The sequence below is a fragment of the Phoenix dactylifera genome, chromosome 17 (genome assembly GCF_009389715.1).
Source record: "Phoenix dactylifera cultivar Barhee BC4 chromosome 17, palm_55x_up_171113_PBpolish2nd_filt_p, whole genome shotgun sequence".
NCBI lineage: Eukaryota > Viridiplantae > Streptophyta > Magnoliopsida > Arecales > Arecaceae > Phoenix > Phoenix dactylifera.
The window spans coordinates 12,693,733-12,924,442 of NC_052408.1; the positions used below are offsets into that span (position 1 = coordinate 12,693,733).

The 230,710-nt window shown below is 38.5% G+C and overlaps 18 protein-coding genes, 1 non-coding gene and 1 pseudogene across 25 annotated transcripts; 7 read left to right on the top strand and 13 right to left on the bottom strand.

The window, feature by feature from the left end:
- Positions 1 to 3,974: 3,974 nt before the first annotated feature.
- Positions 3,975 to 8,847, bottom strand: LOC103717632 (protein indeterminate-domain 5, chloroplastic-like). 3 transcript variants are annotated; one of them, XM_008806136.4, is made up of 5 exons: positions 8,537 to 8,847; positions 8,324 to 8,424; positions 7,864 to 8,135; positions 6,923 to 7,319; positions 3,975 to 5,496 (listed from the first exon to the last, which is right to left on the bottom strand). In XM_008806136.4, exons 3-5 carry the CDS (start codon positions 8,033 to 8,035, stop codon positions 4,311 to 4,313), a joined length of 1,755 nt encoding a protein of 584 aa, XP_008804358.2. In that variant the 5' UTR covers positions 8,036 to 8,135; positions 8,324 to 8,424; positions 8,537 to 8,847; the 3' UTR covers positions 3,975 to 4,310. The 3 variants fall into 3 exon arrangements, with proteins under 3 accessions (XP_008804358.2, XP_008804351.2, XP_026664720.2); XM_008806129.4 differs by having other exon boundaries at positions 7,864 to 8,148; XM_026808919.2 differs by having other exon boundaries at positions 7,864 to 8,152.
- An 18,929-nt stretch (positions 8,848 to 27,776) lies between these two features.
- LOC103717618 (plant UBX domain-containing protein 7) lies at positions 27,777 to 40,752 on the bottom strand. Its single transcript, XM_008806078.4, has 10 exons — positions 40,445 to 40,752; positions 39,979 to 40,085; positions 39,752 to 39,868; positions 33,638 to 33,809; positions 31,811 to 31,888; positions 31,654 to 31,722; positions 31,303 to 31,446; positions 31,078 to 31,189; positions 28,311 to 28,576; positions 27,777 to 28,225 (listed from the first exon to the last, which is right to left on the bottom strand). The coding sequence occupies exons 1-10, from the start codon at positions 40,544 to 40,546 to the stop codon at positions 28,061 to 28,063; spliced, it is 1,332 nt and encodes a 443-aa protein (XP_008804300.1). The 5' UTR covers positions 40,547 to 40,752; the 3' UTR covers positions 27,777 to 28,060.
- Positions 40,753 to 49,699: 8,947 nt separating this feature from the next.
- On the top strand, positions 49,700 to 51,983 carry LOC103717609 (trans-cinnamate:CoA ligase, peroxisomal-like). The gene is made up of 2 exons (XM_008806069.4): positions 49,700 to 50,125; positions 50,213 to 51,983. The coding sequence occupies exons 1-2, from the start codon at positions 49,736 to 49,738 to the stop codon at positions 51,785 to 51,787; spliced, it is 1,965 nt and encodes a 654-aa protein (XP_008804291.3). The 5' UTR covers positions 49,700 to 49,735; the 3' UTR covers positions 51,788 to 51,983.
- An 18,302-nt stretch (positions 51,984 to 70,285) lies between these two features.
- Positions 70,286 to 72,279, bottom strand: LOC103718752 (trihelix transcription factor ASR3-like). The gene is made up of 2 exons (XM_039115244.1): positions 71,519 to 72,279; positions 70,286 to 70,827 (listed from the first exon to the last, which is right to left on the bottom strand). Exons 1-2 carry the CDS (start codon positions 72,207 to 72,209, stop codon positions 70,505 to 70,507), a joined length of 1,014 nt encoding a protein of 337 aa, XP_038971172.1. The 5' UTR covers positions 72,210 to 72,279; the 3' UTR covers positions 70,286 to 70,504.
- A 621-nt stretch (positions 72,280 to 72,900) lies between these two features.
- TRNAA-CGC lies at positions 72,901 to 72,973 on the bottom strand. The gene has a single exon. It is a non-coding gene; the product is annotated as a tRNA-Ala (tRNA).
- A 2,554-nt stretch (positions 72,974 to 75,527) lies between these two features.
- LOC103717597 (ras-related protein RHN1) lies at positions 75,528 to 81,297 on the top strand. The gene is given in 9 exon segments (XM_008806049.4): positions 75,528 to 75,747; positions 75,847 to 75,924; positions 76,013 to 76,180; positions 76,301 to 76,349; positions 76,551 to 76,624; positions 79,067 to 79,160; positions 80,247 to 80,323; positions 80,325 to 80,347; positions 81,009 to 81,297. Coding segments are annotated over 9 exon segments (660 nt in total). The 5' UTR covers positions 75,528 to 75,708; the 3' UTR covers positions 81,067 to 81,297.
- Positions 81,298 to 81,861: 564 nt separating this feature from the next.
- Positions 81,862 to 87,460, top strand: LOC103717588 (kinesin-like protein KIF21A). The gene is made up of 5 exons (XM_008806037.4): positions 81,862 to 83,184; positions 83,263 to 83,475; positions 86,518 to 86,601; positions 86,695 to 86,820; positions 87,066 to 87,460. Exons 1-5 carry the CDS (start codon positions 82,999 to 83,001, stop codon positions 87,198 to 87,200), a joined length of 744 nt encoding a protein of 247 aa, XP_008804259.2. The 5' UTR covers positions 81,862 to 82,998; the 3' UTR covers positions 87,201 to 87,460.
- A 1,351-nt stretch (positions 87,461 to 88,811) lies between these two features.
- On the bottom strand, positions 88,812 to 98,522 carry LOC103717581 (probable adenylate kinase 6, chloroplastic). The gene is made up of 4 exons (XM_008806028.4): positions 98,017 to 98,522; positions 95,618 to 95,758; positions 91,826 to 92,098; positions 88,812 to 89,224 (listed from the first exon to the last, which is right to left on the bottom strand). The coding sequence occupies exons 1-4, from the start codon at positions 98,326 to 98,328 to the stop codon at positions 89,081 to 89,083; spliced, it is 870 nt and encodes a 289-aa protein (XP_008804250.3). The 5' UTR covers positions 98,329 to 98,522; the 3' UTR covers positions 88,812 to 89,080.
- A 3,687-nt stretch (positions 98,523 to 102,209) lies between these two features.
- Positions 102,210 to 109,956, bottom strand: LOC103717571 (polyamine oxidase 5-like). Its single transcript, XM_008806015.4, has 10 exons — positions 109,615 to 109,956; positions 108,158 to 108,273; positions 107,876 to 107,964; positions 107,667 to 107,780; positions 107,148 to 107,235; positions 106,968 to 107,053; positions 106,791 to 106,893; positions 104,317 to 104,414; positions 102,787 to 103,216; positions 102,210 to 102,691 (listed from the first exon to the last, which is right to left on the bottom strand). The coding sequence occupies exons 1-10, from the start codon at positions 109,658 to 109,660 to the stop codon at positions 102,380 to 102,382; spliced, it is 1,482 nt and encodes a 493-aa protein (XP_008804237.1). The 5' UTR covers positions 109,661 to 109,956; the 3' UTR covers positions 102,210 to 102,379.
- A 6,921-nt stretch (positions 109,957 to 116,877) lies between these two features.
- LOC103717561 lies at positions 116,878 to 118,329 on the top strand. The gene is made up of 2 exons (XM_008806006.4): positions 116,878 to 117,426; positions 117,857 to 118,329. The coding sequence occupies exons 1-2, from the start codon at positions 117,200 to 117,202 to the stop codon at positions 118,131 to 118,133; spliced, it is 504 nt and encodes a 167-aa protein (XP_008804228.2). The 5' UTR covers positions 116,878 to 117,199; the 3' UTR covers positions 118,134 to 118,329.
- A 1,578-nt stretch (positions 118,330 to 119,907) lies between these two features.
- LOC103717548 (protein DJ-1 homolog D) lies at positions 119,908 to 124,929 on the bottom strand. The gene is made up of 5 exons (XM_008805985.4): positions 124,772 to 124,929; positions 124,498 to 124,614; positions 123,901 to 124,341; positions 122,156 to 122,518; positions 119,908 to 120,397 (listed from the first exon to the last, which is right to left on the bottom strand). Exons 1-5 carry the CDS (start codon positions 124,826 to 124,828, stop codon positions 120,209 to 120,211), a joined length of 1,167 nt encoding a protein of 388 aa, XP_008804207.2. The 5' UTR covers positions 124,829 to 124,929; the 3' UTR covers positions 119,908 to 120,208.
- Positions 124,930 to 124,956: 27 nt separating this feature from the next.
- On the top strand, positions 124,957 to 133,277 carry LOC120104302 (annotated as a pseudogene).
- A 4,966-nt stretch (positions 133,278 to 138,243) lies between these two features.
- Positions 138,244 to 141,938, bottom strand: LOC103718742 (disease resistance protein RGA2-like). The gene is made up of 2 exons (XM_008807694.4): positions 138,646 to 141,938; positions 138,244 to 138,526 (listed from the first exon to the last, which is right to left on the bottom strand). The coding sequence occupies exon 1, from the start codon at positions 141,867 to 141,869 to the stop codon at positions 138,681 to 138,683; it is 3,189 nt and encodes a 1,062-aa protein (XP_008805916.3). The 5' UTR covers positions 141,870 to 141,938; the 3' UTR covers positions 138,244 to 138,526; positions 138,646 to 138,680.
- Positions 141,939 to 146,204: 4,266 nt separating this feature from the next.
- On the top strand, positions 146,205 to 148,314 carry LOC103717532 (large ribosomal RNA subunit accumulation protein YCED homolog 1, chloroplastic-like). The gene is made up of 2 exons (XM_008805971.4): positions 146,205 to 146,883; positions 147,715 to 148,314. Exons 1-2 carry the CDS (start codon positions 146,324 to 146,326, stop codon positions 148,130 to 148,132), a joined length of 978 nt encoding a protein of 325 aa, XP_008804193.1. The 5' UTR covers positions 146,205 to 146,323; the 3' UTR covers positions 148,133 to 148,314.
- A 3,152-nt stretch (positions 148,315 to 151,466) lies between these two features.
- LOC103717522 (zinc finger CCCH domain-containing protein 32-like) lies at positions 151,467 to 160,754 on the bottom strand. Its single transcript, XM_008805952.4, has 3 exons — positions 160,301 to 160,754; positions 154,110 to 154,220; positions 151,467 to 153,894 (listed from the first exon to the last, which is right to left on the bottom strand). Exons 1-3 carry the CDS (start codon positions 160,412 to 160,414, stop codon positions 151,837 to 151,839), a joined length of 2,283 nt encoding a protein of 760 aa, XP_008804174.2. The 5' UTR covers positions 160,415 to 160,754; the 3' UTR covers positions 151,467 to 151,836.
- Positions 160,755 to 162,427: 1,673 nt separating this feature from the next.
- On the bottom strand, positions 162,428 to 176,975 carry LOC103717500 (auxin response factor 12-like). Of its 4 annotated transcripts, none has more exons than XM_008805942.4 (15): positions 176,460 to 176,975; positions 176,273 to 176,388; positions 176,075 to 176,173; positions 175,943 to 175,999; positions 175,713 to 175,868; positions 175,530 to 175,614; positions 172,909 to 172,999; positions 172,663 to 172,827; positions 172,461 to 172,583; positions 172,147 to 172,222; positions 170,956 to 171,103; positions 169,129 to 170,105; positions 168,859 to 169,049; positions 166,379 to 166,518; positions 162,428 to 162,947 (listed from the first exon to the last, which is right to left on the bottom strand). In XM_008805942.4, the coding sequence occupies exons 1-14, from the start codon at positions 176,500 to 176,502 to the stop codon at positions 166,431 to 166,433; spliced, it is 2,415 nt and encodes an 804-aa protein (XP_008804164.2). In that variant the 5' UTR covers positions 176,503 to 176,975; the 3' UTR covers positions 162,428 to 162,947; positions 166,379 to 166,430. The 4 variants fall into 4 exon arrangements, with proteins under 4 accessions (XP_008804164.2, XP_008804149.2, XP_008804156.2 ...); XM_008805927.4 differs by having other exon boundaries at positions 162,428 to 162,952; XM_008805934.4 differs by lacking the exon at positions 162,428 to 162,947 and adding an exon at positions 163,686 to 164,075.
- An 8,671-nt stretch (positions 176,976 to 185,646) lies between these two features.
- On the bottom strand, positions 185,647 to 190,730 carry LOC103718725 (remorin 4.1-like). Its single transcript, XM_039115080.1, has 6 exons — positions 190,406 to 190,730; positions 189,973 to 190,102; positions 189,332 to 189,874; positions 188,117 to 188,615; positions 187,875 to 187,956; positions 185,647 to 186,164 (listed from the first exon to the last, which is right to left on the bottom strand). Exons 1-6 carry the CDS (start codon positions 190,439 to 190,441, stop codon positions 185,961 to 185,963), a joined length of 1,494 nt encoding a protein of 497 aa, XP_038971008.1. The 5' UTR covers positions 190,442 to 190,730; the 3' UTR covers positions 185,647 to 185,960.
- A 3,984-nt stretch (positions 190,731 to 194,714) lies between these two features.
- On the bottom strand, positions 194,715 to 205,227 carry LOC103717491 (tobamovirus multiplication protein 3-like). Its single transcript, XM_008805917.4, has 11 exons — positions 204,800 to 205,227; positions 204,294 to 204,384; positions 204,158 to 204,210; positions 203,992 to 204,084; positions 203,826 to 203,897; positions 198,475 to 198,547; positions 198,315 to 198,360; positions 197,151 to 197,214; positions 196,993 to 197,046; positions 196,822 to 196,899; positions 194,715 to 195,254 (listed from the first exon to the last, which is right to left on the bottom strand). The coding sequence occupies exons 1-11, from the start codon at positions 204,947 to 204,949 to the stop codon at positions 195,162 to 195,164; spliced, it is 867 nt and encodes a 288-aa protein (XP_008804139.2). The 5' UTR covers positions 204,950 to 205,227; the 3' UTR covers positions 194,715 to 195,161.
- A 4,468-nt stretch (positions 205,228 to 209,695) lies between these two features.
- LOC103717485 (flotillin-like protein 3) lies at positions 209,696 to 212,856 on the top strand. Its single transcript, XM_008805904.4, has 2 exons — positions 209,696 to 210,726; positions 211,291 to 212,856. The coding sequence occupies exons 1-2, from the start codon at positions 209,791 to 209,793 to the stop codon at positions 211,789 to 211,791; spliced, it is 1,437 nt and encodes a 478-aa protein (XP_008804126.1). The 5' UTR covers positions 209,696 to 209,790; the 3' UTR covers positions 211,792 to 212,856.
- A 149-nt stretch (positions 212,857 to 213,005) lies between these two features.
- Positions 213,006 to 219,691, bottom strand: LOC103717473 (phytosulfokine receptor 1-like). 2 transcript variants are annotated; one of them, XR_003387701.2, is made up of 3 exons: positions 216,257 to 219,691; positions 216,021 to 216,086; positions 213,006 to 213,132 (listed from the first exon to the last, which is right to left on the bottom strand). XR_003387701.2 is itself a non-coding variant. In XM_026808859.2 (2 exons), exon 1 carries the CDS (start codon positions 219,396 to 219,398, stop codon positions 216,258 to 216,260), a length of 3,141 nt encoding a protein of 1,046 aa, XP_026664660.1. In that variant the 5' UTR covers positions 219,399 to 219,691; the 3' UTR covers positions 215,913 to 216,086; position 216,257. The 2 variants fall into 2 exon arrangements, 1 of the variants encoding a protein (XP_026664660.1); XM_026808859.2 differs by lacking the exon at positions 213,006 to 213,132 and having other exon boundaries at positions 215,913 to 216,086.
- Positions 219,692 to 230,710: the final 11,019 nt, after the last annotated feature.

Genomic DNA, 230,710 nt, shown 5'->3' on the forward strand with positions numbered 1-230,710 from the left:
CAAGATGATGCCGTAAATTTTGGAATATATCACTTTCTTGCTAAAAAGTAGATCAAACGTGCGAAAAATAAATTGAAAGAGAAGTCAAACCCGCATTTTATAGTCCTTAACTTACATTTCAAGCTATCTCCCATCGTGAATTCCACTATTCCTCTTCTTCCATGTTAGGTCATTTTTCTTCCGTTTACTGCCCAATGGAATCAACGGAGCTTAGCCTAGTATTTTATCAAAAAAATAATAAAGGGCAAAAAGATACCAAGTCTAACAATGATGTCCTTGTATTTCTATTGTTTTCTTAATAAAATGATATTTTCAAAATTTAAATTCCCCAAAATCTTTGCCCCAAAAGAAGTAACCTAAAATAAATATTTTATTAAATAAATAGTGGCTCAGAAAATAACGCTATTATTTTTCTATTTGTATTATTATAACAATAATTTTAATAACTATTAATATTAAATAATTCTGAATGTTCAAGGTGGGGGTTTCTTAGAGGCTTCATCACAAGGTAACGTCATTGGAAAGCGACGAGCCAAGACATGACATCGTTTAGTTATCTTGTACGTGGAACGTGAGGTATGCGCTGCGCCTGAATGGCTCACTGAGATCATCATGTTATCATCATTTGTCACAAACAAATAAGTTTTTTTTTTTGATGAAATTTTTGCGTCAAATATGTAAGACTCTTAGTATTGTGACTATACAATCCAAAAGCCTTCAAAATTCTCTGATTGCTAAAACAATTCTTATGGATATTTTAGTAATCAAAGTTGCAGAATTTAAGTGCTGCCAAATTTCACAGCAACATCTGTTTGATGGGCCAAGCCCAAGCTCTAATGTTGCCACCCTCTGATACCCTGAAGCTACCAAGCATATCAAAAAGGGCACAAGGATTTAATTTCCCCTTTATAACGTTCTAAAATGTTAGTCCCAGGCATTTGGTTTCACTGCCACTTTCACAATTGCACTGTAACCATTATTTTGTTAATGATTAGTCTATCACTCCTTCTAATTCTCTCTCTCTCTCTGTCTGTCTCTCTCTTCAGCATCCAAAGTGCCCTTCTTCCTTCATGTCATGCCTAAGGGCTCGTTTGGTTCGCGGAAAAAGGAGGGGAAAAGTATGGTCAATGAAAAAGTAATGAAATGCCACTTGTTTGCTTTGAGTTTTCAAAGAAGAGAGATGAGAAAGTTGTATTCTCATAGAAATATAATTCAATATGGAAAAGTTATATTCCCATATAAATATGATTCCACATTTCATGGAAAAGTTTTTTCCATGAGAAATATGGAAAAATTACTTTCCCATGAGCCAGAAATACTCCATTTTTATTTTTTCCAAAAAGGCTCTTCAACATTAAAGATGTATTAAAGACCTAATTTTTTTTATTAAGAGTATATTCAGGAAAGTGGATGGTCAACCAAATATAAACACTCTAAAAATCTGTGACTTTTTTATGGTCAACCAAGCATGCCAACAATACTTTTTCAGACATGGGATTTGGGAATGGGTACTCCAAAGTTGTGAAGTTTTCAATAAAGACGGTCCAAACGCCCGGCAGAAGCACCATGGAAATTTGGTTGCAGGCTGGGCCATTTGCATCGCCATCGGAGTGCCCTACCAAGAGAGCCGAAAGTACCAGGCTTTAGGAATGTTCCTTAATAACCTGATAGCCACTCTTCCTACCGTGGAACAAATTAACCTTTACATCATAGTACTCAAGGGGTCATGATGGTGTTCTCTTTGCATGTGATGTTGTGGCCCTGCTGATGTTACGAGTCAGAAGGATCCATGTGCCGCATTTGGAATGCCCTCCTAAACATAGGATTCGCCTTTTTAATAGAATCATTTTCCTTGAAAGCGTGTCAAAATGTCGTACTGCATGGCAAGACTCAAAACCATATAGGCCAACAGCATCGAGACAACGCTAGAAACGAAGCCCGTGTGCTTAAAATAGTTATAAACAAGCTCAACAAATGCATTCTTGGGTTTGAGATCTGTCATCTTTGTAAAATGCTGTTATTTTTTGTTCTTATTTTTCGGTTTTATGATGCGATGGTTCCAAACATCACCAGCAATATTTATCCAAAAATGATGGGAGTTTGGATAGGACTCGTGAGCGTTATTGGATATGGAATTTTATGGGAACATGGTCATAGTCTCTTTTATCAATACATGCAAGCTTAGATATATTCCCTGCTTGTCCTCTCATTTTCTCAAATAATTAATGGATATCTAGTGGCACCGCGCGCCTGGCTTCTTGAACGAATAAAAAACGATTAGATCTTCGTAGAGTTTCGCCATACTAAAAGAAATCCACATATTTATGGAATCTCTATATCTCTCTCTCTCTCTAACAAGTTACTCAACAAAATGATTGTATTCTATCAAAAATAACAATGTGTGATCATCTCTTCAAATGAAAATTTCACCATAACCACTCCCTTACTCGCTGAATTCAAGATTTTCGTGTGTGAAACTATGATGTGCTGCCCACAATAGCATCAAGTACCTATAGGCATCCATTGGATACTATGGATATGTTAACTGTTGGTATGATAAGGTGGGGCTCATGAAAAGAATGGAGTGTCCCCACCAATCCATCCATCCAAAGATAAGCATGACAGAGAGATGTGCTACACCACCTACTAAAACCCTTCAAAATAATACATGCAATCCTAGATCTTCATGCATGCAAACTCATGCAAGTACATATAGCTATTATACCTTTACAATGTCGCTGTTTTCACGTGAACTAACAGCTCACATGTCTTCCTCTTTTCTGAAACATTTTCCAAGGATAATGAATTAAGATACCTCACTATATATCCATGGTCCCTGCATGATTGTGATTTGAGACAGAGATGGATGAACTAAAGAACAACACTTCTAGATTTAACATTGATCATTCAAACTCTTATTTAATATCGATTAATTCGTTGATGATTTGAGTTATTAGACTCTTTTCGGTCCAAACTTAATTATCACGTAAAAGAAAAAGAATACCGTCTTAATTTTTGAATATTTTGTTTTGTGCTTTCGGTTGATACATTTATATTAGAATGGTGTAATTTTTTTTTTTATCTGAAGAAAAAAGCATATATGGGACCATATATATATATATATATATATATATATATATATATATATATATATGGTGTTAAAATTGGAAGACTTATCCATTCATCTAGTGGTCCTCTTGGCTACATCCTGTTCAGAAGCTGTGGAGAGTGCAGTATATTCGTGATAGCCCCGAGACAAAAAAAAATGCCACGCAAGTTGGCAACAATTACGACAGCCCAGGTCTCACCTCCTGCCCAGATTCGGAGAACAAAAAAGGAGAGGGAGAAACAAACAAGAAGAAACGTTAAAAGCACGCTAACCTGCGCCGCCTCCTGGAGCTCGCGCAGGTTAGTCGTGTGGGACCCGGGTGGCGTGCGGCCGCCGTGGTCAATGTCGTCAAACTGCAAGTGGGGAATGTCAGCTTGGAATTATTTATTCATTATACATGGTTGTGGAATTTCCACGCAGTAGAAATAGAATGTTTAGAAATATAAACTATAGAGTTGAAACTTTAAAAACATTCCCCACGTTGGAAGGAGAATAGATTTATGGTTATTGAGAGTCTCTCTTTATTCTCTCTCTCTCTCTCTCTCTCTCTCCTCTTCATTCCATCCCAAGCATATACACGTGCATGCACCATTTAACCTAATAGCCACCGTTCTCGTCGTCTCGATCCCTTGGCCTCGTCTCTCCTTAACCTCACATACAAGGACACTAACTTGTGTGTCTATGTGTCTGAGAGAGAGAGAGAGAGAGAGAGAGAGAGAGAGAGAGAGAGAAGGGACCGAGCGAAGGAACACAAGAGGACAATGGCAGTGTATGATTGTAGGGATCCAAAGGTGTAAGTTGGTATGTTCACGTTAGGCAGTGAGACAGGTGTACCAGCGTTGTCTCATGCACAACAGCTTTTAGTTTGAAGGAGAAACGTACTTTTTATTAAGCAGTGACAACACCTCAAGGAAGGAGAAAGGAAGGGAAAAAAGATCAAAGAGAAAGAAAGAAACAAAAGCCTATTTCCAGTTTAAGGACTATATATAACAGAGAACTTTTATCTAAAGGAAGCAGGAGAAATGATGGATAAGACCTGCGAGATAGGAAACATACAGTTACTGGGACCCTACTACAGTAATTAAACAACAACGCTACAGTAACAGAAGCAGCTTTCCTCTAACGGTTGACCAAGTTGAGTCACATTACCTACCGAGTTCTCTTCTTTTTACTTCTTCCCTCTTGGATCTCTTCATTCCTGTCACAGATTCCCTCCACCAAAGGATCGACTCGAGGAACCGGACTTCATTTCTGAATCCAAGGAGCCTATGTCAATACCAAGATGCTGTTCCCTTGGAGAAATCGCTCCACCCATGCTTCTCACCATACTGTTCACCCCAAGAAAGTCTCTGGTTAATCCGTCAGACCCCCCGATGCCTCCAGTTGATGGGTTACGGTGCAACTTGCCATCATCCATGTTACACAAGCCTGGGTTGAAGCCACCAAACCCAGTCTGTTGTTCATGTCCACCACTAAATATTCCAGTGCTCCCATTGGCAAGGGAGTTCATAAGGTCCTGAAAATGGTTCTCATGCTCTACCTGAGACCTTGAGCTCTCTCCATCACCACCACCACTAAATGTAGCCTGGAAACCAGTGGGTTTTGATCCACTAGAAAAAGAGCAGCCGAATCCTCTGAGCAAGAAGTTACCGCTGCCACCACTGGAGGTTGCACCCATTTGGGCAGCCTTCTGAAGTAGTGCAGTTGCTGACATCTGAGGCACTGAAGATTCATTGTAGATAGAGCTGTTATACAGAGAAGAGATGCTCGGGCCCATGTGATCATTCATGAGATTTCCCGAGAAGAGGGCCGTCGGTTCAGTACTTGCATTCCCGTTGTTGAAGTGATCCGGGATCAGCAGATTGGTGCTCTGATTGCCAGTGTTGTTGCTATTGTTCATGTTGCTTGTGCTGCCGCCATTAGAGAAGAAACTAAGATTGAAAATATTGGCAGCGGTGGCTGCTGCCGTGGAGGAAGATGAGGCATTATTGGTGTTGGCTTGGAGATCAGGGAGTTGCATCAAGCCGTGGAAGGGTTTGCCTTGGAGCAAGGGATGATTGCTTTGAGGGTCATCATTGAAGCCTTGGCTTGAGCCACCACCGAGGAAGAAGGGGGAGGAGTGCGGGGGCTGGGGCTGACGGAAGGAGGGATGATTGAGGTGATCAAATTGTGTCCCACCACCACTTCCTCCGAGGCGGAGGAGGTCGGCAGATGGGTGGGTTTGATTCTGCAAGGAAGACAGCTGAGGATTTACTTGGGAGAGGCCCAAACCCATGCTGCTATGCCCATACAAGTGGCTGCCAATGGTGCTAAGGCCGGTTGGAATCCTCGCACTCTCCTGTGCTAATGCATCACAGAAGGCTCTGTGAGTGATGAAACTGTCACGCCTGCATTAGTTAAAATCAGAAGTGAGATTCTAGTCAATCAATTAGAGGATCACACTAGTAGAAGTAAGATTACTTCAAAATCTAGCAAGTGTTGATAAATAAATTTTCAGGCCAAGGCCATGTTAACACTCGTTAAAAGAAAAAGAACGGAAGAAAAAGAGATTTTCTTGGCAAGAAACAATGCAAAACAGTACCTATTTCCATACCCAATCTTTATTTTTTAGTTAAAATCTGGCTAACTATTAGAAAACAACATCAATGAATGCATAAATCCAAAGAAGACCAGTTAGAAAACATGCAGAAGCAAAATTTATGAAAGGCACCAACCAGATCTCCAAGTTCCCGATGATAGGAACTTCAATGGATGGGGAAAGCTGTCACAATTCGCCAAGAAAATTAATATATATAGAAACAAGAGGGTTCAAGTTAGTCCACTTCCATCAAGAGGCATTCGTCGAAAGAAGAACAGAGAGGAAATTCTCCTTGAAGTTGAAAAGAGTCAGTCTCTCTCAAGAGAAACCCAAATGTGGCACTGTTCCTTCAATTAATGCAAAGAGAAACTTTGCAAGAAACATGAAAACTATCCACCATCTACCAGCCCTCATTCCATCATTAAATTCCAAACCCCATGAAATCTTTCATCCATCCCAATGCAAGATTTTAACCAAAACCATGAAAGCCACCAATCAGTAGCCCCAATTTTCAGGACCTCCATCAATGCCCAACGCCCATCAACATCCATGTATGCCAACGCGAGAAGCAAAACTGCAGGCCCTCCGTTTTGACGACTCCTTACATTAATGACATCCCATGAATGTCACACCTTGAGAAAATAATGTGAGTGAGAGAGAGGAACCATCCTTCAGAAACGAAAGTTTTGTTGAAATGGGGGACCTCCAAGGCCCAAGGCCATGCCCGCAAGTAGCCAACCCACAAGAGAACAAGACTGCTAAACCTTTGCCTAGATGTCACCACGTGAATAGGAGAGAGAAAGATAGACACACACACAGAGAGAGAGAGAGAGAGAGAGAGAGAGAGAGAGAGAGAGAGGAAGAGGAGTGCAAAAGGAGGCGTTGGTTTCAAGGGAGAAAGATGAGTGCCTTTTTTTGAAATCTCAATGACCATGGCAGTTCAGTTCCATAGACAACTCACGTGGGAGCAGTGTCTCACTGCACCCAGATCTTTTCTCGCTCCTGTCAATCCAGCCATAACTACCCTAACCCTAACACAAACACAAGAAACCCTAATCACCAAGCCCAAGAGCAAGCGTATCTGTCTGTGTGTGCTTGTGTGTGAGTGAGTGCAGCTCAGTGTGCACCACATCACCATGATGGCATGAATGATGATGATGGTCCAATCATGGATGGATTCGATATATGGTTGTGATGGATGGATGGATGGATGGATGGATGGAATGGTGTTGTACCTGGAGAAGAGGGTGCCGCAATCACAGCGGTACTCTCGGGTGCCGCAGGTCTTGGAGTGGGCCTTCCAGTCCGACTGCACGGCGTAGCGCTTGGAGCACTTGTCACACTTCCACTTCTTCTCACCATGCTTGCGGCAGAAGTGCTTCTTGATGCCGGTGAGGTCGCCGAGGGCGCGCGACGGGTCATGGTGGACGCAGGTTGGCTCCGGGCAGAGGTAGACCCGGCGTCGCTGCTCCTTGGGGTTCTTCTGCCGTAGCTTCCACGGCAGGTTGTGGCCGCGCCGGTGCAGCTGCAGGTTCTGCTCCCTTTGGAACCCTTTGTTGCAAACCTCGCAGATGAACCGATTTGTTGCAAGAAGCGTCTTCGGCGACAGTGCTATCACCTCCGCATCCGGATCTGCAGTCATGATTGAATGGATGGTTTATCTCGTGGATGTACAAAAACTCGATAAAGATGATGAGATGATTGAAGAAAAAAGTTGGCATATCATGCACAAAAAGATATGAATTATTTCATGCCAATTGAGAAGACTGAAGGACTAATAGATTGAAATCTGATGATCCAATCGAGTTTGAAGCTTTTCATGGATCTTTTGATAGAAAGAGGAAAAAGAAAAAATAAGGAAGAAAGGCAATGGAAAATAAACCATTTCATCCATACACTCCCATAGATATCCAGAAAGGCAAGGGAAAAGAAACCATTTCATCTACTCTCACAGATATCCAATCCATTAAACTAATGAATTGGTTCAAGAATCATACAATTAACCAACATAACAGAGAAAAAAAATATGTATCGATTCCCATAATCATGTGTATTATTGAGGTTTTTTAAAGTTCAAATTAAAAAAAAAAGAAAATCAGAGTTAGGGTTTGAGGGACAAAGGAGGAATTAAAAGGGAGGTGGAAGTATGCAAAAGAGCGAGGGTGTGGATACTTGCTTGGATTTCCAGGGAGATTCCGCTTCTTCTTTTGAGGAGCTGGAGGCTGAGAAGCAGCAGGCGCTGAGGAGCCCGGAGTGGAGGAAGATTGCTGCTGCTGAAGATGCTGCTGGTTGTGGTGCTCTTCCTCTCGGATTCCAAAGAAGGGAGCCGACGATGAGGCTGCTGCCATCTCTTAGACCAAAGCAGGAAAACAACACGGCCCTTTTCAAACCTTGATGGTGTTCTTGCTCTTGGTCTCTTCCTCCCTACTTACTGTTGTTTTTTGGTTTCTGGTAAGGATCACTGACTAGTCCAAATCAGAGCCACAAAAAAAAAATCCTCGCTACCCAACATAGAACCATGAGCACCCTTTTGTTCCATCTATTTCTATGTATCTATCTGCCCTCCCTTCTCCCCTCCCTCCTCTAAATCTAGAAGCCAGGAAAAAAACCAAAGAAAGGGCGGAAGAGAGAAATACCCCAAATCTTAGTACATAAGAGTGTGGTCTGTGGATCTGTATACTTAGCAGACAGCCCTAAACAAAAGCCTCCAAACTCTACCTCCTGACTCTTCCTACCTCTACAAAAGAACAAAGAGAGAGTTGCACTCAAAACAAGTAAAGTGTGAGCGAGATAGAACAAAACAAAGTAAGGGAGAGGAAAAAAAATAAATAAAGAAAGAGAATACAAACCAATCCAAAAGACCTCTTGCTTTCTCCTCCTTCTCCTCCTCCTCTTTCCCCTTCCACTCGTCCCTTCTATATGCGTTGTAGAGAGAAAACTAAGACTTTGGTATCTTGATTTCTTTCAGTTGCTTGTCGTACTTTTCCTCCTGCAATTCTTCCCTATGGCTATTCTCTTTTTTCTGTTCCCCTTTTCTCCCCTTTCTTCTTCTCCCTATTCTTCTTCCCTTTGCACCACAAATAAGAATTCCAATAAAACTCTTTATAAATTGAGAGAGAGAGAGAGAGAGAGAGAGAGAGAAGGGGTGGGGTGTTGTGGAGTAAGGGAGGTGCTCTTGATGGAGGTTCACGCAGGCAAGGGTGTCGTTATGTGTTGAGGGAGGGGGGCCCACGGCGCTGTAGCCCTTACCCTCTCCCCACCTCCTTCTCTTGTTCCGTGTCTCCTCTCAGGAAGGTGAGGACAAAAGCCAGCAACCCATCCTCACCCTCTTTTCTCCAGCTGGTAAAAGAGCCACACTCTCCCTGTGCTACTACAAGTGTAATAAGTAACAAAAAGAGATTACCTGAAAATAAAAGGTAACAAAAACGTGTTGTGAATGGGATGGAGATGGGTAGATGGAAGGGGCTTTCTTACCCCTTTCGATGTTTGTGTACTTTTCTCCTTAATTGTTCCTCTTCCCCTCCTGGATATAATGCTCAAAGTCATTAACGTAGATCCTTTTTAGCTCGTTTCAATTTGGAAATAGAATTTAGTTCCTCTGAACCATGTGCTAGTCTAGTTCTATCAAGTTCAATCATCCCTCATCCATGTATAATATCCGATTTACCAAAAAAAAAAAAATCATCCATCATCCATTTAGATGGGTTTACTTATTAATGGTATGTGGTTAGAGATGAAGTGGAGTCCTATTTTATCTATCTATCGATCCATCCATCCATCCATCTATTTATTTATAATAAATAGGAATGGTGCCATCAAAGTTTGAATGCTAGCCAGCTCAGCTAGTCTATTTGATAAACGCTTATTTATTCTTATTTTGCCTGATTTAATTAGTGAGTGTTTATGGGTGGGACCCACTTGAATGCATTTGATGGTTGGTAATGAGTCTAAATGGAACTAGGCACAAACTTGAACCAAAGAGGATCCCAACTCAACATACAAGCTAAGAAGTCCCATGGCATTTATGTCTTACCAATTACAAGATTTCGAAGCCTTTTAGCTTGATGGTATGGATTATGTAGATGCATGAGATCAAAGAATGTGATAAAATCTTAAACATTTTTTTTCTAGAAGAAAATTCTCAGTGTTGTAAAAAATTTATAGAATAACATGTCCAATGGAACTAATACTTGATGAATAACCTATATTATAACTCTTAGTAATGTTGACGGTGCCAACTAATTGGGTCAACAAAGTCATGGACCGTTGAATAGTGATGACCTTAATTGAATCCTACCCTAACCCTAGCTTTCGATCGAGCTTCCTCCCATCTTATTTTTTTCTTGAAAAAAACTCCACTTCTATTAAATCATCAGAAATAAAAAACATTATTATAGTCCACATCTCAAATCACCTAGCTACAAAATTCGATTTGCTAAAAGAAATTACATGCTCTAAAATAGTTTAATTTAGTAAATCAAAATTGGGCATATATCTTACAAAGATATAGCGTTTAAGAAGTTGCAAAACTATGAGCTTCCCCTCTAGTAAATTAGAAAAACCGATTGACAGAATTCATCTTGTCATATTTATGACCAAAATAATCCATGCTTGTTCACTTAATCAAGGAAATTAGCATTCCACTCTCAATAAATGACACAGTTAACAGCAAATTCCAGGAAAAGGAAAGGTTTTTTTTTATATTTTTTCATAAAGTTACTTACAAATGCTATAAAATTTCATATTTTATGAGAAACCTTTACGTTAGAAAAGAGAAGAAACTTGAAATCATGAATCATGACTACTTCTTAGCAGTACAAAGAGTGTCAAACTTCCTTATCTTCCATGCCAATAGTGATCTGGTAATGTCTTCCTATGAGTGCAAGTCCAATTGCCCATGGCTATGCAAAAGGTATTGTTGGCAATGCACACCAGTTAGTGACTGCCAGAAACTTAATCTCAGTATTTAGGACTCAAGAAAGAGCACATGTAGCTAAACATACGAAAACCTTCAGTGTACAACTGAAAGAACCCTCTTAGCGCTTAGAGGCTTGGAATTAATATACCTTAACAGCCAGAGTCTGAATGGTTTTAGCATTATCCATCATGATATTTCTTAATCCAAAGGATTGTTCAAGTGAAAAGGCTTGGAGCTGCTATTTCATATCCATCGTGATGTTGCACTTGCATCAAATTCTTAAACTTATAACTCTCTCTGTCTCTTGATAAACCATAAAAAAACATCATCCTCATACAAGTAATCAGGATCACCAACATGCGGTGATGGTAAAGTTTTCAGAATTGTTTTCGCAATTTTCATCATCATGCATGAAACGAATTAATAAGGGTGCATTTCTATGAGTTTACTTCAAATATTGGTTAGATTACGAACATGATATCCCCTTTTTTTTTAATGAAAGGACAGTGATATTTTTAATTGTATAAGCGAGCATTTCAAAGATGGGAGAAGATGTGATGCACTTGTCTCTAGCCCCAATGTCTAAACTTTGTGTCTGGTCTCAGTGTCTAAACATTCCCTGATAGGAAAAATACCAACCCACATAAAAATATAATGGCAAAGTCGACATTCTCGTAAGCCTCTTCTTCATTGGAACTGGAAACATATAAGATTTCATAAAGGGACCCTCACTGGAAAGAATAATAGTTTTTATTACCGACTTTTGTCCTAATATTCCCAGTTTGGTGGATTTTTATCGTAATGGGTCTTATGCCATGCATGACGTGGCCTGGAGTTCTAAGCTTGGACAACATATACAGCTTAGGTATGAACAGGTCCGTGATCTAACATTTGGACAAGGGTATAATAAAAGTCATGTCAAGAACTTTCTTCCTTACCCATATCTATAGCTACCAAAGTAGAGATGTCAATCAGCTTACACGTACATATCCAGGCTAAGCATAAAGAAAAATGTCAATAGATTTAGATCGGGGACCTAGCTCAGAAATAATTGCACTTAGGCCTTTTTTTAAGCCATTAATATCCCTATTAGCTTAAACCTTGTCACGTCTGCCCTAGTTTAACTGGCAAGGATGTGTAGGTTAATTGGGTTTCCCAAACTAAACTAATTTTCTGATTTTATCATCAGAAATTTGACCTACAGGTTCATATTTTAGACTTAGTTAAGTCCAAGTCAGAGATATATATATATATGCTGTTCCAAATCCACTTTCGAGCACAAAATATTCATTTAAGCTTAACTAAAACTCTCTCGTCTCCCTTAAACTGGTTGTAATTATTGGGTCCTGAGGTCAAGTTCCAAATTTCGGTCCAATAAGCTTCTTTCCATGCATTTCTACTACTACTTGCACCAATGCAACTAAAACTTTGACTCGGTCAACTATGAATGTGACCTTGCTGTAGGTTTCTTAGCCAACTTGTCTGGGTCCTTCATTTTCGAAAATGTCAAGCTCATAGTTTCTATTCATTAGTCATTCTTGGCTAATTGTGGACGGAAGGAACCAAACATCTTAATAAAATACGATAAAATGAGGACTTTCCGGCTCATCCCTTTCAAGCCTCACCATAAATCAGGTGGACATGGACGTCAGGGCATAATCAAAGGAAATCTTTGTGCTCTAAGCATTGAATTCTGATGATCTAACCTGTTTTCTGCCAAGTACCTTGTCAAGGTACTATATAAATTGACCCATGTAAGGTCTACTTTGGCCAAACATCAAGAGCCACCATTTGATTCAATAAGACCTGGATCAAAGCCTAGACCTGTTACTATATCCAAGTATCCTGCATGAAAGGTTTATTAATTTGTAGCGGAAAACCCCCCTATTGCATTTATAATGAAGAACATATGCAAGCATCTCAAGCCATCTCACATTTTAAACCTTTTTTCAAGTTTTACAACATAGTGTTTGCACTTTTTGTTGTTGTTGTTGCTGCTGCTGCTGCTGTTTCATTTGACAATGCCAAAATATCTAATAAGAGGGTTATGTGGGGCACCATACAAATTAAATTCTTGCCTAGTTTCATCCATATAATTATCTAAATAATTAGACTTTGACAATATCATTATTTTCAACAAAAAATAAGCAAACCCCTCAAATGTTAGGCACATTTAACTTCGAAAGGAACCGGAAACACTGCAGAAATCGATAAGCTCTCAAGCACAACATCCTACATCATTTTCACTCCCAAAAAACCGTCAGATCTCCTTCTTGCAGCGAAGAAAAACCGAAAGAAAATGAAAAGAAAACATTTTATCCAGTATTTCTCAACATGTTTGATGCATCAATATTGCTTTAGAGAAAAGAAAGGAGACTTATCCCCACTCTTGTTGCTAATAAGCAAGAGTGGTGGTAACCACTAGGATCAATAGCTAAGCTGAATAACTACATCAGTATCAAAGCCTACAGGAACAAAGTTCTTTTTCTTGTACCTCTCTCTTCATAATAATTAAAATCTCTAAAAAAATAATAAAAAATTCTTACTTCATTAGATTCAAATGTTAAAAGAAAATTAAAAGAATTAATAGAATGAGCAGCAAGGATTTTTAACCCTGTGATAGCCCTTAGATATCCAAGGGACAATGACAGAAGACCTTTCCATGGCTTGCAGGCTCATCTCAAGTATCCGATAAAGTTGCCAGAGGACGGCGATCCAACAACTTTCCCAGTCTTGTATCCTCATCTCAACCAGCGACCTGTACGGTGAAATGATGCCATACACCCAGCTCCCATGTACTCTCAACAGCCGTACATCGAGACTGTCGTAAGTCAATGATAATTATTTGCTTCTCCTACAATGATTCTCCTTTTATTGCTCTCATGTCATTTTCTGTTATGCACGCAGAAAATGCCATTCCGAAGGTAGATGCCTGAGATATTACGTAACGGCCGGGGTAGCGGCTCTAGAGGCCTCTGTTATGTCATAAATATGCATAACGGATAATAGCCGTTATCCAACCATTAATTATTTCATTGTAACACCTAATAAAATCAACAATTTATTATTATTATTATTATTATTTTCATTTCCACTGTTTATCTTGATAAATTGATATATTTTATTGTTAATTTTTCATAAGAAGTTATTCACGATTTGATTTCATTCAACTATCAAAATTATCTATATTCCTCAGCTCAAAATTTTATCCCTAGATAACCCAATCCAACCAAATTGACAATTATTATCAATTATTATGAAAATATTAATGTTATTGACATCTTATCGGAAACTTCGTTTCTAGCTTCTTGCTAGATGCCATGGTTACAATAATAGCATTATAACGACTATCAATCATAGTGGTTTCAAGCATCGTTATTGAGATAAATAATATATGGAGAAATATAATGATAGTTATTTTTTACTTGTACTTTCTTTTCAATAAAATAATATTTATTTTGAATCTTAAATTAGTTCAATTTTTTTTTAAAAAATACCTATTTAGATAAACTATGGTCGTTATACGTTTATAAAAATCATTAAGAGCTTCAGTGGGGGGTTGCTATAACATGATAAGGTGCTATTTCCTTTTTTTTGATGGAAATGATAGAGTGATATTTCCAACTATGTTAAACTAATTCGTGTATTTCAAATATAGATGCATTTCTATAGATAATAGAAACTCACCTGCATATATTGAACATATCAAGGCAAATAGTTTCTCATATGTACGATTCATCGAGTGTTAGGTAGGACTGCAAGACGATAGTACTTGTGTTTTCACACAAGACATTTCAAAAAGACAATAACAATTTGTACATGCATCATCTTTACCAACAGTTTTTTCTATAGGGAAGGACCATTGCACAACCAAATTGTATGCTAATTAAAAGCTACACTGCTTCAACTACTATTGCACTTTTTTGTTAGCACGCTTCGTCACCGGAGATGAAGAGGACATTGTTGTTGTTGAGGTAATTTTCAGGGCATCAAGAGAGAATGTACCCAACAAAAAGTGCACAAATAATTTAGGTGGTACAAAGTGTAATAAGATTTCTTTTTTCCTTTAAAAATAACTTAGTGCTGCAATTTAGAAGTGCTGTAAAAAGAATCAAGTGGTCGTATTTTACCAACAAAACTAAATTATATATAAGGAAAGAGCTTGAATGGTAGGTATATTTTATTTCTTATATAGTAACTTGTTCCATTAGTTATATATGTTCCTTTCTTTTCTTCTATTTTACTGCCTATTTCTATTAGGCTCCAGGAGTATTTGCTCAATTTTGTTGTTCGACCTCATCAGGTAGCATTTAGAATTCTTGACACCAGCTTAGGGATTTAAACCCACAGCCTTCTCTAAAGAGAACTTAATTAGCTTCCCAAATACGTATATACTAGTATGTAACCCATGCAATAATATGTAGGGCTTGGTTTTTTTTCTCCTTTTACAACTGCTCTTGAAATACAATATAACAATATGATAGATTATAATAAAAAAGCTCCAATAACTAAATTTTTGTTACATATTAAGCAATAAATTTTAATAATTAACGAGCATAAAACTCGAGTTATTAATACCGACGTCATGAACATTGATCCGCGATACTTTTTTTATTTTTATAATTATTTTTTAAATGCAATATGACAATGTGATAGGTTATAATAAATAGAAGATTTTAATAGCCATAATTTTGTTATCATTAATATATGTTACATATTAAGCAATGAACTTTCAAAATGGATGTGTATATTAATACTAGCGTTATCAATACCAGTATCCACATGATAAGTGGAGAGCTCTGTACAAGTTGAATTTCCATTTTAGATATATACACGGATATATAATAGATATCAATTTTATTTTAACTTTTTTAAGAGAAGAATTGCAAATACAAATCATGCAATAGTAACTATTTGTTTATCTACATTTTTCTAAAAGTAAACTACATAAATAACTGTGGGCTATGAGCAAATACACACAAAAATTCGAACAGAAAAAACAAGAAGTGCTCACACTCCAAGCTAAATGGAATATTACCATATTATTTATCCTTTATCCCCTTCATAAATTTTTGCATATATACTCTTCATAAGGTACTTAATTTCTTACTATTCATCAAGGAAAAAAAGCAGAATTACATATATAACGTTAGCACAGAAATTCAAGTGTATCCTTCAATATTCTTAAAAATTATGTAGAATAAAAGGCAAATTAGGAAAAGTTGCATTACATTTAACCTAACCTAATTAATATCAAATGGCCAAAGTTATTAACGCAAAAAAAATAGAAGGGTTAAATGTAAATTTTGGACATCTAAAAGAACATATATGTACTTTTAAAGGGTAAATATGTAAAAATATGTTTTAAAGGTATATGCACAAAAACTAAAGTTATTGATTTTTGGATGAATGGGCATACATACGCCATACCTTGGAAATTCAGTCTCCCGTCCAAATAGGGACCGGCCAGGGAGTACACCGATAATCAAACTAATTCGTGAGCTTGAGCTGTAATTTGTTCCAGTGACATATCACCGAAATTAAACTTTACGTGCAAGTTACACAATACCTTTGATGACCTAAATTAATAATATAGTGCAAGTGTATGGTTTCAGATTTTTAGTTTCTCTAATTAGTCCAGTCAAGCAAAAAATTATACAGGGGTCCCAATGAGAAAAGTGCTTCGGTTCGCATAACACCTAAACTACTAGATCACAGGAAGAAAAGGCATCTGAATGCACATATAGCTGAAATGACATGGATAAAGACAGAATTTTGGCAAATAATGGATGGAATTATCTCGTTGGCTGTTGCTACCTAGTAAATCGAGCTGTATGGGTGCTAAGATAAACTGCAATTAGTATAGTATGTCGGATCACTGAGTACATCATAAAAAGTCATGAAACCACAAGGCTTAGGAGGAGCTGATAATAGATTGGATGAGAAATGAGGAGGGAGGGTTAAAACTCAAGAAACAAGCTACTCCCATGCGAGGTTAAGACTTAGTTTTAAGGGAACCATGAGTTTTTTGTTTTTATTTTTGGAGAAGCATGAGTAAAATATTGAGGATTGCTTAACATTAAGAAATAAAGTTCACAAGTAAAGGTGGAAATGGATCAGATTGAGCTAAGTTTAGGCTAGGCCATGATAAAAGTAATACTTATCGAGCACATCATGCGTAATAAACTTGAACATTACTTTTTAGAAAAGTAGTAAAATATCTAGAAATTAAATTAATTCGAACCTCCTCTAGAAGACGAGCTTTTAGAGGAGAGGTGCCAAATTAAGCTAATAGCCGTTGGCTAACGACTCGAAGATCAAAAAGACGTTTGCAGTTCTCATTTCAAGATCAAGGAGCGGTGCTATGTCAGACCATCAAAATTTCGTAGAGGGTCAAACCCGACCTCTTCTTCTTGTTTCTTTCAGGTCGGGTATCGAAAAAAGAAAAAAAAAACTAGCAATAATTTGTGACACCAAAGGCACACAAATTTGCACAACAATGGGCGGACAATCTCAAAAGGAAAAAAGAGAGGCATCCCATCATTTCAAATTCGAGCTAAGAACAATGCGGGAAAGCGAATGTGTTAGATTATCTTTCTGATCTGTCACACTGATCATTAGACCCTGGTGATGGAGGGACCTGATCAGTTGCTAGGGCCCACTCTTAAACTGCTTGTCCAACTAGAAGACGTGGACAGCGTTCAGAAAACTACACAACTTTTCACCTAAAGGTAGAGAATGGCCAAAAGGGTAGATGTTCTTATTGTCCTCTTCATAGCTTGGCCCCTCTCGGCCTTGTTCATTCTCTGTTTAGTTTTAACACCAGTTGGTACGTAGGTCCATCCTTGTCCGCAGCTTCTGTCTCCACACCTGAAACAGATTCTCTCCTAATAAACAACTCCTAAATGCTCTCTCTCTCTCTCTCATACATATATATATTTTGCATGCTCATTTCCCACCACAAATATTAAATTAACTATATCATATTATAAATCGAGTCGTGCATAATATTTTGGATTGCTCAAGAGGTTGTTAGGGAGAAACACTTTTATGACATGATTTATAGTACAATCAGCATGATTCTGGAGCGCAATTAGGTAGCTAGAGATATATATATGTATATATAATGTGATCAAGCATAGATTAAATAACATAGCTGGGAATGATTTACGCAATCGAGGCATGATTTAGAACTTGTTAATGTTCAAGGCAGCACTGGCTTGTGCTGTCATTTATAAAATCTCAGGTATAAAATTCGCTTGCATGTGCATAGGCATTGGTTGATTAATTATTATATTGTTGTTTGATTGCTCGCTCTTTTATATTTAATTTTCATACATTTAATATTAATTTTATGTTTACTCGTGCTAAAAATTAGACTAGTATTTTACTCACAATTCTGTATATTCTCACAAACATGTTTATTTTTATACATGGTTGTAGTTGTTTTAAGCATGTATAAGATCAATTATGTGCACAGAAGAAGATAAACATAAAATGGTCATAACATATAGCGGAGGTCAATCCGAGTGTTGACCACAATTTCCCACGTATGGATAGTCATTGGTGTGGAGTGATGAATATTTTGACCGAGGATAAAGATTTGAAATACAGAAATAATATGAACATTTTGGGAGAAAAAAAAGTTTGGAAAGAACTTTAACAATTACTATAGATTCACTTTTTCTCAAAAATTACTAAAACATTTATGTTGATGCATATCATCTATACATATATTTGTGTTTTAATTTACTTGTACAGGAAACAAGTGTGGGAAAGACCAATACCATTAACAATAAACAATTTGCATCATTGACATACCTTTTGGAGAATATTATTTTAATAATACACAAAAGACTTGAGCAAAATATAGAACTTGTGAGTTATTGAATAATTCTTTACGGATTAAAATGCTTAAATAAAACTTGTGATCCAAGCCCAGACTTCAGACTCATAGTAACCAGCCGTAATCCGATCTTCGACACCTCAATTTTAGGAGCAGGACTGAGGGTTGACATCATGTTTGTTGAAAGCAAATTTGCCACGATGATTGATTAGATTCACGGGTGAGCTAGAAAGATGGATACCCACCCTCTGCTTTAGAATACTTGGAGCCAAACAAGAGGGAGCAGTTTTTTTACAGTGAGGCATATTTACGAAGAAGATGCCTTGATTACTTAGGTGGGACGCTCTAAACTAACGTATCAATTGCTTCGAGAGTGCTTGAAAATTTGTTGCTTTTATTTTTATTTTTTGATATATCGACGTTGCAATAGTGTGAAGAGCTCACCTTAATAAAAAAAAAAAAAATATCTGAAAGAATAAATAGATTAATAAACGAAATCAAAGATAATTAGATGGTATTGACATGATGACTCTTGTTGACATTGATTAGATCTTATCCTTGGTGATTGGATGCGGGCACGGACGGTCTTGGTCCCGCCCACTTGACGTACCTCTCGTGTTCCGGTACCTTGCACTGGATTCGAGGATGCAAACTCGTGTGGTCCAAATTTTGCACTGAACTTGAGGGTGAGGAGGAATTGTGTGACCTTTCAAAAGTCATAGCGCCCGCATACTTTTTGATGCAACCGTATATGGAACACGTGATGTAGGCCATACGCCATGATAGAGGGAGAGGGATTCGTCACCATCATAATTTATCGGGTCCACTGTACAAGAATCACATCCAAAATCTTTAATTACCAAACAGTAATATTACCACAGTTTACATTCAAGGGTAATCATTTATTTTTTTACATTAAATTATTTTTTTGATTTTTCGTTTTTTTAAGCATATCCATCTAAAAATTCAAATTTATATATGTACCCTCTTAAAATTTATATTTATTTCTGTATCTTCATAAAATACTGTTTTTGCATAAATATCCTTAATATAATGGTTCTTCTAACATCGCTAATAAAAAAATATATTTGTTTTAATTAAAAATAAAATTTTAAAATTATTTTTTTGTCCTCCATCGCGAATTCGCGATTGCCTTATAAATGTTTCTTTTTGCACATATAGCCATTAAAGATATTTTGGTTATTTTAATTTGAAACCGTCAACTTTTTAACGGTGTTAGATGGCGTGGATACATGTGCAAAAATAAGAATAAAAAAGCGTAGAACAGTAAAACAAATGTTTTACGAAGGCATACATGCAAATATCAATTTTGGAAGGGTATTCATGCAAAATTCGATATTTAGAAGGATATTTATGCAAAAAACATTTTTTTTAAACCCATCTAATATAAATACATTCGTAAAAATCAGATCGGGAGCACGTCACCATCAAAATAAGTAGGGATGAATTTGTAGAACTAGTAAATCAATTTTTTTTCTCGGACTCAAGGGATCCCAGATGTCGGAAAGATCTTGCAGATTTATGAAGGATTTGATCTGTTTTCTAGCTCAAGGAAACTATATACACAGGGGCGGCTCAATGCATTTGGAGGCCTAAGGCGAACTTGCTAAAAAAGGCCTTTTTTTTATTTTTATTTTAAATAATAATAAAAAATTAATAAGTGCAATATATAACCGTCTATTTACCAACCATTTGAAGTTACTAAGAAGGGTAGAAACTTATTTTTCTAATAAAAGCTTATGCTGTCACTAGTGTTGGTGCCATCCTCACTTCACACCTCAACTCCCACATACAAGCACAGAACAAAAAAATAACAGCAGCAGCAAGGACAATAATCTTCAATTAATAAGCTATCAGAGAAAATACATACCTTATCCTGTGCAAGCAGAGGAAGATGTAGAAGAATTTCAAGTGGCTCTGAATGCAATAAGCCAATAACAACAATATGGCATATGAAAGAAACCTTATTTATATATAATTGTTCGGTAATCACGGATTCACAGAACTATTAGAAAATAAAAACAACAATCAACAAATACTTTCATGAAATAATTAGTGAATAGTGAATAGTGAATAGTGATTAGTCAATATAAAATATTAAAACTTATCCTTAGCCTAAGCCTGGGATTTGATTTTGGCTGCCTTTGCCCTTTGGGATTTGGGATTTGGGAATAGCCGAGCTGCCGAATGATGCTCCACTCCGAGTGGAGGACGGGAGTCGGGAGGAGCCGACGAGGCGACGAGGCCGGAGCCGCGGAGCGGCGGAGCCCGGAGGGCCGGAGGTCGGAGGAGCCGGAGGCCGAAGCCGGAGGCCCGGAGCCGAGGACGGAGCCGAGGAGCCGGAGCCCGGAGCCCGGAGGAGCCGAGGACGGCAAGCAGAGCTGGAGAGGAGATCCGGACTCCGGAGTCCGAAGCAGGGGCGGTCGAGGCGTCGAGCCTCAAGCCGTCGACGGTCGAGCCTCCCGGCTGCCGGTAGAGAAGGAAACTAGGGATTAGGGAAGGGCCGAACTGCCGAAGAACTGAAGTGAAGAAGCACTGAGGCCTGAGGGGAGATCGGGAGAGCCGGAGAGGAGAACGGAAGTCGGAAGGTACGCTCTGTTTTTTTTTTTTGGTGCTTTGAAGGGTTCTGCGGCTTCTGGCTTCTGCCGACTGCTTTGAGAGGAGAACGGAAGGTACGCCGTATGCCCCGGCGCCCCGCCCCGCTCTGCCTGTCTCAGGCCCCTAACGGATCATAGGCTCGTAGCCTGTCTCAGGCTCTCAGGAGGCAGCAGCATAGGCATAGCCGTCGGCCCGCGCCCGTCGCCTCGTCGGGAAGATGGGGACTGTAGCAGGCCGCCGTCGCCTGTCAACCCTGCAGCCAGCTTTCGGATGTGACTCAAAAAAAAAAAAAAAAGACTCTTCACGAGTCGGGCGGGGGGCCTTCCATGAGCCGGGGGCCTTAGGCGACCGCCTCAGTCGCCTAAGGCTCGAGCCGGCACTGTATATACATAGCCAATACGGCAATGTGGATATCCTTTTGCTACATTTGGTGATCCCAGATTCCTAGCCGGCTTGATACGATGCCTCTTTCCTCGAGGAAGCATGCCATGTGAGTCCCCCGCAGTTCGTATTCAGTTGCATGAAAACCATCGTACAATTAGGATCCCATCCCCTCAAATTAAGGCTATCCGACAATTATACCATCTTTTACTGAACTGGTTGACCATGGCAATCTCTCTGTAGTATAAAACTCCCTCCTCTGCAAATTATTATTTTCCTTCTTCTTCGAGTATGCACCATTTTGGTCCAAAACATGCTCTCTGGTAACAAATACTATTCAATTTAGCAGAAGTTCTGAACTTAAGTACTTGACTCTATGCAACACAAATCTCCATGCATTCATACACAACTATTTGTTTTTAATGGCATTATAAAGCTGCCGCAGCAGCTGTCTCATGGTAATCCACCAACCGGCTTATTGGCATGGCTAGACCTCTCCGGCGTGAAGGGCAGGGTCTCGGGCCACCGGTTGCAGTATCGATCAGACTTCTCCGACCCCCTCATTGGCTGTCCTCCTCACCGGCCTTCCACAAAATCAAGAACTCTGATATCATGCTGCAACAAAGGAAGACTTTAATACAACTTTATATGTGGGGTGCATATATAGGTCTGATAATAATAGATTTTGAATATGATAATAACTCCATTAGTATTATATATTCGGTACATTAAGCGATCCTCTCTACTTTCGAATTGAGCCATTGAGGTTCAATCTATAAACAATAGTTATCCATGTACCGTATTCCTAGAATTATTGGTGATTGGATGGGTTGTAGGACATTGCTTCGCGTGTTAGATGAGATTTAACGAAACACACATAATTACATAATTGACATATAATGGTGATCGCCGACTTAATCATTCTAGTTCAACCATAAATTAAGAAGGATCCCAACTCAAAGACAAATGCCTTAGTTTAATTTTTAGTCTAAATCTAAGAACATAATCAAAAGAAGAATCACAATTGTTTGATCCTGATACGAAGCATCACAACAATCCAGGAATTCTATACATGCATTCATACGTCTGAGTACCTAAGAGTAGTTATTATTAGTTTTTTATATCCCCTTATTCAAGAATTTATAAGTAAGTATGTGCCATCAATTTTTTTAAGACAAAAATTACTTGTGGTAAGCTTCTCAAAAAAAAAAAAACTGTGGTAGAATTTAAGGAAAAGAAAAAATAAAATAAAAGTAAAAAAAAGGGGCAAAAAACTGATGGGCTGAACAAGGGGAATCCCTTGTCGTTTAGAGGGCTGGACCAAAGCGGTCTGCCCCGATTCCATTGCTCCCACAGAGCTGACATGGCGTGGGCCCGGCCCTTTACGACCCATGGAGTGTGGATCCCACAGGCCCGGAAGGCCGGTGGGGTCCAGCTTTCTTGTTGCCGGCCCATAACAAGAAGAGGACGCCCGAAAGAGAACAAAAGATTTCGAAAGAATAATGTCCATACACCTACATAAATGATTTCTAGGAGAAATATTCGCTGCTTGTCAAGTAGCCGTTCCTCCTTCCAACACTCTCAACTCCATTAGCTTTTATTTTATTTATCTCGTCACGATAAAAACGATAAGTTAAAGGCTGTTCCTAGCCCAACATTTTGCATCTCCTTTTGCATGCATCACGTATATATTGTACAAAGTCAGGTGTGCTTTTATTTTTAGACGTGTTTGAACTAGATTTGATTCAATCAAAGGGAGTCTTTCACGGATGACTGTGACCACATTGTCGCTTATTAAGCGTGGGATAAAATTGGAGCTTTCGGAGATTTAATTCATGTGAGTCTAATGGTCCCAAGGTGGGCCTATTTTCTGCACATCATAATTATACGAGATAGCAAAGAAAGAAGTTTTTTACTTACAAAAAAAAAAAACTTATAATACTATATACAACTATTAAAAACTTGAGATTTATATCTGCACTAATCTTGCATATTATCCATTAGTTAATTAGCACAAAATGTTAAGGAACCAGACTTTATGAAATTTTGCTCGTGTTTCATCTCCTGGCTACTTTTCTCTTGCATGTTGCTATCATCTTTACATTGTCGAGGGCATGAATAAAGCCTCACCTTCCTGGGGCTGGAAGACAACACATTGACAAGAAGAATGCCGTGGTCATAAAGTTGGCTATTTTTCAAGGAGAGAGGCACATTGTCATAAAGTTGGTTGTGAAATTTTGATAATCTTCGCCATATTTCTTGGATTAGAGAAAGAAACCGGTGACGTAACGAGTGATGGATGTGGAATTTGCACGAAGGTTAATCAAAAAAATAGATCAAAATTTGTCGGTGATGGTAGACTAGCAACAAGAAAGAGTCTTTACTTATGAAGCCCTTGGCAGCTTCACCAGAATTAGGATTTAGGGTTTAGGAAAAATCCATTAAAAAGTGCATTCGGAAAAAATAACTCGAGATTGAATCCCACTTTCATCAGAATTTAGGATTTAAGAGTATTTTGTAGATGGCTACATCTCCTTCGGTAGCTCAATTGTTTGCAAGCTTGTCTATCAGAAAACAACGTAAGATTCATAAAAAGATAACAAAAAGACAAAATAACTAGTGATCTGATCCGAAGTTCTTGGTTTACGTTATTCTTGTATTTTAAAGCTATCTAATTGATTAGTCTTCTGGTTTACTCTGTATGGTATTTTTGTTGCTTTTGTACTTTTATTCCTATACAAACTAGTAAATTACAACATAGAGATTGATGGTGAAGGTAACATTTTTATGAAATTGCTGTTATTTCTTGGTTCTGTTTTCACTTCTTTTAAAAGAAATAAATAAATCTTTGTTACTAAAAGATCTAAAGATTCTATAACTAAATGAGAAAAATATAAAAAGATTTTACCATACATGTCTTCAGTTTTGGAAAACAATTCCAAAGAGGCCCCATGGCCATGGTGGTTGTTGCATATGAGTGCGCCGTGGTGTCACGGACGCGGCTGGTCCAACTTTCGGCGTTAAGTTTTTGGGATTAATTTTGGAGTTTGGATCCCTCCAATCATTTAGTTGTTTAGGTGGTTGTGGGCTGTGTATTGCACCAGCTTGCATATAAGTATAGCCCACCTTTTTTGAGAAGAGAAGGGTGTTGAAAAGAGGATGACTTTTTTTTTTCTCCCTGACGAGAGTCGTAATGGTTGGTGAAACCAACGGGTGGTGATGCCCTACTTTTATCTAGGTCATAGCAATCAAAATGTTGGCCGACAATATCTAGTTCATTATACCTATTTGACCAACTATGCTCCTAAGATGTCTCCAAAGTTCTGCTCTCAAAAGTGAGGCTTCTAAGGTGAAATCAAAAGGGAAGATGAAAAAATCTTAAAAAGAGATGATTTAGTTAGGGCTTCTCTTTGTGGTTTCGAAGCTTGAGCTAGGGATAACAGTTGCAGATTGGGCTGTGGGGCTTGGCTGTCAAGTCCAACGAGTCCTCTCTCCCCCCCATGGGATGGCCCATCAAATTCAGTACGCAAGGTTGTGAATAAGAGCAAATACAGCTTGGATGATTAATTGGATTCAAGATATTTTTGATTCCTGATGTCTTCCCATCATTTACCTTTTTTTGAAGAAAAGAAAAGAAAAAAAAATGGCCGAGGGTGAGGGATGCGGAAGGTGGGGCATCCTCTTCTTCTTATTCTTGTTTTGCTCGATAAAAAGCAGTCATCGGCAAAAGGTAGATGAGATATAGACCGAGCATCTGTCTTTGGTTTATAGCTTTGCAAACCACTAGTTTGTAATTCTAGATTAAGCCATTGGGACATCATGTCAGCAGCTGGGAAGAATAAGCATAGGGATAAGGGTGCGATGGGGGTTGTAGAAGGTGGGGCATCCTCTTTTTCTTTTTCTTGTTTTGCTTAACACAAGACAAGCAGTCATCAGCAAAAAAAGTAGATGATATATAGACTGGGCATCTGTCTTTGGTCTATAACTTTGCAAACTACTAGTTTATAATTCTAGATTAAGCTATTGGGACATCATGTCAACAACGAGGATGAACAAGCATGGGGTAAGGGGCACCCCCATTCTAAACCAACCCAAGAGGTAAACCAAGAATAGAGATTGTATGTTTCACATGAAAGTAGGATTCACCTTCTTTTACGTGAATCCACCATTGGATCACTCATTGGTTGCTTACCGACTTAGAGATCTATGCATGCGGATGAATAATAAAGTTCGAGGTGCTTTGAGATTTGTGCGGTAGCTGATCTAATGGTGGATTTGTACGAAAGAAGGTGATTGCTCCTTTCGAGCTAGAGATATAGCTCCTATACATAAACCAGTGCAAAGGACTGCCATTGGTAGGTACTCAAACATGGGCTCCCCTGCGCATCCTGCCATCCAAGAAATCCATTATTCTGGAAATCGGACTTGTCTAAGAACAACTTTCATATAAGTTCCAATGTAACCGGTCATAAGCTTTTTCCGTATCCAACGAAGGTTTTAAATATTTGTGTAGGAAATGCGTGAAGTGTTTCTCCCAAGGACGAACGCGGCCTGTTCTCCTTATACCTTTCAATCTTGTCCACTATTAGCTTTGTGAATATATGTAGATAGAGACTGATAGGTCTGAGGTGAGCTGGCTCTGGGGATCTCCCTATCTCAAAAAACTGAGTTACAAATTTTACCACATCATTCTTCACAATATTCCAATAAGATCCACAGAAAGGTGGAGGGAAACCATCAGTGGCAAGAGCTTTATTGAGTGACAGGGATTTGACGATACATCCAACTTCCAGTGGTGAAACACGTTGCACTAATTTCTGTCTTCATCAGAAATAGAGACTTGGATAGCTTCATCTTGCCATCTAGTCCTGAAATTATTGTAGAAGACTTATTTGATTTCACTGTTCTAACTCTGTTATTTTTTAATCAAATCATGGTGGAACTATGGAAATAGGCTGTATTCCGATCTCCACTCTCAAGCTAATGAACCCTCTGACTTCCGTTGTTGCCATCTCTATTGTTGCACTAATAAGTGCGTTATGGACCCTGGTAACCCACGTCAATGAGAATTTCTGTGGAGAAAAGTTTCCCCTCACATTTGCACTCCTGGCTTGGGATCACGTTAAAATCACCAATATAACCGTAGAGCTTTTGTTGCCTCGTCCTAAAGTTGACGCCTGGCTACACCAATTGTGCTTGCATACACAGTCATTAGCCCAAAAAATATTTGAGGGAAATTAAAGAAGAAATCAAATAATGCTCCGATGCCATGGGGATAACTTCCACCTCTCCTTCATGGCTGGTGCCAATGCTTGATGGTGGATCCTCCTTCCTTTCGGATGCACAAAGAGAGAAGAGACCAAGGCCTAGAATCCTTCCTCCTCTGGAGGCTGCCCATAGCCCACATCTGGAACCTAATGATAAGGGGGTAACCTAGGCTGAATGGATCACAGTTGCGAGCTCTGTGAGTCCTAGAAGCTAATAGTGTCCTATGGTGACCAGGAAAATATGAAGACTGGTGCTAGGCATAGATAAGAGTGAACTTGGCTTTGGAGTGGTTTCTCCATGAACGATGCCACCTTAATAGTTTTTTTTAGACTTCATCATTTACTCACCCTTATTTTAGTAGGCGCCAGTCTTCTTCATCTAGCTCCATTGCATCAATATGCATAGATAATTATAATCATGTAACATGGCACATACTTTTAGTAGATAAATCATTCTTATTAAACATACACTAAAATAATAAAAACTCTTCTTATTAAATAAGAGTGAAACCTGTCCTGAAATTATTAATTAATTTATCCTCGGATTTGTTCTGCATTCAAGCTTGCACATCTACGAAGCATTCCCAACAGTAGATTCCCAAAATAAATTTATTATGACGGTTCGACCTTTGGTGTTTCTTTTCTTGTTATTTTGCAAGCGTATGACTTTTGATAGTATCACCTTTATCATAAGCTGGGGCATATCTAATTTCATCAACAGGGGCATTTTGCTGATTGGTCAACCACGCCAGTGAAATATGGTCTTCTGGATCTCACCCTCATCCCAAAAAACACTGCAAAAACAGCTTGCTGCAATGTTAATAGAGTGAAAATTAAATGGTATTTATGGCCCCCAAAAAAATCACATACTGCTTCCCTTACATCCACGTTAAAGATACTATCCCGAAAACTCTTTGGGAAGACAATCCCGAACAGCTTCATCTGTTGAGTTGCGTGCTAAAGATAGGCCCCGGCTTGCACTCTCGAAAAGAGCACAGCAGTGGCGTTTCAGAAAGCACAGTAAAATTGCAGACCAGCAAGAGCTTGAAACCTTCAAGGATCATGTAAGGATGGGTTTAGTAAATTCTCTTCGAAGCAAACTGTCTGTCTATAAATAACATAAAACTACAATCTACAAATTGAGTTTAGTACCTAAACCCAAAAAAAACTCAAAATATTCGTAATAAACTAGTTACTAGTGATAAGCTAGAAATTTAAAGTTTGCCTATACACCAACCATCCCTGAACTTCAAAGGGAAAGAGCAGCAAAAGGATATTTTTCACACATACAAATTCAGGTCTTTAACCTTCTGGTATTTATCTGCACGACATCTTAAAACTTTCAGTCCCAAGCCAGAGAAATCATCGAATTTGATAAACCTGCTTCTTCAAAAGTTAGGTTGCTCTCATAGTTCAACACCTTCGATGCGCCAGGAATTGCTTGTGTGAAACGGAAAGGTCTTGTTCCTCCATCCTCCAATTTAGAGCAGCAGAAAGACCACAAAAACTGCACAAATGTAATGAAGAATCATGGAGAGCCTGTTGCAAGGACATAAGGGAAGGACTTCATGAGCTCTTGGTGATTCTTTTACCTTTACTGGATCTTTACGAAGAAAGTTCCTCTGAAGTCTCCGTCCATCAGGGAGACGAATTCCAACTCTACAAAGAAGTTCCCTGCTTCCTTTTGGCTCTTCAGGCAGCGGAGGGTAGATGGGCTTTCCACTTGAGCTAGTTTCAGCAACTTTCTCGTGTTTAGGCTCGTCATTGGTGGCAAGTGACCTGATAGGGCCTTCTGTGTCCTCCAAGGAAGCTGATGTTTTCTGCAGAGTCTCTGGATACTTTGGTACAAGGGTTTTATCTAAAAACAAATAACAGTGACATGAGCAATTACAATTGCCAAAAGAGTAACCAAGCAAAGAACATCTTAACATTACAAAAATGTCTAAATACAGATTTCTTTAAAATAATTATAAAAGGGCAGGTATTTAGCAAGTGGAAAGTGCAAAAGATTGTAGCTAACATCCATGAGCAATAGCTCGTTGAACAGGACCATCAAACCATGACCGATGTGTTGGGCCAATAATAATGTCTGTAATCAGATAGATTTTGTCCATGCAATGACTATTGTAAGAAAGTTGGTAAAGACTGTAATTTAAGAAATTAACTAAATTAGGTTTTTGTGCAATTTCTAATTTGTGGTCAATCCAAGCTGAAGAGCAAATACTACAAATAGATATCAGATAATTTCTTAACACACGAATCACACAAATCTTTCCTCTTAGAAGATAGAAGACCCCCCATCTGTAAGGTGCTGGAAATGAAGCTACTCCCTTTTGGATAACTGTCATCAAAATGAGCTACAAGATAAAATGCATAGCAGGGAAAGCATTGCATTATTATATTTTTATGATCAACATGGAGTGGAACTAGACATGCTGATAAAGCATATACTCAACAACAAAATCTGCCTCTTTTTCTAAGGACCATTCAGCCTGTTAAAAGGATCCAGGAAGCCGAAAATCAATTCCAATACTCAATTTAGACATTTACTAGTAAGCAAGGTTAGGATTCAAATGGAGCCTAGAAGCTTTAACAAAAATGAAGCCTTTTCAGAAAACAGATGGCATATCATCCCACTCATAAAACCAGAGATTTGAGCTGTTAGAGAAAGATTACTTAACCCTGCCTCCAACATAGACAATCTCACATAGCTGAGGAAACACGAATAGGAAAAAGAGAAATCAGCCAGATAATTTAGTAATACACAGAAAAACATCCAAAATAAAATTACGAGTTTTCTCATGGGATTTGTGTAAGTGCAAGTAAAGCAAGATAACTTATAGATGTAGAGTAGGAACTTATGATAACTTATGGCCATGAACAAGTCTACAATATGTTATTTATGGATTGTGAGATCTAGAGGCAGAAAGCAGAAGACAGTCCATGATAGTTTCACCCAGGCTTACCTAAATCACTCCATCTCTCTCTGTACCATGAATCTGTATGTTTCGAATTCGCACTACTGTTCGTCCTAATTCGTGAACTACTAAGATTTATGCAGTAAATGTGAAGATGGTGGCATATCGAACCAGAGATGGCACTTCTCAACAACCAAATTCCACTCTAAATCCAATGATAACCACTAAACCTTTTAAACAGTTGAAACGCATGACTATTCTATTGATCTGAAAATATCATAACACAGTTAAATGATATACCAACTTAAAATCATATTACCCATATCTACCATCAGTACACGATACTATGGTTTCAGTGTGAGACGCAAAAGGATTGTGTAGAATAACATTTTTGCTGCTTGATTAGTTAATATGATAATAAATATATTAAGACTACATTTTCTAATCTTACTGTAGACAAATTAAATATGCTGATGCAGTGAATTTCAAATTATAGATTCAAATTCGAACCAAACGAACCAACAAATTTGGTTTCACCATTTTCCCATATCACATGTGGAATGTGGAATGAAAAAAGAGGTAAAAGTTTTTCTTTAAAAAAGGGTAGTACATAAAAATTTTAGAATTGTCTCACACAAATATCGGAAGGAAAAATGAAACAAATACAAGGAAACCATTGCTTTCTGGAGAGAAATTATCCTTTATTAGTGAAAGATGCTGGTAATATATCGAGAAGGGGAATGAGATCCATAGACAAGTGAGAGGAAACCCTAGCATCATAAATCAGGAAGAAGGGCAAAGAAGAGGATAAAAACCGAAAGGAATGGTGGGGAACTCATGAGGAGATTGGGGCAGATATAAAAAGGGGGGGGGGGGGGGGGGTGGGAGAATTTGGACAGTTGAACACCACTCAGGTCAGTGTCACCAGTGGCAAGATTTCTTAGGACCTAGCTAAATATAAGTTATATCCTGCTTTCTATCAAAATCAAGGTTAAATCTTCCAGTTCTCCCCTTTATTTGCCTGCTTATTTACAGTTTTACAGGTTTGATGAAGTGGTTTTCAAAGCAGGACAGCCAACAGTTGTTTGCACACCCTGTCGACCCATTAGGCCTTCCTGACATGGAATCAAAGTAAATCATTATTTTCTGAATTAAGTAGATATATCTTCATAGAAGTCGCAGGCATTATTTTCTGATCTCTGGAAAACATGTTGGAGAAAAAAAAAGATATCTGACTGTCCCAGGTTCAATTTGGGGATCCGATAAGAGATCTTCCTGAATAAAAAATAGTAGTTGAGATCTTCCTGAATCAAAAATGGTAGTTGATTGAATGTGCAATTACAAAAGCAGTTATCAAGAAACTTCAGTTAAAAATGATCTGCTATGTGGCAAAATTTAATTGCACATCAAACTGCAGTTTGCTACTCAGACTGTAGCGTACCTGGCATGCCTGATGTATGAGCTTTAGAATCCTTGGCCATTTCTCTTGGACGTTTCTGAGGAAGAATAGCATGATGTTCCTTTGGACCTTTATCCAGATATGGAAGCAAATCCTAGACAAAAGTTGTTAAAACAATTTTAAAAAGTGGGGAAAATAAAGGGTCCTGCCTCCATAATATAAAAAACATGGCTTCCAAAAAAAATATTTTTAACTATTCCTTAGTACCTCCAACAAACGCTCAGGTTGTACCATGCCACTCCAGGCACGCATTTTTTGTCCAGTGATGGGATCAATGACAAGAATCGCAGGAATAGTAGCCAAGTTGTAGTAGGTGCAAACCTTCTTCCCCTCGCTCGCATCATGATACATCTAAAATAATCATATGGTAGTACAGCATAAACACGATTTGAAACAGGCAAATTGTTGATACTAGCATATGTTTTGATACTAACACAATATAGCCATTTGAAAAAGAAAAGAAAAACACAGAAGTGTCAAAACAGAAATATTAGGGGAAAAATGAATAATTAAAGTCCAATAATATTCATATACAAATAATGGTAATGAAACACCAACCTGCCAGAAAATGAAATTAGTACGAATCGTTTGTGCGACAGCTTCATTTGCCCATGTATCCCGGTTAAGCTTTGGAAGGTGATGAGGCAATGTTTTTGTCACTATTTGTCAGCAAATTAAATTGAATGTAACAATGAAAGTTTGCAGAAAAATTTACCATGTGTGAGCTGAATTCCTCCGTGGACTGCAAGTTGATTAGTAACCACTTACCCTGCACAGCAGCCTCTACCTTCGCCTATTTACATACGATGCAGTAGCAACATTAGTAGCCTCATTTAAAAGGAGAAACATCAACAACTTAATATACTTTTTCATATTGAGATGATTGATTTGAGCCACTCAGTTATTTTAAACAATTTAAATTGCTTACATACTGCAGCTGCCAGCAAATATAATGCAAAATTCAAGAAATGAGTATAAAGAATATAAGACATTCTGTTTTTGCTGGGACCAATTTGTTGTATCTTATAAGTGTTGATACCAGCTGTAAGAATCTTGTATGTTTTGATATCTGTTGTAAGATTGCTGTAATCCCAACACTACATTAGACACTGCTGCTTCTTGAATCTTGTCCCTAAGATCTTCTTTAGATGTCCTCCAATCACTTTACCACCATTCAATGATGGAGGCCAACAAACAACTTCCTATAGACTCGTAACACTGCATACTAAGAAACCCAAGCTACATCAGATGCCATTTGCTTCTCAGACCTCTGATCACATGACCGCCATTTGATTTTCAACATTCAAAGGTGAAGACCAGGAAAAAAATCCTCAGACAATCGGATGATGGTTTGGGTGAACCTCAATCCATAACAAGATCACCTTTGATCATTCACTAAGTGTTAAAAGTCAGTGGTTACAAAAAAAACACCAATAAAATATATCATCATAGCACCAAGACTTAATCAAGATAAACAATTTCATATGAATGAGTAGATGCTGTGGCCATCGTTCTTTTTAAAGATTTCTAGTGGTTGGATCTTCCACAATCGGGACACTAGTTGGACTTTATTGCATGGATTTTTTACTACAGCAAAGTCAGTTAATAGATTATTAATCATGTGTCTGTCAGATGGTTGGTCTTCAACAACACCAAATCTTTGACAAGTCCATTTTTCCTGCCGGTTGCTGCACTCTTGAGATTACAAGGATATCTTGACATATAGCATCCAAAATTTTAAATTTGCGATCCATTTGTCATTTATACTCTTCTTGCTGCTCATGCCACATTCCATTTTGTCTTTGCCATGTCATGTTTATCAATGTTGCCACATGGTTGGTCTTCCTTGCCCCCTGATACCACTTTGGCACAGATGGGATTGCAAGGATCATCTACAATGATGGAAGATCTAAACAGATCTAAATATTTTATTTAAATATAAGAATTCAAATGCTTCAACAAAAATCTGATGAAGTATCAAATTCACTATCTAGAGCCAAATTGGAAAAAAGAAAATCATCCTGGAGGTGATTTCTCAAGCCCCCAAGAAAATGATTGAAAAAATGAATAGTGCAACTGAAGAAGATAGAAACTAGAATGCTCACTAACTCATAATTGATTACATGATTCCCACCCATTTTTTATGAGGAAATTGACTCAAACTAAATCTGAATAATTAATTTAACCAAATTAATTTTGAACCCTAAGTCAAACTGAAGCTAAGAATTCAGAAAAAGACAATCATGACCTCAAACTCGTTTTAGCTCATTCAAGCTTTGAGCCATGATGACCTTTAGTTGAGATGAGCCAATTCGGTATACATAACATATTGAAAAGATAAGTCTCACAGAGGTATCAAAACATTTACATATCTACCCCACAATAAATCAGTATGTAGATAGGTGAATAGATAAATGTCAGTCATTAAGGACATTCATATTTGTCTTCATTTTACCTTAGAGATATGAAATGAATCAACCAAAAGGAATCACTAAATTTGAATCATAAAATAAAAAGGGAACAGTGAAATTATTTCATCTACCTTGTCAAAGGCCCCTTGGTACATTAATGCAAAAGGCGGGCGATATAAGGAAGCAAGATTATCACGGGAGCCATTTGATGTTGACGCAGCCTTTTGATCTGATTCCCAAACAGCAGGACGTTTTGACTCCTCCTCAAAATTACGAAATGCAACCACTGAACTAGGATGTAGCCTGAAAACAAAAGGGTAAGAAAGAGTTTGAAATTTACAGATCCATCATATAAACAAGAGTTCATACTATTTTAGAAAAGTCATGCATTAAAAGAATGAAAAATTTAAATTAGGAAAAAATCACTTATCAAATAAATGATCAAACTAAATGGCTGCAAAATGCTATGGAAGTTACAAGTTCCACGTACACAAGGCTTTTTGTTATGGATCTAACAGCCAAATGAATAGAATAAAAAATGCAGAATAGGGGTTTGGGAAACCTAAACAAAAGTATATCTAGATTAATCATAACAAAAAATGTGAGCACAGTGTTTTCTATCATAATAAAAAATCTTCTTGAAGAGTTTGCTCCAATATATAAAGGAAAGCATCCACATTAACATGTGATATCAATTATCGGAATATATCTCACCATTAAGTTATAATGTAATACGTCAAGATAAACCCCTTATCTCTCTATCAATCACATAGAATAACCAATAATACTAGAAATGATGATAAATGCTGACAACTGAGGAAGAGGGAGAAAACAGATAAACTAGGATGATAAGGCGATAGAGGTCATTTGAGCTGAACATCATTGAACTTCTTAAGGTTTTCCTGAATTTCAAAGCTTACATTTCCCTAGGTATTTGAATGGACAATGGAAGATTTGATTCATTCTCCCACTCATTTGGGGAAAGCATTATCTCCAACTTGACCAGACCCACTTGGGCGGTCCAAAAGTCCATGTCTAATATGCAACTCTCAAATTGACCTAGATTAGACTATGTTTGATTTAACCCAACTCGCAAAGGAACATTACTTGCATTGCCGCTGTAGCTGTCACTCAGACCTCAAGACTTGCATAGAATCTAAGACTTTTGGATTGGGTCTGGGTCCAAATATAGAGCCAAAAGGAAATACATATCACCAGAACCAAATATCTGCCAATATATAAATCTGAATACACAGCTTGTATGCCTCAAATTGTACCTTATTTTTTTTCTTATAAACTATATATTAATAAAACTTTACTTTTACCTCCCACCACCAACCATTGCCCCTCGTGTAACTTCACACCTAAAGGTTCCATCACCATCTTCCCTACTCCAGCCATGTCATTATCAATATCTTTTTGTCACAACCAGTCTACTTCTCACATGTGGACACATTCAGTACCTAGATCTCTACACTTAGACTTGATTCATAGCCGACCAGCATCGGACTTCTTACAGTTTTATGCTTACCAGACCCAAACCCAACCCAATTGATGGACGATTAGACTTTCAGTCAAAATTGAGACCCAAACACCCTGATAGGTCCAAGTCTCAATAGGGTGGTACCTAGACCCTCCCTGACCCAATCCAACATCATCCCTCATCCTCAACTTAAAGGTTAAGCATATTTCATATAAATTCTAAAGAATTATTAGTTTTGATTTTCAAAAGTATCATCATTCATAAAGGATATTACTGTTTGACTATATATCACAACCATTTAGTATAAGGAATAGCTTAACTTCATTTTGAACATTTAATTCTCACATTAGCAATAAAGAAATAAGCCATCTAGGTAACTATTCCCATATGATAGACTAGTTCATAAACTGGATTTCTAATTGTTAATATGAAGTTAAATCGTTGTAGCTAGATTTTAACAATTAGCAAAGCATCTAAAATCCACCTTTTTAGTCATCCACGTGACCAAGTGATACCTAAATCAGCTTGACCCTCTACCATATTGAAGTGGGCAATTAAACACATACATATAGGCCTATCGAAGGATTGGATTATGAGATAGATCCAATTATCCAAAACTAGCAGGGATTTCCAAAATGGTAACATGATAAAGATCCAGATCCATTACCAGTGTAATGAATGGAACAAATTTGCATGAGATTCGACATGATAACAATTTAATTCAGTTATAAAAAAAAGCATTAAATACATATAAATATGTATATACATTACACATGTGTGCTAGATATCAAGGTTCACATTACCCATTTCGATACCTGTACCGCTACTTGGTACAAAATCAGTACAAATCTGTTTAACGTATTGGAACTTGGTACACTTGTACTGAATATTGGTTTAGTACCGGTGTAGTATAGTACGCACCGGTACAGCGAAATCTTGCTATATATGTCATTTATCATCACTACTCAATCTTGCTATATATGTCATCCTAGTACTTCTTGTTCCCCTCTATCTTCCTTGGTCCCCCACTCCTACCCCTCTCTTCATCATCATTCCTCTCTGTCCCTGGTTTTTCAATGTGGATTCCAATAACAAATATGTCAATTACCAAATCTACAAATGATAACTACCAGTCCCCAACTTCTAAATTGCCACCAAGGTCTCTCCCCCATCCACCCAATTTCCGCCCAAAACCATCACATCCACCCTTCTTCCCTCCTTCGCCTGCCACCCTTCTCCCTAACTTCCTTTGCCCTCCACACTTCACCTTCCTCCCCCAACTATTCCACCCTCCAACATTTCTCTCTTCCCTATTCGAAAATTGATCTTAGTTGATAAGAAAAAACTACTTTCGCATTATTGTCCTAGAGTCATATATTTGGTTTTTCAAGATTGAAAATCTAGGTATTATCTTTCACCGAATAAGGATTGTCCATGTCAAAGGTCAAGAGCAAATCCAACCAACATGAGGTGTTGCCATGGAGACAATCTAACACCAAACTCACAATAAGGATCACCCTTTCCACTCTGATTTTAGCAAATCTTTTGCTTGATTTGCACCATTTGACATGGACAACTTGAACAATTTTTTTCCATTATCACTATCATCAACTTGATTCAAGCAATAAAAAAGTTAAAATTTTGAGAATCTTGATGATCCACTGGTAGGGATTGACCAAATAGAAGGTTTCTATCTATTCCAGGTTATAACATCATCTCCAACACCTTCAGATAGGATTCACTACATGCATGCAGCACCTTTTGGTAGGTGCAAAATACAACTTCCAGCCCTCTGGCATATGCTTCTAGGAAAAGGATTCATCTCAACTATAAATCCACCTAAGACAGATGGTTCCAATTGTTTCTAAAGAAACTTGTGGATTAATGTGAAATATATAGAATCACATGCTTATGCAGAACAAGTGGTCCAAGAACTAATGGCATTCCAAGAATGGATTCACATTTTTTATCAATTCTTGGGAACATGTTATTAGGGTCACAAGTCAGGTCAGGTCAGGTCAAGTAAGGACAATAACATACGTACCTTGACCCATACTCGACCTAACCCGACATTTGGGTCAAGACTTCTCGACCCATACCCCCATGGGTCATTTCGGGTCACCCATATGATCCTAACCTAATCTATTTTGCAAGACTCAATCCCTAATAAAACTAAGCTAGCCTATCAAATCCACTATTTACAGTTCTTACTGGCTAATTTCTGAAAATTATTTAAAAAACTAGTATCAAGAAAAGACCAATCACCTAAAAATTCTTATCCAAGATAATGACCCAATCCAACCTAAATTATTTCAACCTAAATAGAACTCTACCATCATGACTCGAGTCAAGTCAAAGCCTTAACCCATAACCAACATATTTAAAATTTTGGGTCAGAAGATCTAACCCATACCCGAGGTTAACTAAAAACCCTTGATCCAAACCTGACCCAAGTAGGGGAGAGTTGGGTCAGATTTTTTGGATCGGGTCAATTTTCGTAACCCCTATATGTTATTGCAGTTAGCTACCTTCATAGCCTATATTTATTGTGCAATAGCTTCAAAACCATCATACAGTTGTCCACAAGATTCATAGCCATATAAACTATGATTAATAGATTTAACTACTTGTTGCCCATGGTTAAAAGAAACTCAGCTATTCTAATTTCTTGCATAGGCCATCCAAAAATTTGGAATTTGCACGGTGCCAACCCAGGGCCAAAACTCATTTAACTAGCCAACATGTGGAATTGTTTTGATACTTCGTTGCTAGAATCAGCAGCAGGTACGAACGCAGGTGCGAGGAAGCAGATATTTTAGAAACAAATTTAGTAAGGAAGCACTTAAAGAGCAGTTATGGTTCGAGATTTTGGAACGGGTGCATTACCCTAGGTAGAAGATTTATGGCACTAAATTTGACCATTTCTGCTCTTTTTTTAATGAAAAGCCCATGTATCTGTCTTTATGGTATTTGTTAAGTGCCCATAATTCATCTTTTTCAAAGCCAAGTTTTTAATGAACAACAAAAACTAATTTGGTAACTGCACCATTGGATGCTGGATGGCAACATCCGCAAAACCAAACAGTACATGTTGATACAAGGCAGCACAGGATAGCTCAGTTCAAAATGGTACAGACTCGGTCGGCTCACATACGAAACCAAACCTCAGTACCATACTAGCCTTACCAATATGATGTGGTACGATTAGTAAGAGGCGGTACAGTAGACCTTGCTCGATGGTTTTCAGTCCATCATCATGTCTTTGAAGCCTCTCATCACTTTTCCTTTTTTTTCAGTAATAGCCATAATGAAGACAACAAAATCAATGCTCATAGCTAGCTTAATGGTGTTTACTCAGAAACTCAATGTAGATTGATCTTACATTCAATTATATTCTAGAGCCATATATAATTTTCTGTTCGCATTGGGAAAAGAAAGGTCTTAAAAAAGTAAAGAGAATTGAGAGGAAGGTTTGCATCTTTAGCTATTCAAAGATGAATAACTACAACAATAAATACATCTTCTTTTTCTCTACCACCCTTCATTCTGTTGGGGGTAGCAATCTTCCTTCAATATCTCCTAACAATAAGGAAATGTTTTTCCTACCAAAAAGAAAAAACTTTAAATATGGTTTTCATCAAGGTATCTGGGGAAAAAAACATATAGGCTACAGTTTGAAAGAGAGAAGAGAGGAAAGCCATTATGAGGTAATACTTCCTCTCTCCCTTCCCTTCTTTTCATTTTATTTCATTCCCTTTCCTTTTATACATCTTAGAATCTTTGTTCCTATTCTATGTTTTTGGGAATAAATAAAAGAATGCATTAAAAGATTTAGCAATTTCATTCTAATATTTAACTCTGCTGGGTTCTTTTGAGAACGAAATTAAGCTTATATTAACTTTTTGTAAGCATCTTTGACTAAGGAATAAAATCAAATTTTAGAATAATAACTGTTGTATTTTTTTGGGGGACTTCCCACTCTCTTATGTTATGTTATGTTAACTGGCCTTTAAATAACAAACACTATAATGTTATGACAGACATTATGTTCCATATCCACTGTTCATCTTAATAGATAACAATTTTTTGAATTCAAACATTAGTCAAAAATATTTATTCTTATTTTATAGTATAAAACCCTGCTAATTGGTTTGCACCAAATTTATCATCTATACCCATTTTACACCATTAAATGCTATTAATTAGATTATACAAAAATGATACTCATTCTCATTGCCATGGAAATGATCATTCCTCCCATCTAAGAGTGGAATCTCAATTACTCTAAGGGAATGGTGATTCCAAAGGAATCATGATTCCATTAGTTGTTCTGCAAACCAAACACGGAGTTATAACTTGTAGATTATTTTTGACTCTTTTTCCAGAATGATGACCCATTATTGCAAAAAGAAATTAAACAAGAGGAGCATTATTTGCTGCATAGCAGTTAATGCCATGTAGGCAAGCAGTATCTCTTGTATCATGTTTTCTATAGTACATATCTCAAATATTTTCTTTATCTTGGTTATCACCATGTCAATAGTAAGAAAACTTTTTGTGTTTAACTATCTGTCTAGGAACCTGACTATTTGGAGAGGAAAAAAAGGATCCAGTAAACAGTGAAAAACATAAGCTATTCACATAACAATGATCTAGCAATAAGATGGTAACTTATCCATTAAAAACTAAACAAAACCATCAAAAATAACAGATCATCTATATCTCTTCGAGTATAGAAATGGCAAGATAGCCAGAAGCCTACCTGATAAAGGAGGGATCACCATACAAAGTATCCCTCTTAACCGGTAATGGCGCACGCACTTCATCGTCTCCAGCACCTTGCCCTACGTTCTCATTGACCTCAACATTCTCCCTTTCACTGCAAAGTGCAAACAGGAAGCGAAACTCACTACAACGATCAAATTCACGAAACACCATGACTTCCATACTCCAAACCCTAAAACTCTAATTGGCCCCTTCCAAACTCACCTAGGGATTTCATTCACTGGTGGAGGCAAGGACGACGATGGCACCGCACCAAACTCGTTCCCGGCATAGAACAGCTGGATAGCTTCCTCAAGCTTCCAACTCGTGGCCTGTACATCCACACATCGCATTCAAATCCATAATAAACCACCCACTATCTTCACTGAACTACGCAATGCCTGCCATCAAAAACCCTAAATCCCCACCCCAGCCCTCAAAACCCAGATCAAAGGGCAGAAAAAGAACCCTTAAAATCAATCATCGGTTATCCAATCAAAACAGTAGCAGCAGCCCAACAATTACAGGTTCAAGAATGTAAAAGACACCAATTTTTTCATTCACCGTTCGATAAATCGAGAACAATTGAGTTCTTAGTGCAAATAGAATGATGAAAGGACGAAAAAGACATCAAAGACGCGATCTTGAACAGATTCCTGCAAAGAATACAATTTTCGGCAGAAAATCAGACCTCGAGGAACTGCGCAGCGATATCGGCGGTCTGGCCGGCGGCGATCTCGAGGAAGGAGGAGATGAGGCGCTGCTTCTCCTCCGGCAGTAGGACGCTCTCCATCGGTACTTCCACCGAGAAATCGGATGGGTTTTGGGGATTAAATTAAATGATAACCCTAGGGTTCAGAGGAGGGATAGACAGTCCTAGGAACGGTGGAAACCGAGGAGAAGTCGATGAAGAGCGGGAGACGGAATTGAGAAAAGAGAGACCGCCAGGGAAAACCACCGCCAGCGGGGGGCCGGCTCTCTCAGCGCACAAGGCGTCCTCATACCAGGCTTTTATATGTACTTAAATATAATTTTAAATGGTTTTATAGAAGAAAAAATAATTTTATAACAAAAAAAAAAATACTAACTTTAAACATTTTGCAATGTGTCAAACATAAAGAACTATAATTTAAAACTAAATAAATAGTTATACTGAAGGATATTTAATTTTACTTGAAATTCTAACTAATATTTAAGATCTCGAATTATATTTAATAAGAGATCTAGCAAAATTTCCGCATTACATTGTATATCGAGTTATCTTAATCTATTATTGACCCAAGACCTAGTCTAGTCCAAAATGGTTAACAAAAAAAAAAAATAAAGATTTGGTTAATTTGTCTGCTAAAATCATTGTGGATGCAAATAAAATACCAATATCCTTACAGTAAACTATGGGCATTCATACCATAAAATGAATGTCCAAAGTAAAAAGCTAACCTATTTGTCGAGATCTAAGAATTTGAAACTAAAGTTCGATGAGCCTATAAATTCAAAGCCTTTTTATACTTCTTTTTAACAAGAGACTTCAACCTCATCTTGTTGTCAATTAAGAGTTCAACTAATCATGATACTAATCACTGGGAATCATAAAAGCATTAGGATATATTTAATTTTGAATATAAAGGCATTCCCTGTGGAGAGATATATTTAATTATTATAAGAATATTTAGAAGAGGAAATATTCTGAGATCTATATTGGCACACTTATACGGACTTAGGATAGGGGGCATTTTGAGATTAAAAAAAGTTATTTGGTAGGGGTATTATAAGAATAATTGATCCAAAAAAAATAATGAAAAAAGACAACAACGAACACTACAACACCAACCAGAAATTTGAGAATAATGGTAAATCCAAAATCTCCAAGAATAAGAACAATGAATAGATAAAAATTCACCGCCCAAAGAAATTTATCCAAGGAATACAGAGTTTGATGGAAAAAGAAAACTCACCACTTAAAGGAATCTACCCTAGGGATACAAAGTTTTAGTGATCACCACTCACAGATAATCTCTTTGAGATACATAGCAAGAACACGTTTACCACCCAAAGAAAAGTTTAGAGATACAGAACACCCAAAAAAAGAAAATAAGCTAAAGATTTAATTCCTTAATTCACTCAAACTTGAATTAGTTTCTCGCTGAAAACAAAACAGACATGCCTTTATATAGGCACATTTGGAATGCTTTTTAAGCAATTTTTTAATCTTAAACTTAGGGAGAAAGACAAAATAGACGTTCTCTAATTAGGTGTCCCATAAGAAAGAAAAACGCCATATACAGCATCCCATAAAAGTCCTAAACGCAAGAAAAAAAAAACCATATTTAGACGTTCCAAAATTTATCTTTGCTCAGGCATAACCTAAAAATAAATTGACATAGAAAAAAAATTTCTTTTTAGCTCCTTAAGCACCAGTGTCTTCCTTTTTGGCTCCTTAGGCACCCGTATCACTAATTTTATCTTGGGTAGCGGTATTTTGTGATCTGTATTGGCACACTAATATAGTTTTTAGGATAAGAGCATTTTATGAAGAAAGAAGGTTGTTTGATAAGGATATTACAAGAACAATTAAAATTATATATATATATATATATATATGTTAATTAAGTATATGGTATTGTATTTGCGTAGATGAATGGAGAGTAACCAGAAAATCCACTAGGGTATCCCCCTATGAACAAGGCGGTGCTCTTGGTTGCATGTGATACCAAGCGGTTTCAATGCATGTATTTTTTTCATGAAACAATCTTGATTTCACACCTAATTAGAAAACAAAGAAAAGTTAATAAAACATCTTATGCATGTATGCACATAACATGATGTTTGCGTCGAGATGCTACTTAAACAGGAGCCAATAATCCCATCGGGGCATTCCCTGATAGATGAGAGCAGGAGGCTTTGCTCACAATTGCGTGTGGTAAGAAATTAAAAAAAAGTCACAGTTCACATCATATAATTCTGGTCAAGGATATAGATCCACATTGAATCAATTCCTGGTCTCATGCACTCAAGTTGGAGAGGCAACCATTCTTGAAGATTATTGGATCATAATTAGAATGTCCTATATGTTCTAGTTGGAAGCTTGCAATTCATAGATGCATGCTATGTAACATGTTCATAGATATATGGGTACTGCTTGAACTAGAAACTTGTTGTGAAGAGGCATGCTATTTACAAATTCTTTTGTGGTCACGAAGTGTTTCAATCTGAATTGCTTGTGCCCTTTTACCGTAGTATAGATCTGCCGGCATTTGAACTTCAGACGTGTAAATTAATGTTTTATGGTTTAGATAGAATTTGAGATGGCACTAATGATGGTTTAATTGTTTTAATTATTTTTATATGGAAATTGTTTTTGGGCTCCTATTAGCTCGCGTGAAAAATTCTCTAGGCTCATGTCATGTTAATGGAAAACTTCAATTCTTGCAAACTATACCAATCTTCTCAGGCTATGCCGCAGAAAGAACTTTCATGTGCACAATTGGGCACCCCTAATTTTTTTTTTTGGCTTGCTAGGACAGGTAATTCATACTTGACGAGTACACAATTGGGCACCCTCTGACATTACACTATACATGGTCATCTCCATCATGCACCACCGATAAAGTGAAGCCAGCAAAACCCAAGACTTTGCCGACCGACATGGTTTACGTTGCATGCATCAGGTGGCCATGTATGCAGCCGATCACAATTGTCGGTTCCTGTGCCTAATTCATTAAGGATGTATTTTGGTGCATCATTATAAAAATTAGCAGTTGTGATTGGCTGCATGTATGGTCACGTAATGCATACAGTGTAGGCAATAATTTCTCCTTCGTCCGACTCACAATTTTATTCAAGTTTTGCTGTCTCTAAATGGGCCTCAAAGCAAATCCAGTTGCAGGTGACCTTGACGTGTCCTGATGCGCCGTAGGAGCCTACGGGTTCCAGGTGTAAACAGGCTTCATTGGGGTCATAAAGCTGTTCATGTAGCGGGAAAGTCTAGAGGGCCTTACGGCCCCGAAACTGTTCCATTGGGCCCATTAAAACACTGAATAAAAGCCTAAGTGGGCTTGATTAAGGTCTGGATAAAACTGTTGATAAATAGTGGATCAACACAAGCAATGGTTAAACATTTTCTCTAAGATATAATTTTCGTGGATTTCATGACTATCCAGGCCTTGGCTAGTGTTTGTATACTTAAACATGAAGAATAAAGCAATACTACTTATAATTCTTAGGCACTTATGGACAACTGAACCGGGTGAAAAAAAAACAAGCTTCATCGTTCAACACACCATAATGATGTCTAGATCTTGATTACTCTATTCTTTTGTTTAGAATTTTTCTCACATTGGTCTAACATATTCATCTACATTATATTTACAGAATAGGCTATTAGGAATTTTATAAGTGGAGCCGCATGGGGCTTAAGTTATAGGTGCAGGCCCAGCCCGCTTGTTTGGATGCCTGCAACTCAAATTGCACAATAAGTTGAGTTGCTTGTTGGGCTGCAACTCTATGCTATTTTGTGGTAGGTCAGCTTGTTGTCGAAAGAGCAACATGATGAATTGCAGATAGTTGAGTAGGTATCTTAATTAAAAAAGTTCTCTTCTCCTTCTCCTTCTCCTTTCCTCCATGTCTCTCCTCCCTCATTTTGCTCAAGTCTCTCCTCGCTACTGCCCTCGATGTCGCCTCTAGCCTTTGGCGCCTCCTCGATCTCGGACTTCATGGTGCCACCCTCCTTCTCCAATTCATGTCCTTCTTCTCCTTGATCGCCGCCGCCTAGACCTCTTCCATCCCTCTCATTTTCCTTCTCTTACTTGCTCAAGATCGAGTTGTATTGCCGTTGACACCCTCCATGTGGATGCCCAAGTCCATACTGGCCTCCTCATTCAGAATGTTCTCATCTCCATGTATGTCAGATACTCTGACATGGCATCCACTTGCAAAGTATTCGATGAAACATCTGTCAAAAACGTTCATCTTTTTCCAAACGCTGTTCCAAATACAAAAATGAGCCTTTTTGTAAGCCGGCTACAGCAATCTAAATTACAATGTAACTTGAGTTACAATAGAACTTCACCACATAACTCCAAACAGCCCCCACATATAAGCAAGAGAAGCTAAGATAGCTAAGAAGGTGTGGCAGTGTGTCATGGTGTGACAGGTATCGAAGTATTTAAAAGGTAGAACTAGAATCAAAGAGTTTCTGCTGGTGGAACTCCTATTAACCTATCAACTTCTCATTTGATGCCTACTAGTCTCTTTTTGCTTATACTACCATGCAAAAATTTAAGCTCTAAAATAAATTAGGTCCTGCATTCTAGTCATCAAAATATAATGGTCAATCCAGTGGCAATTGTCAGCTCAAAGGCTTCTCCAGAAGGGGTGTTTAACCTTAGATATGACTGGTCAAAATCCTCTGCCACTCCCGTCTTGTATAAAACTATAAAATTGATGTTTACTGAATACAATTCGGAGTTCAAACTTTAGAAAGACTGGAATGCGTGACAGGTTAAGGAAGCAAATGGCCTGGGTCCAGTCCACGGATTAAGACCCAGGGGTTGGCCCATTTTTGTTGACCCTCAATCGATGTGCATGGGCTTTTGCCACGCTTAACTCTATGAGACGACCAAGCTAAATTGGGGAGGGACAATTGATCCACAATTGACTAAGTTCATGGAGTCAAAGCACAGCCTCAGAATATAACTTGCATCATTAATCCGCCATGGAGCTGATCACCGGCCAGACCTCAGACCTAAACTATATTCAACTTTTATCAGCTTCAGACTGGGTTTATTTAAAATTTCATATTTGTGTGCTCAAGCCCGGCCTATGATCAGCTCTAATCTACAATTATCAATGAAAGCTATTCCTTACATAAACAATTTAAAAAAGGTTTAGTGGAAAACTAAAAGCTATTAGCAGATCAATTAACAACTTCACGAGAAACAACATTTGGATTGAGTGATTGCAGCTTAAATGCAGATCCAGAACAGTGTCCACTCTAGTTACTCCTCTAGACGGAGTCATGGTCATCGTCTGCTCACTCTAGGGATGTTAGTTGATAAAAAAACCTTGCTTTAGCTCTATCATCCTGTTTTTAATACATACATTGTGCATTCTGGTTTCATCCCTCTGCTCTTGTAAATAACATATCCTCAATAATATTGGGTGGCTAGGCCTCCCCTTTTTCTTAAAAAAAAGAAGAAGAAGAAAGGATTGGGTGGTCAAACCATCCACAATATATCCCTTAATTAGTCTTAGGAGTATCATTATTGATAACGTGCATCATCCTCTGCCCAGATTTGATCTCCAAGTCTTCCACAAAGCAAAATTAAAAGTTATCTCTTCCACCTTTAACCCCTTAGTGGAGAGCTCTTTTCTCTTTTCGGAGACTGGAGGCAGATTCCTACCAATCCCAAGATTGAGTTCACAGGCTTGACCCACTGATTGCTAGAACAATGGCAATTTTTTAGCAAGCACCCAAAAACTTCAGGAATTGTTTTTTTTTTCTCTCTTTTTTCGAAAAAAAATGCTAACATTGCAACTCCAACGGTGAACTTTGTTATATCCAATTTGGACCCTGACACCTCCCAGCTTTTGAAACGTGAGGTCCATATATGCCCTCCTATCTAATTAGAGGCAGGGACAGGGGCCTGTTTGCATTCAATGCAAGCATATGTATGCCATGTTTCACAGCTCAAAAGTGCCGTTAAATTTGAGTTGTGGGTGGCCCCTCGTGTTCGGGCATGTTCTGACCTCAGTTTTTTGCCAGGTTAGACGCATGAAACGCATGCAACTTGGACCGACCCACAACCTAAGTGACTAATTTTCTGAATATAAATCCAATCAACTGTATGAACAAAAGAAAATGTGCAAAAGCTGAAAGTTTGGATTATGTTCTAATATATTGAATACTTTAGCTCAATATCAGAACTTTTGATTCTTCAGGGATCAGTCGTCACATTTTGGTACAACGAATGATTTTGAGTACGTGTTCTCCACAACCTTGACAGGGGGATGGAGCTTGGTTGGTCTTTGTGAATCACATGCGACACCTCCCCTTTAGCATCTTATGCTAGGAAAAGAACTTTTATTTGTGAATTAGGGGTAGTTATATAATTTTATTTGTTTTTTTAAAATTATTCTATGACATTTATATTTCATTCATTGTTGATGAAGTTAGGATTCTACATATAGATCATTTAAAAAATAATATATAATCCATAAGGCAAAGCGAAAAAGAATGCATTCCTCTTCCTCTAGTAGCCAATATCTTTCTTTGTTTATGTTCTCTGTTTCAAAAGAGAGACATGAAAGGTACACCAATCCAGAGAGAGAGAAAGAAGGAGATCAGACATGGGGCCACAGTCATCTATCATAGGGTTGTTTAACAAGATTCCCCTAAAAAATGAAAAAGGTAACAAATACTCTGTGCTCTCTCTCTTTCTCTCTCTCTCTCTAAGTTGGGGAGGAGGTTGGTTCTCTTCTTCTTCTTCTTCTTTTTAAAAAAAGAAAACCTCAAAATTGTTGGTTTAATTAGCCTCAAAAAAGAAATGTGGAAAAGAAAAGCAGAGCCTCGACAATAATAGCGTATGAAATGAGGGATTTGGTATCCATTCATCCATGAAAGGACTTCCACCCTCTAGCCATGTGCAGTCAGCATCAAATTTGCTGCAAACGAACTTTAAATCAGGGATTTCATAGCAAGGAAGCCTTCAAGATATGCTCATCATGTTGCTAGTAAAATTCTTCCAGCAGAAGTATAGAGATTTCTTAACTTGCATCCTAGTTCTTCTAGAGCATAAAGTTCCAAACATGATGCATAGAATATTGCTTTCAAAGTTTTGGCAACTTATTTAGTTGCCTCAATCGTAACTAAGGTTCTTAAATAATTTCTCTTATATATTGCATAATCAAGTCTCGCACTTTTGCTCTAGTAGCAAAGAATGATATCATTCAAGCAAGCACTCAGCAATCTATGTCATCGTTCAAGTATCTAAATCTTTGCGAAGATCGAATAGTAATTTACACCTAAATGGTACTAACAATCAATGTTGCTATCATAGCATAGTTAGCCGCATTTCATATCCTCTTCCATACATAATTTACTCTAGTATCATACGGAAACACTAGATGTTCTTCAACAAGATTTTGAAAGGAAAAAAAATCAAGGTTGTTCAAGTCATCATTTTTAAATATCAAACTGACTAACAAATTTGAATATCTGAAATAGAAATTAGTTCATCCCTTGACACATAATTTGCCTAAGCCTAAGAATGACAATCCTATCTTTTGAGATGTACTCAACATGTCAAATAAAATTATTTGTGATTTGTATTTATCAGCGAATATTGGTTTGTGTTCTATTTAGCAATTATTGACTAACATTTACATTGCTAGGATCAATTAATTGGATCCATATAATCTTATATTTTGATGATAAGGTCATATATTTTTACTAAATGACTTGAAATTTTTATTATTTCTCTTCTTTTTTTCCCCCTCTCCTTGGAGAAAGCTACTTGGTGCAAAATAAAGGCCTACTAGATCTCTATCTATTCATCAATGGAAAGTTGCTCAAGACATACCTAATTCAAAGATGGAAAAAAGTGGAAAAAGATAGAGCAACACAACCAATTGAATGAGATTAAAATGTTTGATGGCCTACTCAAACAAACAATTGCTACAGACAAGAAAGAACCGAATGTAAGTGTTGGATGCCAAAGTGATGACTTGGACAACCATGTTATTAATCAAGTAAAATTATGAATAAATTAATACTTAACAACCAAAAAATCAATTCAATGAAAACCACTACCATATATCTGATTGATGGTTCAAATTAATATGTTTTCTTTCCCCTTCCTCCCACAAGATAAAAGAAATGTCCTTTTGTACTCTTCCTCTTAGTACACATTTCTACCTATCTCATTCTCAATTTAATTAATTTGTTAAACAAAAAACATGTGGATCAACCTCGATCCAGCTTTAAGATGTGGGTGATCTGATAAAACAATTGAAGTCAAGGAAATTACAAAGAAGGTGCAAAATCAATAGGTGCCGGAGCTGCTACAATTGCTTCAGCCGGAGCGAATAATTAATAGAATTCTTATACTAGAACAATTGGAATAATGGTATCTTCTAAGCATGCGGATGCGAATATTTGCGGAATGAAGGCTAGGTCCGGTCGCAACTAGCTACTAGCCAGGTATGTTTGATCCTATTGTGTTTTAATTTTCAAGGAATTTAGTAGAAATGCCACCTTCCAGGTTTGAATTTGAAAAGTGAATGTGCTGAGAAATTATGGATCTATGACCATAATCATAACATTTATCTACATCCAACTACTAGGTACTTTGACAAAATTAAGAAATTTACAATCCAAGTCCTGGAAGGTTCTATGAATACCCAAATACCCGCAAAGTGTTGTTGATGGCATGTGGAATTAATCTACTTTCTATTCAAGTTGGCGTGTCTCAATTGGCAAGAGCCTCTAGGCTCGTTTATTTTCTTGTTATGGGTTTTCTTTGAACCTTCTATATATTTCTCTCTCACACTTGCTAAATAAAAACAACTAGGTTTTGCATAAGCTTCCCTTTGTTTTGTTTTCTATCACCAAAGAAGAAAAAAAAGAAGAAAAAGAAAGAAAGAAAGAAAGAAAAGTCTCCAACCACTTCTATGTGTCTGTCCGAGCTCTTCTTTTAACCCCATTATGGTTCCAAGTCTTTACAGTAGAAGACCGTGATTAAGAAAACTGTAATATGGTAAGGAAAATAAGAGGAGCATTCCTTTCAAAGGAATAGAAGTTTGATGGAATACCCACTAATTTCTTCCACAGGAAGACATAGGACCCACCAATTCATGTGAAACGCTGAAACCATTCAGACTGTCAAGGGTCAACAGTCCATGTTCAAACGCTCTCGTGTAGTATCCATGCACCTTCCCTCCTAGCTTCCACACAAATCCCTCCGCCCCTTCTCCCCAACCATGCATGGGCCCACCAAGCTTCCATCATCAGCCAGTAGATCTCCCAACACCATATAAACTCCTCATCCCCTCGCTTCCAGCTTCACATCTTCTTCGTTTCTTCTTCTCCAGTTTGCTGCTTCTATATATCCCCCCCAACATCCTCGCCCCCTCTTCCAAAACTTCCTCAACCGCAGAAAACACTCGGCAGATACCAATGGATCAACTCCTCAAATGCCAAGCTAACTATGTCCCTCTCAGCCCCATCACCTTTCTGCAGAGGGCTGCTGCTGTTTACTCCGATCGCACTTCCGTCGTGTACGAACGAATCCGATTCACCTGGAAACAGACGTACGATCGCTGCCTGCGCATGGCCTCATCCCTCCGATCTCTAAATGTTTCCAAGAATGATGTGGTCAGAATCAGCAACATAAATTGTCTTACAGTGCTTCGTCGTACGTGTATTTATCTGATCTGATGACAAACTGATGTTCCATTACAGGTATCTGTGCTCGCCCCCAATGTTCCAGCTATGTACGAGATGCACTTCGCCGTGCCCATGGCCGGTGCAGTGCTGAACACCATAAACACCCGGCTCGACGCGGCCAACATCGCCACCATTCTAAAGCACTCGGAGGCGAAGGTGTTCTTCGTGGACTACCAATACGTCCGGCTCGCCCGCGACTCCCTCAAGCACTTAATCGACGACGGCGCACCCTTGCCTTTAGTTGTCGTCATCGATGACGTCGATGCCCCGACTGGCATCCGGCTCGGCGAGCTAGAGTACGAGAAGCTCATCGCAAGAGGCGATCCCAAGTGCCCTCCAACCCCTCTCTACGATGAGTGGGATCCCATAGCTCTCAATTACACCTCCGGCACGACCTCGGCGCCGAAAGGCGTGGTCTACAGCCACCGGGGAGCTTTCCTGAGTACTTTGAGCCTCCTCCTCCAGTGGGAGGTGGGGAGCGAGCCGGTGTACATGTGGTCGCTCCCCATGTTCCACTGCAACGGGTGGACCTTCACTTGGGGCATGGCGGCGCGCGGCGGCGCCAACGTGTGCATCCGGGCGACCACCGCCCGCGACATGTACCGCGCCATCGGCGACCACCGCGTCACGCACATGTGCTGCGCCCCCATCGTCTTCAATATCCTCCTGGAGGCCAGCCCCGCCGAGCGCCGCCCGCTCATCGCCCCGGTCCACGTGCTCACTGGCGGCGCCCCGCCACCGGCGCCGCTCCTTGAGAAGATCGAACGACTTGGCTTCCGCGTCACCCACGCGTACGGCCTCACGGAGGCGACCGGGCCGGCGCTGGTCTGCGAGTGGCGCGAAGAATGGAACCGCCGCCCGGTCGACGAGCAAGCCCGGCTCAAAGCGCGGCAGGGCATCAGCGTGCTGACGCTCGCCGACGTCGACGTGAAAGACCCCGAAACCATGCAAAGCATCCCCCGGGACGGGAAGTCGCTCGGAGAGATAGTTCTCCGAGGGAGCAGCATCATGAAAGGTTACTACAAGAATCGCGACGCCACCGAGGCCGCATTTAGAGATGGTTGGTTCCTCACCGGCGACGTGGGGGTTATCCACCCCGACGGCTATGTCGAGATAAAGGACCGATCGAAGGACGTCATCATATCCGGCGGCGAGAACATCAGTAGCGTCGAGGTAGAGACGATCCTCTACCAGCATCCCATGGTGCTCGAGGCGGCGGTGGTGGCCATGCCACACCCGCACTGGGGGGAAACACCTTGTGCGTTCCTAAAACTAAAGAAAGAGTACTGCGAACAAGGGAGTATCCAAGAAGAGGATATCATATCCTATTGCAGGAATAGCATGTCCAGGTTTATGGTGCCGAAGAAGGTGGTGTTCATGGAGGAGTTGCCGAAGACTTCCACGGGGAAGATCCAAAAGTTTCAGCTAAGGGAGATGGCTCGTGGCCTCAAGGTGACGGGGAGAAACGGCCGGACGCCGCAAGGAGGGGCGGCGCCGCAGGGGAAGGCCCAGGTGGCTTACGTTAACGGTAATAACGGTCACGGCCAGCCCGAGGCACAAGAGCAAGTCTTAGCCATGTCTCGCCTTTGAGTCTGCTGATCGGGTTCGAAGGGGACACACGTGTAGATGCTGGTAAAGTTTTGTAATAAATAAAAAGAAAGAAAGAAAGAAAGAAAACGTTATAATAACATAAGAGTCAGTGTCCACTGTGATTCATGTCATGTAATATATTGTTCCCATGGATTATATTATTATAGATGGTGAATGAAGCTTGCTTTTGAGTCAATTTATCTTTGTTTAGATGAGCCACTTTTTTTGAGCCATCACCACCCCAATGGTGTTCTAACAGCTGGGGCGAAACGAACATGGTAGAGCCGAAGGTAAGCTATTTTCTTGGATTAATAGCAATGTCCCCATGGAGCCGAGGGGGGGCACATTGGTTGCATTATTCAGGAGCTAGATTAATGATACATAAATTAAGGACCACAAGATAAATAAGTTGGATCTACGGCCATAAATGATACATGAAAACTCAATAACCTGAGTTGTTTATTTTACAATAAGTGGATATTGATCCAAATCAAGTTTCAGATAATTTTTGTCCAATCAAATTCAGATTCTATATAGAATCTGATTTTTTATTGGATTAAACTCGGATTTAGCCATGTTCAAATCTGAAAGCTTGATAATTCAAATATCTTCTTTTTTGTGAAGGAAATAGAGACTAAGGAGGTCATGGCCTCCATTAGTACTTCAAAACAAACTATATGTAAATACAAGAATATAAAGAAAAATGATTACATGCTTTGTTTTTTTTCTTTCATATTTTGATTTATATATTTTTTTCACTCATGCTCTCCTTAACTCTCATCTATTCCTATTTTAGTTCTAAAACTCGACCAACATTTAAATTTTAATTTTATTTCAATCAAACTAAACATAATCAGAAATTTAAACCTGTTTCAAAAGTAATTATATTTTTCTCAAAATCAATCATTCACTTTCTATATTGTGTTTCTTTCGTGTTGCACTGTGTCACATATTATTGCGATAAGAGTTCTTTTAGTTTTGGAATTATTAATTTGACTAGTTGGACAACTAAAATCATATGATAAATTGAACTTCCAGATCGAAAACCCAAATCTGAACTCGAATTCGATTATCAATAAAGTTTGAAGATTACTCATTTTGATGGATACAAGCCTGGATCTTTTACCGGATTAATTTGGATGCTGATAAAAAATGAATCTGATCCAAATCTAACCCGTTTGTATGCTTAGTTGAATGATGATGTTTCCTTGGTAAAGATTGTGATCTGTAGGATGAGTGGAAACTTCACATAATCTTCTTTAAGATATGCCATTATTCTGTTTACCAACAACCAAATTATTTTGGTCGCAGTTGAACAGATGTATTAGATTATGAATAGAAAAGTTCTATGTAGTTTCTCTGAGGTGGAATGGATCGGTAACTTCCTTGTGAACTTTAGTTAATATACCCACTAGAAACACGGAAAGGATAAAGAGGATAAAAAAGGGAACTTAACGGGCGGTCTATAAAATTTTTCTAGCAGTTATATATATTCTTCCTCGCCATGCTATTGGGCAGTCCACCCTACGCATTATAAAACGAGGTTGGTGCATGTTGCCTCTCTACAACCAGTACATGTTGTCCATGATCGATCTAATGGATCCAAAGCATCAAATCAAGTGCTCCTCCGTTAAATAGCTCTTGTATTTGCCTTTGCGTGCCTTGATGGCGTTGATCTAATCTCTAGGATTTATTATGCTCTCTCTCTCTCTCCCATGCACTACTGGAGGATCGTATACGTTTAGAAATTTCAACTAAGTGGCTAATCAGGATCCTTTTTTAAGGCAACACTCCAATGCGATGGTACAAGCCAAAGTCCATTTGACCCGTCAAAAATCTAAGAGAAAAAGAAACCAAGGTAGGTGGGGCAAGTTCCATGGTGACGAGTCCCATGCCCTTCATTAATCTCCGATTGATTCCAAGGCAAGGAACGAAACATGAGAGACTGCTATCTCGGTCTTAGCAGTAAGTTTCACTGATGGTTCCCCATGTCTTCTTTAGGTGTATTGGGAATGCTTGCTATAAACTTGTGTTGATGTTGAACGAGTGCACTATAGAAGAAAGTACGAGTCAATTGTCAACCGTCAAAAGGGAAGTATCCCCAAAAGTGTTCTTTTTTAGATTAAATTAACTATTTCCGTTTTATGTTTCCAGTTTCGCGTGTCTTGCATGGTGTCAAAAAGCAAGCACGCTTTTGGGGATGAATCTTGGGTCGCACAAAAGGAAGGATGATTTACTTGGATATAACTCGGTAATCTATGTGGGTCAATTGCACGATGGTTGTTTCCTCTTAGCAAAAATTTTTAAGAATTAAAACTTGATGCTTTGTTTGGTTCCCAGGTACTGAAAGCGTACGTAGGTAAACAAATGGAATTAGTTAGAGCTTTTGTGGGAAGGAATTGAAGAGTGAATTGATGTAGAAGCTATTTCAATTTTTCAATGAAATAGTTTTAACTGGGTTAGCCATGAATTGGGACTTGCCTTAATGGTTATTTCTCCTCTACATAGCAATGAAAGGTTTCAGGTTTAAATCTTGGATGGCGCATAGGACCTACATAATCATAATGTCGGTGGGTTTTCCTCACTCTGTGTCAAAAATTTTAAGGGTTCTTTTCTTAAATGTTGGTTCTTTAAATAGATCAAACATGACTCTATATAAAATAGGTTTTATGAAAAATAATAAAAAATATATTGTTAAAACTCACTTTTAAAGTTTTGTGACTCGTTAATCTGACAAAGGGATTTTTTGTTTTTTTTGTTTTTGGCTACAACGGATGACTCATACAAGTCTAATGTGAACACAGAGGGATTTTAAAGAAAACTACTAAACAGCCAATTTTGTAGAACTTGTCCATTCCATTTAACTATGTTGGCTGCGATTAATTAGATAGGAAAAGCAAAACGGGGATCACAGCTGGGTTTCTCTTGAAACATAGCTGCTGATACGCCTCTGTTACAGCTGCTGAACTCAACCTGGGCTCCACCAAAGCTTCACTGATATGCTGCCTGATACGCCACCGATACGCTGACTCACATGCTGATGAGGATTGGTGTGACGAGATGGAGCTGAGCTGGAGCTGAGGAGGAAGCTTAACCACTAACCAAATTCAGTTGATCAGTTCAACTGATAACTGAATTCAGTTGATTCCAGTTGTACTAGTTAAGTTAGTTTCAGACTTACTTATAAATAGATGTGTTCATGATGTAATCAATGAACTTCGGTGAAGAAATAAAGTGAGTCTTCCTCCATCTGTTCTTCTTCCCTCACTGTTCAAAGTTTCAGCCTTTTGTCATGACAATAAAGCAGCCTTATCCTTAGCCACTAATCCAGTTTATCATGGAAGAACTAAGCATATTGAATTGGATTGTCATTTGTTTCGAGAGAAAGTTCAGTTGGGGATCATTCACATATTGCATGTCCGCTCTCAATATCAATTAGCAGACATTCTCACTAAAGCACAACTCTTCTCAGTTTATTCTCCTTTTGTCCAAGATGAGTATTCACAATATTTATTGCTCATCTTGAGGGAGAGTCTTGAAACATAGCTGCTGATACGCCTCTGTTACAGCTGCTGAACTCAACCTGGGCTCCACCAAAGCTTCACTGATATGCTGCCTGATACGCCACCGATACGCTGACTCACATGCTGATGAGGATTGGTGTGACGAGATGGAGCTGAGCTGGAGCTGAGGAGGAAGCTTAACCACTAACCAAATTCAGTTGATCAGTTCAACTGATAACTGAATTCAGTTGATTTCAGTTGTACTAGTTAAGTTAGTTTCAGACTTACTTATAAATAGATGTGTTCATGATGTAATCAATGAACTTCGGTGAAGAAATAAAGTGAGTCTTCCTCCATCTATTCTTCTTCCCTCACTGTTCAAAGTTTCAGCCTTTTGTCAGTTTCCAATATTTTGCCCCAGCTTTATAGTTGTGCTCTAATCTGGGAGCTAAAGCAATCTTTAACCCAAAAACAAGAGATGGAATATAAAAGAAAAAACAATAATTTGCAGCAACCGTGAACCTCGTTGGGCCTAAAGTTTCAAAACTCGTGAAGTTCAAAACTTCATTTCAACAACTAAGATGCCTTACTAAGGTGCCTTTTTTTTTTTTTTTCTTTTTGACACTTTGGCTAAGTCTAAAACATAGTTTCTCAGAAATAGCAAGAGTATCCGGCCAATCAATTACCAATAGTAGTTGATCGGACTAGACATGGTCTACTCAAAGCTGCAGCATGAACCACGAGTTTAAAACTTCACCCACCACCCAAATATAACACAAAGCCAGCCAAAGTGGCAACCTAGGGTTAAAAGAATCAAGGCAAAACTTTTATCTTAGCAAGAATACAAGTTTGTTATATTGGATATTGATGCAGGCAATCATGATATATGGTTGATACTCGGAATTTTTTTTATAGCGACAACATGTGATGCATGTCGTAGTCTATGAAGTATTTTGTGAAGACAATGAGCAATATTTCCGATAGATACTGCTTACCAACTATGTTCTTCACCAGAAAAAAAAAAGATAAATGAATTTAAATAAACATCAAGATCAATGTGAAATAGTAGACCCCAGATATATAATAAAATAAAAGAACTCATACTTTATGATGTTATCGTTATTGGTCTTCACAGCTTTGGACATGTTACATCTTCCATGAACAGTAGCTCTGAAGTCGAATAAAAATGCGATGCTGCCTGCCGAGGTTAATTTGCGTGGTCTCAACGTAACGGGACAGAAAGTGATAGGCTTGTGGCTCTTTACCTCTCATGGTTGTGGTTGCCGTATGAACGCGGGAGACATCGGCGCCCATCTTCCCATTTCAAAGAAAACTCCTTTCCAACAGCCAGCAAAAGGCACGAGTGCATGCTTGGAGTTTGCGTGCGTGCGTGCGTGCGTGCGTGTGTGTGTGTGTGTGTGTGTGTGTGAGAGAGAGAGAGAGAGAGAGAGAGAGAGTGGGAGTCACACGCACACACAACACACGTTGAGTTCCGTGGCTGCTTCCATTGGGAAGTCTGGTTTGCATGAGGTCGAACGCACACGTCGCCGGGCTGTCCGTCATTGATAGCGATTCGAGTTAAAGGGACCTGTCACATTTATGCTTGCTGTCTGGCCACCTAGAGATCCAAGACCTTTTTTCATGGTCCAAAAAGAGAGAAAATAATTAAATGGAAATCTTTTTGAACGAAAGGTGGCACCTTGTCCTATATGTAGTCCTCTCTCTCTCTTGGTCATCTCACCAATAGTAGAATGAGAGCAAAAGTTTAAAGGAGCCGAAAGATATCCCTTTATTGATGCGAAGAATATTGGTCATCCAACACCATCTTAACCTTGATTTTAGCTAAGATAAATGCGTTTCGTATGGACTAAAATGCCACTCTGGCCTGTTCGATACGAGAATAATGCCGAAGATCATTGCAAAAATAGCAATAAAGGCAATTAATATATAATTCGTATGGTTATCATCAAATAATAATAATAACAGAGAGTTGTTACTATATGGTTGAATGCACAATTATTTATTACCATGCAGTCATGACACTTTATGATAAATCAGATAACAAACAACACTCTCATCTTATATATAGAGGTAACAGGGGATCCTCATGTAAACAATCTATTACTTCTCTCTACTCATTCTTGCTTTTTTACTGTTGCTTTAGATATTTGACTTAAGCATCAGAGAGTCCTCCATTAGAAACCTTCCGGTAAAGAGACTTTCTCGCAGATTGATCCTGCCTTCCACTTCAGCTTCGACCGACCTTGGAGACTTTGGTTCCGACAGACCTCGATACATTGCGAGCGCAGTCCTACCTCAATCTAGAGTCTAACAACAACATTTATAAATGCTAGTAGTGTATTTATAAATGTTGCTTTTATAGCTATCAAGTCATTTAATAGCAATTTTTATGCAGTTTATGACTGTATATAATAGAAAAGGCCCGCCTAAAACCTGAAAATGGTTGTAGGCTTTAGTCTTTACAAAAATTGATGGTAAAATAAGAACTTGGCTTTTGGCAAGCATCCTTAGTCCCCTGAAAATTGTTTTGATCCACCTGTATAATATGTTTGGACGCATTGTTGCATTACGAGGGTGAGGTCTTTATGCAATGCATGTAGTAATATTATAATATTGCCTCTTATGTATTACGTTCTGTTAAGTATATCTTGAGCGTTCAAGCATTCGAGAGCCAAAAAGGACCCTTTTCGTTCTTTTTTTTTTTTTTCTAGAAAGGAGCTCATGAAGCAAAGAAAAAAGATTTCATAGGTTGCCATCCATTTTTCAGTTAGGCTGTAGGAATCGTTAGCCGAGGGTGCAAGGACAAAGCTGATGTAGATCGGATTAATTTGATTATCGTAGTACATTAATTCGAGTTCAAATCGACTTTTTCTATTATATATATCTTTTGGAACCCTAAAAGAAAATAATAGTTGAGAGTTTGTGGGGAAATCTTGTACTGTAATTTTCAACTTTTTGTAATAAAACTTTTGCATCGTCTCTGCCCATAAATATTGGTCAATAGACCAAACTACATACATATTGTGTGTTGTTTTTTTTTTACTTCTTGTTTTCTTATTCTCCTTGCCTGCTGCGACACATTCATCTGGGGTGAAATGGTTTCAAAGATTTATAGGAGCCCCCTAAATACTAATAGGTTGTCAAAACTTCTATAAATTTTAGGAAATAGATGTTGGCAATTGATGCCTAAACATACTTGTCTTGAAAGCGTTTATCAAAGACCACCTATTCCAAGGTTAGTTTATCCTATGATGAACTATGTATAATAAAATTTGAATAGAAGACCGAGCTGGCATTTCTCAATTATTAATAGTCTCTTTCTGATGCAGGAACAATCGAACAACCATGTTGGACAACGCATGGACACAGAGCACAAAGGATGTGGAAGCAAATGGCCAGGTAGCCCATTAGACTGGCTCAAATGGCCCAAATGGCCCTGTCAGGTCCTTTGTAATTAAAATGAGAAGTGTGTACATTTGTCACCCATTTTTTAGAAAATATTATGTTGACAACACAACCAATTACGTACAGAAATTATGCAGAAATTACCAGTGGAAGATCCAATGCATATGTTTAGGTAACATATTTTATAGATTTTTTTTTTAGGAGAAATCCATCGGCACATTATGTACACTTCTAAGTAAATTATAAGATATCTTTCTTGTGGAAGAAAGGGTTGATGAAGATTCATCCGAATAAAAATTCATCCACCTACTCAAAAAAAAAAATCCTACTTTTCTTGTGCCACGAGCTTTGTTGTTACCCTAAAAAAATGGTGGTTTCTTGTTTGAAGTGGTCTGAGACAATGTAATTAAATATGTCATGAAGAAATGACAAAATTGTCTTGCTAATCTAGGGTGCAATTTGTCGAAAACTACCTTCGCCAAACCTCTTGACTCCTTGGAAATTCTAAGGCAATCTTCACATGTGAATCGAGTCCACACATACAAGACCACCAACTCAGAATTTGTATTGACTCATCAATTACCCTAAAAAAATGGTGGTTTCTTGTTTGAAGTGGTCCGAGACAATGTAAGTAAATATGTCATGAAGAAATGACATACTTGTCTTGCTAACCTAGGGTGCAATTTGTTGAAAACTACCTTCGCCAAACCTCTTGACTCCTTGGAAATTCTTAGGCAATCTTCACATGTGAATCGAGTCCACACATACAAGACCACCAACTCTGAATTTGTATTGACTCATTAAATTTCGTTTCTTTATTTTATAATGATCTGGTTTGAGTATATTGACTCACCAATTAATGTCACTATCAGTTTAAGCTACGATGCTTTGGTACCAAGACAAAGTAGCGACATATATATAGAAACCATTGAGTTATAATCAAGTAACCATTGCCGGTATTATAATCGTGGTCTTAGCATAAAATATATCGTTATGTCAATCATTATGCATGTGAACACAGTTTACCAGGAAGCATTGTAGTTTTCTAATATAATATTCTGAACAATTTTTCTATTATAATGTAAAATGTAAATTTTGAACGGTCGTCGGAGTATTAATTTCTCTCTCAGATCAAACAAAATTTTCTTTTAAGGTGATCTTTGAGTGGAACCATCTTTGTTCAAGTTAAAAGCTTCTCATTCTTGTAAGTTCCAAATTCACTGCAGTGAAACCACTGGACTTCCACCTATAAAACGCCATGAAGAATATTACACATTTAGATTTTGAGTTCATGTGAAGAATAAGATGAAGAGATATTAAGACTGCAGAAAGGTCTCCTCATGGGCAAAATAATCTCATGAATTTTTTTTTTGCTAAGAGACATTTTACAACTTCATTTGACTCGTATATATGCTGCGGTCAACGAAAAGAAAAGCTTGGTGTGAGTACCACTTGCCAAGCACTTGCCTTCCAAGGTTGTTTAGTCTCCTATAAGATGGAAATGACTCCAAGCAAAGTCAATCGGAACATGCTTAACATTCAACTTTACTACAAGTCCAGAGGACATCATACCGGCATCATTAATGTAACTTGCGGGAGGACAACTTTTACGAAATGCTATTTGATTAAAGAGCAACTAGTTCCGAGATATTATTGATTGCTTTCACTCCCTGGAGTTGTTTGTGGTTGGCTGGTTGCTATCCATCATCTTATTATAAGGCTCGTGTCCCTTGAAGGTTTGGAATTCTTCAGCGCAGCGAAAATATTAGCTTATAACGTTAGAAATATAATAAAGAAAGGAGATATCACATTCAGTGCAGCAGGTAAGCATGCATGCATAGAAACTGTTTTGCTGTCTAATCTAATAGCTAATAGTCAAAGCACAACATGCAAGCTTTTCATTCACTGATTAGCTGAAAGTCTGGAGTCTTTGTACCACGAGTCACACCCAAAATAATTAAATTGGAGAACTGTTAATGTTTATTTGATGACAAAAGCATAGTATTTTGACTCGGTAGAAGGATTTGAAATGAAAAAACAAAAGCGAGAATGAGAAAAGAAGAGCCATGCTAGTGCCACGAGATTGGAGATCATTCTAGTACGCGTAGGGGTCCAACGTTCAGATTCGGTAATCAAGAAGTTGCAATAACTCCATTCCATCCTTTTCTCTTCAACGGATAAATCTGTTTCTAAGCTGCATGTGTTTCTCAATGGAGTACCGGGATACTCCATCTAATTGGGTTTCACGGTCAATAGGATTCAAGGTGGACTAATTTGCAAGTAAGAGATTCCTCGGTCTTATTAATGCGAGGACCAAGGCAAACTTCACGTCAGGTCCTGAGTCAACGGTTACATATATACCTACTGAGATGTTGTTTTAAGTGCAGTATTGACCTGCAAATCAAGGTCATAATCAACTATATTGCAAGGCTATAAATTATAATTCTGCCATGGTTGATGTCGAGTATGTCGGCCAGAACTGTTCAAACTTATAACATGTGCTCTTAAACACCAAAATGTTTTATTAGGTCATCTTTTCAATTATTGATATCATAATATGATTTTGACATCAAGTATGTCAATCAGAATTGTTTGAACGTCTAAATTGCCCTTATAAACATTAAAACATTTTAGTAGCTTATGGAGTGATTCGATACCAGTGAGAAACAGAGAGTTTGAATCGAGTTATGAGAAGATCTTGATATAGAAAAGCAGAAGCTATTTAGTTTCGAGCCTAATCATCTGTATCCATTCCATCTACCTCTAAAGTGCGTGATGCATGGTCACATGTTACTCATCTAGGAACAAGGAATAATTTGGCTGGGGGCAAAGATGCAAAACATTTTAGTAGCTTATGGGGTGATTCGATTTTGGTGAGAAATGGAGAGTTCGAATCGGGTTATAAGAAGATCTTGATATAGAAAAGTATAAGCTATTTAGCTTTGAGCCTAATCATCTGTATCCGTTCCCTCTACCTCTAAAGTGCGTGGATGCATGGTCACATGTTACTCATCTGGGAACAAGGAACAATTTGGCTGGGGCAAAGATGCAGAATCTTAAAAGAAAAAAAAGAGAGAGAATTTAGAAAATAATTCATATTATAAAGAAAATAATGCAATTAAAGGCTGTAAAAAGAAAAATTGTGCATCGAATTGAGATGTGCCGAGCAATGAGAAGAGGATTTTTTTCCCCTGAGGGAAGATGAGAGGATTTTTTTTTGTGTGCGTGCGTGTTTGAGCAAATCCGAATCCCATAACATTTTTCTCGAATCTAATATGATGTTATATTTTTATACTTGTTGGTTCAAGCCCAACAGAGAGATTGTACAACCAGCCTGTTGCCAACCCAGCCTTTGATGGGCCCGAGACGGTGGTTCTAAATGGGCCAAGAACAGCCTTTCAAAAGGCCAAGCCCTGTAAAAGCCCAATGTAGCCTCGTGAAACTAAATGGGGGCCAAAACCAGTGCAGGATATCCGGTTCTCGTTGAACATAAATGGATATCAGCTTGATGTCTACATTGTTATGGTTTTTTATTGCATTATATTGTTATGATTTTTTTATGATGCAAAATACTTGAGCCTTTTTGTTATACCCCAAATTCGGGACATAACACAGCGATGCTATCGAAGGGTATACAGCTGACATGAAGCCAACAATTATATTTAGCTTCCAAATCTATCTCAAACAAAATATAATAAATAAAAATTCAATTCCATCATCCATTAAATAAAACTAATACCAGTTCAAAGCATCTAAATCCAAGTATAAATATGAAACCAATAATTTTCAAAATCCAGAAAATCATTAACTACAAATTCATAGTCAATTAAAATACTAAAATTCTTCTACCCATTTGTCATGTTTGCTAGCACGAACTCCAAGCCTGGACCATTCTTTGTTCCTACTGACTCTATTCCTTTGGAAAGTAAAAAGAAAAATTAAATTATATGAGCGACACAGCTCAATATGTAAAACTTACACTACTGTACACGATCAAGCATAAAAAGTTATTTATATATATATTATAATAAAGCAAGTCATAAAATGAATCATGCATGAATAAATCATCCATTTTTTATAAACACAGTTCCAAGTTTATATTGCAAATAAATTCGAAAATCACGCTTCATGTTATTTAACTCTATCATAGTTCAAGCATGTGTCATAGATATTCATGCTACAATCATTTTATATTTGTAGTAGGGCCATGTTTCGTAATCGACAGCGATTGAATTTTTGTACATCAACTTTATACCCGTTAGCAAGGTTGTGTTTTGTATGGGTGCAAACTCTGGGTATCGATCTTCTCCAATTCTAAATGATCATACATAGCTATTTGAGAGTTTTTAGAATATTTATATCTTTTTCTTAAAACTCACACATGAATAGATAAAAAATACTAAATGGCTTGATAAGATTCGTGCTGCATAAACATGTTATTTTCATTAAAAACACTCACGGAAATACTTTTCATAATAAAGTATAATTTTCATAATACATAAGCTAATTCATAATTTTAAGAAAAATATGATATCTCCACAAGCACACCTTATGCACGAAAAATCTGATAATTTGAAAAATAATGAGTGTAAGATTTACTTATCTCTTCCGCCTTAGACTGTCAAACTTCACTAGGCAAGCCTGCTAAACCTATTTAAAACATTAAAGACAAAATTAACACCTATTCAATAACTTTAATAATATTAAAAATAATAAGAAAAGGGGACGTTTGACTGGATGTGTGGTGGTTCTAAATGGGTCAACTCTAGGTAGGTCGATCAATAAATTATGAAGCACGGACTCGATCAAGGCCAAGATCGTTCCACAGGATCATCAATGGTAGGTTTCAGGGACACTCAATAGGGCCGAGATGATCAGTCCGACAGGTTACTTGGACACCTGATGATTTAGGGCCTCTTTGCAGGGGTCAACCCAACTCCATAAGGTAGGGAGATAGGATTGGATACTTAGGCCCTGTTTGGAGGAGCTGTTGGCAGTAGAGCTGTTGGAAGTAGAGCTGTTGGAAGTAGAGCTGTCTGAAGTAGAGCTGTTATAAAAAGCTGTTTGCTGTTTGGTAACTACATTCGTAAAGTGCTGTGGTACTTTGTTTTGTGTTTGGTAAACAAACTGAGAAAGTACTTTTGTATGACAAAATTACCATAAAGGACATTGCATAGTATTATACAACAGAACATAATAAAACATAACATAAATTAATACATAAATATACGATATAGTATAATATTATTGTAATATAAAATAATATTATGTTAATATAGCATAATAGTAATATAATTATTAGAGTAAATTAATATTTGGTAATATAACATAATATTAAATTATTTAACATAACATATTAATATATTATGATATAATATAATATATATTATATTTATAGTATAATACAATAATAAAAGTATAAAATATTATAATTATTAGTATAAATTAATTTCTCATAATATAACATAATATTAAATTATTTAAAATAACATATTAATGTATTATAATGTAATGTAATATAATATAATATTTATAGTATAATACAATAATAAATGTATAAAATATTATAATTACTAGTATAAATTAATTTTTCATAATATAACATAATATTAAATTATTTAAAATAACATATTAATGTATCATAATGTAATGTAATATAATATAATATTTATAGTATAATACAATAATAAAGGTATAAAATATTATAATTATTAGTATAAATTAATTTTTCATAATATAACATAATATTAAATTATTTAACATAACATATTATTGTATTATGATATAATATAATATGATATTATATTTATAGTATAATACAAAAATAAAGGTATAAAATATTAATGTAAATTAATTTTTCATCCTTCGAATGATCATTTATCTCTCTAACAATTTTTCTAGCTAGGTGATAAAATGTGGTTCAAGATATGCATACAAAAATTGAAAAGAAAAATACATTTTCTTACGGAAAGGAGTCTGACGGCTAGGGTTCGTGGCTCAAGCACATTTTTAGGTTTATAAAGGGAAGCTATGTAATTATTATATTTTAATATGGGCATTTTTGTCAAAAATACAGCTTTCCGAAAAAGCTAAAACAGCTTCCTCCCAAAAGCTTCAAATTGGAGCTTCCTCCCAAAAGCTGTTTTCAGCTTCCCGCAAAAGCTGAAACAGCTTTTTGAAAAATTTACCAAACACAGTTTTTCATCTAAAAGTATTTTTGGAAGGCCAGAAAGTGCTTTCTGGCCCTCCAAAAGCTCCCCCAAACAGGGCCTTAGAGTCTTCTTAGAGAGAAAAAGAGGGAAAAGAGAGAGAAAGAAAGGCAGTGGAGAGCAGCCACTGAAAGTAGCCAGCTAGCTAAATTCAGTCCAAAAATAGGGCTAAGGAGGGAGGATTTTTTAGCTCAGTCGTCCTCGGATCCTAGTCGACTCGCCGTTGGCTAGGGTTTGGCTCCAGCTAGGGGCCGATGTAGGGAAGGGGCTGAGGCACTCAGCGACAAATGCCAGCTGAAAAAAAAAAGAAAACAATGAAAATAAGAGACATGAATAAGGGATGCAAATAGAGAGTCTCTTGGTCGATTTCTGGTCAATTTTTTGGATGGCAGGGCTCATATTTTTATTTTATTTTATTTTATTTTGCTTTAACAGGTTCTTCAGACAACGCGTGTCCGAATATACCCAAAAAAATCAAAATACACAATCTCACATAGTGCCAATGGCAGCTCCCTCTCTCCTGCCCACAGGGCGTATCCTGAGTGGTGGGCCGCGTATGCAGCTACCCAGTCAGCCGCCCCGTTGGCCTCTCTGAATACATGCTTGGCCTCAAAGGCCACGCCATCCCTCACTATCATCCCAATGTCTCGGATCAGAGGGTGGTATGTGCTATCATCACTCGGTCCCCGCCGAATCCACCTAATAACCATAGTCGAATCGCCCTCCAAGATGATCAAGCTGGCCCGCAGCACCTGCCGCGCATTGCGAAGACCTGCCCAGGCAGCTCACAACTCCGCCCCTGGAACTGATATGTCGAACAACCGGCAACCGCCCGCTGCCACTACCCTGGAATGATGGTCCCGTATAACGAAGCCTTCCCCGCCTCGCGTACCTCCATCCAATACGACCCATCAAAGTTGACCTTGAGAAAATTCGGGGGTGGGGGCTCCTAGGTGAAAAACACCGTCCGAGGAGTTGCCTGAGCAGAGAAGGAACCCCAGGTGTCCCGAGCTATCAAGGGTGTATCTGAAGGGATGGTGAGTCTGGACACCATCGCCAGTGCACGAGCAAACTCCGTAACAAACCTCGGCGACATCCTGCGCTCGCCAAAGGTGCGAGCGTTCCTTGCTAGCCAGATCTGATGGGCTGTGCAAGTCGCTCGGATAGCAGGGCTCATATCGCCGGGGAAAATAAAGAGAAAGGGGGTATCAAGGCTCTTACCTACTTCAGCAAGCACCATAGCCCAAATTTTTGATGGGCACAGTAACGGGATGCTATGATCCCCAAAGGAGAAAAGAGAGAAAGAGATGTGATCATCGTCGATAGAGGGCCATAGAGGGGAGGGGATACCTTTTATAGAGGAACCCTAGGCAGGCCATAGAGGGGAGGGGGTACCGGCGACCTTAGGACTCTGACTTTATCCCGAGTCGTCGGAGGAGAAGAAGAAGAATCCCAACACTGCTGGTCGCGCAAAACACGCACTGCCAGCTTGTTGGGCCAAGCATGGGCCGGTCAAGTAGACAGGCCCAGGCCTTCACACTTCATCCATTGTCTTTGAGTTTTTGCCCACGTTGAAATGCTGCTACCTGTTTGTCCATGAACAGTTACATACCTTTTCTTTTTATTAAAAACACTATAAATTGACTCTGGGCAACATTGCAGACTGGATCATAGAGTTGGCTGTTAATGATGGTACGAAGCTTCTTAGGCTGAATGAAGAAGGGGTGCAAATGAATGAAGCTGTTGATGAGCAGCATGGTCTTCGCGTAAATCACAGGCTCAAGCCAGCTCTGACTCAGCAACTTGTAAGGCTAGAGACCCAGGTTGCAAAAATAAGTAGAAGCTTGAGCTTGGCTCAATGCCAAACTTGCAATTATGATAGCCGTGCAACGTGCAGGCGACTTTCACTTAGACATCCACATAAATTGTGCAATTTGTATGTATTCAACGGCATTGGCTAAACTTGATCATCCATCAGAAGTCATGAACCCAAAGAGTCAGGAATATCTAATTGGGACCAAGATTTTGTTGGGATGCCTCAAGGCCAAGGTGTTCTTGCATCAGAATTCTTCATTTCCTTGTTTAGTTTTTGATGATTAGACTTCAAAGCATCCTACTTGGACATTAAGCCTGTCAAAAGCCAACTTGAGCTTCCATGTCTTGCATGTTTGGTCTTGAATGCTTCAAGTAATGCCTACTCGCAAATTTTCAACTTCTTAGAGAATCTTTTTTGCATGGGTTGCCTAACTTTTTGCGTCTTTCCGTAGTCTTGACTTCTGTCGTTTGATTCATAAATTAATCATACCTTCGGCTACATAAAGCGAAGGGAATCAACACAGTCAAATCAACTGTAGCTATGGTTAGGACTGGAAATTCCTTGCGGCTTTCCTTTGTCTTTGAGATTATTCTCTTTAAATCTTTCTTTTCTTGTTCCTCCTTCTCAGGAGTTTCTCTTGGTGCAAGAAATCATATCACAGGCAAAACGAAAGCAATATGACATGACAGGGAAAAGGTTCCATCGCTGTAATTATGTTTCAACTTTTCTTTTCTTTTCAATTCTCTAAGAATCCTATGAGGTTTGGATGCTCGAATCATTGGATAAGGGCGAGTGTTCGGCTTTTGCATAAAGAGCTTTCTGAAGACCGCCTGCAAGGGCCCTTTAATGAAGCAAGCATGACCATGGAGCCTGGACGACATGAGCGACTGTTTAAAAGGTGCTCAAGGAGCATCTTGTATACGTACTCAGGATGTGCAATGCAAAAGACCGAAACATATGATGGATGGCCGTGATCCTATGATTCCAATGACACATTTTTTGGATGGAAGGTGACCCATTCAAGATAAGTTTGTGATCTCTAGGAGTTTTCCTTATAATAGCAAACTAGCATCAAGCATAAATATTCAAGTGATATTTACAATCTACATAGGCGAATATCATGAAAATTCCATCATACATGAAACTAATTCTCTCTCTCTCTAATCTTTCCAGGGTCAATGAACCTTACCATGCATCGAACTAATGAATGCAACAAAAGGTAAGGCATGGATCTCTTACAAGTCTCTTGCACTCGTTTCTAGTGACACCACAAATCCATTGCCATCAAATTAATAACGAATGCATCTATATAATAGATCATAGCCAGAAGTTCTCCGATCACGGGAATATGAATCAGCCGGCACTACAACAAATATAGATTTTAGTGACTATTTTTACTGTCAGTCATAAAAAATTTAGCCACTACATAATATTTGTAAAAAATTGCCCGCTATATGTTTTAATTTAGTAATGACCATAAATGACTGCCACATGAAATTTTATATTTGATGCAGGCTAATTCCAAGTAGCCAAATTAACATCAAGATAAGTGACATTGCGATAGGAAAAAAGCCCCCACTCCTGACAGTTCCCATGTTGCCAACAGGATCCCAATAACGCCAACAGCCAAATTATACATTGATTTCTTTTTGAAGCTTGGTGTTTTTTTTTTTTTGCTGTGGAAGCTTGGTGTTTGGACGTACCAAGTTATACAAAACAATAGGGGGTTGTTGTGGGAAACTTTGTACATGCCTCGTGGGAAAGGTCAGTGTCCATATGAAAAAGAACAGAACGGTAGCCATATCTGTCTCTCCAGGGTAGCGTGTGGTTTCGTGGCATTATTACAAATCTCTCTCTCTCTCTCTCTCTCTCTCTCTCTCTATATATATATATATATATATATGTGTGTGTGTGTATGTATGTATGTATGTATGTATGTATGTATGTGAATAGGGTTTTGACTGCCAGCTTTGACTGGGGGGACACCCATCATTAGTTGTTGCTGCATTCTGCGTCAGGGGGGTTTCTGACTACTGAGAAAAAAAGCAGCAGCCAGCGAAGCTCTCTGCTCAGCTGTTCCCAAGGATACAATCTCAATCAGTCTCCCACGTACCCGCGTCCAAACCCAATTATTTCACCCTGCCGGCTGCCGATAAAAAGGACTCCTCTGTTTCCATGAATGCACTACGCTACTTCAGTAATCAATCCGATTGAATCCCCGATACCAACAACAAACATATAGCACTATTATTTTTACATAATTCATGAATCCTTTGGAAAATCAATAATCGAATGAATCTTTTTATTTTAATTCTATATTATAAAAATAATTTAGAGAGTCATTAGAGCAATTAAAAATAAAATAAGTTAATACTTTTCAGTAATATGTACATATCGTTGCTACTCTCCCCACGAATCCGTTCGCATTACTAGTTGCGCTCCTCCTGCTCCTGGCTCAAAAGTCGGAGCACTTTTACAAGTTCACAACCATGAATTAATACTTTTACTACTATTATAGATCCCAATCATTTACACTAATATGTAAACTTAAATATATTTCAGATCACAATCATGGCACAACTAATATTTTTCTTTTAAAGATGAATTTTTAAGGACCCCCGTCACCCCTCTTAAGTACTCACCGTCAGTAGCACTAAACAGTAACCTCTCCGCCGTGACCGTTACTCCATCACAACGTTAGAGATCCGTTACGGTAAGCACCGATCCCGCCGTCAATGAAGCCGTTACGGGCGCGACCGGGGCCGCGGGGGTCGGTGTCGGGACTCGGGAACGGGATATAAAAAGAAAGGGTATTTCCGGGAAATGAGATCTCGTCCGGAGGGGATCTCGGAGGCGCTGGTCAAACCGATTTGACCACGGCTCTGATCAGCCAGCCAAGCCTAGCATTCCCTGTCAGCCCCATTGAACCCAAATCCCCGTTAAAGGCTTAAACCCACCGAAAACCACCGCCACCCATATCCCCACCCTCCATCACCTCCTGGGCTCCACCTGAAAGTGGGGGCCTGGGTGCCTTCGTCGAGTCTCGGATGTTTGAGAATCACCGTCAGATGACAAACAGGACCAGCACCAGCCAATCAATGCTCTCGTCTCGGAAATGTTTTCCATTTGTGACGAAAATACCCCTGCGTCCGAGAAGAGGACAAAGCGCAGGGGGACCGGGAGGGGGGGAGCCGACAAAAGACATCAGGTGTTTCTGTAGTTCACCGTGTCGAGCAGGCCCACTTTTGTCATTTAGAAAAGCTGATTCTTGGGCCCCACACAGTTTGACCGATGGGGTGATCACAGGAGGACTACGATCAAAAGAGGGAACAAAAAAATAACTCAAAAGGCGTAAAATAAGTGCAAGATAGAGCGGCATAGGACCAGTGGTCCGGGCCGTACGATAGGTGGGGCACAAAGTTGAAGAGTTGAACTGTATGGTCGAAAGAAGCACAACCGTCCATTCCATGGTCCCACATATCTCAACCGTCCCGCCATATATGCTAGAAGTGGAACGGAGCATCCAGTTGCTAATTTTTTCAAGAAAGATGGCATTTTAGTCATTAAAATTTACCACATGCATAAATGTGACTAGGGCCCACCACAGGATTTTAGACTGAAATACAAGGAAAAATATAAAAAATAATCGATAATTGCACCCTAAAAAAATAAGTTAAATAACAATACCATCATTTTCGGCCCTTATTTACATCCGAAACCAGGAAGCAAATTGGATGCTCGGGTCCGATCCGGTTCGTTTCAGTTAGGTTGACCGGGCGTCGCCGTTGCGGTGGTCGGAGACGAGCGCGTGGATGGCACCGGAGAGGTTGTTGACGGCGGAGATGAGGCCAGCGAAGCCCTGGCGGCGCATCTCCGTGCGCTCCTCCTCCATCCGGAGGCGGCGCTCCTCGAGATCCACCATCTCGCGGTGGCGCTGCTCCCGCTTCTCCTCGCAGGCCAGCAGCGTCCTCGCCAGCACCGTCGCACTCCGCACCATGCTCGAACCCAGCTGCCGGAGCCTCCGCCGCTTCGCCTCCGGCTCCACCCCTTCGTTCTCCGATGACTCCGACGTCTCCGTCATCTCCGCTGTAAACATCAAAACTGACTTATAATAAAATAAAAAAACCTCAAATATTCTAACACGTAGCCTAAAAAAAAGTTGCCAGCTTTGTTTTTATGACACTAAACAAAGTGAATTCTATGTTAACAATGGTATTTAAGTTTGGGAGCTAAAAAGGAAGCCTTTTTATATACTTTTTTTTCTGAACTTTATATATTGAAAAGTGGCTACATTTATTTGAAGAAGTGATAGCTTTTTATTGTAAAAAAATTAGATGAAGGCAAAGTAGAAACTTTGTGTGGTATAACTGGCATGTTTGGTATATATTAAAATCAAATCCGTTTTATTCTTTTATAACACCATTGAAAGCGAATGCATGCAATATGCCAGCTTTAATAGGTCATATATTATAATATGTTCTAGCTGTTAAATATAAAAGAGATATTATATTATAATCTTTCCATATTTATGTAATACAGTAATGATAAAGGAGGGGTGGAATATGGATACGCGTATCACAGACAGATTGCGATTGGAGTCTTATGCTACCCTTTTAATCTTGGGAACCTCCGAACCAATTCATTAACCCCACGCAAGAGATCCTTTCTAGCTAATTTTTTGGTAATAAAATGTCCAAACAATGGGGGTTTTGTTTTTTATTAAAAGGAATATACGTATGGATAAAACAATGACGTGCATTAATTCTTCCCACCATACCGGAAACGGAGGGTTGTGCCGGCAGAGGAGGCCGGGGCGGCGGAGGAGGGGTGGCCGCCAACGTCTGGGGCTGGGGTGGCGGGGTGAGCGCGTGGGGAGGAGGCGGCGGCGGAGGGAGAGCACGGGAAACGGGGGTGGCGGCGGCGGCGGCGCCGGCACCGCCTCGGCGGGCAGCGCGGCGGCTGAGGACGTCGGTGAGGGCCTCGAAGACCTCGGCAGCTAGGTTGGTGGGGAGGTTGCGCTCCTTCCGCTCGTGCCGCTCCATGGCCCAATAGGAGGGGCCGCCTCCGGCGGCGGCTGCGGTGGAGGCGGTGGCGCGGGCCTCGTAGTCGCGGACCTTCTTGTAGTCGCGGAGGAGGTTGTCCCACTTGTCGTTGCACTGGTTCTGGCTCCTGAGGCAGCCGTTCTTCCAGCAGTAGTTCTCGACCCACTTCCACCGCTGCTCGGCAGAGCGGGGGGCGGCGGCGCCAGAGGAGGAGCTACCACCGCCGGCGCGGCGCTCATCGTCGAGGCGCTTGGCGGTGATCAGGATGAGGGTCTCGTGGAGGGTCCAGTTGCCCTTGCGGTAGTCGCGGGCGAGGGCGGGGGAGGAGGACGACGGGGAGGACGGCGGCGGAGGCGGGTGGTGGTGGGGATGGTGGTGGTGGTGGTCGAGGAGGCCTAGTGGGGCGGAGTTCGAGGGCTCGGACATGGCTTTTTGGGCATCGGTTTGGAGTTTTTGGAATAGAATAGACCATACGAGTTGGAACGGGGAGAGAGCCGAGGAGGGGACGGGGTTATGGGGGAGAGGGTGGTGAACTGGTGCTCTTTTTATTAGTGCTTCCTTTTACATGTTAACCCCAGAAGAATTTTAGATTAGTGGATACCCCCTTGACCCTTGTCCTTTGACACCAGGTTCCATTGCGTTTACGTAACGTAATGGCTCTGCTGTTAACGCCCGTCAACGTTGACGCCTACCAGGCTCCCACGTTTTCATGCTCTCTGGAAGAGTAAAGTGGGTAGGTGTTGTAACACCGACGTAATTCATGCATGCTAACTGATAGTGTATCAAGGAGTTTATGAGTAAGTATACTAGATAATACGGACATATTTGCAAAGAGTGAGAGGGGAGAGTTAAACGGGTGTAGGACGGCCGTTACGGAAGCAAGGGCCAGTAATGGCAGACGTTTTCTCGCTACCATTGAAGGTGATGGATTAATACTTCACGCGTTTTTTATTGTGCGTTGCAGCATTTGGGGAGGCAGAATTTTGCGACCAAAGATTCAATTGACCGTCCCGGCTATTTAACCGGACCTGACACGTTAATAAAAAAAATTATATTTGAGTGCAAGTTCAGGTAAGTCATAAGTGAGTATTTTTCACCAGAAAATAGAAACGGAAATTGGAGGTGCGGGAAATCGAACCCCGTGCCTCTCGCATGCGAAGCGAGCGCTCTACCATATGAGCTACACCCCCGACGACCGTTGGAGCTTCTTGAACTTTAATTATTCTTTATTTCACGCCTCGAGACAAGCTTCAACCCGGAAGCTATAATTTAAGCTCACGGCCGTTTAATTGGATCGTGTGAGATAGTCAAAACTTACATTTCAAAAAAAAAGAGAGAGAGAGAATAAAAGAAATATGACCTAAAATTTTTAAGCTTGTATGAATTAAACTAATTTTCGCTAAATTCTCTTAGACAAAGGACCAAAAGGATATATCCTGTACAAAGCCAAAGATATTGAGTTATATAGAATAAAGGCTTAGTAGGAAAAGATATAAATATTTATGATTTCTAGCCAGAACTTGACTGGGCTTGGAATGTTATGATTGGCTAGTTGTGTGAGAAAAATGGCGATTATACATCTCGTTTAATGCATCATTTGTAATTTTCTTTTCATGTTTGGAATACCATTCATGCTTCCTGAGGGGATATTATTTTTGCAACCTTTAGAACTGAAATTAAATATGAAATGACAAGTAGCTTGTCTAAATATTGTATAGTTTCTAGCATCACGATCTAGTTGTTTTTCCAACTCTATATTAAGCACTCAAGCACTCCTACAACGCTTCATGCCTAGTAACTTTTCTATGATGATCTATATTATTCCGATTAAATGCATAGTACGATGAGGGTAGTTAAAAGACATGTACATTATGCAAATACATCCCTTTGCCTAACATCTTGCTTACCAAGTTTTGGGATTATCTTGAAACTATGAGAGTACTTGTGTAGACTCATTATAACTAGATCAAGGCATAGAAGCATGAGCATAAGATATTCATTCAGCATAATCATAAACGAGCATGTGTGCTATAAGCTACTGCATCGCTGGCTGCATATCTATCCAAAGGCTAGGAGTTAGAAGGCTCAAACTAATGCTTCTTGAACTTTATACTTAAAAGTAGTGTAGGAAGTTAATAGACAAGTTGATATTCCTAAAGAAAACATAGTTATTAATTTCTGATAATTGGATTGGTCAAGACAAATTTTTATAGACCCACTTCATGATGTAAGTCATGTTGCTAAGAAGCATGCATTTTTGCTCCTCTACTAGAAAGTCAAATGACATGAAAGTTTGACTTTATAAAAGTGCAGACGTGAAAACAACCTTGCAAAAAAAAGAACAAAGACTTTGTTTTCATGTTTTTTGGTCGCACATGAAGCTTTTTCATTTTGTAGTACACCATCTTTGCATGTAATAAAAAAGTAGTGACAACAAGAAGTTAATACGGCATTGTATGAAATGGTATCGCTATTTTTTATATGAAGGAACGTTCCAATGTCGACTTGCAAAAAATTAGTGCAACTCGCATGTAAATATTTAGTCTATTATACAGGTTTTTAAATGAATTAAATAATTTAAATTTTTCAAAAAATGGTGTCATATATCTGCAATCGCTTTTATCATTTACAATTCATGTAACTATACAGCTTGATGTTAACAACTCTTTTTTTATTTGCAGTGATAAGTGATTGATGTCTATATGTTAATTTGTTATAACTAATGTGACCCAGTTAATGCTTTACTGGAATGTTAACATTATAAACAACTATATTATCTTCCTAGATTTGATACTTATGTATTTTAAAAAGTAACTAGATTCTAGCATGTAGTATGCATAGAAAGTAGGGATGCACCATTTAGAGCTCCATGGGTGTACTATGATCGGAAGTTTCTAATGGTAAAAAATAGATGCTCATGAGTAAATATAGCATTGCTATATTGCATCATCTCTTGCATAATTTCATACTACCACAAATGATAGCTTATCGGTAAATACGTCATTACAAAATGCACAATATCCTAATATATTCTTAGTCATTATTAATCATTATAGATTTAATAGTAGCATCCTTTTGCTTAGCAATCAGAGATCAATCTAATAGAATTTATATCAACAGTATATCTTAATCTTAGTTTCAAGTCCTAAAATCATTTATTTACTCTTCATTCTATAATCTATCAATCTTATAGAACTTTCAGCCAAGTAGATCATAAGGCCTCCGTAATCAAACAATTCTTTTTCCATAATATTAGTGCACCTTCATTGTTATTTCTCAAAAAAATTGGCTCCTAGCTCCTCTCCAAATTTTTCAGAAAGCTGCATCTAGTTTAAAAAAAAAAAGGATTTTTTTGATGGCAGGGCAATTGTAATACCTGGAACATATACTGGGTTATGCCATGATTGCTCATGCATTGCTCCGATTCATCACAACTGGACTCTCTTTTCTCAAAAAAAATCATTTCTATTTATTCCACGTGTCCCTCCTGCACCCGTCACGTGTTTCTCACGTCCCGTGGACGGGCAAGTAAAGCAACCATCCTACCTACCACCCAGAGTTCATACAAACTACCGACCAATATCAACTGACCTCCTTCTTGAACCACAAAACGAAACTCACACTCACTAGCCTGTGAGAGTGGGGGCCATAGTATGGTTCACGAAAGGGTGTAGTTTCGACTACGTTTGACGGTAGTGTATATATAAGATAATTTCTCTAAACTATAAAAGACGTTTTACGGCAAAAAAATATCGTCGTCTTTCGTTGGAGGACTTCGATTGATACGGAAAGAAAAAACACGAGACCTCTTTCCTTTGCCTCTCCTTCTGTTCCTTCGATCCCCAATACCTCGTCCTCGTCTGCTCCCTTTCTCTCTCTCGAATTCGAAGTCAAAGCCCAAACCCTTCTCTCGATCGCTTTTCTCATGGCCACCATCGGCAACAACAACATCAATGCCAAACTCGTGAGTCAACTCCCGCTTCTCCCCCTCTCCCCTCTCAATCCTTGTTCTTTCTTTTGTGCTAAATTTCTCATCTTGGGTCTTTGATCCGTTTGATTTCAGGTACTGCTCGGAGATATGGGCGCAGGCAAGTCGAGTCTCGTTCTTCGATTCGTCAAGGGTCAATTCTTCGAATTCCAGGTGTTTTCTCGTTCTATTGCTGCTAGGGTTTCTGTTTCGATCGATAACGGAAGGGGTTTGGGGGTAAATTGATTTGGGTTGAGTGCAGGAGTCGACTATTGGGGCCGCGTTCTTCTCCCAGACGCTGGCGTTGAATGATGCCACGGTGAAGTTCGAGATTTGGGACACGGCGGGGCAGGAGAGGTACCATAGCTTGGCTCCCATGTACTACAGGGGTGCTGCTGCGGCCATCATCGTGTATGACATAACCACCACGGTGAGATCATGGCCGTCCTATCCTAGTTTTGCTCTACCTTTCTTTTCAAGATTTTTTAAAGTTCTTTCATTGGTCTTGAATAAATCCTTGTTCCTCCCTGAGTTACTATTTATGAATCAGGAGTCTTTTGAGCGAGCTAAGAAGTGGGTTCAGGAGCTACAGAAACAAGGTTAATATTGTGCGAAGAAACTCTTTTCATGCTTTCTCCTACCTTTTTTTTAATAGAAATTTTTAAATGGTATGTAAATTGGGTAAAGACGAACCTTTTAAATGGTAGAGTTAAGATTGAATGAAGTTTGTATTATATATATATGTTTGTGTGTGTGTATTTGTTGCTAGACGTGTATGCTAAGGTGGATACTGGATGCAGGTAATCCAAACATGGTGACAGCTTTAGCAGGCAATAAAGCCGATTTGGAAGATAAGAGGAAGGTGACAGCTGAGGCAAGTCTACTGATTCCATTGCCTCGATTCATATCGTATTGTTGATGACATAATTTAAATGGATGAAAAGAAACGTTAATACCATCTCCTATGGAAGTTGTGGTTCATAACATGTTTTCATTGTCTCAGGTATGGGGTTCATTGGTTTGATTTTCTTGGTAGCAAAAAGATTATGTGATGCATTCCATTTATAACTTTCAATGTGGATTAGATTATCTTATCTGCAACTGCATTATTTATTTGTTTGGAGCAACACTGGAAGATCCAGATAAGAAATTATTTTAGTGATACCTGACATTCTTGAAGGACATTTAATACAATGATCATAGGGCCATATTAATTATTGAATTCATTTCATATACACATATCAATACCTTCAGTGCACAGTAAATTAGGATCCAATTGCTCTATGTTTTATATCTTCTGTTTTTGTCTGACTTTTTTGAGTTTCTGCACTTATTTAGATTCGTAGACCCCATAAATGTAGTCATTGATCCTTGCAAATCTATGATTTTAGAAAAATGCAATTGAAGCATCATGTAGCATGACTTAGCTGAAAGGACTTTCATTAAATCCATTGATAGCTTACATGTAGTTAGGCTGCGGACTTGAGTTAGTTTCTTTATTAAGCTGGACCCTTTGTTTATTTTCTCCAATTGTCTTTTTACCTTTCATTTAATAGTCTCACTGTCCTTATTACAGAGTCTGAAAAAGAATATATAACATTCACTAATAATTTATTTATTCATTTTTGCTTGCATAGAGGTGTATAGTATGACCTAGCAACTTAAGCAATGTTATATCATCTATGGTGCGGTTATCTGGAACATTTATTTAAGGCGCCTAAGCATGTTGTTATTGTAAGAGCATCAAACATGGTTGGCTGACCAAAACCTGAACCACTGTTTCCTTGTGGAATTCACCTCAGCCTTCTCCTATATGTCTTTGGCATTAGAAGTCCTGTTTTAGTACATGTTGGATGTCGACATACAATACGTAATTTTTAAGTAGGTGATGTCAAGGGCACCTTGTTAAGCTGTTGCATGCTTGCCCATGCACTCACATGGCTGGGTGGATGAGTCTAGGCTAGTGTTTCATGTTTGTGCATCGGGTGCTTAGGGGGGTTGTCTACAAGTTAAGTTAAATTCATAATTCATCAAATGTCCGGGAGAAAGTTAGAATGCAGATTGCTATTAAAAATTAGAGATAGAAATATAAATGACAACGAGGGAAACAGTTAAATAAATGGGACAAATCAATAATATAAAAGGACAGTCAATGAATTATAGTGGATGCCTGGTTTTCAGGTTTTACTAAAACAGTACTATACAAAAAACTGGAAATAAGTGAGTTGTATGAAACACTCATTTTGTTGCTTCTGATAGCATTTTGGAAAAGTTGATGGGTCATAAATCCTGAAATTTGAGTTTTATGAATAACAGATTCCTCCTGTCTTTCTAGGAAACCAGTCTTACATAAAATCCCATCCAATGATCATTTGATTTTTATATGACCTATAGACAAGGAAGCAACACAATAGGATATCTTGTTATTCTATATGATCAATTTTTGCTAAATTTTGAGTTGGTTGAAATGCTCTCAGTTAAATACCTAAATATTTTTACAAGTTGGATTAATGGGGATATCAAACTTACATGAAAGTTATCTCCAATTTAAGAATCTAATAATGATAAAGAGAAATTTGTGATTTTAAGTGAAAATGGCATTTCATAGAGTATAAAAGATTTAAAATTACAAATTCTTCAATCATATATTTTCAGTAATTTTCATAACTCTGATTTCTCTATTTATTCTCTGGGATACTGGTTGCTCATTAAGCCTCAAAGAATACCCAGGAGAACAAAATATGAAGCACTTGTACTTGTTGGAATGCCATATGGTTTGACTTTTGCTGCAGGAATCTGTGCCCATACAATTAGTTATAGGTGGTCTCTTTGGTCTTTTAGCAGCTAACAACTGGATAGGTGGTTGTTTCCACAGTTATGAATATGTATCGAGTACATCATTTTCTATTCATTCATTTGTGTTCATTTTCAGCCTTTTTTTGACATAACCGTTAGGCTTATGCTTGGACATGACTCTAAGATATTGTCTAGAGCCTGTGCTTTGTCCTTACTGATGGATTACTATGTTGGAATTTGCTTCCTTTTGTACTGCATAAATGAGATATACTGAAATTTTGGTCTTCAGAATCTGTTTCTTATTATGTTTTGTTCATGTATCGGGTTTCAATAACTACGAGTTTCAATAACTACGGTCTGTGCAGCAATACTTCTTTTTGATTCCTTACCATTTGCAGACAGCGAATTATGTCTGCACCTTGTAGAGATGATTTATTAATACGCCATTGGTTCTCTTATACGTTGACATTGGATTTTGTGGGGATTCATTCGTCATTACTGATGATGTCTGATGTTACAGGAAGCACGGACATATGCTGAGGAGAATGGCCTCTTCTTTATGGAAACCTCTGCTAAAACTGCAATAAATGTGAATGACATATTCTATGAAATTGGTGAGTGTTAATTCTCAATTTGCCATATTAGAGGATAAGGATTTTCTCATTTGTAAATTTTACAAATACTTGTAAAATTAATGGAGATCCCTTTTCCTTAGGTAATAACTGATTCTGGTAATGATTTTGTCGTGCCATATGTTACTTGCTCTCACCTATTTAGGTGATAGATTACCATTCTGTTGCTTTCTTTTGGATGATGTAGTAACTTGCAGGTTGCTCCCATGGTTAGGCTTAATATATGTCATTCTTTCCCAAAAGGATATTGACCATCACCACCACCTGGTGAGAGATAATGGTGGTGATGGCCAATGAATGGCTGAGGTTTGACATTGTATGCATTAGTTTCCAGTTAGGGAGCATGCATATACGCAATCATACCTTGCAAGGACTTTTACAAGGTGGCTTTCATGTGTGCTATGTTTGATATTGTTGGCATTCACATTAACTCTCACCATGATCATGTTATAGGTTTTAGTTAATGAGTCTGTTAACAAGAGTGCAATAATTTTGATGAATTGAGTGGTTTCATTATGAGTTGAAGGAAAGTTTAACAGTGGCACCCATCAATGTTGCCTTTGTCACCTTTTCATTATACAACTTATGCTATTCTAGCTTGTTTGTCTTTGTTTCTTATTTGTCTTTCTATAAGCACAAAGCGATAAAATATTTTGTGTTCATAATTCTGAACATCATAAAATTCTCGTCTGAGGTTTGAAGGCTTTTTATAGATCTGCATTGGTTACAATCTGGGAAGGAAACAGAACACTGTTTTTTTCTAAATAATTCGACAGGATTATTAGGGTTTAGCTGTCTTGCAACAGCCCTTCCTATCTGATATAAAAGGATCCCATGATCCTGAACCGATCTTACCTGGGATCGCAAATCCCAAGTTTATCTATGAAGAGCTGATCTAATTGTAGGGTGTTGCTTTAACAACCAATCAATATGAGTTGAATCTACTCTAGCTTATTGCTATTGTTTAATATATCATGGACCTATTGTTTGGTCAGATTCTGCACCTGCAACTTTGTTCATTTTCTTACAGATTGCTAATTCTTTGTTACTTATTTTGGTTGCACACAGCAAGACGCCTACCCCGTGCTCAGCCAGCTCAGAATCCAACAGGAATGGTTCTTGCAGACAGACCTACTGAGCGATTGCAGACTTCATCATGCTGTTCTTAGGTATTGTCTTGCAAAATTAACAGATTTCAGATAATTTCACAAGCAAAATTAGAGAAGATAAGATAGATGTGTGAGCATCTCTTTATCATGTGTAGGAACTAAAAGATTTAATCATCGTTCGAGTGCCCAACTAACTAACCTGAACCTCCCTGCAAACTGAGAATCTTGAAGCAGAAAGGCAAAATGAGAGGACTGAGTGGAGGCACAATCACAACCTTCCCCAATTTTCTTGAGATGGTGGAAAGCAACCTGGAATCTTGGGATGTTGGTTCTTATCCTGTCTGATTCCTACAATTTCTACTCATCTATCCTCCCTTTCGTTTCCCCTTCCTGCCTGTATTATGCTTGAATTTTTTGGAAATTGCAAGCAAGAAAGATTTCAAAGTTAATCGACATCGGTATGTCTTGACCACAGTTTTCAACATAATTAGGATATCCTGGTTGAAATGAGTGCGACTTAACTAGCACTGCATGATTCAGTTATCTTAAACATATTCAGCTGTCCCTTATCTGAATACCGTAAGCTATAGTTACTCTTGAGTTTTTGTTCTCTTTTTTTTTTCTTTTTTTTTTTTTGCGAGAAATCTAGTTATTCTTGAGTTGATATGAAGTTTTTCATCTTTATGTTATTTCAACTTTGATGTAATCTGTAATCGTGCAGGGTGTTAAAGTTGAACCACTTGGGGGCTACTGGAAGTGCAAGACAGCAAATGAGTTGAAGATATAGAACCGTTCAGATTGTCCTGCCCCCTGCATTTGGGGAGGCTGTCGTTGCTGTTTCATATTTCTTCTGTTTGAAAATCTCGTAAACGAAAAATATCATGTGAGCTTCACCCAAGTTTCTGGGCAAGATGCAGCAGCTTGTTTGAACAAGTGTTCTTTAACCTATATTAGCTCTCTGTGATGCTTGTTTGATGAAATAAATGAATTACTGAACCAATTTCATTTCAGTTTGCCGTATAGGAGCAGGATGCCTTGGTGCCTGAAAACTAACATTTCTCAACCATGTAATTTTGCGATACATGGAAGAGGCGGTGTGACATCTCTTATTTCTTTTATACCCCTCTGGCTGGTTACTGTCTCCTGATTTGATCGACATGATTTAAAACATATGGTTTGAAAACCACTACCACGGAAAAGTTTCATTTAGCCGATCCCTTTACTCATCACTTCCAGAATCAGAATCCCTTTTTTTGGGGGGTAACATAGAGTGAAAGATCAGCCACTACAAATGAATAAAAGTTGTACCCTTGGCATCCGTCTAACAAGATTAACAATATTAAGAGGGAGATTTTTAGTCCGAAGTCCGAACTGAACTCCGCAAAAGACCTGCCACTAGTTGGCTTCACACGGAGTGTGGAGATAAGAGAAGATGTAGAACGTAGAGATTTATGACATGTTTGGTTAGAAAAGTCAGACTTTGAAATGGAAATGAGTGGCTTTCACTACAATTGTTTAGTGGGGAAAAGGTTTTATTCCCATTCGGATTCTTAAAAAAAAAATAGAATGCTTCAATTTTTCCAAACTCAATTCTGAATTTTTTTAAGTATTTAAACTTTATTTTGATTTCAATTTTAATTAGCAGTCAAATATGTCAGAACATACAGTCATTCGGATTGCGATCATTAATCAAATGCACTCTTTTAACACTTCTAAGAGATGAGTGTTGGGATATATCAAGGCCATTGATCCATGTTGCTACTGCCATTGAATCTTCCTCCGTCACATTGGAAGGATGTGTTTGCTGCTTTTAACCCATTCCTAGCTGCCGTAAGTTCAGCCACCAGAACCAAAGTAGCGAAAACAGGAAGTGCTGCAGAACGAAGAACTTGACCATCTCCATTTCTGATTACAAAGCCAGCGCTAGCTCCATTGAGGCGAAACGAACCATGGCGTCCAAGAGACAATGGTTTTACGTGAATGATCCGCAAATTCATGCGGTATGTAGGAGCTCCAAATAGCAGATTTTTTCAGCTTTGAACCCTTCAAGGACCTCTGAGATGCAGCCATTAGACTATAAGCCTTGTTCGAAATTTCTTCAGCATCCATCATCCGGTCCTGGAAGATTTCTTCACTTCTAGCTTTCCACATTAACCACAATGTATAGGCCAAAGTAGTTTGAGCTACCACTGTCAGTTTAGAATCCTTCGTTTGCAGCAGAAATTCGACAGCTTGATGGTAGGAATGAATTTGGGATAAAACGGGGTGTTGAATCACCTTCCATCCTGCTGCAGCTCTGTTGCGTTGGAAAAACAAGTGATCCATGTCTTCCGGGTGGTTTCCGCAACAGGGACAAACTGGTGACACGGATGGAATTCTTTTTGGAATAAGATCCACTGTAGGTAGTTTTCCAATGACCACTCCGTTTCAAGTTCTAGTAGACGATCCCTTCCTAACGGCTAATACCGCTTCAACCCATTTAAACCCAACTCCTCCCCCTTTCCTCCCTCGTTTCTCTCGTATCCCTTCTCTCGATCCTTCCTAGGGTTAGGGTTCTTGTAGTTCCGAGGGCTCCGGATCGATTCTCGGCCCTTCCTCCGCCTCCCCACCTTCCAATTTCCAGGGTTTCCAAGGTCCCGACTCCCAACCTCTTGACCGCAGCCAAATCTTGAGGGTTTCTAGGGTTTATCTATTTGCTCTGCCAAGTGACCATGGATGCAGAGACCGACGAATACATCCGGGAATCCATCGAGAACTCGCTCGGCCTCGCGATCTCCGCCAAGAACCTGCGTCTCAAGCTCCTCGCTTCCGAAGACGCCCGCCACCGCCTCCAAGATCGGATCTTCGTCCTCGAAGAGCGCCTTAAGGACACCGAGAAGCGTGTGGAGCAGCACAAGGTTCGGGTTCTTTCTTCTTGTTCTTGGGTTTCTAGGTGTTGGTTGTTTATGTGGAAGTTTTGATTTTGATGTGGGTAGGCGGAGGCGACTATGAACGCCCACGGGTTGAGGAGGTGCATCGAGGAGAAGGAGATGGCGGCGTCCGGGTACGATGATTTGGTGAAGCAATACGCCAAGTTGGAGAAGGAGTGCTCGCTGTATGAACGGGATCTTGAGAGGGTCATGGAGTCCTGCGATGAGTTGGCCAAGGAGAATGACGAACTTCGAGTACGGTTGCAGGACAACTCGTCTGTGAGTACCAAATTCTGATCGATTTCTATTGTGCATATATTTCTTATCTTTGTGGATCAAACTACAGGGATGTATTCTGAATCTCGATCTTTTGATGCTTCTTTTGAGCAAGAATGCTGAGAATTGTAAATTGAGAAATATAATAAACAGAATTGTGGGAACAGGTATGCAGTAACCTTTGTTTCTTTGAAATATAATAAACAGAATTGTGGGAGAGACATTTTAGGATTTTGCTGTCTTGTTCATTACCCTAATATCCTTAGAGGCGGTTCCTTATGGAAAAAAAATTTCATTCTTTGGAGTGAACATGCATCAACACCGAGTTGAATGTTATGATGCCACCGCAAAATTTTAGACATTACCCGTTTTATTTAATCAGCCAATAAGTGTTGTGCAGATTTTTTGGATAACCTACCCATTTTAGTACTTTTGTGACAATTCTACGTCAGAATGCAAGAAAATAGAGCCTGAAACTGTATTGTGAAAGTTATACATCTTCCCACATTGTAATACTGTATGAATAACAATGCATCTTTGCTTTATCTGTGACGTTGTTTGAGAAATTTGGATAACTTTAGTGTAAAGTGAAGCATAGAAAAGAAAGAGGACTTGGTTAGGTAAGCCATGTTATCTGAAAGGCTCTCCTTATTGTACTAATATGTTCCTAGAAGTCTTAGGGTCAAACTAACAAAGGAGCATCAAAAAGTTATCAAAAAGGTAAATAAAAAATAACAGAATTTTTTTTGAGAGCGAAGGCTGGCTTTTGTATTCCTTGTTAGTTATGGTTCATCTAACTCATTATAAGAGTTAGGGGAGTGAGGGCTGTAAAGGCATCCCGATCATGAAAGAGAAGTATTTCCTCGTCTTTTGATTTCAGTTCTTATTTAGTTCTTGAAATAGCCCTAGGTGATTATATGTTTTTGTCCATATAGGCCTCAAGGAGCTATTATTGTTTTAGGAAAAACCATCACATCCTCTTGTTCGCTCCAGAAAAGTTTTATTTGAATTAGAGAGAACCTTTATATAATCACCGGTATATTCTCTTATTCCTCTTTCTATTTTCTTTTGTAAAAGAAAGAACCTGTGAATAATATAAAATATGTGTTACATTGCATCTTATTAGTTTTCAGCCAAAGATTATTATTGGAAGCCTAGTCATATTTATGAATTCTGTAAGCCTATAGATGAAACAAACAAACCATAGGAGATGAGGTGTATAATACTGATTTGGAATATTTTTTTTGTAATGGTTTTGAAGAGAGAAGAAGCATGTTTCAATGTACCAACATTTTAATTTGATTGAAGAGGATTATATCGTTGTTGATCAATACATGCTGTGTATGAATTGGGAACTTCATCTGGTTGTATATGATCAAGCTAGTTAATTTAAACCATAATTTGCATGAATCAAGTTGGAAATATCAGGGTTATGAGACACATGTTTCCTTAGCTTGTGAATATTGGGTGGTCATCAGGATAGAAGCTTGGTGATGGTTTTGATTTTGGAAATCATTAAGTGTAAGAATATGCAATTCAAGGTCAACCCAGATTTATTCTCAATAATATCTAGAAGTTCTTTTGAGGTGATAATTATAAATCTTTGTGAGGCACTTGTATATAAGATTAATAGGCTAATATCAATTTTTTTGATGAAGGTCATTAGAAGGATGGATTTTTCTGCCAAAGCAGACCCTTAACAACCTTGATATGCTTTTGATATTATGGCTCCATTTTTATTGCTGAAAGGAGCTAGTGTCTTCTGGAGCATCTATCTAGGATTCCCACAAGATGCCTAGGAATATAGCTGAACAGGCAGGCTTAGCCAGTGGACTCTTTCTAATTTGCCTGTGGGCTAGCTAGATGCCTATATGGCAAGCTGTGGTAATAATTATTTCAACAACTATCAGGTTTGAACAGCTGTGGTGTAATGAGGTGAGGGCCTTTTACATGTGGAAACTATCTGATATTTTCCTTGGTTTGTATACATTAAATAAGTTTTCTACATGTATATAAAATTGTTAAAAATAATGAATCTAGAAACTTTTCTTTGTCATTAGCCACCCTATAAGAAATTCATGTCCAAGTTTTTTTTCATCTATTATAAAACCATCTTAGTATTCTTGTGCCCAACCTCATAGCTGACTTTTTGGCATGGAGCTACATTGATTTTCCTGTGTATTTATGCTTATGACAGTTATATTTTAAGACAAATTTGTCAGTATGCTTAGTTTGAGGTGCTGCATGTTGTCATCGATTGGTAAATTAATTATCTTGGTGATTTTCATCAGCTTTTTAAAATTAGAAAACCATGTCTGGTTTCTCAAATTGCCATTTAGAAATCATTTTGATACTCTTGCTATACACCCTTGGGTATATAGGCAAACTGGTTTTCTTGAATTCACACTTATGAGTTATTTTTTTCTAGACCACATCTCCCATATTTCCAATTAGCTCGAGCTATTTGTATTTCACATTTTGTGTCAAGCTATCAGGCTATTAGATGGCCAATCTATTAGACAACCAAACATCTTTTCTTCTTAGTATTTCATTATTTTCAGAGATTTCCTAAGAAATAATGATTAGTTGCTTCTTTTTATTTCTAGTAATTTTAAGCAATATAGTTTTACTGAAATAAGATGGATCGTGATGATCTGGTACCATGATCTAGCCTGAAATTGGCTAATTGCAACCTGGTGAACTAAGTTTTGCTGGTTTTTGTTGCCTCTGTTGCTTGTAGGTTCAATGCAACTTCTGTGACTTCTCTAAGATGTTATATAGCTATGCTGAGTTTGTATGGAAAATGGCAAGTTTATCAATCCTTAACTCTAGAACTGGGGTTCCATTTGACCTTCACTTGTATTATGTTTGCAGATGAATGTACTGTTGAGTAAAACAAAACATGATCTTGCATACTGTCTAATGCTCGTGAAGTTTGTTTTAGATTCTGTTCCTCAATTCCTTTTTCTTTCTCCCGCTTCCATTTTGTCTGTATGTTGATCCTTGTATGCTGATTATATTTTTGGAAAATGCTGCATGCTTTAGCTGGCAGCATTAGCTGCTGAAGTTGAGTCCTTGAAAAAGGACAAGGAAAACATGAGGATTAATCTCCACAGAGCTGAAGAAGAGGTATGTATATTGGAACTCATCTCTATTTCACCTCATGATATTTCACCTCATTTCTGTTTCTATTAAATCTTACCCTATTACATTTTATACAAGGTCAAGGTACTGTTTGAAGAAAATAAACTTTTGGATGAAGAGAACAAGAGGTTGCTTAGGCTGCTAAAGAGAGAACGAAATCACCATGGATCTGACAGCAAAAGCTCTGCTGGTACTTCTGCTAAAGTGAGATGAAAACTCAACCCCATTTTCTTTCAAGCTTTGACTAACTATCTGAATTATGAATTTTGTTTTTAATGATTCATGCCAAACTACTACTAGTTCACATGTGAAATTAAGGATAAGAGAAATAAAAGAGAAGCACTTGTGATGTTGTCATAGGTCATAGCAATGATAGATTGGTGTTTCTTATATTTTAATTCAATTCGTTCTCTTGTATCATGTCTTTATCAAATCCTTTTGTTGTTCAGGGAAAGCCTAAATCAGGCCAAAGTGACAGCAGCCCTATGGGGCGGGTGATTGATTTCAATGTTGCAGATTCATCGAGACAGCCATTATCACCTCTGCGTCAGAACTCTTCTGACTCTAGAATGCATAAGAAGTAAAAGGGTGTTTGTCCTCATTCTACTGATCTTGAACGGTTGCTACTAGCAACCAGCCTGCTAATTTTTTCTTAGCTATCAATCCGAACTTACTAGTTCTTGATGTACACAGCGTTGAGTTAAACGCTGAAATTCATTTCAGCTGATAGTTGTTACTTTTTTCACCGCGTTCTTGACACTAAATTGCTGATACCAATGCTTTGTGGTCTGTATTCAACGAATCAAAATGAATGTAAAGTTTCTTGAGAACACTGTTTTGGTTACTCTAGTAGGGTGAGCTCTCCTGATACTTCTACTCTGGTTGTAAGAATTGTAGAAGGTGTTCTTTAATTGCTCGTACCATGTTGGTACTAGATTAGGTGGAGCAAGATGGTTGAAGGAATTGAGGAACAAAAATCAGTAGGCTGCAATATGCTTTAAGAAAATGATTAAGAAAATGAAACATAATTGTGATTATGCTATGACTAGAGGACGAAGAACTTGAAGCAGGATGCCGTTTACCCTAACGTGTGCATTAGTACAAAGGATTTTTTGCAGTTTAGTCCATGACATCTTTTGTATTCAATCAAAATTTTCTTTTCATATTTATATAATTTTTTTTGTAAAGTTGTCCATTTGTACAAATCTATCTTTCTGCTAGTTTTCGTTGGTTGAACTCTGGTTAATGTTAAGTAGGATTGTAGAAGAATAAAAATGTCCTTTACGTGGCCTTGGGTTCTGCCTCTTCTGGCTTACTTCGTCCTTTTCCTGGTCAGGGCTTGGTGAGTCCGTTAAATATGAGAGCTAGGGGTAAAAATGTTCAGAAAATATGAATTTTCATATCCAGTTCGGATTGGATTCTGATAGAAATTATGATACCTCATTTGGATACCTACTAAATAATTGTACTGAACTAGACACGAAATTCAACTTTTAAGAATTTTTCAAAACCGCATTTGAATAGAAGGTAAAAAATGTACATATAAATAGCCTTTTCGAACCACGGATCTTCCACTGGTGCGAAGCAATACTTGACACTAGGATAGCAGCCACCTCTGCTATTGCGTTGTGGTTTATTAATCTTATTCAAATCTTATTCACATCATTAAGTATTTTTATTTGATATATATTATGTTTCATAGTCTAATAATTAATTATTTTTATAAAAATTAATCTTTTTCTTTGATTAAAAAATGAATGCCATATTCTTATTTGTTTTACTCATCATGATATTTTTAAAATTTTATTGATAAAATATTTAAAAATATCCATAATTTATACATTCATATCAATACATAGTTTTCTTACACACTCTTAAAAAATAGAAAATTCATTATTATTTTTATTTTATGCTACAATTAAAGAGTCATATGGTATTTAATGTAGAAATTGTCAGTATTTTTGTATTTATGTTTTATTTTTAAATACTTGTAATTTTAATATTTAATACAAACTTGATCAGATCTGTGATTTAGATCGTTAGCCATGTTATTTTCATGCAATTTTAATAACTATGCTTTAAAACCTTACCTAGTTATCAAGGTCTCACTACAATCTAGATGGTGGATTTCATTCCTATTCTTTATGCCAGAGGCTGCTATGCCTCCTTTGCAAAACTACATAAGAGCAGAAGAATTAGGAACTTGCTCAGCATAAATTCAATTCCTGTAAGATCAAAATTACTACATACATCAAATTAGTTCTATCAGGAAAAAAAAATAAAATAATTCAGCACTCATAATCTCAAACCATCCTATTACTTCCATATTACACCTTTCCCTCAATAAATAAAGCACAAGCCAATTGATGCCTTCATAAATGGGGGGCTGAGTTTAAAATTTTGTTCAAAAAAATTACTGAAAAATACCAAGCACGTACAAGACACCTGGACCTTTGACTTATGATCATGCTGCTGCAGATTGCTTGTCATCATGGTCTTCAAGATTCAAAACTTGCAACAGCTTTGGCCAAGACTCCGGGATTCCTCCTGGCAAATCAAACTCTAAGAGCTTCCCTCGGCTGCGGTAGAACTCCTCCACTGGTTGGCTCTGCAGAAGCAAATCATATATTTTCTAAAACACAAGCATACAGGCAAAAGCATTATAATGCTAATATATTTATATGGCAAAAGCTACGGTGCATGGCAGCATATGTTACATATTGCAAAAGTAACAATAGATACCGTTCTCTTTTATGACTCGGATCATTGAATTTTAAAAGGAAGGGAATCCAGGTCTGTAAGAAATACAAGGCTTTGGTAATTAACGACAATATAAATGGTAAAACTGTAAAAGAAAGAAATATCCTTTCTCTCCATGTCCTCCTCCCATCACATCTCCTTCTCCTTCACCTCCCATCACCATTTGATTTCTCTGTTGAGCCCCTACTCTTCCACTGTCCTCATTGACACCATGAACCCCTTATAAACCTCAATGCCCACCTCCACACCATAAACACCCCACCCAACCACCGATTACCAACTCATCACCACCATGCTCCCAACTCCACTTCCCACTACCACTGCCAGCCTCCTGCAATGTCTCCACATTCACAACCTATCACCGTGCCACCTCCCATTTGCTGCCTGGTCCACCTCTATTACCTCACATAGAAATGGCCGCATCTCATCCCACCATGCCCCCTCCTTGTTCTTTCATCATAGTGTGCCTCCCGTCTCAATGGTCACTCCAGCTACTGTGACCTCCTCAGTCCATCTACTCTGCCTCCAGTTGCACTATGCCCACCTAATATAACCTTGCACTGCCATTGTTCCTTGCACTACTTCCAGACCCCATTCTTCATCAGTATCCTTCTGCTGCACAAGCCCCAATTAGCAGTGACCCACCATGGTGCCCATGTCATGGTCCAATCAGTTGAAATTGGAAAACTAATTATAACCTTTTACTTTTTCTTGACTGTGCGCAGCACTGTTAATTTACCAGCACAGAGACAAACCTAAGAAGCAGGGATTAGTAACTTTTCACACCTAACTTGCTTATACCTTACAACGATGATATCACTCTGCTCCTGCTCCCTCACTATTCTTAGTCTAAGCTATACAAAGTCACTCATTCCAACTCTCCTTTCTTGCTCCCAATCTGACTGTTGCTCTCGTCCCTACCTTCCTGAAACAGAAGAACCCTCTTATTTTTCTTTTGTTTTTTCGGTGTGTGCATGCGCGCGCGTGTGTGTGGGGGGGTCTCAAATAACTACTGTGTATGCACAAGATATTGGGTAGCATTATTTTGCATCTTGTGTATACATATGGCGCTAAATATTGTAGGGTTAGGGGAACAAATTATCAGTGTTAAATTTCAGCAATGGAAGTTTGTGTTATCGTAATCAGCATTCCACCAGATCTATAGGTCCATATCATCTTTAAGTTTATATAATAATTTATTAGTTTTCCAACCAAAATATTTTTAAAAAGGATAATAGGATTCTTCTTATTGTCTTATATACGTGGGTGTGATTTGCTCTCCTTACTCTTACCTGGATAGCACATTGACCTTAAACAAAGGTGTAGATTAGAAAGAATGTACCAACTTATAGTTTGCTTAAAATTATAATGAGAATTTCAATACAGTAAAAAAATATTTTCCATGACAGCATGGGCACATAAAATATTTTGACAAGAATTAAAAGCTTCCTCATCCTCATTGAAACACCAAAGAAAGCCATCAGCATGGTGAAGTATATTTTTTAATTGCTGTTACAAGCAATAACATGAATTCAAATTTTGTATAGGTATAATTAACTCCAAATGATGTTTCAATAATTAAAACAGACAATTTTCAATTTAGAACTAAACAAACAAGTAGAAAAAAAGGTTAAATTATTAAATTTAATGAACCTTAGTTATGCTTGGTATTCATCCACATCGTTTAGTTTCCTTAAGTTAGAGCTTGACTGTACAGTTCTGTACGACACATTCATCACCAATATGACCGGTATGGTCATGACAAGCGAACTTAGGAGTTTACTAGAGAGGTCATCTAAAATTAAAGGCGAGATACAAGCTTTCGTGGTTCAATCTCTCTAGCCACCAGTCAATATATGTGTCAATTGATCAAGCTAATCCACTCAAATTAACCATAGTTTTGATGAACTAAGCCTAAATAATGACAAAGCTTGGAATTTTCAAAGTCAAATCAAACCTATTTTGGATATTTAGTGCAAGCCTCCACCCCCACCCACCAACCCAACCGAAAAAAGGAAAAGGAAAAAGGAAAATCACCGGCACCAGCATCACAAAGAAAATGGTGCCCCTTGCTTGCTCCGGTAAATGCTTGCTGACTGGGCATATAAGACATCTGTCATGTATAATAACTGTGGTCTTATAATAATCAGTTCAACTATCATTTTTTGGCAGCTGAAAGTCTGAAAGTGCCTACCAATAATGATTTTTCATGCATGCAAGCAATTTGAGGACTTTGAAGATATAGCAACATTTACAGCTATTTCTGAAAGGGTTGGTTATGTGCTTGGAAGCAGGCAATAAATATTAACTATAGAAACATTAGGAAAATGAGCAATTCCTATGAAACACTTATGGAGTCATCTAATGTAAATTGACATCAATGCAACTAAATTATCTTTGGAATTAAATTTATAATCCTTAAAAAAAATCAGAGAAAGGGGTGCATTACCATTTCATAGTATATACGTAATCGTTCTTTTACCACCTCTTCAGTATCATCAGATCGAGTAACTAGCTTTGTCATGCACTGTGCAGGAGGTAGAAGTGGGGCCATGAATATACCAGGTCTCCCATTCTCACCCTTGATGTCGATGGAGGCAACATTGAAGTTCCCACCACACTGGCTGCAGATCCTTCTACCAAGGCATTTTGCAAGCAGTACATCTTCTCTAAGCTTAAGGTTCACAACCAGGTCAATATCTGTCACTCCCTCCAGTATTTCCTGAAAAATCAGAAAAAGATGTGCTTACAAGGTTTTTAATTTGTGTGGAAGCATCAATAAGAGGAGATATGCAAACCAAAATTCGTTTGGATTACCAATATGACATCGATATTTTATCTGTGGAGTTCCATATAACTGTTAAAGTGAAGGAGATAGAGATGGTACAGACCTCTAATTCTGATAGCATTCCTGCAAATTACCTTAATCCAATTCATTAGGAAGTTTCAAGTGGAATATATTCGATTACTTAGTGTCCAAAGGATTTCCCAATTGCAGTAAGTTTGACCTCACCTTACCTGTCCAAATTTATAAAGAAAACTCCCCAGTTGAGCACTAAGTCAATATTCGATGAAGGATTTATAATACTATCTTGGGCCATCGAAAACTTGGCATAACAATGGAGAATTGTCTAAACCAGGAATGCTTCTTAAGGGGCATTTTATCTTCTACCAGTGTTTCAGATATTTCAAAGTTGAGGAATGGATTACGGTTTAATAGTTTGCTGTCATATCCTTTCTTCATCACTTGAAAAGAAAAGGGGCAGAAACTGGTCCTCATGCTAGTGTTTCTTCGTTGCTTTTCTAAATTGTAACATAACTTAATTTCTGAAATTGCTAAGTTTGATGTTGATGTTTGTAATGCCTTGATATACCTATCGTTAAATTAGGAAAGAAAAGATTTTGCTTGTCTGATTGTTTACACCAGACATCAGGTCTCCTGAACTGTGTGAAAGTGACCATAACTAGGGGTTCAGTTTTTGCAACTTTCTACTGATCTGGTTAGTGGACAGATTTTGAGCTACATTAAGATGCATAAGCGACATCAAGGTGCAGGTAGATAGCATTGCTAGTAGCTTTACATGCCTAGAATTGTTAGGCATTGCTGGAAAGAGCTGAAATCAGAACTTCTGTAGCAACATAACTAGGACACAGATCATCTAACTCATTAGATTGTAGATACACATCATATTTATCTTTCTTAAACCATTCAAAATTTTGTATTGCCCTGCCTTCCCCCTCCCCCCACCCCCCCAAAAAAAAACAGTTTTCTTTTCTAGATTTCCTTACTATTGCCTGGTTTCTCATCTTTATCTTTGTACAGAGTCACACCATCATAATGTTTTGACCAGAGCATCAAACCTTGTGCTCTTAAACATTATTATTGATGACTATTGGCATCCTAAGTTTCAAAGTGGGTCTCTTGTCCAAACATGGATGGGAGGGGGAAGGGAGGAGGCAGAAGGCACATGCTCCTCCTGCCTCCAAGAAACATAGCAAGCCCCTCTATAGAATCAGCTTTGTCACCTCCCACCACAACAGTCATGAGATCCATCTCTATTGACTCGTTTGTGTGGCTCTCTATTTCCTACATTAGTGAGTGAGTTAATGGGGTTCGCTCAGTTGTGTCCCACTGAGCCCATCACCAATATGTTGAAAATTCACTCAGCTGTCAGTGCACGTTAGTTTTTGGATGAAAACAAAAACTTCAGATGAGGTTGGCTGAAACCCGCCACTTCCCAACATGTAAGTCCACTCCTGCCCACTTCTAAACCATCCCTTTCTCTCTTGTGAACGGGTAGGTCAAGATTAACTCTCTCTCTCTCTCTCTCTCTCTCTCTCTGTGTGTGTGTGGGTTGGGGGGGGTAACTCCACTGTTCCAATTTGGCTCTCCTGTCTCCCAGTCTTGTTTTTGGAAGACAGGATTCATGTATAATGGAATCATGGATCATAAAAATCAAACCAGAAATGAAACCAGAATTCCAATTTCCTTTTTTAATTTCTACTACATAGAACCAAGTCCCATCTTTTAGTTTATGGATATTGATTATGCCATTGAATGGCCTCTTCAGATATCAGTGATTGATAATCAAGGTACAGATTTTTATTCTTCTTCTCTTTATTTCAAAATTGTAGTGTTAATTTCTCTCTCAAAAAATAGTCCTTTAAATATATTTTTGTTATTATGTATTTGCTATTTATGTTTATGCAAAACTCTATGCTTTTATTTTTTAAAGTAGTTTCACATGTCACATGTAGTGGTATGGATTTTGAAATATGAATTAAAAAGCCTACTTTTTCTTTGCAATCATTTGTTATTCAGAATTTTAAGTCTGAAAATTTTTATAAAAATGAGCACACTTATACAAATTGAGGTAAACTAATATGTTTTAACCAAGGTTTCTAAATCCTGTGGGACGGGGTGTCCCAGTTTCTCCATGGAACGGGATGCCCCATTATCCCGCCCTATCCTTGCGGAAGTCCTGGTAGAGTGTCCCATTAGGTACCCTTCATCTCTCTCCCCTTCTTTCCTTTATTTCTTTTTTTTTTTTTTCTTTTTCTTCTTTCTTTCCTTTCTTTCTTTCTTTTTTCTACCTTCTTTTTTCATTTTTCTTCTTACTTCTTTTTCTTATCCCTTCCTTTCTTTCTTTCATTTTTCTTCTTCTTTCTCTTTCCTCTCTCCCTTCTTTCCGTCCTTTCTTTTTTTTTTCCTCTCCCTTCCCTTCTCTCTTTTCTTTATCTTCTTCTTTCCTTTCACTTTTTCCTTTTCTTCATCTTTCCTTCCTTCCTTTCTTCCCTCTTTCTTCTTCTTTCCCCACATGGTTTCGGAGTCCCAACCCATTCTAGTCCCATTTTCTAACAGAAATAGGATGGGATGGCTGGGATGTCCTCATCCTACCAGAACTTAAAACCTTGATTTTAACAATATCATATCAGTTATGGATAATTTTAAATTATTTATTAAAAATTATATAAATATTTATAAAAAAGTATGTATTAAATAGATTATCCTTGGACATTTTGAATTCATAAAGAAAAAATTAGGAAAAATGACATTAATATTGTTTTCTCTTATAAAGAAACATAGCTAGTGCCCTGCATCAATAAAATTTCTGGCTCAGCCCCTACATCCCAAGATGCCCTGGCTACAAATGCACCTTCAATTGTGAGGGTTGACATTGTGTTGAGAGATAGTTGAGGACAATCTCAGAGCTTCATGGACCACATCTTTGGTCATTGTAGTCATCTCCACATGGATGAGACAAGATTGCAGATTCATTTTCAAGGAATCAGTCAGCTAAGTGGGATTGTTAATATCTATCTAATTTCAAGAAAACATCTCCAAGAAAAGCTAGATCTCCTTCTTCATTACTTTCCAGCTTGAGGTATACTACTTGACTGGATTCACTTCCAGTTCCCAACATGAATGTCATACTAAAACATTACTAGCTGCAACAGTTGTAGCAGCATTGATGTATGATGTTTCATGTTTATAACGTTCAATGAGGGGCAACAAAACAGACAGTAAACATTTTGATGCGACTTTATAAGATAACTAGATAGCAGCAACATGCTAGACCAGACTTGATTGTGGATGACTATTAAAGGTAAAGTAATATTAACTAAAAAGTAAACCAGGTGCTTTGATGTCATCTTACTTCAGAATCAAATACGCATAAATAGAAATAAAATATAAAGTTAATATGGTTTCTTATGTTTCCTTTGCATATCAATTGCTCACCGCTTGTCTTATTGTTCGTGGAAAACCATCAAGAATGAATCCTGATTCACCCTTAGCTGCTCCACTTTCAAGACGTTTGGACAACAAATTTATGATGATCTCATCTGACACCAATTTGCCTTGATTCACAATATCAGCAAGCTACAAAATGAACACTAAAATCAATGGAATCAATTTAAAGCAATGAGATTTTGAAATACAAAAAACATCTTCACACTTAAGGTAATGTAGAACAAATGAAGAGATCCTCCCCCCCCCTCCAAAAAAAAAAAGAGAAAGAAAAAGACAATGGTCTAGTCTGGAAAACAATCTCAAGCACCTCAAGATCCCCTGAATACTAACATATATAACTCCTTACTAGAAAGGATGCAACAAGATGAGAAGACTTAACAACTTGAATTATAGAATTTGATTAACATTTATCAACTCGCAAAAATGAAACTATTTCATGTTTGCAAGGTACTTTTTTGGATACTAGATCTTAAATCTACCTAAAAATATTAAGAATGCAATTCAAAGAGAAGAATTATAAAGTTTTAATAATTTTACAAATTCTTGAAACTAACAAGACATCTTTATACTTTTCATTATACCATTGTCGTACTGCCCCAAACTGCCCGATTTGGAATGTACCATACAATAATGTATCAGAATCGATACGAAAACATCAATCGGATCAGGATAGACCCATATCGCCCAGTACCATCCCAAAATGGGTATGTATCGTACCGTATCAACCCATACTACCCAGTTTTTGGCAACACCGTGATAAAAAGTGAGAAAAAAATCTTGATATGGGATGCATATCGTACCACATTGATTGTATCATAGCGAATCAGTAACGTATTTACATGGTACCCCATACCGAGATTGTGGATCTTGTTCCCTTGCATGACCAATCATGGCTTCAATATTTTGTGAAAGAGAACTTGCATATACCAAGATACTTTTCTGGCGTTTAGTCTTGGCTTGCCATTTGGGAGCATGATCCTTCATCATAGAGTCCTTCACTTTTAGAAGCAATTCTCTAGAAGTTATCATTTCACTAAAAGCAACATTGTCCGGTGTCACTTGATAAATCTTAGGCATCAACCAATGATCTTAACAAGTCCTAATTTTTGAGGGTCTATTGTCACCTAAATTTTATCAATTCTCATAAAAAAAAACTTTGAGGATATAAGCATCAGCTAAGTCTAGATATTTCTTTATTCAGTTATGACACAAATCATTGGTTTTCCCCATCAGTCATGGCATGAACTTCATGTCCTGGTGCCACCTCAACTTGTAATTTTATCTCAAAGTTCTATATATGAATCACATATATTAAAATTTCATGGTAAATGAGATGTTATTATACCTAAGGAAGTGTAAGACTCTAAACATCTATGAAACATGCCGGTTACATTAATGATGAGTCACATAAAGTGACTCTTTGAATTCAAGGGTAACCACTTTCCAGTTAAATGTTCCATCTTTTAGGTGAACCACTAATTTCTCCTACTTGATCATATGTTTAATAGAGTATGTTTTCATATTTGGCAAATAAAAAAGGAAGTCTTCTTAGCTTTCTATTGTTCTTCTTTCCGTAAACAAGTTCATCTTATGGGGTGATGAGGTTTTTTCATTATCCTATATCCTCTGGTAGTTCTGTGTATAAATGAGATCGTGGCTGTTTGAGCAATGTATCTGATGATTTTCTGAAGATCTCAACTAAGATACATAGGTACTGAAGAGAATTAAATGACAAGGAAGACAAACAAAAGGCAGCATCATATACATGTCATTCACATAATAATTCTGCCTTTCCTAGTTTTGAGCAAGGTCGAGCAAAGATTTACAACAAATTAACAGTCCCTCTGAAGCAATCACCATACTGGAAGGGAATTTGATGGTCTAGGGTTTAGTAAACAATACAATAATCCACTCAGGAAAAGGGAAAGCATAATATTTTTCCACTATGTTTATAAATACAGTTTTCTCGGTTGATGATTTAACATTCAATTAATAACTTCTCTAATGCATAATTTCTTTACTCTTCTGCCCAATTAGAACGACCCTAACACTGAAATTATGCATATCAGACTGTCCTTTCATATAATCTAGTAAATCATTCCAATATAATAGAATCCAAACAACCCTCTCCAATCCATCATAAACTTATTCAGAAACTAATCCACCCCCCCCCCCCCCCCCCCCCCCCCCCCCCCCCCCACCCACCCAAGCGCAATCAAATCGAAGGCGTAACAACAGAAACAAAAGCTTCCTATAAGCACCTTTGAAATCTCCTTACACAAAAAACAAGAACAACACAAAAACAACATAAAGAAGCAATCTTTAGCAAAGATTACAATCTGCCAGCGAGTCCCCATCATTAGATCAGCAAAAAGAAAGGAAACTACCTGTTGGGCGAGGGGGCTGGAGGAGGCGAGCTCCTCGCGGACGAGATCGCCGGTGGCGATGTGGGGGACGCCGACGAGCTGGGAGAGGCGGCTGGCATAGGTGCCCTTCCCGACGCCGGGGCAGCCGAGAAACACCCACTGCACGCTCCGGCTCCCGGGATCCCTCCTTGCCGGCAGCCCCTGGCGGGCAAGGCTCGCCGGGACGCGGGCGTCCGCTTCCGAGGAGACCAGGGACGAGAGCCACCCCCTCGCCGCCGCGGCCAGCGGACGGGCGGCAGCGCCGGCTCTCAGGAGGCGGTTCAGGGCCGGCATCGCGGAGGAGGAGGGACGTAAAGCTCGGATTTTTAATTGGTTTTGGGTGGAAGGCTTTGGAGGGCGGGGGATGGGAATTGGGAAGTGGTTTTGGTTAAGAAGAACGTTGGGAAGCAGCGGTGATCCCGGGGAGAGGGCGGTGGCGAAAGAACAAGTGGCGAGGGAGAGAGAAGGGAAGAAAGAATATGGTAGGTCACGTGTGGGTAATTGCGTAACGGAATAAAAGTAATGTCAATGGCTTTTTGCTAATTAATAAAAAGTGAAGCCCTCTGGACAAAAAGGTACATTAATTACTTTCTTTTTAAATAAATAAAAAACTATATGCTGATGAGAATGCTCATCTGCATCTGAGCAGCTAAGTTTTCAGCTAGTTTGAGTGCATAACTAAAATTGGATGATCAAATGATTTGATGATGGTACATGTCGAAGTGACTGTTGAAACATTATTCTAGTCTATGTTTTTCTAGCTGCTTTCCAATATTTAGAACAAGTGAATCAATGTAATCATGAAATTTGATGCATCTTCTTTCTCCTTTCTTTGGGAAAAAAAATGAAGTTCAGTTTTATTGCTGCTTTAGTCCTATTGGCAGACAGCTAGTGTTTACGCATCTTATTCTTTCTTCTTCTTCTTCTTCTTCTTCTTCTTCTAAAAGAATTTTCTTGCCTTTGGTCCTTTGGATAGACAGCTAGCTTGTGTAAGAACTGGGTCTGTGACCATGCTTTTAAACTCCGCGTTTATTATATAACAAGTCTCACTAATCATACTTGATAAACAAACTCGCAAAGGTAGATTTTAAAATAATGTTCGGTTTCCACCATTGCAAGCAGAGTGGTTGATTTGCAACCGAAAGAATTGCTTGGTTCATGAACCTACATGTCCATGAAAGGAGAAGTCGCAATCACAACGTGACGCGCATGGAGTTAGATCTAGCTTTGACGCATTGGGAGATGTTACTTGCTTTTGGTTATGGTTAGTGCTAGTCAGCAGACTCGAGAAAATGACATGCACCAAATTACATGCATGTCGAGATCGGCCTAGCTACGTGGACATCTTGAGATCATTTAAAGTATTTTTGATGTTTGCAGTTTGCAGATAGATAGATAGATAGATAGATAGATATCCTTCTAAAGTATTAAGGAGTATTAATAAATTATTCAAAAAAAAGAAATAAAAATTGGAGGAGCATATTATGGTCCTTCTAAAGTATTGTTTGGTTGCAAAAGATCTATTTGCAAATCAAAATGCTTCAGTACTCATGCACAAAGCTAACAAAATCAGCTGTCATAGGCCATGTAATATCCATTACATGATTGGAGCAGTTGATGCAATAAATATTTTTTTCTTATTAATATTTATTTAGGACAGAAAATTATTGATTTATACTTGAAGCCAGTGAAAATATCCACCAAATAGTCTGATAAACTATAATTAATTAAGTTAGCAATCTGAACCTGGACTGTTTTAGAACCTTTCCATTGGCAAGATTAAAAACAGAGGTTGAATAATTTGATTCAAGTTGGATCTCTAGATATATTGGATCGCTTGCTTTAGCTGCCATATGTGACATCTAGCTACTTCTCTTTCTTTGTGATATAACTAAGTTTTGAAGTTACTTACATGCATACTTCTAAAAAGAAGAAGAAGTTACATATATGCGTCTTATAGAAATTAAAAATTATTGAAGAGACCCAGGTGAGTGAGTCACTTTCAACAATATTCCGTTGAACATTAATTTACAAGGGCCTTCAATCACCTACTAGTCATCTAAGGAGTGCAAGAAAAGTTCATCCTTTTTCATTTGAATTGAAGGGGCTCTATTCAGGAGATTTTGGATAAAAGGCTTCGTTAATTTCCCATTAATGATAGACGTTATAGCAAAATTATGTAACATAGTGCTTCCAGTAATCTTTGGCACTATAATCTCATCTCGTAGGCATGCAAAAAATTCTTCATAGATTCTGTTGACAAGTGAAACCGCGCCCTATTTTTCCCCTTCTTTTTCTTTTTGTCAAGTCATATTGCAACTTACAAGAAAGTGGACCAAAAGATACGGCACTTGGAAAACCCAACTGTGAGCACAACTCTTGGTAAACTCAACTCGATCTCGCACCAAAAAAAAGAAATGGAAAGGAAAAACTTAACTGGATTTCACGTAGCTCCACCCAAGATAAATTCACATATCACAGCCGCAAACCTTGAACAATCCGGTTTTCATCAACTCATACCGCTCTGGTTCAGAGCACCTTCTCAGCCATTTATTCTACTGTCGTATCTCTTTGGACTTCCAGAAAACTCTCTAAGCAACTATTAGAACTTAGGACTCGTTTGGTTTACAGAAAATTCTTTTCCTCATTGAAATATTTTTTCTCCTTAGAATATGATGTCTGAAAAAATAATTTTGGCACGTTTGGTTGACTATGAATGAGTGCTATATTTCAGAATGGCTTATATTTAGTTGAGCATCTATTTTTTGAAAAAGATGCATAAAATATTTATTATATCCTTAATAAAAGAAAAGACCTTAAGGGTATTGTTGAAAAAAAAGAGATTCCAATTTCTAACTAGTAGAAAAGTAGCTTTTTCATGTCTCTTATGTGTTTTTTTTCCCATGGAAATTTTATTTCAATGAAAATGCTATTTTCACATTTCTCTCCTTTGAAAACTCCAGCCAAACAAGAGATCTTTCTTCATTTTCCTATTAACCACACTTTCCTTCTTTTCTCGTGAACCAAATGAGTCCTTAGAAAGTTAACTACAACTTTGCCCAAACCTCTAGTCACAGACCTACTTGCTAATCCTAGCTAAAATAGTTAAGAACCTGATGGTGAAGAGTCCCACCATGTGAGATGTTTGAAGTCCTCAATTTGAAGCTAAAAAGCAGCAGGTAATTGTTTTTAGGAGGATAAAATCATCCCAATCTTGGTTGCATGGTTGGCTTGCTTAAGCTCAAGTTATGAAAACATTGTCATATGAACATGTTAGACTAGATCAGAATCAATTTCAGCATTTGCCATAATCAATGGCTGCCCTCTACAATGGACCATCAAGCGATATTCCAACTTCTGGTCCTGATCCACAGACATTAGCCAGTACGCACGAGGGACAACTAACCTAATCATCAGTACATAGGTGTCGAACTCAAAGCAGAGAAACCTGTTATAAAAAGAACTAATAATCAAACAAAGGGCCATGTCCCTCCCAGATGTTCATATAGCGGAGTACTCATAAAGATCAGTCAGCTGAGGAAGGATTTCAGCAAAAAAATCGGTTGGAAAATGAGGAAAACAAATTAGCAAAAGTGCTCAGGAAAGTCATGACAAGCAGGAGGCGGCAAGGAATATCCAAGTCTTGCCTGCTTGAGAGAAACCATCCCTCCTTAATTTCCAAAGAACGAGACAATGAGAAGCCAACTGCGAGATTTCCACCAATCACCGTATGCATATAAGCCAAGAAGAAATTTAAAAGTCGTCATGTGGAACAGCTCTTGAAATTGTTTTGTTATGTTATTTCACAGGCGGACATCCTTTCTGAAATTGAAGAAACAGGGAAGAATTTATGAAAATTCTCCCACAACACAAATTAAAAAAGAACCTTAAAAGGAATATAAGTCACAGATTAAATCAGACACAAAAAAAATCAGTAAAATTCAGAATTCTCTGATCCTGAAATTTGCACATGACCCGCAAAGTATTTGTGACGTTTTTGAAATGGCACTTCATAAAACATTGGCAAAATTATGTTAGAACGCACCAAAAAACAGCAAAGATACAAAAAGAATTGCAGGAAAAAGAGGCTACAGAATTTTTCTTTTCTTTTTTTTAATGTGAGGAAGGAGGTGGGGATGGGGGGAAGATGCAGGGTAAGAAAGGCAAGGTCCAGGTAGCATTAAGAAGTCCCAAAAATAGTATAAGACTATTATCAACAGGAACCAGATCTAACAAGCTTACTGATAATGAATCCACTATTAGCAAGACGTCCAAAAAAAACTATACTTCCATTGGTTTCCAGATAGTCTACTGTTCTTTGTTATTGATCCAGCAAAATAAGCAACTATATCCTAGATATTTGGAGGGGGAACATGGCTTCAGTCATTTCCTCCCTTAATACAACCTGGAAGAGATCTGAGATACCATGCAGCAGTAATAGATGCCTTCGGCAGTCCTCTGCAGCTATGATACCTGATGTGTAAGCTCCATGGACGGACCCAGAATGATCAGCACTTGCTGCTTCTCCAGCAAAATATAAATTATCCACAGGAGCACGAAATCTCTCATATAAGTCGGCTGGCTTCTCAACCAAGTCGCAAGAATAGGACCCAAGGGAATCTGGGTCGGTGCCCCACCGAGAAACTAAATATTGAACCTGTAAAAGATTATAATTAGAAAGATTATTCTGAAGCTCAAATCACCACTGGAGTTGACAACAAATACAAGTAGATACAGGTGATAGAATCTTACCGGCTCTGTGGCATCTGGTAGCATTTTCTGAAGTTGTAGCATCACAAATTTAACAGCTTCTTCGTCAGATAGTTTCTCAATATCATAAGCCCCCCTTCCAGCAGCCATGTACACAAGAATAGGATGTCCTGTTGCCTTGTGGAGATTGAGAAAGTAGCCACAGGCATAAGATGTTTGAGCGACCATTCCTAGAACTTCTACATTAGGCCAAAAAACAGTACTAAACCGAAGAGCTATCTTGTTCTCATTGCCAACACCAAGATCAGAGATAGCCGAGACTTTCCACTCTGGGAGCTTAGGCTCAAATTTGATCATATTTGCTTTAAGAACCCCGAGAGGAACAGTGATAATAGCCGCATCAGCTACAAAATTTGTGCCATCCTCAATGGTGACCATTACTTTATTACAGCGCTGGACAATTTTTTTCACCCTGATTACCATCATTAGAGAAGAGTAAGTAAACAGGATATAGATTCTGGAAAACCAAGTTTCAGTAATTCGTGCCAGACTAGTTCTTATGGTTGCCAAGATACATAACTGTAAACATGGATCTTTCCAGACCTCTCTCCTAACCGTCGTTGAGTATTATGAGGCAAGAAAGAACCTTCTAATGATGGTGCTATCATGTTTCAATATTCAATTAGCCTTTGAAACAATTGTCTCAGCCAGCACACAAGTATTTTCTTTTAATAAGCATGAGTTTTACACATCCACATCATAACAGCAGATTTCAAAAAGTAAAGTCACACAGCAGCAATTGCAAAATGAACAAAAATAAAATGAATATCATGTGCAAGCATGACAACATCTATGAATGTTAGTTATTGCATTCTTCCGGATGGTGACACAGGTATCAATATAGAATGGGATGAAAAAGCATGCAAGACCATAAAACAGGAATCAACGACAAAATGAGGGTTCACGAGGCCAACCTCCAATAGCTCCGGCAAAGGCTTGATGATTAGGTGGTGGTATCAAAAAGAAAAAAAAATCATAGAATGCAATCAGGCAGAAACGGTCGTAATTGGAAAAAAAGGCAATTTAATAAGCATTGCACAGCACATATACAGGCCAGCGTGGGTCATAAACATAACAACTAAAAATGTAACATAGCCATGAGAAAAAGGATAAAAAGGATCTTAAGAAATCTAAAGCATATGCTGACCTGCTTAAAAATCTGAAAATTTGAACTTCACAAAAATGTTCGTACGAGTTCTTAGCTAAAAGTGGCAGTAATGCAACAGACTTCAACTAATTTTTTCTGCAATATAGGTCCTGAACTACTGCAGGACATATACAGTTCAAATATTTTGGCAATAACTTTTGTTATAAGACTAGAGATAACAAACATGGTTCATGCACAAGACTATCGGAAATAGCAACTAAGAAGACTAGCATACATGCTGCCGGCAAAAAGCAACAGGCTTCATAACATACTAGAAAGGTCATACTAAATTTGATATGCTAGTGATTAGAATTTCTGCTCACTGCTTGGTTAATAGCATTCCTATTAATAAGATGAAAACACACCTGTGGTTCAGTTTGATATCCAGATCTTTTGCAAGAGCCTTGATAACAGGATAGTATCCTTGCACCATAAGTCCATGGCCACCAGAAAGAACATGCTCCTGTATATAAAAGAAAGCAGCAACTTACGACATACTGTAAATAATTTTTTGCATCCTACTAAACTTTCTTGACACAACAATGATAAAATAATGTATAGAGGACATCAGCATTATGATCTTCACATGATAATACAAAATTGTTTCTTTGTTATACTAAATGGAAAAGACAACCAAAAACAGACAAAGAACTTTTGCTTTTGTGTGAAGCTGATAGCCTCAAAAAAGGGATGGAAAACTATAAAAGAAACACATTTTTGTAAGGCAAGCAAGAGCTTATCATCTGCCATGAACCTTTTTTGCCCCAAAAAAGGCAAGTAAACTAAAGTTTGTAGCGACCTTTTGACAGCATCCAACATTCAATCTAAAAATAACAGTTTCAGAACCCATCTTGCTTTTACGGTTTACTTGATATATTAGTTAGTACATATCTTTTGAAACCTAAGAAATTGCTAATTTTTTTTGTTACAAACTGCCTGGTCTTCACTCAAAAAGGAAACAGCATGCATAAAGCCTTCGTACCTATTCTAAGCAATCCATCCTGCTTGCTTTTCAAAATTTCCGATTATTGTTATATGATATTCTCAAATTCCATATGTTCAGTGAAGTAGCTATATTGATCAGTATTTAAAGGCAGGGCCAAAACATGGGATGTATACATGAAACAAAAGGCCTATAAGGCTTAAGGTTTTAGTATTAACAAGAGAAGCCAATAGGGCCTATCAGCAAGTACAGAAGCCCTGCTGGTTACAATTAAGCTCACTGGGCAACACTCTGAAATCACCTAGACTTCGAAAAGTCACTATTACAAAGACAGAAGTTCACAATGTTCAATAGAAACTAATTCCACCTTTAAGATACTATAAGCCAGAGACAAAATGAAACATAATCCCATGCATCAATGTTCGCCATATATTGTATACCAGATCTTTTACTATGTCATCAATAAAGTTCACATCCATAATAAGAATATGATTTCCTAGTTATATTTAAGTGAAGAGAATAATTATGGATTTTTAATTTTGCTTTGTGAAAGTAGATTATTTTTAAAGACATTCCTGTATGCTTAAAAACTTTGTTATTCACTTGAAATTGTTATTCAAAATTGACAATGCTGTGGTCAAAACCAATAACAAACATCATTGCACAGGCTTCTCAAGGCCGTAGAACTCTCAACTTTGTTTTCAATAAAGAAACTTAAAATTTCCTTAACAGGAAAATTATAATTAACTAGGCAAGGTTTCCACTAGAAATATCATCAATAGCTTTACTGAGGAGATCAGACAAACTTGAATTTTATATATCAAACTATCCTTCATCATTGGCCTAAGAAGCCAAGACAAACAAGATTAGCCTTAAGCAGAAAGTTAAGATAGACCAAAACAAACTTGGTCCACGCCCACTATTGACCAGCAAAAACCTCAAAGCCCCTGTACGGTGCATATCTAATATGCCCTAATACCCATCCTTACTAGTGAATAGACAAGATTTGCCCGTCCACGACCATGGTGGCAGATCTTCCCTACCACCAACCACCATGGTGTAACCTACTCACACCTGCCTTGTTAGTACAAACATAAAATTAGGATCAAGGAACGGAGTACTAGTATGGGGAACAATACCTTACCGGTACAGTACAATACCATACAGACACATGGTAGACCTAATAATGCTGCCACAGCAATAGTGAGCCGTGTACTGTACCACACCAGAGGGATACCTTACTGTCACAGTACAGTATATCCAACATGCACCAGGAAATAAATCTTACAGTTAGTATTTTTCATCTCAGACCTACCTATAGTTATACCAAAAGATCCTCCAAGGCTTACCAGTCCCCTCTTAAAAAGAGAACAGAAATGTGCTTTATCAGGTAAACACCCACATTTTGTTTAATCACATGTTTAACTGGGTGATAATTCTATTTTGACTCAATTGGGAGATGAAAAGGTACCCTCCTCAAAAACCTAGCTTCTCTTTCAAAGACACCCAATCCAGAAGCATCAAATTCCCCATCTAGGGCCCATTCCATGAATCAGCACAAAATTTCAAATAGAAGGTAATAACAAGCATAAAATGTGTCCATTATTGTATATGGCATTCATATGAAAAAAGACTAAGGATTCAACATGTGAGCTATCCATGTTTGAACCCGAGAGGTTCAGGATCTTATTTCCTGGATCCAATTAAGATAACAAATTGGATTAACAAGTCATCTGGAATAAAATCCATCTTTTTAGATACTTGTGTATATATATGTAGACGTATCTTTTCAAGGGACACGCCGTGATGTGGAAAGAAAGCTTCCAAAATCTTTTTAATCATGTTACAGAGAGAGGAACCAATATTGTAGCAATAATAACTTAGGCATGGATTTACCTGATCCCAGCTTTTCAAAGATATAGCATCCACATCTGCAGCAAACCATGCCTCCATTCTGCATATATACCATTGCAACACTTCATGTGCTAGCCCCTCTTGCCTACAAAACAAAGAAAATACAGTTCATGGCAAATCAAAAACACATTACAATTATATGTATATGTTTATCCATACCTAAGATCTGGATTTCTGTCCAAAACAATAGAAATAGCTTGGAGCAAGGACATGTCCTCAGCATGTTCGTCCCTTATCTTCGCTGTCTGAGATACTCAAAAAGGTAAACCTTCAATTTTTTGCTACAGCAAAACCAATTAATAAATGAGAGGCAAAAAAAAAGTAAGTGAAGAATCAAACCTCTTTGAGAATTCTCTCAAACTTTTCTCCAACTGTAATTACCAGCTGTTGAGGGACTTGGTGACCATTCATATCAAAGAGTGCGTAGCTTACATGAACCATGAACATGTATCAGTATTTCACAGGTAAAGAACAATTTTAGTAACTAGTTGTGCAGAAACATAACCAAATAAAATCAAATTACAGTGAAAAACACCAACACCCATTTTTGATAAAGAAATCAAGTTACAGTGAAAATCCACTTTGTAACACACAAAGCTAGCTTAACTTGTCATATGCTAAACAAAATTCAGTTTTTGGTGCTTATAAGCCACATGCAGTCTTGAAACTAGATTAGTTAGCAACATGAGCCTGAATCAAGCTTGGAGGGCTCAAATTTGTTCAGGCTCATCTCAGATTTCAACACAAGTTTAGTACATATTACAACCCCTAGTATAGCCATGAGTGTGAATGGTTACAATAGAACCTCACAATCATTTATAAGAAAATTTTGAACTGCTTCAAAGCAAGAAATAATACCTCTCCAAATCATGGTCATACAACACTGAGTTGTCACCACTAGTGCGGTATAATCTTAGGCCTAGACCACGAATAAATGGTGCCAGAGAATTTTCATTGCAAACACCATGCAGCCTGAATGAGAGAGAAGTCCATAAGACAAAGCTACGTTGCATTTGGTTCAAGAAAGAAAATAGAAATAATACATGAACTGCAATATGAGGACTCACCATGATGCCCCCATGTCAACAGGACAGCCAAAAGAATAGTCAGTATGCACTCGGCCACCAAGCCGATTACGCGACTCTAACAAAATAACCTGAAGGGAACAAAAAAATAGTTACACGACAAGTATATCATACATCAATTCTTATCTGTTTGTAAGTCAAATGTGAAACATTGAAAATTAACTTTCTAATTCTCATTAAATAGCACTGAAAAAAATAACATAAGAAACAAGTACAAATGAAAAAAGAATCCCTAATATATAAGTATATAAGAAAATGTACTACCTTAAATGAAGCATTAGTCAATGCACGTGCAGCTGCGATCCCTGAAATGCCTCCACCAATCACAATGACTGAAGGTGGGGAAGATTGTTGCCTCTCAATGTGTGAGAGAAAAATACCTGAATCAGGTATGAAAAAATAGCAATATAGTTAAACAGAGGGAGTCTGCATGTGCAAATCTGTTTGTGCGATCTAATATCACTGGTTTGGGATTGATGTTACTGAGTTAGAAAGTCAGAAAAGACGCATTGGGCAAATATACATGTATTACTTCAATTAAATTACCTGTCTGGAAACAGAAGAAAGTGAATTTTTAAGAGAAAACATGCTTGGTGTAAGGGGGCTTAGGAGTTATTGTATTTCTTTTAATTTCTTGGTAATGTGAATTCTACAAGGATGAAACGCGATATAGTGACAAGAAACATTCCGTACAAAGTCTAGCAACATTGGGAAAGCATATGAATCCATCCAACCCAGAGGAAATTAAGATTGTTCCTTTAGGATGGAGGTAGGATAAAGACAAAACTATACACAAATGATTATGACAATGTGCAACCATCTTAAAAAGTTTTCCCCGTTAGACAAGGCAAACATAAATAGAGATTCATTGCCAACAAAAGCAAATTCCCTATGTTTAATTTTTATATCATTCTCTCTTTTGAATCGAGCAAATAAAAGAGTGGGATAATGTGGTTCCATACAAAATAAAATCTTAAACAATTGCCTTGGTTCAATATATTGTATTTCAAATAGTGCATTTGCTTTTTGATTACTTGAATTGAAAAATATTTGCCAAGTACCAATTTACTCCAACAAAAACATCTATTCCCCCTTACTTCTATTGCCAATTTGCCTTCTTTGACTCTGTTCTTCCTCATTATAGAATCCCCTTACTAGGGGCTTGGAAAAACAAACCAAAATAAACATGCATTGGTCAATTCTTGACATGAAATCTTACTGCATTTTTCAGAGAACCATTTCATATTTACAAAAGAAACAACCTACTCTAAAACTGTTCGAGAATAGAATCAGCGTCACGTACAACAATGCATAAATTTTAAACCCAATGGAGCACTATTGGCCACAGAAAGAATCGTAAGATATCAGCAAAACACCCAAAACCATAAAAAAAAAGCACATTATAAAAAACAAAAGAAAATAAAAAAAACTAAAACTTTGCTTCTTATATTAATTTTTTTTTAAAAAAAAATCCAATATTGCCTTATAACGATCTAAAAATCAAATCCAAAAAACCATGTCAATCATATACCCAACAAAAACCTAATCTCCAAATCGCTTATTATATTTATGAGAATAATGACAGAGAGCATCAAACAAAATAACGCTACCAACAAACGAGAAAAAAACCAATCAAATTCCATCACCCAACCAACCAAATAACCATCAAATTCCGCATCCATTGCGTTAACAAAGATTTCTTCGGAAAGGTGGATGATTACCGCTGATGGCGAAATTGTCGCGGCCTGAGAGGGTCTTGGGCTCCATCCTGGAAATCAAAGAAGGCGATACGAATCTCCCGAACGCCGATTAAGATTGTATGGGATTTAAGGAAAGATTCGAACGTATAGGAATCGAGAGATGGAGGACAAAGATCATGAGGCCGTCCATAAATCGGCTCGCATCCGACAAGCGACGGAGCTTATCGAACCAGCTCATACCCTCGAGGGATCGGCAAACCGGCAACGATAGAAAGAAAGAACGATAGATCGATCCAGAGATCTATCGAGCAGGGGTTCCCTCTCTTTTTTTGCCTCCGTTCTCGCCGTGCAGTGGAAGAAGGGAAGGGAGGCCGGGGGATTTATATAGAGGAGAGGTTGGAAGGAGCGAGACGGGTGTTTCCTTCGTGGTGGACGAATATGCCCCTCCCTTTCGTCCCCTGGATCGGCTTCTCACGAATATTTCTGAATTATTTAAAAATTTATGGTTCCGATTCTACCATTGGACGAATCATTCGCCGAAACTTCCGTTCCTGCCACTTTTGAGGCAAGGGGAAACGGAAAATGTCCCTAAAAAAACGAGAAAAAAAAAAAATCAGTCATGAAGCTAGTTGTAGCATCTTTCAAACAGATAAGATTCGGAATAGAAAAGAAAGCATCTAATATATATATATATATATATATATATATATATATAGAGGGGATTGATAGTCTTCTCTATATGATGGTAGGTTATCAATCTATTCATTTTCCGTCGACAAAAAATACTCTTATTTTTTCCAACTCTTAAGAATATTTTATGTCTTTTTACAATCACACATTAACTCATCCTATCAACTCCTAATTAATACTCTCTCTCTAGTGTGTGTATATATATATATATATATATAGGAGATTGATAATCTACTCTCTGTTATGGAAGGTTATCAACCTACCCATTTTTTCTAAGGCAAAAAATATCTTTACTTTTTATAACTCTTAAGGGTTGAAAAATAGTACAATAGTGTAGGAATAATTAATTTTTTAATATTTGAGAGTTGGTAGAGTAGAGAGTTTTGCTTTATAAAAAAAATAATATATAAAATAAAAAAATTAATGGTTGAAAAATTTTTATGAGAATACTTTTTTATTTCTTGGCTTTCATATTCAGATTGTTAGCCATGTCTTAATTACCACCCGACCATATATTCTTGAACTATATTTTTATAGCCTTATCCACATTGGATGAATCATTTGATTGTAACAAAACAAATGCAAAAGCTATTCGATCACTTATATTCTATTTATGAGTTTGTTTCTTTGATAATTGTTTCCTTGTTTGAGAAAATCTTTCATACTCATTTTCACATCCATATATATATTAATAAAAAATATATTATTTTTTTCTATTTTATTATATTTTGTGCCATATTACTTTATATTATTTTTATTTTTGAACTAGAGCTGATCAAACCTCGGGTCGGGCCAAGCTCGGTCGGATTCTATTGCAGAAGTTAGGCACAATGGCTATGCCCAGGCCCGATCCGGTCAAATCGTCAGGCTTAATTTTTTGTTCAGACTCGATCCAATTTTGTAGAGCTAATTCCAGAACCATCCACCATGTTCGATTTTTTCTTTGCTTGGGAGTGGAACAAGCAGTAGCTGGAGCTATTTTAAGCTTAAAATTCAAATGGAGATCAAGGCATTGTCCGGTGTCGAATTAAGATGCACTTTTTTTGCTTTTATTTTGTTGCCCCAATAATTTACCGAGCTTAACACACGGCTTATGGTGCCATATTTTTTGACTTGTTTTTGAATAGATATACAAATTAGAATTTGATATTTGCTTTTATTTATATTTTATAATCGGCGCCGTTGATGATCGTATTTTTACCGAATTCCGCATTTTCTTCTCCTAGACGGACGGCTGGAATTCTGGCCTTGACCACGCTAAGGGTAATTTGGGAATTTGGAAATTCTGGTCATGCCCTTTGCCCCTTTCCTGGTGGGTTTCTTCACCGTAGCTTACGTGGGAGTCGGCGTACTTAAACTTATCGTCGAAGGATATTCTTGTCTTTTTACGCTCGAATCAGGGCATCCGTATTAAGAATAGGATTATAGGGCAGGAGAGAAGACAGTGGAGATTGATTGCGAGATTTTGACTCATTTCTGACACCAAAGCAATTGTGAGAGCTAATGGGGATAAATTTAATCACAAAAATATATGAGGGGTCTTCTTTTCATAATGCTACGAGGTTGGTCATGGCCTAATTGATGGTTTAGTGCTGGCTAGCTTTTCGATTTAGGTTAGATTGGATTTAGTTTCAAGTTATAATTAACATTTGACACTTGTTGTGCCAATGGACCTTTCCACTAGGAATACTTAATGTTGCAGAAAGATATTGTGACTCTATTAGTAAATAAAATATCATCATTTGGAAATATATTATGCAATGATTTCAGTAGGTGACAAGGCTTTTGCATTATATGTATTGGATTTGCTAACTCTCTGCATGTGGATGGCTATGATTTAAATAAACAACATCAATGACATTACATCCTCCTCAAGATATAATAACCTGGATTTGTTTGGGGTATTCAACACTGGCGGGCAAGCAGCTCGATCTATATATGTATGTCTTGAGCTCAATCTATGAAGAAGAATAAACATGGCATGACATCCAAATGGATTAATGTATATTCTAATGAGCAAGGGCAAAAGGGTAGGTCTTCATGAGCATCTAAGTAGCTCAAGCATCTCTCACACTAGTAATTTCTTTTCAGAGTTTAAGATGGATGTGGAAGAAAGGTCTCCAGAGCTCTCTAATTACCCAGATTCAAGTGTCTTAAGAATCGCAACGGCCCTACTGTTATTTATTGCAGATTTTGATCGAGATAAAACTACCAGACTATGGTTTTACAATGTTTAACAAGAGCGAGTTTCAATAATTTCTCAAGTTGTGAATTCATCATTGAGAAGCTATTTGCTAGTATGGTAGCAGGTGGTGATGATGGGTTTCCACTCAGGCATCTAATTAATTCTCAAAATTTCAAGTTTCAAAGTGATATTGTCTCAAAAAGGCCAGTAATTAGTAATAATCCTGATAATTATATATATATATATATATGATGAAACAGGCCAATGCTTGCACACCCAAAATCATACTTTTCCTGTATCCACTATTGAAAACTCCTGTCTTCTTACAGACTCCTTTTCCACTGGTAGAAAGAGAGTGAAAAATAAGTGTACATTAACTCAATACATAGCAAAAGATTTCCTTGGTGAAAAATATGAATAGAAACAAAACTAATCATCACTTGCCCAGCAGTAGGTGGCTTTAATGGGTTTCTAGTCAAGTAAGTAATTAATTCTTAAAATTTTAAGTTTGAAATATGTTATGGACCATCTATATATCTAACTTAAAAAGTGAAGTGTGGGAGGATGCTTGCACATGAAACTATCAAATCATGCCTTCTGGATACCCATTTTGAAAGATGACTACATTCTTGAGACTCCTTTTCAACTAGTAGAGATAGCGAACAGTAAGTATATACTACATTCTTAAATTTATCACCTGTGTACCAAGTTGTTTACATGGAGGCATTTATATAATGATGGACCAATTTTTCATATAAAAAAAATTTGGACATCTTCTAAGGATAAACATTTGGAGAAAAAAATAAGTGCGAACCAACTGAGTTAACAATTATTAATAAATAAAGTTACAAAAATATGCTGTAAATTGATTTGAGCGAATTAAAAAATATACAAGATGGCAACACCAAGCAATCGGCATTTATGCAAGGTTCCATCAACTTTTATCTTTTTTTAAAACTTTTCCCTTCAATTTAAGGCAATTTGGTGGTGTGGGAGGCTGCCAAAGGGCTTATGGGCAAGTTGACAGGTTGTTGGTTCGTCCGGCCTTCACACCTTGCGCCCGGCGACACTGACGTGCGGAGCACCATCTTCACATGAGTTATGCTACGGTTGTTGAGATGCTGATGCCTTTTATGCACTGATGGCTCTCGACGAGGAGCCTTTCCATTTATCCAACCTTCTTTCATCAATGAGGTGTAATGAGCTTCATATGGTCCGGATTCGATGCCTGCTATGATCACGAATGTCGGTCGACTAATGATCGAGCAGCATATCGCACACGCAATTAACATCGGAGCACACCTTTAGGAAGGTAGCATGGAAGGTTATAGCTCGGCGCGAAAATGGTAGATAAGGAAAGACGTAAGGCCCAGGATAGCCAATAAGGAACGATGTAATAGCTCGCCTGAAGATCATGTAGTTGAATCGTAGCGGACTCTTGCCCACCTCTCTACATAAACCAGACCAGAGAGCCTCAAGTACGAAAACTTTCACCTCGCTCTTAGATCATAATTCATACTCTCAGATTGATCTTCTTTGTTTCACCAAAAACTCTACCTGACTTAGGTATCGAAGAATCCTTCTTCGTCGGATATGTTCCAACAATTTTTGATTGTTTTTTTTATTTGCAGGTCGAATTCCACACCATGTGGACCAACTCCACCCGAGCCGACCAATCTTGACACCTTCGTCGGATCGGATTTTAGACGGCAACAGAACCTTTATATGATAAATATGTGGCCCACTTATAGGTTAAAAGATAAACAAAATGGTGGTATAGGCATGGCACGCACAAGCAACAACATGTGGGCCAGGGGTTGGTGTAAGTTGTAACCATGTACGCAAATATCACTCAGGATTGCCTGCTTGACTTGAACGAAAACGTTGCCTTGCAAAACGTGCTTGGATTTGGCTGAGCTGCAGTTGGCCAGAGTCCTTTAAGGACAACAAGTAAATTCAATTTGATTCTACCTCTATGTATGTTTGCTATGATTTTACTGAGACTCCTGCGTGTCCCATAAATATTTGCAAGAATTGCTATTGAGGTGCTTCATGATTGTCAATTTCATTGCAACCCCTCCTTTCCCTTTAAAAAGAGGAGCATAGCATGGAATATCAGCAAGTTGTTTAGGTTGGGCGGGGGAACTGGTTTTTATAAGGAGGCCCATAAGAATGGCCCATCGATCATATGGAAGCTATATTGTGATTTTTTTTTTTTGTATATTTTATTTTTCGATTTCCATACATATATTTATGCTATACTTGTATAATAAATCTAATTTACTAAAATTTTTTTTTTACAAACTGCCAAAATATAGGGATGTATGGTATCCGGGTTAGCTTATAATCTGTTCTCCCCATTACGAATGGTAGATGGGCTGGGCATAGTAATTTACTTATTTTTAAAATATTATAAATAAGTAATATTTTATATAAAATATTATATATCCGTTCTTCCCATATATTTATAGTTATAGAAATTTTAAAATTCAATAAAAATATTATTTATGGATAAAAAAGTTAGATGTAGATAGCAGAGCAAAGAGTAATTCAGCATTGGCTTTTTGATATATTCTCTCACATAGTGACATCTAAAGGAGAGTATAGGAGTTATGGTGCTATCCCTCAAAAATTTCAGCCTGTCCCTCCGGGGTATTCTTCAGGAATAATGCTGCCGGTGCCTGCCCAACCTGGTGGCACACGTGTGCCTCCACTAATCCTATGGAACCTGATTCCGTTCCAAGTCCTTTTCCGTTTATAACTTGAAATCCATCATCTTTCTATCTCCATCTTTAGAAAGCATGAGGATGTGGCGGTGGACAAGTGTATGGTGAGGATTAAAAGTTCCTGGCATGATGAATGAGCTGCCCGTTCTTATCGGGTCGGATTCTTGCAGGATCCGAATCAGAATGGAACAAATGTACTTGGATTCTTACTCCTACTTGAATCATGTTGCACAACTTACCTTGCTTGCATAGCTTGCAAGAATATGAATTTTCTTTTCCTTTTTGCCCCTCCATGTGAGATAATTCGGCTATTCCAGAATAAGATGCTAGAGAAGAATTTGTCTACTTGCTGAAATCCCTTCATGTTCCAATTGGCTAATAATGTTCATGAAATGTTTATATGAGAAAACCTACATCATCATCTATTCCATTATATAACTAAAATTATGTATTTCACAAATCTTGACGGATATTTATGTGACAAACATAACATTTCATTGGCTAAAAATCTTGTATGCTATGCTCTAGTAACTACTACGTTTAAGAGTTATAAGTAAATAATCCAATGACTACGCTGTAATGGCTAAGAAATGCTAGAGAGTGCCATGTTGGTCACATGAAATGTTGTAGATCAAGCGGTAGGTGACGATTGATATGTATGACAAAAATTGATTCAATACATAGTGTTGGTAAGCCATCATGTTTTTTATTTCATTGCTTGATGTTTTTTGTTTTATTGATTGATTAATGCCTTGCTGTATTTTTAATAATTTCTATCTATATATATCAAACATGGTGGGCAGCCTCGACGACGGTATGATAGAAAAGAGTTGGTAATCATAGCCTCTCTAAGAGTAGCCAAAGAGATTTCTAGGTAAGATCCTTCTATTTTAGTCCTTTTCTAGAGTAGGAAAAGATGAGCCAATTGAAGCTTATCCTAATCCCACTACACAATGCGGCCACGTTAGGTAAAGGGCGAAAGATAAGCCTTAGAATATTGCCTTGTGGCTATGATCCGTCCACATGGGCTTAGGATGACATTAGAGCTAGTTAAAAATGTATTAATCAAATAACAATACATAAAGGCATTAAAATACAAGTTCTCACTGTCTATATGCAAAAAGATGGAAAAAATGGATGGAAATTTCAAGCTGAAGTGAATAATTAGCCAAAATCTTCTTACAACAAAACCTGCCTAAATCATTACTTCCTGATATAACTTTTTAACAAAAATAAGCCAGTTTTTGACGGGATTTATCACATAACAAATTGCCGACTATTTTAATGAGCATTATTTGTCACTATAATGAAAATATAGTGATTCAACGTCATGACATTTTTTCAAATTCCATTAGAATTTTAATTTTAAATATACAATTATATTAGGAAGCATCAAACAAATAGTGAAATCAATTGACAGCTATTAATCCTGTCATACAATGATTGTTATATCAGGATTATAGTTAAGGCATTAGAAATTGTTATAGCAATAAACATAATATTGTAACAACTGTTATTGTAGAGAAAAATGTAATAGGTGTAATACATCACCGAAACTTTTCTCTGCAATGCCGATAAGCCAAATGGCACAATGGAATTAGTGCCGGTTCCGGTTCCAAGAAATTAGTCTATTTTAACCTTGAATAAAAAGAAATTGGAGTCCTTATCCACTGCCCGTATTCCCCTGGCACCAAAATAGGGAACCGGATAAAGCGCGTGATGTGGATAACGCCTTCTTCAAGCAAACGCACCAATGCTTATCCTCACCATTCCTCTCCTCTTATAGCCTTCCCTTTGTGCATGCCTCCAAAACAATCTCCTCTCCTCTCCATGCATGTTATATATGGGAATCATATGAAGCTATAGCGTTGTTGTTCGTTTGCTTTTCACCTTAGTTGGAACCTCTTTCGATCCAAAAGCTTGGGATGGTTTCTGAGGCTTAGGCGTATGGTTGGTTGGAGGCTGGGCTGTAGACATAAATTAAGAGAATTAGGAGGACGTCTCGATGAGAATGGATACTTCTTTGATCCCACAAAACAACCATGGGACCATGGTTGAGGAGGAGGAACTTGGGTCCACGTCTTCTTCCTCGGATAACTTTTTGGGGTCATCGGACTCTTTGGATGATGCAACCTCTTCTACTTCTTCCTCATCACTGTCGAATAAGGACGACCAATTTGAAGATGGACCTCTGTATGAGATGTCTTCCCTCATAGCCCAACTTCCCTTCAAGTAAGTTCCATCCTTCTCCCCCTCTGATACCATAAATACGCATCAATATATTAACTTATATAAATGATCATATTCTGTTGATTGAGGATCAAAATTTGCATGAGTGCCATAAGCTAATAGTTTTTGCTTTATTGTATCCTATGACATGATACAGACTTTTTTCATATGATTCTTTTGTGGGCTATAGCACAAATTGCATCAAATAGATGATCTTAATTATAGCAATTAAGACCTCGTCTATTACAAATCAACTATTAAATCTTCATAACATAAAACATGTTAATTCCATGGAGGATGCACTGCATAATCAATTCTTTACACTAGCATGTCATTTAATGTATTCAAGGTTTCCTTATTTATTTTCCTTGAAAAAAATGTTATTTGATTTACCTAATCAGTCTTACAGATTTTTTTTTTTTTTCAATTACAGGAGAGGGCTGTCAAAGTTTTATAATGGGAAATCTCAGTCATTCACATCTTTATCCAATGTGAGGAGCTTGGAGGATCTTGCCAAGCCAGAGAGGCTGTACAGGAAAAAAGCCAAGCTATCCAAGAGCTATGGAGGGGGCTTGGACGGTCGGAAATCACTGTCCCCCTATGGGCGTTCCAAAACCATCACAAAGAAGGTTTCAAGGGGTCCCTCGTTTTCACCGAGTGCAGGGAGTAGGCCCCCCATTCCCCCACAGAAATCTAGCAACTTTTTCTAGCCATACCCTTCTGTTTGCCTGAAGGTGTTTCAAGTGATGGATGCAGATTAGAAACTAATCATGTTTTTGGTTAAAGTGTCTAGGAGATCTAGCGGTCTAATTTTGTTATTATAGAACTTGTTCATATATGTTTATAAATGTTGCGAGAGCAGTGTTTTCTTATTAGCTAATACACACAATTGTGCAGTTTTTATTAGGTTTGCAGCAGCAAAAAAGGGCAGAAGTTTAAGGTGTCCTTTGATATCAATTTTATTTTTATTATTTTCAAAAATAAAAATTAAAATTAAAACTATAAATATATAATTATATTTTAAAGTATAAATATGATAGTGATTGAGTCGGTGGTAGTGGTGGCAGACACAATGGAGGCCGTAGTAATGGTAGTAGTATTGAGTGATTCAATAGCAACTATAGTGGTGGTGAGTATCAACAATAATGATAGCAGCGGTGTGATAGAGATTATGGCAGCAATGGGGTGTGGTAAAAATTATAGTGGCAATGGCTGTGCAGCCGAAATAGTGGGAGTTGTGATAATAGTAGTAATGGTGTTAGTGGTGGAAGAGATATCCACAAAGGTGGTGAAGAAGTGGTAATAAAAATGATGGTAGTGACAGCCATGGTAATGGTAGAGATGGTAAAGGCGATATTAGTGGTGGAGATCATTGCAGTAGTGGTAACCGTGATATCTATGGTGATGATAAAAGATTTGAGTTTTTTTGTCTCAAAAACAGCAAAGTAAGAATTTTTTTACTTTATTTTAAAATAAAAATAAAAATAAAAATAATAATATCAAATATATCTTTTGTGTCAACTTTTGTAAAAATTTTTAATAATAAAAATAAGAAATAAATGCAAGACTCAATATATTCTTGATTTTAATAGCTAGTTATTACTTTGTTATAGTTTGTTATTATTTTGTTAAATTCTGGCTGAGGGTTGCACGTTATCTCCTATTGGGGCGAGGCCTGTTCAAAGTTCAAGTGCAATTTCAACCTGTTATATAAGATGAAGGTCTGTTTCAACTTTAAGTGGAATTTCACTGAGTGTGTTATATGGGATGGTTTTATATCATCTCTCCATTCATAAAGCAAATTCTAAACAGCCTGACATACAAAAGAAGATAATATGTATGCCTGGATTCTTGATCCAATTCAAGGTTGAGCCGGAGAGATTTACTTGTCCGTCATATGCTTCAATTACGTATGCCATCCTGCAACACAGATGGCGTGTGATTTATATATGGACATCTCCAATCGAACAACAGGATCCGAACTCATAAACTGGGAGTTGGTTGGTGGCCGGTCCTAGATCAACTTAACCTCCCAGCCTACATCCCACGGAATTTTAAAAACAAATGCAGCCTCGGTACTTCTAGTTTAAAATTAGATCTTCAACTGACCCATTACTAATGGAATCCTTGTTTCAGTACCAAGAAGTAGAAGGTTAATAGTCTGAATTAAATAAGGACGCCAACAATCACTTCTCAGTTGATAGGTTGGTTTTTCAAGTCTGCTGATGTAAGGGATGGATGATTGATGAAACAACAGCTTCTTATAATAAAAACAATAATTAAGAAAAAAAATCCAATGCTTAAGAATAAACAATTTTTACCTTACTAGAGACAATTATAACTAAAAAAAGGTAACAAATTGTTTAACCGAAGAATGATTCTTGATTCCGCAGTCATCTGCTTGAATATGTCCAACTGTTTAATAGGTGCTACTAATTTTACAAGAGACTGATATAGTGAATTAAATGATATGAGAAGCACAAATAAGAACAACAGTCAAAACAGGCATAACATTGGCATAGATGGGCATTGACTTGACAGAGGCAACCGATACTAATCACAGAATACTACATTCTGAACTCCCTGGAAACGAAAACAAGATCACTCACTACATGCAACTGATAATAATCACACAGTACAACTACATTCTGAAGTCTCTGGAAACGAAAGCAAGATCACTCACTGCATGCAGAGTTATGTAGATACATGGACAGTACTTTTAGAAGTCGCTCAAACAGGATATGAGTGTCCTTTGTACAGACAGATATTGTAACAGACTCGCGCATTAGAATGTGACCTTGATACCAAGCAAAGCCATAAGCTGAGATATGAACTCCGGGTGCCCAGGCCAAGCTGCACCGGTCACTAGATTGCCATCGGTAAAGCAACGATCTATGGGCTCGGGCTCCAACCATGTTGCTCCTGCCAGCACCACATTAAGCTTCACAGCAGGGTATGCTGTGCATTTTTTTCCCTGCAACATGGCAGGCACACCGACAATTACAATCTCTTGTCAACAAACAGAAGAAAGAGCATACATTTTCTCATTTGTCGAAAGCATGGGTATGATGTTTGGGATGGATTAACATGACACAACAGAAGGGGGGAAAAAACCTTTGCATAGATCTACATGTAGATAGTATATTTATCTCATGAAAGGGGAGTGCAACAGTCCGCTTCTCAAGACAGTGAACACATCTCATTGGAGAGGATTGTTTGCAGAGATGGAGACATCAGAAAAGTGACAAATGAAATTATGTAATGGATATCATATTTATTATACTAGAAATGCACAGCTAAACGAGTTCCAGTTCAAAGCATAATGGATCAACAACATCTAGAATATATAATAGATCAAGTGACACACCACAACATGCAGTGATTGTCAGAGTCCAACCGAGCTAGAAATCGTTTCCCAGTTATCTTGGGCTTACTTACAAATGACTTGTACAAGAATGACCAAGATAGGATCTCAAATATCATGACTGGACTTATCCATGACTAAGGACATATCATGATGATTACCTAAATGGTAAACTAACAACCATTCATGAATTGCCAATTATGTAAGTTAAGATATGAGTTGAAGAAGTTGATGCTTGTTAGTGCAAACCTTAATTCTAATATGGATGATATAAGATTATCTGGAAATTTAATTCTAAGATCTTTGACTTAAAAGGTCATTTATGCAGAACTTGAAAAAGTAGTAAAAACATCCACCCCATATTCTCTTATTTCAGCTAAAGAAAAATAAGTTCTGAAGACAACATTTATTAAGAACACAGAATTCACCATCATTTGCAAAAAATACTAGGTAGATGAATGATCACAATTGGGGATCTCCGACAACTCGCTCAGCAATGAGGTGTACCAATGAATCTGGAAGAAAGAATCTTTAGACAAGGCAGCTGAGAAAATATTACCTGCCGATCACCGACTTAAGAAGACCATTTAATAAGAAGAAAGGTAAAAGTGAAGGCTCCCCTTCTAGGAAATACATATTGACATGTTCAGCAAGTCCATGCAACTCTATAATCTTATCCATAAAGTGAAAAGAAACCAATATAGCACAAATTTACTTCTAATTGATTTGCTTTTGTTCCTCGATTCTCAAGTTTAATTAGGAGCCTATTTAAGTGTCAATATGGTACCTAAACTAGACAAGTTCTGAAGAGGGTTGTAGTAGGGGATTTGGTTGTTTAGTCTTTAAATGGACATGATGTTGAACTGTTACAAGACCATGTGAAGACAATTTCTTATATAGAGATGCATATGAATTATAATGAAGTATAAAACGACGAAACAAATCAAGGCGGCTGGTGGTGGGCATCTGAAGTCAGGCTGATCGGGTGTGCTCATTCAAGCGATGGTACAGAAGAAGATGAAATGAAGTGAGAGGCTGGGCGGCAGGGAAAAGAATCAAGTCGATTAGGCTCGACAATCTGCAGAAACAAAATGAAATCAGGATCTGGCCAAAAAAGATGCAATGCTATAGATACCATCACCAATCACCATCGAGAAAGAAGAATTTTTCTAGAGCACTTTGGGTTGGCAAGGCCTTAAGCGTACTTCTACCTAGGCTCTTGGGTAGCTTATTACTATCTTCTCTTTTTCATTCTCACAACTAGAGTACTTTGCTCTTGGCCATGATTTTAATCATCAAGATAACTGAAAATATCTAGAGAAGCACTACACAATAAAAGTATCATTTATGGAATTACTTGACATTCACCTTAAGAACTCCAGCAGCTGATAAGATCTGCTGTCCATGGCAAATAGATGCAACTGGCTTTCCATTAGCCATAAACTCCTTCACCAAAGCGATGACTTTATCATTTAATGCAAGGTACTCTGGGGCACGCCCTCCAGGTATCACTAATGCATCATAGCTCGAAGCATCCAAACTTTCAAAAGATGCTGTAAGGGTGAAGTCATGGCCTGGCTTTTCACTGTAAGTCTGGTCACCCTCAAAGTCATGGATGGCCGTTGGACACTTTTCACCTGCACCTTTGTTGGGGCAGACTGCATCAACCACGCAACCAAGAGATTGGAGTGATTGAAACGGAACCATTACCTCATAATCCTCCATGTAATCCTGCCACATTTCATATAAGAACAGTCTCTCAACAAAAGTTGCTTAAAAACATGAAAAACTCAAATGAACAAAGGGATGACAAGGCAAAGTGTTTATAGAAGTTTTTTGGTCTTTTAAAAATTCATACAAATCAGGATTCATCTTATTTACTGGTTCCATCATGTTCTACAAGTATGGAACTACATGAAGTTTTCCATCTCCACAAGAATGCTGATACACTGTGTCAAATGATAAATAAATTATATCTTGCATCAGAAGAATAGGTTGAAAATATTCAAGCCTTTGTATCTAAAAGACGTATGATAAAGAAAAAAGTTTCAAGCAATGAAAAGATGATCACCATAGAACCAGTAAACTATCAACATATTCTTTTGTTTGATTGTGGATATGATGACAAACATAGTCTGGAGAGAATGCTGAATGTTCACATTAATTAAAATGCTTCAGAATTCTGATGCTATTTTCCTGTAATTCAATATAATTTAAAAAGGTTGTGGATGTCAATGAAAAGTTATACACTAGTGGTGTTCGGAGTCATCAAAATGCTATTTTGGGTTGAAAGGTTCTAGAAAGGCCTAGGCTTGTACTAAAGTTGCAGAACTTAAGTTAACCCATTATGTTTGTAAAATGATGTCCTAATAGATTGACCTATCTACATTGACAAAAAGAATGTCTTCTTGGTAATTATCTACACTGACAAAAAGAGCATCTTCTTGGTAATTATTTCAGCAAGGACCCCCAACCTCGAGAGGCTGCATGGCTCTATAAAGCTAGATATTTGTATAAATGATAGAAATATTTGAACAGATGGCATTCAACTGACTTGGCAGCACAATGTAAATATGTAACTCTGAAACTGCAGGACGGCGAGAGGATCAAGATAAACGCCAGGTCAACAATATTCAGAGGAAATCAAGTATTTATAATGCTGATTACAGACTCAAACGCCATGTCAACATTTTTGACCCAGATCCCATCATCTCTGGATTTAATTAACAGTATTCCATGTCACGATCTTTAATTTGCAACAACAGTGCATATAAATAATTGTCCCACTACAACTTCAGATAACAAGGAAAAAAAGAATGTGGTGGAACAAAATATGCACTGTCAGTGTCAGGTAGATCAGTCATGCTAGTATAGTTAATCAGCACTAAATAAGCAGATCTAATTATGTCATTTCTATTTAGTTATAAGCTGCTTCTTGGAATAAACAACTGATTACCATTAAAACCACATTGACAGATCATTTAAAGGTTCGATAAATGTTCATAACATAGCCTGATGAACAGCCATCTAAAAACAGAATTCTACGGAACAAAAGAAATATTTTTTTGATTAGACATGATGCAAGTTTCCAAGAAATTATGTTGTGCGCGTACCCCACAGAGGAACAAAATCTTTTTATCGGAGCCCGTTATGGTGCCTCCCAGTGCTTTGACAAAAAGGCTGATAAATTCAGGATGACCTTCATATGTTGCTCCTGTTATAAGCTTACCATCAGCGACGCATTTCGCCATCGTCTCCGGTTCCACCCAGTCACCACCGGCAGCAACGAGAACTGGCTTTACAGGGGGATAAGCTGTGCACTTCCGACCCTTCACCAATCCCGCAGCTGCCAAGATCAGCTGTCCGTGGCAAATCGAAGCAATTGCTTTTCCAGAATCGGAAAACTTCGATACGACATCCAAAACCGATCCATTCATCGCAAGATACTCCGGCGCCCGGCCTCCAGGTATTACCAACCCATCGTATTTGCTCACATCAATCTCATCAAATGCTGCATTAAGCGTGAAGTTATGACCTCTTGATTCCGAATATGTCTGCAAACCAGGAATAATTAATGCAAGTCAAGAAAGGAAGTCAAATCTTCCCCCTAAATACTAGAAATGTAAATATCCTTCTGTAGCTGCTTCTTATTAGGGTCTTTCCCCTTACTTCCAAGCATAATAAGAAGACAAAAACATGTCCCCAATTACCTGATGGCCAGTACCCTGATGAACGGCGGTGCGGCAAATCTCGCCGGCTTTCTTTCCGGGGCAAACGGCATCCACGGCGATTCCATACGCTTGCAGCGCTTGGAACGGCACCATCACCTGCGAATCCTCACATAAATCAATTCCTGGAATAAATATCCATAGATCGATCCGCCGAGAAGGGAATCCGATCAAAGAAACCACAGGAATAACACTGGAGTAACCGATGAATAACTCTTGTACAAACGGAATGAAAGCAACCAGCGATCGGGAATACCTCGTAGTCTTCTACATGGTCTCCGCAGAATAAAAGAACCCTCTTCTGAGCTGCCATCAGTCTGCCCCTTCTTCCTCAAACCCAAGAACAAGAGGTGCGAGTCGGAGGAGAGTCCAGCTCATTTATACCGGGGGAGGAGAGAGCAGCGGTAAGCGGCAGGAGGGCCGCATCTCTTCCGAGAAAAGATGGCGATGCGAGTGATGTATCTTCTGTGGGTCCCAGTGGAGACTGGGCAGGTTTCGGGTTTCTAGTGGCTCAGCATTGTTTTGGGTAGGAGGACGTGAGAAGCTGATCCTTTCGATCCGTTGCTTCGAGAGTATAGCGTGGTGACGCCTAGTCGGAGCGTCTGGAGAGTGCGCGTAAGAGTACCACGTGGCATGCGTATGTTGTATTGGATAAGCGATTCGGGATATCCTTGCGGTGCGTGTTTTGCACCGCAGAGGACTGTACAGCTCCGGATTAAAATAAGCATCGCGTTCTTGAAAAGGATGGACTAAAATAATTCGAAATGTTTTTTGATGGATGTGGTGCTCCGTTGATTCTTTAGTAAGATCAGACGGCTATAATCATCTCCTTAGAAGCTGGTAGCTCGCCACGTCTCTTCCACTACGATGTGAAAATTAATTGAAATACTAGACATCTCATACGGTCTACCTGCCGTATCCAGCTAGGCGAATCTCGTAAATCCCAAGTACAAGCTTGATTTGCCGGCCGTTGCCCTTCAACGTATATTATAGAACAAAATATGGAGAGAACTTTCTTTTTACCACGTTTCGACCCCGTATCGGGACGAAGCTTCTCCTTTTCCTTGTAACTTAAAAAAAACAAAAAAATAAAAAAATAAAAAAAAATGCGGTTGAAGAGCTGAGGCCATTCGTGTATCCTTATCAAATCATTCTCCATCCATTCATCAGATTTTTCTCCTCTTTTTATCCATAATTTTTTTATTTAGATGGAAATACTATGATTATTTTGATCATTGCAACAATTTTGCATTCGTATTCGAATACAGAACCAAAAGTTACGTGATACGGAGTTTGAGCTAAATACATACTTAACGATTTATTGATACATACTATAAACTTTTTTAATACATTTCTAGCGGCTATCCGATATGTATCTTCATATAAATCGATATATATTTTTCAAAACTTGTTAGTCATCAATATACACTATATGGCTAGGTGATACACACTTCATATATTAGTCATCTAGCAACCTAATATATACCTATAGATAAATTAACACAGCTTCTAAAAAATAATGTTCACAAATATATAGTATATAGCCAAATAATATACATTCGTCAGCTTTTTGATGCATACTGTATGTTTTTTGATATATATCTAGCAACGATTGAATACATAGCTCCAAACAAATCGATAAATAGTGCTTCAGATAACAAACAGAGAAAACATCAACTAACAAAATGTCACGAAATCTTGCTGGAGCTAAGAAATAGTCTTAGTACAAAACCTCCCATGAATTGATTGCTTGAGCTGCTACCCAATCGACTGCTTGATTCGCTTGCAGAACACATAGGAGGCTTGGAAAATTGTAACAACAAACTCCCATCGCCAAATATCCTGCAAGAGTGGGTTAACCTGCACGTTGGAATAAGATGAATTGATCCAGAGGATAACAGTGGATGAATCTCCAACCCACGCCTAACAAGCTTTATAAGTGTATATGGCTGTGTGAATACTGAATACCACTGCGAGAAGCTCTGCGTAAGATACTAAAATTTTTGGAACTAATTTGCCGGCTGCTGATATCGAACCACCATAGTGTTCGCGAATAACATCTCTTTCTGCATCCTTATTATCCAACAAACAATAATGATAGGATTAGAAGAAGAAAATGAAGAGGCAGTACCTAGTACGCAAAATATGGTGAAAAAGCAACTTGAGAAGGCCCAAAATGAGTCGATAGATAGCTGCAGAGCTATCTTACCAACGCTTGAAACACACGACAACACTACAAGCTTCTTATTTGGTACTTCATCCGGATGGTTCACTGGTTGTAACCTAGGGTTCGGGTTTTGGTTCCCCCTCCCTCCGCGAGCTGTGGACAACCACTACAAGCGGAAGCGCGACGAAACTCCGGCGATCCGAGGTCGAGATCCACGCCTAGATCGAGCGCCTCAAGATCCTCGCCGGTGGCCCGGAGCTCTACCGGGACCTCGTCGCCCTCAACACCGTCCCCTTCATTGTGGGCCTCCACGACCACGACAACACCGACGTCTCCGTCGACGTCGTCGGCCTCCTCATGGACCTCACTGGCGAGAGGACGTCTTCGAGGACAACGACGAGCCCGCACGCTTCCTCGTCGACGCCCTCGTGGGGAATACTGCCCTCGAGCTCCTAGTACAGAACCTCGGCCGTCTCGCTGAGGCGGACCCGACGTGGTCGCCACCATCTACAACACCTTCGCCACCATCGAAAACTTGATTGAGGTCAGGAGCTCGTTTGCGAGCGGATCAAGATCCTGTGGTGTCTCCTGGGGAGGATCAAGGTCGAGAATTTGATGCCAACAAGCAGTATGCGTGGGAGATTCTCGCGATCTTGCTGCAGAGCAGCATGGCGAAGCAGAAGAGGCTAGGGCAGATGAACGGCGTTGATGCGGTGCTGCAGGCTGTGGCAATGTACAAGTCGAGGGACCTGAAGAGCTCCAACGAGGAGATGCTCGAGAACCTGTTTCATTGTCTGTGCTGCTTGCTTATGCCGATGGAGAACAAGGAGTTGAAGTCGGAGGGAGTGGATCTGATGATCATCATAACGAAGCAGAAGAAGTCTGCATATGGGTCGGGGAGCGGTCTATGGATGTGTTGGGGTTGAAGACAGCATTCGCTCCTTTCATGGATGGGGCAAGTCCTTTCCCGCTACCTTCTTCTGTAATGCTTTTCTATTTCTAGATTTCTTAAGGATGATTATATGCATTTTTTATTTATTGGCCCTTTCTAGAGTGAGCTCAACTGTCCATCCTTTTGCATCCGAGATGCCATGCCATGACCATAAATCCTCAGCAAGTGAATTTCATCTGGCAAATTTGGTGCTTTCAGTGGTCTTGCCTCTAATTTTACCAGTTCCATCCAAAAAATTAAAAAAAAAGAATCAGAAGTTAGTAAAAAGTAGAAAACGTGGAGAAACTATAAAGGGAAAAGGTCAGTAAGTTAAATAGGCATCGTCCAAATTCTATTTGGAACGGTTTTGATGTGTTGTTCCAGAAATTTTTTCATGCTAAAATTCTTTGAAACGTATAATCTTTTCAAATGAAAAGCTAAGGTGAAACCTGATTTATGATTTAAAAATGTAACGTATCGGTTTACTGTTTGATGGCAGCCTAATGTATGCCTGTCCATGAGATTGAGCATCATGATTATCAAGCTTACATCAAACATTTGCTTTTGCTATAATGTATTTTTGGGAAATCTAATGCCACAGATTTTAATCTTTGCAAGATACAAATTTGAGTTTAGTCTTGCTAAATGCTCCTTTCTATCCACTAGAAAGAAGAAATAGCAAGTGTTTGCATAGATTGTGCGTATGTATGACAATTGTTTCCCCTATAGTAGTCTTGGCTGAAAATTTAAGACATAATTTAGATTTTAGATTGTTTGTGGCTGAAACCGAAACGTTTCAATTTCAGTTTTGGTGTTTAGGTTGAATCTCAAAACCACATTTTTCATTTTATTTGCCTTTTGATAGTTGAGTCATCATTGAATTACTGCTTATGAAACCAGGGAAAACATAGTTGCAAATAACCCTTTGGAGAAAAGTGGTGATGAAGTGAAACTAGACAAGTAACTGTTCAGAATAGGATGTCTTATAGACTTGTCGCTTTCAGCTCCAAAGAAATTAGAAAAATTTAACTTAATTATCACAAGGTGGATTTTCAATTTTCTTGTTTAGTTTTCGTCAAATGGAAAAGTCTCATAGCTGGATAACTAGTACTTCATGGCTTTTGGATTTATCTTTACGTGACGGTCCATACATCTGATCCCACTGTCTTTTCCTCTTAAAATTGATAATTAGTTGTGTATAGATGTTAAAGTGGTTTGAGATAACCCATTGTAAAGTGCTTATGTTATATCGATGACCCGTGTATGGTGTTTTTAAAAGGGACATGTTATGATACAAAATTTTCAGATCCAAAACCAAGATGCCTTTGAATATTCCACATTATTATGTTGTCATTTGTAAAGATCCATAGTGACTCTGGCTACGTAAGCATCATTACAGGTATATTTTTTAAGTAAATTAGCTATACAAAAGAGGTTGACCAATAACACTTGGGCTGGTTTTCTGTTGCTCTTCAGGTGGTGAGTTGTAAGATTAATTATTCTTTCTTATTGTGATTCCAATCCTCCTCAAGGTCCTCCAAAGGGGTTATTTATTTTTCTTGTCTCACCATTTCAATTACATATCTTCACCTTCCAGCTTCTTGACGGTCGTGCAAGTGCGTACATGTGATATTTAATGCCACTTCATAGTTGCATGTGAAAATTTGACAAACACATGATTGATATATTGAATTACTTTAGTATCAGTTTGATGTAATCATGGCACAATGCTTGGGCGTTAAGGATTCAGGGCTTTGCTGGGAAATTTGTATATAGAACTAATTCAACAGTAGGACTAATATTCCAGTGCAAAAGCGAGGACATTATTGTATTAGTATCTCTCTTGTTTATGAAATTTAGTGTCTTTGAAAGTAAGGTATTGTTGAAGGATTATGACGTTATCAAAATATATACTTAAAATGTGTCTAGTTTCGGAACAGATCTATTTAAACTGTCATGGGAAAGCTGTAAAGATCTGAAATTGGGCCCGTCCTTGGGCCCAATGAACTGAAGTCGGCAATGGATGCCGACTTCAGTTTGTTCATCGTGGTCATCCCCACGATGAACACGCCGGCCGAACGGCCAGCGGATTCCCCTCCCCCTCCCCGCAAATCTCTCTCCCTCTCTCTCTCTCTCTCCCTCTCTCTCTTCTCTGAGAGCTCCATCCCAGCCCCATCCCTTCCCCACCCCTCTAAAAATTTGAGTTTTCCCCTCATCTTCTTCCCTCTTCTTGAGAGGATTGCCGGAGCCGCCGCCGCCGCTGGAGCCGCCAACGCCGCCTGGGATCCATCCGTTGACGACCGGAGGTGAGAAAGATATTTTTTTTTATCACTTTTTATGGATTTAAGGGGAGAAATGAGGGATGCCAACTGGTTTTCATTCCCCTGTTTCGGAGGATTTTTTTTATGGGATTTGACCGGCCGACGGTGGCCGGCCGGGGTCAATCCGGCCGAAATGAGTTCGGCCGGAGGTGGGCGAACAGGGGGGGCGAGCTTTCCAGCCCCGGCCTCCCTCTTTCCTCTTTTTCTTCTTCTCCTCTTCTTCTTCTTCTCTTCCGCCGCTCGTGACGGTGGGGTAGCCGACGGCGGCTAGCCGAGCGCCGCCGCCGAGGGCCACGGTCGACCGCCGAGGGCCGACCGGAACCACCAGCCACCCCCCTTCTTCCTTTTCTCTTCTTCTTCTTCTTCTTCTCTTCCTTCTTTCTTCTTCTCTTCTTCTTCTTCTTCTTCTTCTTTCTTCTTCCTGGGTTTGTTCTTGCTTTGATTTCCGTGCCTTAATTGTGAACCAGACTTTGAACCGGGTCTAAACTATGAACCGGTTCCACCTATTCCGTGAATGGGGTTTGATCCAAGTTTGAGTGAATGGATTTTGATTAGGGTCTGAATCTGAGTCAAGAATTTGGGTTGGGGATCTGTGTTGGGCTGAGTTGAACCTAATTGGATCTGTGGGCTGGGTTGGTTTGGGCCCGAGATCGGATCTGGACCTGTAATCTGGTTTGGTTCAATTGGGCCTAATCTGTGTTGAGCCACAATTGGTTTTGGGTTTAAAGGATTCTGATTTTTGGGATTTAGTTTACTTGTTCTTAGGGTCTATGTTTGATTTTGGGGACCCATTCTTGGATCTATGAACTTAGGAGTTTAAGAGGTTGGAATTAGTTTAAATTATGTTTCTTAATTAATTAAATAATTAATATTTATGTTTAATCAGGGGTTCGTGATATCTGTGGCAGGGATTTTTAAGCGAGCCCAGGTAGGTGACCTATTGCTTTAAAGTAGAATTTTAACATGTATCTTGCATATGTCGATGTTATGATTTATTATTGGCATTATGTGTTAGATTTAGAATTAAATATTTAATTTCATAAATTGTTATGTGCTTTACTGTTGGGAGTATGATTATGACTTTGATATAGAAAGTTGATTTATTGATTTTTAAAATCCGCGTGACTATAGTCTAGGCCCCGCCAATGGGATGATACGTTGGCCCTGTCGACTTGTACTGAGGAACTAGTTCCGACACCGCGACCACCGGTGATCGAATAGTGGCGGCACAGGGGTGCGTTTTGCTCTTCGGAGCGGCTCGGTGGAGCGTGAGTTTGGCACCAGGGGTTGCGGCACAGTGGTGCGTTGGCTCAGTGGAGCGGCTCTTCGAAGAGTTGTATTGGCACTTCGGTGTAACCATGCCACTGGGTGATGTGGCCGTAGTCATGCGGTTGAGTTATTTTGAGTCTTGGATTGAGTTTACGGGTTATCGTGTGGATTTTTGGATTTATGAGTGTTAGTTGCTTTTCATATGTATCATGACATGTTATATGATGACTTTACTGCATGATGTTGCCTACTGAGCTGTTAGCTCACTCCTACTATTTACATTTTTTTTTACAGGTGATGATATATGACTATGAGGATTACGGGATGGAGTGATCATGATGTATTTAGCTAGTGGATATTGACTTCTCCTTTGATATTTGCATATGTAGACATTTGAATTGAAAGTTGGAATTTATCTTTATTTAGCTATTGATGTTGGATCTGATCTGTCTGCCTTGCGTGCCTGCGGGGTCCGCCCTGCAGGTGCGTGGCGTCTGCTCGCGCCCCCGGCCCCGGGTTCGGGGCGTGACAAAAGCGATTGCATTAACGAGAATAAAAATGAAGATGGAGAAGAAAATAATGACTCTAAGATATCGTGTCTTGTATTGCAGCTACAATGCCCAAAGGAACATATAATTAACCGCAGACCAGAGTAGGATATGTGGAAAGGCTTCAGATTGTAAACAAGCATCAAAATAAAGATCAGCTAGGACATGGTTTTGAAAAGTTAGCTTCTAAGATTGATGTTTCTCATGATGAGAATAATTGTTTAAATTCAGGATGTTGAACCCAAATGCATTGGTAGACTTGGAGGTTATTTTTTTGCTGAGGGGTAATGCATACAAATTGTCAGTTTTCATCATGATTTTGACTTGCATGTAGAGTGGTGCAAATATACTCTGAGATGTATTAATTGAATTAATTTGTTCAGCATTGGATGGACAGATTATAGCATTGTTTGCATTTACAGGTCTGTGGTTTTGTCTTGTTGAAAAAATGATATGACTTCTATCTCTTTCTTACAAATGCCTTATATATAGCGCATGATATGCCGTACCGGCTCGAACAGGACCGTGTGAGGTGTATCGTACCGTACCAGTTCAGTATCGGTACCGGTACGGGTGGCGTACCGAGTGTCGGTACGCCAAAAAAATTTCGTCCATACCGTACCGATACTGTGCTAGCGTGGTACTGGTACGGGGTCCGATACCGAGACGACGAACCTTGGACTATGACGATACTTAAAATTTACGTTCCATGCGAGTATTTTATGTTGAGGGTTGTTTTCATATTGCCTTTTTTTGACTGTGCCCCTTGTTCTTATGTCTGTGTTCAACTTAATCAGGGATGCATTCATAGTGCTTTTTAAATTTATCAAGCCTTTGTTCTTTCTACATGTTATATTTTGTATCCATTGTTTGCGTACATTGTTCGGTCATGCATCTTTTTTATATAATTTTTAGATTCTTCTGAGCAAGTAAAATAAGAAAAAGAGCTACCAAAATGAGTTGGAAGAGCATCTGATTTCACTGGTTGCACCATTATTTGGCAAGAAGGCAAGTGGATCCTGGAACTTCAAAATTACTGTTCTCTTGTGTCTTGCTTGCCATGTGTTTGTTAAATTGTAAGTTAATTTGTTTATGACTGTGTAATTAACCATTGGAAGCAAGTGTGTGCTACACCATATTATTGATAATGATCTAGGTGAAGTTGGATGGAGTAATTGTATGCAAGTAGTTGGCCCTGATTAATAAGAATATATGATGTGGACTTCTCTGTTATTGTACCGGCAGATCCTTGATGAGATTGAAGCAAATGACTATAATAACTTCACAAAGAGGGCTTATGTCAGCAAAGAAAAGAAGATAATGGCTCTGCCTATTGCCTATGGAAGATCCCTCATCAGTCCTTCTCCAAAGCGGACTTTATAACAGAAGTGCGGAGATTAACATATGTGGCATCCTCAAATTAGAAAATGCAGCAGCTTACTCCACCTTTTTATTTGCTGCTACATAGCCATGTATAATAATGGAAACGAGTATATTCCACTAAAAGAGAAGTTGATTTTTTTGTTCTCTCTTCTTCTCTTGGTTTTTTTTAATTCATCAATGGCAGTACGGTGATGGTTCCCGCTGTTTTGCTGAAAAAGAACAAAAAAGCAAACTTAATAACCGGCCCCTAAAAAAAACAAAAAAAAAGACGCTGCTTTCACATGTTAAATTATTGAAAAAAATTGGATGACATCGGAGCTTTTTATATCCATTCAAATCTAATCATAAACATCACGATCGGTCTGTGGTAATCCTCAATAGATTCGTGCTGCAATATCTTCTAGTCCACATAGGTTATGTGTCGGATTTGCTCTGATACTATTTGTAACAATGCAAAACCTCATCCAAAATGGTTAGCCGGAAGATATTATTTGGGTTCCTTGATCCTATATAAATATTCAAGATCTATCTGGCGAATAACTGATGTGGGACTAAACGCACGTATGTATGGGTTCTCACAATATTTGACCTATATATTGTTGTATTTTCAAAAAAATTGATCGCTGGCCCTCATAAATAAGTTTAAGATTGGCTTGCTTCAACAAAACGGTCGTAACTTCATCCCTGGTTGCTCCCACGTCTTGATGCCTAATGTTTTTATTTCCATCACAAAGTTGTAACATCATTCTAAGGATAATAGTTTCATAAGGAAATCCCTGTGTCAGATTTTATCACAAGTTTAATAACGTCTATATATACATCTCAAAAAGGCTCATCAGTAAATACCCAGAGAATAGGAGTTCGGTGACATAAGTTATAAACAAATGCATTCATCTTATAAACTGGGAGATGAACCGATCATTTCATCGAAGTAATGAAGCGGAAACAACAGAAACCCAAGGAGAAACAGTCCGACGAGAACTCCACATGCAACTGCAACTATCTAAAACATCATAACCATCTTAGTTTGTTCGATGCCAGACCTCTCTCACGTGCCCCAGTCTCACATGCATCCCACACATGACCAAAGACTAGCTTTTTAGACACTCACTAATTTCATCATAACACCCCAATCCCACCTTGATCCTCAGGGCGAGAGCCTTAAAGCCTTGCGACTCCTTGCGACTTCAGCATGCCATCATCTTCTTCCATGCAGACTGGCTGGTGATGTCGGACCACTACAATTCTCGACCACATAGTGTGAGGCCGGAATGGGGGTCCGGTTGGCCAGCATGAACTCGTCGCCGGTGGAGAGCTGTCGCTCATGGACTTCGAGCAGCTTGTCAAGCTTGTCCATGGCGGCCTGGGCCTCAAGGTCTCACCACATCCACGCGGGCCTTCTCCACCAGTGTCCCGCCTAGAGTTATGGCCCACGGCCTGCATACTTGGCCATGTGGTACCTCACAAGGGCACCTGATTCTGAGAATAGAGTAGGTAAACACAATTACATTCATAATAAAACTATTTTGTTAGAAGCGATTATTCTAGAATGATTTCCTATAGATCCTTGATTAGGATCTTGATTTATTTATGATTGATTGTGCCAAACTTAGTCGGCCTCCATAAAGGCTGATTGTGTCAAATTTAGTCGGCCTCCTAAAGGCTAATTGTGCCAAACTTTGTCGGCCTTGTAAAGGCTAATTGTGCCAAACTTTGTCGGCCTCCTAGTACTATATAAAGGCTGATTGTACCAAACTTATTTGGCCTCCTAGTACCATATAAAGGTTGATTGTATTATCAACTTAGTCAGCCTTTTAGTACTATATCAAGGCTACTACTGTACATTGTAATTCATAGACAAAAATATACTTCTCTTCTCTCATTCTTCTATTCTCAATATATTTTGTAAACGCCAGACCAGATGGACCGGCACGGACCAAAGTCGGCGGTCCATCTGGACACTTTGGAAGGAAGGCGATGGAGATCGGCAGCTGTTGAGTCGGTTATAATAGCCTAACAGCCGCGGTCCCCACCCCTCTGAACTTGGAGCGAGAGCTATAAAATGCCATGGAGTCCTCAGTGAAGGACTCCATCGACCACCCTCTTACCCTCCTCACCCTTTTTCCTTCTGTGCAAGGAGCCGGATCGGGAGCAGCAGCGTGGGAGGAGGAGGGACCTACTGCTCGTCACCACCTTGAGCCGCTGGAGTAGACATAGTAGTTCGCCGGGAACACTTCACGACTCCTCGGAGCTAGGTAAACCCTTAACCTTTCCTTGCATTTATGATTTATATGCTGTTAGGCTAGATCTAATCTAGCTAGGAGATGGTTAACAGAGAAAGAAGGGTAGGAAGATGAGGTAGTGGAGGGGAAGATCTCACCATGGGTGGCATCCATCCGACATTGGATCGGTTGACCGAAGGCCATCGACGGCCCATGCTGAAGAACCTTCCCCTTCCACTCGATGGTGGCTTCCCCTTTCATTAAAACCCTAGATCTAAAAATCCTAAAATGTATACCTACCTTCTGATTCATGGAAGGGTCTTTGGCTCGGGCAAATTTGATTCCCATGGGTGGAACCGGTTTGATCTCAGCCGGAAGTGGTCGGAGAAGAAGAGCCAAAGGGGATCTCCGTGGACGTCGCCGGCTCAGGCCACCGTGGATGCCATCGGGTCGATCGCAGGTGTCAGCCGCGTGTTACGCGGGCACCACCAGCTTCGGCCGGTTCTGCCGCTCCTCGATGGGTGGCCGTGCCCCATCTCCTCCACCGAAGGTGGAAGAGGAGAGCGGCCAGCCGCACCGCAGCTGCTGCAGGCTGGACCGCGGCCGCCGCAGGTGCCACCGGTTGGCCGCAACACCGCCGACTTCGGGCCGGTCTCCTCCCGAGTGCCCCTTCTGAGCTCGCCTCCTAGTTTCATGGGAGAAGAGGAGGAGGAGATCGGGAAGGGAAGAAGAAAGAAAGAGAAGAAGGTTCGGGAAGGGAGGAGAAGAAAGAAAAGAAGAAAAGAAAAAAAAAAGAAAAAGAAGAAAAGAAAAGAAAAAGAAGAAAGAAAATAAAATAAAAATTGCTGTGGGCCGAATTGTGTCTGATTCCAGAGTGGGCTTCAAATAAATTGACCTAGACCCGTATGTAATTGGGTCAGATCTGAACGTGTAATTGACCTAGACCCGAACAAGAAATTGGGTCAGATCTGAACCAGTAAGCAATTGACTCAGATCTAAACCAAAAATTGGATCAGATCTGAACCAATATGCAATTGACCCAGACCTGAACCAGAAATTGGGTCAGATCTGAACCAGTATGCAATTGGCTCAGACCTGAACCAGAATAGTGTTTAGACCCAAAATTAGACATTTGGGCCAGACCCAAACTGAGGATTTGAGTAGATCTAAATCAGAAATTGAACCAGGTTAGGGACCTAAGAGTGAAATTGAGTCCTATAGATGGGTTGTAAATTGGTTAATTAAGAAAGAATCTAAATAAATGAAGTTGAACGTGCAATTAACAAGTAATTTGATGATGTTGTTAGGTAATTGAAGAATTGGCACTCAAACCTAAGGTTGGTGGGCAAACTAAGGTAAGTAACCCTGATATAATCTTATGGTTTATCAAATACTTGTGATTACTTGATTATGAAATTGTATATGATTATTTATGTTTTTACAAAATTTGGATCAAGCATGTGTTAGCAATAGTTGTATGATTTTAATTAGATGACATTCATCATGAATATCATAATATGTCTATAAATTTATGATGATCTAGAAGTTGCACAAAAGTCAAAGTTTTCAGCATGATCAGGAATTTTATTTATCATGATGTCATTATTCATTTTTCAAGGTTTCTATGAGAAAAGATTTATGAAAAGCATGATATATTTTAAGAACTCTCATATCGCTATATATGACCCCTGCCAGTGGGTAACAGTAACTAGGCATTCGACCTTTGCCAGTGAGTAAAAGTAACTTGGTTTTACGACCCCCGCCAGTGGGTAATAGTAATTGGAAGATGACCCTGCAGTGGTAAAGGCCTCGCCGTGGAAATAAGAGCGGCCATAGCTACACTACCATTTAAGAGTACGAATTTCAAAGCATGGAATAACGGCAAAAGTTTTATGATGCATAATCATATTTATGAAGTTGCATGAATGGACATGCATAGTTTTATGACCGGTTTGATTATAGAAAATGCTTTCTTTGTTACAACTATTTGTTCTTCAAATAGTGCATTGGCATACAAAACATTATGCTTGATCTGATAAGATTATGCTTAGTTACTTACTGAACTTTATAGCTCACACCAATTTATTTATGTTTTTACAGATGAATAGGAGATGCTAGAAATAAGGAGCGTGACATGCTTTAGGGTTATGGAAAAAAAAATGAAATATTAAATGTTGCTATTTTTAGATGCTCTGTAATCAATCTTAACTGATGAAACATTTGATGACATTCCAGAATATAATTGTTCATAATTGATTTAAAGTTTTAAAGTGGCTGCGTGTTATTGTATGCTTAATTTTTCAATAGCACGGCCGTATCATGATCCGAATTCGGGGCGCGACATATTTAATGCACAAGCACAATTCTCTTCTCTCATTCTTCTATTCTCAACATATTTAATGCACAAGCTTCATAGCATCAGTCGTTATGCTTTTAAAAAGGATCTGCATTGTGGTGGATACCAGGATATGCAAATGCAATAAGTGAACGTAGATTAAATGCCACCTCATGTATTGTTTTGGCTGTTTTTCCATTCACGCACAATCAAAGAACAAGCATGAACAGAAAAGTTTGCTTCCAACGCATTCCCATATATCCGCCATCTATAGCATCGTACCACGGCATCACTTCTCTATGGTTTCCTGACCTACCAGGTGTAAGAAACCACCACCGTTGATGGCCTAGCAAAAGATCTGATAGATGAAGTAATTTGATCGCTTGAATCTCCCCATCTGCTGTAACATTGACAGGCTCTTTCAAATGCGACCAATCTTCAATCGCAAAACAATCATAGGCTAAGCAGTTTCTGCTGGAATACTCGTATCAAAATTTACGAATTCAAGCTGGTCTCCAAGATTAAGGAGAAACAAACATCAGAGACAGAATGTTTGGGAGAAATGATGATTGATTTCATATAAATTCTAAAAGTTACACTCCAGCAAATGATCATGTCATCAAAACAAGAGGAAACAGAAATTACATATGTATCAAAAACACCAGGAAACAGAAATTACAGAAGGCATGCAAAATAAAACCAAACAGAAAGGTTTAAATCAAGCGACAGAACCACGAAACGGGGGGGAGGAAAACATGAAGCGAAAGATAGGGAAAATGCTGAGCAGCCAGTGATCCGCTGTCCTCGATCAAGGAGGAAGCACGAGCAGTGGTATCTGGGGAAGGATAAGATTACCATAAGATTAGCGACATAACAGCCAGGGAGTTTAAAGGTGCTAGAGTGAAAAAAAATAGAAACAGAAACAAAAAAGTAATGGAAGGAGAAATTGATCACCTCGATAAAAGAGAGGATGCTTCCGGACGCTTGCTTTATCCATCCACTGATTCTTCTGATTCCACCACGTTGGTTTTGAAGGCGAAAGGGTCCTTGGTATACTCAATATATGAGGTTTCGTCATATGCTTCGATACTGACGTGGGGGATCCGCTGAATGATGGGCCAGTTGGGGCCGTCCTTGAGGAAGGTCTTGAGGACCGGTAGCCCGCATCCTAGTGTAAACTTTTTTAAATTTTGTAGAGCAGCTGGCGCATTTTGAAGTAGCTCCAGTAACCACTGTGAGAGGTGCTCTGTCTCTTCATCAGCATCGGTGGCGGATGTCTCCATGCCTCGGACCTCTAGGTATTGCAACTTATCAAGATTCTTCACGTGCTCCAACCTCGAACAACATTGTATATTTAGAGACTTTAATGCGGGAAGGTTGTTGATTTCTATTAGGTTGTCGGCATTATAGATATCCAATTCTTGTAAACTGGTGGCATGTCGTAGTCCTTCTGGAAGAGCTCTCAGCTTGGAACAGAACCAAAGAAGCAGCCTCTTGAGACGAGGCAGCAACTTGGAGGCTCCTCTTCTTTCTTCACCAACCCCCTCCACCATACCAAACGACCATTCTTCCCAGTTGTCCATCGAGCAAAATTCCAGCACTTCAAGCCTGAGAAATGCAGTCCCTGCTCCTGCTGATGCACGAGGGTCAAGAAATTCAGGTCCGATGGTTTTGATTGCACATGCTCCATCAATGCGAAGGTATTTCAGCTGGGGCAGCAGGCCTAGTGGTGGAAGCTGCGGACATGATTTACAATGATAGAGTTGTATGGATGTCAGGGTAGGAAAGGATTCATTCAAGGAAGGTGACATCATCCAGCTGGAAAATCCCGTACCAAAGAAGGATTTGATCCGAAGTGTTTCTAGGTTGGTGGATGGAGGAGAAAGCTCATTGTAAATCTTCTCAATTCTCCGAGTTGCAATTGCTTCTTCTGCATCTTCAAGTTGGTTGGAAGTCAGAATCAGTATCCTCAGAGAGAGAGCGTTTTTGAGTACCGGAGCTCTCACTGGTTGTGCCCTCTCCAAGTTCATTATCGACAGGAATCTCAGCTCGAACAGAGATTGTAGCTCCTCCAGATCGCACCCCTCATCATCTTGCATGCCGATCACAAATCCTTCAAGATGGTTAAGATGTATTAATTTGCCTATTCCCTTTGGTACATGACTCAATTGAGTTTCTCCTCCGAGACAAAGGCATCTTAGATTGGTCAATTTTGTGATGGCCTTAGGGAGAGAATGCAAGGACCTACAATCTGAGAGCTTCAATATCTGTAGGTTTACGAGGCATCCGATGGACTCTGGCAAATTACTGATGCCCGTCTCATCAAGATCTAAATGTCTCAGGTGCAAAAGATCTCTTATAGAGTCTGGAAGCCTCTCAAGCTGTGCGTCATTAATTGTTATGATTCGTAGAAACCTCAGTCTCTCAAAAAGTTCATTTGTCCGGGGACTCATTCGGAGCATTAGAGTCCTCAAGCACTTTTGCTGTTTTATTACATCAGGGACTTCTACTCTCTCTCCCATTGACAAGCGACGAATTTTAGTCAAGGGGTTTATGTTAGATGATTGCTCGCCTTCAAGAAAAATGCTCTCATCACGTGTCAAAAACAGAGCAAGGGAACGTAGCAGATCATGCATCTTGCACCGATTCCCAGGTAGGTCACCCCATTCACCAGGTAGGATACTCCAGTAATCATCATCATATGGCTGTAAAAGGTTCCTCTCAATTAACTCCCGATAGAAATCCTCTGCTATATCTTCCATAATTATATCTCGTTGTGCTCGATCTTCCATATGTATAAAACCTTCGGCCACCCAGTAACAAATAAGCTCATCGCAACCCATGATATAATCCTCAGGAAACAACGAGCAATAAAGAAAACACTGTTTAAGATAAGATGGTAAATTTTCATAACTCAAAAATAGAGCTCCTGGGAGTTCTTGATGAAGTTGGCTCATGGACCAAGCATCACTTTTGAGAACCTTATTCCATTCTCTGGGACTTCTATCCTTCTGCTTTAAAACCCCTGCAATGACCTTGATTGCAAGAGGAAGACCGTCACATTTTTCAACAATTTGAACCCCGATTTCTTTTAATCTAGAGATCTCCTCCTCCTCATCGTCATCACCATCTTCAAGGACTTTATTGTGGAGCAATTTCCAGCCACTGTCATTATCCATTTTATCAACTGGGTGGATCTCTGCTCTCATATTTCTAGCCACGTTTGTATCTCGAGTGGTGATCACTATCCTACCACTAGCTCTTGCACTTTTAAGGGGAGATCTAAGCAAATCCTCCCATACATCTGTCCCCCATACATCATCTAATACAATAAAGAATCTTTTCGAAAGTGCAGAGGAAAGAAGGGATACGAGCTCCGCCTTGGTTTCAGCCTCCTCAAGCTCCGCTTTGGTTTTAGCCTCCTCACTCTTTTTAACTGCACCGCTAATTATCTCTTTCAGCAATTCTGTCTCTGAAAATTTCTGAGAAACACAGGCCCATACTCGTATAGAAAAGTTCTCTTTTATCCTTTCATTATTATATATGTGACGAGCAAGAGTGGTCTTGCCTATTCCACCCATCCCAACAATCCCCAAAATTCGGTATTTTTTACTATCTTCTTTAATTAACGACTCCACGAGACTCTGGGTAGCCTCTTCAATTTGTGTCCCTACAATATCAGACTTCACCTCAATAGGATGAGTCTGGCGAGGATTTACTCCTCTCACTTGAACATAATTCTCAGTGTGATCTAGTTTAGACAATATTGATCTATCCTCATTCATCTCTTTTAGCCTGTCATTAAGTTTTCTAATTTTGCTACCAATTTCATGCCGGAACTTGATATTGCTAAAGCAAGAAAATAAACATGAGGAATGACATACCGCTGATTTAGACGTATGATCTTCACTCAATATTCTGCCCTTGGCCATACAGCGGTCGATGATATCCTCCGCATCATACATGATATCTTTCAACTCCGTCACCCATGTATTGATATTCGGATCTGCATACCTCTTCCGCTCCGCGGATTCGAGAAAGCCTCTTATCCTCTCCATCCTTCTCTGAAGCTTCTCGAGCTCATCCTTCACGCCCAGCACCATGGACATCTTTTCGGCCATGAATTCTAAAAGCTTGCCCATCAAACTTTCCACAAAGGCATCAAGGACCATTGCCATTTTCTTCTTTCTTATTTTTTGGAGGCTAGCGCAGGATGGAGGATCTCACAGTGCTCGAGAGAGCAGGTTAACTCTCAAATTCCAGGCCCCCCACCATTTATAGGACTGGCACAGGTTGGATTTGAAGGCTGGAATAAATTCAAAGTGCGGCACTGGCATTGGGTGGATTTGAAGGCTGGAATAAATTCAAAGTGCGGCACTGGCATTGGGTGGATTTGAAGGCTGGAATAAATTCAAAGTGCAGCACTGGCATTGGGTGGATTTGAAGGCTGGAATAAAGATTCAATTTAACTGTTGTTCCGAAGGGCACGTCATTCTAAAGAATTTTGGAATGGGGAAATGAAGCTGCTTCTCGTTGATGGTTGAAAATTCTGAAATATTCATGCAATCAGATGCAGCTTTCTTGCCCTAAGTATCGAAAGAAATCTTCTCCAGCCACTGATCGATTGCGCAACACCACCAAACGGACTCGTTATCAAGGCCCCAAATGTGCTGGCCCGGGATTGGGCATGTTTGATTAAGGCCTGATCAAGTTGCATCTTGCGTCCTAAAAGCAAAGGCTAAGAAGGGTCCTATAGGGTTCAGGTTTATTTTTAAATTTGGTCGATTTGAGTTCGAGCCAAATCAATATATTGGATCGACCCGCATTTATAGAACTTAATCGATTCTGCTAGACAGAAATTACAGAAGCCATTCGCAATTTTGTTTTGGCATTCATTGTCAACCTAAACTACAGGTTTTCAAAAGTAGGTCCGATCAAGTCAGGACCTGATTGGGCTGTGGGTTGAAGAAACCCATCTTCAGCCCATGTTGCTATGCCCCTTGGAGTTGCGTTGCCATTAGAAATAAGAAAAGGCTTGCTCCATTTGTTATTTGATTTCTAGCATGTTCTTGGAGGAACTAAGTTGGTATTTCCAGCAACTAAGATTAATTCCTTTATAATAAACTTGATTTAGAAAGCTATCACATTAAACAACTGCTCATCAATGTTTGTCTGGCTCCTTAAGAAGCAACACTTTATATAGAGTATTTTTTTTATATAAGATCAAACAAAACCAATATTGTTAAGATCGGGATAGAGTCATAAATCGCGGAGGGGACTAATTAATCAGATTGGATTGTGGATCGAATCGTAAACCGTAGGACTTTTCTAATTCCTTCTAGAGTTCTTTGAATATAAAAGAAATGCAAAAATTGAAATATAAGTCAATTATAAAGTAAAAGAATGAAGAATAAGAAGTCATACATACAACTAGTTTAATTTTCACCATATGGACCCATTTATTGCATGTCTGATGAAATAAATATTTTGTTTGGTTATTCAAAAAATTAATATACCATCTAACAATTCAATTATCCTTTTCAAGTAAAATATTTTAGAGGAAAACAAGGGCAAGATTTGAACATGGCCGCAAAAGTACAAACTTTATATATAGTTTCTAACTCTATGAGCTCTAATGACAGACTTATTTTATTATTCAAAAGTAGTTGGTAGGAAATAATTTAAAAACCACATAATCACATAAATTATGTAAATTGGACCCACTTATTAATTTATTATCTAATTAGCATAATCAACTTGGATATCATGATCATGATGAAAGGACTATCCATCATATGAATCTGAATCTTGTGATCCTACATTAATCCGGGTCCACGGATAGGATCCAGATCGTTGAGAGCCATTTTGATTTGAATTGTAAGATCTAGACATAAGATTTGAATCATGGAATAAAAGCATGAGTGAGGCTCAGATCATCTTCTTGCCATAAATGACAGACATTGAGATGCGGAAATGCTCCAGCTATTTTTTCTATTCTACTATTTAATATGCAACGTGGCTTCCGAATCTAAAAGTTCACATGTATTGCTTCGTAGAGGAGCTAACCGCATCCTTCAAGCCATACAAATTTTTTTCTCTAAATTCAAGAAATTCTCTTTCTAAGCTACTGTCCTTTCCTAAGCTGCATCTTGCAAGACTGAGCTATTGCTATGGTCCCATCAATTAAGGTAATAGTAATATGAACCACTCTGCAAGTAGCTCTATTTTATTATTTGTTGTTCTTTTATTTCAACCTAGTTATGACATGTTACATTCCCTTTTCTCAATATCTCTGAATGATATCTTATTCCTATTATTGTTTTCTCACTAGTTAAATCCTTTATAAAATGATCTTTACTTCCATCATTTGAAGTTTTACAAACAGAACCTCCATTACGTTGCAAGTTTCTCCAGCCTGGATAAATGTTAAGTTTTTTTCTGGAGGGGCTTTCCTTTACTGCTTAGTGGCACTGTAGTGAGGTTTCAGGTGAAGATCAATTCTTAAATTTACTCACTTTTGACATCATTTAGACCACCAACTTGCTAACAAGTGGAACCTACATGAAGTAGGGGTGGGGGCTTAGATATTAGTCCAAGGGGATAGCCAAGAGAGTTGGTAGAAAGGGGTATTCTGCTTTCGGTCAGCATGATGCACTAATGTTTGTACTTCGACTCTTAATCCAGCAGGCTTGCATAAACCCTACTAGACAAGTTTAAAATCTTCCCCTGTTAGAGAGAAACATTTGTTTCTTTGCTTGTTCTTTTTGTGGGACTATTGGTATGTATCGATGCATTAGCTAATGGTGGGAGTCTTAATATCTCTACCTTCATCGACTCAATTTACTAGAAACTTTGCTTTTGTCGCCTATTTAAACATAGCCCCATGCCCTTATTTGTTTCTCTCTAGGATGTACTTCAGGTAATATATCCGTGCCGGCTTTTCATATGCTCTTCCCTCTAGATAAAATCCAGAGAAAATTGTTTGCGAACATCGACTCTTTTTTAAACTTAGAGTCCATTGTTTTCTCTTGCTTTATTTCGCAGAGCGAAGGACAGATACATGAAGATGATGCAATCGAGAAAATGCTAAATGATCTCTCTCTGATAAAGAAATTTGAATAGAGCAGTCATGTCATGGACATCTTTAACTCTTATGCAACATCTCATATTGCTGAATAATTTCAAGGATTATATAGTGATTAATCTGCATGTATTGAATGGTACATTTGAAAGATTTTGGATAGGGATGTTGAATGAATATAGATATCTATTAGATATGAGTCATGGTCTATTATCAAACTTGTATCAACCAAATTTTGCTTTCAGTCAATTGCTTCAAGAGGCGTATAAGCATAAAGTTGGTGGCTATGAATATTTGGATGCATATTTGAATTCCATTTTGTACTTGGTTTCCTGCTTGAGCTGGCATATACATGAAATATGAAGGAATGCTTTAGTTATATGCAAACCTCAATTAAAAAAGCTACATAGCTGAAGTGACTCTCCTATTTGTCCCCAATCCTAGCTGTATGCTTCATGCCAATATGAAGGAAAATGCTTTAATTTTCAGATGAGTGTTAATTTAGCACTGCTCAAATTTGTGTATGTAACTATATCTAAATTTAATTTTGGATATTCATTCCATATTGACGTTTAATATATGTCGGTAAGACGAGCTTTGACTCTAGGCCCATGTGAAATTAAATTTGCTTCAGCAAATACTTAAATTAATTTCCAAAAGAAAAACAAGAAGTTAGATTTGGCATTGACCATTATCAAACTCGAGCTCGCTGAAGGTGCTAGCTTAGCCTGATATTCAAGTCTCTTGGTCCGTTGTATTTGAAGATTTATATTTAAATCTTTCCTTCATCGGAATTTATGTTGGCCAGGTGTTTTAGGGGTGTTTAGGCAGTGAGATACTACATAAGATGGGATAGCTTGCTTTCAAATATCTTTAGCTCTCAAATCTCCAATGAAGGCAGGATTCAGCCCTAGATTATTTGGTTCAACAATCAAGGAATTTACCAACCTGATAGTAGGCACCTTCTTGTGGATATGTTTTTATCATTAGTACAAAATAGAGATATAGATTACCGTACAAAATAAAGCTGAGCTTAATTAAAATATTGGAGCCTAGTTTGGGTATGTTCTGCAATTTTCATGAGTTAAACTTGCTCATGAACTGAACCATGTTTGTTGAATAGCTTTATCTTAGCGTCATATTATGCTGGATTATAGGACTCTTATTCGATCGACAATATTAGTGTCTGCAAGAACAGCCCAAACTCCATAAATTGAAATTTTTCTCAAGATTTAATGGTTTTATTTATTTATAGTGATTTATTTTGGTAAATTTCAAAGAGATTATGTTACCAAATTTTGAAGGTGTTCAAAAGTATAAAGAAGCTAGGCTTTTTGTTGATTAATCCTGACTTCAGTAATCAAAAAGACCTCCAAAGCCGAGTTTGGGTTTGGCAGTAAAATGGCTATTTGCTGTGTGGCCAGAACATGATACCCAATCCACCATCACCCCCATCCTTACACACCCCCAACTCCTCCAGTCCCCGGACCACAAACCCTAACTAAACCCTAATAAACTTCTCTCACCCAAATAACAAAGAAACAGACCCCCATGGCCCTCCTCTTCCCTTCTTCTTCTCTTCTTCCTCCCCCTCTCCTACAAACCATCAGAACCACTCCCCACGTTCCCAATTCCACGCTCTCCCCTTCCATTCCAAACCCTAAACGCCCCTTCCCTTCTCTCACCTCAAAATCCCCACTAATTCCCTCCCGAGTTCTCCTCAAAAACCCCTTGTTTCTCCAAAAAGCGTCGTCTTTCACCTTCTCCGAGACCACCGACTTCACCGCCACCGCTGATGGCGTTGGCGACGAGGACGAGGACCTCGCCAGTTCGCCGTGGGAGGGGGCGGTGGTTTACCGGCGAGACGCCTCGGCTACACATCTGGAGTACTCCACCACCCTCGAACGGCTCGGCCTCCGCAAGCTCTCCTCCGGGCTCTCCCGGTCCCGGGCGTCGGCTATGGGGATCCGGCTGCCGGCCAGGAGGGGAAAGGAGGCGCCTTTTGGCGATGCAGAGACGCCCGTGCTCCTCTCCGTTGACGTCACGAGGAGGAAGCGGAGGCTGAAGCTGGATGGGATCGTGAGGACTGTCATCACCCTTTGTTGCAATAGGTGAGTGCTTCTGCTAGTAGAAATGGTAATTTTTTTAACGATGTTTTCTGATATAATCATTTTTTCTTCTGATAATCCACTAGGTTAGAATTAGTTGAGGATTGAAACAAAGGTACCATTTTTAGGATTCCTCGATTCTTTCTTGTAGAAACAAATTTCTAATTTAAAAGAATTACGAATTGGTTCTACAATTGTTGATTAACTTTGACAACATTTCGACAGAGTATGTGAAGATCATCTCAACCGAATTCCGCAATTTAAGAGCATCTCATCAGGGTATATGCAAAATTAAAAATCATACCTTGATTTCGGAATCATTTTTTTAGAGTCAATCTGGGGTCATATTAAGGTGGAGGGTGGAATAGAATAACCTGTTTTACATGATTACTTGGGGAGCATCCCCTGAAATTTGAATGGGGTGATATGCCAAATATTTTCCACTTCTTTGGACCTGCAGGCTACAATTCATACGAGTAAATGAGTCTAGCCGTCTGTCAAACATTTGAGGAATTCGCTTCAAATTCATCCAGTATTTTGGTCGATTTTTGGCGAAGATAACCGACTGCTTGACATTTCATTGCCGAGGTTTCCATCAAAAAAGTAAAAGCGCATCATTGCTGGTGTTGGTTTTTGAAATAGGAGGATTAAGTAACGGACACAATTTCTATACTAGAATTTCAGACATATCTGTCTTCTTTGAATCTTGTTCTGTTTGCTGCTTCTCTCATAACAAATTATTCAAATAATCTGTCTGATTTCAGACCCTAAATGCCTGCTATTGGTCTTCTTGCAATATATGATGCATGCTTGATTTTTATACTTCTATTCCAGGTGTGCTGAACCAGCAGCTGAGTGTGTATTCTCAAATTTCACACTTTTGCTGACCGAGGATCCTATAGAGGAACCTGATGTAATCAATCTGGGAGTAATCTATGGAGAAGACAAAGCCAAAACCTCTGCCGAAAGCAGCCGCAATGAAGAAGAAGATGATGAGAAACAGATAGACTTGGATGACCGGCTCTACTTCCCTGCTGAAAAAGAAGAAATTGATTTATCCAAACACATAAGGGACATTGTGCATGTAGAGATAACAATAAATGCAATATGTGATGCAAATTGCAAAGGTCTCTGTCTCAAATGTGGCACAAATCTTAATAAGAGAAAATGCAATTGCAAAGAAGTTGAGCAGGACAAGGGCAGAGAATATGGACCTCTCAAGGGCTTGAAAAGGCAAATGGAGCAAGGATAATTGTTATGTTGCTGATGTTACTCTCTGGGAGCAGTTTTGTCATATATCTAGCATCTGAGGTGAGGAGACCATATGTACCTGAAGCAATTCATGGTGATGGTAATCTCCTAAAAAATGTTCTTGTACTGACATTCATTGCTTTTGGCTAATCAACTCAAGCTCAAAATATTATAGAAAGGAAATAACAGGGCTCTATGATATGCATAATTCTATATCAGTCTAAACTTACTGAAATCTTTTAATACACCCTTGGATAATTGCAATTCTATATTAATGACGTGAATTTGAAAAATAAGGTTCGAGTCCCTCGGGAAGAATTTTGTAGTTCATAGGTTCTACTATATGCTATTATGCTATGCTTGAGTATAATCTTTAGAAATTCGTATCGAGTCCTGTAGTTGGAAAAATCCATCTTGAATATGAAAAGAAAATTAAGTATGAATGTGCGGATGTTTTGGAGTTTGAAAGAAAATCGAGTTAAAAGTCACTATATAATTTAAATAGAACACCCAAGTGCATATTTTATGATGAAGAGAACCATATTTGAGTGTAGTATTTCAAGAAGGCCTCAGACAAAATATTACCGTTTTTTTGTGTATAGTTTTTTTTCCGAAAGCAACAGGCGCAAAGTACTTGAAGAAAGGAGAAGTACAAGGAAAGAAATTTAAAAAAAAAAAGATAACAGAGATGAAGTTTGTTCTTTAACTTGTCAATTACAAGCAATATTGCATAGACACGGATACGAGAATCAGATTTAGATAGAAGTCTCATTATGTAACCCAGCAAGAATAAAACAAAAAGAAATAGATATATGTAGAAAAAATAATAATAATTAAATTTTATGTTTAATTTTAATTTGCATAAAAGAAAATACTACAAAATGGTATTTTTGTTAAGGTTTTTCGCTGTGCTTTTCAAACTCCAAAATATTTTACAAAGTTATTTGAATATCTATATCCTTGACCAAGAAAGCCAATGTTATGGTGGGTTGAACGTAAAATTATCCATCTATCCATAAAAGCAGGAAAGAAAGAAAGAAGAAGCTGAGCATCCAAGTGTGACTTGGATATGTACTCGAAATGTATTCTTGAGCCGGCTATAAATGTTCATGTAACACAAATTACAAGTGAATAAAATATGATAATTATATTTAACGTTGCCTAGATTCTAAGATCTTAATTGTATATGGTAAAACGATGCAAATAATGCTTTAATTTTAGCGGTTATGGTAGGAATGGTCCTGGTCAAGTTGTCAGGGACGAAGACCGTTGCTCCAATACTACGAGAAACCTGGTCAAAAGCTGATCACATGAGAGAGAAAGGGGAAGTAGACGAGTGGAAGCGAATGCAAAGACATGAAGGGAACCCCAACTAATACCACATGATCGAAGGAAAAAAGAAATCCTATTGCGTAGGTGTCTTCCCTCCTTTAAATTCTCATCCATGTACATGCATGAATTAATCCGTGCCATCAATATTCGTTTATTTATGGCACTAATTGAGAACCTTGCATAGCTTGTTACTTAATTCAACAATAAATCCCATCTTCCCAAGCTTCTACGTCACCTTTGAGTTCTACTTATCGCCAATGGCAGCGGAGTCCTCGTGAAGATGGAGAACCATACCCTCTTTTGGACTCCTTGTATTGTCAACCGTTCAACTCTGCTCCCATTATTTCTTCTCCTCTAGTTCCTCCATCACCTTTCTCCTGACTAGCTATTTAGCAGCTGATTCTTTGGTAGTCATTTCCCATATCTTTGTTCCATTCCTTAGTTTTCCCTCGTTTTACAACTGTTATAGATCGGTAAAAAGATATCAGATGGGCATGGAAGAGCTAGAAGAAGAAAAGAAAAATGCGGTCTTGCCGCAGCGTCCCGGCGATAGGGGTGCATGCGATCGGATTGAGAAGGTGGCTTCGGTGGTCGCATGGACTCCTGCGGCGGAGCTTTTCCTGAGGCAAATAATGCTTGGGAACAAAGATTTTGAGTTCATGAATCCTGAGAGTGTGTATTATGCTTACTACCGGTTTCGTGTTGAGGTGCTGCGACGGCGACCATGCCGACTCTACCGCCTCAGAGGATGATTATACTTCAGATTCTACTGTGCTGAATTAGGTCATGTTCTCATTTGATAGGGTCCTGTGGCTTTTATCACTCGAATACATGAGTATGTCTTCTAGTTTGTTCCATCATTATTTTTTTCTTTGGCGAAAAGTTTATTGAGATAATTTAAATTTATCAATGGTTCAATCTTGATGCTGTTAGGAGTTGGTTCAATTGTTTTGTGCAGCGCATGCATGTGCTTCTTCCCCTCTCGTTTTATTTCCTTGAATTGCTGAGGTTTCTGTTCGCACTTGCATGGATCAAGCAGGAAACTAGAGGTTAAAGAGGACCTATGATTTCATAAAATCTTTATGTTAAAATAGAACCCTACATTGGCGAAATGTTATTTAGAAAATGTTCTTATAGCAATACAAAGGTTCATCTGATATGATTGGAGCAGAAGATGAAGTTTAGAGAATATTTTCCTGAAAAATGGTCTGAAATTATTTAGTGTAGTTGTACAATTGGAAGCTACAATGCACTGCCAAGCTTTCGTTTTTTGAGGCAAGGGTCCTGGTTGAGATTAAAAGGTTAGAAATGACCATTGCTCTAATACTTATCTTGTGTGTTGCTAGAAATGAAAATTGTGAGTTAGCTGTTAGGAAGTATCACTGGATTATTTGAAGTTAGAAGTCTCTTAAGATTATCAGTCTGAAACATTCATGATTGATGAAGTTGCCACGGGTGCCGGCAGATCGAGTTTGGGCATGTTCAGCAAATCGTTACCCAAATCCAAAATGTGTTAGGCCCAAACTAACACCCTTGTTTAAGTTGCCACATTGGCCCATCTTTTAAAATTGTTTTAATACACCCAAATTGCTGCATCATGAACACTGAAATAACAAAAAAAAAAAACCACCGAGGTGGTAGCACAGTAAAAACAGGGCTTTGATTCCACCAGAGCGGCACAAGTTCGAAATGCGCGGGCGTCGATTCAATGCGAGGACTGGATGCCCTCCGCCTGGTTTGCCCGGTGGAGTCGCTATCTGGTCTACCGTTACGTAGATAGTGCTGGTGTGACGTACTCACACAGAGATAGGGCTGCCATGCTGGTGGAACTCTGCCACGGGTGAAGAAGGTATGAGTAAAAAATGTTCTACCCGCATCGAACACTCTCCAGCGGAAAGGAAGCCCAATAGGGGTTGCTACGCGGGTGAGGTTCTCCTCACCCCCCTCTTTCCTTCCCCTAAGCAAAAAAAAAAGAAAAAGAAAAAAAAAAAGAAGCTCCTGCATAAGCAACAGAAATGAGACTTTTGAGAGGCTGGAAAACACCCAGATTGTGTGTTTCGTTACATTATCCATTTGATTCATTGAGAAACAAAATAAATATCTGTAAATTGTTAGGCAACTAATACAGCATAAGGTTCTAATAAGGCCAGATCAAAAGACTGCAAAGCCAACAAGTCTTGCATTTTTTTTTGGGTCAACTTATAGACTATCACAACCTACCATCTTCCATCTCCTACCGCCGCCGTACCAGAAAGATTTTTCTTCTGAAAAACATCTAGCGCCAACATCAATCTCCAAAAGATTCAAACATTAAAGGACTGAGGCCTCCTCAAGCACAGCAAAACAAGCAAAACCAGTCTCCAACTTACACTCTCAAGAAAACATGACCCCAACCTTCTTGGCAAAGTCATCCTCATCATCCAACTCATCTTCATCCTCCTGGTATACATTCTCATCATCATCAGTTTTCAGGTTCCCACCCTCATCCGCCTCATAATCAGACTCTCCATATCTTTGGTCATAGTTTTCCAGCTCTTGATCTTCCATAGCATCCACTTCCATGCGATCTTTTTCAAGCATATCTTTTTTAGCTGAAGAACGACCGTCAAGGATTGATCCCTCCTCTTCTCCACGGCTTGGACCCTCTTCTTCTTCTCCTTCCTCAGCTCTTCCATCATGGTGTTCAAGTCTGGTGAAGGTGTCACTGACATCCTTCTTAGCTTCTACTGGAGGAATGGACTGCACATCTGATGAAGCAGCTGAAACAGAACCATCTTTTGCAACTTCTCCATCTCCTCGATTATTTTCATCTCCACTGCTGGAAATTGCGCCATTTCCCGATGCTGCCCCTCTTTTTCTCTTAAGAATGATGCTCAGTGGCTTTGGACCTTCAAATGAGAGAGAATCTTCAGAATCACGAATCCGGGCTGCTTTGGTAGCCTTCACCTTATTCAGGTCTGGAGAGGCGGTAGCACTTGTACTCTTGGTTGATGGCTCTTGAGAATTCTCCATAACTTTTGCACCTTTCAGCTCTGCAAGGCTCTTTGGACCAGCAAAATCTAGGAAGTTTCCATCATCTCTTCTAGTTGGCTTTACTCCAGTACTCCTTGAATCTGCAGCGAACTCCTCATATGATCTTCCTCTTACTCTTTCCTGACGCCTCCCCAGATAATTTATTGGCCTGGGTGGTGACAATCTGCCATGAGGTCTTCCTCTGTGTCTGTCATTCTCAGATCGCAAATCAGTTGCAATGTCAGGTGAAGACCTCCCAGGGAGCGTTATTCTTCCTCGCAGGCGAGTACTTATGGAGCTTTCCCGAGGAATTCGTCTTTGATTTCTACGGGAATGATGACCACGATCTCTCCCCTCAATATAATGATCATCACTCCGATAGGGCTCACTACAGCCATCAGGGCTCACAGCTGATCTTGAACTATTTAGTCTTCTTTGCTTCAATAGTCGGTGGCGCAAATCTGATCCATCCCTCTCATCATAATCGGTCTCCCTCCGTGAAACACTCCTTTCAAACAATGATCTTTCCAAAATCCTCTCAGAAGAAGCCCTGCATGGTTCCCAGCCATAGGAATCGTGAACCTCTCCATACCGATCATACTCACTCACCCCATTGTACCGATCTCTTTCAAATGTGTTTCCAGATTCATAATCATCATGGCGGTAGTCATATTCATCTATGGGATTCTGGTTCCTTCCACCTTGAACAGATGCTCTTCCAAAGTTGCCTTCATTGTGAAAGTAACCAGACTCTTCAATTTCGTCATCCACAAGAACGTCAAAACCAGGAGAAGATTCCACCAAGAACTCATCAGTCTCCCTACCATTCTGAGGTCGATCACCCGAAGGCTGAACCTGATGATCTCGAGGCCTGCTTACAGCATAGGCACTGCTGACAGGAAATTGGTTCTGCTGCATTCCATAGAGCTCATCATCCGTTGAATGAGGTGGCACACTTTTCTTTATTGTTGGAACATTGCTAGGCCCACTCTCAGCTTTAGTAACAGGTTTTACTGAGGCAGGTGGTACTTGAACTGGCTTATTAACACTGACTTTTGGCTTATCAACACTTACTTTGGGGACATACGGTTGAGAAGGGACATTCAGTTGACTAGGGATGTTCTGCTGTGTAGTGCAGTCCTTGATAACCCACGAATCCTCTGGTGGTTCAGTAGGAGTTGTAGAAACCTTGGACACCTGCTGTGAAACAGGATTACCAGATGTCTGCGGTCCATGCATGAAAGGGCACTTTTCACCTTTTAAACAGTGTCCCTTTTGAAAATAATAGCACGACACATTTTGCTTATTCATAGCATAAGGAGCATGCCATTTGGGGCTTTGTGCTGCTGCAACAGTTTGTGACGGAGGTTGGGCTGGTCCTGCAGAAGGCCCTGGAGTCCCAAACAGGCCATCAAGTGGCTGAAGAAAGAACAGAAAAAATAAGTTCTTCATTCAAACACAAGAGCACATTCACACACACAACCACTTCCACATGAAACAACAAAAATAGCTTTCATTGTTCCCACACCGATGTCATGCAAGATTTGCATCGAAATGTCTGTAAATGTGTGTAGTCATGTGTGTGCATAGGTGTGAACAAAGTATTTATGCAAATGGACAGAGCAGAGACTTACCGGATGCCTGAACAAACATTTTGGATTCAAGCAATTACCATTCAACCAGTACCAGCAATCCCTGGGGTTGATTCTGGCACCCTCACTATGCCGATACTCGCATTCATTTCCCTGTAAAAAGAAAAGAAAAATGTTATGTTAATTATTATTGAAACTTAAACAAAAAATATCTGACAACATGCTATGAACATAAAATATGTGCCAAGGGAAGTCTACCATAGACAAGACAAGAACTTGCATTTCCATGGACAAGGAAAATCAAAAGTGAAATACAGCTACTATTAATAATGAATCAGAAAACTATGAGCATTTGCTACAAAAATATAAAGATCAGTCTGGCAATAAACCAGTCCAATTTAGCATAGTTGAGAACTGGTCACCATGCTGCTCTCAGCCTAGCTGGAAAATTCCCGCACATAAGTCTAGCTCTACCAAAAATCATTAACCTCAAGGCTTACTCAGCTTCTTGTGGAGCTGATTTGATAGCAGTCAGTTTCACCTCAGCTCGCTGAAAAATGAAGTTTCAAGTCAATCCTCATGAGGAATCAGCATCACTATGATCCTCCAAGATGTCATTGATTTACACAAGCTCATTATTCACCTTTCAGTACTCTGCCCCTTCTCCACACCCCCACCCCTTCCTAACAAAAAATAGAACAAGGACATCACTTAAACATCACATAGAAAATCAAATTAGAAGACTCCTCTTCCAAATGTCATTAGCTGGGATCTCATGTGATTAAAGCACAATGATCTGGATCTAGCATCTTTCAAGAAATCAGGCCATTGCAACTAAAAGCTACAGAAATTTGAACGATAGGCCTTAGTGCCAAATTCAACCAAGTTATCTGGTCTAACCAAACCATTGTACAAGAAATTTTGGGGCTCCCTCATCATGGAGCAGGGCTAAGATCACATCAACAAACTGGTCTGAATTGATCCAACTACAAGGTTTGCTTTGACCACCAAACCGGAGTCCACAGTATCTGAAATTGAGCTATGGAGACCAGGCCAGCACATGGTCCTAGTTACCTGAGCCACGCGCAGCACATACAGATGTTAAATCGTCGACCAACAAACTGACATAGTTTGGCCATACCGGTACTCTAAGAGGTCACATAGTCCATTTGGATTTGACATTGAAACTAATGCAAACTAGTGGGCTTGATTCCGTAACCCTAAATATAGACCTAGTGTAGTAACTTGCTCAGGATAATCCATATTAGTAGTATCTTGAATTTACAATCAAGTAACAATGGCCTCTGTTGACCATTTGAACCTCCCCTGGAGCCAATTCTGATATTCTCACTCTGAGACCCTTGCTCCCTGAATGATCCTCTGTTAGGCTCTTTCTTTTGTACCACAATCCAAAGACACATGATGAAAATTAACTATAATCTCCAAGAAATAACAACCCCCTTTAATAGTTGTTTTCTAGGATTTCTAGTTGGATTCCACACTCCCAAGATGGACATGACCTGGATTTTTTGAACCCATGACAACTAAAGAATGAAATGGAATAAATTGCCCCACACAACTAAAACTTGATGATTCCTCACAACTGAATTTTTCAATTTGATCTTGCATTCCCAGACTTTAACCCAAAATAGTTGGGAAAGGCTGGATGTTTATGGTCATCTTGCATTCCAAGCTAGTACCCCGTCATTCATTGCACCTCCTTGATAGTTGATAAATGAATACAAATAGCTGCTGCACGAGTTAAGCATAGAGATCCATATATAGATGATAAAAGGGCAACAATATAATAGTAGGAAAGCCCATAACTTTCTAAAATGGCTAGATAAAACCAAATTGAAGTACCTTATAGTTACATATTGGAAACTTCCTAATGATTATCAACAAAGAGTTCATAAAAGGCAATGTTAAATTGCAGGGAGGGGGAGGGTACATTGCAGCATTTTCATGAAAAACATATCAAGTAACATGTCTTTTCATCATCTCTCACAAATCAAAATAAATTTATTACATCATGCACTTACAAGAACTCGACTATGGTAACATGGTACATGCGACTAATAACTTACACTAAGCGACTTAGGAGACCATACAGATGATTAATACAAACTTTGCAGTCCTATAACGCTCCAGTATTTATGGCACTTAATTCATGCATATATATATATATATAAAGATTAAGAATTGCGGAAGGCATCAATGAAAGATTTTAACAATCATAGCAGATGATATTATATGACACTATGAAACATTGAGTAATAACAATCCTAAGTTCATTGAATGTGCAAATGCAATGCAAGAGATGCTATTCCTTCACTTTCTTAAATTTTCCTATCATATAGGGCTGAAAAAGAATCAATACAGATTGGGTATTAGTATATCCATATTTTTATCCATATTTTTCAACAAATATGAATACTGATGCAAATATTAAAAGGATATATGATTAGCATCCATATTTACTCTAAATTGATACATATATGAATTAGAAATTAAGTATATCCCTATTTGTTCTGAATGGATATGGATATAAGTCAAATATTTAATTATATCCATATTTTTCTATCCAAATACGGATATAAGTCAAATATTGTTTTATTATAAATCGGGCTTTTAATAGGATACATTAATGAAAATTAACATAAATTATTTGATCATAATAGATGGGAATAGAATTCACTATGTAGAATACACGCAACAAACATGTAACTAAGGATCTAAGGTATAATTATTAAATCAGCACAGAAAGTGACCTGGTCAAGTGTCCAAGTCACTAGTCCAACCAGATTTATATTAAAAATATTAAAATCAAAATTATTTAACATAAAAATATAATAAAATATTTTTTTCAACAAATACTATCATTACTCTTTAATTACAGTATAAATAAAAAATAATCATGAATTACACTTCTATAGAGAGCTTGTAAGAAAAATAATCATGAATACATTAAAGCTATTAATATTTTTAAATATTTAAGCAATAAAGATTTGAAAATATCATAAAAATAAAATAAAGCCCATTCATTTTTCATTTTATCAAAGATAAAAGGATTTATTTTATAAAAATAATGATTAAAATACAAAATATCACAATATACATCTATTATTTAATGACCTAAATGCATATGAATAAGTAAAATAACTACCTGTATAGAATAGAAACATGTTGTAGCTTGGTAGTTGAGTACTTGTCATCCAAGTGAAAAGTCAATAGTTCGAATTCTGGATGTAACTGTTTATCTAGAGAACTTTTTAACCAGATATCTAGATTCAAATCCAAACAATATTTAAAATCAACATTTTGAGCCACATCTGGCAAGATTTATAAGTAGATATCCAAATCCATATCCCAATTTTCCACCCAAATCCGATCTGTATCGGAAACAAAAATGGATAGAGTCGGATTTTATCCAACCCATTTCAACCCTACTATCATGAATAAGCATCAGGATAATGTAGCTACACATAAAACCTCAAGCGCCACCATCAAACATCACATTAAACTGATGTCCCATTTTTTTGAAGCATTCATTTCTTACTAAAAATGTCCGCAGTCTGCACTTTATTTAGAAACAAAAAATGAGTTACAAGGCAGCAATAAGCACCTAATGGATTAGAATGACAAAGAAAGTTGGATGTAGTTTTTCAAGTAAGGACAATGAGCGTAATGTCTTTTGCCATAGACGAACATACTTTTTATAATTTTACAATAAATGACGATCTGCATGATTATACCAAATGTAGGAAGTTTCCAATTATAGTAAAAAAAATGTCAAAAATGAAAAGCAGGCTATATGTAGGGGCTAAGAAAAGTCGGGATAGTTTTTGTTAAAGATCTCATGTCTACATTAGATTAAGGTCCCGAGCTTGCAGAGAATTAATTACAAAAAAGATTAACAGAAAAACAACTTGAGGAAGATAAGCTAAATTAGTTGTGTCAAGACATTCATTTATAAGAATTAGTTTGAAGAATAGATCAAAAAAAATTTGATTTGTCAGGAAAAGCCAGAACATGTTCTAATGCACAAATCAGATCACATTAATTTGACTTTGCATGATCTATTCACAATAAAACTTGTGAGAATTCATATACTGCCAACAAAGTTCAACACCATACAAGTTTAAAGAAGGGTCATCATCTTGTACGAGTCCTAAGTTATAACAATCAAGAATGTTCTCAGGAATATTATGCTGTGTTGCCGTAGTCTTGTTCCAATAGATTGGTGAAAGACCAACTATTACTAAAGTTGTACCGGAAAAATAGACCCTTAATAAATTGAACCAGAAGTTTAAAAAAAATGTTGAATACTTAGAAGCAACCGATCCAAAACCAATAGAGAAACAAATACCACAAATTTTCTTTTCTATTAAAAGAAGACAAGAGAGAGAGAGAGAGAGAGAAAGAAAACTAACTTGAGAAGAGATCACGTCTATCGAAACACGTGTGTGTGTGTGAGAGAGAGAGAGAGCAAGAGTGTAGGGGGGGGGGGATGGGGGAGAGAGAGAGTGAGAGAACGAAAGGGAGGGAAGGAGAGATTCACCAAAACTTTATGCCTCAGACAAGTCTTCTAAATGTTCATGCATACACACTGCCAGCCAAAATTGATGGAAGATGTTGAAGGCAATTGATGAGATGGACACTTTTAACATGAGCAACTTCAAAGGACGAAATCAATAGAAGGTCTATTTGCTCGCAAAATAAGAAAAATTAGAATACATATGAAATAGCACATGGATAGCCACAAAACATAGCAAGAAATGATGATGCAATAGTTGAAATTGACAACGACATTAAGAATGGGTTTGACTTGTCTTGTTTGCCAAGCTTGGTGTCACCCTTAGTTTCCAGAATTAAGTGGGTGTGAGAGCAAATATAGATGCAAGTGTAGGGAAGCAGATACGTTAGATACAATTGACTGAAGTGCTTAGGAAGCAAGTGCATATGAGTTTCGGGATAGACTGTGAAGCACAGAAGCAGGTATGTTACCCTAGTTAGAAGCTTCCTGCTAACAAGGTTACACCTAGACTCTTATGTCTAGCTTCTAATCGCCTACAAAGAAGCAAGTCACGTGCTTGAAATCAAGTGATATCATGAATCACCAATAGGTTAGCACTCAACCAAGAAACACTTTCAAAATTTTTACATACAAGATGGAAAACCTTGGAAACTTTAACAAAATAACATCTCTTCATATTTATATTTTTTTGAGATTTTAAATTAATGAAAACAATAACTGTGTTTAACTATATCTCCTGCATGCTCCTATTTCTCCTCACTCTCCTCATTCAAAACTAGAGACTTGGACACATATTTAGATCCTACCCTCAAATTCATGTCCGTGCAGCCTCAAATCCATGTCCCAACAGAACTGGCCCACGAGGAGCCGATCAGAACAATAAAATAGTGCACAAATAAGGCTTAGCGAGTTTAAGCAAATAAACGGCTCCATGTCATGCTGTGCAGGCATAAAGTTTTCCATGATATGCCCATAAAAAGACATACTTTGTCATCACATGTACAATAGTCGCGCTTCACACAATAATTCAAAAATATGAGAACATAAATTTCCAAGAATCATGATATTGCATGAATACATGGGGTACATGTTCTTGCAAGCATTCAACGGGGATACAATCAATGTCCGATTTCTGATTAATAATGGATCAGAAACCAATACTTTAAGATCAGACATGTTAATAGGATAACAACCCAAACAAGACTATGTGCAATAGATGATGATAAGTTTTTCCAAATTGTGAACTTTAAGCACCTTGCCAAAACAGTAACTATGAAATTTATCATCAAGTAACGTTTGCAAAACATGACTCTATACTCTACACAGAAGCAAGCTCAGAAGGAGAATCAATCAAGCAGATTACAGGAAAAACAATATGGTATTAAAATCAGTTCGAACAATTTTTGAAAACCAAAGATAAGAATAACCAAAGACATGTCGCAAAGGCTGATCTGACTTTTCTCAAGCGATCACTTAAGCCAATCATACACTCTAAAATCCAATCTAGGGCATCACTTCCCAAGATTCAAGCACAAGAATCCGAACAACTAAAAAACAAAAAACATCAAATTCAACCCAAATCAATCCATCTAAACTCAAGCCAGCAGAATCAAGATAGCACTAAAAGAACACTATACAAAAAAGATCAATCGAACTCTAACATAACAAAAACCAAGAGATTAAATAATACAGGCACCTTTTTGCAGGTCAATGGCGACGCCAGGAAGTACACACAATCGGTGTTCCTCTTCACCGCCTCCTCCTCGGCCGTCAATGGGTGGATCCCCTCCCGCCCGCCACCGCTCTCCATCCCCCTTCCCCTCTAATCACCTTCCACAAAAGAAACAAACTATAGGACCAAAGATCAAGCTGCCCCAAGGCGATCGAAGACGGAGATCGAGGCGTAAAAATCCACAGATTAGGGCAGAGAACGGGAGACGAAAAGAGGAACTGATCTAACGACTAGATCGACACATGGTACGAGAGGGTGGGAGAAGAGATTGGGGATAAGAAATCGCAGGGAGAAGGGTTTTAATTTATAGAACTTGTCATGAATCAATGAGGGTTTTCGAGCTTTTCTAGCTGGGCTCGCGTGAGCCCTTCTTCCTCCAAAAGAATGCTCGCGTTTGGTCCCCTTTTACCTCCTCATCGCCAGGGCTTGCTTGGGGCTTTAGATTCTCCGGAAACAGCCTTCCTGTATCTAATTTTAACCCTTATGCCACTCTGAGTAAATAATTTTGAAATGGATAAGGTAAAGAGGAGTGTAGTTTTGTTATTAAGAGAGCATTTAGCATGGAACATCTTTGGTAAGTGATCTTAAGTATCTAAAAATTTTTAATCACTCAAATATAGCATAACAACTATAGTAATCTTAAACCATAAAAAAAATAAAAAAAATAAAGAATAAAACAAAAAAAGTAAATAGAAAAAAATAAATAGAAGATAGAAGAGTGTCTATTCCAAATGAACAAATTCAAACTCGAAAGAAATCTTTCTAATTCTCGAAGAACGAGGAACAAAGAAATTGATTGAGAAAGATTTTTTATTCTTATTATAAAATCATGATTTGATTTACATATGTTTGGTAAAAAAAATAATATTCCTGATCATAAATGGAAAGTGTCCAATTGGAACATGAAAACGTGATTGAATTGATCTTAGTTACTCTTCGGAACTAAGTGGAAGAAGGAAGAAGATTCTCAAACAAAAAAAATGATCCAATTACTTCGAAAGAACTGAACGAGTAGCCATATGAGGTGAAAATCTCATATAAAATTATATAAAGTGACAGTAAAAGTGACTTATGTGTCAACTTTTTCACTATCATCCCAAAAAACCAAACTCTGCCTTATGTAAAGTTGCCAGAGTACGAGTAATTTCTGAATTTGAAATTACTGCTTATATGCCTTGTATTGCCTATAATTTACAAGAATGGAGATATATTACCTCGGGATAAAGTTCATCAGTAATCTTAGATCATTTTAATGATCTCATTTGAGTCACCAAACACCACCTAAGTGGTAAGTTGGGAGGCCTAGTGATATAAGCTTGGAGATGAGATGTTCCCGCCCTACCATTGGATCTAAGCAAATCTGTCGTCACCAAGATGAGGTTGGAGTCAGCCTGGTGTGCGAAGGGGGAGTCATGCGACCGGGTGATTCGGATCTGGGTTTGGATTGGTTGAGTTCTAAGAGGTCATGTTGTAAACTGGAAATAGATTTTACCGCTGGAGAGTGCTTTGCTGGTTCCCAAAGGATTCAGGCGTTTGAACAAGAAGGCTCTTACGTGGCAACTCAAACTCCGACAGCCCACAAGAAGGTTGCGGTTTTACATAGTGCCAACAAAGCTGAGCATTCTAATAACCATTGTCAGACTGCAAAGAATGTTGCATAAGTCTTCCATTTTGTTTATTAACTAGGGGCTCCTCAATACCTAGCTACCCGTTATCATCATCCATGCAGCATCATCTCATACAACGAGGGAACAACTAGATATATGATGCGATGGAAGCAGGTAGTGGGATGAATGGGAAAGCTTTTTCTGATCATGCAATCCTGAATTTTTTTATATACTACCAAAAAAATCGTCATAAAATGATGCCGCATTTTTTTCTGAAAATGATTTTTTCAATGGCATGAAAATATGTGGATTGCATGGATAGATAAGCTGCCTCGCTTGCAATGTATATTTCTTGCAGCCAAGCATCCTCTCTCTCTCTCTCTCTCTCTCCACATGAATACATGGTACATACATGAATCAAAAATATACTGAATGGAAATTATTTTTTGTTTCTGAAAAGGAAATAACAAATTGCCAAAGACAATTTAACCAAGGAAAAGCAAATATATAATTAAAGTTCCTCGTTTAAGCACGACAGGAAAAGGAAAGTTACACTACATTCGATCAAAAGCATAAGGAGTTCCCAAATGAGACACAGGCTTCCAGAAAATCCTCGGTATGAGTGGTTGAGTGCCCATATACGATCCAACTATGCTAACAATCCAAGAAAGCAGACCTAATGGAGTGGCATTATAGATCGCCATAGTATCTCAACTACAACAGATTTACCCAATTCTTCGAGTTGAACATTCTCCCACTTGCATTGATTTGGGTCGTGATAGACAATGAAGTAGTGACTTTAATTCTGGAGATCCAATTGTCCCTCTCGAGCTGAAAATGACTAGTTACCAGTTCTCTTATTACATATATATCGAAGTCATGGATCAAAGTTCTTAATGAATGATCATAGATGCAGAATTCATAGACCACTAGAAGTACACCAGCACTTTGCATATCCACGATTCAGATGCACCTCCTGAAGGGCACACCAACTCGGTCCATGCCTGCACTGACCCAACCTCGACAAGAACCGACATCATTAGCTGACATCTTACAATAAAATTGGATTTTAAACTGAATACAGCTACTATATATTTTCATAAATACATCGAATTCCTTGGGAATCGCAAAATTGAGTTGGAACCAAAAGATCACAAAATAGTTTCCTGAGTATTTAAGTAATTGCACATGATGCATAAAAGAATCATAAAAAAAAGTAAAAAGGATTTCATGATAAGCATTCAAGAAACAGAAATATATTAAGATAGGAAAAAGCATTGAGGGCAACGCCACTTGGACAACACCCTGCAATAATATACTTCACGGATAGCAGTTTAGGTGACACACAATCTTGATCCCAACTGTCTGGGTAACAGAGCAAGTTGGTGATGAATTGATAGGTAGAAAACAGTAAATATAATTTGATGGCCTCTCATAGTTAATAAAAGTCAATCAAGAAACAGCAAAATACTTCCGTCGGTTTCAATTAATGCTAACTGGCTGACTATTGGCCAAGCAATGGCATGGATCTCATCTCCAATTTAGCTGTGCAAGAGATGGGGCAGGGGGGTGCAGGGCACAAGCAATTTACGAGCCAAAAATTTGAAACTCGTCAACAATCTTGATTTCAAATTATAGTTGACCATACCCTGAATCTCTGTTCATGCTGACTTCAGCACATATAATAACCTCATGATCATCAAGTATATGAAGGAATGAATTTTATTAAGACCGACAAGAAATTTGCCAACAAAAAACAAACAAAACAATAATGATATTGGATGCACAAGAAACTTGCTATCAAATGCCTAAGACATCAGAAACACACAAAAAAAAACTGAATATCCAAAAACTAGGACCTACAAGGTCATTGCCGATTATAAGCAGTTAATACAAATGAGTCACTAATATTAACGGTCACTGAGCAAAATTAAGGACCAAAAGTACTTAAAGAGACTAAAACTGCAGCAACTGATTACAAAAATAGAACGTTCTAACAGTGTGTACCACATTGCATCCATATATTACAAAACTATTCTAAGATTCTACCAAACATCCTCTACTCGCTGGCATGCAAGACTTGCATTGTTGAGAGCATGCTTGGAGAACGCATTTCGCATATTAAGGTCAACCTGCAAAGGTTAAAACCAATCTAGCAAGACGTTACTGAAATTATCAGGCATAAATATAGCATAATATATTATTCATTTTTTTCTGGTTTTCGCATGTTGATCACAATCACTCATCTAAACATTTCAGGCTAAGGCTGAGCACAAATGTCCTCCAAAATTGATAGATTAAGATCAATATTGATGCAAATCAACAATAGCAAGAGATTGTAGAAGGATTTTTAGAATTAAAATTAGTTAAGTTAGCTGGACCAAGCCGGTTGGTACCCCTCTCCTTATCAGGGAGGTCCTGGATTCAACTTTGGATGGTGGCATACCCACCATTATGTGCAGGAAAAAGAAGTTGCACCAAGTCAATATATTTTCAACGGAAGTAAGGAAAAAAGTCAATATATTGAATGAGGGAACTAATAACCCAACTGTATAATTCCATAGAATGGTCTTTCGTACTCAAGATTCTTATGGAGTCATTGGAGCATAATGTTGATTGCTAGCTTCAATCATGTGTGATATACCTGTAGTTCAGTCCAAACATGACGGACCTTGCATGGCCAATGCCATACACTGTACAAACCAATATTTAAACAGAATATAAGCTTTCTCATTGTAGATAAATAAATGTTCCACCATCAAGAACTGTCATCTTTTGAATGTTTAACTCCCCCAAAGAAATGGTCCCATATTCTACTATATCATGTCAGTTACAGAACATAGGAAGTTCTACAATTTACTCCAAATACTTGCACCTGTAAACTAGAAAAACTATTATATATCATGCAAAATGGTTCAGCATATACAATACCACAATATTGATTAGTCCCTGGAACTCACCTTGATAGCCATATAAAATCCAGATTGTTCCATCAAAAATACAGCAGATTGTCTAAAACGCTCAGGAAACATGAACACTGTTAGGAATCGACAAATTTTATGTTGCGCTGCTATCATGAACATTAGTATTGCAAGTAATTTTGTGAAAGAAATAGCTGCTAGGCTAATCTAGGATGTGGTGGATAGATCAGATACGGGAATGCTTGACAAATCTTAGCAGCAGCAACCATAAAGGAGACAGTAAGGAATTCACCTAAGAGAATTTTCTGATGTTTCAACATGTAAGCTGGAGATGTTCTTGGCGAGGGGTTCATATACATGGTCCAAAGGACAAAGGCAATCGGAAGAAGTGAGTTGAAGACTAGTTATTTTAGAGGATTTGGGCTTGGATACAATTTCATTCCCAACTATTATTCACAAGGCCAATCAGAATAAATGCAAAAAAGCATTTGTTAATGTGATCTGGATTGTGTTTACGTATTAACATTCTTATACCTAATCATCAGATAATAGTAATAAGCATCATGTACTCAGTTAAATAACGAAGATAAGTTTAAATGATTTAAGATGTTAGCCTCTCAGTTAAATTCTATAAATAGTCATATTTGAACATGTTTGAAATATGTCATTCCTCACAACAACCAGCGTAACAAAATATGATGATGAAACTTTTCCAGATTCGGTATTGTACCACCAATTTGCAAAAAAAAAAAAAAAAATCCCATAACAGGTGGTAAGCTACAGGAATCATTAATTTAGTTGATTCATGAAGATTTCCAGTGATCTGTTCACAATGTTAATAGTAGTTTCGATCTATTTTAATGCCAAACCAACCCAATATCAACTGCTCCGCCTACTAAGGGATTTAGCACCACTAAAGGGCTGAAGAATTCCAAAGCATGTGTGTCCCAATTTGGGAGCTCACATCCAGCTATTCTATGATACCCAATTCCTCAATAAATGATATTTCTTACTTATCAGAATATTCACAATGATTCAGAGAGCATTCAAGGTGGTTTTAATTTTTTTGTTACAGAAAGTGACACCAAAATAAAAATTCTGATATGGAAAAGTTTTGCAGTTTATTCGAAAAACCATTTTTGATTTTTATATCTGTATCGGGCCCACTGGAAAACCACAAATGGAATCTTGTGCTCCTCAACACTCCTTGTGAATGGGTTTGCCTCAACAGTTTTTCTGTTTGACTTCACTCCCTCTGAAAATGTAGATCAGCATTGATATGCAACATATATTGACAGGTTAAATCAAAATATATATTTAAGTGCGAAAGAAACACATCCAAATGATAACTGATTCAATCCAGTTGTCCTGATATAAGGCTTTGAATAGAAGTTGTATGGTTGTAGAAGGCATTATAATGAATCTCATGCCTAGTAGAATGGAGCATTATACATTACAAACAGCAAGTCCAAAAGAATCTTTGATGCAAGATAACAAAGAATGATTATACTCACATAAACGTGCGCATATAAGATGCCATTTTTGTTTTCTTTCAGACTGAGATGATTAACAGGGCTCAATTGCCCGCTTTCCCATTTTCTGCACATCCTCAGGTGAAAGTATCTTGATATACCAGACATTATTAACAAATGACCTGTGTTAAGGGCCAAATAAATTTGTTGTATCAGAGAATATATAAGCAAGCACCCCAGCTGCACAAATACAGAAGTCGCTATAAGCTACATTACATATATAAACATTAAAGTATTAAATATTGAAACTATTGACAATACAAAATTCTATAGCATCACGAGAGCTGGAGCCCAGTGTTTTGAAGGTAGTTCTTAGCATAAAAAATGCTTGGGCAGATCCAAGATCACCATAACCTAGTTCTCATAGAAAAGAGATTAATAGGTATAAAACCTAACAGCCTAACAATTTAATCATCATATTCAAACTTTTCTCCCCTCTTTATCCTTTTGTTTTAATACAAGAATTATATTAGAAAACGCAGACCATTACTCTTCTTGATATTTATGTTCACTTAAAACTTCCTTGACTTATCATGCATATGTCCATTAAGAAAGGTGCATTATCCTTTATAACCATGCTAATCTAGTTAAAACCAAACCTCGCTAAAATTTCCAAAGGATGATCTTGTTAAAAAGACTACTAAAATTTGGAAAAGAAAAAAAAGAAGACCATAGTTGTTCCTTATGGCATGCTGCACAAAGGAAGGATCCCACTAGGGTGCTTGGTCATATTGCGAGTTCAGATTCTTTGCCAAGGAGACTCTGTATCACTCAAACACCCTTGTTTCTCTTTCCTCATAACTAATAACACTATTAGATCCCTTTTCAATAGTCCTTAAATGTTGGGACTCCAACAGAGTAGCCAATCTCTCCTTATGCTAATCTTTCTGGATGTATATTCAAAGAATTCTTTTTTAGATTTCCTTTTCTGAGTTGGGGTGCACAATGGTAGCTCACTTTCTCTTTTCTCTTTTATTCTCTCTCCCCTTCTGTTCACATGCTTGAAAGGAAGCATCTAAGGAGCCATATTAAAAAATGCAGTCCTCATAAGTGACTAAACACCTCTTCCCTTCTTCTCCTTTGCATCTTCAGACTCCTTTAAGGAGTTAAAGATATTAGGATGGGAAATTTCACAACTTAAAAATTTGTAAGCTTCTTCAATTCAATATTTGTTGTCAGCCTACTAATGATGGAGCCTCCAAACCAAGATATATTGTACCAGCCTGAACCGAACAATACAGGGCATACCATACCGTACCAGTTCGGTACCGGTACCCAGTACGGTTGGCGTATCGACAGTCGGAATGCCAAAAAATTTCTGTACCATACTATACTGACACTGTGCGAGTGTAGCACTGGTACGGGGTCCAGTGCGGAGACGGCAAACCTTGCTCCAAACCACAACAGTGATTGAAGTCCCGAAGTGAAGATCTTCCCAACTGAAGATTCTTAAAACAATGTAACTTCCAATAAGCAGTTGCATCATGATGGGATCTTTGATAGAATGTGCTTTTGCTTTTCCATCATGTCCATCCATTTGATGTACTTCCTTTAATGTCAGTTTGGATTCCATTTTGCTAAGGCCCGTATGAAATCATTTTGGTCTATGAGTAGCATAACCTCAAAGAGGCTTTCTTTGAAGCTAGCCTCCAAAACCACTTTCTATGAGCATCAACCCTTATCTCATGGCAATTCATTGGGTTTCAGCCCATAGACAACATTGAGGTTTAAAGTAGACATTGTTACTTTCTTGCAACATTGACCTGATCTCAGTTGAGAGGATGCTCAAAGACTACCTGGCTCCTAGATGATTATGTGACAGTACCCAATGAACACAGAGTACCTCCAGTTAAAATCTTATTATTAGTTCTTCTTTACCATCTTACCACATTTCTCTGAATTATCAAGATATTCTAAACTTCAGAAGTTCTTCCACAGATTTTATTGCAAAATAAGAAAAAGAAATATTTGTCGCCAGCTTCTATTACTTAATTGAAAATCAAGGCCTACAAAGCTCTTCCTTTATCTACATGTTCATCTTTTAATCCCCCACCTTTTCTTGAATTTCTCCCAGCTTTAGTCCATCTTCCTTGACAAAAAGTTAATCCACAAGCCAAACATTTTAACCACTGATAGTGTCTTAAGTCGAAAAACTATCTACACTGCTAGTTTACTCCAATATGTTCGCATTTCTAGACATTCAGTTGCTGGACACTCAAGGATAGCAAGCAAGTTCACTAGGTAAGCACTATACTATGGTTACACTGAATTGCATAACCTACAAAACAAATTTTCTTCGAAGAAAGAACAATGAATAAAAGGAAAGAATAAGTCAACTGTCATAAAACTCAAATAGTAGATAGATTAGGAGCAACTGAAAGCATATTATAAAAGTTCAATCAAATATCTAAAAAAGTAACTTTCTAACTTAATATAGCCGTAACAGTTTTAAGTATTCTTACTCCCATGGGTCGTCTCCAAGGAGAAGCACATCGTTCTCCCTGTCGACAAATACAAGCTGCCAGCCTGATCTCAGAGGGTCTTCCAATTGACCCTTAATACCAAACATCAGACCCAGCTCTTCGCGTAGTTCACCATAGTTGTTGAACCGGGTGATGTCCAGTGATCTCCCTACTGATCCTGACTTGTATACCTGCATATATGTGGCCAACAATTTTAGCCTGAAAGATTTAGACTATAGTGCCATTGAGGATCTTTCTTGCTCCTCTTACCTTCACAAATGTTTTGGTCGTTGGATCAGACTCTCCTGCATTTTGCAGCACACCAGGTGACTCTTCCAGGCTACCATAAATAGAATTTTGAAGGCTTGAGGAAGCATATGGCATTGTAGATATACTATCATCAATAGAGTTTGCACGTATACTAGGCACTGCATGAGAAAGGAGGGAGGAAGAATCTATATTAACACCAAACAGGGTGTGATTCTGCATATCTGTAGAACCATTTTCAGTTCCCACAGAACCATCCTTCCCAGGGAATGATGGAAGCAAAACTGCGTTGCCAAAAGTAGTGGACTGCGACATCGTAAATTTTGGTTCCCATGTTTGCTGATTCTGCTCACTCATCATTGATTGACCAAGTCTTGCAAAGTCCAAAACATTTGAACTTCCTTCTGGGTAAGCAGTGCCTAGCATACCCTGGACAGAGCTAGATGTCATGACTGTTGAGAAGTTCACACTTGAATCAGAAAATTCTAATTTTTCGCACAACTGAGATGGCAGAGGTGCCTGCTGTTGTTGCACATGAGTTCCAGGTATCTGATATGACTCTGGGTATGTTTGTGCATGTTGAACCTGCTTCTGGTTATTGATCGATTGCTGCAGTTGCTGATGTAGAACATTATGTGTCAGGTTACCTGAAATATTTTGTGACTGAGGACCGATTATCTGTTGTTCACATGCTTGCTGGATAATTTGCTGCTGCAATAATGGGCTGGTACTGCAGAACTGCTGAGGTAATTGATAAGGTTGCTGGAGGTGTAGAAATTGTTGCTTTAGATAATCGCTACCTCTTGTATCTGGCAAAGCTGGAGCAGCCATTGCTGGATACCGATCATGATCATGTCCCAGCAGTGTAGATTCCATTCTCTGTTGAACCCATGGGCCCACACCAGGTGACTGAAAGTTTAAAGATGGAAGGCCTCGATCACCAGCACCTCCTCTCAACCACATCAAAGCATTGCCCTCATCTTATTTGTAATAAGAAAGAGAGAGAGAGAGACAATATGAGAAAACCATGCTGAGTGGATTATTTATTTAAAAAATTAAAAGTTCTTTGTGCTAAATTAGTTGAATCATTTTCTAATGTGAACAGAGAAGATGTCAATATTGAACATGGAAGAACTCAAATGGTAACAGTCCTGACAGCTTTAGCTGCCACTAACAGTCATGGAAGGACATGTACAGAAAATTGCCATCAACTAGAGGCATAACAAGTGTGTGACTTAGCTTGCTAGCTTTCTAATGTTCCATAAGGATACCAATAATGCCAACTGGCATTCATTTGTCTTTATTATCTTGGTGGAATTTTTGCCTAAAGTAACATTCCACTGATTTTACATCTTGCCAACAACTTCGCAAAGCCCTTACCACATGAAAGTCTCTGAACCCCTGAACAATTTCTTTATGCATGATTCAACAGGACTTTGAAGGAAAGTTTGTGTTTGCACATTTATGCCATCGTATCGTTACTGTTGTATATTGAGGGTAGAAACCATTTTCTTTTTTTCTGGTACTTCTAAATCCTACCACATGGTAACTGCATCCAGTATTGTATCATCTTAATATACTAGCCTATTTTTCCACTAGTGGAGATGCACAACATGCAATTTTTCCATCTCTCTATTTAAAATTGTTTGAAAATCTTTCTCGATATATATAGCTTACAAAATAAATAATGCTACTAATTAAACTACTAGGTTCTAGTTACTCAAGTAAATTAGGTAACACGTGGCAAAAGAAACTATCTAATGAATGCAAATTGAAGGTTAAATCAATTGAACGAACAGAACAAAGCATCAAAAAATGAGATCATATTACCATGAAAAGAGGGAACTCCAGGATACCAAGGGCGTTTAAGCCTGAGCGGAAACAGAGATGGATACATGGGAAAGGTTGTTAAAGGTTCAATTTCCCATAATGAAACTCTAGGTGATCTCTCACCTGCCGTCGATTCATCCCAACCAACCTGTGGTTATTACAATGACAAATAAATACAATAATTAAGAATTAGTTAAATTTCCAGATTTGGATTAAGAAAAGCAAAAAAACACATAAAATAAAGTGCTGAAACAAATATACACATGTTGAAGATTTTGAATGTAAATGAGCAGTAAAGGAACTAGCTGAATTTGCATAATACTGAGTAATAACAACATCAAAAGGAAGTTATAGTAGAATCATTCTTTTCATGGACTTTACAACATAAAATATTAGAAATGCATTGAGTAAAATAACATCAATGGAAGTGACAGAACTGTTAAGTTAACTTCTAAACATGTACCAAAGTAACTATGAATAAGATCTTGAAACTGATTAGATGCGTAACAGGAAATACTTCCTCGTTCATGATATTTGATGTAGATAACTAGTGAAGCTTAGATAATATTAGAGGAAGCTATAAATGGGAAAGCTGGGCGAACAAGGATCTAGAAATCTGACCACAAATAGCTGGGACAATGCTTAATAGCTATGATTATGGTTTTACCTACTCAGCTCTAATAGTTATGTGAAAGAAGGATACAATGCCATAACATATGTCTTTTTGCATATTTCTTTTCTGTAAATGTGTCTTTGAACAGTTGCTCAATGAAACATGTACAAGCGCATTATATTTGTTTTATCACACCAATCATGATGAACATTAAATTCAACATAATGAACAAAAGAGAAAAAGGAATTGAACCGAACAAAAAGATGTTGATGATAGCTACTATCAGGAGCATTATAAAAAATTGCAATATTACTATAATAGGCATGATAACTAACAGTACAACAGAGAATATAAAGTTATATACTATCTCATGGTCATAGACACATGTACAATAACTGGAAACAAGAATTCTTATTATTTATTACAGTTAATACAAAGCCTTCGCCATCAGATATATCACTTTGTTCAAATCGATGCCTAGATTCTTCAACATAACTAGCATATCATAATAATCTCAAGGGCATACTTTAATCAATGTGACATATACAAATCAATGAAACTCCAATAGAATTCTTTACCTTGACTGATCTCCAGTGAGAATTTGGCCAACGTACAGGATCCAAATCACTTATTTCTGTTATTGTTCCCATGTTCCTAGATTCATTGCATTCACATCAGAACTTCTTTGAAATCAATCAGCAAATTTAAGGGAAAAAAGAACAAGCTAAACCCACAAAAACTAGAGGTTTAATCAGAAATTAAATGAGTATAAAAAAGGTGACTGCATAGCAATTAGTATGTGCGGTACATTGCAGATATGCATACTCTAAAAGTAATTGTACAAAGGAAAGAACTTGTCAAAAACAATTATGGCAAAACACTGCTACCTTACCTACGGACGCTCGACTCCTCAGTCTCAAACAGCATACGAAAACGCATCCCAACCGATATACGAGTGTGAAACACAGCCTTAACATATTTTGAAAGTGGTATCACAAACTCAGATGGACTTGCCCTACAAAAATTGCACAAGTATAACACTGTTCACTAGAACAGAAGTATGACCATGAAGAATATTCAGAGTATTTGGCTACCTTGGGTTATAAAAGATGGTGAACCGACTATTCGTAGCAGCAGCATGAGCTGCTGCGGCGAGCAGTCCTATATGCATGCTATCACTTGAGAGAACAGATGAAGGCATTACAGTTTGTGGTCGACTAGCTCGTCTGATACCCAACAAAAGCTGATTCTTTTCATTCCTGATGTGGAAAATACGGTGAAATTAACTCTCCAGTACCACACAGTAAGTAGAACAAGAAGATCTAAAGATTAAAGCCAACCATATAAAAAGAACTGAGTCTCCAGCAACAAGTCTCTTGGCACTGACAAACACACTCCAGCCCGTAGTAAGAAGATGCCTTTTGGGTTGGCCTGCAATAAGAGAAATGTAGCAATGCACTAATGCACAGAATGATAATTTTGGATGTACTGAATGGACATATTCTGATGATGCAAATCAATGTTTCTTGATTCATGACCCAAAACGGAAAATATAGTTTCTACTTCATCTTCATTATACTACAAAATCAACACAGGGGAATAATAGACAAATAAGTACCACACTCCACAATCATACTAGCAACAAGGCAGTACAAGATACTGGTCGTGGGTTAAGTGAGTTAATATAAGTTTCCAGTATGTTATACATTAAAATTATGGCAATGCACACCCAGCAGAACAGCAGAATTCTTTAGGATATGACACACATCTAACATGCATAAAAGCTGATAATTCACTGGCAAGATATCCATAAAAAGTTTATATGATATTCAGCAGTAAATACAAGTGCTGATATTTCACCACTCACGAGCTGAACCAAAGAATTGACTGATTGTTTGTTTAAATGCTCCGCCTTAATTATTCTCTTTGAAGACAGAAATCTCAACATAAGTAAAACAGAATAAAACAAACAGCAATCAAATGGCCCAAGGACTCAAACTTTGGCAAAAATTTATCCAGATCAACAAATTATTACTTGGAAGAATGTGATAGAATCAAGTGAAAAGAAAAGGAGCAATGCCTGTGGGACATCCTATTTCATGTAATCCACCACTCCACATGTTTAATGCATTCATTTGAATTCTCCTAATTAAAGGCAACAAATATATCCATATACATATACTCCTGGAGCACTCTTTGAAAACCACTGAAAACACCGTTTATGAACACAAACCATGTCTGTAAAAAAGGTTTCAAAAATGCCATTGTAACTTGAACCTGCATGTATCTCAATTACTATTTGCTCGGTTTGACTTAGGATTTTTCATAGGAAAAAAATCAAAATATAATATGGTCATGATGACAGTCACAGAAATTGTAGGGTAATACGCACTAAAACTTGACAAAAAGTCGAATCTAACTGAAATTTAATGATCATGCTCTTCTGCCATCTTTTGGCAAATTTTCATTATGTGCCTATGTTTTTCCATATGAGATAGTGAATAGCTTTCCCTTATGCTCTCAGCTTGCTGGGCTTCAATGATCTCTGTTATTTCTGTGTTGGAGAATCTAGGGCTTGATGATGCCTAAACACAAGCACCACTAGATCATTTGCATCTTCTATTACAGAGTATAGGTGCATGATCTGCCCAATCTTCAAATCCTGTTTCCCCTTTTCTCTTCTACTGATCAAGTAGAGTTGCACCGTCGTAGTCAATGTATGCTTTACATCCTCAGCGCCCTCTTTCTAAGGATCTTTATAATCTTGAAACAAAATAATCGACTTTCCAAAGGAAGGTGGCTGTCAACAAGCTCGAGTAGTCCACAGGAGAACATCTTTGATTTCATCTTCGGAAAATAATAAGGGCAAAAGGCTTCACCTTTTGAACCGTGGAGTGAACATCTAGAGCCCTTTGGTTTGCAGATAGTGAAGCTTGAGATATCTACTCTATCTCGAGAAGAATTTGTTATTCATATTTGGATTCCCTGAGACAGAATAGGTCTAAATCGAACAAGTGGGTGAGAAACAAATCTCCCCCACTCTCCAGAATATACAATTCCATCCCTCTTGCAGAACACTTTAATTTGAGAATTCAGAAATGATGTTTGCTGGGTTAGGGGCTATCTGACCATCATTCCCAACTCAACACAGCCTTACCTATAGTTTTCTCACAATTTGTATAGTGAGCTCAGTTGATCTTTAGTTGTTGATACTGATGGATGACAAGAACTACATTGATCCATTTACCCTTTTTAGCTTCAACTCTGCTATAATGGACTTAAATCCATGGAGACAGGTATTTTGGAGATACTATGCATTGGGGCATTCTTTTATGATCCATGGACTATGTCTTAGCTTCGCATCTGCTGCAATTTAAAATTCCATTTCACTATGAAAGTACTAATGCTTGCAAATATGTGAAAATCACACAGCAAAGATAATGAAGGCAAGATGAAGAAAAGGGGGTAGAAAGATATATAGAAAGAAAACAATCAATGGATCAAAATCTCTAACATCCAGTAGGACCCCTTTTATTGGCACCCATTGTATATATAGATTGTCGATAAAATAAAATCTTTAAGGAACTTCTACCAAAACCATGTAGCTACTTAATTGGAACCCTGTTACAGCAGAAAACCTACAATCTAATATACCTAACAAGAATGCAAGTGATAGTCAGGAAAATTCAATCCCTTTATTATCCTGAAATATTCACCACTTATATACCACATATCAACGGAATTGGACGAAGGCCTTTATGTAGCAGTCCAAGTCTCCATGAGTTTTTTCAACAAGTATAAATTGTTATAAACCCAATGCTTGAGTATCAACACATGCTTCATTAGAGTCATCTCTTCATTCTACATTTTATGTGATTCTGACCACATCAAGATCTAATTGTACATGCCCTACAAAAAGATTTTCTATTGCGGACTGCTAATTAGATAACCTTTAGCTTACCTCGGAAAATATGCCTGAACTTCCATTCAACATCATGCAGATCCCTAGCGATAAGCTCCTGAGCCGGTGGCTGCTGTGAAAAATCCTACAGACAAACAAACAGCATTATCCCATTAGTTCTATTTTATGCTGTTGCAAATAGAACACCATTAGAAAATCATAGCATCATCATAGTTATCACACCAGAGGAGGAAAAACTTTCTCAGCTGATCGACGAGGAACAGAAAACCCTCCATGAGTACTGGTATCGCTTGCAGTCAAAATCTTGCAGAAATAGTTTGTTGGCTGCTTGCTTATAATACCCATCTCAGCAGGAAGGTAAGCATCATTCAGTTCTTGCTGCAAAAGTAACAATCTTCATCAAGAAATGAACCCTAGGAATGAAAACTATCGAACTTGGAAATCAGGTTTACCGGGTTTAAAGGCTGCAAGGTCATCTGAGCATAGACCTCATCTGTTTCGACATCTGCCTGAAATTTCACCACCAATCAGCACTCTCTAACCTACACTTCCCAGACAGAATAAAGATAACCTCAAGAACTCACATGCATTGTAACATCATGAAGTTGGCAAATCAGTTGTGGAGGCAAGTTTGGATAATTAGGGATTTGGCCCTCGACCTCCTTGTTTGTCGACGCAGCGACCTTAATTCCAGAACCAAGATTCCAATAAAAACATCAAAAAAACAAGAAACTCCTTCTAAGTTTAGAAAAATCTTTTCTTTAAGCTCAAATAAATTTCACCTGCTCGCTGTGACCCTGTGGGAAGTAGACAACTCGAGTGCCGACCGTCGGTAGGCAAACAAGCGGGCCGGCGCAGGCATGCCAGAGCTCCGAGTTCAAGCATCTCTTCTCTCCTCCTACCAGAAAGTACAAACCAACTAATTAGTTTCCTCAGAATAAGAAGCAAAAAGCAACATAAAAAAGATACCTTCTTGCGCCTGCTGCCCCAGGCCGGCGGTGGAGAGCTTCATCTCTAAACCCTAACCCTCACAACCGCTCCCAGGAAGAACTCAAGCTCACTTCTTGGAATCCAACCCGCTTCTGTAACTCCATCTCCTTCCCCAATTCAAAGATAGCTCCAACCTTAAAACTAGTTTCTCAAGAAATCAGCGGTTTTGAAGCACTCCCCCTTCTCAAAACACCGGCATTCTAGAGAAAATCCAAGAAACAGAGCTCATCAGCTGCAAGACTTAAGCTGCAACCAAACTAGGGTTTTTGAAGGGCAATCGAAACCCCAAACGCTAAACCCGAACTCAGGCTAGAAAACTGGGAGGGAATTCTCAAGAGAAATAGACGCTATCCGAGCTCCGAGAAGCTCTCGGTGATGGAGATCGCCATGGGAGGTTGCTTCCGAGCTCTCTCTTTCTCTCTGTACGATATGTGAATGATTGCGGGTGGGGGTGAGAGAGAGGTGGGGGAGAGAGATCTCCGCCAAATTAGGTTTTAACTTTTTCTCTCTCAAGATCTTTATTTTTATTAAAGAATTTTGAGTTTTAGGACGTTAGTCACAGAGGATTTCAAGCAAACTATGAGGCTAATCTGGCTTCTTTGATGGCTTAAGTACACTACGGTCGGCAACTGACAACATCAACTACGGTCTCTTTGGGTAAGACCCGGCGTTGACAAGTTGTGAACTTCAATAAATGAGACACAAGCATATGGTCCGAAGTCTAGCTGCATTAAGATTTCAAGAACTAGGGAGGTAGGTATATGGGTATGCCTTTCCCACCTTGGTTTCCATTGGATTAATATGGATCCAACCATGCAGAGACTACATGATTGATCATGTAAATTTTGGGTAAAGCCTCATTGCATAGAGGAAGGGTTAGGAGTGAGGTAAATGGGGGCCATTCCCTGCTATAGCCAGCCACCTTCCAAACAAAGGAAATCTATTAAGATAATCTTAGAGGCTTTCCATGATCCATGAGTCACATCAAGGAGGGCTACGAGCTTTTAACTCGACTAGTGCTATGCTCTATTTCACATGGCAAAGGAATCTCGAAACTCAGAATGTTAGCTCAAAATAATGCATCCTATCTAACATAAGATACTTAAGCTGGTCTCTCATCGTCGTCTGAAACCCTAAACTTCATATGGTACTTTATGTCATATGTGGAAGTCATTAGCATGATAGATCTATGTTTGTTGCCAACTAAATTTGCGCAAATCAAATTCCAAACCACAAGCAAAAAAGGTTACCTAACGCAACTTATGGCATCGACGCCACCTAATTTTGTTTAAACACTACAACGTAAGAGAAGGGTAGCAAACCATGTGAAACAAGCAAAACAAATCAACTACTTCCTCTTGCACGAGCCCGATATTTTTAGTGTTCAAGGCTTTCATGAGTTCACGAGTCACATCAAACATGCTATGAGGCTAACATTTCCGTAATGACATGGTCTATTCGCATGGCAAGGGAACTCGCTAGCTTCATAGGTTAGCCGAGAATTAACATGTTGACTTAAAATGATGCTTTTATCTAACAAAAAGTAGCTATGCCACTCCCCCTCTTTAGGGCAATGATGTGATGGCCAACAACTAGCTAGGCGCTAACCACATGGTGTTTCATTCATTCCACCAATGGAATGCAGTAAGAGCGATTAGTTTTGGTACCAGTCCTAATTGCATATATAGTTGCCTTTAAGCGCGCCCCAATGCTTCTACAGCAAGCCCATATTTCAATATAAAGGTCTCCCTTAGATATCACCATTCCTGCTGATCATGGGTGTTCAATTCTCTCATTCTACTATAAGTGATTTAATCACACTCTGCATCGGGATTGCTTGCGTATGGTATGCACATAATTACGTGATTTTGCTTACGCAGGGTGCTTGTGGCTGTCCTCCACCAAAGTTTTTGATGCAGAATTATTCCCTTTGGCTACTCGAAGTTTGGCCTTCGTGGTTTCTTACGCAGCATAGAGAGAAAGGGCTTCATAGTTGGATGCATTTGGAAAGACAAGTTCATATAAGTAATAATAAGATAGCCCTCTACAACTCGAAGCAAGATCCCTGCTTGTTTCACTATTTTGCTTTTTTTTTTTTTTTTTTAAGGCAATTCATATAGCTCTAACGTGAGTACATCCTGCCAAGTCAGAAGAAAGTAAAAAGTACACTAGAGACGGTAAATCTACCGTGGACGTCCAAAGGATCTTCTCGGAATATCGCGCAACAAAGGAGGCGACCCAGTCTGCTGCCCGGTTCGCCTCCCGAAATACATGTGTCGTCTGGAACTCATCCAACTCCATAGCCAGCCTATGAGTCTCACGGATAAGAGGGTGACCATCTCCGTATCTGTCCGCACCCAGGATCCAATCAATCACCACCGATAAGTCCCCCTCGAGGTACACCCACTCGGCATGAAGAGCCCGCCTCACGTAGGATATACCCTCCCAAGCGGCTCGTAGCTCTGCCCCAACTGCAGTAAGTCCTGTCGTACGGTGTCTTCCGGCTGCAACCAGCCTGCCAAAGTGGTCTCTGATCACAAATCCTACACCTCTGGATACCCCATCCATCAACATGCTACCGTCAAAGTTTATCTTGAGATGGCCAAGGGGTGGGGGCACCCAAGAAACAAGGGCGAACCTGGGTGCTGTAGCAGCGGAGAGAGTACCCCAGATATCCCTGACCATCCCAGGAGAGAACATAGCAGCACATGAAATAACCTTCCTGGCCAGAGGCACGGCTCTATCCACCACCATCCTCGGAGTCGACCTCCTGCCCTCAAACAAGCCCGTGTACTTGTCTAACCAAATATATAAAGCCAGGTATGCTCTAAGTATCCCTGCCCTAGCAAACCTAGAACTCCGCAAAGAAACTCTCAGCAGATGTAACAGGTCCTATGGCGACTCCACCGAATGGGAAAGAGGGGCCGGTGATGTCCTCCATATCTTCCTGGCCCTGGAGCACTGCAAAAGAACATGGCCAATAGTCTCCTCGCAGTCCATGCATAACTCACAATACTGAGAGATCCGCACACCTCGTCGGCTTAGCACACTCCTAGAAGGTAGGCAGCCCCATGCCACCTTCCAAATGAAGAACGCCACCTGCAGGTGAATCCACATCCTCCAAATCCAACATCCCTTGATCTGCCGGGTCGGCTCCCTACTAAACAGAGTCCGAAGATCCCTCGCACGCACCTGAGACCGTCTCGACGGCACCCATACTAAGTTGTCGGACTCCTCCCGGGCAGGAACTAGAAGAGCCAGGACCATCTCAACCAGCTGCTTCCTAAACACCTCCCGAATCAACTCCTCCCTTTTGCATCCCTCATCAGAGTCCATCAGATCGCTAACCCAGCAGCCAGCTAATCGCACCGAGTTCACCATGGTCGGCAGGCGGCTAAACGACTATGAGGTCACTCAGCAATCCTCCAGCACATCAATGGACCGGCCATCACCAATAACCCATCTGATCTCCGGAAGGACCAACATGGCTCTAGCACACATCTCCCTTCACACCATTGAATGATGACGGGCCGCTCTCGCTCCAAGCAGCAGAATACCATACTTGGCCCTCATCAACGAAGACCTCATACTGTCGGGCTCCATCACAAACCTAGCAACATGGTCTTTGCTCCATGGCGAACCCCACCCGTCCAGCTCATATTTGCTCCATGAACTGATCTCAGACCCACCATAAGGTACTTCAAAAACCATCATCTGCTACGATTTTCCAAAAGCAAGCACACTGCACTGCTCCATAAACTGCTGCCACATCTACTTTCCAATTTTCCTTGTTCCAAGAAAGATCCACCTAGAAAAGTTCACAGGCCAAGCACAAGTTCAGCTCAGGTTTTATTGCTTGTCAACTACTTGAGCTCACAACCTCTAATCCAAGCATGAAGTGCTAACTCTGATAGTCGAGGATTACTGGTTTGGATTGAGCCTAGTTTGACACTGCTCTGGTATTCGAAATCACCTCCGCCCTCATCCACAAGTTGGCCCACTTGATGCACTAAAAGTTTGATATCGATTGTGCCGGTGCCCATCGCGACGACAGCCGTGCGACCATGGCAGTCCTCTTTGGCCCACCTGGAAGAGACCACTGAGGCAATGGAGATGATTTAGTCGGGGCCGGGCATGGGTGACGTTGTTACAGTGCTAACAGTGAGTACAGAGGGCATCATGTGAATGAGAGAGAAGACATGCCATCATGCCCTCGGGTCAAAGAAAGCAACCAGGACTCAATCATATGGTCCTTAGAATATTGGCTCACATGATCTCACTTACCACTCCCATATCTTGTTTAAAGCCGTGCTCATGGTCCCCCAATCCAAGTTCGATACCTCCCTCTCTCTGTCTCTCTATCACCCCCTCACTAAATCATTTCACCATGATTCCCACCTGCTTCTCATGGCTTTAACTTAAAGCTTGGGCCCCTTTTCAAGTTTGATGTTATGTGGATGGGCCCCCACCAAAAGTGTGTGGTAAGGGGAGATGGGTGTGGGGAGAGACTCAAGCTCGGAGGACTTGTGGGGTGTTCATGTGAAGCACTGAGACAAGCTGGGCTTCGCTGCATGGGGAGGGTCACCCTGGCTTCTTATGGGAAGATTGGAGTACCATGAGCTCCTCTTACTCCAGAAGATACAAATAAATTTTAGCAACCAGTACAAGAAGATAACGAGGATCCGACCTCCTCATTGAAGTCCCATGGCTTCAACTACAGAGGAGAATAACGAAGTTACATAACTATGCATTGGATTCCAATTTGCTAAACTTAATTTCAGGGTCAGGCGTGCACTCGTGGCTAGTTAAATTTAATCACATCAGTATTTGGAGGCCCATGATACCTTTATCAATTCTATCATCTGCAAGTAGATTTAGACGTCAGGCTTGCTAGCCTGGTTCCTTCTTTAGAGAAAAGAGAACCAAATAAGTAGTATGCTTTTATTAGCTCTTTCTTTTTTGTTGGATGAGATGCATGAGAAAATCTTTGACAAAGGAGTCACTACTTCAACTTTTGTTATCATTGCATACTATGAATTGGAATTGCTGTTTTCACATGAGGAGCAAGATAAAAGATATTCCTTTAGCTTAATGCGTCAGGTAGACTCGCAATACCAAAATGGGATCCTTCCTGATAATTCCACTATGAGAGCATGGGATAGCTAGCTGGAATATTTACGGGGTTGTATCTTGGAGGTTTCTGGCTAATGGCAGTGGCTTCGTAAGATGGGAGCCGATACACACACATGAATGCCAGATCGATCTGCAAGGGCATGCAACCGAAAGTCACCTCGCCCTGCAACCAAATATATCCCACTTTTTTATGCAGTGCATGGAGCGAGAAAGAGATGCTACTTTTCAAGTACAGGTGTGGCTCGGCGTCCTCCGTGACAGATAATTTTTTTTTTAAACCAACGGGACATATCAGCATCGATAGATACGGTGAGATTTCTGGGCCATGTCAGGCGGACTCATGCATGTACTCCGAACTTTTTTTTTTATTTGTTGAAGCTTGTAACATGTCAGGTGGAGCCATGCACGTACTCTGCAAGGTTTCGAAACGTTAACTTGGTAATGTTGCATCCTGTTTGATGCCGGGCAATGGAGTCGCACGGTACGGGAAGGAGACCCCTGTTGCATTTAGCCGTCATGTCATCCCCCAAGTAAATGAGAGAGGGAGAGATAGAGTCATGTACGCGCTGGCCCATATATCAAAGGATGAAGGAAGTGCCACCTTTATGTAGCTAGGTATCAGCATTATAATCGCATGCAATGGACTTCTCTCTTTCTAGCTGACGTGCTGGTCCCACTTTGCATACGATGAGAGGCATTTAATCCGCTGACTACACTTGAATGCAAGTGACTACAAGGAAGAAAGCAGTGATATGTCACGATCTGTCGCCACTAAACCATAGCTTTATTTGAACTGTTTCAAAATTTGTCGAGATCATGCAGTGCTCAAACAATGATACTACCGATCTCATCCAAAAAAAATTAATTAAAAAAAATATTTGTGCTCATTATTTATATATAACTATTCAAAATCAGTTCGATGTATAGTCGATGTAAAACTAAACGTACGTCCGTAAAAATTCTCATATAATCCTCTTTTAATTTAAGTACTGACATTCTCGCCAACTTAAAATCCAAATTTATTCAAATCTAACCACAAACACTATGATCAATCTCTAATCAATCTAAATATGCTCTTATTGTAGTGTTCTTTAATTCAATGAATCATAGGCTAAATCTGCTTTGATACATGCTCTAAATCTATCACTCGAGTCGGCTATGTAATGTGGCCGTATGATCTCAAGAGCATAGCCTTAAAGAATTTGTAAGATCTATGCCACGAAAAATACTTTTTGGGTAAGATCTAGGATTACAACAAATGCTATCAATTTACCTTCAGACAGTCTCCAAGTTAGCTTTTACAGATGGCGTATCAGGGTGGCTAGAGCTTTGTCCATTTTATTAGTGGGCCAAAGAAACGAATGCTTACATCCTAGCGGATAAAAGTTTATAGGCTGACCTAATTAATTCCCTACATAGATGTTCCTTCATGGCCTCGTCGAGTCATATCGTTGGACCACAACAACATCTTTTGAAGGCACCAATCTAAAACTAGTTAAGCTTGTTTTTCTCGGACTCTCCAACAACTCAAGTGGCAACATATGACTCGTGTGCACTGCCTTCCTTTGGCCTCATCCGTGACGCCCATGAATTACTTTTAAAATGGCGACACTATTTTCACGTTTCCAGGTTGCATATTAAAATATTTCAGGCCTAGTGCGGATTTGCGTGAGGCAAGGTGCTTGGTGGATGCGTTGTGCACTAATATTCCTAACGTGCATGCATGTGGAAGAGCATGAATGGCCGTAGAATTCCCAGATATCCAGCGCATATGGCTTCACGTAAAGGGAGTCAAAAACATGGCGAGACCATACAAGATTGGAGAGATATATATAAACCTCTGAGTGGAACTTCAACAGCAGACAGATAGGAGGAAAAGGTGATGAAAAAATATTTTCCGAACGACAGAGTTGGAGTCCAAACACCTTGGATGGAGTTGCACCTTGGGAATTTGTATTATAATAGTAGAGACACATAGGAGTGGAGGGGTAGAGATGCTACATAGTTGAGGTCCCATTAAGGTATGGGCCATGGATGAAACACACTTTTTCCCATGGTCCTCAAATATCTGAATTGTCTCCTAGTAGAGATTCTTCAGCTAAACTATTTTTGATGGACCTTGTTCATCTTCTTCTCAACATGAGCAAATCACTCTGTCTCCTTGTATGCTTAACTTGCTGTCACTCTTTTTTAACATGAGCAATTCATTTGATTGGGTTGCTCTAAAACCAATTTGTTATCTGCCCAAAATTTTTAATGTTTCTTAAAGGAACAAAAAGAGAAATCAAAAGGTAGTAGGGATGCAGAATCGATAAAAAAAAGGGGGGGGATCATGAGCCTTCTAAAAAGTAATATGATCTTCATCTGTCCAAAAGTACGAGTTATATTTGGATATGATCAAACTGTTCGGGCACAGCAACTCAAAATAAGCGAGCCCTGGTTTTTCTTTGACACTGTAGAAAGAGCAGCACCATTGAAAAGTTCTTTCTGGACTAAGCTTTCCTTGACGACCTCAAAACTCTTTCCCAGGTTATTGTTTGTTTATAGTCCCTGAGAAATTTCTTTTCCTGGATTCTTTTAATAAACGTCTTTTCCTGAACTTTTCTTTTTTATTAAGCATCTTTTCCTGAATTCTTTTAATAAAATAATATAAAAGGTTCTGGGGGGTGATAATCATTTAGGCCAAACAATTTGAGGAAATACGAGAAGGAGCATAACGCATGAGTTATAGCCCAGTTTGGCATCCTCTGATGAGATATTTCTACACTAAGAACTTCAAAGAGCTTGAGAAAAATTTCAATCCTAAAGTCCGCATGGTAATCCGGCCGCCTTTAATCAATCAATTCAATTACAAGTTACTAGTACACTTTGTTGAGAGTTGCATATAAGATTTAGTCCCTAGTGAATTATAGACTGACTGACACAAATGACTAGGTACAAAATTTGCTGAGTTGTGCTTTTAAATTGAATTGGATTTCGGCTTTCGATGCGAAAACCTTCTATTAGTTGGACTTAAACTTTTTGTTTAGCATATGCCATTAATGAAAGGAAAAGTAAATATCTCAACTCTATACGTCAGTACCTTCACAAACCCAAAGAATGGAAGAGTTTCTCCTCCTTTCATCATCACCTTCACAAGCCCAAAGACCTTGGGTTCGAAAGGAGAACCTCCAGGTTCAAAAATTAGAAGGTGCCATCAAATGTGTCTTCTATGCGTGTTAGTTGGTGGTTGAATAGCTGATAGCTATCTAGGCAAGGGGAGACTTCATGACACAGGTATTTGAGAGAATTTAAATCACAAGCGTAAATTATATTTATAAAAGGAAAAAAAGAAGAAAAATGCTAATAGCTATCTAGGCAAGAGGAGAACAGTTTCATGCCACAGCATTTGAAAGAACCTAAATCATAAGCATGTCTATAAAAAGGAAAGATAGAAAAAAAATGCTGACCCAAGTGAAAGAGTAGCCAGCCTCTTAGCTAAGAAAAGCAGTAAAAAGCTCTCTTTAATCCTCTTCCAATGAACACAAGCATCCTTACTCAAGGCCTAAAAGGAATGCAACAGGCTGATAGAGATAAATTTATATAAACACTTGCAAATTGGTCATGATTTGAAAAATCTGTTTAACTGGTGAGGATCCCCAGCCGGACTCCATATTGGGCATCTAAAACAAAGTCCTAGACTTACTCTAATTCACATAAACAGGCTCAGAAACTAGTATTGAACAGCTAAATCAAAAAAATAAAAAAAAGGAGAGATTACCATGCTTGAAAAACAATATCCATCTGTTGACTAAAACCCGAAACTTCTTTCCCTTTGTTACCTTCTTTTCAAAAAGAAAACCTTTATGACCATGACAGTCCCACATGTATATATACACATACATCTATAGACGCAAGCTCCATTCACCGCCAAGTTACAAGTTAAATGTGGATGTCTATGAAGAGGATTCGATTCTGATTTTCTAAGCCATGTTTGATACAATTTTCTTTTTCCCTGTTGATGCACGCATAGGCTTTTCACAACTATTAAATCTCAATGTGCTTCACAAGCTCAATACATGTATTTAGAAACAGATCTATACTGGGATAACAGCATGTACATATAATTTCGCAGTTGGCAAAATAAAAACTAACAATTCACTAACACAAAATGAACATATTTTTATCTCCTTTCAGGTGAACCAAATGGCACCAGAACAAATTTGTGCTCCTGATCACAGGTGAACCAAATGGTTCGCACTACAAATATCTCACAGTTAAAAGGATGCAATCTTACAAACCAACTAAATCAACAAGAATGCTGGAATATCTAGACATACCAGTAGCAGCTGCTTCAGTAAAACAGAATTAAGAGCACCAATTCCAGCAAGAAAATGAGGAAGGAATATGGCCAGTTCTTCTTATGTACTCTGCTTGTTGAGATGTCCTTGTAGCTTGTTGGCCTCTTGTGGCCTCTGCTGCTGCCCTCTTTTCCTCAGCTTTATGCTTTGCAGCTGCTAGCTTGTTCATAAGCTTATCATGTGCACGCGCTCTCATCCTCTCCACCTCAACCTGTGAAAAATGAGCACCGACACCCGACACATTAAAGCCTAAATTACGTTCCTACAAAAGGGAATACATGTAAAACATCTATAGGTTAAGCTCAAATCATCTGCTATTAGGTCATCAATATTCACATCAGACATTACAAGTCGTGCAAAAGAATCATATCATATTAACATGTTGCTCTCATGATTTTGCAAACTGAAAATGATATTCATTTGGCCCTGGATCCTTAACCTTCTTTATCCTTTTTCTGAATTGTCTCAACTACTGTATTAAAAAAACTACGAGTATACATCCTGCCTAATTGATATAGATTTAGAATGATGATTACTCACTTATATTACTGCAATTACTTTTAGCATTGAACCTGTCTTGAGCCTATCAATTTATTTATCTGAGTGCTATATCTTATACTTCCTGAGAAACGAAGAAGAAGATGATGAAGAGGAAAAGAAAAAGGTGCCCATTCCTAGCATAAGATCAAAATGGTGAATAAATATCACATTTATTGTCTTATTTTCTTGCTATTGTTGGTTCAAACGTTCTAATTTAGAGATAGACAGAGGCTTTGTTTGTCACATTTATTCTCATAAACAAGTACCTTTGTTAGCAACTGAATGTTCTAGGCAGCGTGTGGTGCGACTGCTCCAAAATTATCTAGAGTCTAACTCCTACACCCACGTCTTGAGCTCTCTAAACAAGTACCTGCTCCAAAACTATCTAGAGTCTTTAACTCCTACACCCACATTTCGAGCTCACTCTTGCTCCAAACATGTGCTCTGCTCCTCTAACCTGCATCTGACTAAGGTGACCAACATACCACATTACATCTCCAATCATTTATAACCCTCCTTGTTTGCAAAATCTTATTAAACAAGCTAGTTCATCAAAATTAACATAGCCTCTCTAATGGTTCTCCATCTCGAATCACCCAGTCCTTGTGGACCGCATCAAAATATTCCATGCACCATCCCCTGTGTATGCAATCTGATGGGAGATTTAGATATGGATGTAACAAAGAACTTCCAGAATAGTAGTCGTGTAGTGGATGGCATTCAAACATTAAAAGTAAATTGTTCCAAAAGTGGCAGCTTTAGATTCTATAAAATAGAATCATTTAATCTCTTCTTATTTCTGTAATTTTCCTTAAAGACGCCTTTTTTAATTTCTTTGCATGCTATTCTATAGTTGAAAATGCCTTTCATCTTATCACCATAATAATGGGTCAGGCTTGCTTTTGGCTTATATTTGGTCAATAGATCTCCTACCATCTCTCTAAGTGAAAAAACATAAAAATAAAAAAGAAATTTGGTAAAATTCTTTTATGAATATATAGCAATAAACAAGAAGGGTCATTAGATATGTCAACCAATTGAAATGACAAATAAAGTGAAAACAGATCAAAGTCACAACATTGAAATGCATGTCGGTCATGATAAGATAAATTCTAATACATCAAGGTTTTGACTCCATGTACTCTTTGTAAACCACTAAAATTAAGAGCTTAATTTTCTATTCTAATAATCAATAATATTTCATGGCACACTAAGAGTAATGAAATAACTGAAGTTCTCTTTATGAGCAAATAACCAATCTATCCTCCACTTGAGCTATATGCATTGTCCTTTCAGTATGTCTGTGTAGATCCGTGCAACAGAATACAACTACATATGGAAAAACAATCCTTATTCACTGTTATATAATAATAAGTTGTACCTCAATTTTCCTAATTTCAGCTTCAGTTTTTGCTTTCTGATGATTTTCCCATGCTTGGATTTTGATTTCTTCCTGTTTAAACCTGAAAATCCAGTATCATCATCAATTAGAATCTAACCTATGATCGGTACTCAAGAATCAAATATTCAGATATGATTCGAAATGAGTAAGCTAAAAGACAACTTGCAAAATGATTAGAAAACAGACAGAAAAGGCAGAAAAAAGTCCAATGGTGTAAGTACCTGGCCTGATACTTAGCCTTTTCTGCCTCCTCCCAGGCTGTTGCACGCATCTCAGCAACAATTTTTGATTGGTCAACTGGCACAGGCTTGAGAGACATGGATCTATCCTTTACTTCTTCTTTGCTTGCCCATGCAGCAATGTTCGTCTTACCTAGTTGTGTGCCGAGAATCATTATCTCTCTTCTAGTTTTCATTTGCAATTCTTTTTCACTCAACTCCTTGTTATTATCCCCGTGGCTGTCAGATGAACCAATAATGTTCGCAACAATGTTTGAATTTGGTGCATCTCTCTGTGGAGTTGTTGATCGAGAAGAAGTAGGGCTCCGTGTTGGTGTTGAGGCTTTCACAGGAGTTTCTGTCCGAGAGGGCTCTTGGCTAGCAATGGGAGTCATTTCTGTGCCCATATCTCTCATAGACACAGACCTGACTGTTGACGGGGGAGTAATAAAGGTGGTAGCATTCTGAGGTAATGTAGATGAATCATGACGACTAAGAGAAACTGCAAAAGATTGCACATTAAAAGATCTCTTCAAATGCTCTGACCTTCACAAAAATTCCAATAAAATCCATCTCAACCTCTCACTCCCCCCCCCCCCCCCCCCCTCTTTTTTTCTTTTTCTTTTTCTCTCCCTCCCTCCCACCCCCAGAGAAAGAAGAACAGAAAAGGAAGAGGAGACAATTTTTTTAAAAAAAATTATACTGAATTTTCGAAAGAATGTGATATCTGTTTATATCTGCTTAGTTTTACATCAAGATAATCCAATCAGAAGTTTATATAAAATTTGATGAATAAAAAATGCAACATGATTTTTTTAACTCTATGGAACATGCAATTGGAATAGTTTAAAAGACTTTAAAAAAGTTTCTTCATAGTCAACTCATTTTTTTTCTGATAAAACATAATCAGCTCAAATTACTTCCTTGTGCATAATTAAAGTAAATTTGGAAGTATGTTTTTCAGGAGCTCCTTAAATTGCTCTGAAATTATAATCCATAAGACATCTGAAATGAATAAAACGTAGTCTGGATTTGAAATTTTGAACAAATATTAGCAGGTGCACTCTATGAAGCATAACGGTATACCATATAACGAATCTCTTCGCTGCTTATTCCATTTGACAGCATCATTGATCCATTGATTAATGAGGAGAAATAATAGGCATAACTCACTGCACTAGGCAAATATTATAACTTAAAAAATGACATCTTGCTTACTTGCTGGATCTGCAACTGTGTTCTCAACAGCAATTGCAGGCTTAATACAGGGATCCACCACCGGATATGGGTCGGACACCCAATTCGCAGCCTTCTGTCTACCAAATTCCCTCTTTTCCTGGCTCGGATCGATCCTCTTAGTGTCTACGTCCTCCGTAATCTCCAGAACAACCTTCATCGAAGACTGTCTGCTGCCATAACCAAACTTCTCCATCTTCTTCGGCTGCACTCCACTAGCTTTATGAGGCCGGTTCAAGTTGGGGCTCGCAATCCATTTCTGTGCATCATCCCATTTCGAAGGCGCCGGCTTCGAGAAGGGCGGCACGAGAGACGACCGGTGCAAGGCACGCTCAGCCTTGTGGAATTCGAAGGTGGACGACACGGTCTCCAAATCAAAAGAATCTTCCTCTTGAGATCTAATTCTCGAACTCGATAGGCTTTGATCTGTATATCCGTGACCACCCATTGTATCCAAAGACGTTGAGAATTCAGGGAGGGAGCTCACCATGTCTACATCCTTGAACTCATCGGAAACACGACCACCTACCCACATTCACGGCAGCTCTATCAGCTCTGAATCCAAAGCTCAGATTTTTCAAATAAATTTCATTCAAAGATGAGATTTTTACAGAGAATCCTACATGTGTCATCAAGCTCAGCGCCAGTTCCTGCAGATTTCAGCGAGAACTTGGACTCCATCTCATCTTCTTTCTTCTTCTTCTCCACTCCCAACAGAATAGCTCGAAGCTTACCAGGAGAAAACCCACCGCCCTAAAACACACAAAAAATCGACAAAAAACTCATTAAAGTCGAACAATCATACCAAAACCTATCACAAAAAACACAAATCTCTCCGCATTCTTCGTCAGATCCTACACTCCCCCCAAACTCACCCCTCTCCATCTCTCTCTCTCTCTCTCTTCCACCACCTCAATCTTCACAAAACCACAGAATCTAGCCACGACAATCAAAATCCGACAAATAATGCAGAGAATCGAATCCAAATACACAAAAGGGAGAACCCAAGTCCAGATTCGGAGTGACAAAAATCTGAGAGAGATAGAGAGAGAATACTGGAGGAGAAGGCTTCTCGATTCGTTCGTAATCCATGGCGAAGGTGGCTTTGGGTTCGTTTTCGAGCTACGGGAAGTGGCGGAGGAGGCGGTGGCGGCTAGCGGATGGAGTAGTGGGCCCGACGGTGCCGCCGTTCGAGTCCTTTGCTCCCACTACCTGCCTTAAAACATTTTGAAGGGGACGGAGGTGGATTCCCTTTTAACTGAATTCAAAACCAAAACAAACGGACCTGGAGTTACAAAAACTTGCACCATTGCCACTATGTTTCGTTTTTTTATGCCGGCCTCGATAATGTCGCGACACGGCGATGTTTGGCTTCAACGACCGGGAAACGGGAGATACGAGCAAGGAGTAGCGTTACGGGTACCCGGATGGGAGCCAGGGAAGCGTGCAAGGGTGCGTTTCGGTGATGAAGGCTGTCAGGGTGCTTTGAATGAGGTTTCTTTATATATATATATATATATATATATATATATATATATATATATATATATATATATATATATATATATATATATATAAAAGAGGTTGCAGGTATAATTTTGGACAGCATAATTCTAACTTGGTTCAGAGCTACGTGAGTCAACACATATATAAGCATGTTTTTCGAGTTACCATTCCTTATATGTGTCATATTATAATTAGACTGCTAATTTTTTTTAATTTTAATAAAATTAAAATTTTATTAATAAAAAATATAGCTATAGTGATTAATATTTTTTTACCAAATTGGAAAAAATATAGCTATAGTGATTAATTTTTTTAATAAAAAATAGCTGATTTGTAAATACTTTACTTTTTTTCTGATAATCTCTACTTAACATTATAAGATTTGTTAATTAAGAAATCAGAAAAAAATTATATGTTGTAAGAGTGTTATGTTATTGGGATATGGTTCATCAAAATACCCAAAATCTAATTTATACAGGTCCCTTACAAAACAAAAAAAAAAAAAAAACATTATAATTCTACTACAACTCTTCAACAAATATTGTTATTCAAATGCAAAACATCATTATATAATAAGAAAATTATGATTCTATCATTTATCTCATTGGATTTTTATAATTTTTTCTCCACCAATCATTGTTTCAAATAACATGTTATGTTGTTATACAGAACCCCATTGAAACCAATATTGATCATTAAAATGGCTACTATAGTAACATCATAAGAAAATTAATAGCTAAATAATAACAAATAATGATTTTGAAGGCAATTTTTATAAAAATATTGAAATTTCAAAGATAATATTTTTTAAAGAAAAGTATAATTGAAAATGATGATATAATAATCCTAAATAACATATTACAACAGTCGTTATTTTTTTAATATATTTATATATATGTATATATATAATAGCCATTGCCATAGGGGCAGGGGTTGCTTTTTTTTTTTTTTTTTTTTTTTGTCAAAGCGGCATTTCATTTCCAATAAATCAAGATTGGGTACATCCTGCCAAGTTAAGAGAAAGTAAGCAGTGCAACAAATGGGGAACGGCTGCTAGACTAGTCTAGATGACGTTTTCGGAGTGACGAGCCATATATGAGGCGATCCAATCTGCAGCTCTGTTCACCTCATAATATACATGATCAATTTGGACAGCTAACATCTCCTGAAGTAATCTGCGAGTATCCCGAATTAAAAGGTGGCCATCACCATATCTATCCACTTCCCGTATCCAGTTAATCACCGTGGCAGAGTCTCCCTCAATGCACAATCTGTCGACCCCCAACACACATCTCGCATATCGGATGCTCTTCCAGGCAGCTCGTAACTCTGCCCCAACAACCGTCAATCCTGATGTGCTCCAACCTTCAGCTGCAATCAATTGATCATGCTAGTCCCTAATAACGAAACCCACTCCTTCAGAAGCTCTAGGCGCTGCAACAATGTACAGAATCCCCTTTGATTGTACAGATTTATTATTGGATTGCGTAATAACTGCTTCGAGATATGCAGACGGAGGCACTCGGACTACTTCCATATCTGCGCAAGTTTTGATCCGACGGCCAACGTCGCGAAAGACGATTAATCACAACCAGAACCCGTTGTTATAACGACGGCCGTCTTTTCAGAACCTCGCTCGGGACACCGGGCAGGGGCAGTTACGAAATTTTCCACGGCTGGAGGGGCATTAACATAAGTGACGCAAAGACGACCTCAGAAATGGCTGGTCAAATCAGGCCCCCCGCCGTCAGCCGGCTCTCCCACCCCGGAGACGGTTGTCCTCTATATGGACACGCGTCACCATCCCAACGGATAACGACCACCTTGTCCCCTTAATAATTCATGCAATCCGTACGTACACGTCATCAACTCTGCAAGGTAATCCTATCCCAGCACCAAATGTGCACCCAATGTCCCACACAGGAGCCAAGCTGGAAGAGCTAGAGATGGAACATTTGTATCGGGTCTCTTTGGGAGTCACTTTGCTAGGTCGAGAAAGCTTGATGGGAGCCGGCTTGGATTCACCGAGAGCGGTTGGTGGACGGAGGACACTAGGAATGAGAGTGATGGGAGGGCGGCCGCGGACAGAGATGTCAAATTGGTTGGTTTTTGTCGTCAGGGAGAAGTATTCCAGATAGGAATAGGTTTAGTGGGTAATGAAGACAATAAAATGCCAGCGGTGTGATTGGCCGGGAGCGATAAATAGATCTGAATCGCCGTAATGAAGATCATTAAGAATTTAATTTTGGACCGGAAGGCGACAATGCGCGGTCGCAGTTGGAATGAGTGTTTAAGGACTGAGGCCTACATGGACCTATCTGAAACAGGAAGGTTAGGCCGTCCGCAAGTATAACTATCATGAAGCCAAAATATCTTTGGCATTTCTTCTTTTTGATGTTTTCCGCTTCTTGATCCCTGGGTCGAGATATATCCTAGAATTTCTTGAATGAAATGGTAGTGACATTGTAATCACAAAGTTACCTTGCATATTAATTAGGGTGGATGTGAATTACCAAGATCACCTATTGGGCAATGACATATTACCTTGAGGACAACTAGACTTTGTATGTGCAATCATTTGAGAGGAAGCAAGGTTTGGAGAAAATGCTAGAATCTCATCATGTATAGGCCTACGGAAAGTGGAAGAGAGATGCCAGTCTCTTAAATGGAAAGAATTGAGTCGTAACATGCGAAGACAAGGATAAAAAAGAGAGGAGAGAGAGAGAGAGAGAGCGAGCGGAACCAAAAGGGGCTGGAAAGCAATGTCCCATTTTGAATTGAACTGCATTCCCAAACAATAATAAGATCATTCGAGTTTTATCACGCTTCCTCAATATTAACCATATGATTTTGTTAGTAAGTCTAGCATTTCCTTTCCCATTTATCTAGCCAAACGGAGTGTGGTTTGGTCTCCTTTATCTGTGCCTTACCATCATTTCATCTTATTACTCAATAATAAAGTGTCAGTTATAATTATAATTTTTACTTAAAACACCATTAATATGCAACAAGGCATTGCCGTAGTGATCAAAGCCCTTGAGTTTTGGATTCAGGTCTCAGATGGTACATCCTCAAATATTTAAACCTGGATAATTACACCGGACGGTCTCCCTTTTTTTTATTACCGATAAACCAAGCTTACAATAAATTTTCCTTCACCTGCCAACCTAACGTTCAAAGCCTTGGACATAAGAATGCCAATTTAAGACTGGTAGTTCATATGATCCATTCAGTTCCCTTAGAAATCAGATATCAACAGACAAGCTTCTAATGCTCTCGACACCACATCCGATCAACTGCGAACTCAGGATCCTTGTGATGAAGTTCCTCTGCTAAATGGTTAGTGAATCTCTACCCTTTTAACATCTCATTGTCAATCATGCTACTCTCTACTATATTTTTGAAGCGATAATTTGGCTATAATTGGCCGAAATATGTTCAATCCAGAAACTAACACATAGCAAATGATGCATAAAATGATTGCAAATATTCGAAATCTTGATCGGATGTGCATCCATGAACAATTGAACATGCATCTGATTTTGCATACCATGAGAGAATATCTTTGATCCATGCATATAAAATCCCTAGGAAGAGGAAGAGTGATGCTCCACAGCGCCACTCTGTTCCTCGCAAACAGCACCGGGTCGAGAAATAGTGCGGTACATGGGTCATGTGGGTGATATAGGCGGGTTCAGTGTACCATCCCATCCCATCAATCACCGCACGGCTGGTCTCGAGTAAGGAATAGAGTAGTGCGGCGAAAACAGAACCTTATTTACTGAAAACAAAACTCGTCATGTTCACCTTCAAATATTCTTCAACAGTATTCGGACAAGTACACCACCTGAATACCGAATTATTCACAGCGTGATTTGAGACTTAAATGACAAGCTGTGAACAGAGTGAGCCCATAAATATTCCTTGTAAGATTAACGACTTAAACAATAGAGACAATAATTTGCAGAAAAGCTAAGTCATCTATAAATCAGCTGATCCAAGAAAGGTCACACTAGATCCACTTCAGCCATAGGGCACCAAAAAATGCAGAATACTTATAAGATGGACTACTTGAAGTCAAACCAACAAAATGCATTGTTATGACAAAAAGGAATACCATAGAGACCTTGCACAACGTTGTTCCCACTTTTCACATGCTCCCTACCAACATTACAGCCATGGTACGATGCCATTTTTGCTGTTCTCTTTCCTGCAAACTTCTGTATGGAGGAGCATCAGTTTTCAAAAGCTCAAGAAGTTCTTGCAATGAAGTTTAACCAGGGAAAATTAGCATGTAGTCCCAGAATCAGTGAATGGGGTGATACTGTGTGATTCCGCGCTTTGGTGGCAACTTCCTTAGAATGAATAGGACTAGAGATGAAGGAAGAATTTCAACAAGCTGCAAAAGTTTGCAAAAAGAACCATCAATAGTTCATACATAAAATTCTTCACCCTCTCAGATAATGTCAGCTAAAAACAAAGAGCATAACAAAATACTAGATTTAGCTGGGGTAAGAACCATATGTCATGACTGTGAGGATGAATCATTGATGATTACTTCAGAATTAATTATAACCGATCAAACGTTACAAAACCAGAAAAAAATTACTCGTCTGTCATCTAGACCTAAATCCTAACTAAGCTCACAAGCAGGGTAAACAGGTAAAAGTTTCACCCCACAATTTAACAGGGTCAATTTTAGGACAAGCCAGACTTAGATCAAGCCCAGACTGAGATCAAGCCCAGACTGATTTCTTTAGAACCTTGGCTTAGTGAAATGAGAGTTCAGCTCATAAAGAACAACAAGACAAGTCAGCCATCATCTCGACCACATTTGAGAAATGAAACTAATGATGCTAACATTACCCATTGCTACAGAAGGATATGTGTCAATTTTTAAGGTTAAACATTGTTAGTGTAAAGTTATCCTCGATTATAGTAATGCCCCCATAAGCCATCGTCTCAACTGCAAAACTTGAAACCATTTCTTTTCCAACAAAAGCCAATTAGCCAGAAAAAAAACAGTTATTTGAAAATTTTCCTTGCAGACTTCCATTAACTGCAAAATCATACATTTTCTGCCAAAAGTCCTTATTTCAACTATTCCCAAAGTCTCTTAAATGACAGCTTTGTAAATTTGAAAAGTTGCAATTCTCAAGGACAAGTAATAATATGATCTTATAAATCAAAAGAAACTACAAAATGCAAGAATGACAATCTCGTCTGGCTGGAACTATGAGTGTGCATATGCTACACCTGAATCTAATTCAACATGTACGTCATGCTTTTCTTTTTATTCTCCACATAATTATGACCAAGAGAAAAACAAATCAGCATTACATTGTAAATATCTAACCTGATGAATAATTCAAGTATGGGTTATTACATTATATTTATTTAGTTTTAAAGATCATTTGCTAATTTTTCTCAAAAATTTAATGTTAGAAAATGTGTGAAATGTTCGCAAATATCTGACAGATCTCTAGCAATAGGCTGCCAATAAGCATGCACAGAATTTTTGCTCCATCAGAATATTCAGAGATTAAGAACTGACAACCAACAAATCAAAATTCACCAGCCAAATAGAACATCTCTACCCTCTCACATAGATATTACTCTACCAAAACACCTACATACATGAAACATGGTCATGCAAAATCATTGTTAACCTCTATGTTCCAGTCAAGGTTTTAATCCCGAGGATGGTGCCATCCCGATTTTTCCTCGGAAAGGGATGCTTGCCATCCCGCCTCATCCCAACACTTGGGACAGAGGATGTGATAGGATGCATTGATCATGGTGCTAGGATGATCGCAGTAATGATCTTGTCCTAACACTTGGGATTATACCCCATCCCGGTGTCCCGCAGGATGGTCTGCCGGAATTTGAACCATGGTTCCAGTTACTTGCCTAATAAGGTGCCATAATGTTTCATATTGATGTATAAACATAGATCAAGCACATACCAGGTAGTATAAAAAGTTCAAAATCGGATGGTTTAGAACATCAAGATCTGCAGCCTTATCAAAGGCATTGAAGCTCATCTGCAGAATAAATTAAATTAGAAAAGGTAACTGACAGCAGATAAGATTTAGATTGTTATAGATTAGTCAATGAGGTATAGCATTCACACCTACCATGATACATCTCACCATAAAACAGGAGAAACATATAGTTGTAACATAGCCAACCTGTACACATAAAAATTGAGACAAATAATTAATAATAAGCCAAAGGTCCTTGAGACAAAAGCACAGTTACCAAAAACAAAAGAAAAAAAAAAGTCTGAATGTACCTCCTGCAACTTTTTGCGTCGCCCTTTGGACTCGACAGGGAAGCGTTGCAACATTAGGAAGAGCCTGTCAATAAGAAAAATATGATTACAGAAATCAAAACCGAAGGAGTTTCATATGGACTGCATAACTTTTATCATCTCCAGGTTGTCTCATACATCCTAGAAAGCATGCCAATTATCTCAACAATTAGCCTTCTCCATGTGAAACTATGTATAGCACCTGCTTTCCTAATTGATAGCTTTCTTTAGCATTTTGTATGATTTAGACAGATCAGCAAACACCTGATCTGCTGCAAAGCAGGATGATCCATATTACCGACCTGGTGGATTATCCTCTTTCGATGTTTTTGGCACATGCGCATATAATCTTTTAACATGTTATAACCAAAGGATAATATAATTCCGGTTTATGTTTATTATTGAATTTCCAAATGCAAACGAATGTCCCTATTCCTGGGAGTTTAGCTCAATATGAAGAATTGCAGAATTAGTGCATAGTGATGCAGTCAGCAGAAAGAACACAAAAACAATAGTATCATCAAGTGAGGTCCATAGCTGATGCCAATATGAAATGGCAATAACTGTGGCATATCTATACTACTTGAATTCATAGAATGGCCTTGACAGCGTTGCATCAAGATGTCTACACCAGGCATTTATCTTAAGATATGCCTTGCATGGACTTTTAAGAACCAATTTTACACCATATTTCACAACAACTACCATCTCATGAATATTGAATGCTATAGAGATGAGAAACTGGTTTTTGTAGGAAAAGTAGAAAATTGCAAATATCACATGAAAATAGTATGCAAGCACAAGCAAGGAAACATAAGATGGATGTTTAAAACAAACTTCTGAGATTTAACAAGCGTGAATTCTACCAGGCGCAAGAAGATTAGTTCCAGGAGGAAAACAAGCACACTCACAGAAGCACATTGTAAGCATCCTAACATTATGTTCTTTTTTAGCTAGCCAGCCCAAATCTAAGTCGAAGATGCTTAGATGGGATTAAACTCTTTGCTTATATTAGTTGTTAAGTGCATGCAAACATGCTGTATGTATAAGTCCTATCGCATGATGCATGACTACCAATATATGAGCATGTGGATGACAAGATCCATTAGATTATGAAAGCAAGGAGACATAAAATAAATGTCTCACCTCCCTCCATACAAAAGAAAGCCAAGGGCAGCAAAAAATGATACGCCTGCAATTATAGATACTCTCACATTGTTAGAGGTTTACAAGAATGAACCTTTCTTTTAATGAGTAAACAAACCATATTCCAGAAATATACAATAATTTATAGAAAACCAAGCACCTGCAAAGAATATCTTGGATAGGATAATCAAAGGTTGGATAGGGTCCCACCATATTAGCAACCACAGTGCAATCTGTGAACAATTAAAATGGGAAATTATCCAAGCATCCTATGATAGAGCTATGCTAGAAAAAATTTACTAGTATTTTGAACTTTAAAGAGCACATTCCCAGAATTATATCCAAAAAAAGAAACTATTAGGCACTAAAAAAGAAGCTGGTCCTCAATAACTTTCACGAAATGGTTTCACTCCTCAATCAATAAAAGATTTGACAAAAAGAATAGCTTGCATTATGGTAAGCATGCCAAAATGGGGACACACCAGACCTTGCAAAAGAAGATATAACTAATGCTATTCTACATTGACACCATAGTAATCTTAGTATATGCAAAAGAATGCTAGCCAAAATAGAGATGAAATATACTGACCATTAGAGGAGGTATTTCTTAACGATTCAATCACCTCATCAAAATAAGGACATTGGTAGATGCTGAGATTTTAATGACAAATAAGCATGGCATGTATCAGCCAGCTGCCTTAACCTTCATCCAGGCATGATATTAGCAATGTCAAAGCAAGGAGGTTTAATTGAAGAAGCCTGTGTACATAATAATCATGTTAATCTGGGTTCAGAAAATAACTTTTGTAACCGGCCAACACGCTAAAGCACCCTCATCTATAAAATCACCCAGAGGGGATTTTTTCCCCCCTTTTTTTAATTTAAAAAAAAAAGAAAAACAGTATTGATCACCAACTGAGCATTTGTTTTTAAAAATCTTAAAATGAGATGGAAGCAAGAGCTTTTACTTTTATTTTTGAAAAAACAAGAAAAATGAAAAATGATGCCAATTGTTACTTTGAAATTAATGATTATAGCAAAGTTTTCATATTGATTAAAAATCCATCACTGGTTAATTGACTTGGTTTGCTAATAAGCATGCTTTCAATGTGTGAGGTCAGTCAGGCCATTCCCAATATACGTCAAACTAAGCCCAAAGCATAATAGACGCACCATGCTTGAATTCCCCATAAACTTCTTCAAGCCCAAACTGAACTCATGCACACAATTATTTCCTCCTAACCTCTCCTCTGGACACCTATTTAAGCCTTAATCAAATTGCAGCAAGAAGTGGCCTTTCAACTGGCAATAGAGGCAAATCACTCGGGGATCAAATTAATTCGATCAGTTAACTAGAGCAGGGCAGTTTGTTGGAGGAGGAAAACAAATGGCAGTTGTGAAGCACAGTTCAAGTGATTACATCAATCAAAAAGTAAGGCAGACTAGAGCAAACAGAAAAGGAAGAGAAGCCCAACAACCAATACAAAAGGTTGCTGCATCTCCCAGTTGGAGAATGCCCATTTATGATGGTTAGAGCGTGTGAACTCAGAATTGCCAATATATTGACCTCCTATGAATCACTGGTATCCACTATTCATCATCCTCACTATCATCTGCCTCAAATTCTACCCAATGTTCCCAAAGTACTTTATGAAAGCCAAAGTGATGAACATTACAGCATTCCCTGATCATCTCACTGTTGCAATTTTCATGCCCATCAACTTCAACATTGCTTGCAACATAGTAATGCACCAAGGATTGAGAGAAATGATCCATGAGGTGCTCTCTTTAGAATAGAGTTTTAACTTGTTGCTCTGAGGATGTCAGTAAAGGAAAGAAGTAAAACAAAGTGGTGTATTAAGGTGTCATGAAAACATATGCTTATTTTGGTAAATCAATAGGCCCTGTTAAGATCTTGGACAAAAAGGTAGTTTGTGTGATTGGATAAGCAATACTCTATAATGGTCAAAGGTGGCTATTCCCAAGATTACAACTTTCTAGGTCCACCGTAACTAAGACATAACATTCTATTGCACACTTTTAACTTTTAAAATGACCAAATACTGCCCTCCTTGACTAGTTGATGAGGGAAAGAGCAAGGACAGTTTTATATTTGAACAAAAATTGAAATCATAGTACTTGAATATTGTGCAATTGTATAATATAAAAGCAGCATGGAATAACAAGTTTTATCCAATGACAATTCGCTGAATCCAATTTTCCACTTACAAAAGGTCCTAGGAGATGACTAATGGTCATTTACATGCTTTATGGAGAAAACTCAATGATGATATATCTAGTATTAAATCATACATTCTATTACGTATAATCTCAATTATTAGGAAAAATAAGTTATAAGAATCTATAGGTCAAAAAGGAAAGGTTCAAGGTTACTGAAATAGGATTCTTAAGGTCTTAATTACCCTTCCGATCAAAACCAAAAATAGATCAGCCTGAGTTTATTGTTCATAGCCTGTAGAAAAGGACAAACAAATTGATAGAACCAAAGAAAAACTAGATACCTCATATTGAGCTGACCCTTAGTTTACTTGGTCAGAAGAGGGGAGACCAAGAACATTTATGAAACAAAAGCATCTAGGAATTTTTTGGAATAAAATAATACAAGAAATACATGATATCTAAGTAGTCATAGAACCAATGGACAACATCCAACGACCCATATTGAACCATTGTGGTGGCCAGGTGACAGGTTCTAGATTCAACTGCAAGTCCATCGTGCTTCCATTAGCCAACTTTTCCACTTCAAAATACCTAAATAGTTAAACAATGTTCAATGCCCAATATATTCCTTATAATCAGTTGAGAGCAAGGTTGGCGGATCCGGTACCGGGCACCATACTGGTTTTCCGGCAACACGAGTCGGTACGGGTCCGCGCCGTGCCATGCTGAGCTTGTGCCGATAGAGGAGAGGGAATGCAAACCGTGGGAGAGAGAAAAGAGAGAGAGAGAGAAGGGAGAGAGAGGGAGGCTGGCGGAGGGGGGGCAGACTCCGGTGGAGGCCGCAGGAGGTGAGGTTACAGCCGGTTTTTTATTTTGAACGGCCTCCGCCAACCTCTGCGACTCTCCCTCTCCCTCTCTCTCTCTCTCCCTCTCTCGCTCGCTCTCTTTTTCCTTCTTCTTCGGCTCCGGCAACAGTTTTCGTTTCCATTGCAGGAACCGTACCGGTGAGCCGCCGGTACAGCTCGGAATGGTCGAAACCGTCCGGTTCGGGACAGTTCCACCAACCCTAGTTAAGAGGCATTTTGTGTCTGGCATGATCCTTAGATACCCCATCTTCCTCCCGGTCACTAAAGGTTTGGCCTCTCCCTCCCTCTCTCTCTCGCGCGCTCTCTCTCTCTACCCCCTTCTTTTTAAAGTTTCTCAAATCAGGTTGCATCAGCCACATCCAACAGCAGAAAAACAAGAGGTCACCTCCTTCCAAGATAATGGCCATGTAGCCTCTAATCTATCTATCTATCTATCTATCTACCCCGCTCTTTTTAAAATTCGTAAAATTAGATTGCACTAGCCACATCCAGCAGCAGAAGAACAAGAGATCACCTCCTTCCAAAATAATGGCCATGTAGCCTCTATTCTTACTGGATTTGGTTGTGGTACCTCCAATCCCACCTTATCCGGCTATGCCACCTAGATTCCCACAAAATCTAGCTACAATGCCTCAAACATCAATATCACCTCTCTATTGCCTTAAATCCTCCTCCCCCCCCTCCTCCCCTCCATGACTGTGACAAGCCACTGACGCATGCAACTACCATTATTAAGAGATTGCCCTTATTCTCTCTTATCTCTTCACCTTAGAGGAAGAGAGGGGAAACAAAAACTGTAGAATATGATTTTTGCCCAAGTAGCAAGTGACTCGGATGAATCAAACCCAAATTGACTAGTTGAATCATACAAATGATCAGTTGAATAGGTTTGGGGATGTTCGGGTTCTAATCCAACCTGGCTCACCAAGGCAAGCAGGTCACAAGTCGAATTGCTCCCACATGCCAAACTTTTAAACAACATATGGAGTGATCGGGCAGTATATAATACAGTTGCAGACCAACTAAACTACTTAAAACTCTCCAAGGGTCCTGTATGCGGACCAACCGGACTACTTAAAAACTACATAGTAGCCTCTGGTCATGTGTAAAACCTAAAGTCTCCATGGACACTAGTCCATCAATCCATCTTTGAACATATTATGATCATTAATAAGAGAGTCTTGAACATCTTTCTTATTATACATATTTAGATCGTCAATATTTGACGAAGGAAAAAAAGAAGATCATACCACTCCTAAGTGCATAATTGAAATATCTTGATCCAACATTCTGTTTCAAAATACGGTGCATAAGGCCACATATACGGCTGTATATGCATATGCCTTACATGCAATTAGTATATGAAACCAGGCCACGTATGGGACAAAAAGGTAGTTACTTAGAACTTTGTGGACACTATGTAGTTTTGCTGCATATGCAACCGAATTACAATTCGCATATCTGGACCTTTAAATGTTATGTGACCACATATATCGTTAGTCTTACCAAGGCAGATAAGGCAATGTTCAAACTAATGGTTGGGTTGGCTGGGTTTAAATTTAACCAGCTACATGTATATTAGCAATGTTAATATTGCTAACTATTGCTACTAAGAATCAAGTAATTAGTAGTAAGTATAATTGCTAGATATTATTGTTATTACAGTGGCTATTATTTATAAAACACTATTGCCACGATTATTACAATATATAATGTATTCTATCTTTTTAAATATTTATTAACAACTTGTGCACCTGCATACATGACCTGCATAACATGTATGTACTATGTGGTCGCTTGACCTCTAGCATACTGCAGCTTCCTTTTAAAACATTCACTCTTCATGATGTGGCTCCCTGAGAAGTCTTGCATGCGAAAGAGAGATTACAAAAGGGGAAAGATTCATAGTACGAGGGAAAATTCCTTCATTTAAAGATCATGATCTCTTGATTTGCCCATTTAATCATAATAATAGCAAACGGACACATGTCATTTTATTTATGCTGTCAAAGCTAATCATAAGTTTTCGAGCATGCTTCTTGCAATTCCAACACTGGCTTCAAATATTAGTTGAGTGAAGATTTGTCTACTCTCCATAAAGTACTTACTATCAATGCCTATTCACCCACAAAGTATTAAGATGTTAACTCTTGGATACAGTTCAATCACCAATTGACAATATCAAGAAGCTCTTTCATATGCACATTAATTGAATGAATACGGAATTCTGAAAATGGAAAATAGTCTGCAAGAGTATTTTCTGTTTTTAGATTTTAATTCAACTACCGTGATAAAAATAATTATAAATTTCCAATAATCAACCCTTAAAAAGAGGAGTCAACAGCCAACAATGCAATGCACAGAATCATGACTCCAATTTTACTTATAGCATCGCAATAAAGAAACCATCCACCTCTCTTGGGGTTTCATTGTTCATCATGCAGAGCATCAACTATGTTCTTACTTGAACAACATAAACCACTGCATTAATTGTATAGAACGCCGGTCTGAGCCCATCAGTAGATACTGCTCGTGCCTGCCATAAATTGCATTTCGAAAATTTCAGTATAAAGGGAACTAGGCAAATATCCAGAACAATAACTAAAAAAGAGCAAAAGTTGAAAGCCAACCTGATAATATATTTCGGCCCAAAACAATACCAAAAGCACATAGGTAGTGAAGAATGCAAGACCCGGCAGATCGAGAAGAATGTGTTGGATGATCTAGAAAGGAAAACCAATAAAAGTTATACCTTAAATACGCTCGGATGAGGTCAGGAGAAAGAACAAAGCAAACCTCAGGATTTAATTGCTGCACACTCCGACGAAATATGAAGACAACTGATCGAACTGCAAATGGAAAGAACCACACTTGCACCATAAGAAGGGGACTTTAGCATGTTTGTATTGAATTAGTAAAGATGGATACTAACCCCCATTGACAAGGAAGTTCAAGAAATGAAAGGCTTTTTGTGTCGTCCAACCATACTCCGGAACTCTACATTCAATTCTTACCAATTGGATCTGCGACAAAGAAATTCAGTACCAAATGATGATTATGACGTACCAGATACAACCCTGAGTACCTTATTTTTTTCCCTTTTTATAATACAATCCATCAAATAAAGCACGCCATTCGCAAAAAGTGAGTGCTCATGACCAAATAAAGCTCCTAAGATCAATAATAAATAATTACAATCGCATTATTTATCTTATGATTGAAATCTTTCAAAGTGTCCGTTCTGACCGCGAGATTACGTGTGTTGAGAGAACTAATAAACCCCAACCCTACGGATTGTAACAGCCCTGCATCACAGGATCGAACCCTAGCAAACAGCAACCGCGAATCCAAACTTTTTCAAAGAAAAGAAAAAAATAGATTTAAACTGATCTATGCAATTGATTTTGGAGAGAGAGGAGGCAGGGAGAGAGAGATTACGAGAGAGACGGCTGAAACGAATCCGAACAGCCCGGCGAGGGTTTGGAAGATCCGATCCTGCCACAAGGTCGAGTTATTCACCTCGCCCCACCAATCCCAGGCGTTCTTCAGCGCGTACGCGGGCACCGACGAGTCCATCGGGCTCCCCATGGAATCCCTCCACGAAATTTCAAACTTTCCGGTGACTGGAGAATGATCTCGGCTATCGGACGCGCCGGAGATTCGAGAACTCGAGGGGTTGAAAAAAAAAACGAGTGGGAGCAAGAACGGAGGAAGGGCTTTCGATAGCAAGAAGGGAAAACGCTAACGCAGCCCAAACCATGTACGATCCGGGATGGATGTGGCCGGAAAAGATATGTGAACCGACCGGATCACCCACCGCTCCACATGAGCTGTAGGGGCGTTTGGTACGGGGTGATCGGCCCAGAATCAAGAATGATGGAGATGGAGGTAATGAGAATACTGCATTTGATTGTACCATCATGATCGTGGCAGTGATCCTAAATCACCTCCACTTCTCAAATCACCGCCCAACCCAGTAATGAAATTCCCATTCTTGAGGTGATGGGGATTCGGCGGTATTGGTTGGATCCAGCAAAACACGAAAAGTAGATGACTACCCTCCATTGTTTAGGGGCATCAAAACTATGGCCTGTGATGGATTGATTATGCAGGCGAAGCATGTGTTTAAATAGGCTAACAAGGCTATGGATTGGGTAGCATCTGATATGACCAACTACTCTAGAGATACTTTTTGGATGAGAGAAATGGAATTATCTGATGCACTTCGAGACTTATTATTTTTTATTTTTTATTGAATATATCCATATTCGTACGGTATAATACATCCGCTTTAACAAAAACAAAAATAAAAAATAAAAAAAGGCCAACTTGATATCAGCACGTGCATTGCATGTGACGAACCATTTCTATACCTAGAAATAATTCCTGTGAAGGGTGAAGACGCCTGAAAAATTCCAACTCCTTTGAAATAATGATTGTCTCAAGTACTTAACCTAAAATTCCATCATCTTCGCTACTCAACTATAAAATCCATCATCTTCAAGCCTTCTTTATCAAAGAAATAGAATTTCTTGACAATTAGCATGTCACATAATACTAAAAAACATATGCTGCATGGTACAGCTTTCAATCCCATTTGCACACTAATCGCCTTGTGCTATGTGATGCAAGAGAATAATCAAACTATTAGGATATATTACATTTATCAGAAAATTAAATGATTCATTCATACTGTGTAAAATCACATCAAAGTTCGATATTATGTGCAGAGCTAATAGTTCATGCGAAATCTAAACTCCGATTTCATTTCTTGCAGTGATTATGTAAGGAATATACAGTTGAAGGACCAGCCAATCTTTAAATATTTGCTTTATATGGTACAATATGGCACATATAATGCCCATGGTTGTTAGAAAAAAAGATTGGAACCTTAACAAATTTAGGTTTTATTGAAGATTAACAAGTACTAAAGAAAAATAATGAAACTGTATGAGATGTTAAAGCCGAGATTGAATGCCTTGTGGAGAAGGAGACGAAGGAAAAATAGGAGGTGAACGCGCAGATGCATAGATCCCATCCATTGAAGTTTATGTAGGCTATAAATATAAGAAGTATAAGATCCAAGATATTCTCAACTATTGTTTCCCTTCAATCATCTTTCCTTACCATTATGACATAGAAAAGGATAAATTTTTTCATATATCCGTTTTTACCGGCGACAGCGGTATCTGTGAATAAAATGTTAATTCCTATAACTATTATTTGTTGTTGTGACTAGAACTTAACAGATAATGATGCAAAAATAATTTGTCAGATTGTAACTTTACAAGCAAATACCCACATAGCACGAGATCTGAATTTGAAAAGGTATTGATTTAGATAAATAAATAATAAAAAGTTTTGTATATAACCATTATGTTAAGTAACCATCGCATGATAACTTTATTCTTTTTCTTCTTCAAAATAGCCATTATCTTTTTTGCTCATACCTTCTTTTAAATAAAATATGTTCAAAATTGTGATGGCCCGGTAAGGGCCTGGTCCGCTTGACTGGTTAGACCAGGCTTTGGCCCAGCCCAAGTTTCCATCAAACATAAAAAAAAAAACAGGGGGAAGGGGGTTGCGACAGGAGACCAGGAGTCTTCTTCGCCGTCGGTCCAACTTCTGACAGAAGTTGACTTTTTGCGAGCCATGGAGGCTAGTTGGCCCTAGCAACTTGACAATTTATAGCAAAATTTTAATTCTTTAGTTGGTTATAAATTTATAGCTTGATAATTTTCTAAATATTATGAGTTATAGATTTGGTACTTATGTTTGGTTTTAAATTTATTATTTAATGGATAACAAAATTAAATTTTTATTTATTATATTTTATTTGATCTATTTAGAAGTTAAATATATTGGTTGACTCCATGTTATCACGTTGTCGTGGGCTATATCACTCGGTCTCTCTCAACTTGAACGCAAGATCCGCAAAAAAGTTATTTTTATCTAACAAAAAGGGAAGGAAAAAACCAACATCATTATTTTTTCCACATTTATTATTATGATATTATTATTATAATAGTCATTATTATAGTGATTATTTTAATATTAAAATTTAAAAAAAAATGCTTTTTTAAGATAAATAATGGCTATTATAACTGTAATAATGGTTTCGGTGGGGGTCTATAATTATATACATTTTATTTAAAACCTTGATTTGGCCACAATAGTCATTCATTTTTTTTTTAGTCATTAAATTTGTTTAGCATGGAAAAAGCCTATTCAGGTGGTAAGTCGATAGTAACAGCATCAACTAGGACGAGCTTGAGCTCGTCATGAGACCAAACAAATGGATAATCCAAATCTTTCTGCCCCTTGATTAGCCCAACAAGACAGCTTTGAAGAAGACCCAGCAAAAACTAGCTCATAGAACATGACTATTTAAAAACATTTAATTTGTTTTCGATAGAAAAATATTTATTTTTCAATTAAATTTTTAGTGAAAACACTCAATTTTGCCAAACAAATATGCTTAGAATAATAGAGTTGGCTTAAGACGATGTCGACAAGAGCAAAAAAAATGATTTAGACTTTTATGATCTTGGTGCCTGCATGGGCATGGTAGGTCAACAGCAACAGCACGAGCTTGGACAAGAGTTTGAGCCTATCCAAGACACCAAAATAAATGGAAAAATCCAAATTGTCCTTCCCCTTGATTAGTCGAACAAGACGGCTTTGAAGAAGATCCAGCATAAACTATCTCGCTAAGTACATTGATCCGACTATTTAAAAATGTATCATTTCTTGCCAATGAAAAATATTTATTTTTAAAATTAAAATTTCAGTGAAAAATATTTAATTTTGTTAAATAAAAATGGATATTTCTAAATAATTAAGCTGAAAATTCTATAGAAATCAGACATGCTGGTCCATCCATCTTGCATTTTGTAAGAGCATGTCCAAACCTAGCTTAGATTTTATCCTTCAAGCTATAGAAAAGGAAAAAAAATTATAAAGATCTTTTCTTTTTTTTTTGCAGGATTTGGGCTAGGTGGTATTTGGATGCTAGGTTATGCTTAAATGGATAGTCCAATTCACAAATTATATAGAATTTTCAACCCAATTCTATGAAAAAAATCTAAATAGTTCTAAATCCTTTGTGAACCTAATGTTTGTGGAGGCAAAATAATTGCTCCAAGATTTTTATTATCTTACATTATCTTGGGTTGTGTATGGCCAGCTAGGCAAATTGCACAATGCCCAAGAAATGGACCGTGCTTATCCGAATCCTCCAAATGGATCGCTCAGAACGCAGCAATCATTTTCTTATCATTCCAATCTTTTCTAGATGTTCCAATGCACGTCACATTTAGTTATATGGACTATGCTTCCTACTTTGTCAAGGATGGTATTCAAATTTCGGATGGGAATTTTGATGAATATTAGTTGAAAAGGACCACGCGAGAATTCCTAGCAAGCGAGGAGAAAGAACCGGATAAATGGAGCCAAAACGTCCAATGCAGTGGCTTAGCGCGTAACGTATATAGAATGCTTCTCGGGTTGTTTTCAATGGAATGGAAGTCCGCCTGTTGACTAGAATTTATTGACTTATAACATCTATCTATCTATCTATCTATCTATCTATCTATATATTATATATTAATTTATAAATATACAATATACGGCATTAGTACCAAAAACAAGTGTATAATACAAGGCATGACTGCCTAAGAAGCAAGCACAGCTTTGAATAAGCATAAAAAAGGTCAGGCCTACGGTGTGAATCAATTTGTCCTTCTATCTCTCTCCAAAAAAACAACAAAAAGGAAAGAGATAGAAGCTTCAAAACAAACGCGCTATTTTAGATATTTCTTAAAGCTGTTTTCCTGTCTATTAGGTTTCTTAAATGAAATCTACTTCTTGAAAACATGTTTTATGACAAAAAAGAAGGATTGTTTTTCATAAAACTCATTTTTGATTTACTTTATATATATATATATATATATATATATATATATATATTAAAAAGTAACCACACGAGTATTCCCATAAAATTTAATTCTTTTTAAATTTTACATGAACTCGTTTTTGTAGAATCTGACATCCAAACAGCTAGCCGGCACAGTTTCTCAGTCTTACAGGATGGCTTTGGAGATTCCAACGTCAAACATATTGTTCATCGAAGACTGACTACATTTTTTTTATTATTATTTTGAGATAAAAATAAAAATCTAACGACGACTTTCATTTCTATGGGCAAGACCATGCATGAAGTTGCTCGGTTATATTCCAATGCTGATCCAATCAAACTGCTCGCAAGTTCTGCTGAGTTGTCTCCAAGACTTTGACCTCTGAAGAGTCACCATTTCCCTCCATATAAATAGACAACCAAGTCGAGCTCGTTTCCTCTCCACCTCACCCCAGATCCTAATTAAGCTCCATACTTCTAATTCTTTCTCGTAGCATCATACCAGCTCCAGGAAATGGTGTTCTCCTACAAGGTGGCCAATGCTTCCGAGTACTTAGCCATCACTGGCTATGGCATCAGTGACGTGAAGCTTGCCAAGAAGGGATGGATCCTCCCAGGCCAATCATGCACTGTCTTCGACGTCTCCCCTGTCAACTACACCTTCGAGGTACAGGCGATGAGCGCCGAGAAGCTCCCCTTCCTCCTCCCTGCCGTCTTCACCATTGGCCCTCGTGCCGATGACCCCGAGAGCCTTATGAAGTATGCCAAGCTCATCTCCCCCCATGACAAGCTCTCCAACCACGTCAAGGAGCTCGTTGAGGGCGTCATCGAGGGCGAGACACGAGTCCTCGCTGCCTCCATGACCATGGAGGAGATCTTCAAAGGCACCAAGTCGTTTAAACAAGAAGTGTTCGAGAAAGTCCAGCTGGAGCTCAACCAGTTTGGCCTCTTGATCTACAATGCTAACGTTAAGCAATTGGTGGATGTGAGAGGCCATGAGTATTTTAGCTACCTTGGGCAGAAGACGCAGCAGGAGGCGGCAAACCAGGCGAAGGTGGACGTCGCAGAGGCGAGGATGAAGGGGGAGATCGGGGCGAAGCAGAGGGAGGGAAAGACGCTGCAGAATGCATCCAAGATCGATGCGGAGACGATGGTGTACTCGAAGCAGAGGGAGGGGGAGGGAAGGAAGGAGGAGGTGAGGGTGCGGACGGAGGTGAAGATTTTCGAGAATAACAGGGAGGCCGAGGTGGCGGAGGCGGATGCGGAGTTGGCGAAGAGGAAGGCAGAGTGGGCGAAGGGAGCGCGGGTGGCGGAGGTGGAGTCGGAGAAGGCGGTGGCGATACGAGAGGCGGAGCTGCAGATGGAGGTGGAACGGAGGAACGCGATGCGGCAGACCGAAAAGCTCAAGGCAGAGAAACTCAGCCAGGCCATAGTTGATTATGAGATGAAGGTATGATGACAAAGATGTAAAGCATTAAGAATTTATTGTTCTCATCATCATCATCAAAATTTTCATGAAACAAACCTTAGCAAAAAAAAAACTAATAAGAGCTAGACATAATTTTCATAGAGGTCATGTTTGCAATCGGTGCCGCATGTATTCGAAATTTAGCCAGGGGAAGCAGAGCATGAAACTGCTACAATGGTCGCAATCAAATTGCTCTGCATACTTCAAAGGCAAATTGATGGGTAAGGAAACTTGTTGGTTATGATCTTCTAGCTTGTAACACTGATGAGCAGTGTTGCTAATATTTTGTCTAGGCTTAGGACAGGTCACTATAGCTTTGTTGCATTAGCACCTAGAACAAATTTGGCATAGTATTGGCTCCGCTCAACTTACTTGCGTGTCTAACCTGATAGACAAGAAACGCAACCTTTTTTGCAAGTTTCTTTTCATGAATTGATGCATGATATCATCTTTCTCCGTCTTTGCAATGACACAATTTGCATTCAAGGATGTCTTTACTACAAATGAAAATGATAACATTAACTAGTTGTTCGACATATATTATAGGTCCAAGAGGCGAACTGGAAGCTGTATAAGAAACAGAAGGAAGCTGAAGCCCAGTTGTATGAACAAGAGAGGGCAGCTGAAGCTCGTAAGGCCACAGCAGAAGCAGCATTCTTTGCTCGCCGGCAGGAGGCTGAGGGGGAGCTCTATGCAAAGAAAAAGGAGGCTGAAGGCTTGGTCACACTCGCAGAAGCCCAGGGCATCTACCTGCGCACATTGCTAGATGCCTTGGGAGGGAATTATGCTGCTTTAAGGGACTATCTGATGATTAATGGTGGAATGTACCAGGAAATTGCAAAAACAAATGCTGATGCAGTGCGTGGGCTACAGCCAAAGATCAGTATATGGACAAATGATAGAGAGGCATCCGATGGAGGGGCGATGAAGGAGGTGGCAGGGGTGTATCGTATGCTACCGCCATTGTTCAAGACGGTGCAGGAACAGACAGGTATGCAGCCACCTGCATGGATGGGCAACCTTAATGACGACGCATCTACTAATTGATTGTGCAAAACACAAATGTATGTGTAGGTATGTTTAATAAGATTGTTCGTGTGTTTGTTGTCGATGATTTTAAGGTTCGCATTTTATTCCAGTTGATTCTGTAAACCACAAATGCATGTGTAAGTATGTTTCATAAGAATGTTCGTATACATTTGTTGCTGTTTATTTCAATTAGTTGACTGTAAAGGCCGAAGAGGCAACTGTTTCATCTCAGACAACATTAAGCTCTAGAGCTGGTGTCATGCTCTGACTGGAAGACAAGGTCAGCTTTTGAAGCCATATTAGATGGACCATATTAAGACAGGAGTTGGAGCGCATTGCTACAATCTACATGGAATATTACTAGTTCCACTGCATCTACCGTCCGACAGACAAGCTGGAAAGGCAGGATACTGCTTGAGATGACAGATGCACTCTAATAGTTTGCCAAGCAATGAAAAGTGATGTCAGTAGCTTGTATATAAGTGATGGTATGGAGAGAGAATGATAAAGGTCAGCCATCAAATCTCCTGGTTTATAGGAGCAGTTTATTTCCATGATCACTCAAAGTCATTGTGCTCGGTGGTGTCTGCTCTTTTTCTTTGATTAAAATGTTTGATTTCACTTTGTTTACTGTTTTATTTCCAAATGGTTTGATGACATTATTGTTATTATAAAGCATCATCTCCTTTTCCTATCTTTGTCTGTGTGTTCTATTTACACTCTGTTTCCAAACCATGAAAACCGGCTTTCAGAATTCCTGATGCAAAAGGCGTGAGGATTCGATCAGGATCAGTTTGTTCCTGTATTGCTTTCGTGACAGAATTTTAGTGCTACAGCAGATCAGCAGCTTCAAATAATTATATCAATAATTTGATGGTATCACAGATATAATTTCAAGTGATACTAGGGCCTCAGCAATATGCCATGTATGCATACTACTGTCAGGAATAGATAGAGAAATTGTGCCTCAGTATAGTGCTGTTCTCTGGTTGTCGATGCAAAGGACGTGGGTCTGAATCCTGCCTTCACCATAGAACACAGTCTCAATGACATCTGAAGGGCTTTGCCTATCTTTCTTCTCAAAAATGTTTGTAGTTTTTAATGGGGATCATGGCTTGGAAGATACAACTAGAGGCAGGGCGCTCAAATGATGCAATATTAGCTTGGTTCTAATGATAAACATGAAAAACTATTGAAGGAGATTACAGTATTTGCTGGTATAAAACTCGGTCTACAAAAAAATGTACCATTTCCATTAAAATTTGATTACTATCATGGATGCTCTAACAAGAGACCAAGCTTCACGAGGATTCCATCTTGTCCCGATGATGAGAAGAAAATCTTCTTGAGAAAAGAAAGCTGCAAGCAAAATATTATATCTTTTAAGCTTCAGCAATAAAAGTATGAGTGGAAATTTGAGAATGAGGTTGCTTCTAAGTAAGATAACTAATTGCTAATATTGGTGCTTATCGGTGAAGATCTATTCTTATTATGCATACCAAACACCAGATGTCACCAATAACCCATGTTGATCTTAATGCTATTCTTCTCTCTTTTCTCTTTTTAAAGAGGAAATGGACCAAACCCAAAATAGATTCATAATCATGATGCTAAAATTTAGTTTGAGATTAAATATGCTTCTCACGCTGCCCTAAGCAATGACAAGAAAGTTTTCTCCTTGCAGTTCTAACTTTTAACCACAGATATTTTTAAGGTGAGTGCCTCATGTTGCCTTGCATGGACGTTGACTCAACTGTTTCACCTATGCTAGCTTTCAATTCTGTCTGAAGGTGTATCAGGCCACAGGATGTTAAAAGCCAAACTTTCACATTTTCGTTGAAGACGCAACTCTTTGAGAGGAAATGATATGGGAAATCAGCTTGTGTTGAGAAGCCCAAATATATACTTCATATACGGAATTTCAAGTATGACATAAGGAATATCATTGAGTACTCATTTCATGTAGGAACATTTTAGTTTTCAGAATTTACCACAAGAATCAGAGAAATGTTGGTTTTAATTTCTTTTCAAGTGATAGCAGCTGATTATGTTAGTTGATATCATTGACTTTCCAAACCATCTCATCCATTATACTGCCATGGCCATTCAGGCAGTTCTTTGTGGTTATCATCTCTCAAGTTTTACATATGGTGTTTCTTGCCAAAAAAGAAAAGAAAGAAAAGTACTATTTGACAACAGGAAGATGTCGAGTTTGAAAATAGCACCCATATGGGGACACAAACACAATCAACTGGGTAGGACATTTCATCAAATAAAAAGGACAAATTGAAACCATCTCTCTAGGGGCTTTGAGCCGTTACAATCTCTTTTCCATCATTATCAAGCATTGGATGTAAAAAAAAAAAAAAGAATTATGCACCGATTGGAAAGTTTAACTAATATTTGTGCAGTATCTACTCGAGTTACGGGAAATGAAGATTGAAAGAGATAAATTCATGAATAGGAGGAGGAATAAAAAGAGAAGCAAACCATCTCTGAAGAGATCGCCTTCACATAGAACTCAAAAGTAAAAAGATTCGTTTCTCAGGAAAACAACAGCATGTTTGTTTTACAGGAACTCATTTTTGTTTCAGCATGACTAAACTAAGTATGAATTCTAGTAGTAAAAAAACCAAAAGATAATGCCAAGGTGGTATCACACAATACAATACATAATATCCTCCAGACTTCCAAATAAAATCATGAAAAACAAAGTTGCATAAAAATATGACTTACAATATAGAAGATAAGGCTGAATACCATTCAGTAAATAAAAAAGGTACAAATCATTCTTCTCAGAGGCTGACACACAGCTGCCTTCATAACTTATATGGTGCATATGAATTGCTAACTTCAGACCATCATTAACCTTCCTTGTCTTTGCTGCCTTGACAGGCAAGGTAAAAGTTTGATTAAATGGATAAGCATAAGGTAAACTGCAATAGCATCTTCTTCCTTGCAATGAGTGATCAAGCACAGGGGAAGTGATCACAGAAATGAAATTTCTAAGACCACTTCCTAAGATACAATGTCTCTGTATTTCTTCAAGGACTGAAGTCAGCTTTCAAGGCATCCTTTTAAGTATCATCTTCAACTGAAAAGCTGAGCGGTTCTCTTTGATTCTTTAGTCTCTGAGAGGTAGTCCTCAGTATTTCACACTTGATCAATAATGGCATGATCTTTGGCATTAACCTATATTTTCTGAACCTACAAGGTCATTCTAATAGAATGGGAAGAAGTTTACCTTTCTATGGTGGATTGCCAATCAAGTTTTCCAATTTTTCCTTTCCTCCACATTAGCAAACTATATATCCTAGGGCTGGAATCAAAGAGGTTAGCTAATGCAACGAAGTATCAATGCTTATATAAAGCTATACCTCATCCTGTGCGGTATGCAATTCATGTTAACTGAAATTGCATATCACGCCAAAATGGATGAAGCTAATTCTAGACAGATACTGTCATTGTGGGGGGGAGTGTGCGTGTGTGTGTGTGTGTGTGAGAGAGAGAGAGAGAGAGAGTTTCATGGCACTCATCAAATTTATATATGACTGCACTCATCACTAACTAATAATTTTGTGAGAACACATATATATGGAAGTGTGGACTAGAAAAATTCATCTTCTAAATGAAACTTTTATTATTTTAATTAAAGTGTTAGGGTCTCCCCAACCTTTTCCAAAAAAAATAAAAGACAGAGAAAGTAGAAATTGAACGGTTTGTGAGGTCAACTGATTTGGTCTTGCTCCACCTTCCCTTCAAAGTTGACAAGTATATATTGATTTTGCATATAACTCTCATCAATATGTAAGTAGGATAAACAAACTTCCTTCTGCTTACCAAATGCATAGTTTCCTTCTTGACTAATTATATGCAAATTTAACACTCAAAGCATTTATAGAAATCATTGAAAATCCTAACATCCTTCTATATTTTGAACAAGATGAATTAAAATGGAAGGACATGAAGTAAATCATGTGAAAAATGATGATTGATAAGCTATGGGTTATGTTGTGACTTGTGAGAATGGACCTCAGTGCTGCAAGCACCTTAAAAAAAGGGATATCCTCTATTGAATAAATAAATGAAGATAAAATTTCAGGAACTATGTGTAATGACATAGTAACTGCATTTAACAGTGCGAAAAAAATATATGTATCCAAAATGCTATTATAATGGAGAGAAAATATACATATCTTTCCATGTTTGAAGTAAAACTAAGTTCTGTTTATGGAAAGTCAACTTACAGCTTTACATGTGTATATTGTTGCCTGTGGTGATCTTAGCTCCACTATAGAAATATAAGAAATTGCCTGAAGAAAGAAAAAATTAAAAAAGAGAACCCCAGAGTCAAGGATGTGCAAATATTATATACATCCATCTTTCATGATGCCAGATCAAGCATATAACTTCATCTCTGTTGGACTGCTAAAGATGAATGGAGAAAGGACATGTAAAACTACTCAACGCTGCAAGTTTGCACCTCATTTTGTCGGTTGGCCATCAGTGCCAATGTTATCAAGCCATGCAACTAACTGTTGTGTTGGAGGCCTCAGTCTAGGAGACTCGCTTACACACAGACTTGCAATCTCAAGCACCTTAATTAACTGGCTGTCATGCTCCTTATCATATATGCATGGGTCAAACACCTCAGCTTCCCTCTTCTCCTTCTTCATCTGAAGCGCCCATGGTACAACATTCCTGCTGCCTTTTGGTTTGCACATATCCACAGGTCTCCTACCAGTAAGCAGCTCCAGGAGAACAACTCCAAAACTGTACACATCACCTTTAAAAGTGGCAACAGAAGACTGTCCATATTCAGGAGGAATGTAGCCCAAGGTCCCAACGAGATCCGTCGTCACATGGGTGTCGTAAGGCAGAATAAGCCTCGCGAGACCAAAATCTGCCAAATGAGCTTCAAAATTTTCATCAAGGAGGATGTTGCTTGACTTGATATCACGGTGCAGGATATGGGGATCGCAAGATTGGTGCAAGTATGCCAATCCCCTTGCTGCTCCTTGAGCTATACGGAGCCTTGTTCTCCAATCCAGCATAGCACCCCCATCAATCTTCTCATGAAGCCAATAGTCCAAGCTCCCGTTCTCCATGTAAGAGTAGATCAAGAGTCTATCATAGCCAATCTTGCAGTATCCTTGAAGCAACACAAGATTCCCATGTTGAGCTTTAGACAGGGCTTGCACCTCAGCTTGAAATTCCCTCTCCATCTGAAAGTAGTCACCAGAAAGCCGTTTGATAGCAACCTTCCTCCCATCTGGTAGAGTTGCTTTATAGACTAGACCAAATCCTCCACAGCCTATAATATAAGTTTGATCAAAGTTGTTGGTAGCTTTTATGATATCATTGATGCTAAGCCCCTTGTTGTCCTTGTTTTGAAACAGAAGCACCAAACTAGACCCAGCAGATTCTAAGCTTTCATCGGCATCTGCCACCACCTTGGCATTGTCTTCTTGTCTTCTAGAATTAGTCCTTGACACAGCAAAGTAGATAACAGTGAGAATAAAAACAGTCCCTAATCCAATTCCAAGTGCCATGCTTGCAACAACGCCTTTATTCTTCCCTCGTCTGCTCACTGATTCTGAAGGAGTGTTGGGCGAGCAAGGGGACAAGTGAATGCCACAGAGACCTGGGTTCCCTATGAAATCATCACTCGAGAATGTCAAGAACTGGCCTCCCATCGGGATCTTTCCGACTAGATTGTTGTAAGCTACGTTGAAACTTGACAGAAAACTCAGCTTGGTCAGAGAGGATGGTATGCTTCCACTGAGATTATTATGCGACAAACCTAAGTACTCTAAGCTCAACATGCCTGCCAACTCCTCAGGTATAATTCCTGAGAGATTGTTCCAGCTTAGGTCCAACACATGCAGCTTCACAAGGTTCCCAAAGCCTGGTAAGATTGGTCCGACAAGCTTGTTATGACACAGAATCAATGATGGTGGGAAGCTGCTGACCTGATTATACTGCAATCCCTTTCCTGTCGAATTCCGTTTGATGTAGAACGGAAAATCCGGCATCGAGAACCCCTGCTGCGTTACGTTGCTAGATATGAGACTCTTCATTTCTGACAGGCTATCAGGAATCTGCCCGGTGAGTGAATTATTTGAAATATCCAAGTAAAAGAGATACTCCAGATTTCCTAACCATGAAGGGATGTTCCCACCCAAGTGGTTCCATGATATGTCCAAGACCTTCAATCTGGTCGAGTTTGCCAACCAGGGTGGAATCGAACCGGAGAGAAGACAATTTGCGATCACAAGAACCTCCATCTTCTGAAATCCTTCAATCCCAGCAGAAGGCATTATTTCACCACCTTGGAAGTTCTTAGTAAGCACCAAGCTAGTAAGGTTGGGGCAACTCTGTAGGATTTGCAGTGCTGATGATATATTAGAGAAGTTATTTCCGGTGAGTGAGAGGTAAGATAGTGCAACAAAGTTCTGGAAGCTGTGGGGGATTTCACCAGCAAGATTGTTTCTTGCAAGGTTTATGGTTTTCAATTCAACACACTGAGGGACATCATAAGGGATAAGGCCAGAAAACAAATTGGAGCCAAGATCAAGGGTGCTGAGCCTAGCCAGTGCGGTGAAATTGAGATGGATCCCTCCTCTGAGAAAGTTGTTCCTCAAATTAAGAACACTAAGCATCGAAGAATTAGACAAAGAAGCTGGTAAACTACCGGTAAAATTGTTGCTACAACCAGAAAAACATTCTAGTTTTGTGAGGCGATCAAAGACATCAGGAATCGGCCCCCAAAAGCTATTCGATGAAACATCCAACTGAACAAGTTTGGTAAGATTACCAAGTTTGAAGCCCACCGGGCCGGATAACGAGTTCTCTTGAAGGTTTAATTGAGTCAAAGATGACAGTGTGAACAAATCATCAGGCAAAGTTCCACTGATCCTATTCATAGCGAGCGAAAGCTCGACGAGAGAGCGGCAATTGCCGAAGCCCACCGGGAAGCCGCCGGAGAACTTATTCATCGAAAAGCTAAGGACTTGAACTCGAGATGAGGAGTTACAGATACCTGGATTGATGGCACCGGAGAAATCATTCGCACTGACGTCAAACTTGGTGAGATTTCTCGAGCCGGCGAGGATCGGGTGGCTGTCGGTGAAGGAATTGTCGGAAATGTTGAAAACCCGAATCGATGGGAGACTCAGATCAGAAGGAATCGATCCGGAGAGGTTGTTCAAGCTGAGATCAAGAAGCTCCAGGCGAGGAAGATGGAACAACTTCTGAGGAACCGATGCTTGGAGCAGATTGCTCGAAAGATTCAAACTTTTCAGCTGATCCAAGCCGGCCAAAGAATCGGAGATGGAACCTTTCAAGCTCATGTTATAAAGATCCAACCCGATCACTCTCCGGCTACGAATCGAATCACAGCGGACGCCAGACCAATTGCAGCAACTGGAGGAAGACTCATTGAGGCTCCACCCCGGGATACCAAAATCCAAGCCCTTTAAGAAGCCCCGCAAGGCACTCAAATCATTAGAATCGCAACTCTGGTTCTGAGAATAACCGAGTACAGCTTGGAACAACAAGAGCAAGCAGCAGGACCACCATGTCGACATCGACAGCGGCGCCGAGAAGCCTCCCCAGTTTCCCATTTCAGCCAGTGCCCGGAGCCAGTGGAGGGGATGAAAGGGGTAAAGGAGGGTCTTTTCCGGCTCAAAATCTATGGCTGGGAAAATCCATTCGGAGATTCTCACTGTTCTGGGAGTTTTGGGATTCCACCATCAAAGCAGAGCGCGTGAAGAGCAGATATAAAGGAAAAGAGGAATCCGTGGCGTAAGAGAAGAAGAAGAAGAAGAGAAATAAAGCACAAAACAATAAAAGGTGAAAAAGACCAGAGAGAAGGGCAGAGGGAGAGGGAGGAGATTAGTTTCGACGCCTCTTTGCTTTCTTTTCGCGATCCTTCTCGTTGGGTTGCTGGTCTTTAATTAATGACAGGATTTGTTATTTGATTAATTAATAGCTTAATGATGTTTTATATTGGAGTTTTATGATTTGAGGGTAATGGGGTTAAGTTTTTAGGGGCTCGAAGGTCAGAGGAGGGGGGCCAGAAGGCCGTTGGGTTGACCGGCGATCAGCGGTGGGAGGGGTACGGTAGCTGGCGATGGCGACCGGGAGAAGGTCAAAGTTTTGAAGAAGGAAAGAGAGAGAGAGAGTGCGGTGTGGACATACGCTGGGGCGTGGGGGAGAAGAAATGGAAACATTTCTTTTTTTTGCTAAAATGGAAACATTTCTTCGGTAACAGAGAGACAGCGCGCCGCCGTGGGCAGCGACTTGTTGGATTTTTCTCGGCGTTTGGTGAAGGTGACCGCCCGCACCGGGTGAATAAATTCATGCAGACGAGAGCAACGTATTACGTATCGTCTCGTCGTGGTCAGATACAAACTGCCATTCTTACTGTGATTTTTGTTGTTTTTTAGGTCCATGTACCGTTCGGCTGGCTTGCATCAAAGTCTTGGTCAAAAAAGCAAACTTTGAAATAATGACTGTTATAATAATTTTACAATAATTTCGATGGTCCAGCAGACGACTTCGTTTAGTTTGTAAAAAAAAAGGAAAATAATAAAAATATATTTTTATTTTATTGAAGTTAAAAAATAAAAATAAAAAATAATATTTTTATAAAAATAAGATTCATATATTTCATAGACGAAGAATTGGGATTTTTTTTTTCAAAAGTATCCCTAAGTTATCGAAATATGTGGATAAGATCTTTTTTTATTATGGGTATAATAAATATTTTATACAATTTTCTCAAAAAATAGGTGCTCAACCAGGCATAAGCTACTCTAAAATGTGCCACTGTCAACTAAATATGCCAAAACTATTTTTTCAAATATTATATTTTTTGAAATTATTTTTTCAAAAAAAAATATTCTAATGAAAAAAATTCTTCTCGTGAACCAAAAGAGCCAATAATATTGCATATAGAGAGACATGTATGATGCATTCTTGGTGTGCAAGTACATTAATGTATTGACGCCCATAAAGATAATTGCTCGGCACTTTTATTAGCTCAATCAAATTATAATAACAAAAATGATGATATCTTTTCTAACATATATTTCACATGAGTACAAGAAATTAGTTATAATTACTTGGCACTTTAATATTCATCCAAATATAATTTTATTTTTAAAAATTCAAACTCTCTATTAGTTGGAGAAAATTTTATTTATGAACATTGAATTAAGCAAATACCACCATCACTTTCTTGTTATTATTCATACATTTTGAAATAATTAATATTTTGATTGAGTAGTATATTAGCGAACAATTCATAAATTTTTTCAAGCATTGAACATGTCATTAACTCTTTGCTCAAAGGATATTTGACCAGTAAACAAAAAATCATAGATAATATAGATTGTATATTGAAACCAACGCACAGAATTAAAAAAAAAAACCTTTATCATATAATACATTTTCTGGATACATTTATTTTATGGAAAACCATGCTAGCTTCACACAACTTTTGCCAATGGCTCATTAGCTGAGTTGGTCGACCCTACTTCCCATGGAGGCGGCTCCAAATTCAGGCACCATAATTTCCCTTATGAGCTCTGTGTTCCTGTGAATGATGCTTTTGTAGCATTATTTTCCAACCACTGGGTTCCACCAACACCTTTGGTGCCTAATTTGTCAAGGATATGTAAATAAAAAAGGAAATTTTTCTTGGAAAAAGAAGGCATATCCTACGTATCGTCGGCAACACGGTGCCTTCATGTCAGATTTTTACACTAGAAAACACGGCGTTGATCAACTGTTATTGGAGAGTCAATCGACCAACACCACCAGGCAAACTAGAGCTTATCAGTCCAAGCTCAAAATTAGACCAAAAGGATGAGATACCTCCCAAATTGAGCAAAAGCCACTCCTTTACTCGTGTGACTACCAAAAACCGGCTGTGTGCTATAGTCAAAAGGCTGTACCTTGGGACTTTAAGTTGTAGCTTTCACAAGAAACTTTGCCTACAAATTGTGATATGGACCGCAGCTTTGGACAGAAACTAGACATGCAAGTGTGTCACTTTGTTTTCTTTTATTCTCTTCTTTTACAGAACATTTTTACGGTAGAGCAGTGCTAGGGTTGCAAAAATCTCACATAAAATTGTAACACAGGTGATGGTTGATTGTCTCATTAAATGCTGAAGACCATGTTGGGTACCCAACCCGACCTTATCCTGATAGGATGGATTTTACTTGTTGACTTGCAGTGGATACGAAAAATGGTAAAATCTATGCGGAACATGATCCGGATATATAACTCTCCATAAATTTTCTCTTCGAGGCAATTTTTTTTTGATGTATATGTAAAAAATTTTGATTTTTATAGCTTTATCGGATCTAATTCATTCAACTCGTCCTGTCTAATTTTATCAACCTTGCCCTGCTCTGAAATTTTACCGATCCCATCCTGCCCCAAAGTATGTCGGGAGCAATGAGAGCTACAAGTGGTTGCTGTGTGAAATTTGTGTCCTTATGGGATTCCTCTTTTCAAACAATAGTACTCTCTTTAAAAAAAGCTGGAACTCTTCCTTCCATCACATATATGGAGCGAATATTAGAAGTCACAAGCTTTGAATCTCTTGTGTTGAAGATAAGGAAACGTTGTGACAGTGTTGTTAAGGTAGTTGATATACTTTTAGTTACAACTATTAGCAGAACACTATTTTTATTTTTCTCAGAAAATAAGAAGTATTAATTAGGGCCTGAGTATAAGGTACGTTAAAACTGGAGTACATTAGTTGCTGGTCTTCAGGTATAAACTATAAAGTATGCCAAGTATGTCATCTTATATAAATAATCCCAAGTCGTTTTACAGGGGGAAATTTGATTAGCAAGACGGATTTGAATACATGTTCATTTTCGTAGTCCCCTGCTTTGACTTTATTATATATTCAGCCGACAACTCTATTCACAAATTATATACGCTATGATTGATCCAAAGTCCTGTGAGACCCATGACATGATTCAAACTTCATAATTTAAGTAAACATGGATCTCATCCAAGTACCCACTTGAGATGTGTATTAGTAAAAAAAGCCAGAACATCAGGGGAAGTTTCCTTTACAGAGATTTCATCACTTAATTAGCATTTAGTACCTGTGATCAAACTTAAACTTGAAGTTACGTAACCATAATTATAATCCTTTTTGCCTATTAACGGTTGGCTGTTTAGTCAAAGGTTAATCTTCCCGACGTCCTTTTTTATTTTTTTTCAATTATAAGCACAATATATTTTTCATTCTTATGCGTACGTCTGGAGATTATAAACGCATGAAAGAGACCTGGATTTCTTGTTCTTCTTGAAAGAGAGATGTGCATGAAAAACAGGACCGGGACGGACTCTCTCTTCTTCTTTTTTAAATTTTGGGAAGCATGAAAACTATGGAGGCTCCAAACTTTGGAGACCTTCAAGCCCTCTCCAATCAGTAGATATTTGCACAATATTGAAAAGTTGGATAGCTTATGCCTGTAGGGAAAATGTTTGATTACATGCGATAGTGCCTCTTTCTTGGGACCAAAGGCACCTCCAACTTTTGTGCAGCATCCCTGCTAGCGGAATTTTTTTCTCCTAGCTAGAAAGGTGGCAAGCATTGCCTCTATGTCGGATGTAGGACCTCATAGACTATACTCATTATCATAATCTCAGGCTGCAGAGGAATTAAGAGTCCACCATCATTAAGTTTTTATGTTTTTCTTTATGGAGACCGCCATTAAGTTGCTGTTCAATGTAAGAAAATATAAAATATATAAATAAATCTACCTCATTCTATCAGTTCAAGTTTTTAAGATAAATGATGATTTCAATATGGTATCAGAGCAGAGGTCCTGAGTTCGAACCCTGTCTCCGCACTCTAACCATAACATCCAATAAGATGTGGCCTTGTACGTCGCCAATATGGCTTATAGGAGGGAGGGAGAGAAAAATTATATTCTACACGACATGCGCCGTGTGGCCATGCATGAACTTGCCAAAATAGGTGGCGGCACGTACCATATGGCCGTGCATGCGGTTTAGGACGTTACTTCCCTATGTTGGAATGTCTTCTAGGTGATGGGGCCCGACTGGGAGTCTGGGAGGTGGCACTTGAAGGGACCAGATAGGTGCCGAGCCTGGAATAGGGACACCACAGCAAAAGAGTCATCATTTTGATGGGCTTCTCTTTGGGATAACTCCAGTTGGACCCATCTAGGACTCTACAAAACGGACTATGTATTCAACAGCATATTCACCATCTCATCTATTTGATATGCTAGTCTTGTGTTGCTTAATGCTGTCATGATGACGAAAATGGATAATAGAGCTAGGTAATGCATAAATCATGCACAAAAAGTATGCAACTAATCATGTAAGGACCCATGCTTACCTGTTTAGTCCTATATTGACTACACGCTGCATAGATCTTAAGTACTTATACAATATCAAAAATTTAAATAGCATCTTACAATTAGTCTTTTTAGAACGAATCCGAACTATGACTTATGTGGTCTCGAGGATACTGCAACACGAGCCTATTTGGATCACCTAGGTCTTAAATGAAGAAACTAAGTGAGGATCCATGTGAATATGTGTTTAATCTCATGTCGATTATGTTCCGGATAGATCTTGGATACTATACAACATAAAAAAATCTAAATAATATATGTCGACAAGTCTTTTGGATGAGATTCTAAATTGTGACAAATGATGTCAAAATATCACATACAAAAATTGTGTAGCCAATATGTGAGTTCTTTATAACTTCATGTCTATTAATTTTCTTGTAGTATATAGAGATCGGAGTATTCTGATAATTATACATCAACAACGTGATTAGGTTTTGTTAGAATATCTTCCTCCTCAAACAAACACATAAATATATATTTGTGTGTGTGTGTATATATATATATATATATATGTATGTGTGAAAAGATAAAACATTTTATATTAAAAAATATATATGTATGTATCTATGTGTATACATACATGCGCATGCGTGCAAAAAGGTGAAACATTTTGTACCAAAGAAGGTAAAACATTATATGTGTAACTCTATGGTTCATCTATTACAAAAGCATGCATTAAAACTGACAGTGCGCAGATTCTGTACTTCTTCCCATCTTTTAATAAAATTGCTCTGATGGGAGGCCTTTGCCTACTTCCAAATTTTCATTAAAATAAAAAAATTGATCCCACCTTGTAGAGCTTACTCTCCGTATTATGATAGAACCACGAGTGGATTGGGTTGGCGTGGATTAAGAAAGGGTAGAGATGAAAAGGACATTGTCTTGACAAGGATCATGTCATTGCTGAACATTGCTTAGCTTCGCCGGATAGGACATTGCTAAACATTGAAGGCATTCAATTTCAATCCGCCCATGACAAGGATGAAAGTGAGATCACAGGAAAGATAGTTGAATGTAATAATTATTCCTACCAATTTAATATAACATAAGAGGTTATCTCCACTTACGAAATTGTGGTCTTACTTTAATTTTATAAACAATTCCCTAGTTGCAGCAATTGCGTATTCGAAAAATTTTAACCATAGTCTCAAAATATCAATTAGAGGACAATATTAAGTGCAACCACTACATGGACCACATTTTTGGGAAGAGGTCCAATTGAGTAGCAGCAGCTTTTTATTTCTTTTCGTTTTCCCTTTGACCTAGGATCCTATAGTAAAGGTACCTCCATTTGTAATAAAGTGCGTTGGTAACGAAACGTCTCCCATCACTATGTATGAGATCAAATACATACGACAAGCAACGGTAAGTTTGTGGGGGCCATCATGCTAGGTGTCATCCATACCTAAACTTTGAGTCACGGCTTGCTTTTGGTTTCACATAGGATTCGTCCACATTTAGACCAGTTCTATACCCATTCATACTTACATACATACTATATATATACACATATGTATATATGTGTATATATATGCATATGTATATATGTGTATATATATGCATATATATATATATATATATATATATATATATATATATATGGATGTCTGTATATACATATGTATATATATACATATATATATACATACATATATATACATATATACAGATACACACACATAGTGTGTGTATATATATATATATATATACTTCCTTTTCTTTTGTTGATAAGGCGGCAACTCTAACTTCAATTCAAGTATAAGAAATCCTGAGGTCATCTCATTTCTGATCCTTATGTCAGTTAGGTATTACCATCTAATTTGATCGGGCCGCATTTGGAGCTTTATCCTGAGTGGGTCATCAAACCTAGTCATAGAATACTACTCTTATTGTTACACAACATCATGATGTCATTAATTGTTCAATTGTTAACATTATTTCTGTAGTTTTTTCTAAAAAATATAGCTTATTATTTTAAGAAAAAGATTATTCTTCACTCTTAATTAATTGGCCATGGTTGGCCATCCAATTGATCATCTACGTGGCTTCGCACAAACACGAAAACCTATACATTATTTGAGTCGATCCATGATCATCAACGCTAGCCTGCATCAAATGCTCTACAAAGCCTAATTGAGGTTTGAAGTTTCTTTTTCACTGCTAGGTTATCAATAGATGCTTCAATTCATGGACGTAGATCCATAGTGATGGCTGCCGAAAGGTGGGATGTGAATCGCCACCAAAAAAAAAAAAAAGTTGATATGATTAAGAAGTCTTATTGGGGTCGGCCAACTTACTGCGTCCTACAGGAGCTGAGATAAATGGCCATGCATGAGCGGATTGGAGGTGGTGGTGGGATTATGCACTCTTTGTTTATTCCAGTGGGAGGAATTTAGTGGGTGTAAGTGGATAAAAAGGATGTCAACGAAGCAATTAGCGAACCCAAAAGTTGTTCGAGAAAGAGAGGGAGGTGGTGGTGGTGGCATCCACTTGGTAGGGGCACAAATAAAAGGCTAAGCTTATCTTCCTAATTTTTATGTGAGTGGGAAGCTAAGGCCATCCTAGAAATAGAGATGGTAAGTGCTTGATTTAAGAAAGTCATGCATGCATTAGTAGTATCTCACAAAGACAACGTTTAGTGATAAGGAATCCTCTAAGACCTTTCTAAATGGCGTATCAAAGTGTAATTAAGTGGAGCTATAAACCATTAAGCGGACTCGTGCATTATGGAGTCTCACTCACAGGTATGTCTGCCATTTCATCAACTTAATCATCACCCTGGATCCCTGAGTCCCCTTGGACAACTCCTAGTGCTTTTGTGGACGTACACTTCTAAAACCTATGGTGGTTGACAAGCATATTTCCGGTCTTTCAGGTCGTGGCATCAAGTAATCCTTGCGTTCATCTCCAACCTTGGCAGGGGAGAATGTGAGACGTGGCAGTTCATGTTTTGCCGGCACCCATGATTTCCGGATCTAAAGTGCTTGCAGTGTAAGATCCTCGTACTTAATTTTTCCTGCGTTATGACATTACAACTGTGAAAGACGTACGCCAATCGCAATATATGACGTATTGTGTGTATATATATATATATATATATATATATATATATATGATAATTCCAAGATTATCCCGGATATAACCCACACCTTCACTCGTCCCCTAGCTAAATGAGAAGAAGCGTGGCGTGGCTGATGGTCCATCTACCAAACATGACTTCCAATCTCCTCTGATGGTCCCATCTACCAAATATGATCACGGGCAAATGGATCAAGTTGATCTAGGATAAACAAGCCAGCCTGAGTGCGGTGTAAGTTAATTATTAAAAGAATTATTGGAGAATGATGGATGTCTCATATAATTATAGAGAGGCTAATGGTATTGCTGGCTGAATGATAATATATGTGGCGAGCCATATAGCTAGGTTCAACATTATGGATTTCTTCTATTGATCTTTTGTTCAATTTTTAAATATTTTATTTTCTAACTCATATCGATACATTTATTCATGTTTAATTTAATTTTATGCATCTGATTTACTATAAGAAAATGGGTTTTCTATGCTTTTTAGTAAATTACTATAAGCATTCATTTGTTATCAGAATAAATGAGGCCAACTAGTCTTATCTCATTTCTGACTAGATGACATCTTATACTAGTTGTCTCAATATTCAAACATAGAAAGCGGCTAGCTCATGTGGAGATTCATGGAGCCACATATCATTGCTATAATTTCATTAAAAACTAAAGAAAATAATAACAGCAAATTTATAGTGACAATTCTATATATTGTATTTTTCAAAAAAAAAAAATCAAAGTTTAGATTAGCAGATTTGAGGGTCGAGGCTCCGACGTCAAGATGGAGTGCTTGCCGGAAAGAAGCATTAGGGCTTAAAATAAAAAAGGCGAAAACCAAAATCAGCTGGTTATCTAGGGATATAAGTTGATCAACACGGTGCGAGCACATGTATCAGGCAGTGGGATGGTCAAATGCTGCATTGGATCCACCACCTGAGCTACTTGACCTTTACTTTGCAGGAGGCATGTTCTAGGCCTTCATACCTTCCAATTCAGCAGAGTTAATCCAATGGAGAAAGTCTTGCTGCAGGCCTCCTTATTATATATAAAGAAGAAGAGCAATTCAAACTTTTCTTTGTATTTAATAATGTATTTATTTACAAGACCCACTAAGATTAAGGAGAGAGCACATTGTAAGCCTCATTTGGCCAAGGATCACTGTCATGAGAAGCTTCCTTCTTGACCTTGGAAGTTGATGAGGGCTATATTCCAATATTTCGGTTTTGACTTGAAAATAGAATAGCTGAGCACGCCATGTAGCCCACCATTTTCATCAAATAATTCTTCTTCTCCTTCTTCTTCCTTCCCTTTTTTTTTTTGGCAGGCTAACTCAACCTGCCTACAACTCGACCAGTCAACTAACCATGCAATGCGCCATTCCAAATCTTTTTCGTTTCCCTGGCTGACTTGGTTAGTTTAACTGGCCCTTGAATTAGTCCTTTGCACTGCACAGGCTACAGAACGGGCTGAAAACTAAAGGAAACAAAATTGGAAAGGCCTTGTGCTTGTGAAGGTGCCTTACCATCTCTTATCTTGCTTTCGTTTTTTAATATCTCCAAGCAGCTAAACAATATGCATGGCCGGTCTTGATATGTATATATGCACACAACACACTTCAGTTTTCATATAAAAAGCCAGAGGTAAACTAGGTGAGCTGCATCATGCATGAGGTCTAGTCAACCATGCAATCTGCATCAAATCATGAAGCCTAGCATTATAAATCTACGGTTTTCTTGAGCTTCATTGGAACAGAAAAAAGATGCCACCATTACAGAAGCAAAGGCGAAATGTCAAGTTCAAGCAAAACTGCCTAAATAAGTTTCACTAATTGAAAAATATTTGCAGTTTGTGAGGCCAAGGTTGTAGCAGAAACTCACCACAACTCATTGCACAACCTAGCAATCTCTAAATCAGCATTACTTCTAACCAGAGCTTCCTAAGCTACGACACGTTAATACCAGCTGGAAACTAGCAACACTAATTCTTATGTCTAACAAGAAAGAGTTTGTTTTGCAGCCTTTGAAGAATCTATATCAGCCATAATTGCAAGCGAATCTGCACTTAAAGCAAAACCAAGACCAGAAAAGAAGCAGTTGCTCTCCTCCCACAACAACACCCCTTGCCACGAGCACCATGGCTGCCGCCCTTCTGTTCCACTCTCCTCTTTCTTAATCGTGATTCATGCCCTAGGTGATTGGGTCAGATTGGCCCCATCACCTCTCGACGGCTAGGCTGGGCTCAGGCTGAATATCTTAGGCCCGAATTTGGACCAGACAGGGCTTAGGACAGGACTTAGATCCTTGGTCCTTGCTTAATCCTGCACCAGATGATGCATACAAGTAATACATGACATCCACAATATGTATAGACCTTGTCCTGCAACCTTGGTTCCATCAGGCCTTTGTTCACAACTCTGACACAATTTCTATGGATGCATCAAAGTTTCAATTTATACTTGAAAGGACTAGCCTGGAAAACTTGCAACTACTATGGTTAGATAACCTCCAAAAGTGGATCGCAACCCTTACACCAAATAGATAAAATAAAGAATTTACCCCTAGAAACCAATGTAGTGGACAAGGTAAGATTGTTAAGTTACAGATGCATCTATGCGACTTCAAATTGGACCCTGGTGATCCCCTGTATGAGTGTAATTGTTATAGTCTTCTTGACTTCACATGATGCATTAACTATCAATTGATAACAGCTTGCAGGTTTTTTAGGATAAAGGATTTGTTTAGAAGAGCAAGCATGGGGATATAATGTCACGCCCCGAACCCGGGGCCCGGGGCGCGAGCAGACGCCGCGCACCTGCAGGGCGGACCCCGCAGGCACGCAAGGCAAATAAATCAAATTCAACATCAATAACTAAACAAAGATAAATTCCAACTTTCAATTCAAATGTCTACATATGCAAATATCAAAGGAAAAGTCAATATCCACTAGCTAACTACATCATGATCACTCCATCCCGTAATCCCCATAATCATATGTCATCACCTGCAAAAATGTAAATAGTAGGAGTGAGCTAACAGCTCAGTAGACAACATCATGCAGTAAAGTCATCATATAACATGTCGTCATGCATATAAAAAGCAATTAAAACTCATCAATCCAAAAATCCACACGATAACCCGTAAATCCAATCCAAGACTCAAAATAACTCAACCGCATTACTACGGCCACATCACCCAGTGGCATGGTTACACCGAAGTGCCAATACAACTCTCCGAAGAGCCGCTCCACTGAGCCAACGCACCACTGTGCCGCACCCCCTGGTGCCAAACTCACGCTCCACCGAGCCGCTCCGAAGAGCAAAACGCACCCCTGTGCCGCCACTATTCTATCACTGGTGGTCGCGGTGTCGGAACTAGTTCCTCAGTACAAGTTGACAGGGCCAACGAATCATCCCATTGGCGGGGCCTAAACTATAATCA

Excerpts from the sequence above, each read along its gene's own strand:
- LOC103717485 (XM_008805904.4), top strand. The coding sequence starts at position 209,791 with ATGGTGTTCTCCTACAAGGTGGCCAATGCTTCCGAGTACTTAGCCATC. Across the intron at positions 210,727-211,290 it reads TAGTTGATTATGAGATGAAG|GTCCAAGAGGCGAACTGGAA; the intron begins GTATGATGACAA and ends CATATATTATAG.
- LOC103717609 (XM_008806069.4), top strand. The coding sequence starts at position 49,736 with ATGGGCCCACCAAGCTTCCATCATCAGCCAGTAGATCTCCCAACACCA. Across the intron at positions 50,126-50,212 it reads ATGTTTCCAAGAATGATGTG|GTATCTGTGCTCGCCCCCAA; the intron begins GTCAGAATCAGC and ends GTTCCATTACAG.
- LOC103717491 (XM_008805917.4), bottom strand. The coding sequence starts at position 204,949 with ATGGGGAGCCCGATGGACTCGTCGGTGCCCGCGTACGCGCTGAAGAAC. Across the intron at positions 198,548-203,825 it reads CAGTGGTTTATGTTGTTCAA|ATTGCACTGTGGTTGCTAAT; the intron begins GTAAGAACATAG and ends AATTGTTCACAG. Across the intron at positions 197,215-198,314 it reads TTTCTTTTGTATGGAGGGAG|GCTCTTCCTAATGTTGCAAC; the intron begins GTGAGACATTTA and ends TCTTATTGACAG.
- LOC103717632 (XM_008806136.4), bottom strand. The coding sequence starts at position 8,035 with ATGGCAGCAGCCTCATCGTCGGCTCCCTTCTTTGGAATCCGAGAGGAA. Across the intron at positions 7,320-7,863 it reads GAATCTCCCTGGAAATCCAA|ATCCGGATGCGGAGGTGATA; the intron begins GCAAGTATCCAC and ends TCATGACTGCAG. Across the intron at positions 5,497-6,922 it reads TGCGGCACCCTCTTCTCCAG|GCGTGACAGTTTCATCACTC; the intron begins GTACAACACCAT and ends TAACTAATGCAG.
- LOC103717571 (XM_008806015.4), bottom strand. The coding sequence starts at position 109,660 with ATGGAGCCCAAGACCCTCTCAGGCCGCGACAATTTCGCCATCAGCG. Across the intron at positions 107,236-107,666 it reads TATGACCATGATTTGGAGAG|CTACGCACTCTTTGATATGA; the intron begins GTATTATTTCTT and ends GGTTCATGTAAG. Across the intron at positions 106,894-106,967 it reads GACAGAAATCCAGATCTTAG|GCAAGAGGGGCTAGCACATG; the intron begins GTATGGATAAAC and ends TTTGTTTTGTAG.
- LOC103717500 (XM_008805942.4), bottom strand. The coding sequence starts at position 176,502 with ATGAAGCTCTCCACCGCCGGCCTGGGGCAGCAGGCGCAAGAAG. Across the intron at positions 176,389-176,459 it reads GGGGCAGCAGGCGCAAGAAG|GAGGAGAGAAGAGATGCTTG; the intron begins GTATCTTTTTTA and ends ACTTTCTGGTAG. Across the intron at positions 172,828-172,908 it reads GACTCAGTTCTTTTTATATG|GAATGAAAAGAATCAGCTTT; the intron begins GTTGGCTTTAAT and ends TTTCCACATCAG.
- LOC103717588 (XM_008806037.4), top strand. The coding sequence starts at position 82,999 with ATGGATGCAGAGACCGACGAATACATCCGGGAATCCATCGAGAACTCG. Across the intron at positions 83,476-86,517 it reads GGTTGCAGGACAACTCGTCT|CTGGCAGCATTAGCTGCTGA; the intron begins GTGAGTACCAAA and ends TGCATGCTTTAG. Across the intron at positions 86,602-86,694 it reads TCCACAGAGCTGAAGAAGAG|GTCAAGGTACTGTTTGAAGA; the intron begins GTATGTATATTG and ends ATTTTATACAAG.
- LOC103717522 (XM_008805952.4), bottom strand. The coding sequence starts at position 160,414 with ATGGAGAGCGGTGGCGGGCGGGAGGGGATCCACCCATTGACGGCCGAG. Across the intron at positions 154,221-160,300 it reads CGCCATTGACCTGCAAAAAG|GGAAATGAATGCGAGTATCG; the intron begins GTGCCTGTATTA and ends TTCTTTTTACAG. Across the intron at positions 153,895-154,109 it reads AATGTTTGTTCAGGCATCCG|CCACTTGATGGCCTGTTTGG; the intron begins GTAAGTCTCTGC and ends TTCTTTCTTCAG.
- LOC103717581 (XM_008806028.4), bottom strand. The coding sequence starts at position 98,328 with ATGCCGGCCCTGAACCGCCTCCTGAGAGCCGGCGCTGCCGCCCGTCCG. Across the intron at positions 92,099-95,617 it reads CACGAACAATAAGACAAGCG|GAAATACTGGAGGGAGTGAC; the intron begins GTGAGCAATTGA and ends CTGATTTTTCAG. Across the intron at positions 89,225-91,825 it reads TACGTATATACTATGAAATG|AGCCAACCAGTGGAGGAGTT; the intron begins GTAATGCACCCC and ends TTGCTTCTGCAG.
- LOC103717618 (XM_008806078.4), bottom strand. The coding sequence starts at position 40,546 with ATGGAGAGCGTCCTACTGCCGGAGGAGAAGCAGCGCCTCATCTCCTCC. Across the intron at positions 31,723-31,810 it reads AGGAATTCAGCTCACACATG|CTTAACCGGGATACATGGGC; the intron begins GTAAATTTTTCT and ends CACCTTCCAAAG. Across the intron at positions 28,577-31,077 it reads TCATACATCAGGCATGCCAG|ATAAAACCCTTGTACCAAAG; the intron begins GTACGCTACAGT and ends ATTTGTTTTTAG.
- LOC103717473 (XM_026808859.2), bottom strand. The coding sequence starts at position 219,398 with ATGGGAAACTGGGGAGGCTTCTCGGCGCCGCTGTCGATGTCGACATGG.
- LOC103717561 (XM_008806006.4), top strand. The coding sequence starts at position 117,200 with ATGAGAATGGATACTTCTTTGATCCCACAAAACAACCATGGGACCATG. Across the intron at positions 117,427-117,856 it reads ATAGCCCAACTTCCCTTCAA|GAGAGGGCTGTCAAAGTTTT; the intron begins GTAAGTTCCATC and ends TTTCAATTACAG.
- LOC103717548 (XM_008805985.4), bottom strand. The coding sequence starts at position 124,828 with ATGGCAGCTCAGAAGAGGGTTCTTTTATTCTGCGGAGACCATGTAGAA. Across the intron at positions 124,615-124,771 it reads ACCATGTAGAAGACTACGAG|GTGATGGTGCCGTTCCAAGC; the intron begins GTATTCCCGATC and ends GAGGATTCGCAG. Across the intron at positions 120,398-122,155 it reads CAGCTGCTGGAGTTCTTAAG|GGAAAAAAATGCACAGCATA; the intron begins GTGAATGTCAAG and ends GCCATGTTGCAG.
- LOC103718752 (XM_039115244.1), bottom strand. The coding sequence starts at position 72,209 with ATGTCCGAGCCCTCGAACTCCGCCCCACTAGGCCTCCTCGACCACCAC. Across the intron at positions 70,828-71,518 it reads GGCACAACCCTCCGTTTCCG|CGGAGATGACGGAGACGTCG; the intron begins GTATGGTGGGAA and ends TGATGTTTACAG.
- LOC103718742 (XM_008807694.4), bottom strand. The coding sequence starts at position 141,869 with ATGGCAATGGTCCTTGATGCCTTTGTGGAAAGTTTGATGGGCAAGCTT.
- LOC103717532 (XM_008805971.4), top strand. The coding sequence starts at position 146,324 with ATGGCCCTCCTCTTCCCTTCTTCTTCTCTTCTTCCTCCCCCTCTCCTA. Across the intron at positions 146,884-147,714 it reads ATCACCCTTTGTTGCAATAG|GTGTGCTGAACCAGCAGCTG; the intron begins GTGAGTGCTTCT and ends CTTCTATTCCAG.
- LOC103718725 (XM_039115080.1), bottom strand. The coding sequence starts at position 190,441 with ATGGATTACGAACGAATCGAGAAGCCTTCTCCTCCA. Across the intron at positions 189,875-189,972 it reads CGCTGAGCTTGATGACACAT|GTGGTCGTGTTTCCGATGAG; the intron begins GTAGGATTCTCT and ends GAATGTGGGTAG. Across the intron at positions 188,616-189,331 it reads CACAGTTGCAGATCCAGCAA|TTTCTCTTAGTCGTCATGAT; the intron begins GTAAGCAAGATG and ends AATCTTTTGCAG.